The sequence below is a fragment of the Zalophus californianus genome, chromosome 5 (assembly GCF_009762305.2).
Source record: "Zalophus californianus isolate mZalCal1 chromosome 5, mZalCal1.pri.v2, whole genome shotgun sequence".
NCBI classification, from domain to species: Eukaryota; Metazoa; Chordata; class Mammalia; order Carnivora; family Otariidae; genus Zalophus; species Zalophus californianus.
In genome coordinates this window covers 115,824,791-116,113,148 of record NC_045599.1, presented here as the reverse complement: position 1 = coordinate 116,113,148, position 288,358 = coordinate 115,824,791, and the positions used below count along the sequence as shown (strand labels likewise).

The 288,358-nt window shown below is 36.9% G+C and overlaps 2 protein-coding genes and 1 pseudogene across 12 annotated transcripts; 2 read left to right on the top strand and 1 right to left on the bottom strand.

Moving 5' to 3' along the window:
• Positions 1-88,220: 88,220 nt before the first annotated feature.
• On the bottom strand, positions 88,221-89,024 carry LOC113929292 (annotated as a pseudogene).
• A 22,209-nt stretch (positions 89,025-111,233) lies between these two features.
• Positions 111,234-279,051, top strand: ITGA1 (integrin subunit alpha 1). 11 transcript variants are annotated; one of them, XM_027606609.2, is made up of 31 exons: positions 111,234-111,366; positions 115,686-116,221; positions 168,124-168,244; positions 180,656-180,768; positions 183,178-183,266; positions 183,373-183,484; positions 184,105-184,232; positions 199,499-199,647; positions 203,439-203,589; positions 216,046-216,211; positions 221,776-221,849; positions 222,522-222,666; positions 228,002-228,144; positions 231,557-231,700; positions 232,955-233,212; positions 235,418-235,548; positions 238,975-239,141; positions 240,775-240,911; positions 242,943-243,053; positions 244,846-245,055; positions 246,841-246,921; positions 252,019-252,095; positions 253,707-253,796; positions 255,164-255,266; positions 261,031-261,144; positions 263,409-263,513; positions 263,676-263,780; positions 265,094-265,186; positions 266,370-266,442; positions 267,300-267,416; positions 272,843-273,431. In XM_027606609.2, exons 2-31 carry the CDS (start codon positions 116,170-116,172, stop codon positions 272,911-272,913), a joined length of 3,630 nt encoding a protein of 1,209 aa, XP_027462410.1. In that variant the 5' UTR covers positions 111,234-111,366; positions 115,686-116,169; the 3' UTR covers positions 272,914-273,431. The 11 variants fall into 11 exon arrangements, 8 of the variants coding, with proteins under 8 accessions (XP_027462410.1, XP_027462409.1, XP_027462407.1 ...); XR_003522257.2 differs by lacking the exons at positions 111,234-111,366; positions 115,686-116,221 and adding exons at positions 136,963-137,074; positions 278,840-279,051 and having other exon boundaries at positions 272,843-274,740; XM_027606606.1 differs by lacking the exons at positions 111,234-111,366; positions 115,686-116,221 and adding exons at positions 136,963-137,074; positions 278,840-279,051 and having other exon boundaries at positions 272,843-272,938.
• Positions 122,461-124,388, top strand: PELO (pelota mRNA surveillance and ribosome rescue factor). The gene is made up of 2 exons (XM_027606615.2): positions 122,461-123,485; positions 123,775-124,388. Exons 1-2 carry the CDS (start codon positions 122,760-122,762, stop codon positions 124,204-124,206), a joined length of 1,158 nt encoding a protein of 385 aa, XP_027462416.1. The 5' UTR covers positions 122,461-122,759; the 3' UTR covers positions 124,207-124,388.
• Positions 279,052-288,358: the final 9,307 nt, after the last annotated feature.

Sequence of the window (288,358 nt, the reverse complement as noted above, 5' to 3'; positions counted from 1 at the left end):
ATAGGACCTCATGTTCTTACTAAAAAAAAGAGCAAGAATTATATTAATGTCACATACTAAGTCTTATGTGGTAAGATTTGGTTTTTAAGTTAATTTAGTGTTAAAAATTATACCTTAAATGTTTTTAATTCTAAAAAATTTTATCTAAATACAGCTTAATCTTTTTATATTAAAAACACTTTCGGGGTGGTGGGGTGGGAATAAAAAACACTTTAAACATCAGGGCAGAGTTTCTCAGCAAAATATGGTTTTGTTCTTTAAATGTAATGCAATATTATATCCCATACCAAAATAAATAATCCATCTTCATATTTTTAAAATAAGTCCAGTGTTTAAAGTGATCATTTATTCTTCCATATTTTAAATGTATAACAAAATCAATAACTATTCTGACTATATATAGGCTATATACGTGTTATATATATAGACTATAATATAGTCTTCTGTGTTACAGCCACCCAAAATTACCATTTATGACTTCTGAAACAAGTTATATCTAGAGACTAGCACTGCAAGTTGAAAGCTTGCCTTAGGAATTGTGTGTATTCTGCCACTCTTAGCCAATAAGCAGAAGATCATGTGTTCTGTATAAATTAGCTGCTCACTGGAGGGAGGAGCGTCTCAGTAACAAAGTACACTAGGTATAATAGCCTTCACAGCCTGAAGGAGCCCCTGAGGTCATATCTTCAACATCTGTATGCATGATTTAGCACTTGAGCTACTGTTAAAATTGAGATACAAGCTGGGATATGTACAATGACCAAATTAGCGCACCACTGCTTCTTGCTACTGTCAAATTCCACAAGGCTTTCTTTCTCCTGAATTATGTCATTAACTCCTTCCACTAAGAATAGCAATTGAATAAAATGGAAACATAAGCAGATGGTATCAAATCAGCAAGTACCGTCTAGATAAAGTTCTCTAAAATAATAGGATACCTATAGAATAGTTTGAAATAGTATGTGGAGAGTGGTCAAGATTAGCTTTATAGAGGATGTATCCATTAGTAAAACCTGTGGATTCTTGCTCACCCTCAGGAGAGAAAGAGAATGCCCCTTAATTCCCAATTTTTCCTACACTTTGGAAGAAGAATGAGAGGAAGAAAAGATATAATAACTCTCTTAAGGCATCCCTCAGGGACTTTCCTCTAAAGAAGAACACTGCTGTTTCCAGTTTAATATAAACTCTACACACCCAGCCCCTATAATCCTGACAGTGCTTGGTGCAGGCTGCAAGCAAAGGAGGAAGAGATATCACAGCACATGTAGGACAAGAATAGCCACGATGGAATATGTGGCTGCACATACAGTCTGATTTGCAGAACACCAGAGTGTCCTCAGAAGTATGATGCTTTCTCTTTGAAGGCACTGAATTGCCAGCATTCTAGATTCATACCTTTAATTGAAAAGCCAGTACTTCATGACTTCCAGGAGTCCTTATTAAAAGGCAAATATCCTCGTGCAGGGTAAAACCCCTCCACAGTTAACACTTAAGTAAGAATTAGTTGGCCCTTGCTGAAAAAAAGTTGAAAGAGAATATAGGTAGTTGATGGTTACCTAGCAGGAAAGAGATAGCAAATGGAGAAAGCTTGAGTTTCATAAAAACACAATTGGTCTAGAATTTAATTTTTCCTAGGGTTGATAGACACCCTGCTCTAATCCAAAATATCTGCTTTTGATGGCTTATTCGGGAGCAAATAGCTAGGATTTGTGCCTCTCAAAATAAACAGGAAGGCTGGGAAATATCTCACATCCTTCCGAATTCACAGGCACAGGATCTTTTTTGCATTTGGAAAAACCTATATTCTGATCTCTTTCACTGAGATTTCTACTAAGCTGGTTCTCAGGAATAGCACATAACACAGATGTTTTATTACAAAAGGGAAGTACATCAAAAAGCAAGGGACAAGTTACTGACAGATGTGGGTCTTTTGATTCTTACTATACAATTCTTTGCCTCCATTTTATTAAGAAATATTTCTTAAATATTTATATTTTCCTTCATTGGTAAACCTTTGTTCTCTACGATTAATATGTCACAAGACATAGTCTAGTTGTCTGCATTCTGGTCAACTTATCTGTCTTCTATAAATGTGGGAAGAGATCATTTGAAGTAATAGAAAAATACCAATCTGGTAAAATTGCACTTGAAAGAAGCTAAGACATCACTATAGATTCTCTATCTCCAAGGCTCAACTTCTAGGTTTGCCTTAGCTCCCAGTGACAACATAGTTTCACTGTCCTTAAAGTTGTACCCTCTAGGAAAAACCTGACATTCAGCCAATTTCAAGGAGATAATCTACCAGTCCTAATCAGGGCCTATAATCCTCTCTTTGAGCCTCAAAGTAAGAACAACCATTGGTGAAGTCAATACTTTTAATATGAGGAAGAAAAGTGCTTTCGTTGATTGGAGTATAAACTTCTTTAGCTATTAGCACCTTTGCTATCTTACTGTTGGAAGTCACGTTTCTCTCTTCTCATAAAACTACAAAATTGCTTTTAACATATCAACTTCCTTCATCTGATGCAAGTAAGAAATATATATATATATACTCATAAAGTATTTCTTTCTTTTCCACTTCAGATTAAAATAGTTCTACTCTGTTTTCAACAGACTGAACCAGTTTTTTACTGTCCCTTTTGGTTGCAATAAATCCTGGACTATATTCTTTAGGTTAAGAATGAAGGCCATGGATATACATAGTGCACAATAAGACCATAGATGTACATTGTATACAGTGTGTTAAATTTCTGAAACATTTTTAATAAGAGGCTGTTCAGATTACAGAAAAAATGCTATACACTTCAAAGTCCAGTGTTTTGTAGATTCTTTCTGAAAGATAAACCAGAAAATAAGAAACAGATATTGAACATTAGAGTGAATTGATAAATATTTCTTCAATTAGTATAAAAAGTATTTATCAAATTATTTTCACCCTAGCTGTGTGATGCTAAACTTGCTACATTTGAAGTTGTGAGTTCCTCCTTACAAAAGCAACCCTCCAGGCTTTGGTGCTCATTTTTGTTTACATTTGGCAAATGGTGTCTTCCTGCTTTTAGGAAAGGAAGGCTTAAGGAGGCTTATGACCACCTACACATCAAATAGTTGCTACGGACATCTTCCTTCTTAAATACAAGTTAGATATGTATGTAATAATTAGAAAGTTGAACTAGAATGGTCAGAACAAAATACAGGAGACCAGTCCAATCGACTCTTACCTATTTGAAAGCTCTCTTGAAGTGTTCATGAAATCAAAACTATGGCTGAATGACCACTTCCTTCCCAGAAAGCCATGTTGGCTATAAAAACTTGGCTTATCTCCAACAGAGGATGTTTAGTGGCCCAGTCCCAGAAAAACATAGTGAGCAAGCACTGAACTTCATTCTCAAAGATTCCTGAAAGCCAGAGAGCAATCAAATGAGACTTCTTAAAGCTTAAAATGATTTTAATGGTTAAAAATGTACATAGATTCATAATAAACATTTAAATTACAATTATATATATATAAGCATTATATGGAAGTAATTCCTTATAAAGTTTGGTAACAACTCTATGCTTAAAATATGTTAAAACATTCAATCCTTTGATCTTCTGCTCTTTAGTTCAATTCACTCTTTAAATATCTCATGGCTAATAGGTGGTATCTAAGGGAAAATCCAAGACCTAACACTTATCTACCTAGGTTTATTGGATCTCCATGGATAAGTGTCCCATAAAAAGGAAAACAAATGAAATCAGACGCTGTTGTGGACAATAAGCCATCTAGGTGTAAGGAAGAAGGCTGCCACCAGACTTTTACCTTTCTTTTAAATTATAAGATTTCAGTCATTCAAATCCTGCACCAAGATCCTTTTTAAAACTAAACCAGAAAATTATGCCTGTGAGAATTTCAGACATTTCTATCAATCCTGACAGAAAAAACAGGTCTAAGAAAATCTGAATAAATGAAAAATAAATGAAAAAAAAAACCTCAATCAAGCATGAGTCTAAGAAGCTCTGAGCATAGTGGCAGAAGAATTCCAGAAAGGTCAGTACCAACATCTAAAATCTCTATTCTCAATCAAAGAATTCATCCTGTACCAATTTAATGAATTCCAAAACCTACAGTTATTTGGATTCAGCCTTAAGATGAAAAACTATCATGCAAAAAAGAAAGGTGTTTTTCTCACTAATCTCACAGAAGAACATCAAACACAGCAATCTAAAATGGACTAATTCCAATCCATCTGGAGTGATCAGACCATGGGAAGGGTTTCAATAATACAGTGAAGACCAGAAATGAAAGCTGTATCAAAAAATGTAGTCATATCATAAGAGGGAGGAAGCCTCCTTCCTCCATACCCCTCCCTTCCACCCACTACCTTACCCCATGACCTCAAATAATCCCCAAATCTGGGACACATTAGTAGAGCTTCTCCAGCTGGCCCCCCAACCCCCCACTGTCCCCAGTAAGTAAAGATAGTGTCTGAGGTAGCAAATGTCAAGGTTTAGTGAGAAGGGTAATATTCATTTTTAATCACATAGATATTCCATATGAAATAAAGAGACCATTGATGGAGTCCTGTATAAATGTCTTAAAAGCATCAACAATATCCTGGGTGAGGAAGTGATAAATAATAAGGCATTCTGACGACACCTGCTACTCGTTAAGAGACAGGAGCCTCTTGGACACCATTAATACTTTCAGCATCTGCCAGAGGAAATAGAGGGCTTTGTAAAGGACAAGATGTTTTTTAAAGGTGGCAGTAGGACTGAGCAGATGTGTATCTAGTCACTGATTATATTACAGTGAAATTTAGTGAATAAAGGTTTAATAATTAAAACTCAGGCATAAGCAATATACATCAATCACAATTTATCTAAGAAACTGAAGAGATTCAATTCAACTCAGAGAGACTTTTTTCCAGTATCCACTCTGCAATTAACACTGTAATTAAAAGTTATTTCTTAACCATTGGGACAGCCTTCAGAGTTTCTATAAAATGAGACTTCTTATAGTTTTCAGAATTTTGATTTAAGGGGAAAAATGAACACTATAAACAGTCATTCCTTCCTTCACAAGATGGGAAGTAAGCTGCCTGAAGGATTTATAGTAGTGACATAGAATGGCCTTTGGCACTTTTGCAAGGCTCACTGTCTCAGGGGACAAGAGCAGCAGCATGGGGACAAGTCCCTGAACTTCCTCAGACCTAATAAGCTGCCCCAGGAATGGTCTCACAGTGCTTATAAATGGGGGGTAAGGGAATCAGCAAAACTGTGGACCTCTGGAAACACTAAAAATCGTATTTTTTCTATTCTTACCTCTCTCTTCCTATCAGAAATGACTGCTGGACCCCAAATAAAGCATTGCACTGGAAAACATCCACAAAACTGGGGTTCTTCCATCATCATAAGCCAGCACCTACCGAGTCCAACTCTAACCCTGGTTTGAGTATGAAAAGGAAAAGAAAATCTAATATACCTTCAGTGAATTAATTTCTTCATTAGAAAATCATTTGGTTTGAGTCCTCAGAGTCCAAGTTTCTGGGAGAAAATTAGTAGGAGCTTTAATTCTTTAGGACTACTAAGGGATAATTTAAACCATTACTGTTCAGATTCTGTCTTGCTCTGGATCCATCCCTAGTGACTTTGTAGTATGACTGACTTCTTTCCAGAATCTGGCTGGACACTGAGGGAAGGTGATTTGATAACTACTGAAATTTTTTGATTAAGATCAAGTGTTCTTTCAGGGTACTTAGCCCTCTCTCAGTGATCTAATTTTTTTTTCCTATCTCAAAAGCTAAGCTTGAAGTATAACTCTGGAATATAGCTTTGCTATTTCAATTAGCAACCACAAGATAGCAGAATAACTTAATTTGAGCTCCATCTGGTTAGGTAATAGATTCCTAACTGATTAAAGCAAATCAGGAAACATGTGAGGAAAATGATTATGATGTGGTACAGGCCAATATAAAATTAAAATAAACTTAACTGTTTTTAAAATAATTTTAAGAATTGAATGCATAAATATATTATTTCTAATAGTCAATCAAAAAGGAATATTACATAGAACTATATAAATTGCACAAAGTGAATACTTACTAATGTAATAATGGTCATTAATATTAGACCCCCACTTTCAAGTCATTAGAGATGAAAATGATACATGTATATATGTAAATCTGTGTGTTTCTAAATGATTCCCAGCCCTTATTATTTTGAATGTGTCTCTAAAATTTGTAGTTTAATTATAAAATGAACAACAACAAAAAAAGGAAGAGAATATTGTGTTAGGGTTTTTTTTATTAACTACTTCAGCAATAAAATATTTTCTAAGAATATTTAAATAGAATAAAATGTCTCATCTTAATAGTCATGGATGATTCTTCACAGAGCTGCACTATAAACATGTCTCAAGAATCCTAGCCAGTCCCTGGGGATTCACAGAGTTTCCTTCACATCTCTCCAAGAGCAGAGCCTGAGAAAACAGATGGGTCTTCCTCTATGGCCCTGAGGCCAGCAGTCCCAGCCTCTGGGAATAGTCAGGGGAAGAGTTTCAGGACCAAGGGCTGTTCTCAAAAATCTCAAAAAATCTCCTGCTGCTTCCTTTTACCCAGAATTTGAAGTGAGGCTATAATTCATGCATCATTGGATATGTTGCCTCTCAATAAATTACAAATTAAATTTAAAAGTAGTTCAGAACTGAGTTAAATTATATAAATGTTTTGATTTTTAAGTCATTGTTCTAGATATTGGGGGTTACAAATACAAATAAACAATGTTCTACACTTAGGATCTAAAGGAAGTCTCAAGATATATATGTGAATAAAAATATAGCAAGATAGGAAGCAATATTGCTGTGAGAAATCAAGGAAAGACAATATTTTTTTTTTCTGAAAACAGGATAGAAAGATTTCATGGGGAAGAGAAAATGGATGTGGGGAATTAAGAGAGTCATGAGGCCAAAATCCAGACTAAAGTTCACCAGTTTTCATTAGAATGAATCAGGATCCTCAAAGTTTTGTAAGCATGAAAATGAATGTTCAGAGCAAGGCTTCAAAATGATTAATTTGATAGCAATAAGTAGGAGAAATTGAATCAATGAAAGTTGGATACAGAGAGGCCATTTAGAGAATTACAGTCATATTCCAGACAAACTATTCTGAGGAACTTGATATTTGAATCCCAGAAATGGAGTTGCAGGTGGAAAAACAAAGAAGTGGGAATAAACTTGGGATGTTTGCAAGACAGGATCAATGGAACTTAGCAAATTATTTCATTCAGGGCCAAATAAAAGAGATACTCACCCAGGAACAATTAGAAGTTTTAAATCTGAAAAAATTGAAAGCCCAGTGGTACCATTAATAGAAACAGGGAGTACATGAAGAAGAACTTTGAAAAGGAAGATTACTTCTGTTTCTGTCACATACTTGGAGACCGTGGTACACCAAGAAGGGATGTTCAGTAGGCAACTGGAAAGCTGTTTAAAAAGTCAGAGAAAATTGTGACTGAAAGTACAATTTCTTCTTTCATCAAGGAAGATATTTAAAGACACAAGGATGAGTACTAATGTGAAGGGATAAAATGTAGGGAAAAAAAGAGGTTGAGAAAGAAAGTTGGGGACAACTTACATATAGGTAACTGGAGGAAGAAAAGAACTCAGAAGAGGAGAAAACAAAACAATCATGGCATCATGATCATTGAAATGGAGGGAAAGCAAGGTATAAATATAAAGAAGCTATTGACAAGCTCTAATGATATTGAGTTATTAAAGTTGTGCTATCCAATAAGATAGCCATTAGCTACTTATGCCTATTTACATTTAAATTAAATCAAATTTAAAATGTAGTTTTTCGGGCGCCTGGGTGGCTCAGATGGTTAAGCGTCTGCCTTCGGCTCAGGTCATGATCCCAGGGTCCTGGGATCGAGTCCCACATCGGGCTCCTTGTTAAGCAGGGAGTCTGCTTCTCCCTCTCCCTCTGCCTTTCCCCCTGCTTCTTCTCTCTCTGTCTCTCCCGCAAATGAATAAATAAAAATCTTTAAAAAAAAAATAAAAAAAATAAAAAAATAAAAAAAAAATAAAATGTAGTTTTTCGGTTGCATTAGTCACATTTCAAGTGTTTAACACCCTACCCTATGTGGCAAGGGGCTTCCATTAAAAAAAAAAATAGTGCAAATGTAGAACAAACCCATCATGGCAGAAGTTAGACAGTGTTGGTTGAAGAATATGAAGGCTGAAAGAGGGGCGCCTGGATGGCTCAGTCGGTTAAGCATCTGCCTTTGGCTCAGGTCATGATCCCAGGGTCCTGGGATGGAGTCCCACATCGGGCTCCCTGCTCAGAGACCCTGCTCCTCCCCCTGCTTGTGCTGCTCTCTCTCTCTCTCTCTCTCACTCTTGCTCTATCTCAAATAAATAAATAAAATCTTAAAAAAGAAAAAAAGACTGAAAGAAAAGTCTACACGAAAGTGGTCTTTGAAGGCATTTAAGGGCATTGGCTTTATAGTTAGATCAGGGTTAATTGCACCCTATTCCATTTACTATCTGCGTGGCCTTACATAAATCACTTAATCTCTTTATACCCAGTTCCCAGCACTTAGCCCCTAGAGTTCTTTTCTAAGGGACTACATGGTACTATACATGTATTTTACCCTAATTCCTAGACCACAGTTAGTCCTCAATAAAGGAGAAATAGCAACAGCAACAGTAGAGATCAGAAGGGACAGAAGAAGCCAGACTGCTGAGGATTACAAAAAATATAGGTGGTCTCATATATGGCTGCAGCAGGCCTAGACCAGACCTTAATAAGGCCTTTCTAGACAGAAAGGTAGGAAGGCAGATCATGCAAGTAACAGTTTGGAAGGCATTATTCAAAATAAGTGCCCGTAGAGGATGCATGAGCATAAGGGTTGACATAGAGAACACACGAAGAGGGAACAGATAGGCAGAAAGCTGGAACGTTGTGTAAGCACTGAATTATGCTTTCTAATTGCTGAAGGAGTTGTTGTATTGTCTATCAGAGATAATCTCACAAAGCAGTGTGGAGATTGACTAAAGGAACTTTTATTGGGGAAAGGCAAGAAGAAATCAAAATAGAAGCTGAAGGTGTGTCCCATCGTCCCTGTTTTGGGAGCAAGAGTTGGTTTTATTTCTAAACTCCGAGTTCATTGATGGTTGCTGCCTGAGGTCCTATTTTGAAAAGATTCTGAAGCTGTATCTGAACTCACTGGTAAAAAGTGCATGAATAAAGAGCACTTCTGCATGGACACAGAAATGTCACCTGAAAGTCAATTCTACATGTGAACCTGGTACAGTTGATTTCAGGGAACTAAATGGTCACAGCCAAGAAAAAACTGCCCTTGGCTTTTCTACCCCTGAAGGTCTCCTGCTTCTGGAACACATGAACTAGAAAGGCTTAGATTCTACCCCTGGAGAACTGTGCTCTAGTGTTCCACATCCATGTAACTGACAGGCCATGCCTTATTCCTTCCTTCACTAAATACAGGGTAAGTTCCCCAAGTGCTCATTCCCCACACTTTCAGATGAGACCTTCCCCGATGGTCTCAATGCAAAGTAATCCCCATTTGCTCTCTAAGTCCCCCTGAGGCACCTCTGGCCGCCACCCTGGTGAATGTTGACATTCTTTCCACATACCATTCACAGCCACTTGAACTCTGAAAGGCAGAGAGCAGGTACAGGCCCCATACACTATGCATTTCTGTATGAACTTTGAGTATCTACCGATCATCAGCCAATGTATTTGACATTGGTGATAAAATGATGAACAAAATGTCATTCCTAACTTTAAGGCAATTAAGGTCTTGCACATAGTAGGCACACAATGATTTCTTTAGTTTCTAAGTGAATTGAGAAAAATGAGGGTTTTGACTATATAATAGGGATGTTCATTTCATTGTCATTATGCACTCTTTTACGTATATTATACCTAAAAACTTCCTAGAACAACAGTGATTATGCTCATTATTAAATATGTCCAAATAACTTAGTTGTGAGATGTATTTTGATTGGATAAAATGTGTGAATTCTGCAGATTCCCTTAATACTTTTTTAATCGTAGTCCAGTAGCCTCCATACTTGGGAAAAAAAAAGAGAATTTTGCTCAAGCCCTACTTCTCAGTCAATTAAAATTCCGGTATAGTTGTTCATGTTCTATACCCTTCTTTCCCTCCCCAACAAAAATACTCAATTTTGGAAGAGAAGCAAATTCCTGGATTAGGTCAAGTTTTGCCAAAAATATAGTGGCCAGACGTTACCACATGTTTAGCTGTTTGGCTTTAATATTTTTCTTCCTTAAATTGAATCATTTATGACAGGTTTATGGAGAACTCAGAGAAAAATGGGAAAATCTGTTTAAATGATCCTGTTCAGTAGAAAAAAGAACTGGAATGAGACCTTTTCACCTTTTACCTGAAGTATGACTAATCCTTTAGGTTTTATTCTCCATGATCAAATGACTGAAAAATTAAAGAGTTTGGGAAGTGAAACAAGGAGTGTTTAAAACAGAGACCTCTCAGAAGTTCATTGAGCCATTCCAAAAAAATAGGGCAATGTGAAGTTGAAAGAAGCCTTGCTGTTTAAATCTCAGCGTGTACAGGAGCTGTGAGGCTATTGGAGTCCAATAGAGCCTTTCATTTCTTGCTGAAGCAAAATGTTTCTATGTAGATACAAGAGCTCTATAAATCAACCAAGCCTTCCAAATCAGTGCCTCAACCCTTTCTGTTTATATACACTAAGCATATGCTTCCTGTGACCACTTCAAAAGAAATATAACTTTCTTAAATATTATTTAAGTGCAGTTGCATGGCTGTGAAAGAGAGAACGTATAACTGACTTTGAATCTTTTACTACATGGGTGGAGAAAGAAGGAAGGAGTGATTGAAATGTTACTCTGACCGGTCAGTCTAGGAAATGGGTAATAACTTGTGATTAAATGCAGATGTTAACCTGAAAAATTCAGTCAATCACAGATATTAAAAATGCCTGGAAGCTATAAAAAAAGCCAAGAGTAAGCCAATGAATAACCTTTCATTGAAGTACTGTAGTGACACACAATTCACACTGGAAAAAAATGGTCTAAATTTAGATTACTTCAACTTTTCCATCTTGTATAAATGTTTATGTACAAATGAACAGACCATTACATGGACTAGTAACAAGGGAACACTGGCAAATTGAATAAATCAAAATCAGAATAAAAAGAGCCATGAATGACAGGTGTATAAGTAGCACTTGGAAAGGAACAAGCTGAAAAATATTCCATTTGAGTAAGCATAAACCACACTAGAAACATTATAGATAGGTTTTAAAATCCAGAATGCCTATTATATCTAAAGGCAATACAATAGTGCAGAAAGCAGATTATAATTCGCCGTAAGTGGCATTTCATAGCTAATAGTCCTCAGCCTAGCCCTGGACTTGGCACATAACTGACACTCAATAAATGTTAGTTCTGATTTATTGTTAGTAGTGTTCCTCAAAATAAAAAATCCACATGTTATAATAATAAGAGAACTTCAAATAGAATTCAAATAAGTAAGCATAATTGTAACCATTATACACACACACACACACACACACACACACACACACACATACACATATATATACATTTTACCAGCATCACAACTTTATACCATGTCCAGTACCAATCTAACATTGTTGAAAAGCACCTATATTTCAGTTGGAGCTCCAATGAGTCTCTCATTCGTCATTTTCAACTGCTGATTTATCACTTTTAGCAGCTGGTTATTCAAAGCCCAGTTGTAAATGCAGTCAGGAGTTAGGTGATAGGATAGAATAACCACAGGTTACGAAGTGGCTTTTTTTGTGGAAACACAACTAAACTATTTCCTACCATATTTGCTTTCTTTCCAAAGCAGCTTACAAGATGCACTCTAGCAAAATGTGGGAATATCCCATATCCATATGACAACACCAGAAAATGTGTCCTGCGAGTCACAATGATGATCAAATCCCATTAGGAAGATTGGGAGAGAATTGCATAGTTTTAAATAGTAAACAAGCAAAATGTTAAACCACTGAGACTGAAAACTGAATTCCTGGTGCCACTGATCCAATTGTTTATATGTTTTTGTCCACCAGATTAAAGGATTGACACAGTGTTGTTGGTCTATAGGAAGAGTCTTGTTGAAAGACACAGGAAAGTGTTAGGGTTAAGGTCAGGGTTAGAATGGAATTGGTGAAAAAACAAACAAGCAAACAACTGACTGACCATGAAATCCAATATAGAAAACAAAGAAAGTAGGCCTAGAGGAGGTTTGTAAATGGAATAAAATGGAGTGAAAGGGGTAAGAGTCTTGAGGTCCAAGAGCAGTGGCTGTGCAAGGTAGAGCATGTCAGCTCAGATTTTTTTACCATGAGCCATGTTAAGCAAGAACCACTAGTCTACAGAGTCTTTCTGTGGTAGAAAGAGAGAAAGAGAATATGAAAGTTGAGAAGTCACATCAAGTCTTATACCTATAATCCTTAATAGTAATCAAAGAGGAAAATTCCAGTGAATGAAGCACATAAAGATTCCATCAAGTGCCACTTCTTGACCATATTAGTTTCCATAAAATCCCAAATTTTGATGGGCCAATGTTTACAGGGATTGTAATGTCATCACTGTTTTTACAGATCAGTTTTCCTTATCACAGGGAAAATGCTCTACAAAACAGAGGCTGAAAAACACCTAGAAAGCAAATCCCACAGGAAATGCCCTGTGTTGAACTGGGAAAATAAGAGTACCAAAGAGCAGAGATAGCCACCATCACAACTGGAGCCATACTACAAATTTTGAAGTTTTAGTTTCTCACTCAGTGATATATATCCATAAACATGGAAATATAAGTAAATGAGTTCAATTAGAGACTATTTTCCTAATTTTCTTCCTTTTTATTTCCCCTGGAAACTTCAAAATAAAAAATAAAATTAAACCTATCTCCTATAATCCAATTTAAGTTCAAAATATGGTTGGATATATCCAGGGATGAAATAATGAGCCTATTTGAGGCTAAAAACCATCTGTAATCTCTTAAGAATTTAGTGAAATTCCATCTCTTGTCAATTGTGGTTTACCCAAGCATCTTTGCCTGAAGATCTCTATTTGATGAGGTGAGTCATTTTGTTTATCACAAACAGTCCTTTTCAAATGAAACCGTTCTTGGTTGGTTAATATTCTGTCTCCATCACAAGACAGATCTCCATGTTCCTTCAATTTCTGAAACTTTGTGGGTTTTGATGCTTATTTTTAATCTTGAGAGTTCTTTACCTGAAAAAAAAAATGATTCTGTTTGAAGGAATGCACTTGGATGCATCATAGCATAAATTAAGACAGTACCAATGAAGCAGCCTGCGAATATATACAAACTAGACTACAAACTCAACAGATCTTTGTACACCACAAATGCTTTTCATTCAGGAAAATAAACATAATTAAAGCCAGGAAAAAAAAATCATTGCTTATAATTCTAGGGTGCCTGGTTCATAAAGGTGGTCAGTAAAGATTTATTGGCCAACAGAGTGAATAGGTGCATGACTGAAAAATAACTTAGGATTTATAAGTGGATTCAGCTGAAGGATCAAAATGCATATAACATTTAATTTGCTGTACTCAAAAACAGGAGGTGGGTGCAGTGAAGGTGCTAGACGATGATTTGTAGTCTTTTCCAAGATTACTAACTCAGTAGAAGATACAAAGTAAAACTCAAAACACTCAATTATGTTTATACTTTTATGTCTTTTTGAAAACTTTTCATTTTGAAATAATTTTAGACTCACAAGCAGTTGTAAGATAATACACAGAGATTCTGTGGACCCTTTACACAGTGTCCTCCAGTGCGTACATCTTGCATAACTATAGTACAAAATTACAACCAAGAAAGTTACACTAATACAACCCATCAGCCTTAAAAATATATGCACCGACAAAACTATGCACTGATTTGTATTTGTATTTAGTTCTATGCAGTTTTATTGCATATGAAGATTTATGTGATCTGCTTAGATGTCTTTTATTATTTTTAATTCAGTTTTATTTTATTTCAAGGCAATTTCTGTCAGAGAGTAGACAAAGTGGGCCTTAAGTGTAAGGGAAATGACTGAAATCAGGGACTCTACTGCAGGATCTAGATATATGAGTAAACATAAAAGAAAAAACTAGGCTAGACTGTCTACAACAGTATAAGTTGAGGGAAATGCAAACAGGAGGAAATCTCTGTGCCTGGAATTACATACATAAATAAGAAGCTAGTAAGGGTCACATGAAGGAATCAAATAAATGGCAGAATACAAAAGAGAACACAAAAATTTAATATGAAAAAGGTGAGAGAGATAGGAATGTATCCAGATGTCAATCAAAATGGGAAGATATACAGGGAAAGATTTTAGGACAATAGAAGAAACATATACGCATTTTTATTTCTATTTTCCAATCTTCCTTATCTTCATAGTCCCTACTAATTTCACACCACATTCATTATTAAAGACCTGCTCAGCAAAACCAGTGAGCATATTAAAATAACTAAGCATAGCATTTCATAACTATGCAAGGTATGAGTTCTATCTTTTTTAAAGTTATTCTTTGCGTGTGCTAGTGCGTGTGTGCACGCACACGCACACACACACAAATTTGGAATTGACATCTGTTCTTACAGGTAGAAAAATAAACATATCATGTCAATGTCCTAAAATTATTGATGTCTTTTTTGGGGAGTTTTATCTTAATTACAGTTAGTTAACATGTTAACCAGTGTTATTAGTTTCAGGTGTATAATATAGTAATTCAACACTCCCATAGATCATTTTGTGTTCATCATGGCAAGGGCACTCCTCAGTCCCCATCACCTGTTTAACCCAACAACCAACCCCCTCCCCTCTGGTAACCCTCAGTTTGTTTTCTATAATTAAGAATCTATTTCTCTCTCTCTCATTATTTTCCCTTTGTTTTGTTTCTTAAACTCCACATATGAGTGAAATCATATGGTATTTGTCTTTCTCTGACTTACTTCACTGAGTATTATAATCTCTAGCTCCATCCATATCATGGCAAATGGCAAGATTTCATTCTTTTTTTGACTGAATAATATTCCAGTGTGTGTGTGTGTGTGTGTGTGTGTGTGTATCACATCTTCTTTATCTATTCATTAACTGGTGGGCATTTGGGCTGCTTGGCTATTGTAAATAATGCTGCTATAAACACAGGATTGCATGTATCCCTTTGAATTAGTGTTTTTATAGTTTTTGAGTAAAAACCTATAGTGCAATTGCTGGATCATACGGTAGTTCTATTTTTAACTTTTTGAGGAACGCTCACACTGTTTTCCACAGTGGCTGCACCAGTTTGCATTCCCAACAGTGCATGAATTTTCCTTTTCTCCACATTCTCACCAACCCTTGTTTCTTGTGTTGTTGATTTTAGCCATTCTGACAGATATCTTATTGTAGTTTTGATTTACTTTTCCTTGCTGATAAGTGATGATGAGCACCTTTTCCTGTGTCTGTTGGCCATCTATCGGTCTTCTTTGGAGAAATGTTTGTTCATGTCTTCTGCCCATTTTTAATTAGATTATTTGGTTTTTGGATGTTGAGTTTTATAAATTCTTTATGTATTTTGGATACTAACCCTTTATCAGATATGTTATTTGCAAATAGCTTCTCCCATTCCTTAGTTTGCCTTTTATTTTTGTTGATTGTTTCCTTTGCTCTGAAGAAGCTTTTTATTTTGATGTAGTCCCAATAGTTTATTTTTGCTTTTGTTTCCCTGGCCTCAGGAGACATATCTAGAAAGATGTTACTATGGCCAACATCAAGAAGTTACAGTCTGTGTTCTCTTCTAGGATTTTTATGGTTTCAGGTCTCACATTTAGGCCTTTAATCCATTTTGAATTTGTTTTTGTGTATGGTGTAATAAAGTGGTCCAGTTTCATTCTTCTGCATGTTGCTGTCTAGGTTTCCCAACACCATTTGCTGAAGTGACTATCCTTTTCCCAATGGATATTCTTTCCCACTTTGTCAAAGATTAATTGACCATATAATTGTGGCTTTATTTCTAGATTTTTCTATTCTGTCCCATAGATCTATGCATCCATTTTTGTGCCAGTACCATACTGTTTTGATTACTAAGTCTTTTTAATGTCTCTTTATTTTCACATGCTCCGTAACCCATAAAAAGGCTACAAGAATTGGAAAAGGGGTATGTTTACAGAAAAACTCTCCAAAATATACCTATTCCCCATACTAACATTGAATGTAAATAGTAGTGATACCTTCTAAATCTTAGCAAAAATAAACATTGGCTCATTTGTTCTATATTTTTCTTCTTTATAAAGATATAGATTTATCTCTAAAGTTTTACCTATATTTTTGGGCACTTAAAATCTTGAAGCCATGCCATTCCCTAGAGTTTTAGTAATGTTTAGATATCCTGACTTCCTCTTCAATCTTGCATAATTGTTGTATAAGAACTTTGATATCCCTTCCTGGGAAATCTATTCACTTTCTGCCCATACACCATCTTCCATGGCAACTGATATAAAGCATTTATTAACATTTTATCAAGTTCTTCATTTTTCTTTAATTTTCCTTCCTTTTTTATTTTTATTTTTTTCTTCCTTTTTTAAAATAGCTCTATAAATTCATACTTCTGATCTTCAACCATATTTATAATTAACTATTCACATTCTTGAGGGATTAGGCATACAGATTCTTTGGAAGCTAGTACATAGTGCTCTCTTTATATTCCTAATTGAGCTATGAATAAAGAATTCTTATAAAAACAAGATTTGGCCCTGAGTTTAGAAGAAACCAAGATAGACAAAATGGTATTCAAAGAGTGAGCTCACTAATTATAGTAATAATAATAATATATTGATATTCTCTTAATAATTTTGGTTCTCCCGATCCTACACACAAAGGAATTGCACCTATGTATGTACAACATTAAACTTTCAACAAAAAGGAAAAGGGGGGGAAGTTGACTCTGAAACAAGATGTCATTCAGATAATACAGGAGAAATCAAAGCAGATTTCTCATATAATCATAAAAATTGATTTAAAAGTATACTGGACTCCTAATGTAAATAAGTGCTTTTATGGTTTAAGACAGGTGAACCCAGAATAAAACAGCTTTGTAGCAGAGTTATCTCAGTACATTAAACATTAAAACACTCTGTTTAAGCATGGAAGAAGGTGAAAAGATCTTACATACTCTTTCCCAATCTTTCCTATGCAGCAAAGATTAAGAAAGGCTTTAAATGCCACTCATTAGCCTAGAAAAGTAGTCAAAATGTCTGCTGAAACCCAGAGCAGTAAAGAGGAGAAAGATTTTAATAAAAACAATATCAGAACTCCAATCTTATTTTCTACATGGATTTAAAATTTAATTCACATCAGGCAGAAATTTTACTTTACAAACTGGTCCATAATCAGAAAAACTCCTGGGGTTCTAATGTAGGTAAATTTATATCTACCTTTTAAAAATGTACAGCCCTGGGTACCAGCACTATGGAATCAGTGGAGTTAGACCTAAGCCCCACAGAGCAAAAACAGAGGTTCACCATGAATCACATTTGTTAGCATAAACTCTCTGATCAAATTGGTAGTGTGTGGCCTAACACCCCAAGCATACAAAAAAAAATGCTCTTATCAGGAAGAATAGTCCAAGGACTCAGAGCTCAACTTTCAGGAGCTGTCCAAAGGCCAATTCTGAAAACAGGACATTCTTGGAAATATGGAGGGTTTGAGCAACTCACACCTGAAGAGTTAACTCTTTCCTGCACACATTTATAAAATTTAAAAATATCAGTGAGTGAGTTGAACACAAGAACAGACACAAAGAAAATATAAATGAATACATTGAAAAACTAATTCGAGGAAATCACCTGGAATTTAGTACAAAGTGACAAAGATAAATGTAAGTACACGAAAGATAGAATGGGAAGGTCCAGTGGCCCAGTAGGAAGAGTTACAGAAGGAAGAAGTAGAATTAAAGGCTTTCGTTCAAAAACTGTGTAATCTCAGGGTGCCTGGTTGGTTCAGTCGGTAAGTGACTGCCTTCGGCTCAGGTCATCATCCTAGGGCCCTGGGATCGAGCCCCATGTCGGGCTCTCTGCTCTGCAGGTATTCTGTTTCTCCCTCTCCTTCCGCCCCTCTACCCACTTCTGCTTTCTCTCTCTCTGTCTCAAATAAATAAGTAAAAAAATCTTTAAAACAATGTAGAATCTCAAAGCAGCCCCTCAAGTCACCAGCTGGATAAGAAAATAAAATCTATACCTAGCCCCATCTAAATGTACCTGCAGACTATCAAATAAAAATCTTTAAACTTAACCAAAAAGAGAGAAAGAGAGAGATTCATTATCCAAGAGAGCAAAATAATTAGACAACATATTTTTCATCAGTGGATGTCAGCTATGGACATCCTTTTTAGAGAAGCAGTTATTTTATCTTCAAATTATATTTTCCATTGCCTCTGGCATTCACTATTGGTAGCTTTTAAGAATTTCCCAGTCTAAGAAATTTATTTATCCAATCAGTGACTCAGATTACTCATTTACAAAATGAAAGTAAAAAACAATAATGCTTACTTTATAAAATAAAATCCAGATATTTTCAAACATACATAGATAAAGAGCTTATGTTTGGTAGGCCTTTGTTAAAAGAAATACTAAAACAGGTGATTTAACAAGAAAGAAATTGAAACCAGAAGGAAAGAATGCAGGGAATTAAAACTATTTTTGTTTGTTGGTAAATATGCAAGTATTGGCTATATAATATGTTAATAATGAAATGTGAGGCAATGTTAAAACATGTTGGAATTAAAATACCAGATAACAATAATATGGGATCATTCAGAGTAAATAGTTCTGAGATCCTTGTATTTTATAGATATTATGTCAAAGGGGGAAGGGGGAAGGATTCAGTTAAATGTACAAGGTAAAATTTAAGATAAGCCATTATTTTAAAAGTTGAATGAAATTGATAGCCTATAAACCAGTAGACAACAGAGAGAATTGATAGCCTATAAACCAGTAGACAACAGAGAGAAATTCTGTCAATCAAAAAGAAAACAAAAAAAGGAGTAAACTAAGGGGAGGGGGGGAAGAGGGGAAGAAGTGTTAAAGAATTATACAATTCAATGAATTATATTGAAATATCCAAATATAAAAAAAAGTGTGGTACATATATCAATGTACTATTACTCAGCCATCAGAAAGAATGAATACCCACCATTTGCATCAACATGGATGAGACTGGAGGGGATGATGCTAAGTGAAATAAGTCAGGCAGAGAAAGACAATTATCATATGGTTTCACTCATATATGGAACATAAGGAATAGTGTGGAGGACCACAGGGGAAGGGAGGGAAAACTGAATGGGAAGAAATCAGAGAGGAAGACAAACCATGAGAGACTCTGGACTCCGGGAAATAAACCGAGGATTACAGAAGGGAGGGGGGTGGGGGGGATAGGGTAAACCGGTGATGGGTATTAGGGAGGGCACGTGCTATGATGAGCACTGGGTGTTATACGCAACTTGAACACTACATCAAAAACTAATGGTGTACTATATGCTGGCTAACTGAACAAAATTTTAAAAATTAAAAAAAAAAAACCTTCCAGATGGATTGGAAGTGGAATGTGAGAAAAAGAAAAGAAAAAGAAAAGAAAATATCCAAAGAAATATCCAAAGAAATACCCAAAAAGGCAATAATTACAGACTATGAATTAATTACGTCCACTCTAAGAATAGAATAGAATATCAAATTTGATTACATATAAAATCCAGTTATATGCTGCTAATGAGTGAGTTTACATGACCCAGTTTGCTTAGAAAAGACTAATAAGGGCGCCTGGGTGGCTCGATGGGTTAAGCGTCTGCCTTCGGCTCAGGTCATGTTCCCAGGGTCCTGGGATCGAGCCCCGCATCGGGCTCCCTGCTCAGCGGGAAGCCTGCTTCTCCTTCTCCTTCTACTGCTCCCCCTGCTTGTTCTCTCTTGCTCTCCCTGTCAAATAAGTAAATAAAATCTTTTAAAAAAAAAGACTAATAAACCACAAAAACATGTGAAAGACTAATCCAGAAATGGGACACACATCCGTATACACACACACACACACACACACACACACACACACACACACACACACACACATTCTTATGTGTGTTTGTATGGATTAAGTTTCTTTATCCTTTAAAAGGAGAAGGTTCATGGGTGCCTGGGTGGCTCAGTCGTTAAGCGTCTGCCTTTGGCTCGGGTCATGATCCCAGGGTCCTGGGATCTAGCCCCACATCGGGCTCCCTGCTCCGCAGGAAGCCTGCTTCTCCCTCTCCCACTCCCCCTGTTTGTGTTCCCTCTCTCGCTGTGTCTCTCTCTGTCAAATAAATAAAATCTTTAAAAAAATAAAATTAAAAGGAGAAGGTGCAATAAATTGTGGTATATTAATAGGATGGAATAATACCCAAAAAACTGAGTAAATGGTTTAGATCTGTAAATATCATGAGTAGATCTTCATAACCTAATGGAAAGAACAAATTGCACAATGTTATCTGTGACATGGTATTAAGTAAATATAAAAAACATAAAACTATTGTTTATCAATCCATATATATGCAATAAAAGTATAACCACATATATTGACTACACACCTCATTCATAATAATACTTTCCCTGGAGAAAGAAGGAGAGAGAAAGAAAAAAGAGATTTCAGAGTAGGAAAAAGAGAGCTTCCACTTATTTGTAGTGTTCTGTTTCTTTTGTTTTAAAAATCTTGGACAAGTAGGACAATCCTCTTCTTCTGTTGTTGTTTTCTTTTACATTATGGGTGGTAGCTCAGTTTGTAAGGTATTAAGTTTCCTGTCTAGAATTCAAATACTTCTTCATCAGCTCTTCTGGTAAGGAAATATTATCAGAAATCTGGGAACCAGATATGTTCTGAGATAATATGTTGATATTGGGTGTCTCCAATATTCCCTAAACTAACTTTGCAGGTTCTCATCAATCTCCTACAACAGTGGTTCTCATTTCTATTAGACCCAACGTTTCACCATCTTTTAAAAAAGCCATTGAGTAATAAGCTATCCTAAAATAAAATTGGTAAAAAACATAGCCTGCCTTCATGCAGTTGTTTTTAAATCAATGTAAAGCCCAAACTATAAATTGAAGAATAAAAATAATTTAAAATAAAACAATATGTATTTAAATATTGTAAATGCTCAACCACTATTATACGTGAAGAGGTAAGGAATTAGTCAGTTAATTAAACCAATTAAGCTATAAAATAGATAGATATACATGCACGCCAATATAGCTGTAGATGTTATGTAATACCATCTAATCACATACGTAGTGTGATTTTTTAAAATGATTAACATCTCTTGGTAAAGGCCTGAACAAGGTATTAGACAATCTTCTCTCAATGTATACAGCATTGACATTCTTGGGAAATTGGGTGTATACTATAAACTTTGAGTTCTCAACTTAGATCAGCGATACTCGAATGTTAATATGCAATAGAAGTCTTGATAACACAGATTTCCTTTTCCCACCCCTGAAAAGTTTTATCAGTAGTCTAGAGTGGGGCCCAAAAATACGCATTTAAAACAAGTTATCAGATGATACTGGTGCTGTTGGTCTGGAGGCCAAATTTCAAGAACCATGATTTAGAAAATTTTAAATGTGCTTTTTCACATACATGAATGCCTTATAGGACATTTGAAAGACATGTGTAACCATTTTCTGTTTGGCATAACCATGCCATTATTGCAGGAGGTCTAGCATCCCTGGCACCCATTCACTAAATGCCAGTGTAGTTAGCCTTCTCACGTGATAGCCCAGGGTTCCAAGCACAAGTGTTTAAAGAGAGAGCACATGGAAGCTATCATTCTCTTTTTGAGACTCAGTAATTCCACATTAGTGCCCTAATCAGTCTATTTCAAACTATCTCAAACCTATGTAGCCTCTCTGTGATTCTGATTCAGGAATTGAGACACAGGACAATAACCTAAAGTATGAGTATTCTGTGTCCTTTTGCGGCAAAGTTTCTTGTTTCTTTTCTTTCTTTCTTTTTTTTTTTTTTTTTACATCTAGAAGAATTCAGCTGAATCACACTTGTGGGCCACAAAAACAAACATAGGAAAAACAATTGGTGATTTTAAATCAGTTAGATGTGTAGAGAATTGTCTGTCTGTTCTTTGAACAAAGAAAAACCTTTGGTTTTCTGCTGTATACCTTCAATCATGTTCTAAGCAATCCCAAGTAGGGGTTTGTCACTCATGAACAAAAAACTATGATGGCCGATCTTAGATTTTGGAGGGTCTTGTGAACTAACCAATAGATTAATAACTGCTTGAAAAATGGAATGTTAAAACATCTCTACTTTTTTTGGTAAAACAGCAGACTAATTTTTAAGCCAAACCCAAATGAGGCATTTTCCAGAATGTCACAAACTGTAATTATAATTTTATAATGGAATTTTATCTGTGCCAATTGGAGCTTGGAAGGAAATGGTGTAGAGTTACTTGTCTCTTTGTGCAGATCATGTTACAATGCTTCTCAGAGACTAATCCAATATTCAGTATGTGTTGTACAGTAACATCTATAGTGAGAAAGGGGGAAGAAAAGCTGAGCTGGTCAAATGTAATGTCCTCTTTCATGAGGTCAGCCAATAGGAATTATAACAGTTAATATACTAGACAGTGGGAATGCAGTAAAGGGTTTTTTCTCTTCTTTCCCAGGAGAAAAAATAAATATAAAGGCAGTCGTTTTGAAATCTAGAAATGTCACAGCCAGAAACCCAAAATAAACCATCCTTAGTCCTCAGATTCTGTCAGTTGATCCATGATCTCCTTGAGACTACAGCTAAAGTAGGACATTAACTTTACAGGGAGTGGCATTCTGATTTGCACCAGGGAACCCCAATTAGAGGTAACTTGCTATTTGGATTAAGACTATTGTACACCTTTAAATTTTAGTATCACTTCTAACTATTTAATACAAATGATTCCTATCCATATACATCCTTTTTCAACAACCTGAGTTTTATCATCTTCTTTATCTTATCAAATAAATCTTTGTGAAGTATAACCTGGATTCTTTCCTGAATTATAGATTTCACTCCTTTACACACCTAGCATGTATGTGTCAGTTCACTTTTTTTCCCCTACTTAAGAGGGTTCCACTCCAACTCTCATCCTCTTGCCTGATGAAGTGGGAATGAGATGTATGTAGGCTTCTTCAAAATCATTGCACAGTCAACCAACTTGATTGATTGATTACTCTTCACAAGCTGTGTCAACTGCCCTTGTTGCCTTATTCCTGTTTGGAAGCAAAAGGACAACAAAGAAAATGAGGGACCAAAAGATGCATATGTCCAGACTTTCATATTACTACCAGCCTCATAATAACTGATTATGCAGTTTATTCATACGAATGTTGGCCATATATTGTGTCCAGTGAGGTTGGCCTCAAGTAAAATTGACAAGGTAAAGAGTAAATAGTAGAACCAAACCATCTCCACTGCCATCCCACACCTGTTCTGAGCAACATGTGAAAATCCTCTTTAGCATTGTCCTATAAATTGGACCAGTTAGATGAACATCTATTAAAAGCCTTCCTCTTCTAAAGTGTTGATAGAAGCTTACAGACAACATTATAAACTTATTTTAATAAAACATTCTTTCTATAATAGTAGTATAAAATTATTTGGTGCTTTCCATGTACCAGGCACTGTTCTAAGTATTTCACATATGCAAACTTCAATGACCCAAACCACTAAATTCAGAATCTCTCAGGTGGGATCCAGACATGAAGATTTTTGACACTCCCTAAGTGATTCCAGTGTGAAGCCAAGGTTGGGAATGCTAAGAACCAGTGCTTTAGTGTATCTCCAATGTCAAAGCCTAAATGCCCTTAGTAACAGAGTCTCTCTTGCCTTTGCATTTTCTTTTTCTTTTCCTTTCCTGAACACATAGATAATGGGCTGTAGTTCCTTCTTGTATTTTATTTAACCCATTTAGTGTGTCTTTATCTGGAGCACTTCTTTGCTTATAATTCAAAATAGGCAGCAGGGGGAGTGGTGTGGGGGTGGTCACGGCTACATGCTTTATTGTTTGAACTAGATTCAATGGGAAGCAGTGTAATATTGTGAAAATGCCTGGGCTCTAAAGAGATACATCTCGTCTTACATCTCAGTTCTTCTGCTCCATATTATGACCTTAGGGGAATCATTTAACTCTTGTAGTCTTGCTTTCCCTTTTTGTAAAATTGGGACAACGATGCCTGTTTGTGAGAGCTGAGCTGTATACTTATCTAAAATGCCTGGTGCAGAGTAGGTACTCAATGAACAGCATCTTCTACTCTACTGTAATTATCTTGCTGATTAGAATAAATTCTGACCCTTGTTGAGGCCTTCTTGGCTAGGTCTTCTTCCAATTGCCATGCTGTGTGATGAAGCCCAGGGGCCATTCTCCCTCCCCCATTCAGACAAAAATCTTTGAAGCTCTCTCTCCATTTCCTTTAGCAGCAGTTTCCCACACTGGCCCGCTGAAGTCATATCTTGGCTCCATACTAACAGTTTTCAATTCTTCAGATTCTTTTGTCTTTTTCTTTTTTTCTCATATCCTCAGACTTCCACTTTAAAAGTGGTCTTTGCTCTCAGGATCTTTCCATATACTTCCTTCCTGTTAGTTTTCTCTTCCCTGTGCTGAATCTCACTTTATCCTCTCACCATGCTTTCAAATACATGAAATGGACACTAAAACTCTCTTTATTCCAGCTTTTTACTTCAGCTTTTACTTTTAAGATTAAGGCTATAAACCCAAAGAATATTTCATGTAGAACACTTCTCATCCTTTATTTGCTGAGGTAGATGTAACAACCAGCAAAAAAGCTGTAATAAAATAAACTCAATAAAGATAACTAGACAGAACATATTAAGAGAGCCAAATTTATGACTGCTTGGTGAGTCAGAATGTTCTAGAAGATTTGCAAATTCCCTTTTTATCTCACTTTCCTTAATCTCTTTCCTCAGTGCTGGTTAGTATCATTCTTTGCACCTAACCTGTGCTGGCTTCCTTTTATAAAATAAATGAGCATTTCTTTTTTTTTTTGGCATTTTATTTTTATTTATTTATTTTTTAATGTTTTATTTATTTATTCATGAGAGTCAGAGAGAGACAGAGAGAGAGGCAGAGGGAGAAGTAGGCTCCCCGTCTAGCAGGGAGCCCAATGCAGGACTTGATCCCAGGACCCTGGGATCATGACCTGAGCTGAAGGCAGACATTTAACCATCTGAGCCACCCAGGTGCCCAAATGAGCATTTCTTATTCTCTATTCTAAAGACTTTCCTTTCACTTTTATTGATTGTAGAATAGACTGAAAGTGGTGATTCACTGTGTCCCTCTTAGAGGTTTCTAAATATCACAACCGTGGCCCCATTTTATGCACCAGATCTGCTTCTTTTCATTTCTTATTTTGCCTACCATTCTAGCCTAAGAATAGCTGGAAAATCCCTATAACACATGGCCTCCTTTCAATGCACAGACCAGAGTTCTGTTTGGCAAGTTTGACTTAATCCTGTTGCCTTCTTTTCATCAACCCCACCATTCACTAAGAAGATGCCAAGTGTGGATTTGTGAAGTGTCATGGGTGACAGATAGCAATGAGCTCGTATTCACTCTTTTGAAAAAAGCCACATCAGCCTACCTAATGCTATCTGGCTCATCCGTCTTCTCATTTCTAATTTAACCATCTTTTTCTATTTTCTCAATGTTTTAATGTAGTTTCCAACCTTTCTCTGTTTATATCTGTGCCTCTTATCTATTGATGTTTCTGCTAAATTAGCTTTTCATCATAGGCTGTGAGTTAGCATCTTGTAGATGATTATTTTTAAGGAATTTTTCTCTCTTATCCATCCTATGACTTAAAAATTCAAAAATCTTCTGAATTTCACTCCATGCTTTTTGTTCTTTTTCTCTTCCATTGGAGGACTGAAACATGTACATCTTTATCTATCTATCTATCTATCTATCATCTATCATCGATCTATCTATCTACCTATCTCCCTATAATACACAGACACAAATATATATGAGGGGGCAGGGACTGAGGGAACCTAAAAGCAGACTCTCTTCAAGATAATGCCTGTTGTCATTGGTAGCTGTGAGCCTTTCCAATAGGTAGTAGTTCTGTCAGTGTTCTTTAAACTCTTAAATGTATTTCTTCACTAATAGGCGATTTAAATTACTTAGGAGATTCGGGATAATATTGGTAAAGTAAATTTCTAAGATCCAGAGATTAAGGGCGCCTAGGTGGCTCAGTCGTTAAGCGTCTGCCTTCAGCTCAGGTCATGATCCCAGGGTCCTGGGATCAAGCCCCACATCAGGCTCCCTGCTCAGCGGGAAGCCGCTTCTCCCTCTCCCACTCCCCCTGCTTATGTTCCCTCTCTCGCTGTGTTTCTCTCTGTCAAATAAATAAATAAAATCTTAAAAAAAAAGATCCAGAGATTAATTTCCCAAGTTTACTAGTCCTCCCCAGACGTTTTATAAAAGACACTACTCCTAAGATGCAGCTATTGTTAAATATATTCCTTCTATCTATGTGGCACTGAAACTGTGGGCAATAGAGAAGAGCAATAAAACAGGAAATCCCAAGGTGTTCCAGGAAAAAATTCCAGGTAGGAAATCATAGCATTTACATAGTTGAATGTAGGCAAAATGCCATTTTTTTATTTCCCAAATACTATGTTATCTAGCACAGAGCTGGATACACAAGAGAATATGCAAAAATAAGCAATAACTTGTTAAATGTCAACAATGATATTTCAAGCAAAATGGGTATTTATGACAAGGTCGGTGTCTAATCAGTTAAGTTGTGATCTTAATATAGAATCATAGAATTACTTACAAGTTAAAAAGAAGTACATTTGAGGTCATCACTCAGTCATTGAAAACTTTAATCAACAAAACAGGAGAGCCCTTGCTTTTAAAGAAATCTTAGAAGAGAAAAACAAAGTTTCCAGGCTGAAGAATGGGTGAGAGGGTGAGAGACTCACTCTCTAAGTCACCCCATCCTACCCATCCCTGTGGAGACTTGTTTGAAAATTTCTGATCTAGTTCAGTATGTTTATTTTTAAGCAAGGACACTAAGCCTAAACAGGCTGAATATCTTACCCAAGGATGCAGAACTCACTAGTAGTACAGCATATGTAAGAACTATAGTCTCCCAACTTCTGGCCTACAGAAGTTGGGGGCTCTACAGCATGTCATGATGTCTCCTCCTTAAAAGAGGTCCATTTTAAAAGTCATACTTTGACTACAAAAGTGGCAGTAGTGGTATATCTTGAGATTCTGCTCAAAACTGTGAAGTGTACATTCCAAGAAAAGGGGACAGGGCTCATCATTGTATCTGCGTGTGTCCTGTGAGTTCTGTACTCTTGCACTTACATCTTTGTATCATTAAGAAATAGGCTGTACAGCAGCTTTTAGCTGAGGACTTTGTGGTCTCATGTATATGGAAACCTATGACTATAGGTGTGATGGCAAGGATGGGATTATATAAACACGTGTTATGTTCAGCTGTAGTAAAATTTAGGCAAGCTTCAATAAGTTTGAGTGATATTTTCAGATATATTCTATAATGACTGCTACCATATAGCTATAATTCAGCCAGTGATGGGAGTCAGCAACAAATAAACAAATTTCTATGAACTGGATCTTTCTTGGGAGTGAAATATCACAAAGCTTCAGGAATACATCAATGGGACAAAATACATTTTAAAAGGCTATGAAAACTCGTGTATCATTCATAATGATTAAAAGAGTAATCTAATTAATCTGAACCCCATTGAATTCAGAACTCATGATACTTCTAATCAATATGCATTTTCTTAGCTCAGGCTGCTAAGAAATCAATACCATTGACTGGGTGGTTTAAACAACAAAAATGTATTTTCTCACGGTTCTGGAGGCTGGAAGTCAAAGATCAGTATGCCAGCATGATAAGGCTTATTTAGGTGAAATCTCTCTTCATGGCTTTGCAGACACTGCCTCTTGTTGTATCCTCATATGGCAGAGAGAGAGAGAGAGAGAGCAAGAGAGAGAGCACTCTTTGGTGTCTCTTCTTATAGGGACAGTAATCCTATTGGATAAGGGCCCCATCTTTATAAAAGCCCTATAACCAAATATGGTCACGTTGGACATTAGGACTTCAACATAACAATTTGGGAGAAACACAATTCAGACCATAGTACGCATGATTCTCATTTAATAGAAAACTTAGAATGAATGCCATAACATGGACCTTTGATATTTATAGCATATATTATAAAATACTTTATTTGTAACATAATTATACTGACATCCATATTACATCTATATTTAAAATTGTGCAATACAGGAGGAAAGTCATTTTTCAAACATCATATGGGAATAAATTATTTAATACATATGAATTTTCCAGATCTTCCAGAGTATGTTCACAAATCTCCCTCTTATAAACAGCATATTTTTAAAATAATTCAAAAATATTTTCTTTCTAATGCAAGGACATCATTTGGAAGATCAAGTTTTATACTCTATCAGTGAAGAATATAAAGTGTGTAAAACTGTTTCCTGTACTATTAAGGGACCCCAGATTTAACAGCTTCATACTAAAAGGAAAACAAATCCAGAAAAACACAATTCCAGATATTCCAGATAACAGATCTTCTATTGTACTGCTTTACTCTGTTCTTTATTGGATAATCTAGTATACAAGATTGCAAAGTTTCTTCTTAACATTCAATTCTGAACCAGTCGAATGTGGCCTAAGCACTTGAAATTTCATCCCTGGGAAGAGTGTGAACTTTGTAACTTTTAAGTTTGTCCCTACATGTCCCTTAATCATTTATGTGTGTTTGTGTGGGCATGTGCATGTGTGTTTATCTCAAGGACCAAAGTTACTAAAAGTCCAGTGATGTGTAGATTCATTATTTTAAAGTAATAAAGATGCATTTAATTTAAATATTCTACAATTCAGGCTTTTCACCAAATGTACTGTATTTATAAGTATACATTTGGATTAACTTAGCATTAAAGAAATGAATAGAAAACATTATATGACTGTGATGATTACTATTGAAATATAATCATATAAATATTCCTCCATTCCATTGGGATTAGCCTAAGTACTATTTTTAATGTATGTACTTCCTTTTCTCATAGACTCTACATATTTAAATAATTTAAACTAAATAAAAACAAATGTTTTTTGTACAGTTACAAAAATTTGACTAAGCTTTCTCATTACAACAATGCCATTTTATACATTTTCAATCTTTATTCCATTTCTACTAAGCTGACTCGTGATTTTACTAACAATTTTTAAAGTTATTTTGATAGATTTTTATTACTATTGGTGAAACTAAGCCCTAAATTGTATTTTGCATATACAATATTTATTTCTTAAGTAACATTCAAGTATATATTAAAATATATTATGCCTATGCACCTTGGGAGTTGGAGACCATTTGTTCTTTTTCAAAATTCAATATGTACAATTCCAAGAGGACACAAATTAAAATAAAATTATTGGTCATTAATATTAATGAAAAGATTAGTTCTAGATAAGTAAGGTTTTTTTTAAAGAGATTTGGCTAATAGTCTATATTGAGATTTGACTACAACTTCAGATTTCTATTAAGAATTATACTAGTGCTTCACTAAAATGTTACTCTTGTTGAACAGACTTTGGCCTTATTTTTCACTCTGCAAACCCAAACCTGGTAGGTCAAGGCACCTACATTCCAGGAAGATGACAAAGTAAGCTGTTACATAAATTACATGATTATGTAAACCGTGATTTAATAATAAAATAGTTCTTTTAGATTCTTTCATCATCACAATCATTGACAGAAGCAATGTGGTATAGAAAGTTCTAAACTTAGAGTCAGATGTTTCATTTCAAAGAAACTTGGGAGTAAATAGTCACAATTATTGGCAGAAGCAATGTGGTATAGAAAGTTTTAAACTTAGAGTCAGATGTTTTATTTCAAAGAAATTTGGGAGTATCAAGTAACTAAACTATTCATATCCTTTGACTTCATATTTTTCTCTTAGGACCCTATTTTTAAATATTAAAATACTAAGTAATATTAAAACTAAACTCTTTGCACAAAGATAGCCATTGGTATATCATTTACATTGTAAGCATCTGCAAAAATTCAAGTGATATGGCAAAATATTATGTTGTCCTAAGATGTGATGTAAGGCCTAAAATTAAGGTCCAGTATTATGTACTCTCTTGACATTTGGTGAAACCATGAGGATCTCAAATGGCCTAACAACAAGTTCCCCTTCCCACTCTGCTCCCACCGATAAGGTGTCCTAACCAAACAAACCTCTTCATCAAGGGAACAAGGCCAGTTCCTGCTTAGCCCTGAGTAGTGGGTTTCAGTTCCCTGCCCACCCAAAGAATTATTCAAACAAGCCAGCCACATCCTTCCTTCTGCAAAAACAAGAAGGCACCTGCCCTCTTAATACTACAAAGCCTGTCTCTCATAGCTCCTGGTTGTTCATCCTGTTCTTGAGTGAAACCCTCAGATGGCCTTGTGTGATGCAGTATCCCCTTCCATCAGGCTATGAGTTTAAGTGACTAAGAAACATCATCAATCTCATCTCTCCAGTATTGAGGATCATGTGTTCAGCCATCCCTATAACCCTAGGGTGGGACTCTCTCCTTTACCAGGGATGAATAAGAGGGGATCAAAACAAAAAGATTACATACACAAAGAATTTGTAGTTACATGGGGAAAAGAACAAGTAATAATAATACATGGGAATGCAACACCAAAAATGTATACAAAATATAAACCTAACTTCACTATAAAAATTTTTTTAAAGGACCAGTAGGAAATAACTAACATATTAATAGTAGTTTCCTTTCCATAGTGAAATTCTGTATTTTTTTTCTTCTTTTCTACTAGTTTTATTTATCATTATCTCACATTTAATATATAAAACATTTTAAATTAAGAAGTCCTATTTTTCCTTAGCTATAAAAACTTGAACAAATGGTTAAACTTTCTTTATTCCCCATTTTGTCCCACAATGAGGAGTATAATAGCACCTTCTAGAGTCATTGCTAGACTCAATTCAGAATATTTTGAGACTACCTTATAAATTCTAATTTATAATAAATATAGGGGCTCAGTCGGTTGAGTGTCGGCCTGCGGTTCGGGTCGTGATCCCAGGGTCCTGGGATTAAGTCCCAAGTCAGGGTCCCTGCTAAGCAGGGAGCCTGCTTCTCCCTCTCCTTCTGCTTCTGCCACTCTGCCTGCTTGTGCTCTCTGGCTCGCTCTCTCTCTGTTAAATAAATAAATAAATAAATAAATAAATAAATAAATAAATATCTTTAAAAAATATGATCTCACTGATATGAGGAATTCTTAATCTCAGGAAACAAACTGAGGGTTGCTGGAGTGGTGGGGGGTGGGAGGGACGGGGTGGCGGGGTGATGGACCTTGGGGAGGGTATGTGCTATGGTGAGCGCTGTGAATTGTGTAAGACTGATGAATCACAGACCTGTACCCCTGAAACAAATAATAACTTTATATGTTAAAAAAAAAAAGATAGTAGGAAGGGAAAAATAAAGTGGGGGAATCGGAGGGGGAGACGAACCATGAGAGACTATGGACTCTGAGAAACAAACTGAGGGTTCTAGAGGGGAGGGGGGTGGGGGGATGGGTTAGCCCGGTGATGGGTATTAAGGAGGGCACGTACTGCATGGAGCACTGGGTGTTATACACAAACAATGAATAATGGAACATTACATCAAAAACTAATGATGTAATGTATGGTGATTAACGTAACATAATAAATTTTTTTAAAAGTATGATCCAAAAATAAATAAATAAAATTCAATGGTCATATTATTAAGTACAAAAAAATAGTAGATATAGATTTCTATCTAGATTATGTTAGATAACAGAAGGTATTTTTGTTGATAATTATCATCGTAATAAACCAAGTTCTTTCCTTTAACACAGCCAGAGTTGCTAACTACACAGAGACAATTTCCTGTCTTTAGGCTCTGCTAGCTCTACAAAAAAATCCCATAGTTAGGTAAGCTGAATTCAGCATTCCTCTCTCTCCGAAGTCTTCAGTTTTATGAGGTCCTCCAGATCTCTCTCAGACAAACCACAAAGAGCCTCCTCAATGATGTGGTTATTTTTTTCTCCCTTCCTTTTCCTATCCCTTGACACAATGTGAATTTTTTTCAAGTCTCAGTATATACTCCTTTCTGTTTTTCGGGATAACAATTGGAAAACTGTCTAAACCATCTTCATAGTGGGTTAAAATCTGTCAATAGTTTATCTGTCTCTGGCAAGGTATGTGTATTTCAACAATGCCTTCTTATAACCTTAACCCAAAGAAGAGGGTCAAATGGGAGTAATTTATTTTATTCATTTATTTGTCATTCTATATGTTCCTGATTACCTAATGTGAGGGATATATGGCGCCAAAGTGTTCAATATGGCAAATAATTAAAGGTAGCAGGAAACTCCTATCTTGTTCCTGGCCAATGTATTAACAAAGCTTCTCCAGGAGAAAATCAGGATGAAAGTCTGAAAGGGTGTGTCCAGTGTGTCAGACAAAAGTCTGACCGCTTTAGCTCCTTCACAGCCAGGCCTGTTGTGGCCTGGCTGTGTAGGAGCTAAAGCGGTCAGACTTTTGTGCAAACAATAAATCATGGAACACAACATCAAAAACTAATAATGTAATGTATGGTGATTAACATAATAAAATAAAATTTAAAAAAATAGAAATAAATAAAAATTTAATAAATAAATAAAGTGGTCAGACTTTTAAAATTGATAGGTTATGTTTGCCAAGTAAATTCAGGAAAACATACTGGGGACAAGAGTTAAAAACAAAAACAAAAACCTTCTATGTGAATTTAGTCATATACAAAAATGTACCCTTATAAATAAATGTAATTTATATTCTCATTTTCATTCTTGTTATGCCTTCATCTTGATGACTGTTTGAAAGCCACATTTTTCAGGGAAGTTGCAATTGCATCAGAACCCAAGCATACGCTGTGATTACACACTACAAGGTCGACAGCTGAAGCACTGAAAGCCCTTTCGAATGTTATCAGCAATACTATTTCTCCCTTTTGTGACCAGAATTCTGGTGCTTGTATTCTGCCATAATTATTACTTGACATTTGGAACGGGCTGGGGTTTATTTTTTTTAACTACTGATCATCAAAAGACTGCATCAATGATAATTTTGAACATCTTAGGAGGCCTGTTTCCATCTAAACTGTTTGATCTTATGTAATTATAGGTTAATACTCTATTTCGAAAGGCCTTGGCAACTATCATTCAAGGCATTCACAGATGTACGTGATGCATCATAAAGGATAGCTTAGTTCTGGAAAAGCAAGGTTAATGATAAATAGTAGACCAGAATATAGTTTGAGCGATAATAAGGTGCAGAGTGAAATTAAGTGAGTCTGGTGAAACAAACAAACAAACAACTTCTGGAAACTATTCTGAAGTAAGCTACCACTAAACTGTTTCCTTCACTTTAAAAAAAAAAAACTTAAAAAATAAAAAGACATCTCAGAACTGAGGGCCATACATGCTATCAGATATAAATTCTTTTCTGATTTTCTCTCTTGAGTGGGTGTTTGCTTTCATCCAGAGCTTAGAAATTAGCTCCTTTCTGTCATTATAGCTGTGGGCTGGGAATAGAGTCTCTCTTTGCCACATGAACACCACCTACTATCCCATACATAGGCAAAGAATCCAGTGATATTTTTAAGAATATTTTGGCTGATTTTCTTTTGTAAAATATTAGGGGAAAATATCAAAATCCACAGAAGCAATTTTGGAAGGCAGGCAAATATTTAACTCTTTGACTTAAAAACAGCTCCCAGGAATAAGGCCAACCTCAAGAGGACCTATGTAATCTGATTAATAGGGTACCAGGCAGTTCTCCTGCCTCTTCATTTTCTGGTTCAAAACACCAAACTCACCACTTTGCTCTCCACAAAAAGGCTTTCTACAGTTGTGTCCCAAATATTAGTGACATAAAGTTTTATCAACAGATGCTTTGGGCAGAATTATAAGAGGTAATGAGTTGAGTGGGACTTTCAACTTAAAACAGAAGTTTAGGAGGAAGGAGAGAGGCCGGATAAGGAAAAGAATTGGGGTCCTATGGGCGAAAGAGATTTACTTTATCATTTACTTTGCAAAAATATCGATATCTTTTGTACAAGTTGAGAAATACACGTTAAACCACACACATGCAAACACACACAAACACAGGCAAACATTTTTGACATTAATTAAAGAGATACTTCTTCACTAAGATCATCTCTCTTGAATCACATCAGCCTCTCATTATGGACTCACATTAGAATCCAGCTCTAGGCACAACACTTACTAAGGCACAAAGACCTGTTACTCTTTCTCAGTCTCAGAAACTGGGACTAATGTTAAAATTTTATCAGAGCCAGAAATCAGTCAACTTAGACTCATGCATTATACAAACCAGCCAATAAAATTAAACATTTTTCCTTTTTTTCCCCTTCATTTTCTTAGACCTGCAATGGCATTGGGATTTGTTTTTGCTTCATTAGGTGTATACAGGTGCACCTAGCTGAGTATTTCTTGAGGAAACTACGATAACATCCTTTTGCTCCAACATCACTTCTTAAGTGTTCTTATAAAAATTATCAGTAGTGCCATATATTTTTGAGGTGGACAAGCCCTAGAGAAACCTTAAATCTCTGCACACATGAACTTATTAGTTTCTATTAAATTATTTAAATTCCCATTTATTCAGATGACAGAGCAACTAACTAAATCTAGAGGAGAAGCCATCAGTGGAACCACATGTAAAATTTGAGTATTAATGGCAAAGTCCAAACTTTACACACAAATCTCAAATAATAACTCTAGCTTGTGCTCATTATGGAAATCCCACATTTTTCTCACACCTCTGCACTCTGAGTTAAGACTGAACGTAGAAGTGCTCAAATACCAAAGGCATGATGCTTTCGTGTTATTTATGACCTGACCAGGGCAGGAAGTATCAGAAACCTCATGAGGATTCCCTCTCTGGTGTTATTTTCAGCATCATCTTTCATGTTTTTAGAGGTCAACATAGTTTGGAGGTCTTTCTCAAAAGCAAATGAACCTGAATCTTTTTCAAAAGCAAGTCCTAACAGTCTCCATAGTTGTATTCTCTAAATTTTGTAAGAGCTAGAAGGAATGTATCCCAGAAAGCTATTCCCTGACCTGTAAACTAAAGTCAATAAAAAGCAAGAGGTTCCCATATATTTGAAAGGTTTAATCTAAATCTTACTCAAAATAGTCACACAATTATCGTATCTGTGAATAAGCCCAAGGATCCAAGTTGGATACAGAGCATACAATTCAGTATCCTAATCCCTATTCCTATCTGGCTAATTGCAGGTTTCTTTGATTTCATTAAAAATAGCAAATGATAAACTTTCTAGTAAACGGAGGCTATGGAATAGTACCAAGTTTTACCATCCAAAATCATAAAGGAACAACAGTAACTTAGCAAAAGGATAATAAAGTACAGTAATTCTAACCAAGACCATCTCTAGCATATGTCTCCCCCTCTGGAGAGATGTATGGATGGGATCTAATGGAAATATATAAATGTTTGGAGGGATGTAATGGAAAAGGCATCTCTACCAGGAAAGACACATTGGGAAAAGGATGCCCTGCCTATAGGAAAAGGTATTTGCATCCTAGGGCACATGATATGGTGGATGTAATACAGGCTGCAGAATTCCACCCCCACCTCCCTCTCTGACACTGCCTTCATACCCAACTGTATAACCGTAAAGCAGTCTTTGCATTTTATACACAGCCCTGACTACTGTCATGGTTCACATACCCAGAGCCTAAAACAAGTCAGCAGGAGCTGGATTTAAATATTACTGTCATTTTAAGTCTTCCATTTTATGTTTATTGGGAGGTCAGAAACTCTAAAAGTGTTTTCTACTGGTCTGAGCAGTATACTCTTATTCTTCTAAAGTAGGAAGCAATAGAAAGGAGAAAAGTAGGAAAGAAATAGAATAACTCTTGTTTATGTAGTATTAGTGGAGACTGCATGAATTTTATGTGCTGAATACACTTTTTCAGGCATATTAAATTTCATAAACTATATACAAGTCTGATAAACAAAAATAATCTCTCACAAAATGACCTGGTATTTGTCAAAACTTAGGATGTATGGCTTTCTTAAAAAGTGGAGACAAATATTTTTGCCATGTACATTATTGATAACAGAATCACACTGAATTATGTAAGAATTCCATACAGTTGTAGTCCAGCAAGAGTTACCATTCTCTTTGTTCTGTTCTCTGTTCTAACGTAGGTCATTGGCTGGTAGTTAGACAACTATTGAATGGTGAAAGGCGTGTAAGAAATCATGTCAAATCTCTCCAATAACAGGTTGACAGATGCAGTGGTTCACTAAGTTAGAGAATACATTATTTTATGACCAGAATGCACCTGGAAAAGATTTAAAGCAACTCCTAGCATACTATGCTCTTAGCTTGCCTTTGGGTTGGGCTATTGTTGTTTATGTTTAGAGGGAAAATAATGCCCAACACAACAATGCTACAGAAAAATTTGGAGACACATTTTTTCATATACTTCATCTCTAATATCAGTATACCTTAAGAGGAATAAACCTCAATTCTAGACCTAGGTTTAGCAAATGATAGCCCGCAGTCAAAATTAAGCCCATAGCCTATTTATGTTAATAAAACTTTATTAGCCACAGTCATGTACATAATCTATATGCTTGTTTTCACACTGCAACAATCAAACTGGGTTCAGAGACAATATGAGCCACAAATGCCAAAATATTTACTGGCTCTTTACCAAAAAAGGTTGGTGGATCCCTGTTTTAGGTGCAGTATGTTATTTATTATATCTGTGTGATTTTTAGCAAGCCAACTGACCTACCTAATTTCTCCAGAAAATTAAAGCTACTGACTTCATTCAGCTTTTGTGTGGGTTATATGAGACAAAGCCAATGAAGCACTTATCCCAGGACTGGATGTGTAGTGAGCTAGTATTACAAAGGTGATGAATCAATCTTGACTCTTTCAGCATGTTGTTGAATTCCATCTGAGAAGCTTTAGACATTTTGCATAGCAGCTACTGGCAATTAAGTAAGAGAGATGAAGAAGAATTTTTAAAATCTTTGATGTGTTTAGTCAGGAGGCAAAAGGCAGGAGCAAAATGGGACGTGTGGGAACAGAGGTATGTGTGGTGCTAGACTGACAATTTTTTTTTTTTTTTGTTCTTCTTGAGTCTACAGACTCATCCCTGTGACTTTTATTGTTACAAGGCATCCTGAGCAACAGAGTACCAAGAGAGTTCCCCAAACCACCCATTTAAGAGTGTTTGTGAAGCTTTATTGGTACAGATCATGTGTTCATTACTGATGCCACTATTAAGTAGGAGACAGTGGACAAATACTAGAAAGACACAGTTGTTTTATGATGGAAAGGATATATAGAGTTTTTTTTATCTTAAAACAAATACTACCACCCTAAACCAAAAACCACCTTTTGATACAAATAGGAATTGCTCAACAAACCCTCCTACACAAACAAATATCTCTCTGTGGTTCTCAGATAGATTTTTCCCCACCCCTACCCCCAGCCACCAGGGGACATTTGACAAAGTCTGGAGATAATTTTGGTTGTCACAACTGGGTGGGTGGGAGATGTTATTGGTGTCTAGTTGGTAGAAGCTAGGGATGCTGCTAAACATCCTACAACACCCCCCACCCCTCCCCCCCACACACACATACACAACAAAGAATTATCCAGTCACAAATGTCATTAGTGCCAAGGTTGAGAAAAACTACTCTAACTGAAGTCATATAAAAAATCAGAAACAGAAGCAGAAAGCTCATAGCAAAATAACCAGTCGATAACACCTGGGCAATCCTCTTAGAACGGACTCAAGGTGGTTTGATTAAATTTAAAATAACTATTCTTACTCCTGATCTTAAAGCACTGATATAAGTATGGTCAATTCACTCATTAAATCTCTCTTTAATGACTGGTTTCTATGTGTTAGGCAATGTGATAAATACCAAGGATAAAATAGACATGGTTCCTGCACTCATAGAGCCTATATTATATAGCAGGGGACATTATTTATAAACTCAGTGACTAGAGTTATAGTTACACTTCTAGTTTTCATTCTTTACTGTGTGTCTTTGTTTTGGACTCACCATATACTAGATAGTGGACTGAATGCTGCTAAGGAAAATGTAGAAGGTACATTCTCTATGGAGCTTATAAATAACTTATATGACATGATAAGTGTTACAAGATGCTTTAGTGGCACAAGAAATTAATCTTAGTCTCGGAGAATTGAGGGAGGTTTCCCAGAAGATGTGATATCTAAGTAAGAACTGAAGAATGCATACAAATTGGACAGGCAAGAAAAGTGGAGAATCAGGCAAGGTGGGAGTGTCTCAGGTAACACAGTGTGCTTGAAGCATTAAGAGGTGAGCCTGGCAGGTAAGGAGGGTCATGTCATAACAAAATTTATATCACATGTTTATATTTGAACTTTATTCCAAGGACATTTAGAGCTATTGACAGGTGTTAAAGAAAGAGAGATGATTTGGTGTGCACTCTGGCAAGGTCACTCTGAAAAAGAATAAAAGGGGAAAAAAAGAAACAATGGACACTGTAGATAAAGTGTGTAATCCTAAATACAAGCAGTTGCATTAAAGCAGTTGAACAAAGACTGTGACCTAGAGTAAGGTGATGAGAGAGGAGGGTGGAGATCACTAGATTTGGGGGGTGTTTATGTAGTAAAATGGGTAAGAATTGATGATTGCCTTAGATACAGTGAGTGAGGGCAGAATTCAAGGTAACGTCATTTTTGTGTGTGTGTAAGCAAGCGAGTAAATCATGAGTATAATATTGGGCATATCTTGAAGTCACTGTAAGACAGCTGTTTGACAGGAGGTTGATTGAATATATGTGTCCTGCCCCCCTGCTTTTCTCTCCCATCAGTTCAAGTCCAAAGCTATCCCTCTCCATTAGTATTTAACTATTTGGCATAGATGAGAAGTGGAAAAAGAGAGCAAGCTAATTTACACAACTACAAAGGCATCCTATTCAATCTTTGCCTCGTGCCTAGCCCAGAAGTAGGATCAAGCTACACAGAACCAGGAGAAATGAGAAGGAGCTATGAAACTGGCTCAAAATGAAAAACATCTGTTGTAACAGGAGCTCTTTCATTATTCAGGGAGAAAAAATTATGCAAATAGGTGTTTTATTGTTTACATTTATACATGATATTTAATTATACATAGCATGCCATATGGCATTCCAGTGGCTGGTTGCAGAATGCCATTTCAGCTCATATAATTTAGAAAGTTCCCAGGATTATGTTCCAGGCCATTTTGCCCAAGGTAGAGGTAAATTCTGAGACTTATAGTTCACTACTTCAGAACTTCCTCTAGACAGATTAATATTGATCCACTAATGACTTTTTTTTTTTTAAAAAGTAAATGGGGTGCCTGGGTGGCTCAGTCGGTTAAACATCGGACTCTTGATTTCGGCTCAGATTGTGATCTCAGGGGTCGTGAGATGGAGCCCTGTGGGCTCTGCGCTTAGCGTGGAGTCTGCTTAAGATACTCTCTCCCTCTCCCTCTGCAACGCCCCCCCACACATACACATCTGCTCTTTCTCTCGAAGGAAGGAAGGAAGGGAAGGAAAGGAAAGGAAAGAAAAAAAAGGTGACTAACCAATTACAAATTCCCTAAAAATAACAACAGCTCATAGTTAGGCACAAGGATAGCGTGACACAATCTTAATATCCTTCCTCCAAAACAAGAGGTACAGTGGCAGTGCCATCGTCTTAATATCCAGTAATAGTGCTCTATCAAATAAAGGAAGTGAGGTTTATTTAGCATGCTTTAGTTTCTGCCGGAACTATGGGCTTTATGATAATTAACATTTTGCTTTTGGAGTGTGTCCAAAGCCTTAGTTTATCGGTCTGTCTAGGATTTTGTCTTGGACTGTCTTGTTATTTTCTCACATCTAGCAAAGTGTTTTTTTCCCAGTGGCAGATTATCTGCTAGTAACTCAGCATCTCCCTTGTATATTTTCAACTTTTTTTTGAAGTTTAAATTCAATTAATTAACATATAGTGTATTATTAGTTTCAGAGGTAGAGTTTAATGATTCATCAATTGCATGTAATACCCAGTGCTCATTACGTCAAGTGCTCTCCTTAATGTCCATCACCCAATTAACCCATCCCCCACCCCCTTCTCTCCAGCAACCCTCAGTTTATTTCCTGTTTTAAGAGTCTCTTTTGGTTGGTCTCCCTCTCTGATTTTGTCTTATTTTATTTTTCCCTCCCTTCCCCTATAAGCCTTTGTTTTGTTTCTTAAATTCCACATATGAGTGAAATCATATGATAATTGTCTTTCTCTGGTTGACTTATTTTGCTTAGCATAATACCTTAATCAGAAGACCCAGAAACCTAGGAACTGTATTTCCCACAATCCCTGCCAGCAGTTTCCACCTTAGACAAGAGGCACTCATGTGGAATTTAGGAGGGAAAGAAAAAGAAGCAGAAGCCATATTTTTGGTCCTCAGGAGGCTGGAGTATAAAACCCAGGGACTTCAACAGACATGAGATTATAGCGGTCTCTACTTATTTCCCTGGAAACCACCCTTTTTGGTGCTAGAGACAGCTGTGATCATTGTCAGCAAGTGCCTGCAATTTCTTCAATTTCCTGACATCCTAAAAGCAGCAAACTTTAAGTAACTTCTCCTCCTGCCCTTATAAGCACTTGATTTCTATTTTGAATTCTTTAATGCTTGAAATTCGCAGAGTGATTTCTGTTTTCCTGACTAATAAATTTCCTATTTAAAACAATGGGAGAGACAGTATAGCATGGTGATTAACAGCCTGGGCTGGCTTGCTTTGCTTGCTTTCTCTCTCTCTCTTTCAGAGTTTTTCCATCAGAAACTTTGTTTTGTAGTGAATCAAAAGACATTTAGGACTGGTCAAGAGTAGGTGAGAGTGGCTATTTATGTAAGGGGGAAATTTGACAAACTAATTTTATTAGCAGTCATGGTGAAGATATTCAGTCTTTCACAGGCAAACAGAAACATGACATTTAAGAAAAGTCACTTTTTCTTACAACATGGACATTTTTGATGCAGATATAGGTGAATTACTGCCAGATTCTACTTAAAATGCCAAGAACACCCAGAGAATTGTTAGCTGGGTATTTCAGTGTCACTCCTATGCAAGTAACATTCTTCTCTAGAGTGTTAGACTTAAGTCTTCATTCAGTGCTTGGAAAAACAAAAATTACAGGAAGTTTCAGAGGAATCGGGACAGACAACGTGATGATTCTCTGTCATTTAATTTTACTTTCCATTCTCAAATTCCCATTCTAAAAAGCAAAACATAAGTGAGACTTTGTGTCCCCCCACCAACATTTATCATCTTTGCACATTAAGAAAAGAAAAACTGCAAAATGTGAAGGCAAATGGCCTACAAAGAGAACTGAACAAAATAACTTATTTAAAAAGACGATGGTACATTTGGTGGTTTGGGTTTGCTAGTGTTCATTTCCTCCCTAAACATCATTTTCTACTAATCTGCTTGCATATTCTGTAAAGGAATTTTTTTCAAAAAAGAAAATCAATATTAAGAATCAAAAAACCAAGAAGTAAATTTTTTAATTGAAGTGTAATTGACATACAATATCCTGTGAGTTTCAGGTGTATATCATAATGATTTGATATTTTTATACATTATAAAATAATCCCCACAATAAGTCTAGTTACCATCTGTCACCATACAAAGTTATTACAATATAATTGCCTATATTTCCTGTGCTATACAGTATATCACCATGACTTATTCTTCTTATAACTGGAAGTTTGTGCCTCAATCTCCTTTACCTCTTTCACTCACCCACCCCCCACATCCCTCTCCACTCTGGTAACAGTTTACTTCCTGTATCTATGAGCTTTTTTCTGAAGCAGCAAACTATATTTCTTGCTTTTTGGTTATTTATTTTTATTCTTCTCTCAAATTAAATGAAAGATAACCTAGCATATTAAATTTGCCTGCCTTTTTTTTTCTTTTCTTTTTTCTTTCTTTTTTTTTTTTTTTTTTAAGTAGTCTCCATGCCCAGCGTGGGGCTTGAACTCACAACCCTGAGATCAAGAGTCACACACTCTACTGGCTGAGCCAGTGCTCCCCTGCCTGATTATTTTCAAATAAAAGTTGTAGTTGTTGAATTTTATACTTGTTTGGACTAAGAAGCATGATATATTTTTTGTGTCCATTGTTTCTAAAATAGCCATGTAGAAGAATCACACTTATTTAACTTGTAACAGATATTTATTACCTACTTACAAGATTCAAGAAATGGTTATGGTTACAGCTTCTGGGTTAGATACAAATATGAATAAGCCATAATTCTAGAGCTCCAGAAGCTCAAAATTTGTCAATCTAGGCATGTCCCATGTTTCCTGTGACTTTTCTTCAGCAGTCTGGAGCAAAAGATTATACCTAAGGATGAGAAATAAATCTTCTGGCCTAAAGTTGCATATATGTAAAGAAAGAGAACAAAAAAGCATTGGACCCTTCAAAACATTAGAAGTTTCCCACAAAATTTGTTCTGTTTGACGCAGCAGCAAGAATGACTTAATAGACGTAGTTAGTGAAACACTGGACATCCCGTCAGATCTTTCTTGTTGGCAGAGTTCACTACAAACCTCACAAGAATGCATACTATTTATTCAAGAGATGTCTGGTATTTCCCTGGGAGTCACTGATTGGTCTGAAATGTTCATTTCCTCCTGCTACATGAGCCAGAAGCAGATGGCCTATTCTTCCCACATAGTTCACCTGGGAGGATGCAGCAGCCAAGGACTTTGGTCTTCAAGACTGATGAACAATTCCAGGACGAACACTGCCCTTCTCATTTTTATTTTCACGTTTTACTTAATCCATTACCTTCAGGCCCATTAAAGTATATACTATGGGTTAGTATTTAACTATGGGTTAAAATAGCAACTTGTACTGCTCTCAGGGGTTTCTCCAAGGTTCCTCAAGCATTTCCATGCTTTGCATGGAAAGCAAAAAATTCCAATTTACCTGGATCAAAGAAAGACCTGCCACCTTTCAAATATTGCCTTTCAATGGGACTTTTCCTGCATCCCAACTTAAAGCTGCTCCCCCAGCATCTCCCATCTCCCTTTTTGCTCTAGTTTATTTTCCTTTATAATATTTATTGCTTTCTAACAGGTTATATGTCCTTTTTGTTATTGACTGCTTCTCTCCACTAGAATATAAGTGGGACATGGATGTCTGTGTCTGTTTTATTTCTTGCTGTATCCTCAGCACCTAGACCAGTGCCTGCCTGTAAGAGTGCTCAATGAATATTTGTTCAAGGACTCTTATAAATGATCTTATACTGAAAACCACTGTGGATGTATAACATATGGTTCATAAACCTGAAAAAGAGTAAATAACACTGTGGACCTCTTTCAAGAACACATTTGTTGGAGGCAATGGTATGGTATAATTGTTAACCACATGGCATATGAACTCAGACTGTTGAGTTCAAGTTCCAGTTGTATGACTACTTGCTATGTTACCTTATCTAAATTTCTGTTTTCTTCCTGTGAAATGATGATGAGGATGGTATTAGGGCTTCCCCTGTTGGGTTGTTGTAAAGATTAAATGAAATACAGTTGACTCTTGAACAATATGGGTGTTCATGGTGCAAACCCCCATGCAGTCAAAAATCCACACAAAATTTTGACTCCCTCGAAATTTAATTACTAATAGTCTACTGTTGACTAGAAGCCTTATGGATAACATACACAGTCAATTAACACCTATTTTGTTTGATATATGTATTATATACTGTATTCTTACAGTAAAGGAAGTTAGAGAAAACACCACGTTATTAAGAAAATCATAAGAAAAAGAAAATACATTTACTGTACTATACTGTACTTACTGAAAAAAATCCGCTTATAGGCAGGCCATGCCTGGCCCCAGGATGGTGATGCTCTGTAGCCAGTTGGCCTTGGCTTCCCAGAGGCAGCCGCTGGGCAGGCCCACAGGTGGGAACAGTGGATTGGAGGCACAACGCAGCTGGAGGTATACCACCAAACAATGGTGATTGGCAGCTGCAGCTCCACATGAGTGCAGCCTAGGGGCCAGGGCATGGCCACAGGGAGGGGTGTGACCCAGCGTAGCCCCCAGGCCCACAGATGCCTGAGGCTGGGGCATGGTGTTGGCGTGCAGGGCCACAGAGCCCCTTGCACAGCACCATCCTTGCCCTTAGGGCACATCTTTCCACTTCAGCCCAGTCTCCTGCACACCACTCCTAGGTGCTGGACCCAAGGGCACAAGCCTAACCTGCAGCTCTGACCTATTCCAGGGCCCCCAAGGTGGACCACCCCAAGTACTCAGATGGCAGCAGCATGACCTCTGTGCCAGTCACCTTCAATTCAGTCCAGTGGAGACTGGGGTGAGCAGTTGTAAATGAATGCTTTGTGGCTTTTGCTGTCAACTCTTAAAACACACAAAAATTGTGTATAATTGGACCCACACAGTTCAAACAGATGTTGTTCAAGGGTTACGTGTACACATTGTGTGTATGACAGTATTGCTACCATTTCTGCTTATTTCTACTTAATGCAGTCTCAGTATGTGGCCAGGATGTATTTACAATAGCTTCTTTCATTCTGTAGGGCAAGTATTTTACTAGGTAATCTGCGAATCGTCACAGTGAGTGACAGCCTCCTATTCCTCATGTTTACCTCAACTGTCATACTAACCTGTACCTTCTGGGATCAATGATCAAACAGGAGGCCTCTTTCATGGTGTCCTTTATAGATTCAGAAAAGACTATACTTTCTTTCTAGTAATGACCTATCCCAAACCACCCCATCCCCCCAAAAAAAACAAAACAAAACCTAGAGTTATAGAATCTCACAGACAAAAGAAATTCCTTTTAGGAATGAAACCTTTTAGGTTTCACTGAGATCTTCTCTCTCACCAACTACTGCTCTTCCCACTCCCACCCCCAAACTAGATCCCTTCCAAAATCTCTCTGGAAAGGTGGTTATGCAACTTCTGTTTCATCTCTTGCAGCTGCCCTCCAGCTCTTTACAAAAGAGTGCATCTTATATATGCCCAGATTGTGTTGTTAGAAGGCTCTTGCTCACACTGAATTAAATCTAGCCACTGTCTTAGTTCTGACCTCCAGAATTACCCAGAGTAAGATAGCTCCACTTAACATTCATGTTCATATTTGAGGACAACCTAGATTTCTCTTCCTTGATGAAACATCCCTGGTCCTTGTGACCATTCCTCATATGGCCAAGTTTCCAGGTCCCTCTTCCTCTTGTCCACTTCCTTTAATTTTTTTCACTCCAATTATGATCCCCATGACATCCCCCCCAAACTGTAAATGTGGCATGATCTGTACTGTGCCCTGGAATTCTACCATCCAGGATATGAAAAATCAGCATCTCTAAAGGGTATATCGGCTTATACAGACAGTTTTAGAAACTACATCACACTCTTGTCTCAGAGCAAGGTTGTCATCAAGTAAAATTCCCAAGTCTGTTTTGTGTGAGCTGCTATTAAGTCAGGTTTCTGGTTCCTTTATAAACGGGTCAGTACTCTGTTTCCTTCTGGTGGTCCAGAGATGGGCTGGACTCACATTTGATTTTCTTCTGACAAACTGTGTACTAAGTTCCAACCACAAGATTGTTTATTAGAAGCCCAAGCCATAGGTTTGGTGTCAGGAAAGATAAACCTGAGATAAATCTGAAGGAACTAAAAGGAAAGGTCTAAGTTAGCACAGAGAACTTATCAAGAATTGTTCGTGATCCTACAGTAATTTTACAGATTCTTTCATTTAGAAATATAAGTTCAAAACCTGTTATGTCTGGTCGTTCTTACCCTCAGATGCATGAATGTACTTCCGGAAGCCAATGACCTTTTTCAGAGGCATACAAAATTTAGTGCAATTATATGTTATTGATGTTTTCTGGGGAGAGTATCCATAGATTTCATCACACTCATAAAAAGGGGCCCAAAACCAAAAAGAGATTAAGAACCACTATCAACCCCTTTTATTTTAGAAAGGGCATATTTGAGCCCTGGAGGTGTTGAAAAAATTGTCCAAGGTCACATTACTAATAGGTAGTAGAGTCTGAACTACAGTCAAGGTCCTTCAAATCCCTTCTCAAGCTCCTTTCATTGTCACATGCAATTGCATGAAAGCATTACTAAGTAGAAGAAAAAAATATGTTATGTGTATTTGTATATATATGTATGTATGTATGTAAATGAATATGTGTATTTAATACATAGTGTTTTACATGTCTTAAAACATACTGCTCTATTATATTACTTTATATTTATATTCAAATATCATTGAAAAGATCTTAAGCATTGCTCATTGACCACAGACAGACACAGCTAAAAACATGGCAACTGACAAAGGGTAGGAAATAATGTCTTCTCATAGATGTCATGTAATAGCCTTCTTTGTGCTTTGCAACTGATGGCTTGGACATTGCAAACTTCAAAGTAAAATCTGTACTTCAAAAGATCAAAGGAATTCATACCAAAAGAGTATAAAAATAATCAGCTCTGTTTCACTTATGTATATAGCAGACAGGGCTGGGAACTATGAAAATAGATGTCACATTGTTCTAAGTCAAGGGCGGGTGCCTTTTCTACTGGGGAGGAATGAATAACAATCCGCTTGTATTTGCAATTTGCTAATTTAACAAGTGTTATTCAACAAGAGGGTAAATTTTATATTTTTTAGTTTTATTTTCATGCTGGTTTCAGTTTTTAAATAATGTATCAAGTTCCATTGTAAACCTCATGTTTCTGTTACCCATTTTGAAAAGTGTAAGCACCAGTAATAGTCTCTCATGGTAACTTAAGACATGTTGGACTTCAAAATACTAAGTTATAATATCACCCAATTTACAAAGGTTACAATGAAAATTAATATAAACAAAAATATGGAAAACCTGATTGAAGCCCAGAAATATAATAATTCTAACAATGGTAGCCTTTGTCTTTCAGGGTATACCTGAAACAATGTATATATAGAAATAATAATATCATTGGCATTTATCTTATCTTAGTCTATTATTCTTTCAGTGAGATCAGAATTATCCAATTCCTCAAAATGGGTTTCATTTTCAAAGGGATATTTACCACAAATAGTTATTTTTTTTTTAGTCCTTTTGATGCTGACTTGCACATATGTTCTAAGTTTCTGAAATATGAATGATCTTAGATCATATGGAGAATCACAGATTATCAGCAATGGAAAGAATGTTAGAGATTGATCATCCAAACCAAGGGCTTCCATTTTTACAGATGTGGCTGTTGAAATGCCAAGCAATTGCAGTTACAGTAGAAGTGACTTAAAGTCACAATAGGAGTGCCTCTCTCACTTAACTATCACTTCCAGTAATTTGTTTGGAGAATTTGTGCTTTTTGTCCCTTTAACCTAGGCTCTATAGAAAAAGCTTCATCAAAATTTAAACTACAGCTGCCCCTGGTCACTCATACTCCGGGTTTCAGGACACAGCAGGCAAGGAAATAAGTCATCATCCTGCAGGGGTATTTTATCCTAACCAGTAAGAGCTGCTGTTACACAATGAGGGCAGGAAAGAATGGGTTCGTCACCCAGCCATCCTGGTCATCTCTTAACATTCTTTAGTGCAATTGTGATGATAAATGGACAAGTGTATCAGCAATAGCCTGCAAGAAGCATGGTAACCTGGGGTTCAGATCTTTCAGGGAGGAGAGTCTGGGTCACCCTACCAGTTAATCCACCGAAACCAGCAGGGAGGCAAGCCAAGGATAAGAGGAATCTAGAATGAATAGTAAAAAGGGAAAAGCTAGCAGTTGGATCCACTGCAATGGCAGAGACATCAATCAGAATCTCAAAGGAGGCATTCTCAAAATTCATATGAACCAGGTGTATCTGAATAGTTCAAGGGATGGACTTTGATGAAATACCTAGATCATTCTTCAGGACTGAAGCACCTGTTTCTCCAATTTCTGCCACTGCAAGCCAGGTCTTCTCCAGAGATTGCCCTTAAGGGAGGAGACCCAACTTGCTCAATGTAAGCCCTCCTTCTCAAAAGCAGCACACATTCAACAAGTGGTTTGCAGAACAGTATAAAGACCCAGTCGCCCCTTACTCAAGTCAGAGCTGCTCTGCAGAATCATCCCAGGTTACGTGCCCCAGTGGACTGGCTGAGGCCTTTGTTGAAACTTCACTGCAGTCCAATTTCTTCCTCTTCCCTGCACTACTTCATTTATTTCTGCCGATTCTGACTCCACTCCTCACTAAATCTCCTTTCTGAGGAAACTAACTTTCAAAAGTCACCAACCTGGTTAGTACTAGAAAAGCACTAAATACAGGTTTTCTGATGCCCAGGCAAGTCAATATAAAGCCCCTTTCCCTTTATAATGTCTCCAAATTGAATTTGAAATCTGGAGTTTTGTGCTCATGCATACAAAATTATACATTGTATAATTTTATCGGAAGTCTAAGTAACCTGAATATCTCAGACAGATGTATGCTTAATACACAGTTGACCACTCCTAATGGAAAAAAAAAGAGTAGAGGATCCTCTGCACTGGAGTGAGATGCTGTTGGGAGAGAAGCAGAGAGGAGTTAAGGAATCTGCATGGAGCCAAAGGACCATAACTAGAGTTAAATAATCTCCACTTGAATGATGGAAATTTGATTGAAGTTGACAAAGTAAAAGGATCTAGTTTTGAGTAAATTTATCTAAAAACTTTCAGGTAGAGTGCTTAATTTCCTAATGAATGTGTTTATGCCTATGTTCAGTTAAAATACATATATGCATGCACACACAAGCACACACTACACAGCTAAATGTCTCAAGTATTTGTTTCATTTATTCTAAACAACAAAAATGTGTCTTAATCTAGCACAGGAATCAAGGTATCTGAGATGTTAGAGGTTCATCTTTTTTAAGCATTTCCTGTCATAAAGTTCCTCTACCTAGTATTTTAAAACATTTATATTCAATACTTAGTCAAGCAGGGTTCTTCAAGAGTTTTGATAGTATGGTGACCACTTCCAATAAATGATTGATCTTGTTTATTTCTTTTAATGAGATATAAGAAAAAAGTGGGATTTTTTTTTTAATAAACAATAATAATTTCAGCCCCTCTGGTTAAAAATGTTCCACTTCTTCATCCTGTATTTTTTACACTTAATGGTAAGACCCTGGTCACACTGGACAATTAATAAGTGTTTGAGAACTTATTTAGAAATGATTGATGTTTCTTTTTTTCCCACATTTTCTCTTGCAAACAGATCCATCAAGTTTAGGCAGATGAACGGGGTGAAATTTAGAGATGAATGTAAAGAAAAATTAAGCTATTAGTTCTTTTTTAAGATGGGAAATTAAAACAGAATTTAAATATTTTATCTTTATTCACAGAACAAGTCAGGATTATGAGGGTCCCAAACACAGTAGCACACAGATGGAGACAAGATACAGAAGACTGAAAAAGCCAAACATTTTAATCCTGTACATCAGTCCGTACAGACACACGCTGCTTCTCCTGCATGGGTAAGTCTCTTGCCCCTGACCAAAATCACTATAAATTGAGGAGTTAAACTAGGAGAGAGGCTGGTAATATGCAGGAGTGAGAGGAAAAGGGATAGAATGAAGTCTGTGTTACAATATAAATATGCAGCCTGAAATACTTTTAAGTTTTAATGTAAGTCAATGGAGCTCATCATCAACTGTATAATATGAATACCTGAATAAGAATATTACAGAAAGATAAATAGAACTTTTCAACTTAGTGCTTCTTCAGGATAGAAATGTGAGCAAAGTGTCTTATATGCATGTATGTTTGGGACAGAGGGGTAGTTTATCAGCAGGAAATGGAATGGGAAGGCTGAAGAAAAAAGTACAAGTATAAACAACAAAGCCACTTAAAGAATTGACTGAGTGCAATGGTTAATTTTATTTGTCAATTTGACTGGTCCACACTGTACCAGATATTTGGTTAAACATTATTCTAGGTGTGTCTGTGAGGGTATTTACAGATGAGATTAACACTTGAATTGGTGGACTGAGTAGAACAGATTTCCCTTACCAAAGTGGGTGGGCATCATGCAATCTGTTGGGAGACCTGAATAGAACAAAAGGAGTAAGGGAGCATTTACTCTCTGTCTCACTGTTTTTGAGCTGAGAATTTGGTCTTCTGCCCTTGGACTCAGACTCAGACTAGAAATTACTCCATTGACTTTTTTGCTTCTCAGGGCTTTGAACTGAGATTGGAACTATACCCTTAGCTCTCCTGTGTCTCATCTGGACTTTTCAGCCTCTATAATTAGATGAACCACAAATTCCTTGCAATAAATCTATGTATGTCTCTATATATCCATATACACATACATAAATATGTAGAGATAGAACTGCCCATAAATGTATATATACATATCTCATTGTTATATATATGTATGTAAATTATACAGATAATTTACATATATATAAAATGTATTAAATATCTAATTATATATACCCTATTGGCTCTGTCTCTATGGAGAAACTAATACACTGAAGGAACAGGAAGGAGAAAAGAGGTGATCCAGGATAGAGGGTCTGAAATACAAGAGGTAGGGAACCTGTTAGAATAAAGGCCAAGTACCCAAGAGTCAGATCACAGGCACTTCAGCAAACTGGTGAGCAGGTGCAGCTGAGCTTATAAGAATATAACCCTACCAAAACCCAAATCCATGTGGTCCAGGCCAAGAGAGGTGTTGTCTTCAAATAAGCATGAGTGAAATGGGAGTTCCATTTACTGACATCTTTACTTGCATCTCTCAAAAGCACTTAAAGAATTCTAGAGCATTGTATACTCACAGCTGTTTCTATTAAAGTCTGGTCCTCACATTTGTTTAGTCCTCAGAAACTCTCAGCCACTTTACATTCTTCCTTCCCAGGCAAATTCTTACCAACCAATTACCAACCACTTCTGACCAGAATCTTCCTCCATAAAATATTCATCCACACCAGGAGTTATTTTTCTCGAGAGAACCTCAAATCTAGTTATGTAAGGGGGATAGAGAGTGTTGTTAATCTTCTAATCATTAGTAATGTGGTCTACTACTAGTTTATTTTTTTAATATTTTTTTTATTTATTTGAGAGAGAGAATGAGAGACAGAGAGCATGAGAGGGAGGAAGGTGAGAAGGAGAAGCAGACTCTGCTGAGCAGAGAGCCCAATGCGGGACTCGATCCCGGGACTCCAGGATCATGACCTGAGCCGAAGGCAGTCGCTTAACCAACTGAGCCACCCAGGCGCCCCTAGGTCTACTACTAGTTTTGACCAAGTTGTAGTGGGGACTCAGAAGATAAGACCTTATTCCTTTTGAGAAATCCTCATCAACCAAGGTCAATTAAGCTCTAATGGCCTAAGGCATCCATTGTACGTGATGAATTAAGTTATCTCCTATGCATCAGGAATGGTACCAACAACTTTCATCCTTGGAAGAATTACAAAAATCATCACTCAAATCATTGCCTGTACAGCTTAATTCTCTTATGGAACTGGTTGAGAAAGACTGCTTTATAGAGCAGATTAAGGTTAAAAGCAGTAAGTTCTCTATAAGATCCATATGATCAGGAGTTATGACTATCAAGTTCTCCCAATCCTGAGTACCTGACGCAGTGCACAGCATTCTGTAAAAACTTGTTGCACGGATGAATGAATGATTCAGAACTTGTGGTCCTATCCAGATACACCTAAGCCCTAAGAGTCAGGGTCTTAAAGTAAATGAAGAGCAGAGAGCACCTGACAAAAATACTTTAACCTGTGCCTAGCAATTTATTAGTGACACCTTGCTTGTATTAAACCATGACTACATTGTACTCCATTATTCCTTCTCTCTGCAGAGAGGCTTAGTTGTGTACCTGAGTAGTATGAGCTGAAAGAGGTTTGCTTTCGATATATACATGTCCTATTTTTATCCTGGAACTTATAACACTGTGGTGGAAACAAGGTCAATGCTTAGCATTGTAACATTTCTAGACCACTCACTGCTTGCTGTTTAACCCCAGCTATCAACAGCTTCCAGCAAAACTTCCTGTTGTTTAATATGTCAGATGCAGTCTGATAAGAGCAAGGTGAGGAGTCAGGGTGGGCCATGCTCTGCTTCTCATTTCTCATAAATAGGGATCCATCTGCATACACCATGCAGTGGTATATAAAACAAACCACAATGAAACTGTCAAGGAGTTGTGGCAATCTTTTAATGTTCTGTATTTTGCAAAATTCTCTCACCATATTTTGGAGTCAAGACAATATTTTCTTCTTACTCTACTCCTATGTTCCAACTAGCCTGTAGATCTTGGACCTTTAAGATAACATGGGCCTGCAAAGGTAGCATACCTGGGTTCTTGATTAGATTCAACAACATCTGTAATTGTAGAAATAGAACATTAAATAAAAGGAAGGTCATAAACAATGGGATCCTGGAAGGCAGCCAGGCCCTCAGTCTTGAAAAAAGTACTTACCACAGCATAATGCTAATAGCGGGACACAGGTGGAGGACAAAAGGCCCAAGTTACCCAGCCAACCTGAAAGTTCAAGTAGGGGGATGTATTCAGACTTTCTGGAAAGTTCTGCTTCTGTGTGGAAAAAAAAACCACTTATTTTCAAAATGCGGAATAGACTACAGCTTAACAAATGAGTTCCAGCTGTTTAAAATTAGACTACTAAAATAATTCCAGGGGCACCTGGGTGGCTCAGATGGTTAAGCATCTGCCTTCGGCTCAGATCATGATCCCAGGGCCCTGGGATCGAGCCCCACATCGGGCTCCCTGGCGGGGAGCCTGTTTCTCCCTCTCCCTCTACTGCTCCCCCTGCTTGTGCTCTCTTGCTCTCTCTGTCAAATAAATAAATAAAGTCTTTTAAAAAAATATAAATAAATAAAAAATAAAATAATTCCATATAAGCGTATTACCTAGGAATATATCATTTTCATTAAGTTGGGACCTGGATGATTCATTCATTTAAGGTACCAGTCTCCAAACTGAAGCCTAAGATAATTAATAAGTGTTAATAAGTATACTGTTTGTAACAATCCTATCTCCATTACTTAAATTGCCCCTAACACTCGAAGTTGTATATTTTTTAAAAAACAAAATGCTTAAACCACTATCCAGAAGACACTAATCACACTAAAACTCTTTAACTCATGGGAAAGCAACAGAGTATAAACTGGAAGAATTCTGCACAAAGATGCAGGAAACCTGTGTGATGATCTCTGTTTTACCACTTGTCAGTCACATGAACTTGGGCAACTCTTTACCTCAGTTGTCCAACTACGATATGAAGATGATGTGTATGATGATAAAACATCATGGTTGCTAAAAAACAAGCAAACAAAAACATCATGTTGCTTGAAGTCCATTCTAGCTAAATAATTCCATGACTTTTCTGCTATAAATTGTATTTTTAATATATGTCTAAAAATTATTTTTAATATATTCCTAAAAATCAAACATAGGCACATGTAACTTGGTCCCTTAAATTGGTGGGGGTTTTCTCCATAATGTGCCTTATACTTCTTCCTAGGCCTTCTTAATCCTGCTTAATGTGGTAAAGTAACAAGGTCTTTTCTGGTTTTTCTTTTCCCGGTCTTAGAGTCTGTTCTTATGGGGATATTGGTCCCTTTTAATTACTAAACCCACCACTCTTGTTTCTTTCTTTCACGTATCAGTTCATATTATGATAATTCATGTGAATTTAGAGGAGTATTCAAACAAAGGAATATTTTGTAAGTTCTAATTATTTGTCAGATAGTTTACAAAATGATGCAAATATTATATGTTAAATACTAGTAGTTAGACATTCATTACATAAAAACACCATAAAATATGTACAATGCACATAGCCCCTCCTGAGCAGAGTGACTAAAAGAAATTTCTTCTTTAAAAAAAATGTCATTGTCAAATAATTTAGGACCCTACAACCTAGAGACCCTAAACTCTAGAACAACTCCATAGATAGGTCCTCTGTGGTTTTTTGTTGTTGTTGTTTGTTTTTTGTTTTTTTGTCCCTGTTTATCCTAGAAAGCAAACAAACAAATAAAAAAAACCATCCACCATGTAAGACCATGCTTCTTAAATAGTAATAAACAGAAATGCACCATAGTACATGTTAAGAAATAAAGGGTGATCCAAGTCAAACAATAAGCCTGATGCATTCTCCTGGAACATCTGTTTGAAGATTGAAATAAAAGTTTGTATGATTTTCTAAAATAACAGAACACAAAATCATTCTCAAATTTCCTATATACTGCTTGAGAATATACTCCCAAATCCAGCTCCCCTACAGACTGAAGATATTCATTCTTACTCCTCTCCCATTTAGGGACACTTCAGTGGAAACATTTGAGGTGAATAGACCTAAGGAAATCTAAAAGTATCTCTTCTTTGAAAACAAAATGACCAATGTAGTAGAAAATACACATACCATTTTCTTCAGCAATATAGATAACTTGCATTCTAAGTTGGTGTCTAAGTATATATTCTGAAATCCTTGGAGGTCTTTTCACCATCAAGCATGTCACTTCCTGCAGGTAGAGATAGTTTCTAGAGGGAAGAGAATAAGAAAAATGTCACAAAGAATTTGGCCCACTTCCTCACTATCGGTCTTCTCATATAAGGACTAGCTTTCTCTAAAAAAATATTTTGTTCACAAATGCCATAGAAGGTCTGGTTTCCCTTTCACTTTTCTCTTACATATCAATAAAGCTTAGGTCACAGACTTTACATGTCCTGTTCTTTGTTTGGAAAACAACTCTGGAACACTAGGTGTAGAAAGCGAAGAGGATTCCAGAGACCAGAGCCAGGTTCACTTTGGGTCAGAGACTGAGGAAAAGACTGTGGGAAAAAGAGCTAGCCTCCAGGGCCTTCCTGATCTGACTGCTCTTCCAAGCCACTCCTTTATCCCTGCAGGAAGGAGCAGGCTGAGCCCTATTGCCAGCAAAGATCAACCACAAGCCCTTTGGGCCAGGACAGCCACATACCCTACCTCACCAAGACAAAGGATGGATTTCAAAGGGACAGATACAGCAAGTCACCAACAAATGAATCTACATGTTGTTTTTTACAGGGAAAATAGCTTAATTTTTTTAATTAAAAAACTACCACATGCTTATTATACAAAATTCAGACATCTAAAAGCAAAAAGAAGAAAGTATAAGAAAATCACGTGAAATAAGTATATAATTTTTTGAGAATCTGTGTGCCTAGCATTGTATAATATGCCGTTAGTACTATCAAAGACACATAGGTTGCTCTCAGGGAGTTTATAACCTTGTAGAAACATGGCATTTGAGGCAGTCTCAAATAGGATGGCAAAAGAGATCACTGGATGTACGTATTTTAGCACTCAGGGTGTTTGTTGGGTCCATAGAGGGTTGGCTGAATGCCAGTGAAGAGGGGGCACTCCGGGCAGTTTCTCTTATTTGTCTCCAGGAGGCCAAAGATTTGTAGAAGACCATGCTGAGAAGACAGGGCACACTAGGCCCTCCCAATCTACTTTTTTTTTTAATGACATTGAGGAAGCACTGACTCTAAATTCAAATAATAGCTCTGCCACACATAGCAATGCAACTCTAGTCAACCCTCTTAAAATGTTTTAGCTGATTTTTTTAAAACAAGCATAATAATCTCCACCTCAACATTGTGACAACACGTTAAGCCATTTAATCCTCATAACAGTTCTATGAAGTAGCTACTTGATTGACACCATTCTGTGTGGGAGGAAACTGAGGACACAGAAAATCTGTGTAATGGGCCCAAGATCACATACACAGTAAGTGGTAGAGCCAGGATTTGGACTCAGGCAGCCAAGCTCCAGAGTACATGCTCTAGTAGTTAGTCACTTTTGCATTTTTCATCTCCCCTGAGTTAAGTGAAAGCCCAATAGCTGCCATTTAAATAATAGTCTGGTGAAGAGAGAGGGAATAATTTTTTTAGAGCCTGGGGAACTGGCACCAAAGGCCACGCTTTGTAAAATCTTAAACAGAATAATAATAATAATAATAATAATAATAATAATAATAGCTGATGGGCTTATCAGCTGAAAAGCATTATAGCAAGTAATGGGAGACAGAGAGGGTATGTGTGTATAGATGATCTCACTTAATCCTCACAATAATCTATCTGTCAGTTATGACTTGTTCTCATCATTCTGCAGATGTGGCAGCTGGGGCTCTGAGGGTTGAAGCAACTTTTGAAATCACAAAGCTAATATATTGTAATGCTGAAATTAGGATTGAGATCTGTCTGACCAGACACTCAACTCTTGAAATGAATTTGTTGAATCAAAATGTTATGTAGGTACTATGAAAAAGAGAATAAATACAGAAAATAAGTGAGAAATCAAAGATCTTCTCCCCTACAGTGTGAAGTAGTGTGACTGAGTGCCACCAGGATGCCTGGGTGCTGATCCTAAGTCAGCCACTAATGCATGAACTTCATAGCATATCACTCAGTGCCTGCGCTTGGCTTCTCCCATCGATCAAATGAGTAGGGTGTAATAGGTTACTGGTTCTTAATTTCTTAATATGATCATAAACCGCTTTCATGCATTCAGTGAGCTCTCCCTCCAGAAAAAAAAAATGTATGTATGAACATAAGGCAGAAAGCTCTGCATTCATTTCAGTAGTGACATCATATTATGTTTAAGTGTCAGACTTTCCCACTGAAATGTAATATCCATGAGGGCAAGGGACTAGTCTTTTTCATGTCTATATCCCCAGTTACTATAACAGTACTTGGCACATCATAGGCTCTCCCAAACTATCAATTGAATATATAAATAGATGAGGGTTCCTGGTCTCCTTGAAGTTAACCCATATTAACCACAGACTAAGAACCTTGGATTGAATTATTTACCACACGATGAAACCCAGGCAAGTAGATAAATGTGTAGTATTTCCTGCTTCTTGTAAACTGACTGTGAATGCAAGCAGAGCCCATATCTGTTTTAGGTACAATAATTTTATTCCTTAATTTTTAGTTTCTCCTTAAATTACATTATTTGAAATTTATCAGCACTGATACAGTTCCAAATGCTTCCTTAATGAGGTAGCAACTTAAACAGGTTAAGACTGGACTTATTATAAATAAGTCAGACTTCTCAAATAATTGTTAAAACAAGAAAACAGTGTTCAACCAGAAGCAAAGCTTTTAAAAATGCTTGCCAAGCGAGCAAAATAAGTCAATCAGAGAAAGACAAGTATCATATGATCTCACTGATATGAGGAATTCTTAATCTCAGGAAACAAACTGAGGGTTGCTGGAGTGATGGGGGGTGGGAGGGATGGGGTGGCTGGGTGATAGACATTGGGGAGGGTATGTGCTATGGTGAGCGCTGTGAACTGTGTAAGACTGATGAATCACAGACCTGTACCTCTGAAACAAATAATACATTATATGTTAAAAAAAAAAAAAGAAGAAGATAGTAGGAAGGGAAAAATGAAGGGGGAGGAAATCGGAGGGGGAGACAAACCATGAGAGACTATGGACTCTGAGAAACAAACTGAGGGTTCTAGAGGGGATGGGGTGGGGGGATGGTTTAGCCTGGTGATGGGTATTAAAGAGGGCACGTTCTACATGGAGCACTGGGTGTTATACACAAACAGTGAAGCGTGGAACACTACATCAAAAACTAATGATGTAATGTATGGTGATTAACATAACATAATAAAATAAAATAAAAAATGCTTGCCAAGTAAAATCTTTGGGTTGGTTAAAGTGGAAAATAGCTATTTCATTGTGCAACTTCTGTATCTGATCATAAAACATCCCAGCTAGCATTTATTCAGCATTAACAGGTATCCTTTAACATCTAGTGTCCACTATTCAAGCATTGTGCATTATGAATTTTTAAAACCCTCTAGAAATACGCTATTGTTGAAGACTCTTAGTATTAAATTTTTTTTTTTTAAATCACTGAAACAAATAGAATACACTTTTATGAGTTAACTTGATGCAGCTTAACTACTGTGGCAATATTTCTGAAATATGCCATGTATATGTTGCTTAATTCAGTCTTAACTATTACATACAATGGCAATGGTAATTTATTTAGATTTGTGAGAAAAATGAAATGACTGTATATGGAGGTTCTGTTGTGTGCTAAGACCACTCCTTCTTCTTCTTAACCATAAAGATTTAATGAGTGATATTTCAATGAGACTTCTACCAGTCTTCAGCTAAGCTGCCTCTTTTTCTTCTCTAAAAGAATGTTTCCATTAAGATCGGTTGGGGCACCTGAGTGGCTCAATCAGTTAAGCATCTGCCTTGGGCTCAGGCCATGATCCCAGAGGATCAAGCCCTGCATTGGGCTCCCCGCTCAGCAGGGAGGCAGCTTCTCCCTCTACCCCTCACCTCACTCATGCTCTCTCTTTTTCTCTCTCTCTCTCTTTAAAAAAAAAAAAAAATGGGTTGAGGTCAGGTCAGGTAGAATTAAGATTAAAAAAATGAACAAGAAAAACTTCCTGTGGAAGGGGTGAAAACTCAGAGAAGTCCAGTACATGGCAATGTCTATCAAATACAAAGGGAACAGAAATAATGTGATATAATTATTATGACATTCAATATGTATTTCCCTAAGCCATTCCTCCTGTCAGCTGTACTTGTTAGGAAGTCCAAAGTGGGGGGAAAAAATAAGTAAAAGTTTTTTTTGTCTTACTTTACTCGTTGCATTTTTTAAATATTTGGCTTGCTCGTTGTTAGTTGGAGGTGTCCAAAAAATGATAGAACTGGATGAAAGAAATGAATATCTGAATCCTAAAGCAACTCAAATTCCTGAATGGGGTGTGTATGTGTGTGTGTGTGTGTGTGTGTGTGTGTGTGTGTGTATGGAAGAGGGGATATAAAGCAAAAGCAAAAAAGTAGGCAAAAAATTAAAATTAAATACATTGATTCCTCAATTGAACTAGTAATAATGAAATTAACACTTTAGAAAAGGTGCTTAATAAAAAGGAAAAGAACACCAAAGTGATTGACTCATCTAACCAAGAATTACCAAACTTTGCAGTCCTTTAATTCTCTAGAGATGCTCTTCTTTCATTCAGTCATGGGGAAGCAAACCTGAATCTATTTTCTAGAAAATGGATTTTGTCAACAGTCCACATAACTCTTCAAGGTAGCTCTTACTGAAAATAATATTATCACCATATAGATTCAAGCACCCATACTCAGGGAACTTTTAGAGAGAATAAGATGATCGGGGGAAAAAAAGATGAAAATCAAATCTACTTGTGAACTATACTCGTAGGAAAAACAGTAAAGAGAAACTTGAAACTATTGACTATGATAAACGTGGCAGGGATGTCCACTCTCACCAGTGCTATTCAACATAGTATTGGAAGTCCTAGCCACAGCAATCAGACAACAAAAGGAAATCAAAGGCATCCAAATTGGCAAAGAGGAAGTCAAACTCTCACTCTTTGCAGATGATATGATACTTTATGTGGAAAACCCAAAAGACTCCACCCCAAAACTGCTAGAACTCCTACAGAAATTCAGTCAAGTAGCAGGCTATAAAATCAATGCACAGAAATCAGTGGCATTCCTATACACCAACAACAAGACAGAAGAGAGACAAATCAAGGAGTCGATCTCATTCACAATTGCACCCAAAACCATAAGATACCTAGGAATAAATTTAACCAAAGAGGCAAAGGATCTGTACTCAGAAAACTATAAAATACTCAGGAAAGAAATTGAAGAAGACACAAAGAAATGGAAAAACGTTCCATGCTCATGGATTGGGAGAACCAACATTGTGAAGATGTCAATGCTACCTAGAGCAATCTACACATTCAATGCAATCCCCATCAAAATACCATCCACTTTTTTCAAAGAAATGGAACAAATAATCCTAAAATTTGTATGGAACCAGAAGAGACCCCGAATAGCCAGAGGAATATTGAAAAAGAAAAGCAAAGCTGGCGGCATCACAATTCCGGACTCCCAGCTCTATTACAAAGCTGTCATCATCAAGACAGTATGGTACTGGCACAAAAACAGACACATAGATCAATGGAACAGAATCGAGAGCCCAGAAATGGACCCTCAACTCTATGGTCAACTTATCTTTGACAAAGCGGGAAAGAATGTCCAATGGCAAAAAGACAGTCTCTTCAACAAATGGTGTTGGGAAAATTGGACAGCCACATGCAGAAGAATGAAACTGGACCATTTCCTTACACCACACACAAAAATAGACTCCAAATGGTTGAAAGACCTAAACGTGAGACAGGAGTCCATCAAAATCCTAAAGGAGAACACAGGTAGCAACCTCTTCGACCTCAGCCGCAGCAACTTCTTCCTAGAAACATCACCAAAGGCACGGGAAGCCAGAGCAAAAATGAACTATTGGGATTTCATCAAGATAAAAAGCTTTTGCACAGCAAAAGAAACAGTGCACAAAACCAAAAGACAACCGACAGAATGGGAGAAAATATTTGCAAATGACATATCAGATAAAGGGCTAGTATCCAAAATCTATAAAGAACTTATCAAACTCAACACCCAAAGAACAAATAATCCAATCAAGAAATGGGCAGAAAACATGAACAGACATTTTTCCAAAGAAGACATTCAAATGGCCAACAGGCACATGAAAAAGTGCTCAACATCGCTCGGCATCAGGGAAATCCAAATCAAAACCTCAATGAGATACCACCTCACACCCGTCAGAATGGCTAAAATTAACAAGTCAGGGAACGACAGATGTTGGCGGGGATGTGGAGAAAGGGGAACCCTCCTACACTGTTGGTGGGAATGCAAGCTGGTGCAACCCCTCTGGAAAACAGTATGGAGGTTCCTCAAACAGTGGAAAATAGAGCTACCATTCGATCCAGCAATTGCACTACTGGGTATTTACCCCAAAGATACAAATGTAGGGACCCGAAGGGGTACGTGCACCCCAATTTTCTAGCAGCAATGTCCACAATAGCCAAACTGTGGAAAGAGCCAAGATGTCCATCGACAGATGAATGGATAAAGAAGATGTGGTATATATACACAATGGAATATTATGCAGCCATCAAAAGGAATGAGATCTTGCCATTTGCAATGACGTGGATGGAACTGGAGGGTGTTATGCTTAGTGAAATAAGTCAATCAGAGAAAGACATGTATCATATGACCTCACTGATATGAGGAATTCTTAATCTCAGGAACAAACTGAGTGTTACTGGAGTGGTTGGGGGTGGGAGGGATGGAGTGGCTGGGTGATAGACATTGGGGAGGGTATGTTCTACGGTGAGCGCTGTGAATTGTGCAAGACTGTTGAATCACAGATCTGTACTTCTGAAACAAATAACGCAACATATTTTAAGAAAAAAGAAAAAGAAGAAGATAGCAGGAGAGGAAGAATGAAGGGGAGTAAGTCAGAGGGGGAGACGAACCAGGAGAGATGATGGACTCTGAAAAACAAACTGAGGGTTCTAGAGGGGAGGAGGGTAGGGGGATGGGTTAGCCTGGTGATGGGTATTAAAGAGGGCACATTCTGCATGGAGCACTGGGTGTTATGAACAAACAATGAATCATGGAACACTACACCAAAACAAATGATGTAATATATGGTGATAAACATAACAATAAAAAATTTTTAAAAATCACTCAAATAGAAAAATTTGAGAATTTTTTGTTAATTTTAATTCTATATTTATTCCCTTTTATCATTGATGAAATAGTTGTCTATATCTAGTAAAGGTAAATCCAAGTATTATGTTCAGAATTTATTGCTGTATTTCCCCAAGGAAATGTCTTTTGTAGTAAAAAGTAGGGTTCAGATTATCAAATTATTTACTTCTATGGCGTTTGTGTTACTCGGTGTTTAGAAAACAAGTGGCCCAGGATTCCTTTCTAACTTCTACTACTTCTCTCTGATCTCCTTTGGAAATTCTGAAGAATCATAACAAAATTAATTATTTTCTTTTTGAGCATAGCAACTTTGAAAAAACAAAAAAGAGAAGAAGGAAGAGAAGAGCAGGAGATAGATTTCTTTTCTCCTCTTGGAGAAAACCACAAAAACCATGGAGTTCTGCTTTTCTGAGGTTTTGTGTGAGAAGGGAAAGAATGTGCAAAAATCCAACAATTGCAGAATCAAAAGCCAGAGACAGAACCCATCTGAGTGATGTCCCTCCTCATTATCTTATCTCCAATGTGAAAGGAAGCAGAAATGAAGGCCAGAGTCCTTTCCTAATCAGTAGCCAGAAAACCAGATATAAAGGAAAAAAGACACAATTACCCTGAAGGAAGATTTTTTAAAAGATACTACATTGAGAGAAAGGTTACTGATCAGTACTCTTACTTACAGTTTACATTAAAAAAGAAAAGTAGCAAAAGTAGCAAAGAAAGCAAGAAGGAAGAGAAAGGGGTACTAAAACATAAGCAGCAACCATGTGGGCAAAATGTATTTATTCAGTTGAACTAATAAAATGTGAAATTACAAAAAGGTACTGAATAGAAGGGAAAAGAAAACACAGAAATACAAAAATAAAAACAGAAAGAACCATTAAGTCTTTGTTTCACAGTCAGATGGGGAAAAAACTATAAAAAGGAAAACTATAAAGTCTCAAAACAATGAAACAGCAACATAATCTTCAACTTGAAACTGCAAAACTCCATCAAAGAGAGCATCTCAGATCATACTAGAATGACATCTTCACTGGTTGGCTGCAGTTGTTCCAGGCTCAGCTTTCCTTAAGGACTTAGAGGAAAATTTTGCTTCTTTCCCCCAGAACCATGATAATCAAGGTAAGCAAAGTATTTGTCAAGAGTGAGCAAAAGAGCCACTAACAGAAGCTTTCCAATTTAGAGTGCATTAGAGTCACCTGGGGAGCTGGTTGGGAATTTTGATTCCCATGATCCTCCACTAGGGACACTATTTCATTATCTGAGAATGAGGCCCAGGGATCCACATTTTTAATTAGCATGCAGGGTGACTCCAAAGCACGTGGCCCTAAATCTCACCTTGAGAAGCACTGCATTAAAAATTGCTATAGAAATTCCTCTGTTCATATGCTGTCTGTGTAGGTTGTCATGGTGAATGTGAAACATCTTGGGTGCCCCTCCCCTTGAAAAAAGGGACAAGCACAGGTCTTGTTGCTTGTGCTTAGGAAAAGGATAAAATTCGAGGTGTTTTCAGCAACTGGTGCAACTACCAGCAAGCCTTCTCCTTGTTAAAGCCAGAAATTTCGCTAAATTCATCAGACTATTGCCTTCAAAGATCCAAAGAAATGCTGTACTTTGAAAACCATTTTCAGATTATTTCTTAAGATTCTAGAAAAAAGGGGCTCCTGGATGGCTCAGTGCATTAAGCAGCTGCCTTCGGCTCAGGTCGTGATCCTGGGGTCTTGGGATCGAGCCCCACACCCGGCTCCCTGCTCAGCGGAGAGCCTGCTTCTCCCTCTCCATCTGCCAGCCACTCTGCCTACTTGTGCTCTCTCTCTCTGTCAAATAAATAAATAAAATCTTAAAAAAAAAGATTCTAGAAAAAAACAATCTATGTAAGAATACATTTTTAGTAAGTACATGTTTTAGAGGGGAAATATATGCTACTTGTTCAAATTACCAGATTGGATTTTAAATACATTTATTGACTTAATTTGAATGGAAATTTTTAGAAATAGGATTTTTAAAGTTATCTTCAAATAATTAAGATCACACACACACACACACACACACACACACACACACACACACAAAAGTTGAAAATCCTATATCTCATTTCTGATAGCTCTCATCTTTCTAAATTTTCTTACTGCTCTACAACCTCAGAGTTGGCTAGTAAAACTCCCCTGAAATACAATGGGCTGCTTACATGCAGTTATATATGTGAGAATCTCAGTACATTATTGACTATAAATCAGCCCCCCCCAAGAAAACCATCTTGCTTTACTGCTTAGAATAGATTGTCCCTTTCAAAATGGGCCTCATGATTACTTTGTTCCTCCAGCAGAGTTACAATGTATTAATTTGCCTCAAACAAATCTACATTTTTAGGGATCAGAAGTGACTTTATTATAATCACTCTTCCATATATGTTTAATTGTGAATCTGTTTTTTTTTTTATTTTACTGTTGAGTACTCAGAGATAGATATTCTCTATAAAATAAAATATAAAGTATTACTAGACTGGGGCACCTGGGTGGCTCAGTCAGTTAAGAGTCTGCCTTCAGCTCAGGTCATGGTCCCAGGGTCCTGGGATCAAGTCCCACATCGGGCTCCCTGCTCAGTGGAGAATCTGCTTCTCCCCCTCCCTGTGCCCCTCCTCCCTGCTCGTGTTTTCTCTCTCTCTCAAATAAATTAAAAAAAAAATCTTAAAAAAAAAAGTATTAGTAGACTAATAAAGTCTATATTTTTATGGCCACAATGGCCTACCCAAGATTTCAGTCTTGGTATGATATAAGATTTGTTACATTTTTTCATGTTGTTGTTGGAGCCTGAATCACATTAATCACTTTTGTGGGAAACTGAAGCTTATATTTACAATTCTTTATGCTATGTAAAACCACTCTTCTCTCTCTCTCCCTCTTTTTCCAATTCAGAGTAACTATAGCAACTGTTTGGCCTGGATATTCTGAGATAGTCCTAATATTAAATATTTCTGTTGTCAGAATCTATATCATAATGCCAACCCACCAAAGACCAATTTTTCTTTGGAAAATATAATTACAAAGTCAATATGTTCTTTAAAAATGACTGATTTAATTTGAGAATCTCAAAGGGACTCTCTGCCCCACCTACCCCCTCTCCCACTCTTGGGATCTATTAGGAGAGTGACTTGTTGAGGATGGCATTGGTGTTAGCCCTCAAGGCCTTGGGATGTTCTTACTTTGTAAATTATACCATCTGTTTCCTGCTTCAGCGAGAAAAGAGGAGATTTCCTGCTGAATAGACTATCCCTTTGTTTCAAAGCTTTCTTATCTCTTGGGTATGTGTCTGCTGTCATTCTCCCGGTAATTTTTCTGTGACCTGGTGTTGACCTCTGGTTTTCACCTATTCTCTTGTTCCTCTTACTCAGCTACAATCTCCTGGTTTTGATCATCAGTTGTGTCTAACCCCATTATTCTGTCTCTGCTAATCCAAGCTTTCCGTCTTAAATACCTATAGCATCCTTACCTATAACACAGCCCCACCACCTGCTTTCAAATTCTCCTCCACCCTGACCCCCATCCAGACTTTTTCATGCCTCTCTTTTCAGCTTACAATATCCATTCCTCTCCTTATAGGTCCAACTCTAAACTTGGGTTTTTTCCTCCCCTGTCACATTCCCAATATTCCCCTAATAAATTGATCCCGTGACCATTGAAACTACTAGTAACAGAAACAGAGATCCACTAAGATATGAGTCTTCTAAGAGAAATATATGTAAGCCTGGCAGGAATGTTGACAGTGAACATTGAGAAAAATTAGAGTTTAGCTTCAAAAACCGGGGGCTACATACATGAATAAATTGAGGGTTTTTTTCTTTACATAAACCAGTTTAACTGTTTGATTTATTCTTTAGGAAAAAGAAATATCAAGTTAGTAAAAAGACAGTAAAGTTAATTATTTAATTGACTTGTGGTTTTTTTTTAATCAATTTCTTGCGGGCAATTTGATTAAAATAGTCATAAACATGGGTGGAGTTAGGAGTAAGCATTTATTAACATCCCTGTGGTGATCAGATATTTTGAAATTTTTGGACAACATAAAGAACTAGAAATAAATATTCTTGAATTTTATGGATCTTTTTATATGCTCTGCGGATACCACCTCCCAAACACACAACACTGTACAACTGTGTTCTTAGATGTACATAGATGTTTAATGGTCTTAGCCCTTAGTAAAATTATAATATGGCTAAAACATATCCCTGGCACTTTAGAAATATGGAATTGAAACTACTTGGAAGCCATTTCATCTAAAATATTAATTTTATAGATGAGGAAACTAAGTATCAACAATATGAAACAATATCTCAAATCTCACACTGACCATTCCTTCCTCAATCCCTGTGACATTTTCTTGTTGATGACAAGAAGCAGCTGTCTTTTGGGATTTTCCCCAAGGTAAAGGCTACATCTGCATGTGATTTGTATATGTTCCTCTAAGCTGAAGTGCTGGCCTCTTTTAAAGTACAGGTTTGGTTTTCAGAATGGCAAATGCCAAAGGTTTACATTTTCCTCCTGAATGTAGCAGCATTTGCCATTTATTGGCATTAAATGTACCAGGCATTGGGCTAGGTACTTGATTCATATCATCTCATTTCATCCTTACAACAATCTTGTATATTGAGTATTGTTTTACAAGAAAATGAAGCTGAGTATGCCCCTGATAATACACTGAGTAGATAATAAAATCAAGATTTAAACCCAGGCCCATGTGATTACCAAGGTTTTTCTGTGCTTCTTCCATCACTGGATTCTATTACCAGGGTACAAGAATAATAGAGAGGAAGCAGAAAGCCAAAGAAAGTCAGAGTCATTACACAGAGTGCTCAAGGAGGAAACACCATAGGAGCCAACCTGGCACTGCTGCATGGTGGGTTTTCACTGTTAGGAGAATGATAGGTAATGCTATACCAGCACTAGTAAACAAGTCCTTGATGGGAAAGAATGGAAAAACACTACAGTAAACTCTCATGATATAATCACCAGATTCAATTTTACCAGAGAAGCGTTCAGTGGCCTACTTACTTCATCAGTGTGATGGGTTGAACAGAATATCCTGCCACAAAATTCCTCTGGTGATCCTGAAAAAGAATAAATATCAATTTGGGATATTGCCTTATTGAAATTATATATCCTAATTTGGGTATTAAATCCAGCATGGATTTTTGTAACAAATTTCAAACCCCACAAGATTAGGAAATGTTATCCATAAGTTGTTGGGGACAGCTGGAAAGAAATGACATTTTGGGCTTGAGCAACTTCTTTGATATGACCTGACTGCCAGGAGTCTGGAGAAATGGATTCCACCTTAATAAATACCAGTTGTCAATTTTACACAAAATCTGGAAAGTAATTAAAAATAGCCAGGATCAGATCCAAGGAGTTATTTTAGTTTTGGTAGGAGTTATGAATTTCAGTTTGCCAATATTCAAAAATATACCTTGGAATATGACCAAGTGAAAGGAATAATATATGCCCCTCTGCCTTAACACTGAATTCAAGAATCCAAATCTCTGTGAGAACATCATGCCAGCTGACATGCTAAGTTCTGTCACTCCCTCACTTAGAACCCTTCAATAGTTGCCCATGGCATTTAGAATAAAACTCAAACTCTTAAATGCAAATTTTATGCCTCTTTCTTATTGCCTCCTCTTCTTTATTCTTAGTCACTCCCCTCATTCTACTGTCTAGTCATTGTCAATTTCTTTCCAAATTCTGGCTCTTCTCCAAGCCTTGGCTCATGCTATTCCCTCTTACTGGAACAGTCCCTGCTTCAATGTTCCCTTTCCCCCATATTCTCTCTATTACCCACACAGCCACCACTGGCTGGCTACATCCCACTTCTCAGTTCTCACTCTGACATCACTTCCTTTAGACCTCCTCACTGACTCCCCAAATCTGGTTTAAGTGCTGCCCATAAAGCCCCCATTTTCCTCTGTACTTAAAATATTTGATTATAATTTCTTGTTATATGCTTTCTTTTCCCAAATGGACTGTAAATTCTATGATGGCAAAGACACATTGCCAATTATCAGATATCTGTTGAGTGTCCATTCTATGCTAGACATTTGGGATACTGTGGCAAACTATATGTGTAAGTTTGTATGTCTGCCTTGCCCAACATTGCATGCCAATGTAAGAACATGCTTTTTCTCTCGGAAAAGATGTATTTACAACAGAAATTGCTTGTGGAAATGTCATGGATCTTTTCATTCCCCACATATATATGAGGCAGGGCAACTTCTAAATGATGAAATCTTGTTCTTTTAGAAGGTAGAGTCAGAATGGTCCAGAAGGCAACTATTAGAGACTGCCTCCTGCCTGGGCTACATCAGGCAATGCTAATCGTGGAATACTTTGGGGAATTTTTGGAATACTCTCAAACCCTGTGTTAAAAATTAGAAAGATATTGTCCTTGTCCTCCGAAAGCCAACATGTACCAAAATACTCAGAGCATGAATTCTAGTGGTCTTGATGGCATTTCTTTTTCCATGAATAATGAAATTATTAACCAATACTATTTTATCACTATATTATTTTCCTGTATGTTAGCTAATATACTTAACAGAACACTGGTATGGGATATACATGCCAAGCAATCAATTAAATTACACATGAAGCAGTCTAGGAATATCAACTACAGAAGTCTGCCATTTCTACCAATAAGTTAAAATTTTGCTGAAGATTCTCAGTTTAGGCTCTATCTAGTCTTATAGCACCTGGACTAAAGTAGGCATCTCATTTAATTATTCAAATATATTGATATGTGATCCAGGCCATTAGTGAGAATGAAGTAAGATGATAAATTAATCCCTCAACATTCTGAACTTTGAAAAGCCCTTTCTCTCCCTGGTATAATTTCTGCTGCTTTATCAATTCAGAAAATATTTCATTTGTCATAGATGTATTGAGGTGAGGAAAGTTATTACCACATAAATGATTGACTCTCTAATTTTTCATTGAAGTAAGTGCAATTCATATATGTAAGAATATTTACCCATTGAACACATTATACCATTTGACATTTTCCTCTTAATCAAAAGGCCACTGGTAAAATGGAAGAGATTAGGAGAGATGGAGAGTTACAGAGAAAGTGAAGAAAGAAAATAGTGGACTATTATATCAGATGCTTGAGATGAGAATGAATGAGCCTACCTTGGGGGTAACTTGGGGAAAGATGCCTGTTAGTCTTGAGTCCACAAGAGAGAAATATGTAATTTATTGAGAGGAATTTTGGACTTCTAAATATGCATGTTACGTTTCTTTTCTTTCCCAAGTCTTTTAAAAATTATAATGTATGGGGCGCCTGGGTGGCTCAGTCCATTAAGCATCAGATTCTTGGTTTTGGCTCAGGTCCTGATCTCCTGGGTTGTGAGATCAAGCCAGTGTGTTGGGCTCCACACTCAGCGGGGGTCCACTTGGATATCTTCTCCTGCCCCTCCCCCTACTCACTCTGTCTTTCTCTCTAAAATGAATAAATAAATCTTTAAAAAATTATAATGTAGAAGTATTGATACTACCAGGTAGATAGGTATAATCCTGGTTACTGACTGAATAAAGCAGAGGACATGACAAACTAAGTATCTGCAAGGGGGAAGGCTCAAAGAAAGTGAGTCGGGTCACTCTTCAGAATGCTTGAGCGTTCAGGGTTAGGGCCAGTGGGCATCAGGGAACGCAAGGACCTTGGAAAGACACCAGGCTGAAAACAACGGGATTATTCAAAGTCTACACACTAAACAGAGGGATCTTTCAAATAAGAAATTATTAATTATAGGAAAAGCCAAAAGTTGTCTGAGAAAGGAACTTCGAATAGCAATGGTTATTATTTACATAATTACAGCAATGTTAACATGCCTGTTTACTAAAGTGTGTGGTAAAACTATATTAGGAGGCTGAACAGGAAGTCAATAAACCATACATAAAACTGATATGTCAGTTAGATATAGAAGAAATAGCGGGGGGAAAAAGTATTCCAGAGGTAAATCTTATTCTATGAAGTACTCAGGTATCCCAGAAATGTCTCAGCACTTGATTTTCTTTAAATTTAATTAATTTGAACTTGGAATACCTACCTGTATGGGCTGATGTGAAAGTTAATATTAGTTTTTATTGGAGGTTTCTTCTCATACCATTCCCTACTGCCTTTCACAATCATATGTGAACTTAGAAATCCTATATACAATCCTATTTGTAGTTGAAAGTTGTTGCTTCTGGAGCATGGGGTAGAGTGAGTAGGGTAAGAGAAAGGATTACAGCTTTTCAACAAGAAACTTTTAACTTTATATGATTTCTTGAACTATGTGTACTTATTACTTGGAAAAAACATAAAAATTCAATTTAAAAAGAAAAGAAGTACCTTGGGTTGCCAGGATATTAGAGACATTCACCTGGAGGAAACCTTGATTCCAAATTTTTGTATACCCAGGATGTCAGGATCCCCTTGGCATGCATATAGGAGATATGTAATTATGTAATCATATCTGGGTCAGGGCATCATTAAAGTAGCCATGGTAATTTTACAGCAAAAGAAGATAGTACAAAAATTCAGGACACAAAGTATTATACTTTAATTCTTGCCAACCTCCACACAATGCCAAAGGGTTCTTTACAAGTAATGTTCCTGTCTTGTCGGCTGTTCTATATCCAGTGCCTAGTGGTGCCTGGTTAACATGGGTTCCTTAGGAGTAGTTGAAAATATACAGGAAAATGTACTGAGACTGCAGAAATGGTAGTTAATAAGCTATAGCTGAATTACTTGGAGGGAATGGGGAGGAGAAAGGAAGGAAGAGTCCAATAGCAGAAGATTCAGCTCACAAAGTCAAATATCACAAAAATCAAAGAAGAGGGCCAAAAACTGATACACAGGACAAAATTAAAAAGCTAAAGCACTGAAGATCCAGTGAGAAGAGAACAGAACGCAGCAAGATGAGCAAGCAAGTCAAAAATGCTAGGAAGAAATACTTACTGTTAGGCCATTACCTGCTGTTGTCCTTCATGCGCTGTGGCATGAGGTATGGGCAGATTACATTGATTTACAATGCTAAGACTAAGGAGCATAACAATCAAAATTTTTCTATTCAACTATGAGATTTATTCATATCAGTGTAATATTTGCAGAGTTTACTATAAAACTGTATCTGAGGTTAACTTATGCCTTGAGTGATAAAAACAAGGAAGAAAGAATCACAATTTACATGTTCTGTGTTCCAGAAAAACTTTGTATGGTTCCAGGTAGGAAGAAAGCCAGACCTAAAGGCATCATGACCCTTATTCATCAGCATCTCTCAAATTGCACCACACTCTAAACTACATGTAATCCTGTCCCCACATGAACACAGATTTATGATGCACTGATGAAAAGTTATATCCAAACGAAGGTTGTACCTCAAAGCCATCCTCTGAAGGAGCTGTTTTATTTCACAATAGTTCAGTATAGTTGAGGAGATCCTACTTTGTTAACTTATATCAAAAGTAATATTGCAGGGGTAAATCGTATTCTATGAAGTACTCAGGTATCCTAGAAATGTCTCATCACTTGATTTTCTATAAATTTAATTAATTTGAACTTGGAATACCTACCTGTATGGGCTGATGTGAAAATTAATATTACTTTTATTGAGGGTTTACTCTCATACCATTCCTACTGCCTTCCACGATCATATGTGAACTTAGAAATCCTACATGCAATCCTATTTGTAGGCTTTCTCAGGTCTTTGGGACACACTGATAACCATAATACTATCCTTGTTGAAACACTCAAGGTCTCTTAATACTCAAGTCAACCCATTGAATGGGAGAAAATAATTGTAAATCATATATATGATATGTGACTAGCATCCAAAATATATAAAGAATTCTTACAACTCAACAGTAAAAAGATAACTCAATTTTAAAGTGGGCCAAAGACTTAAATAGACATTTCTCCAAAAAAGATATAAAAAATACCAATAAGCACATGATAATGTGTTCACCATTATTAGTCATTAAGAAATCATTAATCAAAACCATAATGAGGGGCGCCTGAGTGGCTCAGTCGTTAAGCGTCTGCCTTTGGCTCAGGTCATGATCCCAGGGTCCTGGGATTGAGCCCCACATAGGCTCCCCGGTCTCCCACTCTCACTCCCCTTGCTTGTGTTCCCTCTCTCGCTGCGTCTCTCTCTGTCAAATAAATAAATAAAATCTTAAAAAAAAAAACATAATGAGATACTACTTTATGCCCAGTAGGATGGCTATAATGAAAACAGATAATAGTAAAAATTAATCTTTTGGGGAGTTTATCAAGACCTTTAGGTGTCCAGATAAAAACAGATTCAGAAGATAATAAAGAAAGAAACAAAGGATCTCTGGATCATCATTAGTCTTACAAAGAACCCTTAGGACATTCCAAGACCAGGACTTTGTAACTAGACATAAAAGTGTAAACCATACATTCTGTTAGCCTGTCTGTGGGTGCTATAGTTCCCAGCTTTGGGTTGTGCAGCCAGTGAAGCAGCTGCCTAGAAAAGCACTTGACAGATAATCACTAAAGGAAAGGATCATGAGGCAAAATCCAAAGTACAACTTCTATCTTTAACCTCATTTTAGAAAAGGAGGAGTGTGAATTTGGAATGTATGGAAATACTCTTGCTTCTGTATGGATTGCACTCAATGTACTTAATTTTAATGTAAAGAAATGAACTATTATCTATGTAAAGTCCATTCTCTGATCATTTTTATGTTATAATACTTTAAAATGTACAAGACCAGGAAATCATAGAAGACATTTAACATGGCCTTATCATTCTCTTATTTATTCCAAAATGTTTGCTATAGTTGTTTGGCTATTTTTGCTCTCCTCATTACAATATTTATTTCATCAAATAGATGTTCATCACTTTCCATTCTCTGAAAGGCACTAGTGTAGTTTGTGCTCTTATGCTCTGACCTTTGAAATAATTCATAATTGAACTAGTGAATGCTGTTCCCTCATTTTCCAACCTCAAAGCTAGCAAGTAAGTGCTAGAATAGTCCATGACCTATAAGAAAGAATGCTAAAAAGCTTATAATTATTAGAGAATGGTACTGTTTTCTGCAAAGCAACTAGACACTGAACATCTTGTTTTAGAGAAAATAAAAAATAGGAATAAAAAATGATCCTTTATAAATTTTCCTATAATCCATGACCAAAGTTACACTTTAACTCAATCAGAAAATAGTTCATCATTTTTCATATTTAATATATTCCTACTATTTGCTAGATAATCTGTGCAATACAGAAACTCAGAAATTAGTAAGCACCTCACAGCTTAGTGGTGAAAAGAGATATATAAACAAATACATTTAAATTCATTTTAATCACTGTAACAATGAAACCATGCACACATTATGGGGGGGAGTGTTTAATTCTGTAGAAAAGTCAAGGAAATCTCTACAATGTCAAATTTCTTAATCACAGGCTCACATGGTACCACAAGTCTACCTTTCATAGCCGGTATAGCACAGATGAAAATTTCCATTTATTCAGTGATCATTTGATTAATGCCTATCTCCTCCATTAATATGTAAGTTCTGTTTGGGCACAGAGCATATTCGTTCTTACCTATTATTAAATTTTCAACATCCAGGATACTAGGTACAAAAGGCTATCAATTAGTATCTCTTAAAGGTTGAGTATACACAGAAGAAGTATTCCTAAAGAATACATTAGGATACCTGACTTGGCCATCGGAAGCAGATTAGGAGTTTTACAGGAGAACTAGGCAGAAAGAAGACATTGGCGGCAAAGGTACAGCAGTAGGTGCAAAGAGAAGAAAGCATGCGTGCTTGGTGCTGAGGTGTAAAATCTGAGATGGGGTTTGGAGGGACATGTCAGAGAAGGCAAAAGAAGAAAGAGTGTACATAACAGGACAGATATCATGCTAAGCAATTGCGGCTTTTATCTCAGGGATAAGAGATAGGGAGTCTCTAAAGCATTTTAGGTAAATAAGAAACATGACTGGACTATCTTTCAAATGTTAGAAAGACCAGTTTTGTACAGTTTCATGTTCATTAGGATTTTTAGGATGCAAGGAACAGAAGTTTACTGGGGTTACATAGGAGAGTGTATTACAAGAATAAGCATGAAAGTAAAAGAACTTTCTGTCACCAATTAAACATAATATAGAGAAATACTAGATGTCTTCCATGACTTTGGTAAGAGCAGTTCCACTGATGTTGTGGAAACAGACACCTGATTATGAGTAGAGAACTTAAGTGGTGAGGAAGAAGTGGAGAAACTGAAAATAGACTACTTTTCTAAGTAGCTCGAAAAAAGGAGGCTTCCAAGCCAACATGATTCTGAGAATTTCTGCTTCAAAAAACACCTTCTTCCTAACGTGTAGCAAAGAGAGGTAAAATATTACACATACATACACACACGCACATATACTTACACATACATATATACACATACCACAACTGTACTCAAATTTGAGATAGATATTTATGTGGATGAAAAACAGAACAGAAACAAGAAATGGTGAATGGAGGCCGAGCTCACAGTTTTCTGGGTTTTATAATTGTGGCAAATAATTCAGCACTGCTGGACCAAAGGTCGTTAAAAACAGTCCTCTGATTGTAAGGGAGGACTTAAGTTTTACTTACTGCTTAGAGCCATGGATTTGGTGAGCCTCCCCAAGTGCAAAAAGGAATAGGGGTATGTAAGATCTAGTGACTTGCTGAATAGAGCTAAAGGTATATAGAAATTGTGGGTTTCAGGGGGCATGGAGAGGAGAGGAACGGTTTCATTCTCTAAAACTGAGTCAAGCTGCCTTCAGTCTAGATTCCTCCTACTCCCAACCAGTCCATAGAGGCATTAACTTTAAACTGTGATTGTAAAATGTAGCCCCAAAATGGAAATTCAGAGTGTACAAAGCTCATAGACCAAGAGAGATGAGCAATGTGTGTGTGTGCAGGTGGGAGGTGGGGGTGCATGTGTGTGTATGTGTGTGTGTATAAGACAGAGACAGAGAGAGAGAGACAGGGAGAGGGAGAGAAATCTTACTCAAAATAAACCAGCATACAAAAATTCCAAAAGATATGAAAAAAATCTAATGCCAACATGATCAACAAAATCAACAATCAGCTTAGTGGAACTTTTCTATATAATATTTATTTTGTAAAAAGTCTGACAAAAACTATTAAAAATGGTGAGATCTGAAAGAGCTAACTAAAATAATTTTCATTTAAATAGCATAGAAAAAATTTTATTGGTACAGCCCACTGTGGAATGCAGTATGGAGGTTCCTCAAAAAATTAAAAATAGAATTATCATATGATCCAATAATTCCACTACTGGGTATTTACCTAAATAAAATGAAAACACTAATTTGAAAAGATAAGTATACCCTTATGTTTATTGCAGCAGTATTTGCAATAGCCAAGATATGGAAGCAACCCAAGTGTCCATTGATAGATAAAGGATAAAGAAGTGGTATATATACACAATGGAATATTACTCAACCATAAAAAGAATGAAATCTTGCTATTCTTTTTTTTTAAAGATTTTATTTATTTGACAGAGAGAGATATAGTGAGAGAGGGAACACAAGCAGGGGGAGTGGGAGAGGGAGAAGCAGGCTTCCCGCTGAGCAGGGAACCCGATGCGGGACTCGATCCCAGGACCCTGGGATCATGACCTGAGCCAAAGGCAGATGCTTAACGACTGAGCCACCCAGGCGCCCCGAAATCTTGCTATTTGTAACAAATGGATGGACCTAGATGTTATAATGCTAAGTGAAATGAGTCAGTCAGAGAAAGATAAATACTATATGACTTCACTCATATGTGGAATTTAAGAAACAAAGCAAAGAAAAAAAAGAGAAATAAAAAAAAACAGACTCTTAAATATAAAGAACAAACAATTGCCAGAGGGAAGGTTATGGGGAGATGGGTGAGATAAAGGGATTAAGGGTCCACTTATTGTGGGGTGCCTGGTGGCTCAGTCGGTTGAGCGTCCGACTCTTGATTTCAACTCAGGTCATGATCTCAGGGTGGTGAGATCAAGCCCTGCATTGGGCTCTGTGCTGTGCGTGGAGTCTGCTTAAGATTCTCTCCTTCCCTCTTCCTCTGCCCCTCCCCCACCTCTCTTTGTCTCTCTCTCTCTCTCTCTCTTTCTCTCTCTCTCTCTCCCCTCCCTCCCTCTCTAAAAAAAAAAAAACACTAACACAACAAAATCAGAGATGATAGATAGATAGATAGATAGATAGATAGATAGATAGATAGATAGACATTCCAATTATAAATCTTGGAAATCAAAAATATAGTAATGAATTTTAAAATGCAATTATGGGATAATTTCTAGACAAAAAACCTAATAAATGAAATAAGACATAGAACTGAAGAATTCTAGCATGAAGAGACAAAGATAAGTAGGAAAATAGTTAAGAAGCCATACTGAGAGGCATTTACAAAATAAGAATTCTTGAAGAAAGAAGAGAATAGTGGAGATGCAATATTTAAAGAAATAATTATTGAGAAGTTCCAGAATTACAGAATGACTAGGTTCTCAGGTTTAAAAGACTCTAAGAAGCAAGGGGACTAAATAAAAATAAATCTATAGTTGAACACATTGTAATGAGCCAGCAAGAGTTTATCTTAATAGCTAGTAGAGTAAAAGAGTAATTACTTACAGGTAAGGAAAGTAAATCTAGCACTATTTATCATCATAAAAAAGACCAGAAGAAATTAGGTAACATTTTCAAGTAGGCAAGGGAAAATAAATTCTAATCCATAATTTTAAACCTAGCCTAAAAGTCATGCAAGACTGAGAGCAAAATAAAGATATTTTCACATACTCTACCCACATATTCACACACATACCCACTAAACTTACATAACCCAGTCACACATAGTCACACTCCTATATACCCTCACATGCACTTATAAACATACTTACTTAACCTATAGTTTTTATTCAAGATGTGTTTTAGCTGACAATGAGTGAATCTAGAAGAAAGGCAAAAAATAGGAAAAACTGATCATATATGTAAGTCAAATTAGTTAGCTATTGACTATCAAAACAATTTAAAAACTTTTTTTAAAAGCACAAAATTAAAATTCCAAATAACAATAATGAGGTGATAGCCGTGGAGGGATATTTAATGAATAATTAAGGACCCCTTATGATAGCGAGGATAGAAATATTGCAGAGTAACAAACTCTTTTAGATTGTTTTATATAAATATGCATAAATATCCTCAAATTATAAGTGTAAAGTAATTTGATATAAATTCAATCATGAGCCAGAGAGATTTGGCTGAGATGGACCATTTTCGCTGATCAAGTTTTTTCTAGGTGGTTATGAGCTTTCTCAAGGACAAAGTAGTGTTTGGAGCATCCTTAAGGAAACACTGGACTACCCCTAGAGTGACAATTGTTTTTGTCAGAAGATAACAGGCCTCAAGGGAGTGAATTTCTGTCTTCACCAGTGAATATATCCTTGGAAGTTGGCCCTTGAGTGCTGTAATTGACACTGGCTTCTTTGCAAGGACTGTCACTATAGATGCTAGTGTGGAATCTTTTATAGAGGTTTCCTCAAGAAACTGGAATTCTCCTGTAGGTCCAAAGTTCACAGCTCTTGGGTCCTCTTTCAAAGCCGCCAATCAAGGTACAGGTCAGCCCTTAGAATCCTAGGTCAGAACTGGCCTACCTGCCACTGCACTAAGTTTCCCTCCCATTATCCTGAAATTTCCTCAGTGAAGTCAGACCAAAATGGGTCTATCTACAGCTCTCTCACCCCCAGACTCTCATATCAACTGACCTAATATTTCTCTTATTGAAACCTATCTTCAGTGATGCCAGGGTGACATTCTATCCCTGCCTATGCTGTGCTACAGAGGGAAGAAAAGCACAAGCTAATCTCTATCCAAGCTCAGGGAGACCCTCCCTGATGGCACTGCTGGCCTCATCTCATCCCAGACAATGGAGGGAAACTTTGAGCATTTTGAAGAAAGCATTCTAAAGCATGGGTTCTCTGAGGCCCAGGGCTCCCTATTTCCCAAGTCTAAGGGCAGTACTCTGCAATGGAGACAGTGCTACAAGAATAATGTTTAGGAATGAATTCTATCCAAGGTCCCAATTCTGCTTGGGCTGAATGCCCCCAAGGCTCAGGTTTCAGGTTGGCAGGGACAGTTGTCAATATGTTCCTCATTGACTCCCAGTGATATGAGATGGCATACAAGGCTGAGGGTTGGTTATAAAAAGAAAAAGAAGAAACTTCTCCATCAAATTCATTGTTCCTATTTTGCGTTATCACAGGATGTTGATTATTTCAGTATTCATGTCCAAGACTCAACTGAATATAAAATAATTATTACCACATTAATAGCTACTTTTTACTTACTTTGCCATCGAAAAATTTACAGGAAGATTTAATCAAGTAAGAAGATTTGACAAGGCAATATATTCCTAAGAAGCTGTAGCATGCTACAAATGGCAACAGGAGTTCAAATGTCAATGATTTTATCCTTGAATGAACTATAATAACTTCCCTGAAATGCATTCCTTGGAACTTGCAATTGTTATGAAATGGAATTTATCATTAGAGAAAGAAACTAACACTGATTGTTGGACTAGGATAAAAATCAAAAAACTCCAACTTATTTTTTAAGTGCAAATAAATACAAAGAAGGTAATAGAAGAGAACTAACATCCTAAACTCTGTTTAGACCTTACTACAGATCAGACAGTGTTTTATACAATTTTATTTGAGCATTTAAGTTAGAACTCACAATGGTACAATGAATGATGATCATTAAACAGGTAGGAGATTTCAGTTTTAAAGGCCCAGCAGCAATATTCCCCAGTGAATGGATTTATCAAAAGGGGATGCAGAGATAAACAACAACAAATACTTTCACCGGTCCTATGGCCAGACATACTGGAGGACATATCCAAGATACTGCTGTATATCTACAACCAGGCCTTACGATGACTAAAACTCTTCCAGCTACACTATTAGCTTTTTCACGCCCACATGATGACTCAGATATACCTCGTCTCTGTTTCTCTCTCCTTTGCTATTATCCAAATAACACTTTCTATAGGTTTTAAATTCAAACTCAAAGAAAAAGGAGAGAACAGTATAATCTATTAAAAAGAGATCTGGCATTGGAGTCAGAAAATTCTGTGATCCTGCTTCCAGGCATTATTTCCAGGAAACTGAGCTTCAGTTTACTCAACTAAAAATGGGTATATTAATCTTTATCATGAAGAGTTGTTGTACACATTAGGTATAACTTTGTTAAACTTTTGCCATAGTACTTGGTGTGAGTCAAGATCACAATGTATAGTATCACTAATTTTTATTACTATTTTTTGGATCTGGTATTCTTGGCCCAGTATCATCTAGTACAAGGGGTGAGTGCTATATGCCTGGATATCTCACAGATTATTAGCCAACTTTTGGGCTGATGTAGGCCTATTAATTGTGGCCAGAGTAGTAGGGTAATGAGATGCCCTGTGCTAGCCATGACTATCTGACTGGGCTACTTAACAAAGTTCTGGAGGGTTTCAGATGTTATCCTAAAGTGGGTTGGCACTGGCTTGCGGTTCAGTACAGCATCTCCAAAAAGACAACTGGCAGCAGGTTTGCCAAGTTCACTTACTCCTTTGTAAAGGGTCTCAACAGAGTGTATGGTTTTCAGTTTGCATTATAATTCACAATTTAATGTTTTTAATGTAAATCATCCAACCCTTCCCTTTATCTTTTGAAAATAATTCATTAATAGACTAAGTCCCATGAATGCAAGAACATCTCTTGCCAAGTTTGACACCCACTCTGAATCAATAAATCTGAGCTTTGAAGGCAAACTAAAACATTTGAGATTTTGTGATCATTTACCCATGACCAAACCTAACTTCCTATTTTGGAGGGAAAAATTAATACTAATCCTCATTTGAAAATCCCCAAAGATTTTTCAGACACAAGTCCTCTCCAAACCAGAAGCTGGAAAAACAAACATAAATAAAAACATGTGGGATTCCATTTCCTTTAAAATGTACATTAACTTTTTAAGTTCAAGCAAAGGTCATTTGAAAAATTCTAAGAATTGCACCAGGCCAAAAACTTGTACTTCATGTACAAATACCTCAAAGTTTTGTGGTAAGAGGTTCTTGATTTCCAGGGTAAACATATGCATACAATATTATAACTGTACTCATTGCCTCTAAAAGATGTATCAAGGAACAAAAGTAATCTGAAAACCCTTAGACCCCTAGGGTATAGTCATTAGTGTAAACAATCCCCAAATATTTCCAAGTAGGTTAGGAAGGACAATTCATCTATGGTGTAACTCATCTGGATGGTATAGTGACGTCCTACCCACTTCCTCTCCTCTGTAATCAGTAGTAAGATAGGAAGCATTCTCTAAAACTGTACTCACCAGTAGAACTGTCTACAATAATGTAAATTTCCCCATTCTGCAGTGTCCAATACAATAGTAACTAGCCACATAAAGAGTAATTTAAATACGGCTGGGACTAAGGAACTGAATTTTTAATTTTATTTAATTTTAATTAGCTTTAATTTAAATTTACAGAGTTACATGTAAATGAACAGTGGCTACCACAATGAACAGTGCAGGTATACAGAACAGGAATATACTACTCCCTGAATAAATATCTATAATAATAATAGCAATTAGTAACAATAATAATAAATACCTAACATTGTTAAGCACATAGAGTTTTACCTGTTCATTTCTCACAGAGCCAATTCCCGCCATCACCCATGCCTTGGGTGTTGGTAGACTTGCTCTTGATAAGATGCTGTCATAATAACTAAAAACAATGACTCAGTGACAAATAGAATGACAAGCATTGGACCCAGGAGCATAAAGCATACCAGTTGGTAGAAGTACTGATGGATGAGCTCAGTGGACCAGATGGAAAATCCTATGCAAGGATAGTACAAAGCAGAGAGAATATTATGGACCAAATGAGGGTAGTGGGCTTATAATATATAGTAGCCCCCTTGCAAGACAACAGGTTATAGATGATCTTGATGTGGGTCCCAGTCCTGGCTTTAATGATCTTGTCATCCTCTGAAAGGAGGGAAGAAAATGAGCAATTGACAATAAACTTTAAGGAATGTACTGTATTTTAATCACAAGCTGTTGGGTTTTAGATAGGAATATTTGCAAGTAAGGAAGAACTTGTCTTCGATGACTTTGGAGTCATACTAGACTCCTCTCTGTCTCACAGTACACATCTGATGCTATTGGCCCTATCTTTAAAACATACCCAGAATCTCACCATCTCTCTCACCTCCATATTAGTCAGAGCCACCATCCTCTCAGCCAGATTATTGCAGTTGCCTGGTTACCACTCATTTCCGTTTCACTCTTGCCCTGTTTTACTCTTATCTCAGAAAAGCATATATTTAAAAAATAAGTCAGATGATGCCACTGTACTCAAAATCCTCCACTGGCTTTCCATCTCTGAATAAAAGCCAAATTTTCTAAATGGCCTGTAAGTCCTTACATTACTTGACCTCACCTTTTACTGCTCTCAGCCTCGGTCAGTCCACTCCAAACAGACTGGATTTCTGAACATGACAGGGATGCTCCTTGCTCAGGGCCCTTATACTCTAACTTTCTTACCATGGATTCCCGCACAGACCTTCTTCCCATCTTTGCTCAAAAGTCATCTGCACAGTGAAGCCTTTCCTGATTACCTTATCTTAAATTTGTTCCCCCCACTACAGCTCCTACTATGCACTTTTTTCTCTATTTATGCTTCCTTTTTCTCCATAAAACTTATCACTAATATACTATTTTTAGCATTTTATTTATTTCATATTTCTTTCCATCAATGTAGCTTCCTTAAGACAGGAATTTTCTTCAGTTTTGTTCATTGCTATATCCCCAGCATGTAGAAAATGTCCTAGTAGGCAGTAGCCACTGAAATAAATTAATAAAATGAATTAATGGAGCTTTCCGGATGGAGATCTGATTAAAGGCAAACTTGACAAACCCCTAAAAGTTTATTGTTGGAACAGAGTTTGCATGCGTTTAAACTATTTCACTTGTCCTCAAATATCTGTTTTCTCAGTTTCAATGAGCAGAAAGTAGCCCACAGCTATATTTCATTTTTAAATTTCTCTCCAACTAAGATCTTATTTGGCCACGTTTGAAAAACGTAGATGCATGGAATGTTACAGCTGGAAGGGGCCTTAGGGAACCTACTCTAGTGTCCTAAAGTATGTTCCCACAATGGCTAGACCAAGATTTCCCACCATAAAATTGAATAATGCAGTATTTTTTCCCAATTTGCAAAAACAGAAAGTTGATAGAGAGAATATTCTCAATTAAATTTTTTCTTATGATCTCTCTTAAAATATTGGCACCACAGTCACTTATCAACTAACAAGTACCAAGAGATGTCAAAAGTCAAGAAGCAAGAAGCAAATAGATAAAAATATAAAAACCCAGAAATCGTCATTGCAACAGCTTGATTTATCATGCCACATGCAAATGGTTGTGATTATATTTTGCTTCTATCTAACGATATTTTCCACTAGTACAATCTCTCCTAGTTTGATAAATTAAAAATCAACTGGAATTTTAATTGCAAATTCTCTAATTTCAAGCAAGTTTGAGAACTTGTGATCTAGTCTAGTACTTTAATTCCACAGATTCAGTAATTTACACACAAGAGAAATGACTTGCCCAAAGTCACATAGTTAGTGACAAAATAGATATTGGATAAATCCTTTCTGCTTATCTCTTTCTTCTTTATTCCAACTCTCAAGGATTCAAACCACTTTTTTTTAAAGTTCTCAAAATTTACTTTATTATGTGGGGAATATCTACCCAAAAGTCTGTTTGTTGAGTAGGGCAGAGGTCCCCTGGCACCCAGCTCCCTTTCTATCCCCAAACAAGCCCATTTTTCTGATCACTATTTTTTTTTAAAGAAAGAAAGTTACTAAACTACTTGAAAATAAAAAGAAAGGGAGATTTTTACCTCATCTTCTTCCAGACATGGTAATAAGCTGGAGACTGTGGATGGTTTCCAGCCCCCAAATAGGTTTTCCTTGAAGAATTTCCACTGAAGAATTAGAAGGGGGAAAGGGGGAAGCCAACATATAAAAATTAAATGATTTCTGATCTTTAAATATTCTGAATTTCTGACTTCTTTTAAAACACTGGAAGATATTGCTACACTAAGCCCATATTCTTGAATAGCAATAATGAAATCTACATAGCATGAATCCCTTTATACAAACTAGAGTTTCCTGTTCACCCCAAATCTCTCCACCCTTTGACCAACACAAGTCAACTTTCATTTATCATCTAATTCGATCTGCATTTTTATTTTATTATAGCTAAATATTTCTGTCCCCATGTCACCATCAAAAATGAGAACAATAATGAGATGTAATGAATTCAAGGGAAAAAATTAGAAGAATCACATTTATTTTGAGGAAATGAAGAATATTCCTATATGTTTTAAAAATGCACACGATGTGTATCTGTGGAAAACAACTTAAGATGGATTTCTTTCATACTCCAGTCCATGGCCTTCTTTGAGTTTGTGATTTCTGTTTTATAGTCATGATTACTAACTCACTTCATAGATAGTAACTGAAACCCACTAGTTTCCTGTTTGTTTTTTCTTCTGAAGAATATTTATTACTAAGACTGCTAACCCATAGTAGACATATGTGTCATGCCTAATGTCTCAGAAACTTCCTTGGTCACCACTAACCCACCTCATAAACACACATAAACATCCATAAGATGCATGTTCAATAAAATAGCTCTAAGCTGTCCTTTGCAGAGAAGTAGTCATTCTTGGGGACATTCCTGGGTACTTAGCCCAAGAACACTGCAATGTGGATTAGCTTCTGAGCCATGAAGTAGTCTGGCTTTTCAGTAAAACAACCAGACGTGCTCTTTTTCAGATGTTTGGTTTTTAAAAGATTTTTAATTTTATATTTGTAAAATTTCAATTTCTAAATTTTTATGAGTTGGGCCAGATAATAATGAGAATAGAAGAGACAGCCAAAGAGAAACAGAGAGTTAAGATGAGACCATGTGGGCCCTTAAGAAAAGGTATTAGTATTCCCTAAAACTGCCTCTCTGGTCAGGTGATTGTTTTCTTTCTGAGTATAAATATTAGCCCAAATTAGGTTATGTTGTTATATTCAAAAGAGCCTCATTTACTTTTTTTACATCCTGGGGAACTGTCTTATGCCAAGCAACTCCTCCTACTCAATGGCCCCTTGTTCCACACAGTTTTCTATAGCAGGTCCTATGACCAGAAATCCACAGGAGTGGGCTTCATGAGTTCTTTAATGATAACAGTGTTAAAATATAACCCCATAAATGAGCAAAACAAGCCAAAGTAACCCAGAAATGGTTTAACACATTTCTTAAATACAAAAGGTTTTTTCTTAATTGACCCACTGCTACTAACTGGTCAATTTTAACCAAGTAGTGAGAACACAGTGTTGGCATTTAACGAATGTTAAAGAACTTTTTGGGGGGGGCTCATCCCAATTCTAAATCTACGTTAACATCGTCCATGGTGATTTTCAGATGTATTTTGGTAGTTTATGCTGTGTTTGCCCACTTTGGTCACAGAGCTAAATATTTTACTAGTTTTATTTTATTTTTTTAATTTTACTAGTTTTAAGATTTATGTGTACATCTCCAGAATTCTAGGATTTGTGTGTCAACTTGTTGAGAGAAAATCACTTACAGTTTCATCAGTTACTTTGGCTATTGAGGCATGTAAGTACACCAGATTTGTTATTATCTAGAAAGACCTTGAGGTTTATCTTCCAAGGACTTCTGCCAAAACTTAAAGTGTGTTTCATATTATTGTAAATACTTAAGAACTTCCTCTGGAATTGGACCTTCATTTACACCAACATATCTGTAAATCTGGGCAATCTATGACTCTAGGAAAGTTAGGACAGATTAAAAAAAAAAGAAATTAATCTCCATTTACTCAACTCACAAGTCTGGTTTGAGGCTGAATATTTTACTTCCTTAAAGAAAGTAGATTTGTCTTTATCTTGTTTGGTGTTTCCTTATGATTAAGTTCAATTTATGTTGTTATCTTCTAATATCAGTTAAGAAACTACTGGTAATACTGTGATCCCTGAGGGGTCTGACAAGTTGGTTCTTAAAAATCTCCTTAACTCCAAAAATTCCATGATATCAATATAGTTTAAATTCTCTTCAACACATTTTCACCTCCTATCCAGCTGACTGCACAAAAAATAAGCAAGTTGTCTATATTTTGCTTGTAATTCCTGCATACACTCTAAAGGTATGGTCAGGAGTATAAAAACTATAACATTGGTTATTTCCTTTGTCATGGCCTGACATGAACCCAAGTTGGAAAACTCACAGCAATACTTGCCTGATGAATGTGGACACTAGGCCTACTAACATGCTTTTGAAACATGAATAAACCTATGAAAGCTTCTTTGGTCTCTTTCATCACATCTTTTCATCATCTCTTTTCAGCCCCATCATCTCTTTGATCAAGCCTGTCAGCTTTTTGCTGGCAAATATTTATTTCATTATCCTCTTCTTAAAATATTGCTAAAATTTTCATTCTGCACAGGGAGTCAGGTGTCCACAGTTGATCTGCCTTAGAATATTTCTTTGCAGCATCTAGCTTCTCTTATTTCCCACAAGCTTTTGTGGACCAGTTTCTTGCATCCTGCAATTCTTATTTGCCACAGTATAATGTCACTACCTAACCTCACCCAAAATAGAAGCAACAGACAAAAGTGATACCTCATATGCTGACAATTTCCTATAACCTATACAAAGCCAGTTGATAAAATCCTAAGCAACCTAAAATAAACAAATAATTAATACAACTTTGCCCACAAACCCAACTTGATTCATGACTAAAGTGACAGCAGAAACACTATTTTAAAACCAGCTCAACTTGTACATTGCTATGTGTGACCTAGGAATTCTGATTTCTCTGTATTTTCTCTGGCTCATGACATGGCCCTCTCCACAGCTGTGTAATGATGTAGAAATTTATCTTCTATGTTGGATCCTTACTTAATCTTTACTATTTTTCCTGTCTCTAGCTTAAATCATAATGTTTAGTTTTCATCTTGTGAGTTTCTTTACTATTTTATCTTTTGGTCTTTACTATTCCTTGGGTTCTCCTAACCACTGGGCCCAGCTCAAGGGGCATAGTTTATAATTCCTATAATCCACAGTCATTTCATGAGGCTCTTTGGAGAAGACTTGGGAATGGACTTTAAGATTCTAAAGAGCAAAGATGAGGTAAATGTCAATTGACTTTTCTGTTTTTAAGATACCCCAAATCTGCAGGGTTCCTGGGATGATAAAAAGTGATCTCATTTATCACCTCTAAGGCTAATTTTGTCAGCCATAGAACAGATATCTGACCAGTTTCCTGGTAGGGCTTTATAGGCATTGATTCCACAAATGTAGTATAATCCTTATTCATTAATGATGAACTTGCTATGCCTTAGTAAATGAGACTATTCTCATATATGGGACTCCAGAAAATGCAAGAAATTTGGTTGTATAATCAGTTTGTTCAGTTATATCCTAAGAAAAGGAAGACCATTTTTATTGTACCTATACAAATAACTACATTGTTATTAATATGGCTGAGAGAGAGAAGAGAAAAAGAAAGAAAAGAGTAAAATAACTTATTTCTGAATTCTGAAGGACAGGGAGAACAAGAAAGCATTTAAAGAATGTTCTACTAATTTAGTGATTAAATATTAAAAATAAAGAGAAAGCATGTTCAACCTAGGTTGTATCTTTCTTCATCACTTACAGATGATTTTTCTCAGGTCTCAGCATTTATATGTCAGCTTAGAGGTTTAAGCTTCTGAGAAGTTTTCACTGACCTTCTAGACTGGGTTGAGCCTCCATCATGTGTACTTTTATTGCACTGCTTACCCTGATTAGGTCCATTAGAACATTATTTTTAATAACAAAAATTGAAAATGACTTAAGTGACTAATGGAAGAGGAAGTGTATTTCATTTCAGGCAATAAAATGTAGTAATTTTTAAAGATTTTATTTATTTATTTTAGAGAGCAAGAGAGAGCAGGGGGAGGAGCAGAGGGAGAGGGAGAGAATCAAGCAGACTCTGCGCTGAGCGAGGAACCTGACACTGGACTCGATCTCACAACCCTGAGATCATGACCTGAGCTGAAATCAAGTCGGACACTTATCCCACTGAGCCACCCAGGTGCCCCTAAAATATAGTAATTAAAGATGATGATTTCAGTATATTCAATGGTGTGAAAATATGTTCATAAAAAATAGATTACTTAGAGAAATTACATAAGAAAAATAGATTATAAGAATATGGTATGCATAGCATGGTCACAGTTTTATAAATATTCATGTGTACACACAGGCATCAAAATCTGTTTTAAAGGCTCTAAACATTACTAACAGGTTATCACTTAATGACAAGACTATTGTTTTTATTTTTATTTACTGTGTAATTTGTATAATTTACTTGTCTAATTTTTATGAGATTTATTTATTGTCTAATTTGCATAGATTTATTTTTTCAAAAGGGGCACAATAAAGGCTATTAAAGTAAGTATTTCCTGAGAACAGATTGGTAATTTCAACAACAAAACATGATGACATTCAATAAAAACACACCAAGATGCTCTGCTACCTATCACTCTCAGTGTAGCACAGTCTTAAAATCTTGTATCACAAGATTTTTTTCCGTTCAAGATAATGCAGTCTTTCGCTTCCCCCTTTCTTCTAGGAAAGGCTAGATTAAAGGTAATCCTCATAAACAGACATTTTAAATTGAACCCACACATTCTCAAAATATTAATGAATTCCACACTCCCATTTCTAAAGACCAGACATATTTTTTTGTGTGAACACTTCACAGTAGTGTTTTGAATTCTCTCTGGTGTGATGCTGAACTCTGAGCACAACCCAACTTCACCTGGTTAATTTTTCTGCAACTTCAGTTTATGTACCACAAACAAGAAATTGGAAACAAGTTGGTTCATAGATTTTCTTAATTGAGTTTTAGGCATTCCATGTAATAATCAAATTTGTTCACACAATTTTATCTTGTCCAATTATAAAGATCCATTTAGATACAAATCTGAGATAAAAAATGCATCCTTACAAGGCTTGGGACTCCACATTTAGACTAATACAAAAGACAGAGAAGCCACAGTTTGAAAAAGAAACTGGTATTTTCATATAAGTACTAATACTCCCCCCCCAAAAAAATAATCTGTTATGAAGGGAGTCAGGATATATATAACTAGATTGTTGCTTTTCTTGTGGTTTAAAGATTAACTCTTAGCTACACATAATTAATTTGACCTTTTAAAGTTACTTTTTTTTTTCTTTCTCAAAGATTTTATTAAAGGTCTTTACAGATTAAAACCCAGTCTCCAGATCCAGCTGCCAAAGAGACCCTGTTATGGTGTGGGTACTGGCTGCGGCATAGCAGACGGCTCTGGCTTCCCACCTTTCTGTTCCGCGATGGGAGTGGTGGGCAGTATCTCATCTTTGGGTTCCACAATGCTCACATGATCCGGCAGGGGGCTTCTTAGGGCCAATCTTACCATTTGGGTCCCAGGGAGGCATGATCTTCACTTTGATGCCCAGCACACCCTGTCTGAGCAGAACATGGCGCACAGCAGTGTCAACGTAGTTAACAGGGTCCCCACTGTGAATCATCAGGCCATCCACAAACTTCATGGATTTAGCCCTCTGTCCTCGGAGTTTCCCCGATACCACGACCTCACAGCCTTTGGCCCCACTCTCCATGATGAACCGCAGTACACGATAGCAGGCCCTCCCGCACAGCAAGGCCTTCTAGGAGTTTGTAACGCAGAGATTCTGCCTGGGCAATAGCACACAGACCTCTTGCGGCCACCCTTTCGGCACAAAGCGCTACACTGCCCTCAGGGAAACGAAACCTCTTCTGAACCACAGCAGTCAATTCCCGGATCCGCCGGCCCTTCTCACCAAGACCATTCTGCGTCCTGGTGGCCAAGATAATGATTTCTGTCCTGGTTGGTGTAACTCAGACCTCAACCCCGGAGTAGCCATCTTCAGCCAGCTCCCGAGTGAACAACTATTCAGTTCAGCTTTGAAGATGCCATCAGCGACAAACTTCCTCTTCTTGGAAATTTGCACCGCCATTTTGCCGCCGCGCGCCCCGGAAAGAAAAAAAAGGCTAAAGTTACTTTTTTATAATGTAAAATGTAGTGTTAGATTCTGAATAAAGTGATGCTACTAATCATGGATGCAAATGACTTGAATCTCTTAGCAGTCCCCTCCTCTCCCTACACAGATAGCCCATGGTACTCAGGGCATCCTTTTGCTGATCCTTTATATCTCTAGGCCCAGTAGGTATAGAGATGGAAAATAAAAGGAAATTGCTGTTTAATTTTCTTGTTGTTCCCATGTTCTCCTTCTTTCTACAACCTCCATGTTTTCATGCCATGGCTCATTCTTTATATCCACCTCTGCAAATAACTCACCTTTAATGCAGCTTACTTCTGGGTGTATTTTTTCCAATATCATTTTTGTTCCGTATCTGCACACATTCACCAGAGGTGTGTATATTGACCAAAGGTGTGTATATCCATGCAGGAATGGAAAAGGAAAAATTTGTGACTCAAAAAGATTGTATCTGATTTATGTTTACTTTTGACTTTGCTTTTCATATAAAGTTAGATGATACCTATGTGAACTTCGCAAGGCTGCCTTCATTCAAAAAACACATTAAATGTCATTTTCTCAGGTCTTTTCTGACTATCCAAATGAAAAGTAGCCACTCTATTATAATTATTTGTGTAATATTTATTACTATATGACATGTTTTCTTATTTATCCATTTATTGTTTATTGTTTATCTCCTTCCAACAAATGATAAGTGTCATGGTGGCAGAGACTATATCTATCTTATTTACTACCTAAAAATGAGTTGCAATATAGTAGGTGCTCAATAAATTCTGAAGGTTAAATGAATGAATGAATGGATGGATGGATGGATGGATGTACAAACCTTCCTACCTGAGAATAGCAGTCACTTAGCCAAAAGAATAGTGTTCAATGAATATAGCACGTAAAGTTAAATTATCCTAAATCTACCCAAACCTGCCCTACAATTGTGGACTCAGTCAAAACAGGAGAATAGATATGATTAAATATTTTTGGTAACTCATGGTCCAAAAAACAAAAGTCCATCATAACACATAATACAGTAGATATATTCACCAACAGCATGTAAAATCTTGGTTCTGAATACAAAATTCTATAAAATAACAACCAAATGTGACTTGAGTAAGCTATTAGATTAAAATGTATTGTTGCACTCCCACTAAGTCATCAACAAACCTGAAGAAGGTCCACTGTTAAATGACAGCTCATAGGAGAACCTATGTTAAGAGGCAATGATTAAATAAAACAGGATCATGGATCTTAATTCTGATTCATAGAAAGTGATTAACTATGCACCTAGACTATGAATACAGAATTCTTTAAAAATAAAGCCATCCTTGACATGCATGAAATATTAGTCTCCATGCCTAAATAGTTTAATAACAAAAACTTAATTGTATTTATTATTTGATAGCAATACAGCATATCTATTAAAAGCTATTGGATTTCCTGTAAATGTAGCTCTATTGAGTGATCCAAGTAATAAGCAACACAGTCAGTAACTGCCAGTTATTTAGTGTCACACTGCATTTCAACAAAAGCCATTATATCCTGTGTGACAGGAAAATGGGTGGAGGACCTTATAAATCAAACTTCCAGAAATCCTTGTTTACAAGGCTGACTTTTTGTGTTACTGTGTGGCTGTCCAAAAGTTTTTCAGCAGGTCATGGCTTTTTTCTAGAAAATTTATCTTTATAAAACACATTGATAAGTCCTTCCATTTTTATAAACAAAACATCTAAAACACACACACACACAGCATGAGAGACTCTTATCCAATTAAATGTTCTGGAATGCAGAAAAAAAATAATATTAAGTGGCAAATATTTTATATTGGTTTATAATGATTTGCATGTAGTAGGTGCTTTGTAAGTATTTATTAAACCACTGAATCACGAAATTAAAGCACAAGCTTCTCATATACTCTCTGCTAATTTCTGAAGACTTCTTATAAGTTTCTGAATAATAAATATCTTTTTTAACAGATATGACAGGTCCTACTGATAAACAGATTATTGAGATGTATAATCAGTTTTATATTGTAGTTGCAAACTAAATTTAAATAAAGAAACTCTTCTACTACCAGCCTCTCTCTGTCACCAGATTTCTGCCCCGACCCTCTGACTGCTGTGTTCTTCTATTGGTAATTTAGCTTTTTATCAGCATCCTCAAAATAAAACAAAAGCACAGATTTTTATTCTTTGTCCACCCCCAGATTTTTCACAATTGAAACAGTAGCCCCAGATTCCTATTCCTGCATGTGAACATTTCATGACCGCGCTTGTTCAGCTGCTTAGAAAACATACTCGTTTTTTTCTACAGTATTTTGTGCTATGAGAGAGCAGGTTGTGGCGCTGTTAGGTAGCACTGATTGCTCTCACTTCCCTTGATTTGTCTGCTAACCAACCAGATCTCCCCCTAACGTGTCCCCTCCCTTACTCTCTATGTCCTCAACACTTTCCCTACTCCAGCACTTAAAAGGCCTCTCAGTTTGTGTTGAGAAATGAGCCAATAAAAATCTGAATTTAAAAACAAGAGGGTTTCAGCTGAGATTTTGTGATCCTTCCCTATGTAAATCTTGATAGACCAGATCACTTTTGAGCAGCAGAATCTCAAGGGTGGCTTATTCAATAGCAGAACAATCTAATATCTTTATTCCCTTTATTTGTAAGTTTCAAATTTTCTTTTAAAGCATTCTCTTCTTGTATTTTCCTCTTCAACTTTATCACTGTATTTTTGACATAAGGGAAAGACTACAGAAGGACATTTTTTGCAGTAATAGCAATCATAGTACTGGTCATAATTGTCTTCATATTTTGAAACTAATTCTTCTAGAGTCTCATTGGATTAATGGTGTCATTCAGTAGAATGTGTCAGTTAATTCCATGTGTTGGCCACAATTTTCTCCCTGACTTCCTGGAGAAGTGACTTTAAACAACCTTTAAAACATGGGGAAATAAGATTCATTAATAATATTTAATTATCTTCATATTAGTTCATGTTTATGTGATATCAGACAGATGCATTTTTAAGGGTGATTCCAGTGCCTTTTCGCAAGAAGTTTTCTTTCCTAAAATTAGAACCAGAGCTGCACACAAACGTAACACAGGAAAGTTTATTTCAAATATATTATTTTCACAAGATTGAGGAGTGTATATGGTCTGAACCTCCAGTGTTAAACAAGACTGAATATTGAATTTGGTTTCACAACATTTTTATTTTATAGAAACAATATTTCAGAGTTTTGGACAAGGGTCCTTCTAGTCTCTATATTTTTATCTAACTGTAATATGCCTTCTGGTGCTTTGAGCACAACCAAAGTCCCTGGGAACCTCTGAGGAACTGCTATCAGTCTCGAGGTACGGGCCAATATGATAATCAAAGTCCTAATCTACTTGAAATTATATGAGAGGGCTGTAGCCCATCAGAGAAAATCAAACTCTATATAAGAGCCCCCAGGAACTCTGCTTCAAGATTATGGTCCTGACTTTGATTCATCCTCATAAATTAACTCTGAGGCATGGAAAGCCTAAAATTAGAGGGACCTATTAGAAAATTCATTACCCAAAGCACCACCACCAATAATTTGGAGCCTAGGGCTTGAGAGCAGGGGCAAAGGGAGGCCTTACCTACTATAGTCAGGTGGCCCCACAGATAATTCATTGCACCAGCCTTTGTGGAAGAAATGCTTACTTAAGTAAGAGCACAAAGTTGTGAGAGGTCAGTTCAGCTAGCAAGTTAGGCAGTCAGACTAATAAAATGAAACACTGGAGATGGTGGTTGGTTATTCTCCATTTGCTACCCATCCCCAGATCCATTCTTTGCCCTTTTCCACTTTTCTGTGTGTCCCAGGGGAGACTGACCCCTATGGATGGCACTACCTATGTCCCCTTGCCCTCTAGAGGGTTAGGCCAGTAGGAGCCTCAGGCGGGATGTTGGAGAAAGCACAAGAAAGGAGAAGGTAAATGTCTCCTGCTGCCCTTCCTGGCTATCTCTCATCCTAGGCTCTCTCCTCACCCCCACTCCACACTACTGGCTGCCTCCTTCTACAAAGACAGCTTCTTTTGGACACCCACTCCCTTCCAAGACTCTTGAAAATGTCATCTCCTGGTAGTGCCATCTCCTTCCTTTTGTACCTGGAGGCCTAAGAGTGGGAATAGTTCATGGTTCCACATTCCTTGCTGGTTCCCCCAGCCATAACTGCATCTCTGTAAACAGACCCTCTAATGAATTGTATTTGAACTCCCAGCTGGCTCTAACTTCTATTATCTGCTGGGTCATGCTGACAGAATGGGTCATAAATACATGCATACACATACATACATACATACATACATACATATATTTATATATGTGACCAGAGAGGCCTCATTCCTAGTGAGGGATGCTTGATTTCTACAGAAAATAACCAGACTACAGAAACTTCCTTTGAAGGAGGTAAGAAATCGAAGTAAGGGAGAAGAAAGAAGAAGGAGGCAATTTCTTCTTGCCTTAGTACAATTTTTTTTTTAGTTCTTGATGTCTGATGTATGTTTAAATAATAGATTCTACTTCAAATAAGGTAAAGTTAGATACGTTTTCTCATCAAAGAATTTCTAATTCTCAAATCACTTATATTTTTAAGGTCTAAACTAAGATTTATTAATATAGCAAATTAAGAACCAAGGCAAACTATAATAAATTCTTTTCCAAATCAAAAGTTAGTAACCTGGGTGATAGACATTGGGGAAGATATGTGCTATGGTGAGCGCTGTGAATTGTGTAAGACTGTTGAATCACAGATCTGTACTTCTGAAACGAATAACGCAACATATTTTAAGAAAAAAGAAAAAGAAGAAGATAGCAGGAGAGGAAGAATGAAGGGGAGTAAGTCAGAGGGGGAGACAAACCAGGAGAGATGATGGACTCTGAAAAACAAACTGAGGTTTTTAGAGGGGAGGAGGGTAGGGGGTTGGGTTAGCCTGGTGATGGGTATTAAAGAGGGCACATTCTGCGTGGAGCACTGGGTGTTATGAACAAACAATGAATCATGGAACACTACACCAAAACAAATTATGTAATATATGGTGATTAACATAACAATAAAAAAATTTAAAAAAAAGTTACTAAAAAAAAAAAGTTAGTAACCTGCCCAAAATATGACTATTTGAAAGCTGTCTAACTATTTAGGTAAAAATATGTTCTGGTGCTTCAACCACCTGTGTTACCTTAAAGATAGAATAATATGTATTACACACAGGCATCAACTTGTGACAACATCATAGAATTAACAAAAGTATTTAAGAAATGTTAGCATGTTTAAAAATCACTGAGTTCTTTCTTGAAACTCTTCTTTATCGCTCTTGGTTTCAAGATTTATCATTTCAAGGTTTATTTTCTAACTGAATATGTTCCAAGGTTTGCTTTATTTTATAAAAACCTTTTGAGATAAATAATCAGTTCCCACATTATCAGTAAGAGCTGAAAAACATCATCACTGCTATTGTCATTTCTTGAGGTTTTTAAATGCCACTTTTCATTCCAAAAGCTTATAACATGATGTGCACAATGAACAGGAAACAGATGTGTCCCAGAGATTTATTTGAATATTTTGTGTGTATTTACTACAAACAGACAAGAATTAAAATACCAGCTTAACATAAATTCTCTAAAAATTCTTTTAAAAGTGTTCCCAGATATACAGAATTTTTAAAAAATTGTGGATATACAGAATTAAAAAAAAAAAAAAACCTCCAGGGTTAGGTATCACTTTTGGCAATTCCATTCATTGTATGGCTCTGAATTTCTGAAAAATAAAGTAAAATAGAGATACCTACCCAGCCTTCCTAATGGGGAGATTATGAAAATCAAATATAATAAATAAACGGAACAATTCTCAATAATTATTAAATGTCATATAAATGACACTTGAGATCTTTTTTTGTGAATGTTTATGACAGGTCATAACTCCTTAAATTTATTTATTTATTTTTTAAGATTTATTTATTTGAGAGACACCTGGGTGGCTCAGTTGGTTAAGCATCTGCCTTCAGCTCAGGTCATGATCCCAGGGTCCTGGGATCGAGTCCTGCATCGGGCTCCCTGCTCAGCGGAGAGCCTGCTTCTCCCTCCACCGGCTGCTCTCCCTGCTTGGGATCTCTCTCTCTTCCTCTCTCTCTGACAAATAAATAAATAAAAATCTTCAAAAAAATATTTATTTGAGAGAGAGACAGAGAGGGGAAGAGGGGCAGAGGGAGAGAGAGAGTGAGAGAGAATCTCAGGCAGACTCCCTGTTGAACATGGAGCCTGTGATCATGACCCTGTGATCATGACCTGAGACTAAAGCTTTGCAAACAATGGTGAAAGATAATATTTCTTAGATGCCTATGAATCTATAATGTAAAGTCAATAAATGGAGCAAAATGATAAAATATTACAGTCACATATAATGAAGTAGGTGAGCATTCTCAACCTTAGTGCGTGTTTCTGCATAGACCAGTATCATATTGTGAATGATTTGCTAGAATGTGTGTGTTTACATGTGTGTGCTTCCATGTACATTCATAATTATACATGTGTTTTAAACATTAGGATACAACTAGACTTGCTTCATTTACTGACTTGATTAGGTTTTGAAGGAAGAACAGTCAAGACTTCCTTTTTTTTTAACCATTGTAAGAAAATCCCTTAAAACTCTTAAAGAATAGAGTCAGTTCAAGTTTATTTCATTTTGTCAACTTTGAATTCCATTTAATGTTTTATAAATAAGAGTTGGAATAATTCTTAAAATAAGCAACAGGAGTTAATTAGAGATCACTAGAAGTTGCTTACTTGTTGGGATTTTATTGCCAGTATTTCTTCCTGTTTTCAATTTTAGAACATCTAACTTTATTAAGATAGTTAACGAGCACAGATTCAATGACAGGGCTGAGAGCAAATGGAGAGAGCATTTCTCTGTAATGCTCATCTTGCCCATGGTCTTGTGTTCATATCTAGAGATCTTTCTCACTGAATATACTCTGTTCTGTTTGTTTTCTTGTCTACTTCATACAAGTGCCTTAAAATGTTGTGATCAACAGATAATCTGGGTCAATTTTATGTTGCTTAATACATTGTTCTAATTAGCAGATATTATTGAATCAGTACCTCAACCAAATAAACCAACTACTAACATTTAAACGAACAGTGTTTATTTTAAAGAAGGCTGGTAGTTTGTTTTTTCTCTTTGTAATCGTTGTCAACATAGTAATTCATGTAGCTCTCTAGAACTTCTGTATGCAACAAGTTGAGAATTAAGAAAGAACGTATTATTTTTCATTTGTCTTGCATCTACATGCATTGCAGCCAAATTGCTGCAGAATATTTTAGACTACAGTTTACAGTCAAGATATTCTGCTCTAAAATCTCTACACATTACTGGAAAGCATAACAAGCAGTGATTGTCACTGATTATTCTTCATACTCCAATATAGATACATAGCCTAATTGGTTTTACCAAAAGTTAAAGAAGAAACTACTGTTCATTAATTCTACTACTGTGCATGTAGACTAGGCTTCTTGATCTCAACCCATCTGTTGTTTATTAGCACAGTATTATTTTTTTAATAGTACCTTTATTATGAAAACATACAATTCACCCTTTTAAAGTATACAATTCATGTGGTTTCTAATATATTCACAGTTGTGCAACCATCACCACTATCTAATTTTAGAACATTTTCATCATCCTAAAAAAAAATCCCCTTACATATTAGCAGTCATTTTTGATTCTTCTATCCCTCCAGGCCCTGGCAACTACTAATCTACTTTTCCTTTTTTATATATTTGCCTATTTTAGACATCTCAATATAAATGGAATCACACAATATGTGGCCTTTTGTGTCTAAATTCTTTCAGTTAGAGTGTTCTCAAGATTTACTCATGTTGAATCATGTGTTAGTAGTTTATTCCTTTTTATGGCTAAATAATATCCCCATATATGGATATAGCACATTTTATTTATCCATTTATCAATTGGTGGACATTTGAGTTGTTTCTATTATTTGATTATTCTGAATAGTGCTACTATGAACATTTGTGTACAAGTTTTTGTGTGGTTATATGTTTTCAGTTCTCTTGAGTACACCACACACACACACACACACACACACACACACACACACACACACACAAGAAGTGGGCATTGCTGAGTCACATGGTAACTCTATGCTTAACTTTTTTGAAGAAATACCTATTTTCTAAACTGGCTTCACCATTTTACAATCTATAAGAGTGTTAATTTTTCCATATCCTTGCTAACACCTGTGATTGTCATAATGATCCTAATGTGAAGTAGTATCTTTTTTTTTCAATTATGTAACATGTCACTTTATTGACATTGATTAATTCCAACAGATTTTATTTTATTTAAAATCAATTAGCCAAGGTGTAGTACCTCATTAGTTTTTGACATAATGTTCAGTGACTCATCAGTTCAGTATAACACCCAGTGCTCATCACATCGTATGCCTTCCTTAATGCCCGTCACCCAGTTATCCCATCCCCCCACCCGCCTCCCTTTCCACAACCCTCAGTTTGTTTCCTGGAGTCAAGAGTCTCATATGGTTTGTCTCCTTCTCTGATTTCTTCCCATTCAGTTTCCCTCCCACCCCTATTGTCCTCTGCACTATTCCTTATGTTCCACATATGAGTGAAACCATATGATAATTGTGTTTCTCTGATTGGCTTATTTCACTTAGCATAATAGCCTCCAGTTCCATCCATGGCGATGTAAATGGTAGATATTCACCCTTTCTGATGGCTGAGTAATATTCCATTGTATATATGAACCATATCTTTATCCATTCATCCCTTGAAGGACATCTCAGCTCCTTCCACAGTTTGACTATCGTGGATGTTGCTGCTATGAACATTGGGGTGCATGTGCTCCTTCTTTTCACTACATCTGTATCTTTGGGGTATATACCCAGTAGCGCAGTTGCTGAGTCATAGGGTAGTTCTATTTTAATGTCCTGAGGAAACTTCATACTGTTTTCCAGAGTGGATACACCAGCTTTCATTCCCACCAACAGTGTAAGAGGGTTCCCCTCTTTCCACATCCTTAAAATGTCCAACATTGGCAGTATATACTCTATGGTGTCCAGTTGGCATATCTAAAAGTTCTTTAGGCATCATGATAGTGGTTTCATTTTCATCTTCTTCAAATTTCAAAAGAATCACCAAAGATTATTCTTCTAGATTATTTGTACTCTTTGGTCAGAAATAAATGTCCAAACTTCCACCTTTTTTTTTGCTAGTGCATATAATTATACTTATTGATAATAAATAATAATAAATTTCCTTAAAGTAAGCACTGCATAAAAATTCAGGGAATAGAAGGTTCACATTATGCCTCATGGATTTAATATATTTCATTTCCTCTACCACAAAAATTAGAGTAAATCACACCACTTCAGGAAACATATGAGAGGAAAACACTAATACAGAGTAAAAAACATGTTTGCATATGTAACTCAGAACTATGAAAATATTCTATTCCTTTTTTAATTTTATTTTATTATGTTATGTTAATCACCATACGTTACATCATTAGTTTTTGATGTAGTGTTCCATGATTCATTGTTTGCATATAACACCCAGTGCTCCATTCAATACACGCCCTCTTTAATACCCATCACCAGGCTAACCCATCCCCTCCACCCCCTCCCCTCTAGAACCCTCAGTTTGTTTCTCAGAGTCCATGGTCTCTCATAGTTTGTCTCCCCCTCTGATTTCCACCCCTTCATTTTTCCCTTCTTACTATCTACTTTTTTTTTAAACATATAATGTATTATTTGTTTCAGAGGTGCAGGTCTGTGATTCATCAGTCTTACACAATTCACAGCGCTCACCATAGCACATACCCTCCCCAATGTCTATCACCCAGCCACCCCAACCCTCCCACCCCCCACCACTCCAGCAACCTTCAGTTTGTTTCCTGAGATTAAGAATTCCTCACATCAGTGAGATCATATGATACTTGTCTTTCTCTGATTGACTTATTTCGCTTAGCATAATACCCTCTAGTTCCAACCACATTGTTGCAAATGGCAAGATTTCGGTTTTTTTATGGCTGTGTAATATTCCACTGTATATATATACCACATCTTCTTTATCCATTCATCTGTTGATGGACATTTGTCTCTTCCCATAGTTTGGCTATTGTGCACATTGCTGCTATAAACATTGGGGTGCATGTACCCCTTTGATTCACTACATTTGTATCTTTGGGGTAAATACTCAGTAGTGCAACTGCTGGGTCGTACAGTAGCTCTATTTTCAACTTTTTGAGGAACCTTCATACTGTTTTCCAGAGTGGCTGCACCAGCTTGCATTCCCACCAACAGTGTAGGAGGGTTCTCCTTTCTCCGCATCCTCGCCAACATCTGTCGTTTCCTGACTTGTTCATTTTAGCCATTCTGACTGGTGTGAGGTGGTATCTCTTGAGGTTTTGATTTGGATTTCCCTGATGCCGAGCGATGTTGAGCACTTTTTCATGTGTCTGTTGGCCATTTGGATGTCTTCTTTGGAAAAATATCTGGTCATGTCTTCTGCCCATTTCTTGATTGGATCATTTGTTCTTTGGGTGTTGAGTTTGATAAGTTCTTTATAGATTTTGGATACTAACCCTTTATCTGATAGGTCATTTGCAAATATCTTCTCCCATTCTGTCGGTTGTCTTTTGGTTTTGTTGACTGTTTCCTTTGCTGTGCAAAAGCTTTTTATCTTGATGAGGTCCCAATAGTTCATTTTTGTCCTTGCATCCCTGGTCTTTGGGGATGTTTCTAGAAAGAAGTTGCTGTGGCTGAGGTCGAAGAAGTTGCTGCCTGTGTTCTCCTTTAGGATTTTGATGGACTCCTGTCTCGCATTGAGGTCTTTCAACCATTTTGAGTCTATTTTTGTGTGTGGTGTAAGGAAATGGTCCAGTTTCATTCTTCTACATGTGGCTGTCCAATTTTCCCAACACCATTTGTTGAAGAGACCATCTTTTTTCCATTGGACATTCTTCCCTGCTTTGTCAAAGATTAGTCGACCATAGAGTTGAGGGTCCATTTCTGGGCTCTCTATTCCATTCCATTGATCTATGTGTCTGTTTTTGTGCCAGTACCATACTGTCTTGATGGTTATGGCTTTGTAATAGAGCTTGAAGTCCGGAATTGTGATGCCACCAGTTTTGCTTTCCTTTTTTAAGATTCCTTTGGCTATTTGGAGTCTTTTCTGGTTCCATACAAATTTTAGGATTATTTGTTCCATTTCTTTGAAAAAAGTGGATGGTATTTTGATAGGGATTGCATTAAATGTGTAGATTGCTCTAGGTAGCATTGACATCTTCACAATATTTGTTCTTCCAATCCATGAGCATAGAACATTTTTCCATTTCTTTGTGTCTTCCTCAATTTCTTTCATGAGTATTTTATAATTTTCTGAGTACAGATTCTTTGCCTCTTTGGTTAGATTTATTCCTAAGTATCTTATGGTTTGGGGTGCAATTGTGAATGGGATCGACTCCTTAATTTCTCTTTCTTCTGTCTTGTTGTTGGTGTATAGAAATGCCACTAATTTCTGTGCATTGATTTTATATCCTGCCACTTTACTGAATTCCTGTATGAATTCTAGCAGTTTTGGGGTAGAGTCTTTTGGGTTTTCCACATAAAGTATCATATCATCTGCAAAGAGTGAGAGTTTGACTTCTTCTTTGCTGATTCGGATACCTTTTTTTTCTTTTTGTTGTCTGATTGCTTGGGCTAGGACTTCTAGTACTATGTTGAATAGCAGTGGTGATAGTGACATCCCTGCTGTGTTCCTGACCTTAGGGGGAAAGCTCTCAGTTTTCCCCATTGAGAATGATATTCGCTGTGGGTTTTTCATAGATGGCTTTTAAGATATTGAGGTATGTACCCTCTATCCTTATAGTCTGAAGAGTTTCGATCAAGAAAGGATGCTGTACTTTGTCAAATGCTTTTTCTGCATCTATTGAGAGGATCGTATGGTTCTTGTTATTTCTTTATTAATGTATTGTATCACATTGATTGATTTGCAGATGTTGAACCAACCGTGCAGCCCAGGAATAAACCCCACTTGGTTGTGGTGAATAATCCTTTTAATGTACTGTTGGATCCTATTGGCTAGTATTTTGGTGAGAATTTTTGCATCCATGTTCATCAGGGATATTGATCCGTAATTCTCCTTTTTGATGGGATCTTTGTCTGATTTGGGGATCAAGGTAATGCTGACCTCATAAAATGAGTTGGAAGTTTTCCTTCCATTTCTATTTTTTGGAACAGTTTCAGAAGAATAGGTAGTAATTCTTCTTTAAATGTTTGGTAGAATTCCCCTGGGAAGCCAACTGGCCCTGGGCTCTTGTTTTTTGAGATTTTTGATGACTGCTTCAATTTCCTTAGTGGTTCTGGGTCTGTTCAGGTTTTCTATTTCTTCCTGGTTCAGTTTTGGTAGTTTATACATCTCTAGGAATGCATCCATTTCTTCCAGATTATCTAATTTGCTGACATATAGTTGCTTGTAATATGTTCTTATAATTGTTTGTATTTTTCTGGTGTTGGTTGTGATCTCTCCTCTGTCATTCATGATTTTATTTATTTGGATCCTTTCTCTTTTCTTTTTGATAAGTCTGGCCAAGGGTTTATTAATAATCTTATTAATTCTTTCAAAGAACCAGCTCCTAGTTTCTTTGATCTGTTCTACTGTTCTTTTGGTTTCTATTTCATTGATTTCTGCTCTGATCTTTATTATTTCTCTTTTCCTGCTGGCTGTAGGCTTTAGTTGCTGTTCTTTCTCCAGCTCCTTTAGGTGTAGGGTTAGGTTGTGTATTTGAGACCTTTCTTGTTTCTTCAGAAAGGCTTGTATTGCTATGTACTTTCCTCTTAGGACCGCCTTTGCTGCATCCCAAAGATTTTGAACAGTTGTGTTTTCATTTTCATTCATTTCCATGAATTTTTAAAATTCTTCTTTAATTTTCTGGTTGACCCATTCATTCTTTAGTAGGATGCTCTTTAGCCTCCATGTATTTGAGTTCTTTCTGACTTTCCTCTTGTGATTGAATTCTAGTTTCAAAGAATTGTGGTCCGAAAATATGCAGGGAATGATCCCAATCTTTTGGTACCAGCTGAGACCTGATTTGTGACCTAGGATGTGATCTATTCTGGAGAATGTTCCATGGGGACTAGAGAAGAATGTGTATTCTGTGGCTTTGGGATGGAATGTTCTGAATATATCTGTGAAGTCCATTTGGTCCAGTGTGTCATTTAAAGTCTTTATTTCCTTGCTGATCTTTTGCTTAGATGATCTGTCCATTTCAGTGAGGGGGTGTTAAAGTCTCCTACTATTATTCTATTGTTGTCCATGTGTTTCTTTGAATTTGTTATTAATTGGCTTTTATAATTGGCTGCTCCCATGTTAGGGGCATAGATATTTCAAATGTTAGATCTTCTTGTTGGATAGACCCTTTAAGTATGATACAGTGTCCTTCCTCATCTCTTATTACAGTCTTTGGTTTAAAATCTAATTTGTCTGATATAAGGATTGCCACCCCAGCTTTCTCTTGATATCCATTAGCATGGTAAATGGTTTTCCACCTCCTCACTTTCAATCTGGTGGTGTCTTTGGGTCTAAAATGAGTCTCTTGCAAGCAGCATATCAATGGGTCTTGTTTTTTTTTTTTTTTATCCAATCTGATAGCCTGTGTCTTTTGATTGGGGCATTTAGTCCATTTACATTCAGGGTAACTATTGAAAGATATGAATATAGTGCCATTGTTTTGCCTGTAAGGTGACTGTTACTGTATATTGTCTCTGTTCCTTTCTGGTCTACTTTTAGGCTCTTTCTTTGCTTAGAGGACCCCTTTCAACATTTCTTGTAGGGCTGGTTTTGTGTTTGCAATTCCTTTAGTTTTGTTTGTCCTGGAAGCTTTTTATCTCTCCTTCTATTTTCAATGACAGCCTAGCTGGATATAGTATTCTTGGCTGCATATTTTTCTCATTTAATGCTCTGAATATATCATGCCAGTCCTTTCTGGCCTTCCAGGTCTCTGGTGATAGGTCTGTTGCCCATCTAATGTTTCTACTATTGTAGGTTACAGACCTCTTGTCCCCAGCTGCTTTCAGGATTTTCTCTTTGTCTCTGAGACTCGTAAGTTTTACTATTAGATGTCAGGTGTTGACCTATTTTTATTCATTTTGAGAGGGGTTCTCTGTGCCTCCTGGATTTTGATGCCTGTTTCCTTCCCCACATGAGGGAAGTTCTCTGCTATAATTTGCTCCAATATATCTTCTGCCCCTCTCTCTCTTTCTTCTTCTGGGATCCCAATTATTCTAATGTTTCGTCTTATGGTATTGCTTATCTCTCGAATTCTGCCCTCGTGATCCAGTAGTTGTTTATCTCTCTTTTTCTCAGCTTCTTTATTTTCCATCATTTCACCTTCTATATCGCTGATTCTCTCTTCTGCCTCATTTATCCTAGCAGTTAGTGCCCCCATTTTTTATTGCACCTCATTAATAGCCTTTTTGATTTCGACTTGGTTAGATTTTATTCTTTTATTTCTCCAGAAAGGGTTTCTCTAATAACTTCCATGCTTTTTTCAAGCCCAGCTAGTATCTTTAAAATCATCATTCTGAACTCTAGTTCCAACATCTTGCTAATGTCCGTATTGATTAGGTCCCTGGCAGTCGGTACTGCCTCTTGTTCTTTTTTTGAGGTGATTTTTTTCTATCTTGTCATTTTGTCCAGAGGAGAATAGATGAATGAAAGAACAAAATGCTAACAGAGTAACAATGACCCCAGAAAAATATACACTAAACAAATCAGAAGAGACCTGAAACCAGGGGAAAAGAAAGGGAAAGAAAGAAAAAAGAAAAAAAAAAGAAAAAGATTTAAAAAAAAGGAATTGATAAGAAGTTGGTTGAAAAAAGAAAGAAGAGAAATTTAAAAAAGGTGGGAGAGAATGTGATTAGGCAGGAGACTAGAACAAAGCCATACACTAGAGATTTAGGGTATATTTTGGTCTGTTAGAAGCAACTGTATCCCAAAATTTTAAAGAGAGTACAACTTATATATATATATATATATATATATATATATATATACCAAAAATAAGGTTAACTACTATGAAAGGATAGAATATGACTCTAAAAATGAAAAATAAAAAAGATTTTTAAAAAAAGGGATTGATAAGATGTTGGTTGAAAAAGGGAAAAAGAAAAATTTAAAAAAATAGAAAAAGAAGAAAAAGAAAATTACTAAAGAATCATGGGGGGGAAGCCATGAATTCTATGTGCAGTATTCCCCTAGCCCTGGAGTTCTGCCGTTCTCACTGATCGGTAAACTTGGTCTTGGCTGGCTGTTCTTGCTCATCTTCTGGGGGAGGGGCCTGTTGCCGTGATTCTCAAATGTCTCTGCAGGAGGCGTAATTGCCCCGCCCTTACCGGGTCTGGGCTAAGTAATCTACTCGGGTTTGCTCTTGGGAGCTTTCGTTTCCCGCAAGCTTTCCATACAGCTTTGGAGGACGAGAATAAAAATGGCAGCCTCCCAATCTCTGCCCTGGAGGAGCCAAGAACTCAGGGCCCTGCTCCTTAGGGCGCCCCCAGAGAAAAGCAGTCAATCACTCCTGTCTCTCCAGTCTCCAGCCGCACTCCGTACTCACCCGGCCTGTGACTGAGCATTTCTATCTCTGGCGCACAACCCTGTGTGGAGTCTCCAAACCCAGCAGATCCCTTTGGTGCGCTCCCACACCGCTCCTCCTGGGGGAGGAAGGGGAGTCTCCCCGGATCTGCCATTTATTGGGTCCCTGCTGGAGGAGCAGTGGCCCGACTGTGCCGCGGATCACGCTTTATGGCAACCCCGAGCTGAGAGCCCACTCCTCTACTCCGTCTCTGCAGCCGGCTTCCCCGCTCCGATACCTGGGAGCTCTGCCGCACTCAGGCACCCCTGGTCCTTCTGTGACCCCGAGGGTCCTGAAACCACACTGTCCCACCGAGGGTTCCACCCCTCGCTTAACCACTGGAGTGACGTCCCTCAGTGGAACCGACTTTTAAAAGTTCCAGTTTTGTGCTCCGCTGTTCTATCATTTGCGGGTAGCGGCTGACGGAGGCCCCCCCCCCCCCCCCCGCCTCTATCTTCCCGAATATCGCCTCGTATTCACTTCTCCGCATGTCCTACCTTCTAGTAAGTGGTCGTTTTTCTGTTCAGAGAGTTGCTGCTATTCTTTTCTTTGATCTCCTGTTGAGTTCACAGGTGTTCAGAATGGTTTGATACCTATCTAGCTGAATTCCTGGGACCAGACAAAATTTAGGTCCCCTACTTCTCTGCCATCTTGCTCCTCCTCCAAAAATATTACATTCTTATAAGAAGTCCAAATTCCTTGGCATCCTTTTAAGATCCTTTCAAATCTGGTCAGAAGTTCACTTGCCTTTCCTAACTTTTATTCCATTCTATTCATCCATTTCATGCTCTCTTTGCCTAGAATGCCCATTATCCTTTTCCTCCCCCTGTGAAACCGTCTCCCCATTTCCTGCAAGACCACATTTCAGTGCCATCATCTCTATGAAACCGTCTTTTTCTTCCGGTTGACTTTATGCTCTGTTCTAGGGCTCATCAGACACAATTAGGAAGATCATTCTGTGCATTTCTCTAGGTATCTTGTGAATGTTCTTGAGAATAGTGCCAAGCATTTCAACATCTCTGAATCCTGGGGGCCAGAAGACTTCCTGCAGCACAGAGGTAACACCATAAATGTTTGAATGTTTGAGTGAATGAATTACAAAGGGGCAGATGCTGCAGGCAATAAAAATGAATAATTGACTGTCTTGGTATAGATTATGGTCTAGTAGAGCAGATGAAAAATAGCCACATAATTTGTAAAACAAGCGATTTAAGCGTTATTATTTCAGAGCCAAATAATAGACTCCCTTTTTATTGATGTATTTATTTTTTATTAACTAGAAGACTATTTCCCCCACATATATAGTGACCCAGTCCTATTACAAGAAATATCAGTCTTCTTGGCTTAATTACTAACAATTTATTTGTTTCAGTCCTGAAATTTTAGAGCCCACCTACCTGCTTTAACTCTTTATAAACTGGTGAAAGGAAAATAAATTAATTAAATTAACCTGCTCAAATAGTCCCAGAATTACCTAATAGCTTAAAAAATAATTAACTCACATTGCAAATTAAGGAATCCAGCATTGCAGCAAAAATGTTACTGCTCATCAGTGATGGTTATTGTGATTCAAGTGTGCCACGACTTAAATATTCTTGCCAGGGCACCACCCTGGTACTCCCTCCCCCAGTACAGCCCTAGTGTGTCACTCATGTTGAAGTCTGCTAATAAGTTTTAGGAGTTTTTCACAGTGTTTAGAACTGTCCTTCACCAGGATTCTAAATTCAAATTTTTTCCTAAGTACCAGTTGCCCAGATGTCTTTGGACCAAGTTTCTGGCATAGACTTGTTCAGGAAATAGGGTGGGAGGAACACCTATTTTATATTTTAAGTGAAACAACATTCACACAAGAACATTATGCAATAACAAAAAAAAAAGTTTAGTTGGTGGTGAAGTTTAAGCTCTACATCATTGTGACTTTGTTTTGGTCATAGAAGAAGCAATCATGGGTTCTCAAGTTGAAGTAACAACACTAATATGGTAATTCCACTAGACTGCTTAATTTACAGGCTTAAAATGAAACATGTCAACGTTATAATTGAGAACAAAACTGCTTGTTTTCTGTCCCTAGTTCCAAGTGAAAAAAATTAATGGACAGCAGATTTTCAGTAGAAAAACAAGTGTTCTACCCATTTTTGCCTCTGCAGAACATAGCCCTGGAGTCCAGTACACAGCAGGAACTTAAAAATTATTCAAATCTGGCGTTTGGGTGGCTCAGTTGGTTAAGCCTCCGACTCTTGATTTTGGCTCAGGTCATGATCTCAGGATCATGAGTGGAGGCCCATGTCCGGCTCCATGCTCAGCAGGGAGTCTGCTTGAGGTTCTCCCTCTTCCTCTGCCCCTCCCGCCACCCACACTCTCTCACTCTCTCTCAAATCAATAAAATCTTTAAAATAAATAAATAAAAATAATAAATAAATAAATAAATAAATAAATAAATAAATAAATAAATAAAATTATTCAACTGAACTAAGTTGACCATATGAGTTAGCTCTATGAGTTAGCATCAGTGTCTTGGAGAGCAACTAACTGAATATATGCATAGTAAAATTTAAAAATCTGAATCTTTATGAGATCTTAATAGAAGCAGCTCTAGACAATACTACCTACCCATAACACCTCAGAGTTGAGGAGGGGGGAAGAAAGCACAATTTGATGCTATACTAAAATGTATTTTAAACCTTATATTTAACTTTTTTAAAACATCATTTTACATTTTTCTTATAAAAACTGTTACTTTAACATAAAAAAAATTAAAAAGTATTTATTTACTATTGAATAAAACTGATACCACCCTTCTACCCAGGTTGGAGTGCCTCATTTATCCTGTGGCTTTGAGAACCCATGATCTAACTACCAAAGAACCCTGGCCTTAACCAGTAGCAGAACTCTAGACCCTCTCCTATTCCCAACCCCTTAGTGAAATGTTCTTTTCTTGTTAAAAAAAAAAAAATCCCCTTGATATCTAGCTAATTTGACAAGTAAGTCCTTGTTAATGTCGTAATGGGTTCTGATGTCTTAATGTATACCCATTTTATTGGGATATTTTCAAGATAATTCCCTAATACAAAAAGTAAGGATTCCAGGTGAGGATTCCAGAAATAATAACAAGAGTTGATAGAGATGATTTTGGCCAAACACTAACATTCTCTTTTGATGCCCATCAAATGGCATCACTTCCTATGGCCCACCACACACAGACCCTGCCCTATATTCTCACTGTCTAATTCTAATTCTCCTACAACTGGGAAGAAGAATAAATCACTTCTGTTTACTTTAATCCAGGCATTTTGCTAAATGCTTCATTGGTTTGTCTCATTTAATCCTCACAATAATCTTCAGAGAGAGGCAGTATTTTTATCCCCATTTTACGTTTGAGAAAACTGAGACTCACAGAAGCTATATAACTTTTCCTAGATCACACAGCTACCGCATGGTGGTTCCGGGGCATGAATCCAAGAAATTTAACTCAAGAACCTACTTACTCCAGTAATTATACTCACAATATATTAGATTACCTCTATGGAGAATACTTGAGTATGAAATGTATGTTTTTATTTTTGAGATATTAACCAGTAATCCCAAATACTTTTGCCTCATTTTATAGACTCCATATTCTAAATTCTTAATCAGTTCAGTCTCTAACCTCTCAAGGTACTTCTGATTTTCACCCATATTTCTAAACTGTCAGAGAGGTCTGATCAGATTAGATCTCATTTAAAATAGAAGAGTACATCATACAAAGTCTAGAGCTTAACATTTGCTGTCAAGTGACCCCATGTAATTAATGACTAGTTTGTGACCCTAGTTTTTACCTTTCTAAGCCTCAATTTACTCAATAACATATCTTCCTGTCAGAATAAAATTGGTTAAGAGAATATCTTGGCTGACATTGGTTTATGTTTAGATTTATTGAAGTTCAGAAAATGAGCACTGATTCTAAATTTAATTCTCCAGCAATAGCTATTTTCTCAGTCTCTATATTTGCATTGAAGTAAAATGAGGAAGATTAATAAATATTGCCATAATATTCATAACACATATAGAAGTTAACTTTAACCACAGTACTGGTAGTGCTGGTTATCACCATTAGTTTGCAAGTCCTAGAGAAGATTTTCAAAACTTTAAATTCAAAGTATTTATTAACCCCCAAAAGGAAAGCTAAAGTTCCCAATAATTATAACCTTAGTCATATAATAAGTATGTTTTAACCATACTTTATTTCAATAAGATATAATTTTATAATTTCTCTTTTCATTTCTTTCTAATTCAATAATACTGTAATTTTCTAGAACCCCATATATGCATATGTATATATGTATGTACACATATATATACACATAGGTTTACATATATACACACACTATTATATGTTTATGAAAACAGTGAGCAATTTGAAGAGATATTTTGAAGAAGGTATTTATCATGATTTTTAAATGTCTAAGCATTAATCAGTTTATCAGTATTTGATTATTGTTCAAAGCCCCATGGGCCATACTGAGAGATATAAGACATAACTGAGACTATAAACAGGGAGATGAAATGTACAGATATACTTATCAAGGCTTTCCCAGGAAAGGAACAGCAGGAGGCAGGGTGATAATGCAGGTTAATTAAGATGGGTTGGAAAGCAAAACTGGGATATGAGACCACTGAATGCAGGCATAGGAGCATAAGTAATGTCTGATGGGTTTGAACTGTGATCCAACATGATATTTTTCTAGAAATTTATTTGTGCAATTTTGAAAATAAGACTAAGAAATGAAAATATGAAAGCTGGAAACAGGGGAAAAAGTGTTTTAAATATATTTATTAGGTAGTTAATCATTTCATACATAAATTTGAAGAGGAATTCCTTAGCTCTGTTGGGTCATGTTACTGAGATTTGATGGCCTTGGACCTCTCAGGGCTGCCCACCCTATTTTTGATCTTCATTACATTTCTTTACCTTTTATCTTTTCAAACTTTAGTTCCTGCAATCTTCTATTTGGTGGCAGTCTATTCAATCATCCCTGTGGGCTTCTCCCTTCCCTTCTCTTGGGTTACCTATACTATGTCACCTGTATTGTGTTCTAGGCAGAGTCCTCCTTTGGGTGGCAGTCTTGTCCTGCCTAGCCCTAGTCCTGCTAGATAGAGGTAATTAGTTGTTGCTTTTGAATTGAACTGAATTGAATAGATTTGATTTCCTCCACCACCTGTAAACACAAATCCACTCATCCACTCCTCTTTCTTTGAAGTTCTCAAAACCATTAAGACACAGCTGCTTTAAACAAAAAACAGCACGTGAAGCTAACATGTCAATGTGGCTCTTGACTCAGGGATGTTGTACAACTCATTCAACAAGGAAGGGAAGCACTGCAAATTCTTAAGCGCCTTTTCTGGCCTGGGTCTCCCCGGGTGGGGTAACAGTCTCCAACATTGTGACCTATCAACTTAACTTCCCAATCTTCAGTTCCCTAGAGAGTGGGAGTGGGAGAGGAAGGAGTAACATGAACATCATTTAATGCACTCTTACTTATAAAAGTTTATAACAAGAAGAAATAAAACAGTGCCCTGAGTTCTTTATTAGATTCAATTCCCAGTGTACAAACATCTTAATTCAACTTAAACAAAATAGTCCCCACACATAATCATTTCTAAGGAGACTGTTTTCCTCCCTTCATTAACCTCCCTCTTCCCTCTTGCATTTATCATTCTTCCTTTCTTCTTTTTCTTTTCTCCCCCTCTTGTTTTTCTTCTTTTCTCCCACTTACAGTCTCCCCAAAGAAAACTTCAGGGGCAACCACCGTTCAACCACAAGTCACTATAAATGAAGTAAACTCTTCATAAGCGAAAGCAAAACCCTCTGTGGGGGCGTGTCTGAGTGGACGCCCCCTCTTCTCTCTCTCTCTCAGTGCCAGACTGCAGCACAGCGAAGTTCAAGTGTCCGCAGGAGAGGGAGGTGGTGCTCACTTTCAGAGACAGTCTAATTCCTTCTGCGCAATTTGACCCCAGGAAAGCAGCCTCCCCTTAAGGGCCAAGGAGCCCCGGCACTTTGAAAGTGCCCTCCCTGCCCCGACCCAGGGAGAGGTAAGGGGTGTGAAGGCGGGGCCACTGGGCTGGCGACACCCTCCCGAAGGTCCAGCCCTCGCCCGCCTTCCTACCACCTTAGGGAGCTGGCACGAAGAGCGGGATCACCCTCTCAATGAAAGGCAGATGTCCCTTTAAGGTTTGCTTTGCAGCCCGTGGACTTTAGCCTAAACACGAACCCGCGAAGCTGGCTTTATTTGTCCATGTCTCGGACAGAGCCTGGGAGGCTGCCAGTGGGATTTCAGAGACCGAGCGCGCGAAGGGGCGGGCGATGGGGCAGTAAGTCTGGGATATGAAAAGCGTGGAGAGGACCTAGAGGCATTCGTCAAAAACACAGGAAATTCACTCTTCGGCTTCTCGGCGCCGCGACTGACCGGGGCCGGAGACTGAGACCTGCGTCGGCAGAGTGGCCCAGAGCGCGCGGCTCCCGTGCCCAGTCCTGCTGCGTCTTGCCCGCCCATCCAGCGCGTCCCCCGGGCTCTGCGGGCTCCCCGGCCATGGCCCCCCGACGCCAGGCCAGCCCAGGGGTCGCTGTCGCCTGCTGCTGGCTCCTCACCGGTGAGCGACCTTGTTTTTTCCTGAGCATCTGCGTGCGGGGCTCCGGGCTACTTGTGGGTAGGGAGATACAGAGAGCTCTGGCCCAGAGAGGTGGAGGGAGAGCTGGTTCACTTTGGGACGCTCCAGGTAGTCTGGGCAGGTCCGAGTATAGAAAGGAGTGTCTGCGTTGTGTTTTTGATACTAGTTTTGATGTGTTTCAAAACCTTCCCCCGCAATGGTAGGAGGGAGACAGTGCTGAAAACTTTACAAGGTAGAAATGACTTTACAATTAAAGTTGTTTTGACAGTTTACATTGTATTTTAGGACTTTGCTGAATGTCATTCCCCCGCCTTTATTTATTTATTTCTGTTATTTTTTTATTTTTTTTATTTTTTTGGAGGAAGGAAACTAGAGGGCACCAGATTTATATGCAAAGTTCCTACCTTCCGGTTACTCAAGAGTGGGCATCATTGCATTTTCTTGCTGTCAAGTATTCAAGATCTTTTCTACTACAGAAGGAGGAAAGAAAGGAAAGCGAGGCAAAATTGTTTCTTGTCCTGAAATGATGTTTCTGTATAAGGAGGAGGAACACTTTGAAATTGAGAAAGGGATAGTCTCAGAGCAGACTATTTTTTTAAATGCAAAATATAGTATCGTTACTTGTGTATAAAAGGTATTTTTAAGGAGGGACTTAAAAAAAAAACACTGGAAATGCAAAGTTATATCCAATTTAGAAAAAGGTTGAATCATAGCATTTTCTAAGATTTTCCAAATGACTAACCCATGGTCAGATTTTACCATATACTGAGGGGGTATAGTTGTAATGGTGAAAGAAAAAGGCAGATTGGTGAAGCTTTGTGTGAAAGAAAGTTACCTGATTAATGGTTAGGTTAATGGTTGGGTTTAGCATATCATCAGTATTCAATGTTCAGTGTCTTTACTGCTGGCATGCTTATTGGTATTAGTTAATTTAACATTTTTCCATTAAAAACAGGGGTGATCAGGCCCATTTACTCTGATTTAGATGCCCAAGCATTAAGTCTTAATGAAGATCACTGAGAAATGGATTATTCACAAGCAAAACATTTTTCCATGGTGAAGGTGGTATTAAGAGAGTTAATTATGAGCTATTGACTTTTCATCCAGATATTTTCCACTACTCAGGAAGTGTCCAGTAATCCAAACAGTAGTAACTTCTGAACAGCTTTACAGCCCGTGAATGGTTTAACTTACTAGCTACTGTCACTGCCCTTTGCACTTATTTGACCTATGATGCCTCTTCAGCTCAAACTTTTTGGAGGTCGTTTGCATTTTGTTGTCATTGTACAAAATCTGAAGTTTTCTAACTACTCAAGTTGTACCTTTTTCATTTTACCAAATAAGCATCACTAGTGCAGAAACGATCAAATGTAGTTTGCACATCCTCTAAAAAGACAAGAATGAAACTTAAAAAAATAGAGGTCAACAAGTTACAATTTCACATATGTATATATGAAATATATGTATATATATAATTATATATATATATAATTGAAGATTTTTTAGGTTTAACTATTTACTCATGCCTAAAACAGTCACAGTTGCATACTGTGGGTTTTTTGCCAATTGTTGGGATAATATGCCTTGCTAAATGCAGAAAGGGACTTAAAGAATAATGCATAGATATTTCTAAATTATAATATTTAATTTCCTTTTGTGTGTGTATGTGTGTGTATTACTCAATCATACTAAAATTTAAAATTTATTACATCAGAATCAATATGTTCTTCATTTATGCTATATTTATGCCCATTTCACAACACAAGGATCTGAAATTTGACTTCTTCCTCTCCTTTGCTGCTTTTCTAGTCATCATACTGTCAGCTTTCCTGGAAACTTCTCAATTCATAGAATCCACACCCAACCTGTGGTCTCATCATCACACCTGCCCATGCACACTACTGTAGAGAACTCTTTTTGTTGCAAATCTGTACCCAACCTCTAATCTATCTTCTTAATAAGTAATTTTCATTATATCTTAGTCTTTTTAGTAAAACAAACAAAAACACTTTCGTGGTTCTTTATTGTCTTCAGATGAAATCCAGAATTCTCTACTGACCACGCGGGGTTTGCCCTAATCCAGCACCCTCTCTCTCCTACTATACGTATCAGTTTCCTATTTCTGTTGTATCAAACTACTATAGATTTATTGGCTTAAAAGAAGACAAGTATGTTACAGTTCTGTGAGTTAGAAGTATCACTGGCTAAAATCAAGGTGTGGGCAGAGTTGTGTGTCTTCTGAAGGCTGTATCAGGGAGAATCCAGTTCCTTGCCTTTTCCAGCTTCTAGAGGCCACCTGCATTCCTTAGCTTGTGGCTCCACCCTCCATCTTCAAAGCCAGCAGAATAGCATTTTCACATCTTTCCTCTGACTCTCCTTCATTGTCCATTTCCTTCTCTGACTCTGACCCTATTGCCTCTTTTTAATAAGGATCCTTCTAATTACAATGGACCCACTTGGATAATCCAGGATAATCTCCTCATCTTGAGATCCTTAATTTAATCACATGTACTGAGTCCCTTTTGCCATATAAGGTAACATTCACAGGTTCTAGGGATTAGGACATGAAGGTCTTTGGGACACCATTATCCTGCCTACCAAAACCCTGAAATGTAAACTTCCCATGAAAGCCAGTCACATTTCCTTACTTTCTACATAATCCTCATGCTCATTTTGCTACTGTGGCTATGATCTTGTTGTTTTATATATCTAGAAAAGAACTCCACCCTTCCTTCCCACCTCCCCCTGCCATCTAAACAAACTCTCTCCAGCCTTCAAAGCTGCCATCTAAAGGAACCCTCTCTAGCCTTCAAAGCTGGGTTTATATCATGACAACAAACCACCATCCCAATAAACTTCCCATTGGATTAAGAATTGTCTTGTATTAGCTTTTAACAGTATTTTAAAATGACTTGTCAACAAAGATTATTATTTTATGTAAGTCAAAGTCCCAGCAAAAAACTAGTGACATATATAAAACATTTAACTAAAGAAAGTTTAATAAAGGACTGTTTACAGAGGCATTTAAAGAACTGACTAAAGATGGCACAGCACCTAAGGACAAACAATAGTGAGAAGAAAGCATCTGAAGCAGCCGTGGGAAGAGAAGCCATTACCACTCTTAGGCCTGAGGAGGTAGCAGTGTCAGGTTGACTGTGAACTCTAGCTATGGGAGAAGGGCTGTTGGACAGGAGCCGGGGCATAGGAAGAGGAATGCAGCTAGAGCCACAGCTGAAGCCCAGCCAGGAGGGAGCAGGAGAAATAAATAACCCCTTCTTTTCCTCCCACTCTCTAATGTCTTGCCCAACCCTCTCATTGGCCAAATCCAAATGGCAGAATTAAACCTCCTGGGGAATAGGGTCAGGACATACAATAACAGAGAAAAACTAACACAATGCTGAAAGGCACATATTTATTGGGAACATATATGTGAGGCCTTGTGCCAAAAACTTTACGTGTATTATTTCACTTTAATCTCAAAAAAAGGAAAATTTTAGAATATTATCCATATATTAGAGATGAAGAAACCAAAATGCTAAGAGATTAATTTGTCCAAAGTCCCATGACTAGTAAATGGCAAAGCCTGTGCTCAGCTTTCTCTCTGATCTCAAATCTCATGCTGTGAAATAATATGCCATATAGACTATCAAAATGCAATCCATTTCCTTCTTGCTCAACCCTCTGAATGTTAAAGCCAAGCATAACTGTCTAAAAGACTTTGAAAAGGACCGAATCAATGATGTGTATCTGATATTTTCATGACTTTTAGGTATATCATGAAATTAGATGATGTCCCACCCTGTATTAACTATAACTCAAATAAGACTATCCCTGGATATTAAGAATATAGAAAATGACCCCTATTTGAGTTATATGTCTCTCCTCACTAGAAACATTTTAGTTAGCCTAAGAGCAAGGAGTCTTCCTTTGTGACTTTTTTCAGTTAAGATTTTCTATTCAAAATGAAGTCCGGTGAGGTGATGGCTGAATATGGAAATCAGATACTTACCCATAACAGAGAAATGACCTCCAGTGGCACACAATGGACTGTCGGGAATTATTGAAGATGGTGAAACTCTTTAGTCATTATGATGTCTGTAAAGGTAGCAATAAATTCATAGGATGTTTATTTAATAAATAGGCATTGAGAGTAGCGATGTTTAACTAGTTATGTTAACTAGTTAAACATCGCTGATATATGTTTAACTAGTTTGCCTATTTTTCGTCCCTGCTGTTGTGATGCTGTTTTGATGCATAAACTCTTGGGCCACAGCTTATAACTGTTGATTTTACTTCCTTAGATGGATGCTCCTCTGCCTATGTTCTTCCACCTCCAACCCAAGAAACTTCCCATTAGGTTTAGAACTTGCTGGATTTTCATATGCCCCTTAAAATATTTTGTAAAGTAGCTAGCTCATGTTTAAAACATATTCAGAAAATTAGGGATCAAAGTGCTATTCTTTACCTACACAATCCTTCTGTTGTATGAAACACAAACTAATGTATTTGAATTCATGTTAAAAATTGAGATGAAAGATATTTGGAATTGTTGCCACAATGCTAAAATCAAAATACATTGCCTATCCAGAGTGGTCTGTGACTGGAGAATTGTATTCACTCTCAAAGCAAGTACAGAAGAGTATCAAGAGATGTAAATGAGCTGAATATATTCCTGTCAAGATTACTGAGTTTCTGTTAGCTCTTCTGTTGTGCCAGCTCCTCTGAGGTCTCCAGGCCTTTGCATAAGCAGTTGCTCGCACTGCTTGCTTACCCTCAAGTCCCCACATGAACAACGTCATTTCCAAGAAACCCATTGGTCCTCCTTCCCCAGAAACATGTAAGCCTCTAGCATCTTTGCTTCTATACTATACCACATGATATGGTTAATTAAATATCTGTCTTTCTTCCCAGCTTGCTATATGCTCTGTGAGGGTAGAGTTTATTATCCTTGGCATCTAAGAATAATAGGCACTTGAAAATTTGTTATTGAATGAATCTCAAAAGATAGACAAAAGACAAACTCATAAATACTTAAGAGATCAGATTGTCTCTTCTAACTGTATCCTCACCTGGAATATATATATATATGTATATGCACATATATATATACACACCCCCATATTTATATCTGATTGAATGAAAGATACCATCAATTGAATAATGCATCATTATTTTATTCACTACAAAGAAAAAAAGTGCTGCCAATCCAATTATAATTATTAGACTGTTAGAGATGTTGAAAGGTGGGAAAATGTGCATCTGAAAATTACAAACATACAGTAAATCTACAGTAATTTTCTATCACATTTCTTTGTATTTTTAAAAACTGCATCATAAAATTTCAAACATACTCCTGGATATAAATGGCATTCTTTATGGATACAACGATATGAACCTTGTCCCTCTCCTTAGTTTTTTTCTATATGATGCAGGGGATAATTGCTCCTCTGTCATCAGCAGCCTCACCAAATCCCAAGAATGAGCTTCGTCTGAATATTCTGCCTCAGGAGAAATGTGACAGTAAAGTAATCAAAAATGTTCTAGTTGCACAGGATCAATGACTAGTTTTGGCAAACCCTAAATTTCTGTCATAAATGGTGACTAGTGCTAGGGCTATACACATATGAAGGGACCTAATTTTTATCTAAAGTCTTCAAGGAAAATTAAAAAGTCAACTAAGTCTTAAAAGGAGATTAAAATATATGCACTGGTTGGTATTAAGAATTCACTTTATGTGCAAAAACATTAATATTGTTTTATCCAAACAGTAGATCTCTGTAAAAAAAAACAAAAACTTTTCCTTTTCTCCTTTTGCCTGAATTAGCTGAATACTTCTCCCAGCTGTCCACTTAGCTTTGCTTGTGGAGGGCACATGGGCATCTTTGAACAACCTGAGGTTAGCACATTCTCTTCACATAACTGATTGCATTTATTATTAGATATTCATAATCAGAGCTCTGGCTTATTCTGCAAAGAGCATTTTCTAAACAGGCATAATAAAATTGTCATTATACATTATTTGCAACATTTTAAGATCTTTTCCTCAGTAAGATGTGTTTAAAATAATCATTTTCTTATCTAAGCACGGATATCTGAAAAATTGAAATAGGTTTTTAGAAACTTACCTTAAGAGTAATCTTCTCTTTAAAATTTTAGTAACATTATAAAACAGAATGTTTTCCTAATTTTAAGATGCCAGTGATAGACAAGTTAAAAATTCTGCATTAAAGAGAACTAACAATTATGCATCCTTTCATATAATGACTAGGTTTATATGACAATTGCTGTGCTGGGTTTCATGAACACAGACAAATAAAAGGTAGGCTCACAGTCTGAAAAAGGCACTAGACAAGCAAAGAAGCAATGATGGGAGGAGCCTCTAAGGTGCTCTAAGCAAAGGAAGGAAAAGATAACTATGTGTTGCAGGAAAGTTAAGTCTTGCAAAAAAAAAAAAAAATACTAGAAACAAGAACATCTATACAGCCTTACCATGCTAAGCCCAGGGTATTCAAACAAGATTTCCATTCTTCAGGAGCTCAGAATCCCTGATGCTGTCATACAAACCATTTCTAACATACCATTATAATAGGAAGAAGAATTGTAATCCAATTCACCAATGAGGTACATGAACTCATGCACTAGGGCTGACCTAAGGTTTCCCTGGAGAAGAGATACTAATATAAATTAATGGTACCCAACAGATTATCCATCAGTCAACTTTACTGAACAAGTTATTTTTCTAAGGCTGAATAATTATGATCTTGTTTAAGTGAGCCCTTGCCCCTTGCTTTGTCTGATCCAGATTTCTAGCTTCAGGTCAGGCATTCTTAGAGATATACCACATTATCTCACGTGTTTGTAGAACTCTACAGTTTACAAAGTATCATAATCTCAATAGAACCTTATAAGCGTTATCAAATGAGAGAGGCAGGACAAGTAATCCGATTTACAATTTAGAATGAAAAGTTCAGGTTTGTAGATGTTAGGGGACTTATCTAAAGTTGCTATAATCTAGCTAGAAAGATCATGACTCATGTCTGCTGACTCTTGCTATGCAAGTATTAAACTTGGTATTGATCTTTTACCACTGCAATGGACTTTAGGAAGAATAAAATTCAAAAGGTACTATGCAAAATTGAAAATAAATATGATAGGGTGAGATTATGAGTAGTGTTTTTCTTTTTTTAAAGATTTTTGCAGCATAATCTTTATAATTAAGACAATTTTAATTATTGAGTTCAATGCCCTCAATTCTTAAGTAAAAGAAATGGAGTTTCTAAGAGACTAAGGGCTGCCAACAGTTAGAGTAAAAACAATTGACAGGGTAAAAATTACAATCCAAGACATTTGACTTCTAGCCCAGTTCTCTTTTTTGAGACTGGAATTATATCAAAAACAACAAATTGAAAACTTTTAATTCTAGAGAGATTAATATAAATAAAATAGAAAAAATAGATATAAAGTTACTGATATAAAGGTTTCTATTTTGAAAAAGCCAGTAAGTAAATATAAAATTATAATTTAAAGTAACAAAGCTAAATCATGTTTTTTCTCATGATTTTGTGTATTTTGGTAAAGAATGAAAATGTCATATACTGCTATCTATTACATAACTGCTGTAACTACAGCAGTTTTACAATAAGAGGAACCATTACTAAGTGAACTCTAACTGGTAACGATATCATGCCTTAAGATAGCTGCCACACTTTACATCTGATCCACTCAGCTTATCGTCAATATATAAGTGCCTACTATGTGCAAGGGACTTTTCAAGGGTCAGTGGGGAAATAAAAGGATGAATCCACTCAGAGTTCAATAAGAAAGAAAAGACAAGTATTCCAATTAATATAATGAATGGTTTCAAATGTGAAATAACATTTAAGCAGGTGCTTAAAAAGAAGTAGGATTTATGGAGACAGGAGTGAGAGACAGTGACATTTTAAAGAAAGAGAATGGCATGAGTTAAGGGCAGCAAGTAGACAGTTCCCAGGATGTATGGGGATCAAAGATTATTCCTGTAGAATATAGGGTGCTGGAGGGTGGCAAGTGGAAAATAAAGCTGTAAGGCCAAATCATGAAGGCCTTGAGTGCTAGGGAATTGGATTTTAATTAGTAGGGAATGAGAACTCTAAATAACTCAAAATAGAAATGCAGTTAGTCTGGAAATATTAAGTTATCACACAAAATCTGGGAGAAACATCAGATCATTTAACAGTAAGCTCCAGTTTCTAAAAAATAGTTCCATTTCAGATCAAATAGTAATTCTATGAAAAATTTTGTAGTATGTTCAATCACCGAAGCACATCTATGTTTAAAAAGACAGCCAATGGGGGGCCTGGGTGGCTCAGTTGGTTAAGCATCTGCCTTCAGCTCAGGTCATGATCCCAGGGTCCTGGGATCTAGCCCCACATGGGGCTCTCTGCTCAGCAGAGTTTGTTTTTCTCTCTCCCTCTGCCTCCCTCTGCTCCCTCTGCCTCCCCCTGCCTGCCACTCTGCCTGCTTGTACTCTCTCTCTCTCTCTCTGTCAGATAAATAACATCTTAAACAATAAAATAAAATAAAATAAAATAAAATACAAAATAAAAACACAGCCCAAAGTAGTTAGGCCCATAATTTAAATAAACTTTTTAAAAGAACCACAGAATTAAGAGTCAGTGTGGATTTCCCACAGGTTTTAAATGTAGAAATATATGCATATTTTTCTAAAGTATAATATTAGATTTTTCTCAAGGACTATAATGGTATGACCTAGGCTGGGCAGAAGGAAAACTATGTTGAATGGATGAATATAAAGATTTTTAAAAGTAATAAAAGCAAGGAAGGGACTGGTGCTGGTGCCTTTCAGATGCTCTCACTTGGTTCCTAAGCTCTGGGTCTTGAATTCGTAAACGTGACAATTAAGGGGAAGTGGCAGTGGATGACAGCACATAATTTGTGGTTGCAGAGATTATTTCGAGCATCTATAATATAGCCTGCAGCACTGAACAGAGGAGAGGGTGCCAAGTTAAGCAGGTCTGAATTTATTTTTTTTATTTTTTATTTTATTTTTTTAAGATTTTATTTATTTATTTGAGAGAGAGAATGAGATAGAGAGCACGAGAGGGAAGAGGGTCAGAGGGAGAAGCAGACTCCCTGCTGAGCAGGGAGCCCGATGCGGGACTCAATCCTAGGACTCCAGGATCATGACCTGAGCCAAAGGCAGTCACTTAACCAACTGAGCCACCCAGGCGCCCTTAGCAGGTCTGAATTTAAAAGCTGGTTTTGTGATCTTGAATACATTTATTTTTCTGTAATTCATTTTCTTAATCTACAAAATGAGAATAACAAATATTTACAGAAGAGGATTAGAAGAGTATAGGAAAGTACCTGATGAACATTCAATAAATGATAGCTCTTAAAGAAAAATTTAACACTTACTAAGATCCTATTGTATGCCTGCCACTGTGATTCTGTGGATTTTAATCTTTGTCAGACTTTGAAGAGAAGTAAATTCTACTTAGAAAGGTGATCAAGGAGCAACTCAAAGTATTTCTCTCTCCTAGTTAGGAAATGTCCTTTGGAGAGGCAAGCCATCTTCACACTTCAATGCAATCAGTTCCTTACTCAAAGTTGCTGGGTTTTCTTGGAAGTGGAAGAAGGCAGTCTGAGTTAGAAACTTTATGAGGAAGGTGTGGAAGGAAGAGGAAAAGGAGGGCGAGAAACCACAAAACAATGCCTCTAATTTGTACTAGAGCTTTGGAAGGGATTTTTGTGTCCCCTGAGAATCTCTGAGGAAGATAATTGAGGCATCAGTATCAAGACTTGTGCCACAATCAGATTCCTGCCTTTCATCCTGGTCTCACCAGTTCCGGGTGGTAAGATTCCCTTTCAGTGCCATATACAAGATAAGAAAGAGAATGAGACGATATGTGGGTAGGACTACTCTGTTCACCTCCTCTGTTCTTTTTTTTTTTTAAGATTTTATTTGAGAGAGCAAGAGATCGAGCTCATGAGCATGAGCGGAGGGGGAGGGGAAAAGGGAGCGGTAGACGCAGAGCGTGGAGCCTGTTGGAGCTCAATCCCAGGACGCTAGAGATTATGACCCGAGTTGAAGTCAGATGCTTAACCCACTGAGCCACCCAGGCACCCCTCTCCATCTCATCTTAACTCTCAGGGAAACTCTGGTGAGCTTTTTATATTCACTAATCGTAAGAGGCAATCCTCACTCTCAACCCCCGACCACCATAAAAATGCTAAGTGACTTAAGGATTTTCTTTAAAATCAATTTTGTAGCCATCCAGTCGGGTTGGTCCTAGTAAATCAGATTTTCTCCACTTCCAATATCCTCAGCTCAATTTAGGCAGTGAGGATCCCGCTCTAAATTTTTGCGACCCAACCCCCAACCTTAACATTTCACAGGCTACAGAGCTGCGTAAAGCGGAGGCTGCCAATTTCGGATTCTGGGATTTCCAGGACATCAGGGCAAACAACTGAGAGGTCCACCCAGGGGTGAATTCCACAGATAGTTTCTTCTCTCTCTGGGGTCAGTGCTTTAACATCTGGGTAGTCAGATCGTGCAGACACGGTAACTAAGCGCAGAAAACAGCTGGGCACGTTGCTCTGAGCCCAGACCGACCGTGACCAGTAGTTCTTTGAAACCGTTTCTGGAAGTACCAAACTCCAACAGGCGTGCAGTGTTTGAGTGCTGAATAAAGCAAGCTGAATTTAGAACTTTGGGGCCAAGTCTGCACTTTTGAGAATTCCTTTTACTTTTGGTTAAGTTTTTTAAAATTGGTTTTACCCGGGGTAGAGGTGTACAGTGGCAACGTCACGCAGTTGGAAAAATAATTGCACTCACATATACTCCCCAGATTCTGCACAAACAGGTTTGGAAGAGAAAACTTAGGAAGTCCAAGTTCAGCATTAAAATAAATGACTCGCCACCAAAGATTACCAGCCCTTCCCTCTCGGTTTACTCTTCGGACACATCTCGCGCTTAGCGCGCCTGCGCCCGCGCAAACTACAACCCCGCCTCCTCCTTGGGGACGTAAAACGTGCGCCGAGAGGCGGGACGCGGGCTGCGCATGCGCCCTCATTCCATCAGCCGCTGGGTTTGTGCTGGCGGCTGGTACGTCGGAGAAGATTGTGTTTGCTGCAGTGTCCCTCCCAGGGGTCTGGCGTGGTGTGCCGGGAGACTAAGAAAAGAAGGGTTAGAGTAAGTGTTCCCCTTGGCTGCTTGAGTCGGAGCTAGAGTATTTCCTTCCTGCCAGGCAAGTGCCCATAGGAACCGGACCCCGCCCCCTTCCCGGCCTAGACTCCCTTTCCCCTCCCTGTCCCTTTCCCACTGGGGATCTTTTCGTTTCCTCTTGTTCTCCCTGCGAACCCCCGCCGAGGTCATGAAGCTCGTGAGAAAGGACATTGAGAAAGACAATGCGGGCCAGGTGACTCTAGTCCCCGAAGAACCTGAGGATATGTGGCACACCTACAATCTAGTGCAGGTGGGCGACAGCTTGCGTGCCTCCACCATCCGCAAGGTACAGACCGAGTCCTCCACGGGCAGCGTAGGAAGCAACCGGGTCCGCACTACTCTCACGCTCTGCGTGGAGGCCATCGATTTTGACTCTCAAGCCTGCCAGCTGCGGGTTAAGGGGACCAACATCCAAGAGAATGAGTATGTCAAGATGGGGGCTTACCACACCATTGAGCTGGAGCCCAATCGCCAGTTCACTTTGGCCAAGAAACAGTGGGACAGTGTGGTTCTGGAGCGCATCGAGCAGGCCTGTGACCCAGCCTGGAGTGCAGATGTGGCGGCTGTCGTGATGCAGGAAGGCCTCGCCCATATCTGCTTAGTCACTCCCAGCATGACCCTCACTCGGGCCAAGGTGGAGGTGAACATCCCTAGAAAACGGAAAGGCAACTGTTCTCAACATGACCGGGCTTTGGAGCGGTTCTATGAACAGGTGGTCCAGGCTATCCAGCGCCACATAAACTTTGATGTTGTGAAGTGCATCCTGGTGGCCAGCCCAGGATTTGTGAGGGAGCAGTTCTGCGACTACATGTTTCAGCAAGCAGTGAAGACCGACAACAAAGTGCTCCTGGAAAACCGGTCCAAGTTTCTTCAGGTAAAAGTCTTCTCCAAGGATAATTAAGATTGGGCAGAGGGATTTATATAAACTACTCTTAAATTTTAGAACCGGGAAAAGTACAAGAGGAGAAAGTATTCACTGGACTGTGATTGTGAGATAATGAAATAAAAAGAGAGTTGTTAAATAGCCTGTTTACATAGTAAACTTTGCTTAAGTCCTCAAACATACAAAGCCTTATTTGTGCTTTTGGCTTTAGGTCACTGCAGGCTGATTAATGGGTACTCTAAGAGATTCTTTTGTCTAACTTTCATAATTATGATTCTAGGTACATGCCTCCTCTGGACACAAGTACTCCCTGAAAGAGGCCCTTTGTGACCCTTCTGTAGCTAGCCGCCTTTCAGACACTAAAGCTGCTGGGGAAGTAAAAGCCTTGGATGACTTCTATAAAATGTTACAACATGAACCTGACCGAGCGTTTTATGGACTCAAGCAGGTGGAGAAGGCCAATGAAGCTATGGCAATTGACACATTGCTTATCAGCGATGAGCTTTTCAGGCACCAGGATGTCGCTACGCGAAGCCGGTATGTGAAGCTGGTGGACAGTGTGAAAGAGAACGCAGGCACGGTTAGGATATTCTCTAGTCTTCATGTATCAGGGGAACAGCTCAGTCAGTTGACTGGAGTAGCTGCCATTCTCCGCTTCCCTGTCCCTGAACTCTCTGACCAAGAGGATGATTCCAGTTCTGAAGAAGATTAATGATTGGACCTTATAACTGATAAAAGCTGTGTCTCCGTTGTTACATTTTCTTAGCATCCTGACAGAAACCTGCAAGGCACCTTGTGATTCTTACAGGGATATCTCATGTATTTGGCCACACTAGGTATTTTGTGATTGGCAGGACATGTGTTCAAACTAAATAAATTAAAAGGAAATAATCACCATGTGCTACCATTTTTATTAATTAGAATAATTTATGTAGAAATTATGAGTTATTTGCAGTACTTAAAAACATTTTGTGTATATAAGAATGCTTATATATTTTTCGGGATAGATCATAAAATCCCAGTGTCATACTTTGAAATAAGTTTTCCTTAGGAAAAGCTGTTTAATATTTTATTATCCTCAGTTTACATTGTTTATTTTAATTCTGCATAGTGTTCTTGTACGGTATTTAATGATCCCTTTCCTACATTTCCTCTACACTTTTTTTTTTAATTTGCTATTTTAAGTGATGGCCAAATAATTTGTAGACTTTTCTAGAAGACAAATTTAAAATGGTATTTTTCTTAAGAGACTTGTTAAATCAGTCATGTTACAAGTAAACTCTTGGTGGGTTTTTGTTTGTTTCGCCTTGTTTTACAGTTAATCATACTTGCTTTGGAGGACCGCTTCATCAGTGATTTTTAGATCATAGAGTTTTGATCTGCTAGGGATTCTCAAGATAAGTTATTTGAGTTATCTTTATTTTTTAAAAATGCAATTAAGGTATGTGATTTGCTTGTTATGTGGCTAATTAGTGCTAAAGCTGAAAAGTAGTCCCTGCTCTGGGCTCCATTTCTTTGCACTGCCACACTATGTATTTATTTGGCTTATCCTAGATATATGTAGTGCTATCTTATATTTCTATGTGGCATTAGTCTGTGCTTGTACATTCTTATTGGACTCTCTCTCAACATACTATTTTAGGGAGTGAGAAGGCCTGTTCAGAAAGTTTGATTAAGTCACATCATTAGTAGTATGTGGTAGTTGACTTGTACTCCAGTACTCTACTGTAATGAGGGAGTTTATGCTAATACCTGAGAGTTTAAAATATTTTCATTAAGTATTTTGGATGTGCATTTTAAGAGTTGGGGATGGATCCTTGAAATGAATTGCATCCTGACCTTTTACAAACCTCAATTTAGCAAAATAATTAGGAAAGGCATTATGAAGAAAGAGTGGTAATTAAGTTTGTAACACATTGGTACCTACTTCAAATACAGATACTAAGTAAACTTGTGCTGTCCTTTCTGTGTCTGGGCTTTTCTCCTGGGACAAGTGCCAGGTCTGGGGATTATTTTTTTATAAACTTCTAACTAATCTGAGTTTATTTTAATCTGTAATTAGGAATAGATACTTCCTGGGCGCCTGGGTGGCTCAGTTGTTAAGCATCTGCCTTCGGCTTGAGTCATGATCCCAGGGTTCTGGGATCGAGCCCCGCATCGGGCTCCCTGCTTGGTGGGAAGCCTGCTTCTCCCTCTCCCGCTCCCCCTGCTTGTGTTCCCTCTCTTGCTGTGTCTTTCTCTGTCAAATAAATAAATAAAATCTTAAAAAAAAAAGGAATAAACACTTCCATATACTTTAAAATCACATTTCTACATATCTATCTCCTAATCTAAAAATAATTTAGATTGTCATTTTATTATAAATCCATGGATATTTAAAATACTATGAAAAGCATGTTATTAAATCATTTGGTAGAAGGATAGAAATGAAACTGCTAAGATTCTTAACATTAGAACCTGATTGATAATGACTCATATTGTCAGTAAGAATTTGGAGACTTGGGGCATATATTACTCTCAATCTATACAGTACCGGTTAATCCTAGCTCTGCTACCTACTGTATTAGAAACAAGGAGAAATGAAACCTACCCATAAATCTGACCAATACATTTTAGGTCATAGGTTCTCAAATTTAGCTGCTTGTTAGCCTGAACTTGGGAGCTTTTAAACTCGTTACCAAGACTGGATCCCAGATTCAATAACCTTTTACCCCTAGAAATGACTTTTTATAGCTCTCCAGGTGATTCCATTAGGTATCAAGACTTAGAACCACTGATTCAGGCCTTGCTATTCGGAAGTGTGGTCCATGGATAACCAGCAGACTATGGACCAAGACCCTGAGAGCTTGTTAGAAACTAGAATCGTGGACCTTCTGAGTTTCAGTCTGTGTTTTAACAACATCTCCAGTTGATTACTATGCATAATAAAATCTGATAAACATAGGCAATAGTTTATTCTCCCTGTACCAGTAAAAATTTCTGGCTGGGGTTGCCAGCCATAGAGAAGAACATTTGAGTCTCAAGGTTGATTTCAAGAGCATTAATTGGCCAGTATTCAGCTTAACTATCTATAAAACTTCTCGAAATAAAAGCGTATTTTTTTTTTTTGTCTATAAAGTACTTAAAATATCTTCAAGAATTCCTATTTTTAAAAAGTTATATTCTGGGGTTCCCGGGTGGCTCAGCTCAGGTTGTGAGATGGAGCCCTGCACTGGGCATGGAGCCTGCTTAAGATTTTCTCTGTCCCTCTCTCTTCATCCGCCTCTAAAAAAAAAAAGTTACATTCTGTACCATTGTCAAGAGTATAAATCTTCATATATTTATAGGGTGAAATATCAAAATAGTGATACCATATAAAATTTAAAAATTAATTTTTTTTACTATTCTCTAAAAAGCAAAATGAACCATAAGTCTTTGGAAATCATATTCAGTAGTCTAATTCATTAATATGAATGTCTAATTCAACTTCTATTAACTAATAAGGAACAGTTTGGTTACAAATGGAAACACCTCTCAAGGCAATGTTGTAAAATGTCCATTTACCATGAGGTACTTGTAAACAAAGATTTGCTACCCTCCCCCGCCCCTGCAGTATAATAAATGAGAAGCTGACAGATTATTTCATTTTACTCTAGGTATGAAATATATCGTTTATTTTGCTAATAGTTCCCCCGTTTATATGTTAAGTATTTTGCTAGCTTTATGTCTGGATTGTTGATTCTGGATTTCATTTTCATTTCCCTCTTCTATACAAGTTGGATCTTTTCCCACCCAGGTACCACTACAGTAGCTTTGTAAAACTAATTTTCCTTTATCTCTACCTATTTTCTGTCATTAACTTTATTTTCCTTTTTTAATCCCTGTGACCAGTTCTCTTAACCTCAAAATAGATTTAACAGAAGTGATTCATATTTTCTGCAATTCATGTATTCTGGAACTGAAATTTCCTTCATTGCTAAAAATAGAAGTACACAGATGAATGGTGTATATGTGAGTTCCCCAAAGTAAAAGCTGTTACTGGGGAAAGGAGTATTGTGCTTTTAAATCAGATAGTTTTCCAAGCAAATAAGATTGGATATTTGTGTTCAGTATCAGAATATGTTGAGTTGCATGTTGAATAGGTGTTTTTAAGGTGATTCTGAGTGTTTGAGGAGAAAGAAACCTTTTGCCTGTGTCCAGATCCTAGAAATGGGGCATCTATATTTATATTATACCCATTATTAGGGGTGATACATTTAATTTTATCCATTTGGTTTTTAGTGCCTACTTTGATTCAAGCACTGAGCTGGGTTTAGGAAAGACAAACATGTAAACAAATCACCGTTACAAAAGCAACTTGTAGAAAGTGTAAGAGAGCACAGTGTTGGAAGGGGTCACTTTTAGGAGGAACTTGATAGAGCTGGAGCCAGTAAACTTACCTAAAATGGTGAGAAGAACCCCAGAGAGATTATTGGGAAAAGGAGAGGGGCAGGGTAAGTATGCTAATCACATTAGACCCCCCATGCCACAATTAAGAGTGGTTTGACAATAATGAGAAACTACTGAAAAGTTTAAGCAGGAGAATGGCATGTTTGCATTTCACAAATATAACTGTGCAGCAATATCAAGGATGAATTGGAGGAGGCAAGAAGACTGGTTAAGAGAATACGTATTAGAAAAACCCTGGGGAAAAGCAATGTTGGCTTGAACAAGGGCAATAACAATAATCCTTGCAACAGGAATGAAAAGGAATAGGCAATATGAAGAGAGGATCAAAAGGACATAGGCTGCAGATTGTTGTTCAGAGTTAAAGAGTAGACCATAGGGGTAAGTCTCAGACTTTTTTTTTTTTAATGTGGGAGAGATGATAGCACAATTCAAAGAGCAAAACAAAATAAAACCAGGAAATACAGGAAGAGAAGCTGGCTTGCAAGGAAAAACAGTTAAGTTCAGTTTTGAATCTCTAGGGGCATCTGGGTGGCTCAGTTGCTTAAGCATCCGACTCTTGATTTTGGCTCAGTCGTGATCTCAGGTTGTGAGACTGAACTCCAAATCCAGCTCCATACTGGGCATGGAGCCTGCTTAAGGTTCTTTCTCTCCCTCTGCTCTTCCCTGCCCCCCACCCAACACTCTCTCTCAAAAAAACTGAGGATGCCTGTAGGACATCTGAAATGCTCTTCCACCAGATTTCTATATGCTCACTTACTCTCTTGAGGTTTTTGCTAAAAGTTCACCTCAGTGACTTCTAAGCCAGTCTTAAAAAAGATAACTTCTCCAAGATTTCTTTCCAAGCCCTTCTTTGTCTTAGTTTTCTCTATAATGCTTATTTCATTTAGTTGTTTTGCTTGTCATCTGTCTAGAATGTAAACTCCATGAGGGCAGACTATTGTATGTTAGGTTCATTGCTATATCCTTAATGCTAAGAACACTGGCACACAGTAGATGCTCAAAATATTGGGGGGGGTGGTAAATGAATGAATGAATTCATTCATTCAGTCAGTCCCTTATTTAAGAAGGTCCCTTAGTTAATTGAGCACACAGGCCTGAAGTTCAAGAAAAAGCAGTTGGCTGAGGTTAATTATACGGGAGTTGTCAGCATATAAGTAAACCTGAAATCAGAGAGAGAAAGGAAAAAAAAAATGGCCTAGCAAGAATTAGTAAAGCTAGGAAAAAAGGCCAGGCACAGAAGCATAGGGAAACAGATAATCTCTTTAAATGTTCCTTGACTCCATTGCCAAAGTCCTTTAAAGTAGAGATATTTCTATATTTCAATAATTAATATGGTCAGATAATTATTTTTCCCCTACAGAGCTCTTTAATGTTCTAGAGATATACAAGTATAAGAGCCAAAGTGCCAAAGTGTTGATTACATAGAAGTTGAGTTTTAAAAGTTCCTAAGATAAAAAAATTTCTAAATTTGAGGGCAAAAGCCCAATTACTTTTGTATATGGGTTTTAAGTGAGTCAATATGCATATATATTTACAAATTTAGTATATGAACGTTCCAATTAAAAGGATATAGTAGGGTGTGATAATTGAACTTACTAAGAGACTTTTTCAGGATTTCCATAGGACAGGAATTATTAGCAAGTTCTGTCTCATTCAGGCCAGGTTTATAGCAGTATTACTGCAATTGGACCCTTAACTCTTGGGCTCCCTGTCCGTGGCATCTTTGATTTCCCTGAGCACACTTCCACTCCCTGCAGAACTTTAAGTGTCACAATTGTGGCATGGATTTTGCAATGTTTTATTTATATTTATTTTAAAAATTGATTTTGGTCAGCCCATAATTTTGTTTATACACATTTTTCAGTAAATGAGTTTCCAAGTAGCAATTTTAGGACTTAAAAAGAATCACAACTTCAGATAAAGTTTTCAAAGCCTCTAAATGGTTGTCTTCATACTGATGTGTCAGCATCTTTAAGGTTTATGCCGAGGTTCAGTTTATGTATTCTAGATGTAGTATTTTAGACAAAGTGCTAGTCAAGATTTTCTTAATACATTATGTGAACTGCTGATCAACTGGCAGTTTAGTGAAGTTTAGCGCAGAAATGTTACTGAAAAGTCCTAGTGATTTCTTTTTGTTTTTTTTTTTTTGAAAAGTCCTAGTGATTTCTAAGGGAGGGAATATAATACTTGTGTGTACTAATGATGCCTTATTTAGAAAAGATTCGAAAGTCAACGATGCAGTTGGTTAAGATGTTGGGCAGTAAGATCCATAATAATGATCTTGGAATTTAGCAAGAACAATCAGAGTAGTTACTTATTGTAGTCATCAAGTAACAGGTAAATTTCACTAAAAATGAAAAATAAATTGACCAAATTCAATAAGGAGCTAGTTAGATTAGGAAAACTATAAAAAGCATTGACAAAAGATACTTGTTAAGCTGGAGTAGAGATGATAAAATCTCATTTGTGGTTTTTCTTTATATAGCAAGAATTCTTCCTTTCTAGGGAGTGTTTGATTTAGTATCACCATCTGTATTCTCATCCATATTTTAGAGTATTCTTTATAGATTTCTGAGTGTAATAATTTGTAAGATAACCCATTTATATTGCAGTATTTAATTTTTATATTAAGAAACATGTCAGTATATTCTGTTGTGATAACTCTGGGAAAGAAACGGATATTGTGAATTTGTTCATTTAAATTGAGGTGAAACTAATGCATTTACTCAAGGAAAATCCACTCTTGTGTGCAATACTTTAGTTGCAAACAAAATTGAGGCTATCATTTTTGCTCTTGACAGTGAATATTTTAATTCTGTAATAAGCAGCATCAATATGGGAAAGGTCTTAATTTCCAGGTGCCAGTCACTAAAGTTTGTGACATTTATGATAAATTGTGGGGACTTGGAGTACTGCCTTCTTTTAAGTTCCTTTCTTCAGCCCTTAACATTCCCCACCTTAAAATCCCATCATTTAGAATACTAGTATAATGGAAATGTGCCTGTTTTCCATATTGAAAGGGAGTTAGAGGACTTAGAGCTTATTTCAGTGTAGGGTGCCACATTTGGTTCAGAACACCCAAGACTGAGGCAGAGCACGATCCGGCAAGCTGTAAGCACAAGAGAAAAATGTCTTTGCAGACAACAGTTCCTGGCCATGCACAGGGTTGGCTCCACTGTCCCAAATCCGGGAATGGACAACATATCACAGTATAAGTAACTACATACTTATTGAGGGCCAGATCTATGGTAAAGTACTTTAGAATGAATTATTTAATTCTTTGAAGAGTCCTGCGAGAAAGATTTTGTCATTACTCTCTTCAGATATGAAAACAAATTAGAAGAGTTTAAATCATTTGCCACAAATCACATAGCTAGTGGGTGTGATGATGTGCCTACTCAAGCTATAATCTAAAAAATGTAGGAATGCCAGTTCATTCCTTAGTTTTCTGTTTGGAGTGGATCACATGTGCCTAGAAATAGAAGAATTATTCAATAACACTGAATTTTATATAATCAGCCAAATTTTAAGCAATCATTTTATAAGTTATTTACCTACCACTATTATTTTTCATCTCTATATAAGTCTCAGGAGCTCAAACCTATGGGATTCTATCTAGAATATGAGAATTAGAAAGCGGATGGAAACTGTTGCAAGACTATGTATTAAACCAATCCCCTCAAGCCTTTAGTTAGCCTTTATTATTATTTCACACCCAGTTTTAGCAAGCTTCTTTAAAAAAAAAAAAACCTATGCTAATTCATGCATTATTTCACCAAACACATATTTACCAAAGTGTTGTAAGTAGCAGGAACTATGCTACTCTTGGGTATGCAAAAATGAATTAAGAATTTTTTCCCTGCCTTTCATCAGCAAATTAAATATCAAGAGAGATGATCACAAGTGGCCAAGCTGACAGAGGTTCAAAAGAAGAAAGTCTAGGGCTGAGACTATTTCACTGGGGTCTGAGGACATTACTGTATTATAGTAACTGATGTTCATATTGAGGAAAAGATTGAATTACATTCAGTGTATTCTGTTAAAAAATCAAGGAAATATGTCTTTCAAAAGTATTTTCTTCCAAAATTATTAAAAGATAGATATTAAAAAATCTTTAGCTATCTGTCATACCTAGAATGACAGTTCCAGATAGCCAGAGTTTTACTAAACCATAAGATCTCAATAATAAAACAGAAGTAATTGTTGAAAGATAAATTCTCATTAAGGAAAAAACTCTGATAGATTTTAGTTGTAAATTTATCAGACAGAGATGGGAGGTCCTGTGAGTTCAAGTCTATGTTCCAGAAGTTTTATGTCTGGAATTTTTCTTCAAGTCCTAGTGTAAACATTGACACGAACTTTTTGTTTGACACTGTTATGAAAAATTGCTCTGTGAATATAAAACATATTTTAATCTTTTATTTCACCTCATTGATCCTGGGACCATAATTTATAGTTTTTTCTTCCTCTGCAAGTGTACTGTTGACAATGGTAGGAGTCACTTTTTTCTAGGGGGAGGGGTTTGAGGTGTAGGAGAGGGAGATTGAAAATATATTGCCATACATGCCTGTGAATCATTTAGAATCATGAAAGGTTAGTGATGTAAGGAACCTTATATGTCATCTGGCCTACTCATTTCATGATATAGATGTAAACTTGAGGCCCAGAGAGGGTTGATAACTTGTTCAAAGTCACATGAATAGGAATTTTTCATAGGGTCCACATTCCTGTTTGATCCATCCTGTTCGAATTTCTTACCCATTTTCTTGTCACCCATGCATATTGGGAGATGGTTAGGTTTGAGAAACAAGGAACAAATTAGGATCTTAGAATGCTTTAAACCCTCCTTTACCAAATAATTTATCTTGTGGCAAAGCAGTTTCTCTTTCAGCAGCATCACTGAGACCCAAACTTAGCTTTGAATTTCAGTTGTTCATTCCTTGGAGGAGTATTTATCTTCTCCTAGAAAAAGATCCTTCCTCCTACCTTTCTTCTTCTGAGAAGCATTTCATTCTTCTGACAACCATTTACTAAGTACCTACTATGTGCCAGGCACTTTGCCAGCCCCCAGCAATATAAGGTGAGTAGAAAAGATTGCAGTCCCTTTCTTACAGAGAAAGCCAGTCTAGGATGGGGAACAGACAGTAAACAAGCTATCATAGCACGGCAATTTGTGCAGGAATAAGAAATGTGGTAGAATACACATCACCAAAGGCAAGGGAAGCAAGGGCAAAAATGAATTATTAGGACTTCACCAAGATAAAAACTTTTGCACAGCAAAGGAAACAGTCAACAAAACCAAAAGACAACCAACAGAATGGGAGAAGATATTTGCAAATGACATATCAGATAAAGGACTAGTATCTAAAATCTATAAAGGACTTAACAAATTCAACACCCAAGGAACAAATAATCCAGTTAAGAAATGGGCAGAAGACATGAACAGACATTTCTGCAAAGAAGACATCAAAATGGCCAACCGACACTTGAAAAAGTGCTCCACATCACTTGGCATCAGGGAAATCCAAATCAAAACCACAATGAGGTACCACCTCACACTAGTCAGAATGGCTAAAATTAAGCAAATCAGGAAACGACAGATGTTGGTGAGGATGCGGAGAAAGGGGAACCCTCCTACACTGTTGGTGGGAATGCAAGCTGGTGCAGCCACTCCAGAAAACAGTATGGAGGTTCCTCAAAAAGTTGAAAATAGAGCTACCATATGACCCAGCAATTGCACTACTGGGTATTTACCCCAAAGATACAAATGTAGTAATCTTAAGGGACACCTGCAACCCAGTGTTTATAGCAGCAATGTCCACAATAGCCAAACTATAGAAAGAGCCAAGATGTCCATCAACAGATGAATGGATAAAGAAGATGTGGTGTGTACACACACACACACACACACACACACGAATATTATGCAGCCATCAAAAAATGAAATCTTACCATTTGCAACGACATGGATGGAACTAGACGGTATTATGCTCAGTGAAATAAGTCAATCAGAGAAAGACAATTATCGTATGATCTCACTGATATGTGGAATTTGAGAAACAAGGCAGAGGATTATAGGGGAAGAGAGGAAAAAATGAAACAAGAAGAAACCAGGGAGAGAGACAAACCATAAGAGACTCTAAATCTCAGGAAACAAACTGAGGGTTGCTGGAGTGGAGGGGGTTGGGAGAGATGGGGTAACTGTGTGATGGACATTGGGGAAAGTATGTGTTTTGGTGAGCACTGTGTATTGTGTAAGACTAATGAATCACAGACCTGTACCCCTGAAACAAATAAAACATTGTATGTTAATAAAATAATAATTAAAGAAAAGAAATGTAATAGAATGTAGGAGCTCAGATGGTGCTCTTAATTCAGACTGGCTTCACTGAGGAGGTGCTATCAGAGCTAAACTGGTCAATTCCAGAAACCCACATTGATCTTCCATTGTTTTCCAGAGAGGTAAGGCAAAGAGAACTGAGGACATTTACCTTTTGAAGGCCCTCAAGTTTATTTGATACCTTTTTCTTCTATGTAGTGGTCACTGTAATCCCTAAGCTCTCTAGATGTTTAAATATTTACAGTAAAGAGTCAACAAACCTAGGAAAAAACATCATGGAGAAAGGAGATTACATCACCTCCTACCCTCAAAACTGAGTGGAAAAGGCACAAGTGGAATGAGAGGTACGGATCAGGGACCATGACTGAAATGACTTTGAGATTCTGGAACCTTTATATTTTCCACGTTTTTGTTTTCTCCTGTTCCTCTGTCATGACTAACAGCAAAACAGTTAATCCAGAAAGGACAGCAAAGGAGATGGTGAGAGGGAGAGCATGGGACATTATGTCCTACTCCATAGCCATTCTTGGAAGAGAGGAAGTCCAAAAGAGAGGGGATGACGGCAGCTACCTCAGAGCAAGGAAAGCAGACTGCTGGCCAGCTGTCAAGAAAGAAGTGACAGGGTACTTGCTTGGGTCTGGGGAGGGGGGCACGGGGGGAAGGCCCAGAGACTGGACAGTAGGAAGACCTGCTAGAGTCTTTCCTCTTTCTTTTTTCAGCCTTTTATCCTCAGTGTAAAATTCAGGGAAACACCCTTAGTAAAAAGGAACAACTTCTCTCTTAAGTAGTATGTTTCACTAACTGACCAACACGGATGGAGTATGGTGGAAGGAAAGGAAATTTTCTGCAGAAGAGAGAAAAGAACAATATAAAAGGAGGAATGACTCTGGGAATAGTTCTCTGACCCTTTGTGTCTCTTGGTATTCTTAACTGAGTGAAAGGAAATGGAATACATGTGGAATGGTGGGGAAGTGGGAAGAGCTGAGGTAAAATTATCTGCCTCATTAAATGTAGTCATATATTTTTTTAAAAAATTAATCTGTTACCACTGAAACTCAGATACTAAATTTCTCACTCTGGGCCTAACTCCTTGCCTAGAACTTAAGAGAGCTTAATAAGTGTTAGAATTTTTCTTGTCTTTCTGGAAATCATCTTCACATTTATCTGACTCCTCTACTTGCCCTAAGTCACAGTAAAATATAGTGGGAAATGGGGTGAGTAGACAGGAAATACAGAGAAAGACAAGACCTTTTGATAATGGTTAGTTATGGATTTATTCTTAGATTTGCATTTGATGCATGTGTTCACATATATTCTTCTGGATAAATTAGAAATTCTAATTGTCAGAATCAAGAGTGTAGTCCTTGACACTGTGGAAAGGATGTTACATACCAAAAATTACAACGTAATTTGAATGCTATTTGCCACAGTTACCAAAGATCATATATAAGCATTTGCAAAAACATTGCATTTGTGAACAACCAAAATGAATCACAGCAGAAGAAATCATTTGGCCATTTTCAGAGGACTCTGTGGCTGTGGCAGGGCAAACATGAAAACTGGCCTGTGAGTCAGGAGATCAGGATGTACCCAGGCCCTACCATTAGGTTGTGTGACTTGAGGAAATCACTTCATTCTTTTGAGCCTCTGTTTTTTCATCAATAGAATGAGGAAAAGATGAGTGGCCCTTGATTTCATAGTTGCTCTTGCAAATCTCTGATTCTACTTGGTACAGTAGCAATAACTGCTTGTTATTTTTAAAAGTTGTATCTTTCCAGCAAAATAAATCTTCAGTGATTCTCAGGTTTAAAAAGAATCTATTTTTCACCATATTCCAAAAGCTGCCAAATTTTGGGTTTGGCTGACTGCTAAAGAGAGCAGCCTGCTAGGAGCAAATTCCAGAGCTGAGGGTCATTTATTTGGAATGCTTTGCCAAATACTCCCATATTTTCAAAGTTGTTGGGGCCTTTAAACTTGAACATTAGGGGAGAAACAGTTGTTTAAGACACTTTTTCAATAGGTGCACAAAAATTTTGAAGTTTACAGATATTTTTTAATCATTTGCGACATCCCAATGGCATGCATAGTCCTGACACTTTCCTCCTTGTTATTTTCCTTCCCTATCAACTGCTTGCTGTCCCAAAGAACTGGATATGAGAAAAACACGGGTCTTCATTCTGGAATGTTCTTTCAGTTTGCCCAGTGGTTCTCAAACCAGGCTGCACATTAAAATCAACGAGGGAGTTTTAATATCACACTGCTGACTGGGTTCCACCCCAAGACAATTAAGTCAGAATACTTGGGAGAAAAGCCCAGGCATGTGTACATTTAAAAAGTTCCCCAGGTGTTTCTTATCTGCAGCCAGGTTAAACCATGGCAGGTCATCACTAAGTAAGCCGGTTGGTTTTAATATGTTCTGTGGCCACAATACCAGTCAGCTGCCTAGCTAAGAAAAAGATGGAGCATAGAAAAAAATGTGGAATTGTAGATTAATTATCCCCACTACTGAAAAGGCAACTTCAAAAATTGTTGAGGAGAATTTATTTCTTTAGCTTTAGTGCCTCAGTATGGGATTTGTCTGTATCTTTATGTATTGACTTGCTATAATAAATCCACAATTAGGACAAATGTTAACCAATTTCTGAATATGTATTGATGCTTTTTACATGTGCATATGTTACTAGGTACAATGGGGAAGGATACAAAAAAGTAGAGAAACTGATTCCCACTTCTTGAAGGATGGAGCATATAAATCTTGGGCTGCAAGAATTATGTAAGACAGAACCAAGACAGCAAGATCATATATTGTACAGTGAGTAAAAGCTAAAATTGTTGATAAGAGGATGATATCACAATTGGCTAGACTCTCTTGGGTAGATGGTATTTAAGTATGAGCTACCTTTTTTTTTAATTTTAAGATTATTGATTTGAGAGACAGAGAGAGAGTGAGCAGTGGGAGGCATAGGGGGATGGGGAGACAAGCAGAGTCCCCGCTGAGTGGGGAGCCCAACACAGATCTCGATCCTAGGACCCTGAGATCATGACCTGAGATGAAATCAAATCAGTTGTTTAACTGAGCCAAAGTATAGGCCACCTTCTGAATGTCTTCTTTCACTCGGATGGCAGGCAGCAGTGGTAAAAACATTGACCCTGAACTAGAAAATCTTAACTCTACCAGAGATGAGCTCCATGACTGTGGGTAAGTCATGTTATCTTTATGATCCTCAAATTTAGATTTATGAGCTTCAACCTGCAAAATGGGAAAAATAATTAAACTTGCCTTATAGAGTTGCAAGGCATAAATGATATGATTTAAGCAAAATACCTGAAAATTATTAAGAGCTGTATTTAACTTAGTTTAATTACTCCTTCTTTTTGTATCTTTTTTTACCATATTTACCACCTGGGCACCAGATCAACTGTGGAGGTATGATGCAAAAGAAATACTTCATGTCCTTTCCTATCATAAATTCCTACCATCTGCCAAAGAGGTGTTAAAACCAGAAAAAGTGGACCCACTCCCTCCAGAGTTACCTTCAGCGAGAGATGGGTTAGCCAGACCATGCTTGGCATTTATAACATTTTCATTTCTTCATATTCAGATACATATTCATGTCCTACCTCATTGCATAAATAATGGAGGTGAAAAACTCACTCTTATAACTGTTATAAGCCAATAAAGAAGAGGAAAACAGAAGAGCACATTACACTTTTGAAGTTCATGCCCGGAATAGTAACTCCTCAAGGTGACCACTATGCACACACAGAGAACACTAACCACCCAACTAGGTAGTCCTGGCTCAATCTGCAGGAAACCCAGAAACTCACACAGCCCCATGATGCTAAGGCTGGTTCTATATCAGGCATGGCCCATCATTAAACTCCCAATCAAGTTAAATTTATGTTAATTCTTAGGTTAAACAATGTGTTGTCTTTTCCTCCTTAATTTTCACCTTAATTCCTATGGTACCTATTAATTATTTGAATATCATTCCTCAACTGCTCAGCTTTCTTTATCTGGGGATTCCAGCCATGCATAAGTTATAAACAAACCACAGTTCTCTTACTATTTCTAAGTCAGTTGCAAACAACAGAAAGTAGCTTTGATAATGTAAGTAATAATGGAATATTTTGGATGATGAGGAGGCTCAGGGAGAGAGGAAGCCACTGTCAAACCTGTGCTACAGAAATTATCTGTGTATGACAATGCAGCTGATTAAATTGCCATCCCAGACAGCCCCTGGACTTAAAACTCAACCAGAGCTTCTGAGAACAATCTCTAGGGGACAGGAATAACAGATGGGTTGTCCAGAGGTCCCATGTCCACAATCTGATAATGTGAGGTTCTCCTACAAAATAAAATTACTAATTACAAATGGGCTTAAACTCTTGACAAATTAAGGAGGTTTAGCTTAAAATTTATCACTAAACAGATACTAACTCACAAAAACTTTGTAAAAACGGGAACAAATTATGTATACATATAGGGAGACAGTATTAGGCAGTGGTTAAGGATAAAAGCTCCAAAGTTTAATATCTCTAATACTGACTACTTCAGTGACTGACTTCAGTTTCCTCACCTGCAAACTAAGTGCCAACCTATTAGGGTTTTTTGAAAATTAAGTGAGATTATTGACACTTTTTATAATGCTTGGTCCAGAGCAAATGTTTAAGACATTTTACCTGTTTTATATGGTATATCTAAAATTTATCTCCCTGGGATTCAATAAATATCTGTGAACACTGAGCACAATTTCAGTTCCAAAAAGAAATCAATCTGCCAGGCAAAATTAATGACGTCTTACAGACAGTTAAATATATCAGCCACTCTTAGGTGGGAGCTTAAACCATGAAGTTAGTGTTTATTCTATTAATATAAAAGAATTTTTCTTGAACCATGGCATAAAATTTTCATGTTGCCTCCCACCCCACATAAACAGACTAGAAACGTCATTCAGGGGTGCCTGGGTGGCTCAGTCATTAAGCATCTGCCTTCAGCTCAGGTCATGATCCCAGGGTCCTGGGATCGAGCCCCACATCAGGCTCCCTGCTCGTCAGGAAGCCTGCTTCTCCCTCTACTGGTCCCTCTGCTTGTGTTCCCTCTCTCGCTATGTCTCTCTCTGTCAAATAAATAAATAAATGAAATCTTAAAAAAAAAAAAAGAAACTGTCATTCATAGGGAGGGGTAGAGAATGGGGGCAGGAGAGGGGGAGCTATTGAATGAACTGTTCCATGAATTAGGTAAGCAATTAAGAGCTGAAAAGAGTTCATCATCATCAGCCACCCTGCCATTCTTCTCTTAGGGACCAAGGTCCTTGTTATGGAGCAAGAAAGGACCATGTGGCCATGCTCAGAGTGGAGGAGCAGGTCTCAGAACCTATTACCTTGTATATATATCACCAACTAGAGTCTTAAAGGTGTAACACTCCTGGAGAGATAGCAAAGCTCTTTTGTAATACTCCATATTTCTGAAAAATATTTACTTGCTCACAGGTCTTCTCACATTTATTCTGAATCACAGGAAAAAATAATAGTAGTAAATATCTGTATTATCACTGGCTACAGCAGATGGGGGTTTTCTTCAATGTAATGTTTTCTTTTTTTTTTTAATTTTATTCTATTATGTTATGTTAATCACCATACATTACATCATTAGTTTTTGATGTAGTGTTCCATGATTTCATGCTTTTGCACAGCAAAGTAATGTTTTCAAGTAATGTCACCTAGCAGCTAGATTCCTTTCCCTGGATGGAATTGGCACCCTAAAAGCAAAAAGAAGAAGTACTTGAGGTGAGGGGCACCTGGGTGGCTCGGTGGGTTAAATGTCCAACTCTTGATTTGGCTCAGGTCGTGATCTCAGGGTCATGCCCCTGCGTGGGGCTCCGTGCTCAATGTAGTGTCTGCTTGAGATTCTCTTTCTCCCTCTCCCTCTGCCCCTACACCCAGCTCATGAGCTCTTTCTCTCTCTAAATAAATAAATAAATAAAATCTTTAAAAAAAAATAAGTGCTTGGGTGATAAACTTGTGTCAGTTTGGGATCAGTTTAGAACAGTTTATAATCTCTCTCAAAGCTAACACATTCTAAAGTTTTAAATACTACCCACTAACAGATCATGTTGGAATTTTTTCCATTAAACATGTAGTCTGATTCAAACCTAGTAAGATACTAATCTTTGCAAAACTTGTTTTCCCTTATTTGGCTTTCTTACTTTTTGTAAAAGTCAATCAGAGTTTAATACACCAGAATTGCTGAATGGGGAGTAGGGAGTGGGAGGTTAAAATTGCAGTGGGCTTGGTTTTCGGAGAACTAGGTCCAAACCTGGATTCCGCAACTAAGTGATTTTGTGATCTTGGGCATCACTAAGCTATTGTGAGCCTCACCTATAAAGTGAAGATAATACCACCTGGAAATGTGGGGACAATTAAATTATGGAAACTTTATGTAAGCACTCAACTCACACAGGAGGTGTTCGATAAATGTTAAATCTGTGGCCTATTATAAGGGGATTGAGTTACAAGCTTTGTTAGAGCTTCTTCTTTAATTAAATACAAAATGAGTATTAAAGTTTTTATGTCCTGACCAAATAGAGATAATCTTCCTCTCAAAGAAACTAAAATTTTCTTAAGTTTCTGGGTTGAGAAAGCAGATATCTTTCTGTAATAGAAATCTGCAGAAATATGCAGTTGTGCTTTAATGCACCAAAGATTAAAAGTAATGCAAAGACAGAAAAACATTTATTTCATCGGCCAGAATTTTATCCTGTTTCTTGCCTTTGATTTGTTTAACTATAGGAGATTAAACTGGTACAAACATGAATATCTAAAATATTTGTAAATATGTATTTTGCATATGCAAATTATAATATACGTATTATAAAATGTTGTTTCAGCCTTATTTGTAGCAGAGGTCAGCAGCCTTTTTTTCTGTAAAGGGTCAAGATAGTAAATTTTTTCAGCTTTGCAGGAAACACAGTCTCTTTAGTGATTACCTAATTCGGCCATTGTAGTGCAAAAGCAGCTGTAAAGAATAGTAAACTAAAGGTCATGGCTGTATTCCAATAAAACTTTATTTACAAATATGACGTGTGGCATTTGGCTCATAGGACAGTTTGCTGACCCCTAGCCTAGAGCATGATATAGAGTATATTTTCTAATTAGGCATAATTAAGATAACTTGATGGGAAAAACTTATGAATATATATCCATAAGTTATTAATCAGCAATTGTATAAAAATAACCTTAGTATATGCACTTATTCCTTTAGCATCATAACTTGCTAAGTTTAAAAAAAATAGTGTGGTTTTCCAAGTATATTCAGTTGAGATGCTAGTAGAAAATCACATTGTAATCATCGTGCATTTCACTAGTACTTTCTGAAGTTCTAACCTGGAGCCATGTGTATATGCATAATAGGCTTTATTGTTTTTCTTTGTTAGGCAAGTTTCAATATTGAACTCAAATCCATTATTACGTGAATGTCCAGGACAGGATTTCCTTCTGCTGCACAGAATATTTTGTGAATCTCCTGGGACGTGTATTCAAGGGTGGCTTACCTGACTGCATCTGAGCCATTGTGTTCTAAGGAATTTCCTGCAGGGATTAAACCTGTTTGGTTTAGACCTTGGTGTTTTATAACTATTTCCCACAATCACCTTAAACAATGTCTTTTAAGAATGTTTTTGTGTGATTCCTTCTTCCAGGAAGAAATTGAAAGTAATGAAATGCCTAGAGCATTAGAGAATTTTGAGAATTAGAGAAGGCCACTGCATCTCTTTCTGCCATAATAATATAAGAACCCAACTCAATCCTCAGTGCCTTAACAAAGCATCCAGCATTTACATGTACATTAGAAGGGCATCTAATCTCTCACCATTTAGAGATTCTAATTTTATAAATTCTAATTCTGTTGTATTTTGAGAATATCTAGAAATCAGAAGCTTCATGCAAGAGTAATAACAGGGTAAACACAATTAACTGTCAAAAGGCCCCAAATATCGTTGGCTTACCACTGACTTTATTTCTTCCATAAATCTCAGTCCAGTGTGGGTTGGATGGTCCTACTCCATCTTGTACTCTGCCATCAGGAACACATACCTCTAAGATCACAGCAGAAGGGAAGAGAGAGGTGTAGGTAGGAAACAGCGCTGCCTTGGCTGGAGGGGACACATTATCACTTCTGCTCCGCATTCGTTGACCAGAAATGGCCCACATGGCTCCCACCTAAGTGCAAGGAAGGCTGGCAAATATGGAGGAGTACATGGATATCTGGTGATAATCGGTGAGCCCTGCCAGAGAAAAACATTCAGAGCATTGGGTTTTAAGCTGAGTCCAAAAATCAATCAGACAAGAACTAATAAGAAACTTAGAGTATTATCTCAGTTTTCATTCGCTTGGTTGTGACAAGAACATATGTTGATAGAATATTTGCTACATTCTTCTTGTTTCCCTTGTTTAAGGTAGCTGTGTTTAAAATTCTCTGTCCTTTAACTTAATGGACAGATGAAACTCTTCTAACTATATAATCCTTAATATCTATATCATGAAATACACCCTTTGTATTGATAGCCTACTTAATAAGTGTGTGTGTCTTGTTTCTCCAATTACAGGTACTACAGGAAAATAATTATATCTCAAGGTGTACTGAATAAGTATTGGATGATAAATAAACTCTATATACACTGGTATACACTAGTGAATGTGAAGACTTGTGTTCAGTAAACTTTGGTAGCATTCAGTAGCATGAAGACTACAAGTGACTACCTTTACTTTGCATTTCTAGACTGCTTAGGGATTTTAGTTTGGATCAGTGTTCTTCAAAGTATGTCCAATGGACTAAATTGGAAAGTCTGTTGTGGGGTCCAGGAGCCTACATTCAAAAACCTGTGTGTTTAGGTTGCTCTTCCCCTACTCTCGTTCTGAGTGAAAATGGCCTTATTGAAACTCTTAAAAGAAGAATAAAGTTATTCTGTTCAGGTATGTACGTGTTGCTATAATCAAATTAGCTCATACATAGTTGGCAAATAGGGCAATGGTGTCACTATAACACATGTCACTATAATGCAGTTTCCCCACCAAGTACCTGCACCTGAATGTTTTTTTTTATTATTATGTTATGTTAGTCATCATACGTTACATCATTAGTTTTTGATGTAGTGTTCCATGATTCATTGTTTGCGTATAACACTCAGTGCTCCATTCAATACATGTCCTCCTTATACCCATCACCAGGCTAACCCATCCCTCCACCCCCTTCCCTTGTAAAACCCTCAAGTTGTTTCTCAGAGTCCATAGTCTCTCATGGTTCGTCTCCCCCTCCGATTTCACCCCCTTCATTTTTCCCTTCCTACTATCTTCTTTTTTTTTTTTTTTAACATATAATGTATTATTTGTTTCAGGGGTACAGATCTGTGATCCATCAGTCTTACACAATTCACAGTGCTCACCAGAGCATATACCCTCCCGAATGCCCATCACCCAGCCACCCCATCCCTCCCACCCCCCACCACTCCAGCAATCCGCAGCTTGTTTCCTGAGATTAAGAATTCCTCATATCAGTGAGATCATATGATACATGTCTTTCTCTGATTGACTTATTTCACTTAGCATAATACCCTCTAGTTCCATTCACGTCGTTGCAAATGGCAAGATTTCGGGGTTTTTGATGGCTGCATAATATTCCATTGTATGTATATACCACATCTTCTTTATCCATTCATCTGTTGATGGACACCTAGGCTCTTTCCATAGTTTGGCTATTGTGGACATTGCACCAGCACCTGAATGTTAATGCCACCAAGTACCAGCACCTGAATGCTAAGTACACTAAGAGTTGGACACAGCAAGTATGGACTAATACAGTCTGTGTACAATGTCCATTCTCCTCCATTCTTCTTCTTGGCTTACTTTTGCCATATGTGTGATTTCTTGGAAGGGCTTATTAATGGTCGACCCCACACTCAGTTCATTTTCCCCTTGTCCCCATAACTCTACAACCTCAACATTTTCTTACTCCCCTTGTATTTAGCATAGCATTTATTTGTGAGGAATTTAACATGCCTTTAAAATCATGCTAGTATTTTTATTTTGGTTGTTAATGGTTTTGTTTGTATTTTGGCTAAAAAGTTGTGTAGGTTTTGAGTAGGCTGCTCCAAATCTATTTTTACCACAATCTGCATTATTTTGACATGAGACTGTAGAAAACATGAGGTTGCTTTTAGGAATGGTTATATCACATTGTAATAGACATGCCTGTATTGCAAACTTCGATTGCATACGTTTTGTGGAATACAAGAATGTCAATAACAAAATTTGCTTGGGTCTGTTTGAGAAGTTTCCATATGGAGGCAGTTTCCCGGTTTTTTATCCCTTATATTTCAAAGTGCTTTAGAGTTCCCAAATGGTGTTCACATACAGAATCTTATTTCAATCCCAGAACAATACCACAAGGATCATTTTTGGTATTTCTACTTGACAGACTTGGAAATTGAGGCTCAGAGAAAGAAAAATGTTTTGCCTAAGGTAGACTGGTCACAAAATTCTGGCTCTAATTAGTTATTCTATTCAAATAAACATATTTTGAGCACCTATTTTATGCAAGGCACTAGAGATACAGAGATAAATAAGATGAAATCTAACCCTCCTCCGGCCGCTTTCTCCCCTCGTCCTCCCATTGATATAGGGACTCTTTTCAGCTTGGGCTGGGTGGGACCAGGTAATTTACTCATCCCAGAAAGGCAACAGCCTTGCTAGTTTCCTAGAATAACTGCTACTCAGGACCCTGGCTGCTCTAGACAGGCTGAGGGATACTCAAGACAGGCTCCTGACCAACGGGCCTCAGCCTGTCGCTGACGGGAAGTCTGTCGCTTGGTTGTGCTCCCTCTCCAGTCCTTCCCCTATTCTAGCCTCTAACCACGACATTGTTTTACCCAGTGGGAACACAGCTGCAGACTGAAGAAGACCTGTTTCCTCTAATCTTTCTGCCTTGTGTGAGCTATAATTATATCCCAGGGATGCATAGCGAAGATGGCTTATCATCGCTTCATGTGCTCCATAGTGTGGGATATAGAGCTGGGAATTCAATGAAGAGCAAGAAATTGTCATCTCTGGGTTCCCTCAGTAAACCAGCCATGGTGTCTTAGGCAAGATATTTCAACTGCTTGGGCCTCAGTGTCCCCTCATCATTTAAGGACACTGGCTAATTAGGGATCTAAATAAGGCTTTTTTTCTAGCTGTGGCCTTCTGAGATTCCTCAAGGGCATACTTGGGTTTATGCAATGTGTGCTCAAAGGAGGGCCCCAAGGAGCCAGGTCCAAAGAGCTTTATTACGGTAAGGGAGGTCTTTCAATGGTGCTTTCCTGAGATCCTTCCGCATCTTAGATACACCTTAAAGCTAAATACAGACCGAATGATCAAAATGAAAGCACCTGATTTGCATGGAGTGTTTAAGCATTTTATTATATTATTTTTTTTTATTAAGGTATAATTGGCATACAACGTTATATTAGTTTCAGATGTACAACATAATATTTTGATATTTTTAAGCATTTTAAATAATCACAAATTTTAAAAAACATTAAAAAAAACTATTGTAGGAAGTACAGAGTTGTTTAAAATACACAGACATTGGGCCCCTGGGTGGCTCAGTCAGTTAAGCATCTGCTTTGAGCTCAGATCATGATTCCAGGGTCCTGGGATCAACCCAGGTTGGGATCCCTGCTCAGCAGGAAGTCTGCTTCTTCCTCTCCATCTGCCTCTCCCCCTGGCTTCTGCTCTCTCCTTCACTCTCTCTCTCAAATAAATAAATAAAATCTTAAAAAAAAGAAGGCAGTACCTTTAAAAAATAGAAAAATAAAATATAGAGATATTAATAAAGAAGATAAATATTTTTGAGAGCAGTTCAAATTATTTTTGATCAATAAAATATTAGAGAAGACAATCATTTTCAAAATTAATGAAAGGCCTATATGTAATATTCAAAATACTATCAATTTCATTACTGGATTAAAAATATCTAATCACAAACTTTTAAATGTATGCCTTAATAGTGAATGACACTGAAAGCTATTTTATTCTCTCTGACACCCCAGTTTTTTCCTGCTGTAGGAAAACAGAGCTCACGTATCTCTAGAGATCTCTTCTACTTGTAGTTTTGATCCCATGATCCTGTTTAGGCAGAACCCACAACCGGTTAAATGTTTATTTATTTGGTCAATGTTTAGCCTGTGGTTGGGCATTTATTTCCCAATGGGGACTGAGAAAGCAATACAGAGTAGTGAAATAGGGCAAAGGAAGAAAAATAATTGGAAACCAGGAGAAAACATGGGAAAAGGAAGGGGAAAGGATGAATAGTGCTTTTACGATTTCTTTTTCATTTCTCTTGAATGCTTAGAAAATAGAATACATTTTCATATGCCTGTAGTAGCTTTACAAAAAAATTAAATGTATCAGCACTTACCAATTTATTTCACAAGTATACAAAACATCATTAACATATTCTATACTTCCCAGATAGATGGTATGTCAGATGTTTGCAGAGTTATAGCTTGAAGAAAATGTACCCGACCTTAAGTGCTGTATTTGTTTTATATTTTCATACTCAGTGGTCTGTGACCTAATTTCTTTCAGCCCTGACCATGCCTTGTTCTATGGGTTAAAAAAATACATGCACACACAACTATAAATCACATATCAAAATACATTTGAATATGTACCTGAAGCATCAAAATTTTAATATCTATCCTAATTTGTGTTTCCTTTTGTCTCCCATTAAAGATAAAATAGCTGGGAAGGTTGTTCTCTCTTAATGGGCTGATTAGTAACCAAGTAAAACACACTGTACTTTTACCTAATGCAATGGCAGGAAGCCCAATTTGCAGAATGTCCAATTACATAATCCTGTATTAGCCACCAAAGAAAGGTATTTATATTTTATTGCTTTAAATAGGAAAAATAAGGATGGAAGATTCTTTAAAAAGCAAACTGAGTAAAAGGTACACAGGAACTCTACATATTGTTACAATGGCATGTGAATCTACAAGTACTTCAAAATAAAAAGTCTAATTTAAAAAGCATATTGTTTCATTCTTATGTATATAGCTGTGCAGTTTTCCCAGCACCATTTATTGAAGAGACTGTCTTTTTTCCATCGCATATTTTTTCCTGCTTTGTCGAAGATTATTTGACCATAGAGTTAAGGGTCCATATCTGGGCTCTCTATTCTGTTCAATTGGTCTATATGTCTGTTTTTGTGCCAATACCATGCTGTCTTGGTAATCACTGCTTTGTAATATAGCTTGAAATCGGGCAACGTGATGCCCCCAGCTTTGTTTTTCTTTTTAAACATTTCCTTGGTGATTCGGGGTCTTTTCTGATTCCATGCAAATTTTAGGATTGTTTGTTCCAGCACTTTGAAAAATGTCATTGGAATTTTGATCAGGATAGCATAGAAGGTGTAGATTGCTCTGGGCAGCATAGACATTTAAACAATGTTTTTTCTTCCGATCCATGTGCATGTGCATGAAATGTTTTTCCATCTTTTTGTGTCTTCTTCAATTTCTTTCATGAGTGTTCTGTAGTTCCTACAGTATAGATCCTTTACCTCTTTGGTTAGGTTTATTCCAAGGTATCTTATGGTTTTTGGTGCTATTGTAAATGGAATCGTTTCCCTAATTTCTCTTTCAGAATTTCTACAGTTGCATTGTTATAAGAAAGCAACTGATTTCTGTGCATTGATTTTGTATCCTGCCACGTTACTGAATTGCTGTATGAGTTCTAGTAATTTGGGAGTGGAGTCTTTTGGATTTTCCACTTAAAGTATCACGTCATCTGCGAAGAGAGAGAGTTTGACTTCTTCTTTGCCAATCTGAATACTTTTATTTCTTTTTGTTGTCTGTTTGCTGTTGCTAGGACTTCTAGTACTATGTGGAACAATAGTGGTGACAGTGGGCATCCCTGATGTGTTCCTGATCTTAAGGGAAAGGCTCTCAGCTTTTCCCCATTGAGGATGATATTCACTGTGGGTTTTTCATAGATGGATTTTATGAACTTGAGGAATGTCCCTCTATCCACATGCTCTCAAGATTTTTAATCAGGAAAGGATGCTGTATATATTTTGTCAAATGCTTTTTCTGCATCAATTGAGATGACCATATGGTTCTTCTCTCTCCTCTTATTAATGTGTTCTATCACATTGATTGATTTGCGAATGTTGAACCACCCTTGCATCCCGGGGATAAATCCCACTTGGTCATGGTGGATGATCCTTTTAATATATTGTTGGATCCTATTAGCTAGGATGTGGTGAGGATTTTGGAATCCATATTCATCAGGCATATCGGTCTGAAATTCTCCTTTTTGATGGGGTCTTTGCCATTCTCTAACACCATACACAAAGATAAACTCAAAAGGGATGAAAGATCTCAATGTGAAACAGGAATCCATCAAAATCCTAGAGGAGATCACAGGCAGTAACCTCTTTGACATCGGCCACAGCAACATCTTTCAAGATTCATCTCCAAAGGCTAGTGAAACAAGAGCAAAAATGAACTTTTAGGACTTCATCAAGATAAAAAACTTCTGCACAGCAAAGGAAACAGTCAACAAAACAAAGAGGCAACCCACAGAATGGGAGAAGATATTTGCAAATGACACTACAGATAACGGGCTGGTATCTAAGACCTATAAAGAACTTCTCAAACTCAACACCCAAAAGACAAATAGTCAGGTCAAAAAATGGGCAGAATACATGAACAGACACTTCTCCAAAGAAGACATACAAATGGCTAATAGACACATGAAAAAATGTTCATCATCATTAAGCCATCAGGGGAATTCAACTCAAAACCACACTGAGATACCACCTTACATCAGTTAGAATGGCAAAAATTGACAAGGCAAGAAACAACAAATGCTGGAGAGGTTGTGGAGAAAAGGGAACCCTCTCACACTGTTGGTGGGAGTGCAAGTTGGTACAGCCACTTTGGAAAACAGTGTGGAGTTTCCTCAAAAAATTAAAAATGGAGCTACCCTATGACCCAGAAATTGCACTCCTGGGTATTTACCCCAAAGACACAGATGTAGTGAAAAGAAGAGCCATATGCACCCCAATGTTCATAGCAGCAATGTCCGCAATAGCCAAACTGTGGAAGAGCAGAGATGCCCTTCAACAGATGAATGGATAAAGAAGATGTGGTCCATATATACAATGGAATATTACTCAGCCATCAGAAAGGATGAATACCCAACTTTTACATCAACATGGATGGGACTGGAGGAGATTATGCTAAGTGAAATAAGTCAAGCAGAGAAAGTCAATTATCATCTGGTTTCACTTATTTGTGGAACATGAGGAATAGCATAGAGGACATTAGGAGAAGGAAGGGAAAAATGAAGGGGAGGAGATCGGAGGGGGAGACGAACCATGAGAGACTATGGACTCCGAGAAACAAACTGAGGGTTTTAGAGGGGAGGGGGGTGGGGGGATGGGTTAGCCCGGTGATGGGTATTAAAGAGGGCACATATTGCATGGAGCACTGGGTGTTATACGAAAACAATGAATCGTGGATCACTACATCAAAAACTAATGATGTATTGTATGGTGACTAACATAATGTAATAAAATAAAATAAAATAAATAAAAATTTAAAAAAACCATATTGTATGTTTAGGGTGAGTAATTGAGATGCTTTGTATTTTGTTTCTTGTGGTAAAGTATATATAAAATAAAATTTATCACTTAACCATTTTTTTTTTTAAGAATTTATTTGAGAGACAACACGAGCAGGGGTAGAGGGACAAAGAGAGAGGGAGAGCCGACTCTCCCTTGAGTGCAGAGCCCGATGCAGGCTCCATCCCAGGACCCTGAGATAATGACCTGAGCCAAAGTTAGATGCTTAACTGACTGAGCCACCAAGGTGTCCCTGCTATTTAAGCATTTTAAAGTTATAATTCAGTGGCATTAAGTGCATTTGCAATGTTGTCCAACTGTTACCACTATCTATCCAGTTCCAGAGCTTTCTCACCACTCCAAATAGAAACCCCATATCCATGAAGCAATCACTCCCATTTCTCCCTCCTCTGAGGCCCTGAAAACCACAAATCTGGTTGATTCATGTTGTAGTGTGTATCAGTACTTCATTCTTTTTTATAGCTGAATAATATTCTATTAGATGGATATATCACATTTTGCTTATCCATTCATCAGTTGATAGACATTTGGGTTGTTTCCACTTTTTGGCTATATGAATACTACTACTATGAACAATCGTGTACAAGTTTTTATGTGAACCTATCTTTGGTGTATTAAACTTGGAGGTGGAATTGTTGGGTCACATGGTAACTCAATGTTTAATTTTTCAAGGAATCACCAAACTATCTTCGAGAGGAGCTACATGATGTTCTATTTCCATCAGCAATATATGAGGGTTCTAATTACTACAAATAATTACCACTAATTACTTTTGCCCATTTTTTAATTGGGTTGTTTGCCTTTTTGTTGTTGAGTTGCTTCGTAGTTTTAAAGGAAATGGACCCCAAAAGGGCTTCAGTTGTGCCGAAAATGTTCCTTTTCCAGATTTGGGGGGCAGTTACATGAGTGTGTTACTTCGTGCCCTTATGTACATTTGTAAAAAATGAGGATATGTGCCCTTTTCTGAAGGTATTTGTTTCCTAGGGCTGCTGTAACAAATTACCACAAGCACAGTGGCTTAAAGAAACAAAAATTTGGGCTAGCATCAAAAAGACAAGAGATAATAAATGCTGGTGAGAGGTGGAGAAAAGGGAACCCTTGTGCACTATTGGTGGGAATGTAAGTTGGTATCATCAGTATGGAAAACAGTATGGAGGTTCCTTAAGAAATTAAAAACAGAACTACCATATGATCCAGTAATTCTACATCTGGAACAATAGCCTGAGAAAATGAAAACACTATGTCAGAGATATCTGCGCCTCCATGCTCATAGCATTATCTGTAATAGCCAAGACATGGAAACAACTTAAGTGTCTGTTGACAGAGGAATGGATAAAGATGTCACACACACACACACACACACACACACACACACACACACACACACACACACACACAGGAATATTTTTTAGCTATAAAAAAAGAAGAAAATTCTGCCATTTGTGACAACATGTATGAACCCTGAAGGCATTACGCTAAGTGAAATAAGTCAGACTGAGGAAGACAAATGCTGTAGGCTCTCACATGTGGAGTATTAAAAAAAAAACTAAACGAAAACTAACTTATAGAAAAAGAGATCAGATTTGTGGTTACTAGAGGTACGGAGTAGGGAGAGAGAGGATTGGATGAATATGGTCAAAAAGTACAAACTTCCACTTATAAGATGAATAAGTGCTGGGGATGTCATGTACAACATGATGTCTACAGCTAACATTTCTGTATGGTATATATGAAAGTTGTTAAGAGAGTAAATCAAAAACTAATGATGTATTTTATGGTGACTAACATAACATAATAAAATTAAATTTAAAAAAAGAGAGTAAATCAAATCCTATGAGTTCTCATCACAACAAAAACATTTTTGTCTCTTTCTCTGTGTGTGTATATATACATGTTATATATAATGAATGTTAACTAAACTTGTACTCATTTCATGAGTACATTTTTGGTTCTAGGTATCCCAAATCTCCCTCTCCCTTTTTATGAGGATAGCAATCAGTGAATTTTAGGCCCACTCTAAATGCATGATGATCTCATCTCAAGGCCCTTAATTACATCTGCAAAGATCCTCCTTCCAAATAAGGTCACATTCACAGACACCAGAGGTTGGGACTTTGGACATATTTTTGAGGGGACACAATTTATCCCCCTATACTAAATATATGTTATACTTTAATAATTTTTTTAAAAAGTCTTTAAGAAAAGAAATGGTAAATTTTTTTTTTTAAATGTGGTAATCAGAGTTTTTGTGACAAAAGATCTATAGGTTAGGGAGAGAAAGAAAATTGTACAAACTTGCCACCCTATAAAGGAGAAATTCTTAATCAGTATTTGAAAAATGTCTTCAATAATTATGATTGTGAAAAGAACTTTTCAAATAAGGATTTCAGAGGACATTTATGTGGGTTTTTTTTTTCTTTTTTTGAGAGGAAACTAATGAGAACAGTACCATATTCACATACAGAGAAAATACCTTTTAAGGTACTAAAGGATTTGGGGGGGTTTTGGTATTGCCAAAAGTAGGACTCCATTAAAATGTCCAGAAACCATATTTGAGTGTGTGTGTTCACACTGTTACACATGATACAGTCTTGTTTTTTGTTGTTGTTGTTTTGGTTTGTTTTTGTTTTTGTCAATTATGAATAATTAAATCATTGTTATTGTTAAGACTTGGGCCTTTGACCACTGTGATCCTCAACTTTGGTATGGTTTGCAATTGGCTGAGGATTCAGGTCATAAAGTCATACTATCCTAACACTTAAGCCACAGAACCTTTGTATTTCAGTGTGACATGTAGCTTATGACCAACTTCGTTGGGGTCTCATTTCATGCATCAGTTAAATAAATATGTAAATGAAGTAATCCTTTCTTCTTAAGAATGACATTTGACCCAATATATTAAAAGTTATTTGAGTTCCCAAATATAAAAAAAGCTAATAAGTGTTAGTAGTTCTGTGAAACATTGTTTTAGTATGAGAACATACAAATTTAAGAATTTGGACAATAGCCTTATTCGGAAAACTAAAAGCTTCTTAGAAGCCAATTTTCTGGACCCTAATGCTATTCTGAAATCTTTCTTTTTTTTTTCCTCAGTGCAGTCTGTTAAGAAATAGATGACAAAGCTTTGATTCATCACCTTCTCAAATTGTCCCCATTATTTGTCTTCAAAGATAAATTTTGGAAGCTCTTATGTGCCCAGTTGTTTTGAGTAAGTCCTAAGTATTCACCAGGGAGTATATCTTTAAAAAAAACAAAAACAAATTTTTTTCTGTGCTTTCTTTGACAGGCATTTAAAAAAAATAATAGTCATTCTTAAGTTGATTGGAGTTCATCCAGAAAATCATTACTTGCTGGTAGGAAATCCAATTTTTGAAATTTTTCAAAAAGTTCTTTTTATACTTTTAAAGTAATAGAAGGCCAAGTATTTTATAAAGTGTCCACACAAATTATATTACTGATCTTTCATCATAGTACGGAATAGTAGTTGCACTCAAGACATGAAGGAAAAATATGCTTCAGGGTTTGGCTGGGAAATAACAGACATACAACAGAATCACTCACCCTCGTTTTTCACTGTAGTTTTTCGCTGTAGGCGCCAGGCAGGGTGTCAGTCTGTGGAGGGGCAAGCTGGTGCCTCATTCAGCTCTGCCCTCCTAATAAGATCAGCCTGCCACAAAGCAGCAATTATTCTGTAGTGACATCACCACCATCCTGCCCTTTTGCCTGTATTTAAATGAATTATTCTTATGTTGCATAATGGAAGATTTCAACTTTAAATCTGACCGGGCAATGAAAGTCAGTGTGAGTTCTGTGTCATGTTTTCATCTGGCTTTATTTTTAACTCATGGTGATGTCTCGAGTACAGACCTAAAGTACTGAAAGCATTTTCTAATGTGAAATGTAGAGTCTTCCCAGGGAAATTTTGCATATTTAATCACCTGCCCCTAGTCAACTAAAAAGGTGTCACACTTTTTCATAGTACATAAAGGACTACCCAATTTAAGTCCCAAGATATCTATTTCCTATTCTCTTTTAGATAGCACAGACCTGGGGTGCCTGGGTGGCTCAGTCAGTTAAGCGTCTGACTCTTGATTTTGGTTCGGGTCATGAGATCGAGCCCTGCATCGGGCTCTGCATTCAGCACAGAGTCTGCTTGTCCCTCTCCCTCTGCTCCTCCATCTGCCACCTCAAATAAATAAATAAATAAAATCTTAGATAGCACAGACCTTTTCAATGACTAAATAGGAAAGAAAGAAAAAACAAAACTGGGATTAAGATTTATAAAATTGGCATCCAAATTACAGGAGTCACATTACAGCAATCACTATGGCCCCTGGGATTTTTTTTTTTCTTTTTTAACCTCAAATGGTTAATTATTTGATTATGCCTTATGTCTCACAAATAACTAAAGCTCTTTGAGGGCATGGCTAATGTTTATTTTGCCTTTTAATCACTCATAGCTCTTCCACACTACCTTGCACATGATAGGTGTTTATTAGTGTGTGCTGAATGAATGTAACACATGCAGAATGTTGTTACATATAGACAGTTATTTACATACTTGTAATCTGTATACAGAGCAGGCCAGTCACTTTTTCTCCCTTACTTTGTCTTTTTAAAGTTTTTAATGGCCTTTGGGGGGAAGTAAGAAGGAAGCATTGAGTCAGGTCATGGTAGCCATCTGTTTTTCTTGGCTACCCTGCCTCGTTCTTCTTTCCCATCTTTCCCCCAGCCACGGTGGAGCAATGAAACTGAAGGGGGGCCACTAACTGGACTAGACAATATCTCACTTCCCTTCTATATCTTAGAATTCTCTCTTTCCCTCATCTGGCTTTCACTCTTACACCATTAAATACCTTCTTGGCAAGAGTGAAGGCTGTGTCTCTTCCTGAGTGTCCTGTTCCATGATCTTCACCACCAGGACAAGAGTCTACAAAAGGTGCCAACCTGATATCAGAGAGTTGAGTACTTGGATTGGCTGCCTTAGAGTTAATCAACTGTGGCCAGGAGGGTAAGATACCAGATGGTTCATTTTAAATCTGATGCTCGTTCTTGGGCCAGTCAGCTGTAGTCTGGATGTCAGTGTCACTTAAAAACTTGGCAGCACCCTCTGAAACCCTTGGTTGGAATTGGGTGGTTGCCATAAGACAGTAGTTGCTGGCTTCTGGTGAAATGGAATGGCCAGCTTAAATAATAGGTAAGGTGTCTCATATCTACCAACTGTAATATTTTATGATTTGTCACTATAGAAGTCATATATTAGGAAGTCATAATTAATTCTTTGCAGTTTCCCCTAAACTCAACAGTTTGATCAAGGATCAAACAGATTTTTCTTGCAGGATATACAACATATAACCACTTACTACTTATACCATGTTAGAATAGAGAATGAACACTATCACTAGAAACCTGAAAACATATTTAAATACTGACAAGAAATATTCTAGGTATTGAGAAGACCCTTTTTATTCTAACAGAAATATCTAAATCCATACATATTTTTTCATCCCCGATTCCCCCTGATCCCATTGCTCAAAGAGTTTAATTTTGTTTGGTTGTTTTTAGTTGTTTTTCTCAAACTTTTTGTTTTGGTAAGCCATCAAAAACTTTAAAATTAGAGTGTTAACCTTTGTGTAGTATCACTAGATGGAAAAGATATCCTTTCAAAATCTTTGAAAAGACAGTAAAACGCCTTTCATGAGGTTAAGCTACTATACAGAACCCTCAGGATCCTGACTACTCCCTCATAAAAAAAAGCATATCCAGTCTAATGCCACTTAATCATCTTTACATTTTTATAAGATACAAATTTTCTTTAACTCTAAGGTCTTAAAAATTCTCATGTAACATTCTGTGATATATCATGGGCTCCCTTCTGAGGAAATGTGGTACTAGATTCCATTGATGTCAATGGGATGTAGTCTTTGTGGTTGCTATTGATTTGGTTGTGCTAATCTCTGCCCCTTTAAAGATCCAAATAATAATTTAAGATTAGCGAGTTGCAAGAATACATGGAATGATTAGAAACAATGAAGTCAGCAAGCTTTCTAAAGTTGCAATACTTAAGGAAAATTGTCAAATACGCATGCTCATTCATCTGCCATAATCCTGCTCTATCCTGTTTAACCTTACTGGTAAGTGTACAACTCCTTGGCATTTTTCCTTCCATCTTTATATGTTTATATCCTCAGAAGTAATGTTCAGTACACCTCTGGCATGCTGGACAGCTCTAAATTGAGTGATGACCTATTTCTTTTACATCTTCCCTGAGTGCCGAGTGTTTGTGAAATAACGATGGCCAGTGGAAGATCAGTAAGTGTTACTTGCCTTACTTCCATATTTTTTAAACTTCTCCCATAGTAAGGAATTATGAGTTCCTGGAGCATCACATTTGTCTCTTTCTTGATATAACTCTCAGTTCCATGATTTGGATGGTCTTCAGTTCTCTGAAGAGGCAGACACACCCATATAAATAACACAGTCCAAGAAACTAGACTGTGGACAAGTACTGGAAAAGAAATAGTGAAAATTCTAGCAGTCAATTCCTTTTCAGACCAGTGTATTTGTTAAGCAAATTGGAAACTTTGGCTAATCATAGTATTAATCTCATTCCTAAAATCTTGATTTTTTTGGCCCCCAGCAATAACCACCAGAGTGTGAGTGTAAGATGTAGCTGCCATAGCAAACCATCCTTGGTCAGATCTCCACATGCCCTTGTTCACCTTGCCTGCCTCTGAAATATCATATCTCCCCCTTATCCTAATCATGCCTCCTTATATCTTCTTCTACGGACCCCCCACCCCTTACTCTCAATGTCATTGATAGTGAAGGGATTGTAGAAAATGAGAAATGGGTAAAGATAATTAAGATGATACATTCAAATTATTTTATTTTGTGTCTCCTTGCAGCTCCTAGAAACAAAAATAGCATTGTGTTTGTTCTAATTCTGTGTTAAGAGATATGAAATTTTAAAAATTAATAAAATTTAAAAGAATTAGAAAAGATATATCATGTCAACACATCTTTAAACATAATAATAATTATACAAAAAATATTTAGAAGTTCTTTTTTCTCATGAAATTCTTTAGACTAATAAGAAAAATAAAGGCTTAGAGGGGAGGGGGAGGGGAGGAGGGCGGGGGGAGGGGTTAGCCCAAAAAAAACCCAAAAAGTCATTGTAATTATAAAGCAGGCTTCATTTCAAATTCCAGTAAATAGAGAAAACAATAACCTCTTTTAAATATATGAAAGAAAGATTTCTGAAAATAACACAAAGTATTATTTTTTCAGAGGAGAATCTTATATGGTTGACTTGGTATAATGGCATTAAAGTTTTCTCGAAATGAAAAAAAAAGAAAGAAAATTAAAGGAATAACAATAAACGTTAAGTGTGCCCAGTACCCAGATTTGCAAAATCTAAACATTGTCCCATAATTGTTTCTTTTTCATGAGAAATAAAACACTATTAGGATTTTTTAGAAAGCCCAATAATGAGCAAATCTCTTCGACATTGAAGCGAAAACTGATTGGGAAATGACCAAGAATCAGAATGGAGCATGGCTGATGAATGAAATTTCCACTATTAACCATTAGACAAAGCTGACTTACCCTCCACCCCCAACTCAGAGTCTGATATAGGGGAAATAGAACAAAGCATTATTTTGTTTTTGTTTTTGTTTTTTTCTGTAGGCAGGCTCACTTCTAAGAGAAAACAAGTAAGAAAAGACTGAGCTACCCATACAGCTTCTCTTTCCAAACTCACCAGTTATTTAAGTGTGAAAGGAGACAAGCATAGATACAGATAAGGAGGGTTACAGCTCACAGAGCACACTTCCATAAAGAAAGGGAAGTAAGCACTTTCCTCTAAAAACATATAAAGTTAAAACCACATTTATATTTCTTTTTGGATCCTATTCTCTTCCTTCTCTTGCCCCCAGTCCACAGATAACCTCTACTCGAATTTCAAGATCCTTGTATATAACAAGTACTTGGTCACCAGGATTGTGATTCTAAGTACCAGTATGCTTCCATTTAAGGAAAATATTGGCTGCCAGTTCTTGGGGATTTTGATTATAACATCTTATTTACTTCAATTACCAGATACTCTACAGGACGAATGGAAAGAATGTAAAAGATGATGCTGCTAGATAGGAATAGAGTTTGGATACAAGGATATTACTGCTCAACTAATGTTCCAAGTGCTGAAAGATCATCATAGTCTTAGCAACAACAATTATAGCTAAGAAAACAAAATTGGAGCTATCTCAAAACAGAAAAGAAAGCATCATTAAGTTATCTATTTCCTCTGAAAAGAAAACAAGCATTCTACTGACCCTTGCCTTCTGAAATATTTGAACATTCCAGGCTACTGAGATTTTTCTTCATCTTTTATAAACAAACCCATGTCCTTTAAAATACTTTCTGATTTATTTCCTTTTTTTTTCAGACAAACCACAAGTTATATGCATTTGACTTCCATTATTTTCTCTTGATAAACTGAACAAGTTTTAAATTGAACAGAGGTACCAAAAGACTATTGAATGAAGAGAAGGTTTGATAGTGAATGATAAAATGAAAACTAGCTATAATAATTAGCTAGGAAGGGAGGGAAATATTATAATCATTTTAGTCTAAGTACCAGTATATTATTAGGGACATCTAGAAAAATTAGCCCATTACATGGTATATGAGAATCAATAAGGCATCTCTTAATCTATGCAATTTGAAATTGCCAATTAAAACTACTGGGTAACTCTAGGATGAGCAATTGTTTTCTTATAGACTTTGTTTTTGATTTGGGATATACTGGGGATTGCACAGTATTTTATTTTGTTACTTCGCTTCATGAGGCCCTTAATTTATTAATGTTAATGATTGACCACTTGTGCGTTAAACCAGAAAGTATTTAGATAATCTTATTCCATCAAAAGAGGAATGTTATAAATCTGTATACTTTGCCTCCTGGCTTCTGAGCATTATGGAAAATAAAAAAATATGAAAGGTTAAGGCAAGTTAAAGCTAATACCCCTGTGTGGTCCATGGCAAAAGAAAATATAGGTAGATCATTTTATATGTTGATTGTGTTCCTAAAACCTTGCATAAAAATCAAGACATTTTAAAAAGTTCAGGCATACTCAATCCTTGAAAAAATATTATAGTTGATTCAAAATACCAGTAATTACTTTCCAGTCTAAATAATCACAACTTAACTGAATTTTTCACATGTTGGAATTTTTCCATTCATTTCTATTTTGTGTTACACATAAGTATGTTCTCACTTAAACAATTTTAGTTCCTAACTACAAATTGTACAATTAAGAGAGAATGGCTTTTGGCTCTTTTTTTTTTAAGATTTATTTATTTATTTTAGGTGGGGTAGGAGCAGAGAGAGAGGGAGAAAAAGTTTTAAGCAGACTCCACACGAAGCCCCATGCGGGGCTCCATCTCAAGACCCTGAGATCATGATCTGAGCCAAAACCAAGAGTCAGATGCTTAATTGACTGCACCACCCAGGTGCCCCACTTCTGGCTCGTTTTATACCATTTGTACATTAGGTAACTGGATAATCTTTTGCATGTTTTTGAGATGCTTTTGTTTCAATCTCAGAATCACATCTTACCAAGGTACCATATGCATTGTATCCATAAATGCCTGAGAAGAAAAACCTGAATAAAAAATTCTACCTTTATTTACAGATTTTTTCAATGAATTATGTTACTTTACATATAATTTCTTCTCCATGATATATATGAGCCAGTAACACATTGCCAATCCTGTTATTTTTGCTAATGTGCACAAGAGGTGGTTTCATGGATCAGGAAAGCAAAGAGGGAGTATACACAGTGATATGAATTATTTTAAATTTCCTGATTTCTATTGGAGTTATTAAACACACAAACAAAAAAGAATTCACTCTCCCCAGTGAAGCAATAGAAGTATCTGAAGTAGTAAACATGTCTCACACACTCCAACATGTGTATGGACTTCAAAAGCCAGTACCCAAGCCGTCCAGAAAAATTGTCCTATTGAATCTGTAGGAGAATCAATAAAACAACCTGTTAGTGCCTGGAACCATTTATTTTACAGTGCATACTACCTCTTTGCTTTCCTGGGCCTCAAAAGTACCTGTTCTGCATGCTAAGAAAAATAACCTTACTGACAATGTCTTACTGTCTCACTGAGAAGGTATTATATGTAAATTAATAAAATCTACTGAAAAGTTTTCATTAACAAAAGTACAAATTTCATTCATACTTTTACACATCCAAAGACTTTGTATCTCACATTTCAGTGTAAATTCTTGAATAGGATGCAACCCTGCTCTGTTCTAAAGTGTAATATGCCTTTCCCCATGCAGCGCTCCATGCTGTGTAGTCACAGAAATTAATGAGTTCAGCTCCCAGGATGCCAGGGCAGCTGGAGAACAGAGTTCTGTGCTCACATTGCTTGCACAAACACGCAAGTCATGTTTCCCACAATGGGGTCCAGGGACTCCTGAGGTTCTGCAGCTTTTTTATCCTGTAAAACACAGAGCCAGAAGATGATGGTGATAGGGTGGAGACGTTGGGAAACTGAGACTGTTTAAGAATTTCAAGAGAAGGGACAGTCTGAGAAGAGCTGGCAGAGTAGGCAATTATTTGTGGTGGGAGGATATGGGAAAAGAGCAGATGCCTGTAGATACTACAAAGGAAAATAAACACTGTGGAAGAACAAACTTATGTAGAAAAATTTAAAAGGGGGATTTTTAACAAAGGATGTTTGGGAAACACTCCATTGGAGTTTAATATTCTGGGCAGCATTTACAAAAGGGTACAAGTTCTTACAGCCAGAATGACCTTTATATGAGAAATCTTCATTTCTCTGTTTATTCCATCCTGTTTCATTTAACAAACTTGTATTAAACACCTACTATGTGCCAAGAATTAGGCCTCCTTGCCTCCTTCCCACCAGCCATATACAGATACACACATAAACACACACTCACTTTGAAGTTCAAATACCATATGTACTAACTGGAGGCCCACAGGACGTCAGCACTAAAGTCAAAACAATTCACTCACTGTAGCAAGCTGAAGTTAAAAAGCAACCTCCCAGGATGAAACTTGGAAAATGCTTGAACATTGAGGTGTTTATTTGGATTGGCTTTTCTGGACTTGCTGATAGAGGTAGATATCATGCTGACATATTGCATCATTTCTGATGAAAGAACTCTGAATGGTGGGATTGACTGAGCCAGACTTTCCTCTTACATAATTGTATAGGGAAGTTTCAATTGCTTGGAGACAGTGAGTTGGGTATGGTATTTTTTCCAGAAAATATGTATTCCTGTATTTGAGACTATGATACCGTTTCTAAACACTTGTGTTGATTCTACATCAAGGCTCAAGGCTCTAATGTTGTTTTTTTATTCTATTTTTATTTTCTGTTGTCTTCACCACTGGATTTCTTTGTCTCATCCTTCTCAAGATTGCAATGCTGTAAAAATAATCACTTCAGATATCAGATCAACTAGAATTATGTAGTACTATATTTTTTGGATAGATCCAGTTACACTATCAAACTTTGTCTTGCTTAAAAAGATTTTTCTTTATTTATTTTAGAGCGAGAGAAAGAACACACACAAGCGGGGGGGGGGGCAGAGGGAGAGGAAGAGGGAGAGGGAGAGAAGCAGGCTCCCCGCTGAGCACAGAGCCTGATGTGGGGTTCAGTCCCACGATCCTGAGATCATGACCTGAGCCGAAACCAAGAGTTGGACACTCAACCAAGCCCCCCAGGTACCTCTCAAATTTTCTCTCTTAAGGTAATCATGTACACCAAAATTGAGATCCAACTCACTTAGCCACCAAGAGTAATTGAACTAATTAAAATTTCAGACTTATAGCACTGATATTATAAAGATGTTTCATTATACATTGCAAGTGAGGAAAAGGGCTTTCAGTTTCCATCAACTTTTATCATTAAAATTTTTCTTCCAACCCCCTGAACTGTCTCCAAGTTGAATATATTTTATTTGAATTTAAGGAGAAGGAAAAGTAAATTTGAAGTGATATAAAATACCTAATGTGTCACAGTTATAGTGAGCATATATAACTTGAGGAGTTTCTATCCATTTGAGCAGGGGAAGATGAACTCTTTCCACCAAGAGGCTTTGGCACAGCAAGAGACATAAGAGGCACCCGGGATGTACCAGCATTCAGGTTGGGGGGCTATGGGAACTCTGCAGCTCTGCATTACAGAGTGGCACCGCCTAGGTATTTTCTCTGATTCTCAGGCGGCTCAAGATTGTCACTCAGTAAGTATGGCCTGATTATAGGAGAAGAATCACTTCAGGCTTATCCTGTCCTTGGAATAGACTTGTAATCTTTGTAGTAGGTTAGAGAAGAGCAGATTGTCATTTAAGTAAGAGAAGCCTTAACTTGCTATTGGATGAGAACCTGGGTGGTGTCATAAATACTCACCACATCTTGAGGAACTGAGATGAGAACCCAAGAGATCTAACTGGGAGGACAGGATTCACCTGCATTCCTCTTCCTTGGCCGGTTCTTTCACCTGGAAAGTCTGATTCCCTCATCGTGGACTTTCTTTACACATGTCACTGCAACCAGGTTTAGAAACAGGAAATTTTGTATGGAAATGAGTCAATGAACTCACTGTCCTGCCCCACTGATATAACACATCTGTATTGTTTTTCAAAATGCAAATGGTCGTCAGGATGGGAGTAGGGGATCCTCTTCCAAAAGAAAATTCAACTGCCAGATGGTAAACTGATTCTTTGGATTTTACTTATGAACACAGTTAACTCATTTATTGAGTATTGTTTATTGCTACATGCATAAGTTGTATTTGTCACAGCAACCAATACGTATAAAGCATTTGTTAAGCTCATTTTAAATCTGATAAGCTGAGGCTCCTGGAAGTTAAATCACTTACTATATTTTTCCCAGCTAGGCTATAAGATCTTGAAAGTAGAAGCACCATCTTTTTATGATTATATCTCCAGGACCTAACATCTATTCAACCCAAAGTAAAGTCTTGATGAATATTTGTGGAGTAGTTGAATAAATGTGAATAATTACATAAATAATATAAGTGAAAGGGCTCTTCTTTAAGCCTAGGTTTATATATCTCTAAAGATTACCATCTTTCTATACAGTCAAGGAATTTTCTCTAAAAACCATTAACTATAGTGGTGCCTGGGTGGCCCAGTCAGTTGGGCATCTGACTCTTGGTTTTGGCTCAGGTCATGATCTCAGGGTGGTGGGATTGAGCCTCCCGTTGAGCCCTGCATCAGGTTCCTCATTAAAGTCTGCTTCAGATTCTTTCTCCCTCCCCCTCTGACCCTCCCTGCTCACACACACTCTCTCTCTCACTCTCTCTCAAATAAATAAATAAAATCTTTAAAAATAAGTAAATAAAAACCATTAAACCAATAAAAAATAAAAACCATTAACTATAATAAAAGTTATTATTTCCTATCTTACTATTGTGCCATTTCACTCTTTAAAAATAATAAATATAATATTAATTCCATGATTTCTCCTATGTCCAGATTGGATAAATGTGTAGGAAGTTGTTGAAAGAAAGCAATAGCATTTTAATATCCACCATTTATTTGATACCCTTTTTACTTGGGCTTAGAATTTTAAATATTCAAAATTCCATTGGCTATTAAATGCTTCAATCTGGATATTATTAGATCAGAATTTCTGGACCACCCTGTGAAAGACAGACTTTCTTCATTAAAAAGCAAAAAATCAAACAGGCTGCAGTGACTTTTCTTGGAACTCAGAGGATGTGTGGAGGAGGAAGGTCTTCTTTGACCAGAAGGTCGGTGCCCTCGGGAGATGCCCTGACTTTGCTCCCTTCATTCAACTTTTCCTGCCAGTCCTACCCTCAACTACTCCAAAGCTACAAGATGATTAAGAGCTCTCATGGGCTATTTGAGCGTTCTATTGACCTGGGTTATGATTTTTATTTTTATTAATCTGATCACTTCAATGGCACTGTTGACACAGAAAGTCTATGATTTGACCTCAGAAGCCCAATGTTAAGTCCTTCTCTGCCACTAACACAGCCTAACATTAGGCCAATCACTTAACCCTTCTAAGGTCCAGTTTCCTAACATACAAGAAGAGAATAGTGGCTACTGTTCTGCCCAACCGCTACAGTTTGTTGTCTAGTTCAATACCCTTTTTATATGAAAATGTTTGTAAGTAGCAACACGGTTTTTTATGACTTATTTGCTTATTTGAGAGAGAGCAAAAGAGAGCAGGGGGAGGGACAGAGGGAGAGAGAGAGAGAGAAAATCTGGAAGCAGACTTCCAGCTGAGTGCAGAGCCCACCAGCCTCAGTGGGCCTCAATCCCAGGACCCTGAGATCATGACCTGAGGCAAAATCAAGAGTTGGCTGCTTAACCGACTAAGCCACCCAGGTGGCCCCGTGGCAAAATATTTATATGCAGAAAATACCATACAATTGTAGGTTACTTCTCCCTCTCTTCCTCTCTTTTTCTCTTTCTCTCATTTAGTTGTCTTACACATCAAATTCCATACTGGGGCAAAGAAATTGTGCAAAATGATCTCTTTTCACAAGATATACCCTTCAATACCAACAATTTCATCTTCCTCCTCAGTTTTTAGCCCTTAAATATATAACACATATAATCATATTTGAAAGAGAGCAAGCCTATCCATTTCTTTTCTACCTGAACATGAATGTTTTGGCTGAAATATCTCATGATGCTTTATCTAGAGCTCTGCAGGCATGACTTCTCTCCTTACTCCAGTCAGCCCCCTCATCCCCATTTTCTTAGCCATGGCCACTGTAGAAGGCCTCTTCCCTAATTTTGCTTTTCAGAAGATGTGATTACATGGACTAATAGTAACGTTGCCTTCTACTAGCCCATTTCAGTTTTAGCGATAAAATGTAGAAATCAAATTAATGTGAATTTTAGGAATCCTGGGGAAATGTGGGCAAATTTCTCTGCTATCCTGAGCCTCCTTCTCTTCATTTGCATAGCGGTGATAATAACACTAACTGTAAGGTTGTGGGAAAATTATATGAGAAGGAGCATGTGAAGAGTAACACATAGTAATTATGTTATTATTATAAAGGGAAAAAATTCCTCTTTTGCTGGTACATGTGAAATCAGAACTTAATTTTGACATCTGACTATTGTCTATGTCTTATTTCCCATCATTTTCACCCTATATGGCCCCTTAAGCCACCTCAACTTTGTTTTTGTTTTTTGACTTTGACGAAGAATAAGTATGATTTTTACTTTACCTCTGGTACATAAAGTTCCAAGACAACTTAGTATAACAAAATGAGCACCAAACTCAAAAATACAAGAAGCTGCTTTCACTGTTTGTGCACTTCTTTAAATCAAAAGAACAAGATGTAAACTATTTTTTTATGTCATCTCCTGTGCTTCAGTCTCCTTGGTGCCTTAGCAAACATGAAAGAGACTGATTTACAATCACTTTGGGCAAATTGCCTGTAGAATTCTGAAGACAGGAAATGAAAAAAAAAAAGTGCAGCACACCCCCCCCACCCCGGACATTCCACACAACATGTGGAATAAACAGGCCTAAAAAGGAAACCAAAAGCTCTTGGTCTTATATTGAGGAGTATCATGAATGGCCTTTGGGAGAACATATATTAAAGACAATAAAGTGCTGGAAAAATATTTCAAGAGCAGGTGAACTTGAATCTGACTAATGATAATCCCTTCCCCGTTTGGTCTAAAAGATGGTGAGTACTTTTAATTTAGGTAAATTATGTTACCCACATCAACATTATGAAAGAGGGTTACCATATTACAGGCTTACACCTCTCAAACCTTAACAGGAATTGAACCCCCTGGAGATCTTGTTGGGATGGAGATACTGGTTCAGGAAATCCGAGTGGAACCTGAGATTTTGGATCCTTCACAAGCTCCAGGTGATGCAGATGCTGCTGGTCTGCAAGCCAGTTGTTTTTCCATCATCTTCTTCAACAAAATCATTGGTGGTGGTGTTCTGGTCCTTACCTATAGAATGGTCATTTTCAACTTGGGCAATTTTGGTCCCAGGGGAATTTGTCAGTGTCTGGAGACATTTTTGATCTCCATAACTCAGGGAGTACTACTGGCATCATGTGGACAGGGACCACAGATGCTGCTACAACATACAGTATAGACTTTCATAACAAGTAATTTTCTGACTCAAAATGTCAATAACAACAAAGTTGAGAAATCCTGTTGTAGACGTACTACTTTGTGTCTCCCTCATATCAAAAATAATCTGTTGCAAGTTTTCAAAATAATAAACCTGTAAGAGAAGGGTAGGAACATGTACTATTTAGTTTGGAGTAGAGCGAACCATGTTTAAAACTGTCTTCAAATATGTGAAAGACAATTATACAGAAGATGGTAGCCAGCTGTCTCCATCACACTTGAAGTAGGAGCAGGAAATATACATAAATGGACCAATGCTAGCCTTCCATTCCTTTTCTGCATCTTCCACGCGAGCCAAGCAAATCTCTCTATGATTTTGCAACCATATTTGTCCCTTTCTATGTCTTCTTACTTGTAGAGACCCTCCCAAATCCTTGGGACATATTTTCTTCTCACTGCCAATTTGAATCTCTCCCTCCCTTTAAAAATCTAACTTGAAAATTTCCATCTCCGTTAAGTCTTTCTTAGCTAAAATGAAATAGTTGTCAGTTCACCTCTAACTTCAAATGGTACACTTTCTCCTTCAATGTGTTTACTCTACAAATATGTTATTGCCCATCTGTGTACAAGGAGTTAGGCTAGATTTTGAGAAGGGATAAGAAAGATAAGGAAGAAAGTCCCTGCTTTTAAGAATTTTCCAAACTAGGGGGGGAAAATCACACAGAGATAATTACAATGTAAATAAAATAGTATTTAATAATTATTTCTATGAGAGATATTCAGAAAATGAAAGAGGAGGATTTAGTAATTAAAAAGATTATTTCCAGTAGGAAAGATCAAGGAAGACTTTATAAATAGGTATACATAAATATCTTTTTTTAATGGCCTTTGGGAGAACATATATTAAGAACAAAATTTTCTCTAAATTAGGTACAATCCTGTGCAACAAAGAAACAATAATGTTAAAATTGAAGATTATGAATTAGAGCATAGAATGAATTCGAGTTTGGATTTAGGGTTTATAATGAATAAGGAAAGAGAATTTTTCAAGATGTGTGTAGCTGTATCATGGTTTTAATAAAGAACAGTGAATTTAATTACCTCTGAATGTGCCTTATGATGCTTGTGATTTTATAAGGGAGTGCTCTTTGGGAAGAATTCTCAGTTGCATCTAGGAGAGGAATGTTTTGTAACTTCACAAGTATACTTTAAAAAGTAGTACCAAACATGGAATTTGGCACCATCCATTTGACAGAATTTGGCACCATCCAGAACCCTTTTAGGAGAGAGTCTCACTTGTAAAGGGTTTTCATTACATGAACTTTAAGGAAATTGAAGAGAATTAACCCTCACTGACTATCTAGTGTGTGTCAAGCACTGAGTAAGCTCTTTAGATATGTCATGTGATTTAGATATATCATGGACAGCAACCTGTGAGGTTATCACCACCAACACTATACAGAGGTTCTAGTGTATTAGGATAAGCTTTCTGTCCACCACTTGATTGAGAGGGAAGCAGAGCAAACCTCAGGCCTGCTTAGGAAGCCATTTCTGGGTGGAGGCAATCAGCTTGCATTGCCTTTGGAAGCAGCAAGGAGAAAGCTTCCTCTCCTGAGGGTTTAAAGGGTGATTCTTTCATCCTTCATAGTGAAAACAGGAAAAAGAAGGTGTTTACATTTCATTGGTGACCGTGATTCACTGTAGGGCTCACTACTGGAAAGATATCTGAAACCACATTAGGCATATACAAGCATGAATTTTTGCCAGCTCTCTCATATTCTGAAGTCATTAGCTCTGGGAATGGTACAGCTACTAAATTTCTATAGGATTTTGTTTGAATATTAGTACTTGTATTCTTTAGTTGTTATTTTCAGTCAGTAATACAATTAATATTGTAGACCTTTCTTGCAGTTCTCATTTTTTGAACATCATTGCTCTTTTTAACATGCCTTCCATAATTCAGAACATTATGGAATCTTAGTTAACTCTGTGTAACTGGACTCTGTTTTCTCTCTTAAAGTTGTTCTAGGCTTCTGCGTATCATTCAACGTTGATGTGAAAAATTCAATGACTTTCAGTGGCCCCGTGGAGGACATGTTTGGATATACTGTTCAACAATATGAAAATGAAGAAGGAAAATGGTAAGCCGGTCAATTTTGTTGTGTTGTTGTCTAGTTTTTTTTACAAAGTAATGGAAAATATTGTTTGGTTACTGTTTGTTTTATGAATGAGACTTCAACAGAATGAATCATGCATGATAGAAATTGCAGTCTAATCATTTGGTAATGGAAACTGACACAGTAAAAAAAAAAAAGGAAAATTCCTTGGCAGTACTAAAGGAAGTGGTTAGTGATTTCTGTTGAAACCCGTGTTGACCTCAAGGAAGGTCCTTGTGCAAAATAGTCATTGTTCTGTAATTGTTATTCTGGCAAGAGTTCTTTAATTGTTCTCATTCTAGAGAACAATTCAGCTGGAAGGATTGAGAGGCAGATGAGAAGCTATATTGAAAGGGTTAATATCACTTCCATAAGATATTATTGAGCTTCTATTTTTGGTAATGTACTAACCTACTGAGTTTGGTTTACTGTTTACAATGAACCTTACTGAATTTCTTTTATACACTTTTAAGCCCGTTAGTAATGATTCAGTTCACTTCAGGTATGATTTTTAAAGCATATTTAACCTGTTGAAAATTACACAAAATTAATATTAAAGCTCTTTTACTTTATATTTAACATAATTTTTAATGCCTCTTGTTTTTTGGGAAAAAAAGAACAAGAAGTTGTTAAACTTTGCTTCAGTTTAATAAGTTAAACTATTCTAGTAACAAAAAGAATAATCAAAAAGAGATCTATACTTCTTAGGAAACAGTAATCTATCACTCTACTATATTTCACAAATAAAAAAATATGGATTTTTTGACATTTCACTTTATCTTTTAGACTTCATTTGATCATAAGCCCCCCAAAATGATCAATAGTAAGAATTTGAGTTCTCACATTTTCTGCATACAAATATTATATCCTAGGTACAAACTAGAATTTGTGGAGGTGTTTCACTCTCTACTCTCCTTACAAATATCTTAGATGAGACATCTAATAATAGAGTATGAGTTTTGTATTCTTTGTCCTTCCAACCTATACTCTCACTTGCCACCCCACCCCCACCCCATTTAAGGTTAGATAGGTAAAATCATCTCTCTAGACACCAGTTCTATTCCTTTAGGCATTATGCCTGCAATTCAGGGAGCTCTGCCTCTCAGAGAATAATGTGAGTGGGCCAAGTATAAGCTACAATAAACTGAAACTCAGTTGGGCAGTAGCTCAGTCAGTTAAGCATCCAACTATTGATTTCATCTCAGGTCATGATCTCAGGGTTGTGGGATCAAGCCCTGCATGGAGCCCTGAATCGGGCTCCTCAGTGGGCCTGGAGCCTGCTAGGGATTCTCTCTCCCTCTGCTTCTCCCCACCTATCTCCCTATGTTCCTCCCCATATGTCCAGCGACTGATGAATGGAAAAAGAAGATGTCGGGGTGTGTATATGTACACACACACATAATCGAATATCACTCAGCCATCAAAAGAATGAAAAAGAATGAAATCTTGCCATTTGCAACAACGTGAATAGAGCTAGAGTATATTATGCTAAGCGAAATAAGTCAGAGAAAGGCACATACCATAAGATTTCACTTATATGTGGAATTTAAGAAACAAAACAGATGAACATAAGTGAAATAAAAAAAAGAGAGAGATAGAGAGGGGCAAACCATAAGAGCCTCTTAACTATAGCAAACAAACTGAGAGTTGCTGGAAGGGAAGTGGGCAGGGAATGGGCTATATGAGTGATGGGCATTAAGGAGAGCACTTGTGATAAGCCCTAGTTGTCATATGTAAGTGATGAATCACTAAATTCTACTCCTGAAACTAATGTTATGCTATATGTTAACTAACTAAAATTTAAATGAAAACTTGAAATATTAAAAAAAAACAGTTGTGCTAATCAGTATAATATACACTATAAATTCAATAGGATTTAAGAGAAGGAGGAATTGATTCTTGACTCTTGAGCTGAGTCTTGAAAGATGATTTAATTTTTAATAAAAAAAGAAGCAATGCCCCTCCAATCTGGGAAGCGCCATAAGCAAGGGCATAGATTTGAGAAATGGGTGTGTTTGTAAGCAAACAGGACTGACACAGGGATGATAGAGGAGAAATGGTAGTGGCAGACCTTAGAAACCAGACGAAGAAACTTGGACCTAAGTAAAGGGCACTGAGAACCATTGTAGGTGGTTTTTATGAACCTTAGTTTAGGAAATTACGTAAAGATTGGATTGGAGAAAAAAGTACCTGAAAGCTGGGGAATCTATAGGTAAGCAAAAATAGCAATCTGGTGCTTAAGAGATGAGGTCCCAGGCTAGATTAGGGAGAACTGGAATGAAAGAAAAGTGTATCCAAGATAAATTTAGATGAATCATTGGTGGAAGTTTGGAAATGTCAAATGGAGATGTAGGAGGAGTCAAACATATTCCAGAATTTCTACACTGGATCATTGGAAATAGGGTAGCCATTTAGAGGAAAATATACAGGAAAGAAAAATAAGTTTTATCAGGAAGTTGGTAAGTATGGTTTTAAACAGCTTGAGTATGTCTGGATAGTTGGAAACCTGAAATGGAATACAGATAAGAGGGAGAAGTTAATATATTAGAGGAAATATTTAGAGAACAAAGACTGGTTTTGGTTCCCACTTGCAATTTAGCACCGGGCCTTAAACATAATATACATTCAATGATTATTTGTTGGCTGAAAAAAATGAATCTAGTTTAACTCCCTGTTATCATTAATGAAAAAACAAGCACACACACACAAGTAATGTTAAAAATGGCTCTTCTATGACTATTATCAAAAACACAAAAGAGAAGTGTTGGCAAGGATGTGGAAAAAAGGAAACATTTGTGCACTGTTGGTGGGAATGAAAATTGATGCAATCACTATGGAAAATAGTATAGAGGTTCCACAGAAAATTAAAAATAGAACCACCATATGATCTAGCATCCCACATCTGGGTAAATATTCAAAATAATTGGAATCAGGATCTTGAAGAGGTATCTGCATTCCCATGTTCATTGCAACATTATTCGCAACAACCAAGATTTGAAAGCAATCTAATGTCCATTGATGGATGAATAGATTTTAAAAATTGTGTCATATACATAACATTGAATATTATTCAGCCTGAAAAAAGGAAGGAAATCTTGCCTTTTGAGACATGGAGGAAACTGGAGTACATTTTGCTCAGTGAGATAAGCCAGACACAGGACGAATACTACATGATCTCACTTATATAAGGAGTCTAAAATAGTCCAAGTCATAGAAGTAGCATGTGGAATCATGGCTACCAGGAGCTGGGAGGAGGGAAAACAAGGAAGTATTACTCAGAGGGCACAAAGTTTTAGTTATGCAAGATGAATGAGTACTACAGATTCACTGTACAGCATAGTGCCTATAGTTAACAATACTGTACTGTATACTTAAAAATGTATTAAGAAGGTAGATCTTTTTCAAGTAATTATGCCTATATAATAAGGCCCTAATAAAAACTCAGGACACTGAGGCTTGAGTGAGCTTCCTGCTCACTGATGGGCTGCAAGTGTTGTGTCCTGAGGACACAGAAACTTCACATTTGGGACCCTCCCAGACCTTGTACTGTGGTCTCTTTTGGAGGACTCATCTTAATTTGTATCCTATTATAATAAACTATAATCAGCAGTATTAAAAAAAAGAAGGTAGATCTTACGTTAAGTGTTCTTATCATGAAATAATAATAATAGTAACTAAAGAGTATTGGAGGAAAAAAAAAGAGTATTGGAGGAAACTTGTAGAAGCGATAGATACGTTTATGGCATATAGACTGGGGTGATGGTTTAACAGGTGTATACTTGTCTCTAAACTCATCAAGTTGTATACATTAAGTATGTACAACTTTTAATATGTCAATCATATTTCAATAAAGTATTTGTTTTTTTGTTTTTTTGTAAGTGACTTCTGTCACTACTTAGCGCCAGAGCTGAAAATAGAACTCACATCTCTCCACTCCCAGTCTGGTGCTTTTTTCTTTATTAGAACTATATTAAGAAGTAAATGCTGATAATAACTATCTTCACAGTTTCAGACTTTACATGTTAACATACATGTGAGAATTTGTGAGCATTTGAATGTATAAGGATGTCAGATAATTTAATTCCATTTTGTCATTCCATATTCACAATGGTTTTATATAAGAGGTGTGAAAAATCAGAATAACAAAAGCAATGTGGCCAACTGAATTTAAAAGTAAGCAAACTACAAAAATCTAAATGTCTAAACCTTTAAGGATGGCATAGTAGCAGCATATTGTTCTAAAGAGATCCAGGCACTGGTACTGTAAAATAAATTTTAGAAACATGTTTGGATATTCTGTGTTTATAAAAGCTGATAGGATGCAGACTTACTTTAAGAAATTGCCTATGGAATAACTGACGTATTTGGAGGACGTGGATTTTGTTACTCAGGTTTTCTCCAGAGGTGGGTACCTTTATAAATCATATTTACTACTCAGGTTTTGGAAGCTCATCAACCTCAGATTTTTAAAAATCACCCTGACCCATATTGCATCTTGGCTGAAGTTTGCCTAAAGAAGTGGGGGTGGGAGGGTTGGGGTGGCTGGGTGATAGACATCGGGGAGGGTATGTGCTATGGTGAGCACTGTGAATTGTGTAAGACTGATGAATCACAGACCTGTACCTCTGAAACAGATAATACATTGTATGTTAAAAAAAAAAAAAGAAGATAGCAGGAAGGGATAAATGAAGGGGGGGAATCAGAAGGGGAGACAAACGATGAGAGACTATGGACTCTGAGAAACAAACTGAGGGTTCTAGAGGGGAGGGGTGGGGGGATGGGTTAACCTGGTGATGGTTATTAAAGAGGGCACGTATTGAATGGAGCACTGGGTGTTATACGCAAACAATGAATCATGGAACACTACATCAAAAACTAATGATGTAATGTATGGTGATTAAGATAACATAATAAAATTAAAAAAAAAGAAGTAGTACTTGTTGGTCCATTACAAGTGCAGTCTGTGCATTTGAAAAGCATTACTTTAGGGCACCTGGGTGGCTCAGTTGGTTAAGCGACTGCCTTCGGCTCAGGTCATGATCCTGGAGTCGCGGGATCGAGTCCCACATCGGACTCCCTGCTCAGCAGGGAGTCTGCTTCTCCCTCTGACCCTCTTCCCTCTCGTGCTCTCTATCTCTCATTCTCTCTCTCTCAAATAAATAAATAAAATCTTTAAAAAAAAAAGAAAAGCATTACTTTAATTCTTTAGAAAGAATTAAAAGTTAACAAAAAAGGGCAGCCTTATGCCCCCTTTACCTTTCAAAAGTTTACTGTGAAGTGTAATTTACTTTATATATTTGGCTCAGAAACCACATGTTTTCTCAGTAGCAGAACACATTATACCTCTGATTAAGATCAGCCGTTGTTCATTATGGCTAGCATGAGTTGAAACATCCAAATAATTGCAATGTGGTTCAGAAAAATTCACAGAGAACACAATTAGTTTAATACTTTTGCTTTGAAGAAAAGAAACTTAAATGTGCTCAGCATTGCACAAACTTTCCAGATTTAGTGGTAATCACCAGTATGGCAAAGTTTCCACCAAATGGGAAAATGTGAGATATTGTCTCAGGGCTTTCCACTCTGTGGCTCCTTTGCTTCATTCCTTTTAATATGTGCATCAACCCTTTTAACTGCTGTTCAAGCAACCATTCTTGGGGTTCAGTGACTTCAGTGAGCCTGCCTCTCAAAGTAGGTTTCATGATGCAGATACCTCCCTAGTCAATCCTCCACCCAATATATATCAAAATATGTTGGCTTCCTGCCTTTTCCCTAGAGGACCCTGCTTTATGCCAAGTAAGGTTTACCAGTGAATTCATGTGATTGCTGCTCTATTTCCAATGTATGTATGTTTTAAGTAAGACCTATTCAAGCTTGGGGTAAGAAGATTTTTCAAAGGTTCTAGCACATTTTCTCTTACAATTATAATATAATATTTATTTTCCATTGTTTATAATATCTTTTGAAGTTGAAATTTCCTCCTTGCTAAACTTGTCATTTCTTTGGCTCACCTCATTTCCACCCCTATACCTTTCATTACTGAAAGTACTGCAGCTAATGGGACTACTATGTAACTTCATTTTCCAAGATGACCAAACACTCAATTCATTTAAAAAAAGGGGGGTACTGGCTGGCGGGGGTACTTGGTACTCTGATAGTGACTTTGGCTTGGACATCAAAAAAGAGGTGAAAAGAGTGTTCATGAGATAATGTAAATATGAGACAAAAATCTCTAGAAAACTATCTTTTACAGAGGAAAAAACATAAATATGAAGTAGAGGAGTCACAGAACAGCTACTCTTCAAATAAGTAAACTAATGGTCACAATGACAAGAATGACTATTATGAATAGCAAATATTTCTCAGGTTACTAAATTTTGTTATGACTGGAGCTTTTTCATAGAGGAGAGCAGATTATAAGATGAACTTTTAGAATGAGTGAATGAGAATCAGAATTAGTCATTTTAGAATGAGTATAGAAAGAGTTAGAATTAGTCATAGAATGGGTATAGAAAAAATTGTTTCTCTCACTTTGATGATCTTTGAGTTCATCAGGTGTTTCTCTAGAGATCAATAATGAGATCCAGAACATTCTTTAATCCTCTTAATCTGCACACACATCATTGCAATAGTGCCATAGAAAAAGCAAAAATCTAATAGAAATAAAATGTAATGAGTTAAAGCAAACTTGCATTAAAATTTGAAATAACAATATCATCATTCATGACACAATGTATCTTGGGTCTTCACACAGTGACCCTATGGGTTTGAGCAGATACCATTGTTACCATCCTCATTTTCTAGACAGGAAACTGAGACTCAGAGAATGAACTGCCAAGGGTTTAATATAGTAAGTATGTATCAGGGCCAGGACATGGAACACCAGCCTTCTGACTTTCAGCCAATTCTGTCCTGTAACCACAAGGATTCTCTGGAAACTTGACCTGTGGAAATGCCTCCTGTGCCATGCCAAAGTCATATATGGCATTCTGCTTAAGCAAAAGATTCAGCCTCTAAAATGGAAAAGAAGACTTCACAATTAGGACCTCTTAGCTGGTCACATGAGTCATAAATTCCCAGGTCTGTCTTATTCAGATTCTTAGCGCATTTGATACAATCATTAATTCATTCACTTAGTAAATACTGAATGCCTATTTTGTTTCTGGCACTCTTATAAGCCTTAAGGGTATATGAGTGAACAAAATAGATGAAAATTCCTGCTATTGTGAAGGTTGTATTCTACTGGGGAAGGAGGGAACAAAAAATAAATAATAAATGTAATAAACAGGTAGGTTATATCATGTCAGAATGTAGTAAGTATTTGAGAAAAAAGAGCAAGATAATGGGGATTGAGAATACTGGAGATTCCTGAAATTCCATAAAGACTATGCTGATACTTTTCTAGGATCTTGTTATTTTTATACAGCTTGGGAAAAGTGAGACTTACTTCAGATTAGGTAGTCCTGGTCTACTACACTACTGCTTTCTGAGCTCTCACACCTCAGGGCTTACTTCTCCAGAATCCAGAATCGGCCATGGCTCCAGTTGCTATTTCGGGTCATTTCCAGTGATCCCCATACTGTAGGGGCTTTCTATTGCCCTAGAAATCAAATATAAACTACAGAGCCTCTCCTTTAAAGTCAGAGGCATGCCACTCTCAACCTCCCTGCTCCAGTGTATACAGAGGCTCTCCACTGTGTTCCCACCACCTGGACCTCCTCATCACCCTCATTTTCAGCCCTCACTCTCCTGTTTTCAACTTTTGCTTGGGCTGCAAATCTCTCTTCTCTCCTGTTTTAAAATTCACAATAACTTTACTATTAACATGCCATTCAGCACTCACTTTTCATCAATTATCCTAGATTTTCCCCAGCTAATGGTACATGTTTCCTAAACTAATCAGTACTCTTCTACACACATAATTTGTCTATTTGGATCATGAAATCTTCGCATTGGAAGGGGTTTGGAGGCCTATCTTACATCTACAGTAGAAACAACTTCCAAAACATCCCTGACTTCATTTTGGCCTGAGGGTTCCCTAACTGGTCTACATAGGCCCTGTCAGTTTAAATCTAAATTAAATCTCTGCAAGCCCCCCACCCAATTACCTCTGTCCCTAAATCTCATGAAATGGCAATTGCTACTGTTTTCAAAGAAAGAAGGAAGGAAGTTAAGGAAAGAAAGAAGGAAAGAAAGGAGGGAGGGGCTCTAGATTAAAACTTTATCCTCCCTTCCTGTTTCAGTTATCTCTTGGTATATAACAAATCATCTCAAAACTTTGTGAGCTCAAACAATATTTTTTATTATTTCTCAAGATTTTGAGGATTGCATAGGTGTTCCCCTGCTACCTGGGAACTGCATGAATGCTCATCTGGTACCTCACTTGGGACTGGAGGGTCTAAGATGATTTAACTCACATGCCTGGCAGTTCATGCTGTTGGCTCAAGCACTACTTCTCCCCCATGTGACCTCTCATCCTCCATTAGGCTAGACTGGGCTTCTTCACAGCATGTGATCTCAGATTTCCAAAAGAGTGAAGTAGAATCTGTAATGCATTTTTTTTTAATTATTGAAATATAGTTGACATACAATGTTACATTAGCTTCAGGTGTACAACGTATTGATTTGACAATTCTATACACTACTCAAGCCTCAGGAGTCACAGTGCTGTTTCTGCTGCCTTCTGTTTATCAAGTAAGTCCCAGTTTGACAGGAGGAAAAAACAGATTCTGCCTTAGTGAAGGACAGTGAAGGACAATGTCACATTACAAAGAATGCAAAAAATTTCCAAGCCATCTACTACAGTTTCAAACCTCTGGATACTGGGGCACCCAGATCCCTGCCTAGGTAATCAGTGGCCCTTCCTCATGTCTAAGACAAATTTGTCCTTCTGGATCCATCCCTTCCACCAGCTCAGGGGCTCTCTCTTCTGTAATATTAGCCTTTCTCTTGTTACTAGCTCTCTCTCAACATCATTTATCAATATATGGATGCCTTCCATAATAAAATTAAGCTCACCTCAAACCCTTGATGGTTTGCATGGGGGAAAAAAGCCCACACATATTGACATGGCCCATCTCCTTCATTTTTAGCCAAATGTCTTGAAACGACGTCTGCTCTTTACTCATGGCTCCCATTTTTTATATTCTTTCCTCGTTGTCTTTTGTGATACCACTGTTTCCTAATTCTCTCTCTCCTTCTCTGGACACTCCTACCAGTTTTCTTCCTTTGCTCATTAAAATCTTAGGTGTTATTTTTTCCTTCAGCTCTCTTCTTACTTTGTACTCTCATAAGGCAGTAGTATTTATTCTTAGGGCCTCAACCATGCTCAGAGCATGCTCATATATGTTCCATGTGGTTTCTGAGATGCTCACCAGCAAGACTGAGCCCAGAGCCCTGCAGAAGTAAACCATTATCAATGCACTCTATCGGCCTTTCTTCCCTCTATCATTTTCCCACCTCCACATTTGTGTGTGCTTGGAATTGCCTCCCCAAAATCTACCGGCACCAAAGTCCTTGTCTAGGGTCTGCTTTTGGGGAAACCTAGAGTAAGATAACTTATATTCTATTTGTAGAAATTGTTCTCCCTTCCTCTCCACTTCCTAAATTCAGATCCTTCTTTCTTGTCTGGGTCTAGAAACTCTTACCTTCACTCTCTGAGTCTAATTTTCCCCTTTCCCAATTTATTCATGACACTGCAAGCAAATAAGCTCTGTAAAGCATTTGATCATGTCACATCCCTCCTTAAAAGCATCGGTGGTTCCCAACTCTCCCCTCCATATAATAAATCCAAATTCCTTAAACTGGACTATAGGGATGGTCGTGATCTGGACACTGTTTAGCTTGCCAGGCTCAACTTCTACTCCAGCTACGATGAGCTACTTGGACCTACCAAAGAGCTATTTCTTCTTGCTTCTAAGACCTTGCTGAAGTTGCACCAAGTTCTGACCTATTCAGTATTATAATAGTCCATTTATAGTTCTGCTTTCCCCCTAAGTTTTAAGCAACCTAAAAAAACGTGTTTTATTAATTTCATATCCCCAGGGCCTAGTGTACATGCTGGGCTTATAGACTGTTCTTAATAAACATTATTCAATCTATCTAGCCTCAACTTAAATATTTAAATAGGCTCACTACTTTCCTCTAAACTGTCTTAACTATAAAACTAATCAATCACATTAAAAAAAGCTTTGAAAATATTGGGGAAAGAACACTAACCATAACTTCCTTAATATAATTTGTTTTTTGATGAACTCCCTTTTAATCTATGTTTTACATAGATGTAGTAGTTCCATTTTTACAGATGAAGAAACTAAGGCACAGAGCCTAAGTGACTTGTCCTAAATCATGCAACTAAGTGACAAAGCTATGATTTGAATGCATGAAGTCTGGCACCAAAGTTCATGCTGTATTTAATGGAGAGGATTAAATTACTTAGTTTATGGAAAGCACTTAGAACAGTATATGGCACAAGGTATAGATTTAGTAAGTGCCAGCTATTATTGTCATTGCTATTATGATGAATACATTTAATATAATTTGTCATCCACTTTGAATTGTCATAGATTTTCACTAAATGAGGTAGATTTTTACTTTGAATTAGATCATAAATGATTTTAATACCACCATACAATCTCATTAACTATTATTTTTTATGACTGCAATATTCTATAGAATGACCCTGCAATAATTAGTTTTTGCTATTGACTATATTTTTTTCATCTTTTATATTGTATATAACACTATGAGCATTATTTTTTATGCATTAAGCTTTTTCCCTTAATTTAAGCCATTTTTTTAGGATAGATTGCCAGAAGTAAGAATTATGCATTAAAAGGTTTAAACATTTTTATGGTTATTTATGCATATAAAAAATGGCTTTACAAAGGCATTAAAGCATAGCTATGTTTTAGGGAGTCTGTTCAACAATTCAATATTTGCATGTTATAAAACATTTTCATTAATACTAGCTTTATCCAAAGAATTTACACAAAATAAATCCCATTTCTTTTCAATATGAGAGACTTTCAAATATTTAGATTTTTTTTTTTAAATATATGCCTTCAGCACCTACACTCCAATGGAACCTCTCAACTCTCCTTCAGATTTTTTTTTTTATGCTAAACATCCCCAACTTTCCCTCAAGCACCTCTGGTCTGACAAAATTACCAGGTGCTTAACCATCTGAGTCATAACTCCCAAATACATCCCATTGTGCCTATGTCCCTTTTAATTTGGAGATTACAGACATGGTCTGACAGTGCAGAGCACAGAGGGGTGATCACTTTCCTTGACCAGGGCATCTATTTCCAGCAATGCAGCCTACGGTCACTTTAGCATTTTTGATACTAAAATACACTGTTGGCTCATGTTTACTTGCTATCAACAAACCCCCCTGTCATTTTTACATGAACTCCTATTGAGTCAGGTTGCCCACATTCTGTATTGATGTAGATAATAGTATGCAGCTAAGTGAAGTTATTTACATAGGTTCATATTAAATTTTAACTAGTTTATTAAGTTTCTAGTTCCAGAATTTTGAGACACTTCTGATTGCCCAAATAGATATACTGATTTACTTGATGCATAACTTTATGCTTTCTGTATCTTCTCAAAAGTCATAAACAAAGATACAGGCTAAGACAACCCAAGTACATTCTTATGGCACATAATTAAAGTCCTTTGGTTGATAGTAATCAGCATCTTTGTATATAGCTTTTCACCCAGCAATGAATCAGCAGCTGTGAATCCACCCAAGTGCCTTAACACTCAACCACATTCATCCACACTATTCCCAAAGATATCACAGGAAAACTTGTTAAATGGCTTCCTAGGACTAAAATAAATCATGATTATATTTTTTCATTAATTATTATTAAAGCAATTCTATAATTCTGTCTAAAAAGACAGTAAGTGATTTTAACCTGTGTCTCACAACTATCCTTATTTTCTAAATGCTTACAAACTAGTATATACTAATACTAATTCTTATGATAATCAAATGTTTATATTTGCTAACTTCTCTATGAAATTATCAACTCCTCATAGGAAAAAGTCATTTATACTTCCATGTATGCTTTGTGAACTAACACAGCAGCAGGCTTAACCACTATTTATTATTTCAGCCCCCAAATAAAATATATAATAAAGTAATATATAATACAATAAATAAAATATACTGAAATCTCTCCTCTATATATTTTATAGTTTTTTAATACAAATCAACCTGCAATTTGAAGACACTCAGCTTATTTTGAATAACATTACATTATTAACAGAGGGTAACTATCTGATTATGTCTATGAAACTGTCATTGTCTTGGAACTAGTCATGAAATAACTAAAATAAAATGTTTCCTTTTATTCAAAAATGTTAATTGAGTTATGTAACTTCCAGGGTGCTTGTTGGTTCTCCTCTAGTTGGTCAACCCAAGAACAGAACTGGAGATGTCTATAAGTGTCCAGTTGGGAGAGGCAAACCATTACCTTGCATAAAGTTGGATCTACCAGGTACGTAAAGTCAAAACGTTAAAGCCTGATCCTAAATTATACCCAGTATTCTCATTAAAAATAAATTTTAACTCAAGAAAAGATTACAAGAATCTATAAATATTCTTCAGTTCTTATCACTCAGATTCACATAAAATGACATTTTGATTGTCTGCCCTTCATTTGCTTTAGAATTCATTATAGAATACCCATAGATTTAGAAATAAAAGACCTTTCCAAATAACCCCACCCATTACATTGCCTCCACAAAATTTAACTGTTTCTTTTTAAAAAGAAAATAGCACAAGACTTGTAATACATAAATTCTTTTAAAGAGAATAGTACAAGGTAAATTTATATAGAAATGGGTAAGTTTGATAGAAATATCATTGTAATTAGAACATGACTAGAAACTTCCTATTAGAACTATCCAAGAATTAGAATCCTATCAGTGTTCTATACAGTATTAAATACCATCAAATTAGTATATATTTTGTAGGTTTAACTTCAAATATTTTATTTTTGAGTTCTCTTTCTTTCAATTTTGTTTATTATGAACATTTTTCCTGTACATTTATGAGCATAGTTATAATAGCTGCTTTAATATCCTTGTCTGATAATTAGAACATCTGGAATATCTCAACATCACTTTCTATTTATTACCTTTCTCTTGAGCTTGAGTCACATTTTCCTGTTTTATCTTGTGTTTAGTAATTTTGGATTATATCCTGGATTATACTTTTGAGTTATAAGTGTGGAGATTCTAGATCATTTATGTGTCTTTGAATAGTCTTAACTTTTTGTTTTAGCAGACAGTTTCCTTGGCTGAACTCAATTTCCAAACTGCAGTGGGAAGCAGTTAAAAACTCTATTCAGTTCTTCTAATTGTAGCTGAGCTGTTTGAAATTTACCCTGCACATATACAGTTCAAGTCCTTCAGATATTTGGACAGAATATACACGTATATGTTGGAACTCTCTTTTTGTGGTTCTGCTTTCCAAGATATACCCCCTCACTTTGCAGTTGCTGTCATTACCCCAATTTCTGTCCTCTGTTTCTTCAAAACAGTAAGACTTTGAGCTTTATTTGAGGTTTAGCCACTGACAAGAGCCTTCCCTTGGGGGAAAACAAACACATAAACAGGAAACTCACCCAGTGCTTATCTTTTCTTACAAGTACATACTTGCCTCCAGTTTCTGTCTGCTTTTGGTTGCTTTCCAGTGCCTTCAGATGTTTTTTTTTTTTTTTTTTTCTCTCCTTTTCCTAGAGTTATAGTTGTTATTTGCAAAGGACTTGTTCTGATAGGAGCTATTCTTTCATTACTGGGAACTGTAATAGAGTTTTAACATTAGCTTGGAGATTTTAACTACATCAACAACGGTGGAGAAGTTCCTGCTATAGTCCGTAATGTCCCAAGAATGTTCATCCAGGGTCAACCCTAGAATAAAAAACTCTAATCCAGATTATTCAAGACCTGTGTAAATAATAGCCCAGTTCCAAGTACTTTCAAGGCAAACCAGACTAAACTCTGGGACAAGGACCACGGTCAGATTAGGAAGACAGAGTGACCATTCAGGAATCTCGGCTTCCATTCCCTCACTTTAAGCTGTATATGGTTTTAAGGTAGGAAAAACTTCTGGGCCTTAACAGTGAGAGAAATCTTTCTTGAACCTGAGTTTTGCCACTTTCAAATATTTCAGCACTCTGCTAAGCAGGGTTTAGAAGATTTTTATTTCCCTGTCCAATCTTTTTTTTTTTCTTCAGTATGAATAACTGGAACTTCTTGCCAATTTTGCTAGGTTGGCATGCTTCAAGACCCAACGTTCCTATCTCGAATGTCAAATGGTATCCTTTCATTGTTTCTTTTCTCCAAACGTCCTGACCAATGCTCAGTCTTGCTCCAGTTTTGTTTGTTACCTTCATGATGTCCCCATGATGGTGAAATTAATGATCATAAACTTACATTTGGTATTTGAGGGGTTTTTTATCTGCTCTACTACTCATTTTCCCTCTTGTCAGAAATCATGTTTTATCATTGGTTATTTATAACATATAGATATAACATGCAAGGTAGGTGTGTAAGTTTACATTATGTCTATAATATTATGAGGTTAAATATTTTATTTGTTTTAATTAGCAAAAATGTGTGAAAGGCTATCCCACATTCTCTCATTGCCCCAATAGTTCTGCATTCTTTTACAGTTCAGCAAAACTATTTGAGACAGCTATCCAGACAAAGTTTCTGGGACATAAGCCAGGTTTTTAGCCTTAGCTTGTTCATTATATTCCTTAATAATACTTTGAAGACTATTTAGTTGAATCAGACGAAGAAAGTGCTATGATATGAGCAAAGCAAATAGAATGTCTTAATGAGAAGACACTTAATTATACTTTGTTTTCTACCCTCATAAAATTTTGTTCTATTTTTAGTTAATACATCAATTCCCAATGTCACAGAAGTAAAGGAGAACATGACTTTTGGATCAACTTTAGTCACCAACCCAAACGGAGGGTTTCTGGTAAGATAGCAAAGAGTTGGTTAATGAACCAGGAATGCTGTTATTCTAAGACTTTATAAAATCTGTTATATAATTTTTAATCTTATGGTTTTTAATTTTTTAAAAGGCATGTGGCCCCTTATATGCCTATAGATGTGGACATTTGCATTACACAACTGGAATCTGTTCTGATGTCAGCCCCACATTTCAAGTCGTGAACTCCATTGCTCCTGTACGAGGTACACATTTTATGCAATGTTCTTACATGTTTGAAAAGTGTAAGCAATGAATGAGACATATGTATACACAGGAGCATACCAAAGAGCTTGAAGTATTTTCCCAGCTACCAGCATTACCAATTTAGGTAAATGTTTGCTTTGCCAATTTATAACCAAACCTCACTTCTATTTTTGGAGCTGATTATTAGTGTAAATAACCTTTAACAGAATCTTGTTTAAACATCATAGCTAAAGCTGTCACACTGTTTTTATTTAAAGAGTGAGTCTCTTTGAAGAAAGTAATCTCATTTGAAATACACACAGAATGAGAACTGTTATATAAAAAATTCATATTGAGAAAATTTCCAAAGATAACTCATACAATGTTGATTAAAATTAAGTAGAGATGAGTTTTACTTGATAAGAATCCTAAACCAATTGCTATTGAATGCAGTAGTATTTATCACCTTTACTTTTCCTAAAACTATTTTTTCTGATTATAAACCCAATGTATACACTATGTAAACTCTCAGCTTATCTTTTAAAATGAGCTTATTTCAGCTATGAAAACACTCCATACACCTTCATACTATCTAAAAAGACAAACTCCAAATTTGCACAGTTGACTCTTTTTATTACAGAATGCAGCACCCAACTGGACATAGTCATAGTGCTGGATGGCTCCAATAGTATTTACCCCTGGGAGAGTGTTACAGCTTTTTTAAATGACCTTCTTGAAAGAATGGATATTGGTCCTAAACAGACACAGGTATGTGACTATGCATTTTGACTTCTGTTGTCCTAAAGATAAAAATGTATAGATTTTTAATAATACAAAATACTCCGAAAATAAATTAATCAATAAAGCTAATATTTGGGATGAATTTTATATTCCATATGTCTGACCCTGTTATTTTCTAAACAGAAAATATTATGAAAACTGCCATTTCTAATGCTCTTAGAAAGTATCCCCTATAAACCTCTGTAAAATCATGATAGTATTCTTACTTATAAGGCAAGTGTAGCCACCTTTGGTAATGTCAAAGCAGGGTTTCAGAATTTGTGGAAACTAATCTAACATCCCAAAGAACACATCACATTACAATCTCCTTTCTCATATTATGAGAGATATTTCTCACAAGTAAATTCGTAAGTGACCACAGGATATCGCTTAAGGTCCATTTTTTCTCATATTTAATAATTTATTTTCTTAAGCGAAAAGCACATGCTCCATGTTTTAGCTACAGTTAAGTTTGATAGTTTTTTTTAATTTCTCCCCATGAGTATCTGTTTCTAAACACATCCCCTTTATTGTCATTAAATGAAGTGAAACTTATCATGTGGCTCTCCCACTTCAGACACTGAGTTTGGGTTTAACTAATCTAATGTTTATTAAACTGAGGGTTCTTGAGGGGAGGGGGTGGGGGGGATGGGTTAGCCTGGTGATGGGTATTAAAGAGGGCACATATTGAATGGAGCCCTGGGTGTTATACGCAAACAATGAATCATGGAACACTACATCAAAAACTAATGATGTGATGTATGGTGATTAAAATAACATAATAAAACTTAAAAAAAAATCTTATATGGCTGTATGGCTTAAAATATGGAGATGCCAGTGAATAAAAGGCAAATTAAATGTCAGAGTGAAGTCAGTGCCTTGAGAGCAGAAATTAGTACGGGAGTCAGAGTCAAAATGGTTGTTGCATGGTTTGGGGACTGCAGGAGAGCACAGGACATTTTAGGACTGTACAAGCAGACCAATGTCTTTCCTTTTCTTTCTGAGAGCTCGACTTTTGGAGAAATTTCTGAGGCACTGAAAAAGTGGTATGACTGCATTAATGTTTGGCACACCCACACATAGTGTGGGACATAAATACACACAGATGTGTGTATGTGTATGATATGCTTGTATATATTTATGTATATGTATACCTATAAATATAAATTTATATACACATATATATAAAATGAATTTTCCCAAAAGGATAGTAGTTGAAGATTGCAAAGTAGATGGAAAACCTCAAATTGAAATGTCATATGGCTGTGTTCCAAGGCTGAATAGGTGAGAGCTAGGTAAGGGGCAAGGCTGTGTATATCCTACTGTACCATAAAGAAATCTTGAAATCAGTGTAAAATTATTTAAAGAAAATGAACTTTTATGCATCACAAAATGTAAATTTTCCTGGATACAAGTTTCTCATTTGCAGTTAATCTTCCCAAGTGAATTACCAGAGGTTTTGAGGGGATATTATATCTCTTCTTGCTACAGGCCATAAGGCAGCCTGCATCCTTTAAAAGACCACTCCAGAATGTGACTTCCTCCTCCATCTTTTTCTCCTTCTGAGGACCTCTCTCTTCCTTCTTTCCTCTCTTCTCCATCCTTTCTCTCTTTGGTCAATACATTTTCATAGCGCTATAAAATTAAAGCTGGGCAGAATTGTGGAGGTCATTTAGCCCCAAAATCTCAATCTATGGAGGGGATGGAAGAGTCTAAGTAACTTGTTCAAGGTCACTTGCTTACTGATGACAGATCAGAAACCATGGCTTTTCCAACTGCAGTCGGGCTCTCTGTCCTTGCGGAGACCTCTACTTCTGGAGAAGTTTCAGACCTGGTCCTAAATGTCAGGTCTCTAGTCCTTTTCGTTTCATCATGACTGCCCCTGTCCTTCTGCGGCCAGCCCTGTGGCACTCTCTTCCCTGACCCCTGACACACCTGCCATGAAGTGGCTAGACCGCAGCTCTGTCCTCTCTCACTGCCTCCCCCAGGATGTGCTTTCTTCACTTCCACCTGTTTTGCCCACCCCATTTGCTTCCTTAGCCAGTCCTTTCTTTCCAAATTCAAGAATAGTCTTGGAATATTTTTTTTAATTTCAAGTATTTTTTATTCATCTGGAAATTTTATTTTATTTTTAAATTCATTTATCTGTTTCACTGTAAAAAAATGTATCTGTAGCTATTTGTGGACAATAATGCAGCAGTGACATGTTTGAAATTGCTCCACAACCTCAAGAAGGAAATCTACAAGGCTCTCTTAGAAAAATAATCACCGCCTCAGTGGAGATCTGTGCCAGTGATGACTCTGTTTTGTAAAGAAATAGATAACAATCAGTTGCTTATATACTCAACCCATCCTGCTGCAATTTTAATGTTTCTATCCACTAGAACCGTAATTAATTTTATATTTCTATAGTGAAAGTCCTAATAAAGGAGCTATTCTGCCAGCCACCAGTGGAATTCTAGCCAGCCAGTGAGGGCTGTATGGAATCCTATGTCTTTCCTTGGGGGGAACAATCACTCTATTCAGAGGAATAGGGGTCAGGCCTTAAGGGTTCAGATGCTACCAGTGAATGGGAGGGAAATGAACATACTCTGAGGCAGAAGAGTCAGGTCACATTTACTCAGTTCTAAGACACCATTCCACAGAGGGGAAAATTTCAGAATGCAACCCTGTGCACCGAGTCAGTTGTGATATCTGCTGACTTCACCCAAGGAAACCTTCTTCCTAAGGAGAGAGGAGCTTCTTAAATGGCTAAATTTTTATGTTGCATCTCGCTTGTATAATTCATTGTGGAGTTTATCCATACTCCTTCATTCATTTACTCAAATGTTTTTCCTGAGGGTTTACAGTGCACTGGGCTCTGGGCTAGGGTTTGGATAATAGTGGAGAATAAGACAGACACAGCCAGTGCCCTCATAGGGTTTCTGTATAATGCAGTGTTTCTCCAAAAGTGGCTCATAGAATTTCTTTTTCCAAATCCCTGAGGTCCTTGGGCTGTACCCCAGATTTTCAGAATCAGAGTCTCTCAGGGTGGGGTTCTAGAGCCTGCATTTTAAGTAAGCAAGCTACATGATCCTTAAACACGGTAAAGTTTGAGAAACACAGGACTAATGCATTATTCTATATAGTGTACGTGTGTCTGCTGCATCTCTAGATACAGACTTTATATCACCTTTTAATCTTTTTCAGTGGCAGCCAGTGCTTTGCTGTGATATAGTGGGCCCTTAATGAGACTCTGTTGAATAAATGTGTGTATCATAATTAATGCTTTTAAAATTTTTTCTCTGATAGGTGGACATTTAATGAGACACTTTTTCTATAACTGGCATTTTAATATTCTTTTAAGTATATTATTTTATACTTTGGGCTTTAGTGTTTGTACTTTAGTATTTTCTAATCTTTTTCTATTTTGGCTTAAGTTGTATTGATGACTAGTTTCATAAGTAATTCTCTAAATGAGATGGATTGAAAAGGACATATTTACTAAGCCATCAATTTTGCTAAATTGTATTTAATAAGGTTTTAAGTGTAACGCATTTAAACTCCCTTTAAAGTTTGACCTTCCTTCAGTGGATTCAGAAAAGAAATTTGTTCATAGAAATTTTGGAAAAATACTTCCTCTTCAAAGAAATGTGTACTGAAAAGTATGGTTATCTTTCATGTGGTCTTATAGTAATTCTCTCTAAAAACATAAATAATTTATTTTAACAACCATTTTTTTCCCTGACTGGTGGTAACATAATTTAAATAAGTTTGGATTGTTTTGTCTTTTGTTTTTGTTTTTGTTTGTTTTCAATTAAAGCACCCAATTCTGCCCGAAGATTGACAGAATTTGCTTCTGGAATTTTTCCTCCCAAGTACTTATCCTCTGCCGGACGCGGTGGCACGTGCCTGTAGTCCCAGCTCCTTCGGAGGCTGAGGCAGGAGGATCCACTTGAGCCCAGGAGTTCTGGGCTGTAGTGCGCTATGCTGATGGGGTGTGCGCGCCAAGTTCGGCATCAATATGGCTACCTCCTCCCGGGAGCCGGGGACCACCAGGTTGCCTAAGGAGGGGTGAACCAGCCCAGGTCAGAAACGGAGCAGGTCAATTACTTATCCTCCCCACCTTCATTCCTGAAAAGGGAAGATATAAAAATAAATTGTGAGAGAGCCTACAGATAGAAAGCTAAAAGCTGGATGATGAATTCTTAGACTCCTCACCCACCTCAAAGGTATAAAGGAATTAAGAATGGAGTTGAGGGGATTTATGAAGAGTCTAGTGAGAAAGGCTTCAGTGGGATCATACAGTGAGCTTGGTGTGTCCACTAAAGTTGGGACACACCTTGACTAGTGCCTGACCTTTGCCTGAAATACCTAACGGGGGAGATAGCAGCCGACCAGCTCCTGACCGGCAATCAGATGAGAGGTAGCCACAGTGGAATTGGCCTGCAGGCCCAGCGTCTGTCAGTACAAAGAATGTGTGTGTTTATGAATCATCGTGGAATCGTGCTAGGTCCTATCCATAGACTCCTGGAGGTGAGCAGAGGCTTCTTCTGCACAGAAAAGCAGAAGACATCCCTGATGTCTAGGACTGCAGTAGGGAAATATATTCACTCAGACAAGGACGTAAGTAAAGGGAAATCTGCAGAGAACCCACCAGAAGGCTGTTATCACCTGGTAGCACCTGATCTACCTCAGGATAGCACCAGTCAAGTAAGAATTCCTGTATCCTTTATACATCTCTCCTACCCCTGTCCCTGGAGAGGTCAGAAACTATAGTTAATGATCTAAGGGAAGATGAGTAAAGAAACAAAGAAACAGCTGGTTGTGCCCCTTTCTCAACTACATGCTTCTCACCCCCTGTAAGCCTTAGTAAGGGGAGGAGAGAAAATTTAACTATAAATCAACTTTGATATTTTGTCTTCTTGAGTTTGTTTTAATTTAGGTTGAACTATATGAAATTGTTGCTATTTGATCATTTTTTACCTACAAATACAGCAATTTCATGTGGTACAACTAAATTAAAATACAGTTGACCCTAGAACAATGTGAAGGTTAAGGGCACTGACTCCCTGCATAGTTAAAAGTCTGCATGTAACTTTTGACTCCCTGAGAACTTAACTGCTAATAGCCCACTGTTGACTGGGAGCCCTACCAATAACACAAGGAATGGATGAAGACATATTGTATATGTTATATATATTCTATACCGTATTCTTACAATAAAATAAGCTAGAGAAAAGAAAATGTGATTAAGAAAATCATAAGGCAGAGAAAACACATTTACAGTACTACACTGTATTTACCAAAAAAAAAAAGTCATGTATCAGTGGACCCACACAGTTCAAACCTGTATTGCTTACGGGTCAAATTGTATAGGTCTCTTTTTTTTTTTAATAGATATTTTAAAACAAAGAATAAGACATTTATCTTTCTATCTAGGGGTAATGGAAGAACTTCACCCTAGATAAATTTTAAAGGGATCATGAGCCAAAAAAATTTACATTCTGACTCTACCTCATGAGTTCTTGTTTATTATATTGGTTACAGTCATACACTTAGTACAACAGGTAAAGATGAAATATGATAGCCTATTCTCTACAGTCATAGATTTGTCATGTAGTAATAGCATGTATTGAAAGGTAGTAGCAAAGATGTGCAAGTAATTATCAACACAACAAAGAAAAAAATGAAGGAAGGAAGGAAAACAAATAAAAAAGCTTGCATTAAGGAGTGCACTTGTGACGAGCACAGAATGTTGTATGGAAATGTTGAATCACACCATATTGTACACCTGAAACTAATATAACATGACTTGTATGTTAACTAAGTAGAATTAAAATAAAAAACTTAAAAAAATAAAGTTTCCATATGACAATTAGTGTATATTAGTAGAATGCAGCATAATGACAAAAAGATCAACTCCAAATAGTTACTCAAAATTTCTTCCATGTTTCTGTGTGGACCCATTTTTTGCAAACACAGTGAAGGAAATTTTGTAAGCCAATTTTTTATCCAAGACAGAGTAAAGGCTATAAAGTTGCCTTTTAAAAAACCACCTATAAAAACAAACCTGAAACACTCTGAGCTTGCTATAAAAGATATGATGGTATAAACATTACGGAGGTCTTATTGATCCTCAATACCTAAACATAACATTGCTTTTAATAATAAATGAGAATGATATAAATATGCCAAATACGAGTGCATTACCCTAAATAAAACCAGTAAATTGTGAGGCTTGATATAAAAGTGAAATATACTAATGGAACAATGTCTAGATTGTTGCTATCAAGAGTATAGCATAACATTAAACCAGGCAAAATGAAAGAGAGAAATTAATTAAATTTTAGGAATATTATTTATCTTTCTTTTTACTGCGCATTTCATGGCCATTTCCCTAGAAGCCTTAAATATGAGGCCTGATTCATCATTTTGAAGTCTGAAAAGAAGCCTGACTGCACCTTGCAGCCATATCCTTGTCAATCAGGATATACTTTCCGACAGTGGTGCTGTGAATGAGGTGAATCTTCTCTATCACTAACCACCCAGTCTCCATTTTCTCCTACCTCTATCCATAACTCACCTGAGTTATCTTTCCAGATCTTTTCAGATTATAGCATTTCCCTGGATAAAAAATTACCTATCTTCACCTGCTGAATAATATCCAAGCTCTCCAGTGGATTATATGGCATCTGTCACCTGGCACCAGTCGTTCCCGCTGCCCTCTGCCTCACTGGTGTCTTTTTGCCTCCCTTCTTGCTCTGCTGCCACTCCCACCCCCAGGCCCTGGGTGCTAGGTAAACTTCATAGACTCAGTTCCAATGTCACTTGCTCTGTCACTTTCCCTGATCTTTCCACCCCTGCTTCCCATGAACAATTCTTTCTCCTCCCGTGTTCCCGTACCTTGTGCTCACCCTTCACTTATTGCTCTCATCAATTGGTAGCACTACTTTTTGCTTCATGTGTCTGTCTCTCCTGGCAGACTGTGAATTCCACTTTGACAGCATCGTGCCTTAAACCTTTTATTTATGGACTACAATTTGGAGTTTTATGTGTTGCCAAGCACATAGGAGATAAATCATTTGGGTTGGAAAAATGTCATTGCTGGAATTTTTCTCCTTGTGTTAAAAACCATTGCTGTAATGACCTCCTTCTCTCACTTCACATCATGAAGTCATTGAGCTAGAAGTACTTGTTTGTGGGGACTCCCCCCAGACATCCCTTTACATTAGATTTCAGGCTTTTCTTTGCAGGTGTTCCCTCCCCAGCCCCATTCACCTCTCATCCTGATTTCAGCCACAGTCTTCTCTCTCCTTGGAACTTTACTTTTACTCTCCTATCCTTGCATTTTTGAACTTGGATGAGTTTCATTGCAGCAGCATTCAAGAGGGCAGCTAAAGACACCCTTTTCCTAGAACTTATATCTATCATCTATCAATTTTATGTTTCTGAGAACTCATTTCATGTCCTTGGGAACCAGTCTCATTTATGTCCCTCTCCATAGTGACAAGAGGTTAAGCCTAGTTTCAGCTAAAATAGCCTCGGAATGGTCCATGATGATGGTTCACTCGGACTACAATCTGTATTATTACCACATCATACTCTGACTTGATTACATTAGAAGCATATTATAGGGCAGGGCTTCTGTACCATAGTTTGGTAAAAGGAAATATAAAATTGGCCAGACACAAAGCCTGAGGTCTTTTCATGTTAAGCAATTGTGCATCTTACACTGAAAACTCAATTGTTTTACCCTATCATTATTCTCCTAAAGAAGCCATTGAGTTGATAATGTTAATTGTTGAATGAAAGCCCAGAAACTTAGTTTGTGCTAGAAATTAAAATTTAGGTACTGCTGATATAACATTGACTTAACAATACAAAGTAATAATACAACTCTAAATGAGAAAATAATCCCATTCCTTCATAGCTCTCTGACTTAATACACTTAATAGCTATTTTACACACTTCTCTTTCTTATACTTCTTTGTCATTCTGTTTTGACTTGAAGTTTCATGAAAGAAAAATCAGAAGGTCCTCCTTACAATGATTTCTTTTATATTTCTCATATTCATTTTCCTCCTCTTTCTTCTCTAACCCCCAAAAGAAATGAAGCCACTTAGATAATTAATTCATTGTAATTTGGCAGATATATATGAAGTATCTTATTGATCAAATATTATGCTAGGTGTCATGGGCAGTTTAAAAAATTTAAAAAAAAAACTAACTAAAACTTTGTCCCTGAACCCAAAAGACTTCCAACTCAGAAATGAGATAAAATCTTATATTTGTGTAACTGCAGTACATGATATTGTATCATGAATATAACAAAGGTCAACGAGGCAGAACAATTAATTGATCTTTACAAGTAGGTAACTCAGTATGTAAAGAAATGTTTCCAAACTATGTTGCTTGAGGTGTTGAATATGTTTCTCCCAAAAATATTCCCTTAAATAAGAATAAAATATACCTGGTCTTCCAATTCATGATTCACAATTCATGTTTTCATATTAGAGATTCTGAGAGCACTTTCATTTTTTTTAAAGATTTATTTATTTATTATTTTAGAGAGGAGGGCAGGGGCGGAGGGAGAGAGAGAATTTCAAGCAGACTCCCAGCTAAGCATGGAGCCCAATGCGGGGCTCAGTCTCACAACCGTGAGATCAGGACCCCAACTGAAACCAAGAGTTGGTCACCTAACTGACTGAGCCACCCAGGCCCCTCTCTGAGAGCACTTTCAGAAGAATTTGCTTATGAGTCAGAGTAGAGCAACTGGAGACAGGAGTAAGAGAAAGCCTTGGTCTTTTTCATTCAAAATTTGTGGTGTTTTGTTGTTGTTGTTGTTGTTAATATAAATAGCAAAGGGAGAAAGAGAGACAGACAAAAGAGATAAAGACAGAGAGACAGAGAGGATGTCGAAGGGGGTCCTGCTGTAAAGATACATGTTAACTTTGTGTTACCCATTGTTTTCCAAGTTTACTTGACCATGGAATTCTTTAAATATCATACCTAGGAACATACAAAAAGATGCTAGTACTCCCTAGGAAAGGGGTAAGGGAATATTAGTTCATGGCTTAGCTGAAGAAGGATTATAAATCTCATGTTAAATGGAGGGTTTGAATCAGTGTTACAAACCTCTGGTTTATGTAACAGAATCCTCAGCCATTGTGTGCCTGATTTATGCTCTAGCCTGAAGCTTAGTTCTCTTTGGCCTTAGATTACAATTACATACCTATATCTTTTGTTCTACTTAATCAGGAAGGTCAAACTGTATCTCCCTAGGAAGTAAAGGCTTCCTTTCCAGGTGTCTCCAAAAGCAACCATTCTACCTGGGATTCATCCACTCCTTAGGAGTGTTGTTACTACCTTCCTGTACTCTTGCTGAGGTCATAAGCTACTTTTTTTCCATTTTCTCTTAAAGTTCACATCGAACCTATTGCTTCTTTTAGCTGCCATCCCTGCTTACTTATTTCCATTTAGCAAACATGCCTAGAATATTCATCATCCCCATTACTCTCCAACAGTGTTCTACTTAACTTCTACCCTCTGGTTCTTGTATCATTCCAACAACTGAAGCAACTGACTGCTTCAAGTCAAATATGATGATTATTGGCAGGTTTTATTTTTCTCAATTTCTAGAATGGTTTCAGTTCCTCATCATTTTTAACATATTTTCCAAGCTCCAGACAGCTTTGCTTTCTCCCATTCTACATTCATAACCCACTGTCTGTTCTTTACCTGGGGTTCTTGCTTAGGAGGCTACATTTTCTTCCCTCCATGAGGCCTTTCAATGCAAGAGAGTAAATGTGCTTGTGCTTCTCTCCTCCAGCCTCCTTCAGTGTGTGTTCATCACTTGGCTCACTTTTTATGTTGCTATTTAATCATGACCTTTATTTGATTCTGTTGCATATGCATATATACACAGTGTGCTAGTATGAACCTGTTTTACCTGCCTTAAATTATATGCTAAGCTGGGACTGAAACTGTTTTTATTCACTGAGTCTCATCAATACTCAGCAAAGTATTAGTTATGTTTGTTTTGTGATTTGACCATTTTCCTGTGATCAAAATCAATAAATGGAACTCTTTTTATAGGGAAAGCACAGCAGGTCTTATTCTGCCTGGTTCCTAAGGAAATATGCAGCCCAGTATCAGCCAGGGACCTACATTGTGTCATTTCCCTGAGATTTGAGTTTCTACTGCCCAGTCTTCTCATTTCCCACACTTCTTTTTGTCTCTCTTTTTCTTATTTCCCTGCTATCTCAATTTTCTACTTGCTCATGTGAAATGTTACAGTCATCTAGTAAGAATGTATGCGGGTCAACTGTAAGCAAAGCAAAGCAGTGGCATGGGATAAGAGAATACCAAAAGCTGTGACATAGTCCACGCTCTTTACCCCTCCTTGCCCCTCTGGAACATATAATGTAGTTGGGAAGATAAAGCACACATACAAAGCAGTTGAGAAGAATGCTGTACTCACAGGAGCAAAACAGACAAGTTTGCCTCAGGGCTCAGAGAAGAGGAAGATCAGTATTATCTAGATTGGTGATTAGGTAGGGAAAGTTTTGCAGAAAAAGTGAAACTTGAATTGAATCTTCCAGAATGGGTAATAAAAATTTAGTTTTATTGGGGGGGATGAGAAAGAGTAGGGACAGCACTCGGACTGGGGAATCCTAGAGTTGAGGGGGAACAAAGAAAGTGCAGTCAGGCTGTTGAGTGACTGCAGGTCAGGGAAAGAAAACTGAGTTTTACTCTACAGGTCTAGTATTTCAAGGAGCACCTTGAAGTTTTATCTGTTTCCATTTTAAGTAGAATAAAAATTCTCTTTTAAAGTATATTTCAAAGTCATTGATGTAGTAGGCAATGGAGAGTTATTAGAGATTTTTGAAGAAGGAAGTTATGTGATAAAAGCAGAATTTCAAGACAGTTAATCTTCCATGAATATGTAGATGGAGCTGAGGAGAATGGAAATCTGAGGGAGAGCAAGGGCAGAGAGACCAACGATTACCACAGTCCAGGTTCAAGGCAGTGAGGTCTAGCCTAGGCCAATGAAGAAATTCAGAAACAGGGATAATAGCTCACAGGAAAAGAGGTAGAATTTATGCCAATTAAACAAGGCTGCTTTGTGCCATAATATTTGACATTTGCAACATACTTTACATATCTTATAAAACCTTCTGTGAACTATTGGATTATTTGGACATCAGGAATAGCAGAAAAATTTTAGCCCCTTGGTAAGGCAGAAATCAGTGCTTTATATCCTCTCTCCCTCCCTTAGGTCTGGTTTCCCAGACACAAACCCTGAGAAAATGAGCCAAGTGACAGTGATTTACTAAGGGAGTGGCTTTTAACAGAAAATAGTAAGAGATTTGGGAGAGTGCAACAGTATCAACTGAGGACAACCAAGGGTGTGATTTCAGGTGAAATCAGGACCTCAGGCTGATCTGGAAGGGGAACTCCAAGTTGAGTCAAGGGACTGATCTTTCCCTGCCTGGACTCAGACATCATCTATGGAGCAGGGCAAGGGGTGAGGAGGGAGAATATTTCCAGGTATTTCTGGCTCTTTGAGCCTCTGGGGCAAAGCAGCTCTAGCAGTCGAAGGGTAGTCAGCCATTTGAAGAGGCTCTCCCATGGAGTTGTTAGAAGCAAAGTATAAAGAAAGCGTGAGGCAACTGGCAGTTATAAGTTATCTAAAGAATAAACTTATGGAATTGAGATATATGTTAAGTCAGTAGAGAAAGAGAGAGAGGAAAAAGATATAAAGCACTGATTTCTGACTTACCAAGGGGCTAAAATTTTTCTGCTATTCCTGGTGTCCAGATAATCCAATAGTTCATAGAAGGTTTTATAAGATATGTAAAGTATGTTGCAAATGTCAAATATTATGGCACAAAACAGCCTTGTTTAATCGGCATAAATTCTACCTCTTTTCATGTGACCTCCTCCCCATGTATCAGTGTGATACTCTCTTTTTCCCGAGCAGTTAATAGTTTATGACTAGAATTCGATTGAACTCAATAAATGGGAGCAAAGTGCACTCATTAGTACAAAACAGTAGGACTGCTGGGCAGTGTTATGTGCAACCACATTAGAGATTCATGGCCATAACTTTAAAGTGAGACTAGTCTATAAGTTGTGTGATTTCTGTCTAGAAACATTTAGTGTCACAGAAGCTCGCAAAGAAAAGAAGATACTTGGACTTAACCAGAGTTGGAAGTTAGCCAAGTGAGTTAATGGAGGGGAAAAAAGGTTAAAGGAGTTAAAGTTTGCAAGTAAATGATTGTGGTGATGGACCATGAAATCTATGCTAAGTTAAAAAAAAAATACGATCTCTGAATAATTGGAAGTCTTGATGTGGTGAAGGAATTGATGAATTAGATATACTAGGTAAATGAGCTGAAGTTAATGGTCAGACAGACGAACACTTGAAATTGAGATGGAGGTACTGCTGTTCTTCCTGTTGAGGTCAAGGATAAGACCTTGAGACTGGACAATATAGGTGACCTAGAGGAAAAAATTACTGAAGATGAGGAAGTCAAAGAAATAAGAGACTAGGCTATTCAATAGATTATCCAAACGAGAGATTAGGGTGTTCACTAGATGCACCCAAGTAGTAAAATATCCAAGAATAATGACAGGAATGACAGTTTTCAGAGTTCTTTGGTCTCCTGCTTAATCAAATAAAAACAAAGGGAAAGAAAAACAAAGCAACTCTGTAAGATGTCCTGAATGGGTGAGCAATTAACTTCCACAGTAGCATTTATTCATTTTGATACCCAAAAACAGGCATAATGATTATCTAAGTAGCAAAATCATTTTACCTTTATTTACATTGAATATTTATATATGCAAAGACAATGTCAAACCTTCATGGTTTCCCTTAATAATTATTCAGTTTCTCCCTGAATTATTAATTAAAAGCTATAAAGGTCATTGGGATAATATTTTTAAATCTTTGTGGAGAGTAATAGAGAACTATCCATAACATTTAATTCAAAGAAATAACCTGAATTGGGAGTTATGGGTGTGTCCTCATTCATTTTATTATTTTTTGCATTATTAGTTGGTTGTAGCCTACTTTATTTCCAAAGGGACTTCTCGTCATCTTTATTCCAATTATAATGGCACATAATCTTGGACTAGATAGTGAAAGATATGTTCATAGAAGATCAGGGTTATCCTGGACATGAACTGAGCAGATTGCATGTTCACTCAGCCTATTATGCACCTTATCTTACACTTGAATATGCTCTCCGGTTATTTCTTATTTATCCTATACCCAACTAAGCAACTCTAAGGAAGGATTAATATGTTCCATTTTTAAAATATGATCTGTTTGTTTGTTTGCTTTGCTTTATTATATTCTCCAGTGCATCTCAATTAGGTAGCTAGCTCATTAAATTCATCAAGTAGCAATGATATGATAGCAGCATTTAGTAGAAACTGTCAGAATGAGGTGAAAGAGAATGCAGGGACTTTAGAGAGGTGTGTTTTTGTAGAGAGGAAGTAGAGTGATGGAAAAAGCCCTGAGATAAAGGACTCACATCTTAGACTAGACCCTTTTCTGCCCCTTCACCATGAGGAGTATTTTAAACTTAAATTCCTCATTTATAAAATGTGGTACTAATTTCTGTTACTATAATCTGAATAAATTGGGAAAAAAATTTTTGAAAAGCATTAAAAATATACGATACTACTCTTATTTAAGTATAGTGGCCTTAATTGGTCCACGATTTCTAAAGCACTCTAGAAGGTAGCTCAAAGATGATAAAGATTATTTTAAATTGGAAGGTTCTCCTATTGGTTTCTGAAAATGCCAGAGTATACTTCTGGTTTCCAAGAAGAAAGACACAACTGTGGAAATGTATCATTAAATCAGACACGTAATTAAGCCTAAAGATTTCTGAAAACAGTGACATCTGCAAGGGAAGCTGGAAGGTAGATGCCAGTCCCCTCTGCCATTTGGAAATAGGATCAGACTTGGAAATAGGATGGGTCTGAAGCAAGCATGAAGCAACTTTATCAATGGACAAACGACACAATTGCCTGGGAAAGAAGGCAGCCTTGTCTCAAATCGCTTCCCCAACCCAAGAAATGTAGTGCCCAGATTTCTACATTAAAAAGACATTCCTTTGGGTATAGAATTCTCTGAATCTCAAATTTTGAGTAGAGAAAATTAAACAAAAAGTTATCTCCAGTCACAGTTCTTGATATAGATTAGTCTATTGGTTCACATAAACATTTAAGGAAAGGTATAGAAAAAGGATAAGAAAAATGGGTGTCTCTAGGGGAGGGGGAGGTATAGGAATCAAAGGAAATCAAATCTGGGGACACTTTACCCTCTGTATCATTTTACTCTATGGTGACTTTGCAGTTAGCTGCCCAAATTATCCAGTCTGTGCAAAGGACAGAGTGAAAGGAGGAAGGCAGAAAGGGAAGACAGATAACATGAAAAGGGATGGTGGGGAGAAGGGCTGGCGTGAGAGAAATGAAGCTACGCCTGAACTAGATAAAGCCTGAAGCACATATGTGCCCTCCCCAGATACATGCCCCGCTTATTACTCATCCAGCCTCATCTTGTTTCACTTCCCCTCACAGCCTGGTCCAGGCTCACTGACTTCCTTTCGGTTCTCAGGACGTCCCTTGCTTTTTGCTCATCTCATCTTCTTTACATACAGATTCTCCTCATGTGGACCCCATCCTCCCACTCAGCCTCCATTCAGGACAGGTCTCCACACTCCTTGCATCTTTCAGTCTTAACTTGATTATCACTTCTAAAAGGCTTTCCCTGAGCCTCTTCTGAAGTAGGGCCTTACGTCCTACTTGCTAAACAGCATGATAGCCCTCTCCACAGTTGAACATGCATTGGAATGATCATGTGTTGAATCTCCCTCTCTCTCTCTCTCTCTCTCTCTCTCTCTCTCTCTCTCTCTCTCTCTCTAGTTTAGAAACAAAGTGAAGGCAGAGAGCCTGTCAGTGTGTAGCACCTTCTACCCACCAAAGCCTGCCAGAGTCATCCAGTAGAAACTATTGAAGATATAAACCAATTGTTTGGGAAGTTTAATAATAGTACTATCATTCTTGTTCTTTGGGCTGTGAATATCCACAAGTGCCAATGGTTATTGCTGTCAAAACAGAAGGATTTGTGTACTGATGAATTTTTAAACTCATCTGAAAGACAAAAAAGTATATCTGATCTACATGTTTAAACTAAAGAAAATTGAAAACGGAGCATTGCTAAATGGATAACTCAGAGTGGCTTGGTATTTCAGGTTGGAATTGTACAGTATGGAGAAAATGTAACCCATGAGTTCAACCTCAATAAGTATTCATCAACAGAAGAGGTACTTGTTGCAGCAAATAAAATAATCCAGAGAGGTGGCCGCCAGACTATGACAGCCCTTGGAATAGACACAGCCAGGTATGTGGATTAAAAAATAAACCAAAGTAAAAGACTATGCAAAAATAACTGCTCACAATCAAACCCTTTAGAGTGTCGAATGAACATTTACCTTGGCAATATTTAAAGCCATCTTTTTTTAAAACTAGATCCCACTGATTAATAGTTATTGGATCAAGTTTTTCTACAATATAGTCTCCCCACCCTTCATATCTTTCCTCTTATTCCAAAGGTTGAAATGATGGAAAAATCAGAAAATTACTGTAGTCTGCTGCATCACGTTCTTGGGTACTAAGACATAATATTAGTGAATATCTTTTCCCTTTGTTCTTTGTCTCCAGGAATCTCATTTTAAAAAAAGGATTAATATTCATCCACTTCTACTCAATATATATTTATATCCTAGTATGTCCATAATTTTACAGTACCTGATTTAGAGTTATTGAAGCTCTCAAGTAAGAGTTTTTAAAAGGTCAAATTCAATATTGCTATATTTGAAATCATTTTCAGTGAAAAGATTAAAAGAAGTTGCAAGAACTTCATCATTTGTGCACTCTTTCTTTCTTCCTTTCTCCAAATTCCCTCTAATTTACATCCCTTCCTTTCTCCTATACCTCCCCACTCTGTCTGAACTTCATTCTATGAGAAGCTACAGAACTTCCTTTGATTACACTGTGAAACAGTTTTTCTATATTTTTCCAAACTGCGTTCAACTCTTATCTCTTGCTATTTTCTTCCTAAGTTGCCTTTAAAGCTAGTAAGTTTCTGAACAAAAACTAAACAATACCAATATCACAGGAAATCTAATAAATAGTTTGACTAATATTAAGGATTCTTCTGTTAAGTGTCTTCAACTTCTGGACTCTCATCTGATTTTAAAGAACTAATTAGCCATGCTCTCATTTCACCTGCCTGCTAAGATCAGTATTTTAAGGGGGTTAAAATAGTTAACGTGGATATTCCAAAGAATGGGTTGGATATTCAAAAATTTAAAATTTCATGTGCAGCCTTAGACTCGTAAGTGTTAGAGAAGCATGTGGCTCTAGTTATATGGGGCTCAAGAGAAAATAACCACAAACAGATGGGGTAATTTTACATTTACCTGCTTATGGGATCACCAATTTGCATGCACAAAGAGTGCACATGTTGAGATGTACTGAATGTACCCTCTTAAATAATTGACTAAATGTGACTGCACATTCAAAGTAAATCAAAATGTTCTTTGAAAGCTCTGAGCCTGTAGGGAGCTGTGTTTTTCCAAAGGCAACCACTTAAGAATGAATATTCATCTTTGAAAACTAACTGAAGAAATATTCTGGCTGCTTTGCTCCTGCATAAATACACTCTAAATTCCATGACCCTATATGGTTTTTGCCTACATGTTTCACAAAGGGTCTAGCTGTCAGACACATAATTTATTGAGTTTTGTATATAAATAAAACTCAATAATGGTATTACTAAGTATCCTTCTTATACATTAGTTTTTCACACTGAAGCATATTTTTAATTGTTCTTTATTCCTTTTAGGCAGGGCCAGTTGCAAACAATATTTTTCATTTGTTAGAATCCTTTGCTTCTATTTTCATTGGATGGTAGTATTTGGGGGTAAAGGGCAATTTGCTGAAGATATTTGAAACAGAAAGAGTGTACTCAGGAGTTCTGCCAGTGGCTACTCTTATATTATATAAAACCAACCCCTGTTTAGATTTGCCAGATTTTCTTTAAGAAATGTCTTTTAATCATCTCCATTGGTTGAGGTTCATTCAATAATGGCCTGAATCTTCAAGAGAACTGGGAAGTTTTGGTGATCCTCTAAGGAGTTAGGACTGCAAAAAGGATAGAATCTTATATGATATCCATGTCTGAACTTCATTTAAAGACAAGCCTTTGGGGCACCTCGGTGGCTCAGTTGGTTGGGTGTCTGCCTTTGGCTCAGGTCATGATCCCAGGGTCCTGGGATCGAGTCCCACATTGGACTCCCTGCTCGAACAGGGAGCATGCTTCTCCCTCTCCCTCTGTTGCTCCTCCTGCTTGTTCTCTCTCCCTGTCTCAAATAAATAAATAAAATCTTTAAAATATATATATAATAAAAAAAATAAAGACTAGCCTCTAACATCTGTTTTCACTTTTGTGCATATAAAGAAGTCAGAAAATCTATCTGTGTAGTGTAGAGGGCAGAGATACACAGTTCCCTAGTGGCTAACTTTTTTAAATAGTTTCTTTATTTTGAAAATTATAGGGGCGCCTGGGTGGCTCAGTCGTTAAGCGTCTGCCTTCGGCTCAGGTCATGATCCCGGGGTCCTCGGATCGAGCCCCACATTGGGCTCCTTGCTCAGCGGGGAGCCTGCTTCTCCCTCTCTCACTCCCCCTGCTGGTATTCCCTCTCTCGCTGTGTCTCTGTCAAATAAATAAAATCTTTAAAAAAAAAAAAAGAAAATTATAAGAAAAATTAAAAATGTAAAAAATAGTACAACAAAATGCTGTGTACTCACCAAACAAATCAACAATTGTTAACATCTTGTCATATTGACATTTAGCCCTTTTAAAGGAAAATAAACAGAGATAAAATCCCTTTGCCCACATCACCAGGATCTTTTAGCCGGCTCACAAGATACCCACCACTGTGTATATTTACTGTGTATCTGAAGTAAAACTAATGTGTATTGTGCAAACCCTTTGGAAGTTTAGTTAAGAGAAATGTTTTTTTGGCATATCCCAAACTGCAGCTGTTTGTCCTCATGACCAAAGAAAAATATTGAAATAGACCATTCAGTATAATGATTGCTGCATTTTATACCAAGATCTAAAAAATATTATATGAAATCCTTTCACGGTTTCATTCCTAAGTAAAATGCACTTGACCCCAGAAAGGAAAGTGAGCGAGTGAAAGAAAATAATAGAGGGAAAATATGCCCCTGTGTGTGTGTGTGTGTGTGTGTGTGTGTGTGTGTGTGTAAGCACAAAACAACAAAAATTATGCTTCCATAAATGCTTTTTGGAATAAAAAATAGGAATAAAACAAAATAAATAAATAAATAAATAAAAATAAAAATAAAATTAAAAAAAGGAATAAAAAATTCCTTTCTTTGCAGTTAGGTTATAGCATTTTCCCTTTCTCTCTGTGCTGCTTTCTTCCACCCTACCCCCAGCAGCCTGTGTCCTAAAACCTAGTTCAGACCAAATCTTTCATAGCTACTCCATCCACTCTTGCCCCCCATAGCCCTGCTCTATCACTGACTCAGACCACAGCCATCTGCAGTCCTTTATTACTATGTCCATTTTTTCCCCATATCCAAGAGCACTCTCAAGCATTCCAGTTGTACAAAAGTCTGTTTTCTCCCAGCACCCCTCTTCAGCTCAGAGGATTTCCATACTGTTCTATAAATGTCAGAATGGATGTGGTAGAAGTGAGGACAAGCAAAAGCTTCTGCCTAAAGCAGAAGAAAAGAGGAGTGTTTATAGAGAAAGGAGTGGTTGAGCAAGTATTTAAGATCTGACCTTCTCCAGATCTGATGTGTGCTCCAGTCACACCTTCCCTGAGAAGTTTCCAAAGAATGAAATAGTGCTGCCCTTTGTATATGGGATATGTGATGATTAGTAAAATGGTGACCTCTTCATCATCTGGGAGAAATCTAAGACTATTACAAATAATGATCTTCATGCCTCCCAGCCTGAACAGTGGTTGTGAGTGTTGATCGTGGAGGGACAGCACTGTTCTAACTAGAGTTGTCAGTGTTTTTCTTTTGTTTATCACTTTGCCTAACCTTCGGGTGGTATTTTATTTGCTTCTCTTTCCTCTGTGATCACTTCAGGAAGGAGGCTTTCACTGAAGCCCGAGGTGCCCGAAGGGGAGTTAAAAAAGTCATGGTAATTGTGACTGATGGGGAATCCCATGACAATCATCGACTGAATAAGGTCATCCAAGACTGTGAGGATGAAAACATTCAGCGGTTTTCCATAGCTGTAAGTACATGGCTAGAGATAGCTTTCAAAATCTGGTGTGAAGACAAGAGGTGTGTACATATGATTATTTTATGCAAGTTACACAAACAAGGTTGTAAAGGAGAAACGTCTCCATTTGAAGGTAAACTCTGTGAGGGCAGGATTGGATCTTGCTCCCTTTGTGTCCTAGGGAAGGAAGGACAAGAGAAAGAAAGAGACAGAAATAAGAAAGAAAAAAGAAGAGCAGAAAAGGAGGAGAAGAGGACCCCCCAGCAGGGGGAAGAATGCTGGAAGGATGGAGGGAAGAATAGAGGAAGGGCAGAAAAGAGGGAGGGAAGGAAGGAGAAAGGAGAAGGTAAGAAGAAAAAAGGAAGGGAGGAAAGAAAGGAGGAAATTGAGGATGTGCTAGTAATAAATACATTGCCTGGAGAATAGTCCAAGATGGTGGAAGAGTAGGAGAGCTTAGTTTCATCTGGTCCCAAGAATTCAACTAGATAGCTATCAAATCATTCTGAACACTGACAAACTCAACCAGATATCTAAGAAAAGAATAGCTGCAACTCTACAAATAGAAAAGTAACCACTTTCTGCAAGAATGACAAGATAGAAAAACTCACCTCAAAAAAGAGAACAAGAGGCAGTACTGACTGTCAGGGACCTAATCAGTATGGATATAAGTAAGATGTCAGAACTAGAGTTCAGAATAATGATTATAAAGATATCAGATATTAGCTGGGCTTGAAAAAAGTATAGAAGACACTAGAGAATCCCTTTCTGGAGAAATAAAAGAACTAAAATTTAACCAAGTCAAAATCAAAAAGGCTATAATGAGATGCAATAAAAAATGGAGGCTCTAATTGCTAGGATAAATGAGCAAAAGAGAGAATTAGTGATATAGGAGACAAAGTGATGGAGAATAAAGAAGCTGAGAAAAAGAAACAACTACTGGATCACAAGGGGAGAATCTGAGAGATAAGTGATACCATAAAATGAAACAATATTAGAATAATTGGGATCCCAGAAGAAGAGGAAAGAGAGTTGGAGGTTGGGGGGCAGAAGGTATATTGAAGCAAATTATAGCAGAGACCTTCCCTAATCTGGGGAAGGAAACAGGCATTCAAGTCCAGGAGGTACAGAGAACCCCCCTCAAAATGAATAAAAATAGGCCAACACCTCAACATATAATAGTGAAACTTGCAAATCTCAGAGACAAGCAGCTCAGGGACAAGAGGTCCATAATCTACAAGGGTAGAAACATCAGACTGGTAGCAGACCTATCCACAAAGGCCTGGGAGGCTAGAAAGGACTGGCATGATATATTCAGGTTGCTAAATGAGAAAAACATGCAGCCAAGAATACTGTATCCAGCTAAGCTGTCATTCAAAATAGGAGAGATAAAAAGCTTCCAGGAGAAACAGAAGCTAAAAGGATTTGTGATCACTAAACCAGCCCTGCAGGAAATATTAAAGGGGATCCTTTAAGCAAAGAGAGTAACATAGACCAGAAAGGAACAGAGACAATCTACAGAAACAGGGACTTTACAGGTAATACAATGGCACTAAATTCATATCTTTCAATAGTTACTCTGAATGTAAATGAGCTAAATGCCCCAATCAAAAGACACAGGGTATCAGATTGGATAAAAAAAATAAGACCCATCAATATGCTGTCTGCAAGAGACTCATTTTATTTTTTATTTTTTTAAAGATTTTATTTATTTATTTGACAAAGAGAGATAGCGAAAGCAGGAACACAACCAGGGGGAGTGGGAGGGGGAGAAGCAGGCCTCCCGCCGAGCCTGATGTGGGGCTCGATCCCAGGACCCTGGGATCATGACCGGAGCTGAAGGCATACGCTTAACGACTGAGCCACCCAGGCGCCCCTGCAAGAGACTCATTTTAGACCCAAAGATACCTCCAGACCGAAAGTGAAGGAATGGAAAACCGTTTATCATGCTAATGGACATCAAAAGAAAGCTGGGGTGGCAATCCTTATAGCAGACAAATTAGATTTTAAACTAAAGAAAGACTATAATAAAAGTTGAGGAAGGACACTATATCATAATTAAAGCATCTATCCAACAAGATCTAACAATTGTAAATATTTATGTGAGCAGCCAATTATATAAACCAATTAATAACAAAATTAAAGAAACACATTGATAATAATACAATAATAGTAGGAGACTTTAACACCCCACTCACTGCAATGGACAGATCATCTAAGCAGATCAACAAGGAAACAAGGGCTTTGAATGACCCACTGGACCAGATGGACTTCACAGATATATTCACAGCATTCCATCCTAAAGCAACAGAATAGACATTCTTTTTGAGTGCACATAGAACATTCTCCAGAATAGATCACATACGGGGTCACAAATCAGTTCTCAACCAGTACCAAAAGATTGGGATCATTTCCTGCATACTCTCAGACCACAATGCTTTGAAACTGGAACTCATTCACAAGAGGAAAGAACTCAAATACAAGGAGGCTAAGGAGCATCCTACTAAAGAATGAATGGGTCAACAAGGAAATTAAAGAAGAATTTTAAAAAATCATGGAAACAAATGAAAATGAAAACACAAGTGTTCAAAACTTTTGGGATGCAGCAAAGACAGCCCTAAGAGAGAAATATATAGCAATACAGCCTTTCTCTAGAAACAAGAAAGGTCTCGAATATACAACCTAGCCTTACACCTAAAGGAGCTAGAGAAAGAAGAGCAAATAAAGCTTAAATCCAGCAGGAGAAGAGATTTAATAAAGATTAGACCAGAAATCAATGAAATAGTAACCAAAGGAACAGTAGAACAGATCAGATGAACAAAACTAGGAGTTGGTTCTTTGAAAGAATTAGTAAGATTGATAAACCCCTGGCCAGACTTATCAAAAAGAAAAGAGAAAGGACCCAAATAAATAAAATCATGAATGAAAGAGAAGATATCACAATGAACACTTAAGAAATACGAACAATTATAAGAACATATTATGAGCAACTATATGCCAACAAATTAGGCAATCTGGAAGAAATAGATGCATTCCTAGAGACATATAAACTGAAACAGGAAAAAGAGAAAACCTGAACAGACCCATAACCAGCAAGGAAATTGAAGTAGTAATCAAAAATCTCCCAACAAACAAGAGCCCAGGACCAGATGGTTTCCCAAGGGAATTCTACCAAACATTTAAAGAATTAATAACAATTCTTCTGAAGCAGTTCCAAAAAATAGAAATGGAAGGAAAACTTCCAAACTCTTTCAATGAGGCTAGCATTACTTTTATTCCAAAACCAGACAAAGACCCCACCAAAAAGGAGAATTACAGACCGATATCCCTGATGGACATTGATGCCAAAATCCTCAGCAAGATACTAGCCAATAGGATCCAACAGTACATTAAAATGATTATTCACCATGACCAAGTGGGATTTATTCCTCGGCTGCAAGGTTGGTTCAACATCTGCAAATCAATCAACATGATACACTACATGAATAAAAGAAAGGACAAGAACCATATGATCTTCTCAATAGACACAGAAAGAGCATTTGACAAAGTACAGTATCCTTTCTTGATTAAAACTCTTCACAGTGTAGGGATAGAGGGAACATGCCTCAATATCATAAAAGCTGTATACAAAAAACCCACAGCAAATATCATTCTCAATGGGGAAAAACTGAGAGCTTTTCCCCTAAGGTCAGGAACATGGCAGGGATGTCCACTCTCCAACATAGTACTAAAAGTCCTAGCCCAAGAAATCAGACAACAAAAAGAAATAAAAGGCATCTAAATCGGCAAAGAAGAAGTCAAACTCTCTTCACAGATGACATGATATTCTATGTGGAAAACCCAAAAGATTCCACCCCAAAATTGCTAGAACTCATGCAGGAATTCAGCAAAGTGGCAGGATATAAAATCAATGCACAGTAATCAGTTGCATTTCTATACACCAACAATGAGATAGAAGAAAGAGAAATTAAGGAGTCGATCCCATTTACAATTGCACCAAAAACCATAAGATACCTAGAAATAAACCTAACCAAAGAGGCAAAGGATCTGTACTCAGAAAAATACTCATGAAAGAAGTTGAAGAAGACACAAAGAAATGGAAAAACATTCCATGCTCATGGGCTGGAACAATAAATATTGTTAAAACATCTATGCTACGTAGAGCAATCTACACATTCAATGCAATCCCTATCAAAATGCCATCAACTTTTTTCACAGAGCTGGAACAAATAATCCTAAAACTTGTATGGAACCAGAAAAGACTCGAATAGCCAGAGGAATGTAGAAAAAGAAAACCAAAGCTGGTGGCATCACAAAGCCGGACTTTCCATTTCCTCCCTACTTCATAGCCCCTAACTGTGCAGCCAGCAGCTCTAAAATGTTTCCTGTAATTGTATTTAAACTGGACAAGAAGGGAAAAAGGATCAGAGAAGAAATTTCATTTAGTTCCAAGGAAAAGCCTAGCCTGCTATTGATGATATAGAAGATATTACATACTTTGTATGTATGTATAAAGTACAAAGTACTTTAGCTCTTTGTGAGCAAATCTGTATCAATATAAAAGCAATCCATTATTAATAACATTTGTCTCTCAAAATGCAAAAAAAGAAAAATAGAGACAGAGTGCTTTTTACCTCTTAATAGTAATTTATCTTTTCTAAATCAACTTCTAATAGTTCCATGAACTGAGGTGACTCAATTTCATGGTGCCACCCCATGGAGAGGGACATTTAGAAAAGGAGAAGTAAAAATTCCACCTTTCAAATGGAAATATGGAAAATAATTTTATATAGAACTCTGTGTATATATATATAATTTTATATAGAACTCTGTAACCTACCATAGTCTTTTTTTTTTCTGTGTCCTAGATACCTTTCTTTGTCCTTCATGGCACCCCAAAGAGAGCAGGGCCACTTTCCTTTTCCCATTTTATGAATGAGGAAGCCAAGGGACATCAGGTTTCATGACTGTAGGCCACATGACCAAGTCTCCAGATACCCCTTGACTGACCATCTGTACCACTGCCCTGGGCTGTTCTTCCCCAGTTCCCAGTCTCTCTTGCTGCAGCAGATCTCTGGAAGGTGCTGCAGGACTGTCCTAACCTGTTTTCACTCACTTCCCCAGACTTCCAAAGAGCACCACAGTCCTCTCCAGCCCTTGTACCAGAGCAAAAAGACCCAGCACAGAGACACTAAGCATTCCCATGATGTCATAACCTTAAACAACAACAAACCCATGGATATTTTCCAAAAGTGAGAAGAAGTGGGAGAGGGTAGAGAAGAGTATATTTTGGAGCTAGAAAGACCTTTGTTCGATTTCTGCCTTTGTGACAGTGGATAAGTCACTTAGTACTCCAAGCTTCAGCTTCTTTATCTGTAAAGATAAAGGGTAAATACTGTTTCTTTCTCTTTTTCTCAGAAAAAGAATCGGTGAGATAATGACTGAAAACATCTAGCACCTATTTATTGGTAGGCGAGGCAACCAATAAATACTATTTTTCTTAAGGATATTTAACTAGAGGAGTTTACAACCATGAAATAATAAAATCATGGTGCTTTAGAGCTAGAAGGAATCTTAGAGATAAACTGTGTTGTCCCCTTGCCCAGAAACCTTCAGAGATTCCCCCATGGACTATCAAACCTTATCTCAGCCTCACTAACAACTGTGTACAGCCTTCCTTTCACTCTCAATTCCATAGCATGTGCCCTCTGCCTAGGAGGAGAGAGTCTTCTTAATATAAATTGATTTTTTAAACAAGTCAGGAAGCAAAACTTTCAGAACTGTAAGAGTTTAGCCTAAATTGTTTTTTGACAAAATCTCTTTTATTTACTGTAAGTAAGAATCAGATATTACACATAAGGGTTTTTCAGCATTTCATCAGTGAGATTTCCTCCTTTCCTTTCAAAAGTATGATCAGTGAAAGACATCCCACCCCGTTGTAGGAAGGGAAGAAGAGTGATTCATCCCTGATAAACTCCCAGAACACAAAATCGATTCACTGCCTCCCAGGGGCAAGGTGACTGTACTTATTTTATAACCAAGATGACTTGCTTATCAACAAGTCAACTTCTGACTGCAACAATATCCTTTTTTTTCCTTTTCAAATTTTTATTTAAATTCTAGTTAGTTAACATACAGTGCAATGTTGGTTTTAGGAGTAGAATTCAGTGATTCATCACTTACATATAACACCCAGTGCTCATCACAAAGTGCCCTCCTTAATCCCCATCACCCATCTAGCCCATCCCCCACCTCCCTCCCTCCATCACCCCTCAATTTGTTCTCGATCTTTAAAAGTCCCTTATGGTTTGTTTCCCTCTCTCTTCCCCCCCATATGTTCATCTGTTTTGTTTCTTAAATTTCACATATGAGTGAAATCATGTAGTATTTGTCTTTCTCGACCTGACCTATTTCACTTAGCATAATACACTCTAGCTCCATCCACATTGTTGTAAATGGCAAGATTTCATTCTTTTTGATGGCTAAGTAATATTCCTCTGTGTGTGTGTGTGTGTGTGTGTGTGTGTGTGTGTGTGTGTGCGCGCGCGCGTGCCTCATCTTCTTTATCCATTCTGATAAAGGCTTATATCCAAAATGTATAAAGAACTTATCAAACTCAGCACCCAAAACACAAATAATCCAGTTAAGAAATGGGCAGAAGACATGAATAGACACTTTTCCAAAGAAGACACCCAGATGGCTAATAGAAACATGAAAAGATGCTCAATATCGCTCATCATCAGGGAAATACAAATCAAAACCATGATGAGATACCACCTCACACCTGTCAGAATGGCTAAAATTAACAACACAAGAAACAACAGCTGTTGGTGAGGATGCAGAGAAAGGGGAACCCCCTTGCACTGTTGGTGGGAATGCAAACTGGTACAGCCGCTCTGGAGAACAGTATGGAGGTTCCTCAAAAAGTTAAAAATAGAACTACCCTATAATCCCACAATGGCACTGCTAGGTATTTACCCAAAGGATACAAAAATATAGGTTCAAAGTGGTACATGCACCCTAATGTTTATAGCAGCATTATCAACAATAGCCAAACTATGGAGAGAGCCCAATGTCCAATAATGTTCTTTTTTATTTGGGATACAGATGTGAAAAATTAAAACAGCTCATTATTTCTCTTTTCCCTTGTTGTTACTTCTATAAATTACCTTTTGCCAATTACTATCAATCCATTATTACCTCCCCTTATTATAGTAGTTGCTATAACTATTTTGATCTCTTCTGTGGTTGAGAATAATTCCATAGATCCAGCCTTCCTTCACTCAGTGATACTGGCCACAGTTAGAGTCTATGGCTGGTCTTTTCAGCATGCAAAGCCAATGTATGCCCAGTTTGTCCCAGACAACTGGATATCAGAAGTGCTATCATTTATTCAGCTTTCCAGGTACCACTGTAGCAGGCAATGATCTGAGTAAATCATCAGCAGCATTAACAACATTAAAAAAACTTCACTGGAAAGCAGATACTGTACCTATCAATGAATGACTTCTTAATTTTAAGTGAAGCTTACATCACTTTTACAGGGTATCTGGCTACATATACGGTATTTCTTGTCCTTAAGTCACTATGTTTCCCATGGTTGGATCCCTAGTTGGTAATTCATACTTTGCCTCCCAGCTGGTCAAAAAGGGTTCTCATAATTCCATTAATTTTCCTAGAGAATCATAAAATCATGAGTTCCTTTCCTGTTTTAATCAATGAGTTATTGTCAAATTGCTCTTCAAATTTTTATAAATAATATATAGGAAAATTTCACTTCAGCAAGAATTGTTATTTTCCCAATTCATATTTCTTTTCCCCAGTGAAACTTGTATTTTTTAGTTTGCGCCAAACTAGGAAATAAGACAGTTATTTTATTTCCTCTCCTTGTGCATTCACACAGAAAGGTTTTAGGCATTCCTGAAGCTCCATTCATGCTTCACATGGATCAACTATACCTGGGGGTCTGCCCCTATTGCCACCTGGGCTGTTCCTCCTACTTAAATTTTTTTTTTTTTTTTTTACTCACCATTTGATCCTGAACACCACAAAGATGTGTTTTGGGGGGGACAATACCCCAAACTAACTGACTATTGAAAATTTAAGCACTCTATGATAAAACTGCAAACATGACCCATTAAACTCTCAGACTTGGTGAGGGTCCCAAACTGGTATGTATTCTGCATGGTCTGTATTCTGTCACTTGAGGATACTAGACATTGCCAGCAGGAGCCTGTTTTACCTTCATATTCTAATCTTAGATGATAATGGCTGGGATTATAATGACTGTGAAATGTGTATCATTTACAGCATTCAAATGAAAATAAGAGAAGTTAGAAAGTATCTTAGCATTTCATTCATTTGCACACAAAAGGCACTATATATAGTACATGTAAATGAATTGTACACTTTACATTTGACACATCTGCCTCAAGGGAACTTCAATTCTGAATGTCTACTTGAGGTAAATATTAACAGAATACCAAATGCCTGGGCTTGACATATTTGTATAAAGTGAAACAGAAGTAATTTATAAATGTTATTTTGTATTTCTTCTCACTCATAGAAAATAATGTTTCTGCAAGCGCGAGATCCTTGGGTGAAGGATCAAAATACATTTCTGTTTTCATTTTTTATTCTTTAATACAGAATAGTTCAAACTGGATACAAGTCACAGTACTTCCTGGGAATTTTTTCTTTCTTATATTTTCTTCTAAATATATACTCTCATGTTCCATTTATGTTTTATTTTTATTATTTATGTATGTCACTTGGACATTTTCCCCATTGAACTTTATCCAGTTGTCTCTGTCTGTCACATAGAGCACTAAATACCTGATAACATTTACATCACAACTAAGAACCTCAACCGTGCATGGTCCAAACATCTTTACAATTTTTATGTGTATTTTCAAATTCATTACTTTATAAGTGAAATGGAACTTAACATGTCAATGCGATAGTGAATCTAGAATATGTTCAGTAGGGACTAAGGGCGAAAGATGGTGACTTTCCAGCCAAAGATGTCATATAACTTATAGGATAAATTAGGTAAAATAGTGGGGACCCAGAGGGCTTCACATGATGTAGAATTTGTATGAATCTAAAGGAAAACCATACGTAGCAAAACTACTGACCAAAGAGGAACCTAACAGTGTGTGAGAAGAATACCAGGTATAGAGTGAGGTGTGGAGCAAGACCCCAGTGATCCTGAAACAGACACACAGGTGTGAGAGGCTCTGGAGGCTGGAGACTCTCTCCCACCTTTTCCATGCTTTCTTTGGGGCATGTCCATCTAGATGTGGGGAAATACTCAACTATAAGAAGATCATCTTAATTGTTTTTAAGTATTAGAGAGAATTTGTTCAAGGTAATAAAAGCAAGCGGCCCTTGGATTTTCCCTCCCTTAACTGGACAATTCTCTACATTCATTTCCATTAATTCTCTTCCACCATCAAGTAGCTAAAGTGGGAAAAGCACCAGTGGTCTCTGTTCAAATATAAACCATCTCTGATGGTTGGCATTTGCTTTTCAGCCAAGTAGACAGCATCTGAGTTTTTTGTTCTCGTGCAATTCTGCAAATTCCTGGTATTCACCTTCTTACCAGTATCTGGACAAGTAGTAGAGAGTTAGCTTCAAAAATCAAAAAGCTACCCAAATAGTGTAGTGATTTCCTAAATTGCTCACTTTTTCAATGTAGCACAAAGTTCTTCACAAACTTTAGGGCATGTGCCTCATGAACACATTTTATAGGTAGACACAGAGCTAAACGAGAGACAAGGGCCTCGATGAAGACCTGTGTGTGCAGATAGGTGGCATCGCTCGGGACTCCTCCCAGGTATTCTGTGGGAATGGGGTGGGTGTGAGTCAAGCAAGGGGAAGGACCCAGGAATCAATCCCTCAGCACCTTCTCACTAGGAAGGAAAACTCCAAAGCTGCTATCTGTACTGCCTTCCTGGCTAGCTGGTACACAACTCGTATGCTCACATTAACATTTAGTGTACATTTTAATGATTCAGTTACTAATCTAAACCCCCATACATTTTATAATGCAAATGAACAAGTATGTGGTAGATCATAAATAGCTACACCTAAAACAGTAATTTCAGCTTTTTTCTAACTATAAGTAAAAACTGTACCCTTCTTAATAAAAATATCAGTTTTAAAATCTACCATTTTGAATCTGACATTTAAAAAATGCATGCAGAGGCCTAGAACAGGAAGCCGAAGGAGAGTGGGCGCGAGATGGGTGCTCAGAGAAGGAGAGGCAGAGGTCTGTGGCGAGAAGACCCAGTGAGGATGAGGACCAGGACTGCCTGGCACCTCCACCAGTGCCAGCCCACCCATGTGCCCAGGACCCACCCGGTCCACAGTGCTGAACTGCATTTGGGGAGTATCGCAGGTCTGTGTTGCAGTGGGACTCTGAAGACAGCCTCGAGTCTCAGTTTAATGATGCTAGACAAATCTATGTCTATGATTTAGAAATGGAAAGTGAAGCGAGAAATTTCTGGTGTCTTCATGGTCCCTGGAGGTCATGATTTTTCTTGTCCTCAAGGAGTAGGATATTCTAAAAATCAAGCAATAGCACAGAGCTCAAAATCTTACCTTTGTTTTTTGGATACCAGGAGCACAGAATTGAATTAATCATGATCCTTGGTTTAGGAGACCTCATCATTTGTGAAAGCATGGCCCACTTCATAGATTTCTACATTTATTATTGTACCTGTATACATATTTTAAGTATCCACTATAAGCATCTATGGGCCTGACCACATTCACCACCTGGCGTCCTCTACCTGATAACCATCGGCCCAAATCCTATACTCATCTCTTGCTCTCCTTTTCTAATCTCTTGGTATCTATATGTATCTTAAAAAAATTCTAAAAGTCTTCCTTTTATTTAACTTTATAAAAGGGTATCATGCTGTATATAGTATTTTGAAACTTTTAAAATTTAATATTGCTAAGATTCATCCATATTATTACAAGCCATCATAGTTCATTTTTTTAATTAAATAACACATACAGTGAAATGCAAAATTTCAGTGTGAAAATTATGTACAAAGTGAACAAATTGATGAGTTTAGATAATTGCATACACCCATGTAACTGATACGTCAATCGAGATATAGAACATTTCCATCACCCCCAGAAAGTTCCCTATACTTTCATTTTTTTCATACTCACTTCTGTAGTAACCGCTGGTATGACTTACACCACCACAGCTTAAGTTGCCTATTCTATTTTATGTAAATGAAATCATATAGTACGTATTCTTTTCTGTTTAACTTTTCACGCAACATAATGATCGCCCATGATATATTGTGCATCAGTCATTCATTTTTTTTATTATACATTGTATGCATCTACCAAAATTTGTTCCATACTTTACATGGACATTTGGATTGTTTCCAGTTAGGGTGCATCTATCCAATGGAATCCTACTAGCAATAAAAAAAAAAAAAAACTGAACTTCTGATACATGGGGCAACATGAATGACTCTCAGAAGCATTACGCAAATGAAAGGAGTCAGACACAAAAGGCTACATGCTATATGAATTCGTAAATATAACATTCTGGAAAAAGCAAAGCCTTAAGGACAGAAAATACATCAGTGGTTTTAAGGGTTAGGGGGAGGAAGGGATTGGTTACAAACGGGCAAGAGGGAACACTGATAGAAATGTTCTACATCTTGAAGTGGTAGTAACACAACTGTGTGGGTTGTCAAAACTTACAATTGTATACCTAGAAAGGGTGAGTTTTACTGTATATAAATTATATCTCAATAAATGTTACCTTAAAATATAAAATAGATGTTTGAGAAAACCTGCTAATACATCTAAATAATTACGGTGAACTATAACAGATAATTCCTGCCTCTCTCTCTACTCTATAAAAAAGGGTGGGTGGGGGGTGTCCCTGTCCTGAGCATTTGGTTTCAAACAGGAATGTCCCGATTGTTTATTTTCTAGATTGCCAAGTTAGATTACTATCTAGTTTAATATCTGTTTAAAAATATATATATGTGGGACTGGCTCTTGGTAAGATTATCAGGAAGAACTGCCTATTCAAGATCAAGTAACTCACTTGCTAATTGTTTTTGCCAGCAAATAGTGGTGGCATGGGCTGGAATAATAGCAGAGACATTCAGAAACTATAACTTACTTTTGAACTGTCAGACTTTAAAGATAGAGCTGTTCATAAACAGGGACACAGGAATGCAAGAGAAGAAACTTTCACAAACATACAAGATTGCCCTTTATATTTTCCTACACCAATTACAGTATATAACAGTTAATATTAGGGAATCTACATATACTGAAGATTGTTCTTCCAAGAATGTGGAAATACATAAAAATTGCATTGAATTAATATACTATACACCTCTCTTGTTTATTGACAAAATGCTTGGGATCCTTATTTAACACATAGAATTTAAAATATATTCTTGCCATTTTGTCGTGTCTTAGATTCTTGGGAGCTATAACAGAGGAAATTTAAGCACTGAAAAATTTGTGGAAGAAATAAAATCAATTGCAAGTGAACCCACTGAAAAGCATTTCTTCAACGTCTCTGATGAATTGGCTCTAGTCACTATTGTTGAAGCTCTGGGAGAAAGAATATTTGCCTTGGAAGGTATGACTAGTTCTTGTAATCCTGTATGTTCTGTCTACAATGCAAAGTCAATGTAATGGGTTTTTGGTATTTATTCCTACTACTACATGGGTCGTGCACTTTTACTGTGTACAATAGCCAGCATGGAACGGTGCCCTTTTATGTAAATCTTTCCCTGAGATGGCTATCTCACATTAGCACCGTGTCTGTCGGCAGCTCTCTTTGTAAGGATGTGGGGGTTGAAGGAAGGCAATGGTCAGTGTAGACTCACCAGAACAAAAACGTGCCCGCGTGTTGTTAGTCCTTTTCTGTGACACGGCTTTAGAAAATGGAGACACTAACTCAACTTTTCCTTTTTAATTTGTTTATGTTATTTTGGGCTTCTATGGAAATGTTCTTGTTTGCAGTAACTTCGTTGTTCATTTATTTTCTCCTGTTTTGCTTCTTGCCCACTTTAAAGGTCTTTTACGGAACTCTGTCTCAACTCCCATGACAGTAAAACATTGGTTCACTATATTTGTCTAAGTCATAATTCTTTTTTGTAGAATTTTTTTGATTTTGCAATGACGATTGGCTACTGAAGATAATGAGTCATGGCATTCCTTCCTCTGCCTTTGGTAGATGTCAAGTAACAAATTACTTTGAAACTAGCCTTTGCCTGACAAAAAAAAAAAATAAGTCTTTGGAATTGTTATGCCAGGAAAACTTTAAAAAAAAGCCTCTTTGTTCATGTTCTCTGATAACTGGAGCCTAAGAGAACATGCCTCTTTCCCTTTTTCCAGAGAGTTCTACTCTTATGCCTCATCCGAATCCAACGGACCCTGTCCTTGTGAGGACACACGGAAGGACTGTTGTTTTGCATCTTAAGCACAGAAATTTAAAAGCACATTCTCAGTCACCCTGATACGACCTGATAATGGGAAACAGAAAGATAAAATGAGAAAGAGACATAAGTAAAGCAAAGTAGACCACTTTGAGCATCAAATGACCAGGAAAATGCAAAAAGTGACTAACAACAGAATATTAAAATGTATAGAAAGGAAAGAGTCACGAGGCATAGCATATTTATTATCATGGGTCACTAAAGGGGAGTAAAATAGGCCACCCCAAAATATGTCACTTTGGCATGTAGATTATTTTGAGCTGAAGGCAATCAAGACCCAGCAGACTCAGGAAAAACTTTAACCTCTTCCTTAACTACCTAAAAGAATTTATACAGGGGGGCTGATCAAGAAAAAGAGCTATAGCCAAGGATAACTTTTTAATCTGAAAAATCTATCTGCATGGCAGGGCAAACTTCTAATTATGAAACATCTGTTCCTCTTATGTCCATTGAACTGCCCTCCTCCCTTTGCAGCCCCTGGCTCCTCTCCCAATCCTTAGGTCAGGATGGCATATAAGCTTCAATTGCCCCCACTTGACCTTCAGTCTCATATTTTGGGGGTGGGGGGTCCCATATGAAATTAAATTTGTTTTTCTCCTGATAATCTGTTTTAGGTCAAGTTAATTATTAAACCAGCCAAGGAACCTGGAAGGGAGGAAGGGAAAATTTTTCCACTCCTGCATGACCCAGTGCACATACGTATATGTAGAAAAATCAAACAGAATTTCACAAAATTACTCTTATTATGTACAAAGCACTCTGATAGTTTCTCATTTTCGTTCTCTCTTCTCTTTCAATTAAAAAAAATGCTGGTGGTGACTCACCCTGATGATTTCATGACCCATAAGTGACAGATTTGGTTTAGATTTGATGAGCAGCTACAGCCCATGCAGACTTCATTTCTCTGCTTCCCTTTTGCCCCAGCTGCCCTGTGCCTTTAGAAACAGAACACTTGAATTACTTATCCATCTGAAGTCGCAGCTGCGTCTAGAGAACTTGGCCTTCCTGCATTCTGTACGCAAGTCACTTTTAAGTGGCTTTGGTCTCACAGTAGCTATCCCAGTGTCATTTACTAATAGGCCAGACCATAAGCTTCACTGGCCCCAAGGAAATAGACAAAGTTTTCCAAGTCATTGTGTACTTTTAATTTTTAATAATGTGATAAGTCAATAATGTGATCTGTGATATGATAGAAACAATCTGTAAAGACCATTTAAATGAAAATTACTTAATTACATTAGATAAGCACAATACAGTTTCAATTTTAAACCTCATCTTAAGTAAGCAAATAAATATAACCTTACAGAACTTGTAGAAATGAAGCCTGTATCAGTGGTTGTGGGAAGAGGAGCCCCGTTTGCCTTAAATGACATTTTTGTGTTGCTTCTAAATTATCTACACCATTAGTTAAAGATTACACGTTGGAATGCCCCGAAACTATAAGAAGTCTGTATATTTAAAAGCAAAATTATTTTTTTAAATGTCCACAGATTAAAATGTCTCCCGCATCTTTATTGCTACACTTTGTGGCCTAACCAAATGCAGTGTTTTGACTAGCCTATTTAGGATTTTCTTCATAATGACAGCAGAAAGGGCTTCATTTCCTTGTTACTTGAGAAGTGTCCACTTCCTATCAACATTTATCTTTAGACGGTAAATAGCAGCGATTATGAAATTCCTGTTTGCCACAGACAGCACCACCTAGTGATGAGAACACGCCACCAACTTGCCCAATCAAAGATCAGAAAATGGTCTGTCTCCCTTTCCCAGCAAATGTTGGGGAAAATGCTGAAATTCCCAACCAGACGCCAAGCAGTGGGGAGAGTGGTTATCCCAGTACTCATGAAGAGTCCTGGGAGGAGTTGACAGCAAGAAGTTCAGAGATGTGCAAGGGGCTATCACCATGAGGAGAGTTCAGCAGGCGGAATGTCACATAACTCCCTTCCCTCTGTTCTCCGCTGTAAGCAGAACAGCAGGAAGAGAAAGTACTGGATATATGCAGGGTTTTGCTACTGCGCTCTTAAGTTGGCCTTGCAAAGATAAATAAAAAGGCACCATAAAGCATTGTGGACTTAAAAACTTAAGTGTACTTCAGTCATTTAAAATTAGAGGATAATTCATATGTGAAATTAAAATGATACATTTGGATTCTTGATTGATATCCCTATTTAACCTAGTCCTAAAAAAAGGCAATCACTGATGTATTTGTTAACAAATTTATGACAGCAAATAGCTAGTAAATAAGTGTGATTTCACAAGTTTAATTATTCTTATGCCTCAATGAGAGGGCAGACTGACTCTTACAATTATGCACTATTTTTAACTTATTTGCAAAGCCAAATAAATCAGTAACTCCCTACTTAAAGTAAATGAATCAACATTCCCGCAATCCCCTTAGGAGGTTGTGGCTTTGGGTTGGTGAATATTTTGAGAGTAGCACATTTTCCATGGAATGCTCTGGATTATCTCTGTATTTCAGTAAAGAGCCTAAAAATGGGTATAGAATCTTGCCCACAGAAATCCTCGTTAAAAAATTTTCAGATTCACGGAGCTCTTAGAAAGATAAAAAGACCTAATGCTTGCTACTGAACCTCATTACAGACCATTGACTTAAAAAAAATGGGTACAGATTCTTTTTTTTATTTTATTATGTTATGTTAATCACCATACATTACATCATTAGTTTTTGATGTAGTGTCCCATGATTCATTGTTTGTGTATAACACCCAGTGCTCCATGCAGTTTGTGCCCTCTTTAATACCCATCACCAGGATAACCCATCCCCCCACCCCCGTCCCCTCTAGAACCCTCAGTTTGTTTCTCAGAGTCCATGGTCTCTCATGGTTTGTCTCCCCCTCCGATTCCCCCCCTTCATTTTTCCCTTCCTACTACCTTCTTTTTTTTTTAAACATATAATGTATTATTTGTTTCAGAGGTGCAGGTCTGTGATTCATCAGTCTTACACAATTCACAGCGCTTACCATAGCACATACCCTCCCCGATGTCTATCACCCAGCCACCCCAACCCTCCCACCCCCACCACTCCAGCAACCCTCAGTTTGTTTCCTGAGATTAAGAATTCCTCATATCAGTGAGATCATATGATACTTGTCTTTCTCTGATTGACTTATTTCGCTTAGCATAATACCCTCTAGTTCCAACCACATTGTTGCAAATGGCAAGATTTTGGTTTTTTGATGGCTGCATAATATTCCATTGTGTGTGTGTGTGTGTGTGTGTGTGTGTGTGTGTGTGTGTGTGTATACACAAACCACATCTTCTTTATCCATTCATCTGTTGATGGACATCTTGACTCTTTCCATAGTTTGGCTATTGTGAACATTGCTGCTGTAAACATTGGGGTGCACGTACCCCTTCGGATCCCTACATTTGTATCTTTGGGGTAAATACCCAGTAGGGCAATTGCTGGGTCGTACGGTAGCTCCATTTTTAACTTTTTGAGGAACCTCCATACTGTTTTCCAGAGTGGCTGCACCAGTTTGCATTCCCACCAACAGTGTAGGAGGGTTCCCTTTTCTCCGCATCCTCGCCAACATCTGTCGTTTCCTGACTTGTTAATTTTAGCCATTCTGACTGGTGTGAGGTGGTAACTCATTGAGGTTTTGATTTGGATTTCCCTGATGCCGAGCGATGTTGAGCACTTTTTCATGTGTCTATTGGCCATTTGGATGTCTTCTTTGGAAAAATGTCTGTTCTTGTCTTCTGCCCATTTCTTGATTGGATTATTTGTTCTTTGGGTGTTGAGTTTGGTAAGTCCTTTATAGATTTTGGATACTAGCCCCTTATCCGATATGTCATTTGCAAATATCCTCTCCCATTCTGTCGGTTGTCTTTTGGTTTTGTTGACTGTTTCCTTTGCTGTGCAAAAGCTTTTATCTTGATGAAGTCCCAATAGTTCATTTTTGCCCTTGCTTCCCTTGTCTTTGGGGATGTTTCTAGGAAGAAGTTGCTGTGGCTGAGGTGGAAGAGCTTGCTGCCTGTGTTCTCCTCTAGGATTTTGATGGACTCCTGTCTCACATTTAGGTCTTTCAAAAAATGGGTACAGATTCTTAAAAAAATATGTGATTGTATGGCATGTGACCTAGAGACCATCAAAAAGTTCCTTCCAATTTGTGAGTGATACCTACCACCAGATATTAGAGCAAATACAAACCCAGAACCCCTCACCCTTTATCAAATAATGGCATTCTGAGAGGATCTGTAGCTGGAAATACAGGTGGGGCTGGTAGAGTCAAGAGACCTCTTTAGATATGTGAATAAAATTATTTCAGCCCTGAAACATAGCAGGCAAGTTTAGCCTAATGTGTGAGCAGGATTCCGATGGTGTGAGGGGAAGACAGAGATTTTCAATCTCAGTACTTTCAACTTTAACCCCCTGGATCCAAAGTGCCATTATCATCCACAGGCATCCACAGTGTAAGAACAGAAGCATGAATGGAAATTTCTCAACTTCTCCAGCAAGGGTGGGGAAGCCATCAGTCAAGAATTTAGACATGGCCCTTCTGCTAACCTTCTCTGTCCTCCACCCAGCCCTACCTAGGAATTTTGGGTTGAGAAATGTGTGGCTGAACATACCCAAAAGATGTTGGAAATTCTGGTTTGTAAAGAGCCCAGACTGTAATTGGCCTCTGTCTTCTCCAAATCAACAGTGTGCTAACAGGCATTTATGTTTCTGTTATAGCTACAGCTGACCAGTCAGCAGCTTCATTTGAAATGGAAATGTCTCAGACTGGCTTCAGTGCTCATTATTCACAGGTACATTGACCACTTGGTAGAAAATGAAGTATCTTTTTTTTTTTAAGGTTTCCACTCCCAAAAGCAATGCCCAGGCATCAGCATTATAAGTGCAACTAGCAGTTCATGGCTTGAGCGGTTATTCCAACTGTGATGATGTTCCTAATCCAAATAGGAAAATGACATTTCACAAACTTACTAGGAAAATGAGTTCTTCCACACAGTTCACTACACTGTACTAATAATTGTGAATCAAACATTTTGAGGTCTGCCTTATGTAATTATACATCTGGCTAAATGAAATACTTAACTTAAAATGGTTTCTAATGATATGGAATGTATCTTTTTCTCAGTTTCAGTGTATTCAAAGATCTTACTAGAATTCCATGTTCAAGACCTAGGATTCTTGAATTAACAGAATTAAACAGAAAGGCAAGATTAGGAAATGTATCATTTGTAGTTGAGGAAAGAAAATGCATCAGAGTCCATGCAAAGGAATATTAACATTGCAATGGGCAATTGTACTATACAACTTAGGGCAAGTTACTTACTCTGCCAAGTTACTATCATGTTATTGTGAAAATTAAATGAGTTAATATATGTAAAGCACTTTGACTAGAACCTATCACATTGTTAATGCTGTGTTCTTACTATTTTGTTAAATATCATTTGTTTTCTCTCTTTGGATATAAGGACTGGGTCATGCTTGGAGCAGTAGGAGCCTATGATTGGAATGGAACAGTCGTCATGCAGAAGGCTAATCAAATCATAATCCCCCAAAACACAACCTTTAACGTTGAGTCTACCAAAAAGAATGAACCTCTTGCTTCTTACTTAGGTAAAGTTTGGATGTAATTGATAGAAAATTATTATGTTTTATTTTTGGTTTTGTTTTTATTTTTAGCATTCTTTGCTTATATTTATATAGGCTTACTTATAACCATGTAAGACAAATCACTTCCAAGAGTTAGACATTTTATAGGACCCATGAAAATTCCAAAACAGCCTTAGTTTCTGAGCAGTAGTCAGAATAATAGAACATGGAGGTCACGCTCTCTCAGAAGTGCAGGAATGGTTTAGGCTGATATGTGCACTTTTTGAGGTCTTCCTGTTTGGTATTCTCATTAACTTCAAGAAGAGCTTTGCACCTGGTGGACAGGAAATTACGATAAAAAAGAGAAACCTTGATTCAGCTAATATCCTGAAGGTCAGACTCCCATTTTCTCTTAAATATCCTATATCATTGGTTTCTTTCTATGGGTCCTAATTTTGGAAAAGAAAATGTTAATTTGTCTTGATATATAGCTTCTTCTTTAATAACTCTATTAAATAAGACAAATATTAAGATGTAATATCATCTTATTTTTCAAAGACTTTTCTGGAATGAGGAGTTATATGTCAGGAATCACCTTATTCTAGATCTGTACCAAGCTGCCTAGAAGATACCAGGGATCTATTCTAGCACTAAATGATCTCAGTAAACAATTAGGAGGGCCTAGGATGAAAAAAAAATGCTCAGGGTATGGTTTCCCAACTGTTCACTCACTCAACAAATATTTGACCGGTACCTATTTTGCCCCAGGCGTTGTTCTTGGTGCTGGGGTGTAGTGGTAAAGAAAACAAATACCTTTCACTGTTCAATTTTAGTATGTTAGCATTCCTCTCTGGGATCTTTCTGTCCTGGAGGCAAGTCTTTTTCTCTCTCTATTCCAGTTTATTTCTATTTTACAAGGAAGATAGGAGGTCTTTACTAGTAGATCCATACATCTCCTTATTCAAGGACACATCTTAAAACTGTAGAGGCAACAAGACTTAAGAAAAATGAAAGGCCTGAGGATTTAAGATAATTAAAAATATGGCAGTGAGCAGCAAATATAACGTGAGTCCTCAAACCCCTTAACACATGTTGAACTGCATTCATGAAAGTCTAGTTTATTTCTCATAAAAGTCCTATTACATTCTGCCCTGGTCAGACATTACACATAACAAAAGAAAATGCCAGACTAGGTTGTGCTGATTAAAAGATTATCTAAAGGATACTGATCTGGAAACAATTCCTTTCTCTCCTTCCCCACCCCCGACAAAATTTGAAGAAATTAATGGTTAGGAAACAAAATGTATACTGCATATCTTTTAAGTATTTGGAGGATTGTACTCTAACATAAAGAGGTTGGGCTCAAAATTCATATACATTAAAAGAGATCTTAGCATATGGTAAACATCCAACTTTCCAAATTAGGATATTAAGGAATAGAAAAATGATGTCACAGCTACCTATGACAGATCTGAACTAGAATCTAGGTCTCTTGATTCTGTTCCAGTGTTCCTTTCAAAATTAAAGACATTTACAAAATTAAAGATATGGCATGAAATCCACAAAGATGTGTGTGACATCTTAAGAAGTTCACACATTTTGGGGCACCTGGGTGGCTCAGTTGTTTAAGCATCTGACTCTTGGTTTTAGCTCAGGTCATGATCTCACGTTCCTGGGATTAAGCCCTGAGTTGGGTTCCATGCTCAGTGCAGAGTCTGCTTCAGATTCTCTCTCTCCCTCCCTTTCTCTCCCTCCCCCCACCCTTGCATGCATATGTGCACTCTCTCTCTAAAATAAATAAATAAAATCTTTTTAAAAAAAAAAAGCTCACACATTTTAATAACACTAGGTTTTTTTTATATTCTGAGTTATTATTTATATGATAAAATTCCTTAAAACCAAACAGTCTTAAGAATCCTAAATCTATTTTTCCCGGAAAGCTTAGATTCAAGGTTGCTTAAAGCAGGCTTAGAGAATTTAAGACTTAAGGATATCACTGTGAGCGAGAAAAAAAACTAAGAGAACCTTTATTCGTAACCACAGTATTTATAACATATGATTTCTTTCTGCCCAGAAAAGGAAATTTGGGGGTATGTTGTCCACAATGTGCTTAGATGATTTTATATTTTAGAAATCATTTCATTAGTTTAATCACAAGTTAGCACATAAGATATTTTGCCAACATAAAGTTTAAAAGCACCTAGAAAGGGGACAGGGAAGAAAAATACCTTTGTACCCACAAACATTATTCTAAATCTAAAATGGAACTTTCAAAATGTCTGCTTGTATGGGTTACACATTAAGAAGAGTTTGAATGTGTTAGTCTGAAATCTGTGTGGATTGCAAGTTGTTAGGCTGTGGAAAATCTCATGGAGGAAACAAAGTGAGAGGTAGATGCTCTATAGAAAAAAAAATCTCATAGTAATCAATAATAACCAGAAAAAAGTAGGAACAGAAACTGTTGAACCTCTCTCAGGGTATAGTCATTCACTCATCTTTCCACAACCCAGGAATTGCCTTAGGACACTATGCACTTAGCAAGTGGTTTTGATGGTGAGAGTACAGTGGAAATCTCATTCCCTGCCTCCACTACCCACGGTCTGCCTCTTTCTAATCATGCCAGACAAATTCAAGAGAAAAAGTAAAGATGTGAGGCAAATGCATGAAACCAAAGCAGAACAGACCTGTTTCCCATTATCTCACCAGATTCGAGCACTTTTCCCAAGGAGTGAATTATGAGAGCTGACAGGATCTATTTCTTGTAAATCCATGCAGAAGGCTATGCGGTGAATTTTCCTTTTTCTTCAATTTTGTGCTTTCTCTTCAGAAAGCAACATTAAGCTTAGATGTTTATAATTATTTTCCTTTCAAGAAAATTAGACTTTACATGGCTTTCTTTCTCTCTCCCTCCTTATTGTCTTTAAACACTTGAGCTTCAACCAGTAAGGACCTAACCAGTAGACTACTGTCTTTGTGAAGACTTCAGTTAATAGATGTAGCTATCAAGAGCAAATTATCAGAATTAATTAACCAAATAATCACACAACTCCAAGCCTCAAACATAATTTTTTAACTTTTTTTAAAGGTTCCTTTATCAGTTGGCCTTCATAGCTCTGTAACTTAAAAAAAAATCAAAGTGTACTAACACTCTTGGGCCAATCCCTTCTTAATATTTCTTAGTAGAGTGATATGAAATAAGACAGCCTTTGTTTTGCACATTCTTCTTTTTTATTTTATTTGTGTATAAACATGACCTTAAAGTTTTTATTTTTTAAGCAATATTGTGGTTAGTAACATAAGTACTTGTTTAGTAACATTACTTGTTTGAAAAAGAATAGTTTACAATTTATTATGCATGGTTTTTTTTAGAAGCTCAAAGAAAGATGAAGAAATGAGAATGTGAGAAAAATATTCATGAAGGAAAAATGCCTGAGGAATTGTGTTCCTTTAGCACTTGTGAGATTAAACATGTTTTAGTACAAAAAAACCTCTGTTCCTTTACAGAAATGTTGTAAGAAAGTGAAACTATTACCTTATAGTAAAACACGTGAAAAATAAATTTTCCATATAATCTTTCTCTTAGTAAGAAATACTATTCTGTGACATTTGGAAAAATAATCTGCCCTCTTCTCCTCTACTGATGGGCAGATCTGGTTATTAGAACATTTCTTCTTTCTGTAGAGTTGAAATGTGCAATTTTTTATTCATTGATTTAGCTCTGTTCTCTATTGACAAAAAGAATAAATTTAATTCTTCACTCAAAAATTGAATTGTCTGCCTCAAAGATACACAAAAACTGAAAGCCCAATTAAAAAGAGGAATGTCAAAGCTCACTTTATAAATTTAAATTCCAGTTAGTTAACACAGTGTAATGTTAGTTTCAGGTGTACAATAGTGTGATTCAGCACTTCCATGCAACACCCGGTGCTCATCGCAACAATTGCGCTCCTTCATCCCCATCACCTCTTTCACCCATCCCCCCACCCACCTCCTTTTAATCAAACAAATGCAAATTAAAATCACAGCAAAGTATTATTGTTAGATTATGTTTAACATCTATTAGAACATTAACAAATTTAAATAACAGTAATGATACCCAAAGTTTGTGAGAGTTTGATAAATCTAGTTTGTGCTTTGGCCGTTCATGGAATAAATTAGTAAAAATGTTCTGGAACCAATTTGCCAGACACTGAAAGAATTGAAAAAATATGATCCAGTAATCTATTCCTTGAAATTTGTCACCAAAAACCCAAAAGAAGAAAAAAATTTAAATGTTCAAGGATGTCTTTGCAGCCTTAAGTATAATATCAAAAAATTAAAAATTGCCAGGGACGCCTGGGTGGTTCAGTGGATTAAGCGTCTGCCTTTGGCTCAGGTCATGATCCCAGGGTCCTGGGCTGGAGTCCCACATCAGGCTTCCAGCTCAGCAGGAAGCCTGTTTCTCCCTCTCCCACGCCCCCTGGTTGTGTTCCCTCTCTCACTGTCTCTCTCTCTCTCTCTGGCAAATTAAATAAATAAATAAATAAATAATCTAAAAAAAAAATTAAAAACCACCTAAAAATTCTACCATTCTAGTGGGAATGATCCTGTGGTAGAAACGTAATCCCTTTATGCCTTCATTCAGAGAAATAAACATCAACTACTTAAAATTACTACTGAAAAATCTACAGCAGCGAGGGTACCTGGGTGGCTCAGTCAGTTAAGCATCTGACTCTTGATTTCGGCTCAGATCATGACCTCAGGGTCCTGAGATTGAGCCCTGCGTGGGGCTCCGTGATGGCCATGGAGCCTGCTTAAGATTCTCTCCCTCTACCTCTGCTCCTCCCCCGACTTCCCGTGCACACACGCACCCTCTCTCTCTAAAAAACAAATAAATAAACATAAATAAAAATCTACAGCAGCGACACCGAAAAGGCTTACATTTACTATGATTCCAACTGTATAAAATTATTAATTTTATAAAATAAAAGATAATAAAATAATAAAATAAAAGTAATAATTATTAAAATTATTAGGTTCTATAAAATATGTCCAGATGAAGTACAACTGATTTATTACAAAGTCGTGAATTGGGATTATGAGGGATTTTTTGTGGGTTTTTTTTTTCTTCTTCTGTCATCATTGTCATATCATTTGTGCCTTTAAACAATGAAAAACCGAGGTGGGAGTGGACAAAGCAGTCGCAGTAATCAGAGAGCATGCTAAAAGTTTCTACAGAGACAAACTTCCCTGCATTAAAAAATATTTTCAACATATAAAAATGATTCTCCCAACCATTTAAAATGGATCTTAATTTATTCTGTGCAGGCTTTAAGGGGTCAGATAGTATAGTTGACACCTGGCGTCGCTCTTTTGTTAGGTTACACAGTGAATTCCGCCACTGTTTCTGGAGATGTGCTGTACATTGCTGGACAGCCACGGTACAATCATACGGGCCAAGTTGTCATCTACAGGATGGAAGATGGAGACATCAAGATTCTCCAGACACTCAGTGGAGAACAGGTAAGCTTAAAAATTATTGTTTTAATTTAATCCATGTATACTCTATGTAAATTTAAATTAACCATCAACTGTCCTAAACTCTAAAAAGAAAAAGTACTGGGGCGCCTGGGTGGCTCAGTCAGTTGAGTGTCTGCCTTCGGCTCAGGTCATGATCCCAGGGTCCTGGGATCAAGCCCCGCATCGGGCTCCCTGCTCAGCAGAGAACCTGCTTCTCCCTCTCCCTCTGCCCTCCCCTACTTGTGCTCTCTCTCTGTCAAACGAATAAATAAAATCTTTAAAAAATAATAATAATAAAAAAAAAGAAAAAGTACTGTCCTAGTCAACATCAACCCTAAACAGGGCTCCATGTTAGCTTCCTTGCAGAGATGTAAAATGCCTGCGTCTTTGGCCTCAGGAATATTTCAGTTGCATGGAAATGGAGATAAGATGGATAGATGATGTAGACACACATGTACAAATATATACATATAAGAAAAACATTCTAAAACATTAAGCCTGAAAATGCCAATGGCACAGACAGTAAATGCAGAAGATGGAAAGATTGTTTTAAGCTAGGATTGGTGCCAAAAGTCTTACCACGAGATCAGATTTGTGCTAGTTTAGAAGGAAAGACAGACCATAGATAAGTAGAAAGAGCAGAAGAGCCAGTTAAAAAGATAACACGGACCCCAACTGTGTGAGGTTTTTGAATGGCAAACTAAAGAATTTGGATTTTCTCCTGGAAGTATTGGGAAGTTATGTAAAATCAAAAAATTCTCATTAGATGATATTGAATATTAAAAGTAGTTTAAGAAATCATACATGCAATATGCAAACATAAATATATGTAAATATTTTTTAACCGAAACATCTATGTGATTGGTTAGTATTGCATTGCAATCATTTGGGCTTCACTAAATATCCCCAGCTCACCACACTGCCCCTCCACCCTCCTCCCATCACCAACTACTCCACAAGGCTGGGCAGCAGCAGCCTTCCTCCCCTGCAGGTGTACTCACAGCTGCCCAGTGCAGCAGAACAGCTTAGGTCAGAGGAGACAGACACATCCTTGCCTGATGTTAAAGAGAGCTGCCCTCTCTTTAACGCCCCACAGGAGCCCATATCTTTTAGAATGACACCATAAACATAGCTTTCAGGGCTCTAGCTAAGGGCGTGCAGTTGTCAGAGTCATCTTGGGAAGCCCAAACTGTGTTAGCTCCATCAGGTATTTACAGATCCCCACAGCCTAAATGCAATGTCCCAACTAGAGATTATTTTGACCAATCTCAATATTGCTTAGTAGTATAACTGAAATCCTTTCCCCCACAGATGTCCAGGGGAACAGAGTTAGAGTGAACCAAAAGTAAGAGTCTCATGTATAAAGATTCTCATATATATAAAATAATAATACCTGGTGAAAGGGTTTTATTAGCCTTTTGCCCACATTTGTAATCAGAAAATGCTTCAACAATCTAAAAACAGGCTAAGGTGAAGAGAGCCTAAAATGATGTATCACCAATAAAAATGGAAAAGGAAGGAATGCAGTAGACATAAATAAGGAGGAACTGACAGGATTGTAAAATGAAGTATTTTCTATGACATCTTAGGTCTGATATCACTCTACTAATTGTCTACAAGACAGGAAGTGAGAATTTTGTGAAAAATTACTCATGAAAGTTACAAATGATTTAAATTACAAATGATTTAAGTTTCGAGCCTGGGAATCTGAGAGAAAGGTGGCACCATTATTAGAATGTCAGCAACTCAAGCAGTGTAGATTTTTTTTTTATGGTATTTGGTTTTACATATTTCCTGTAACAGTGAGCACAAATTCAAATGGTTGTGGGTGTCAGGAAGATAAAGTAAATAAATAAAGCTACTACACAGAAGACAGCAGGAAATGGTGGGAACCATGGGCTGGGCAGCTCATGAGCCTTCTAAACATTAAGCTCCCACTCAGCTCCAGATGGCTATTGTCATGGGGGAATGAAGACCCAAGGTTGCTAGATCTTACAGCATTTTATTTATGTTTGTAATTAATTCAACTTAAAAAAAAAAAACCTTTTCAACCCTTCATAACCTATGAGGAAAGGACATTTGAAAGCCAATGTCTAGCAGCTGTCTGAGTGTCTAACAATGTCTAGGAATGCAGAACTAGAGCCTTGAGCGGAAGATGGAATGAAATTTGCCATTTTCAGTAATAGAAATGTTTGGAAGGATTGGCCATCTAGAAGAGAATGGTGGAAAAGTGCAGATCTTAGCTTAGGGGAGGCCAAAATCTAGGGCATGGGAGGAGGAAAAGGAACCAGCAAAGATGAAAACAAAAGGTGGCCTCTGATATCGTGGCAGAATCAAGAGAGCAAAATTAAAATCATGGAAGCCAAGACAGGAAGTTTCAATAAGACAGCTATCAAGAGCATCAAATATTAAACACAGGTCAATATTTGGGAAGGTTATTGCATTTAGGTAATGAAGTTCAAGTCTCCTGCATTTCCCTAAAATATATCCATATCTTTAAAAGAAAAAACATTGCTGCAAAGGGATGGTCCCCCTGCAATCTTTTTGTATTTTTCTATCTTCTGCAAGTGCTAGGACAAGACTTAGCCATTTTGTTGAGTAAACAATCTTCTTTTTTTTTAAAGATTTTATTTATTTATTTATTTATTTATTTATTTATTTATTTGAGAGAAAGAGCATGAGTGGGGAAGGGGAGAGGGAGAGAGAGAAGCAGGCTCCCCACTGTGCAGAGCGCCCAACGCAGGGCTCCATCCCAGGACCCTGAGATCATGACCTGAGCTGAAGGCAGACACTTAACCAACCGAGCCACCCAGGCACCCCAATCTTCTTTTTTTTTAATTTAAATTCAATTAGCCAACTTATAGTACATCATTAGTTTCAGACGCAGTGTTCAATAATTTATCAGGTGCGTGAGCGAACAATCTTCTAAGTCTACAAGATGAAATTCCCTGCACTGGTATCCCAAGACATTCACTTCTTCCTATTGTATTTTATTTCTTATTTTTATATTACTGTGTATAAGCATATATTGAAGCCATCCCAGAATGCCTTTTATTGTTTAATCTCATTTTATGTCCTTAAAAAAAATCATGGTGACATTACTTAACATTTTCTGCTTTTTGGAGAAGAGACATTAGGATGAAATCTAAAGGAAGCCGTTTCTCTTACTCTCAGGCCGCAAAATCTATGACAGGGGCTCATCCTCAAGGGTGGGTCTGCCTATTTTTTAGCCCCCGACAAGAGCCAATAAAGAGCTCTCAGGTAGAATCCATTTCTATACTTTATTTCCATTCCCGTATCTATCTGAATCTCAAATACTCTTCTAGATGAGAATAAGTAAAAGAAATGCAGGCTTTTAGCTATCTTGAGAATTTCTGATGTTCATCAGACTATTTTGTTTTGTTTTGTACCCTAGATTGGTTCCTACTTTGGCAGTGTTTTAACAACAATTGACATTGATAAAGATTCTAATACCGACATTCTTCTGGTTGGGGCTCCCATGTACATGGGAACAGAGAAAGAGGAACAAGGGAAAGTATATGTGTATGCTCTTAATCAGGTAATGCTACCTCTGAGTTTGGCAGAATTTCAGGAATATCTCTTCCTTTCTTTCAATCTCAAATAAGTAATGCAGTTCCAATTTTGTACTCACTTTAGAAAAAGGAGCGAAGAATCTTTCAGGGCCTCTTTACCCCCACCAACTCCTCAGTTGCTAAATGAACATTTTAGAATTCTAATAAGGTAGTTCAAACCATTAGATGTTTTCCGCTTGGAAATGTGAACTATTCTTTTTTAGCAGAAAATATAGAATAAAGATAAATATAAATCTCATTAAACTGCTAAATAAACTCACAGGGCAGCCATTCATGGCTCTGGCCTGGAGGTGTTGGAAACATTAGCAGTTAAAACTGCATTCACTGTCAAAACAGTTAAAGCTAGGGAAGCAGAGAGACTGTGGAGTAGTGAATTTTAAGGCAGTGACACCAGTTTCAGCAAACTACTATGGTCTTTGGAATACCTCACTGGGCTGGAGTGAGATTTTGTTTGCCACTCCTGACTTTAGACATCATTTGTTAGGTGAAATAATTCTCGATTTCTTCATTAGAAGAGTTTTTTTGTTTTGTTTTGTTTTGCTGTTTATGGAAAAGTCCAGTATTCATCTATTTAGCTTTTTAAATTCTTAGTCTCTTCAATTAATTTTTTAATTCATAAATTGTATATCTTTCTTCCTATCATTTTGTTTGCTTCCTCCATCAAATTTTTTTTTTTTGGTCCTGTGCTTTTTTTTTCCCTTTTTTCCTAGAACGTGTGTTCCTGTCCATCATTACTAGTACTTTCTTTACTGAGTTTTTCAGGGTTTTTGTTTTTGTTTTTGTTTTTTTTGCTTTAGATAGCTTTGGGAAAAGTTTGCTTTTTGAACAGTGTAATTTTCTCCTTGCCCTATAGAGGAGACTCTACAGAGACTTTTCAAAGAAGCAAATTTGGATGAAGGAAGGATAAAGGCCTGAATTGAGGATTTAAAAATTCAGTTCTTTGGCTTTAAAAACATTCTGTGAGTTATATACTCACTAGGTTGCATTAAAAAGAGAATCCATTAAAATCCTCAATATGCCTTCTTCCCTACACTTCTACAATCTGTTCTTTAAAATCTTTACGTGGTTCTCAGATAAGCACCCTTTTTAAGAAATTTTATAAACTTTACCGTTGATGTACAAATGGTTTTTAACAGCGCTGATTTAGCATGTACTTAAAAATTTCACTATGCTGTAGTAATGATAGAAATCCGTAACTATCCTGTTTATCATTCTTCCAGACAAGGTTTGAATATCAAATGAGCCTGGAGCCCATTAAGCAGACTTGCTGCTCATCTCTGAAGCACAACTCATGCACAAAGGAAAACAAAAATGAGCCATGCGGGGCTCGTTTCGGAACAGCTATCGCTGCTGTGAGAGACCTCAATCTTGATGGATTTGATGACATCGTAATAGGAGCTCCCCTGGAAGATGATCATGGGGGAGCCGTGTATATTTATCATGGGAGTGGCAAGACTATAAGGAAAGAGTACGCACAAGTAAGAAGTTAAACCTACACATTCCCACCCTTAAACGATAAGTGGGTTCAATGCTAGGCTTGCTTCTTGTCTTGCTTCATGAGTTACTTGATTTTTTTTTTCTTCTTCTGACTCTATTGGGAAACTAGATTTACTTCTCTTTTCTTTACAGAAGCATCATTTTGTATTTTATCCGTTTATCTAGGTTTTTTTTTTTCCTGTTGTTATTTGCCATGTCTCCGTGATCTGAGCTCTTGGAATAGTAAAACACAAACCAAAAAAAAAAAAAAAAAGAACACTTTTTAACGATGTGATTTAACAGTTGCAGTGTGCCTGATCCTAAACAGAGGATACCACTTTCTGAATAAGAGAACAATAATGATATAATTTAGCCAATAAAGATGAGATTATTGTTTTTATATTCAATATCCGTGTTGTTTTAATGAAATTGCATTACATTTATATTTATAACTTAAACTGGTATTTTTTTGTCAAATGAATTTGGGTTCCTGAAGGTTTACAATTTCCTCACAAGTAATCCCTCTTGGAAAAAAATCTAAATAATTAAGCTTAACCTGCAGGGATTTCTGTTGTTCTTGTTTTAAATTTATTGTCAGTTAATGGTTCTAATCCATAAATGTAATTTTTTCTACATAAGAAAAATATCAATTTGCAGAAGTATTTAATGCACTATAAAAGTAGGGGAGTCTAAAGGGATTCTTCTAATGTAATTGTCTGTTTTAAATAACCATAAGTAGTTAGGCATTGAACTACTTATATAACATGAAAAGAAAATCAGAACATCAATTATTTCTTTTTATAGTTGTTCTTTTTGTACTATAGTCAACAAAATTCTCAAAATCCATTCATCCATTAAGTTGTGCTTAATTTTTTGTAAAGTGATAATGACATTAGTGAAACAATAAAGTAAAGGGTATATTTCAGTAACAACACTACCATCCACTTAGTAAATTATTTGTTTTCAAATAATTCAAAAGTCTTCATGGTATTACTTAACTGAAAACAGGCAGTATTAACCATGGGGGCATGATGGAATGAGGAGCTGCAGGAAGGCATTTCTTTCTTGTGTTCTACCACTTTATTCCTTCACTCTTAATCCTGAAAACTTAGTGAAATGACATTTGCAGTAGAAAAAAAAGAGGATATTTAAATCATTAATAATAGGATAGATTGTCATAAGAAATTTATTTTGTAAAATGGTGGTAACTCAAGATGCAGCTTTAAATAACAAGAAAAAAGAACAGTAGAGTTGAGTTTGCTTAATTATTGGCAAAATGCTTTCCCAGGGTTAGGTGAGGATGTGCTCACTTGTTTCCATGGTAACCAGAGGTGTATGTGTTTGTGTATGTGATAATCCAGAATCAAACTGAGTGAACTCCTCCAGAACCAATGAGGCAGATGTCTCGGGTTTGTTTCCTGAAAAAATAAGGAAATACTTCCCAATGAGCCACAAACATTTCAGCATGCAAAATGTTTCCATTTGGTTTGCCTTTTTTGGCTTCTTAATTTATGGTTTTTAAGAAGACCTCAAGCTTAGGGAGGGTCTGTCCGTCCTGTCTCCTTGCCACCAGGTTCTATTAAAATGTTATCAGCTTGAACCAAAGCTAAATCAGGAAGTATGAATCGTAAACACATTATGAGTGGGTATGTGCACAAATCAGCCTTGAGAACTCCACATTCATTTGTACCTATTGAGTTTATAGTGCCCTTGACTTTTAGCAAAGAAGATCATACACTGGAAAATGTATCTGATGGAATGTGCTATTTATATCCATCCCCCAAATTTCGTGAACCCCAAACTGACCCCTAGGACAAACTTCTACTTCCTCTCTTGCTTGTATGATGTGTTTTCAAGGTTCCAGTATCTTTAAATATCTCTGTGTTATGGGATTGAGTGGGAACTAGAAAGGAGAGCCAATTACTCACAATGTTTTCCTTGAGCATTAGACAAAATGACGTTATAAAATTTTTTTCCCTCTCTCTGGTGTCAGCAACCCTGGATTATTTTGTCTGTACTATAAAAAGAATAACCTTTGGTAACATCTGAGTAATTCAACTTGTCTCCACATGAGGGGCTTCTTAGGCAGGTTTCCAAAAGATCTGCAATTTTTATTTTTTGTTAACCAATCCAAGTTCTCAGATTTATTTAAAACTGTTTTTGAAGAGACACTCTGGCATAAAAACTCTCTGTTGGGACTTTTACAGCGTATTCCATCAGGTGGAGATGGGAAGACACTAAAATTTTTTGGCCAGTCTATCCATGGAGAAATGGATTTAAATGGTGACGGTCTGACTGATGTGACTATTGGGGGCCTTGGTGGTGCTGCCCTCTTCTGGTATGTATTTTAATAACATCCAATTCATCCGATGATACTGCACAAATAGTTCCAGAGCTCAGAGTATGATTGGAGCTCGTGTCATACCAAATATCTGTTTTCTTTTGTACCCCATTATTTAGATAAAAGCTATTTAGTAAAAGAATCTGGGGGAGTCAATAAATCTTAAAAATAGAGAAACCATATTAAAGGAACAAGTAAAACCAACTCTTAATTTGGGGTACTTATTATGTGCTTGCCACTAAGGTAGGTATTCTGTTTTAGGGGGCAGCATAGGAAAGAAGAGGGCCTCATAGAGAATTATATAAACAAGAAAATATGCTTAACTTTGAGTTGTTCACAAACTTTTCGGGGTAATTGACTCTTCATTCATTTACCTAATATGTATAATTAGACAATTGTGCATCATTGTTTATATTATATTTCTATTATATATATTATATATATATTATATTTATACCATACCATACATAGATGGTAACTGCACATATTGTGGTGAGCATAGCATAATGAATACAATTATTGAATCACTATGTTACGCACCTGAAACTAATATAATATTGTATGTCAACTATACTTCAACTTAAAAATTTGAAGAAAAAATTTAAAAATTAAAAACAGAGATAATGTCTAAGAACTTATGGCCAAATAAAAATTGTACACTAAACTGTACACAGATAATAACCATTATGTTAAAAAATGGTTTAACTGTACAGTAGGCGGAAAAGAAATTGCAAGGTGGTGCCTAGGAAAGGAGAATGCTGGGTAACAAGTAGCTGTGACTTGGGGAAGGGTTCACCCAGAAGCAGGACTCCAACCCAGAAGTCGCCAGTATCAGCAACAAAGGGTACAGTTAGTCTCTGTTTAAACAGTTAATCCTGGATCAATTTATTTTGATAACCTTAACTCAAAAAGTATTTAGGGTGTATTCACTCTCATATTAAAAGTACATACATTATAAGGGCAATTTTTACTCTCCAGTTTTCTTTCAAAGGTTTCTTACAAAGCTCTGAAGACTTATTTTTATGGCCTCTTTTACTCCCAGTCAGTGCTTTATCGTTGATGGGCCAAAATGACAGAGTTGGACCCCTATCATTGCCCAGCAGAATGGACCAGACCAACAGACTGGGACACGAGGACCAAGATTTACAATGCTGAAGGAGGGATTTAGAGTGGATATAGGTGGCAGGCAATAAACAGAAGTCCGTCCCAATCAGGGACTTCCAGGAGCAAATATTGAACGCCCCATCATGTGGAATAAATTGTGCTATAACCCCTTTAAAGACCTTGTTGGGGCAGATGGGTGTGCGGTGGGAAGTGGTCAAGGCAGCCTCATTCCTGAAGGATCCAAACTACTAAGCAGGGAACTAGACATACTCGTTCATTGCTGGTGAGAGAGTAAACTGGTTAAAACACATTAGAAGGTATTTGCATACAGTATTTTAACAATAACTGTTAAAAAGCCTCAAAAATATTCATACTTTTTAACAAGGAATTTGCTTCCTAAAAATTTTTAAAGATTTAATCTACACCTAAGATATATAATCTTTAGAGTGATCACAGCACTGGGCTAGTAACTATTTAAAAAAAAAAACAAATTAAGACAAATGTCCAATAAGAAAGGACTGAGTAAATGGATTACAATAGATGCATATGTTGGAATAGTATATTGTCATTAAAAATAATGTTTCCAGAAAAATACAAATATTGGAAATCTGTTCATTATATTATGTTTTAAAAGTATGTATGGATGTATAGGCATGTGTGTGTATGTCTCCCTGTATATATATATATATATATATATATATATATATATATATATACACAGACACATCTATATGCATAGATATATATTCTTCAAAGAAAAAAAAGCATATCCAATATTAATGGTGATTATTGCTGAGTGGTAGAATTACAAGTGATTTCTGTTTTCTTTGTTTCCTTTTTTATGTTTTCATGTTTTCTAGGGGTAAGATGTTTCAAAAGAAAAATATAGTTTTTTAATGCAAAAGCAAATCAAAGACCTATGTATTCACAAGATAACTAGCTATAGAACTTGTACTTGTCTGTACAAGTATTATAGTGCACACAAGTTGTCCATGGGCCTTTGGACTCTTTCCAGATTGAGAACAAATTCAAAGATTCCCAAAATATGGTTTTGGTTCTGAGGTTGCACCTGAGCACTTGATTCCATCTTCCTTCCTTCACAAGCAAACAGATTTTTGTCTTGTGAACTGTAAGGAATGAAAAATAATCTTCCTTCTAGCCTTCTGAGTTCTTGGCTGATACCCTTGTAATAAAAGATTAACAAGAGAAAAACAAATAGAAGTTTATTAACATGTATGCCCCATGTATACGTGGGAGATACCCAGAGAAAAATGAGTAATTCTTTGAGGTGGCTTAGAATTTAGACTTAAATACCATCTTAATAGAGAAAAGGAAGAAGGTATGTAGGCCTCTATAAGGAGAGCAAATACTTTTTAAGGAAGTTAAATGGACCTAGGAAAGACCAGATGGGTGATATGATAGTTTGTGACAAAGCTCATCTCCTCTGGTGTCTCCTGTCCTGTGATAGGAGTCAATCCTTCCTGGTCGATGAACTCCAGTGAAGTTCCTTTTGGAGTGTCTGTCTTTGGGTACAAGGAGAGTTTGCAGAAGCCTCTTCCTGCATTTGCTGTTTGTCAAGTGCCTACAGCTCAAAATAATCCATATACCAAAGTGATATGTTTTGGAGTGACATGGCCTGAGCTCCTGTAGTCATATTTTGAGGTAGTATATTCTGCTACCACTCAGAACCACAGCCTAAGATAGTCCCAAAACAACCTGGGTGTCCTCAGAACATCAGATACCATCACTTCTGTGAATCAAAACTTCACCAAAGAGGGACGCCTGGGTGGCTCAGTAGGTTAAGCACCCGACTTTTGGTTTCGGCTCAGGTCACAGCCTCAGGACCCTAGGATCAAGCTCAGCGCAGAGTAAGCTTGAGGTTCTCCCTCTCTCCCTATCCCCTGCTCACACATGCTCTCTCTCTCTCCCTCAAGTAAATAAATAGGGGCGCCTGGGTGGCTCAGTAGGTTAAGCATCTGCCTTTGGCTCAGGTCATGATCTCAGAGTCCTGGGATCAAGCCCCGAGGCAGGCTCCCTGCTCAGTAGGGAATCTGCTTTTCCCTCTCCCTCTGCCTGTCTCCTCTGCTCATGTACAAGCTCTCTTGCTCTCGCTCTCTCTCTCAGATAAATAAAATCCTTAAAAATAATAAAAAATAAAATTAAATAAGCATTTTTTAAATCACCAAAGAAATGGAATCCTGAGAGCCCAACTATACACAAAGAAGTATCCCCATCAGTGCATTCACATTGCACTCCCATAATGATGGCATTCATTAAATGTGAAAATGTGTGAATAATCATCATTATTTATGTTTGTAGGTCCCGAGATGTGGCTGTCGTTAAAGTGACCATGAATTTTGACCCCAATAAAGTGAATATCCAAAAGAAAAACTGCCATGTGGAAGGAAAGGAAACAGTATGCATAAATGCTACAGTGTGTTTTGATGTGAAATTAAAGTCCAAAGAAGACACAATTTTTGTAGCTGGTAAGTGTCATACGTATACCAAGTACTTTAGGGCAGCAGGACAATACATTTGGTCCCGCATGATGAAATCCAGTAAGATATTGTATTTTACCCCATGATAGGGATCTGCTTATCACATTTGCCCCTGTGAACATGTTGAACCTTGAAAAAAAAATCTACTGAAGAAAGACTATGTTATGGAACCCAATAAAATCTGGAGCAGAAACTATATGCTTATATGCAATGGTCTCCACAGTCCATAGTTCCCCTCTGGCTCTCGCATTTACCACAAACAACCAGGTGCTAAAAACAATAATAATAATACCATTTCAGAAGTAGAGTTTGGAGATTGGACCAGGAGCCCAGTTTTCCTTCTTGTGGGTTTTCACAACCCCTCTGTTCCTTCTCCTGCTCTCTCTTTGGTAAGACTGGTATTACAAAGTGCTTGAATGCTTTGCCACCCCCACTTCCTGAGATCTCTTTGCTCCGCTTAGAAGGTGACATGGTTTTTGAGAATCAGACATGTTCCATGTGTGTGTTCTCGGGCACAGTCTAGGTATGTCTTCCTCTCTACACATACACTTCCTAAGGTGGCTTTTTAATGATATTGAAATATGTTGGAGTCAAAACTGTGGAGGCCATAGGCTGCAAAAGAGTAGTTTACTCTATAAACCAAATGTAAGTAGAATATGAAAAATCATTAATCCTTAAAAGCTATTTTTCATAATTATGCTCTGCAGTAGCCCTCTGACTAGAAGATAAATGAGGTAAAAATGTAAAATATGATTTACATTTTCATATACAACATTGTTTCAGTCTCATTTAATTTTTATAGAGTAACTAAGCAATCAAATAAGTAGGATTGTTGCCTTTTTAGAAAGTATAAGTTTAACTTGTTTTTTATTTTGGTACGACTATTTTATTAAATTTACTTATTAAGCTTCTTTCATTATGTGCTTTGAACCGTCTGAAGTGACTTTTTCATAAAATAGATAAGAATTCATGAGTGTATATTTTTTTTATCTATTGAAATAAAATCAGGGGCACCTGGGTGGCTCAGTTGTTAAGCATCTGCCTTCGGCTCAGGTCATGATCCCAGGATGGGGATCATGACCTGAGGTCCTGGGATTGAGCCCCTCATCGGGCTCCCTGCTTGGCGGGAAGCCTTCTTCTCCCTCTCCCACTCCCCCTGCTTGTGTTCCCTCTCTCGCTGTGTCTCTCTCTGTCAAATAGATGGATAAAATCTTTAAAAAATAATAATAATAAAATCAATATTCTAAACAGGGCTTCAACATTGCTAAACTAAAAAAAATAATTTAAGTGAAAACCCAATAAACACATGCATGGTCAGAAAATTAGTTTATGTTGGTGTACATGTGTATGAGTGTGTGGGTGTGCATATGTACATATACATTATAAAATAAGTGTGATTAAACATCAAAGGCATAGTGAACTCAGAGAGTGGTTCTGTAGAGTTCTTGAAGGTTATCTTCATGACTAAGACTACCATTGTACTACAGTAGTGTGGATAAGCTGAGGTAATAGAAATTTTTTGTTGACTGATTGCTCAAGGGATTTTTCTATAATGTTAATTTAATGAACTAGACCATATAAAAATTACCTCAAGTAAATATTTTTGTCATTTTGTTTCCAGATATGCAGTACCGTGTCACACTAGATTCACTAAGACAGATATCGCGAAGTTTTTTCTCTGGAACTCAAGAAAGAAAGATTCAAAGAAACATCACAGTTGAAGAATCAGAATGCACTAAGCTCTCCTTCTACATGTTGGCAAGTAAATCATATGTTATAGCTGCTTTATTCCAAATCAAGAATAAAGCATAGATGTCTTATTTCAAGTCAATCTTATGGATTTCATTTCAAAGTGCACATGATGAAGTAAACTTCATTTTATTTGGTCACTTTTATCAGAAAATCACAGGTCTGATTTTCAGATTTCCAAGTGCATTTCATAAAACTATCTTTCCTCTTTCCTGTGTGTGTTATCAGTCATCCTTATATTATGGAATTGTAGAAGGCACAGTGCACTAGTTGATAAGAAACCTTCTGCCTTCATTCATTCATTCATTCATTCATTCATTCATTCATTTTTTATATTCATTCATTTATTCTTTCAAACTGAAAGCATCATTTAACTTTTGTGGGCCTCATCTGTCACATGTGGATAAGTGATTACATGCCCTGAGGAGAAATGTTGGGCCATAGGCTTTCTGGGGTCCCTTCTTGTCCACAGAACTATGTATTTCACTTTTTGACTTTAAATTAAAGGGAAAAAAATCTGGCATTTTCTGTTATCCATAGCCTTTGTGCTACCTAAGTTTCTTTCTGTTACAGTAATAAGGGAGCCTTGGAAACAAATTATTAATCTCCGTAGATGGCTAGGAAGCCAGTTTGAACCATTTAAAATGCATTTTATTTAGTCACTATGTAAATGTGAAATGTTCCTAATAAGGGCAGGAGTTTCTTAACATTTTCTTATAAGGTACATGATACTTAAGGAAAAAAAAAGAGGGAAGAATGGATGTAATGAGAAAACACAGATTTTAGTGACTGAGACAGACTTGGGACTTATACATGATCCTGGAATTTTAAAGGAAAACAGGCCGATTTCCCCCCACCTCTGATTTATTTCTGTATTCTTGATGTATTCATACTCTATATTTTTAAAATATTATAGTCAGGGTAGGGAAGTGACAGAAAACATGCCTGTTGATGTACTGTAATTTTCTTCAGTGATTTTCAAGTCAATATTCCCCACAGAATATATATCAAAATTAACTTATCTGTCAACACTAAGATCAATCTATAATCAGACAAAAAAAAAACCGGAGTTATCCCCCTATTTACTTCATCAGAACTGAACATTTAGGAGTTAGAACTTGTATAAAATTTGAAAGGGTGTGAAACTAGATGTGCCCCTGCCTTCAACCTGCCAGAAATCACTGTAGTGTATATTTGTCCAAAATGTAGAATCTACCTATGTGTAGGCACTTGGTATTAAAAGGAATGAACTAGTTTCAAAATTTCTAAAATTCTTTAAGTTTTAATAGATACATTAACATTTGTTCTGGAGTCAGCCACGGTGGAATTTGTCTCAAAGGCTTCTCTACATTACAAATGATTTTGACCAAGTTGTTTAGTCTCTTAGAGGCCCAGTTTTTCATTTGTAAAATAATGACTATAATAGTTATTCATTTTGGAGGACTGTTGAAATACTTCTCAATAATGTGTGTAAAGTTCATAATTCCGGACATGCCATAAATGATGGCTGTTACTCATGATAGTATAAAACGATATTGGTTGCATTCCTATTACTTACATATCATTTTACATTATAAAATTCTTGCAACTTGAGGCATATATTATACTAACGAAATTCAATTCAATTTAAAGAAAGTTTGCTCATTTGAACTTGGGAGACTTTCCTAGAAGTATTACATGGCAGTTTTTAGCTCAAGATCTCAAGAGAAAAGATATTCTTCTACAAGCAGCCCAGAGTAGTATATCTTGACATGGCAAAGTATGGCACATCCTATTACTCCAGCAGGGCCCCCGAGAAGCTGGCGGTGGATCAACTGGTCATATTCTGAAGACTCTGCATTCAGCAGTGTCCCTTATCAAGGCAGAAGGCAGTCTCTCTCCAATGAAGCAAAAGCCTGATGAGATCATATGTCAGATCAGGTGCACAAGAATGTTCCATCAAGCATAACCCACAGGGGCAGAAGAAGGAAGCCATAAGAAGGCCAGAACATTCAGCAAATATGATACCAATGATAAAATATGTTATGCTTCAACCTGTAGGACAAGCATGACTTTCGGGACTCTGTAAGGATAACTTTGGATTTTAATCTTACCGATCCAGAAAATGGGCCTGTTCTTGATGATTCCCTACCAAATTCAGTACATGAATATGTAAGTCATATTTTTTTAAAATTCAGAATGCCTATATGTGAACATATTGGGAGGAAAAAACCTGAAACATATAAACACACATACACAAACCTACATCAATTTTTTAAAAAAAGAATGAGACTCTTCTAGACTTTTCTCAACTCTTCTATTTCCTATTGTTGGAGGGAACTTACAAATAGTATCTCTTTTAATCTCTGCTAAATTTAGGACGAGTTGAAAGAACGACATGGTTTAGCTTCCTGGAACTCACTTTATTACTAATGAGCACTGGGTTGCATACATGGCTTGGGCATATTGGGTGTCCTCCTACTGAACAAGGTTTAGACCACAAATAACCAAGTGCGTCATCAGAGTGCTCATTAATCTCAGGCCTCATTCAAGGGGGCCCACCTCATAAAACTTGCAAAATGGAAATATAGAGCAAGAATGTATGCTTCCCATGGGCACACCACTGCCCCAAGAGCAGAAGAGGTGGGAAGGGACTGAGCTGTGTTCACCCTGCTCCTGCTTCCAAATTCACAAAGTCCAATGTCTCACCCCTGAGAAAGAGTGAGTGAGCAAGTAGAAAGATGGGGTGGCACCAATGGAGGAAGCATTAGGGATAGGGAATTAGTTTTCCCCATACCCATATCTTTCACTTTCACTTTCTTCCTTTCAAGTATATTTATTGGGTATCTTATCCATACCAGGCTTCAGAGTTTAGTCTAACCTAAGAAACAGGTATTAGGTAGGAATTAAAGCATGTGCTCTGGAGAACTTAATTGTTTTATGGGAACTTCTGCCTACATAGAAAGTCAGGGCGCACACCCCTGAAGTTGTGACATTTAAATTGAGACCTGAAGCAAAAAAGATTTTCCATCCCATTCACAGGAGTGGAGGGAGCTGTGTTTCGTGCACAGAGATATGTGTAAAAGTTCTGAGGCATAAAGGAACTACACTAAACTCTCTAATGTGGCTGAAGCTGAAGAGCAAGGGGGGAAGGTGATAGGGATGAGGAGGGGGGCATAGGCAGGAACCAGATCATTCTGGACTTGGTGCTACTGCACAGATATCTTGAAGAGCAAAGGGAATGCTATTGATGGTTTCAGTTGGTTCAGTGATAGTACTGGATTTATATATTTTTAAGGATTACTCCAGCTGCAATGTAGAGAATGATTAGGGGAACAGTGATTGGAACAAGAATGGGTGCAGGAGAACACTTAGGAAGCTGTTGCATTAGTTCAGGGAGGAAATAAGGATGGCTAGACTAGAGGTAAAGGTGGAAATGGAGAGTTTGGAGATACTTAGAAGGGAGGTAGAACTTAGCGAAGGTTTAGATAAAAGGGTGGGGCTCAATGGGAAGACCAGTCAAGGAAAGCTCCTAGTTATGTGGCTTGACCATTTTCTACCTCTGAGCTCTATTACATTCCTAAGTATTTGATTCTTTTCAATAGAAAATCTCATAATTGGGGTTGAGTGTTAAAGTGTTCTCTCATAGATTTAGATCTTAGAGTACTTGACTTGATTTTTCTGAAACGCTCCTACTTTGGCAGACTAAAAGTGAAAAACATCTGTGAAAAATTGTGCATTCTTTAAAGGACTGGAAGAATTTATATTCAGGGAGTTTATTATTTTTCCCTATAAATTGTAGGAATAAATCTAAAATTCCTTATGATTTCTGCAGTGGAATCTGTTCTTTTTATGAGTTGCTTAACTTAGTTTGGCAATATATCATTTCACTAAGCAGGTTAATAAGTAATTTTCAGTCATGCTTAACTAAATGTTGAAAAACACTTTCCTGTGACCATTTCAGATTCCCTTCGCCAAAGATTGTGGAAACAAGGAAAAATGTATCTCGGACCTCGCCCTGAAAGTATCCACCACAGAAAAGGGCCTGCTTATTGTCAGGTCCCACAACGATAAGTTCAATGTTAGTCTCACAGTCAAAAATAAGAAGGACAGTGCCTATAACACCAGAACCATAGTGCACTATTCTCCAAATCTAATTTTTTCAGGAATTGAGGTAAACTTTTAGTTTTATATTTGTTTATTCTTGTAATAATCATTTATTGAGCCTACTTTTTCTGCTACTGAACTAATTGTTTTTATTGGGTTTAGAAGAATAGAGAGCATTTTGTACAAATTATTAGTACTCACTCATGGTGAAAGTACCAAACTTTTTTTAAAAGTTTTGTTTTGATGAATGTCTTTAGAGATCTATGACTTTTCTTAGATTCGGTATGAGGAAAGTATCACTGATGTGTCAAAATCATACCTTTCATAGAGGCATTACATAGCTGAAATTGAGACAAAGTCAAAGAAAAGTATAAACATAACAAAGTCAAGAAAGTTAAACAGAGGTGCAGTAATGCATGTATGGAGCAAAAAAATGCTTACATAAAGAAAAATTAAGATACTGTTTCTCATGTTCTATGTAAAATCCTTACACTGGCAAGAGAGGTGTTAAATTACAATGTCTTAGTGTCGTTACAGAATTTTTTTTTTATCTTGGCAATAACATAGCTGCATAAGATGCTATGTCAGGAATAATTTGTACTTCCACATTTGAACTTTGCTTTTAATTCTGATCTCAGAATGAATCCCCCTTATTTACAATTCTATCTATATAGATATGAATTAGCAATATGTATGATTCATATTAAAAGCAATACCCTTTTTAATTATAATATTAAAGCTCTATTGTCTAGTTTCTGTAAATTCAGACTTTCATTGATATTTCTCTCTATTTATTAGGATATCACTTAAAAACATGATGACTAACAGAGGCTTAAAAAAGTCCTCCATTACTACCACATATTTTAGATTCAGTAAAGAATGTTAATTATAAATCCAAATGTGCAGAGTGATGTTGGAAAAATATTACCACTGAATTTTTCTCTGGAAAGGGGACTATATTAAAAATCATTGCCAGTATCCTCAACTAACTTCATGGCCTTGGTAGAGAGGGAGAACTATAAAAATCAATAATGCATCTCCTCTACTTCTATTAATGATAAAAACAGTAATAATAATGACAGTCTTTTCCTGAGTCACATTATGTTCCAGGCACTGTTCTAAGCATTCCACTCATTCAATTGTCATTAAGTAAATAGGTATTATTGTACTACAGAGATTCTAAGATAAACCCTTTCTGTCACATTTTAACTTTGCTGTAACTGCATTTTACAGTTGATGTGTTTACTTAACTGGCAGCATTTTCCCCCTCTTATTGGTATGCAAAATAATGGTGAGTGGCATTATTATTATTATCTCCTATTCAGTGGCATTTTCAATTTGATGAAATAGAGTATGACTAACCTCACTTGAAAGAAAATCAGGCTCAGAGAAGTGAGGAGTCTTGACAAGGAGAAAGCTAAGAGTGATGGAGTCAGAATTTAACTCCTGGTGGTCTCAGGTCAGAACCCATGCTCTTACCACTGAGTGAGACTCTTCTCATGACAACCACTCACTGTGGGCTTCCATAGGGCAGTCTAGGACGTGTGGATTATTTCGTCCAGCCACCTAATCACCCTGTGCGGCACATGCTGTTAGTATGTCCATTGTGCTGTGGGACACCTAGACAAGATATGCGATGTGCTTTGTCCTTCAGTCTCCCGTAAATAATGTTTTCAGATTTTCCATGGTTGGTGAGACAGGTGATCTCAGAATGCTGTGACTATCCCAACTAAATTGAGAGACAAATCTTAACAAGGCAGAGTCCAAGGCACAACTGGGAAAATTCTGGAAAACCAAGCTCAAGTATTTCACCTGTGTGTCTGCTCTAATTCTGTTTACTTTTTCTTCCAAGGCTATCCAAAAAGACAGTTGTGAATCCAATCATAATCTCACATGTAAAGTTGGATATCCTTTCCTGAGAAGAGGAGAAGAGGTAAGCAGATTCTAAAACATACATGTGGCAATTGGATATGAAAAATATTATGCTCAAAGTTAAATATATAAGTCCCTCTAGTGGTATTTTAGGGTGATGTAGATGAAGAAGATTGAGTTCAAAATTTTGAGATATTGGAATCAAAAGCCAATTATTGCATGAGTCAAACTCAAACGTTAAGACAAAATTAAAAATTTACACTTGATAATTTATCTTATAGTAGTAGGATTTTCTGGCCTGTACACCACAACAGATCTTTCATGCAGATTCGTTTAGAACTTTGTATAGAAACTCTTTTTTCATTTCTCTGTCTCTTTTTAATAATATCCTCATTGAGATATAATCTACATACCATAAAATTCACTTATTTAAACTGTACAATTCAATGGGTTTTTGTTTATTCACCAAATAGTGAATTGTGCAGCCATCACCTCAATCAGTTTTAGATCATTTTCACATCCCCAAAAGAAAGTCTGTACACATTACCAGTTACTTCTCTTTTTTCTCCTCCAGTCCCTCCCCCAACCTCAGGCAATCTACTTTCTTTCTTTACGGATCTATTCTGGGCATTTCATATAAATGAAATCATACAGTCTGTGGGCTTTTACAACTGATTTTTTTCACTTAGCATAATGTTTTCAAGGTTCATCCATGTATCAGTAGTTCCTTTTTATTTCCAAATAAATTCCATTTTGTGGATGTATCATATTTTATTTATTCATCTATCAGGTGATGGGCATTTGTGTTGTTTTTCCACTTTTTGGTTACTCTGAATATCTGTGTGCAGGTTTTGGTGTGGGCATGTTTTCCATTCTCTTAGGGTGGAATTCCTGGGTTATATGATAACTATGTGTAACATGTTGGGAAACTGAGAAACTGTTTTCCAAAGTGACTGCACCATTTTTCATTCCTACCATAAGCAATGTATATCTTTCTTCACATTGTTACTGCCTTTTTTTTTTTATTATAACCATCCCAGTGGGTATGAAATAGTATCTCATTGTGACTTTGATTTGCATTTCCTTAATGGCTAATGATGTTGAGCATCTTTTCATGTGCTTACTGACCATGTGTATATCTTCTTTGGAGAAATGTCTATTCAGATCCTTTACCTATTTTTTAATTGGGATGTCTTTTTTTATTATTGAGTTGTGAGAGCTCTTCATATATTTTGCTTTCAAGTCACTTATCAGATATATGATTTGCAAATATTTTCTCCCATTCTGTCTTTTCACTTTCTTGATGGTGTCCTTTGAAACATGAAAGTGTTTACTTTGATGAAGTCTAATTAATCTATTTATTCTTTTGTCACTCATGCTTTGCTAACCCAAGATCACAAAGATTCACTCCTATGTTTTCTTCCCAGAGCTGTATAATTTTAGCTGTTACCTTTAGGTCTGTGATCCAGTTTGATGAACTTTTGTGTATTGTGTAAGAAGGAGAAGGTCCAATTCTTTGTCCATGGATATCCACTTGCCCCACATCACCTGTTGAAAAGGTTATTCATTCCCCCATTGAATTGTCTTGGCATTTTATTGAAAGTCAGTTGACCATAAACATATGGGTTTATTTCTTGATTCTTAATTGTATTCCATTGATCTATATGTCTGTCTTTATGTTGGTACACTGTTTTGATTACTGAACTTTTCTGTAAGTTTTGCAATCTGAAAATGTAAGTCTTTCAGCTATGTTTTCTTTTTCAAAATTGTTTAGCTCTTCCAGGTCCCCTGTATTTTCACTTGTACCTTGGGATCAGCTTGTCATTTTCTACTAAAAAAGCCAGCTGGGAGTTTGATAGGGATTATATTGAATCTGCAGATCAATTTGGGGAGTATTACCATCTTAAAGATATTAAGTCTTTGATCTGTGACCATGGGATGTCTTTCTGTTTATTTAGATCTTCTTTAATTATTTTCAAAAATGTTTTGTATTCTACAGAATACAAGTTTTACACTTCCTTTGTTAAATGTATTCCTAAGCATTTATTCTTTTTTAATGCTATTTTTTTTTTAAAGTGAGAGAGAGAGTGGGGGGCAGATGGAGAAGGAGAGAAAGAATCTTAGGCAGGCTCCACACTCAGATGTGGGGCTCAATCTCTGGCACGAGATCATGACCTGAACTGAAATCATGAGTCAGATGCTTAACCAACTGAGCCACCCAGGTGCCCCTTTTAATGCTAATTTAAATGAAATTCTTTTCTTAAATTTATCTTCAGATTGTTTATTGCTAAAAATTAGAAATACAAATGATTTTTGAATATTGATCTTTTATCCTGAAACCTTGCTGAAATTATTTATTAGTTCTAATAGTTCCTTAGAGGATTCCTTAGGATAGTCTATATACAAGATCATGTCATCTGCAAGTAGAGGCATCCTTCCCAAGCCAATGCCTTTTATTTCTTTTTCTTGCCTAAATGCCCTAGCTGAAACCTACAGTAGTACTTGAACAGAAGTGAGGAGAGTGCTTTCATGTCTTTTTAAAAACAATATTTGTTTCCATGAAAAACAGAGAATAGTTATCTCACTTAATGATAAACAACACATTAGGGGCGCCTGGGTGGCTCAGTCGGTTAAGCGTCTGCCTTCGGCTCGGGTCATGATCCCAGGGTCCTGGGATCGAGCCCCACATTGGGCTCCCTGCTCAGCGGGGAGCCTGCTTCTCCCTCTGCCTCTGCCTGCCTGCCTGCCTACTTATGCTCTCTCTCTCTCTGTCAAATAAATAAAATCTTAAAAAAAATGATAACACATTTGCATATATTTTCACTGAAGGTTGCTTTTCAGTATGAATATTTGTTCCTCTATTCATATTGAGTTAATGAGGGAAATACTTAATCAAAGTGATGAGATAAGAAGATACTTTACTTACTTGACTTAGTCTTTTAAAAAAAGATAGAAATACTATCCCAAATATTTATTTCAATTTCTTCACATATAATATTTTGTAATATAAGACTTCAAAATAGATCTTCATCATCTTTATTACATATCCTAAAAAGTTGACAAACACTGAGTTGGACATCTGGAAATGTCAGAGTCACATACCTATATTGAAGTCTTTAGCTTCTCTTTTTGCAAATGAGTATTCAGAAAAGCCTTTTCCCTTAACATATATGGCATGGCTACTAGTGATTGAAGAAACTACAAATGATAGTAATTATCATTGAATTCAATAAACCATTTTATCTATGAAACTAACTGGATATACCAATTTACTTTTGGAACCTCATTATCAAGCCCATTTCTTGACTATCTCAAATGAAATTTATTGTGAAATTGCATTTCTTCCCTAAAAATCTATAAAACATATATCATATTTGAAAAATACACCCATAATTCCTCTATTTTGATATGGAAATAGTGAATTTCAACTCATGTCTATACCTTCCTCTGAACACTTTAATTAACCATGGAATTATCTCCATTTCTTAAAGAATAATGATATAGTCTGTGTTACATTTCAGCCATTTAAAGATATTAATTGCAATCTTAGTTATTTTTCAACCACTTTTTTCTTTCTTTAGCATTTCCTTGCTACTTAAGGTAAAAGCTTAAATCAAAGCATCTCATGCCATCAATGGAGAGATGGGAAGTTAATTTGCAAGGGATTTTTGCATGGGCTCTACACTTAAAATATACTCTGACTTCAAGATCTAGATTTATAGTTTAAGAATTTCAGGATCAGGTCAATATGGAATAAGCACCGTCTTCAACCCCAGTTCTCTGCTAGTATCTTCCCGAGGTCCGAATGCCAAGACTTATATGTCCAGGCCAGTCAGGGGATTAAGGAAAGGCAGGAGAAAAATGAGCACACTGAGAGACTGGCAATTTGACCTTCTATAAAGTATTGTAGCTCAAACCCACCCAGTAAATCTATTAGAATTATGATTACTATTTCAAAGCAAGAAGCACACTGCAGACCTGCAGATTCTTAAGAAAAAAAAAAAATTTTAATGTAACTCAAAATATATGTGGGAAAAGAAAATACAAAAGAAAACTTCACACATAATATGGTTCAACCATGCAAATCTCATGACACCTGAATTTTAATCATCCCTTCTGTGAATGGTCCTAAACTGATTAAAAGAGCTTTAAATATCAAACTCTGTCCTGTCTGGCACTTAATCACAAAGGTAAAATTTTAGGTAGTTTCTATCAATTGTGCATTTTGAGCCATCTATTTAGCTGGCCAAATTCCAAAACACCCTAGTTAGCACAAACCAAGATTAGTTTTCAGGATAGGAAATACAGCTTTATAAAGATTATCATGAGGAGTCTTGGACTAGAACTTTGCTGAGGACCTATTTCTTCAAATAAGTAATCCAGTTTCTGGCCTACCTGTCAGTGTTTATGAAGAGTCCTGAATTATATAGTTTATATGTTTTTCTTAGGTATTATTTTAACCATACAATTTGTAAATAAAACTTACTGCATTATTATTATTATCATAGTTTATTATAAATAAGCCTTTTATTTTTTCATCTTGTTTTTATTCCTTAAAAGCCCAAAACTTTTTTATACTATCAAATTAATGGAACCAAGTAGGTTTTCCCCTATTTTATAATGAACATGTGTAGATGGTTACTGCTACTTGAAATTGTTACATATTAAGGAGGCTTTTATTATGACCATTTTATAATTACATTTTTATGATTGTGATCTGGTAGACTATGGTAATATAATACATAGAATGTACCTTCATGGTAATATCTGATGTAGTATAAATTATTTTTATTAATATAATTTGAATAAAATATTTAAATTCAATATTAATATACAAAGCATATTACATATTTACATTTATTTTTGAAAGATTTATATTTTTCTGAAAAGTTAAAAACATATTTAATTTTTTTTAGTTTTTGATGCAGTGTTCTATGATTCATTGTTTGTATAATGTATTTACATTTAAAAGTACATGTATGTTATATCTTGTTATATTTTTGAGATGTGATTAGGTTTTATTTTCTAAGGTCATACTTCTTAAATAACTTTGCAATTTCAGTATAGGTAATATCATTAATGTAATTAAACATTTTGATCAAAGTAAACATTTTACTTCTTTATCTGTTACTAAACTAAAAATATTTTTATTTCATAGGTTACTTTCAAAATATTATTTCAGTTTAACACATCTTATCTCATGGAAAATGTGATCATTCATTTAAGTGCAACAAGGTTGGTTGATATGTATGCATAAGCATATGTGATATAAGTGTGTAAGTATATAATTTCAGGTATTTAGAATATTTTGCTCTATAGACTCACTGGAACTTCTTACAGCTTTTATGAGATCAGTAAAAGCAGAAGGCAGTGAACGTCTTTACTTCACAAAAACGTCCTTATGATTAACTAAAAATAAAGAAATTTTTATTTAATAGAATTAATGCACCTACCAAGATTAAACCTTTGGTTCTATGAGCTGTAAAACATGTTGTAATCACACATCACTTATACCTGCCAAACTGCATTTAAATTTTTTAAAATTTTACAGGATTGCTAATTTAACTTTTACTGCCATCACGGTCAACTGAATCATTAGATGGACTTAAAGTTTTATGATGCCCTTTTGTAGTTTAATACATTTCATCCAAATCATAGATATCATAGAATACCCAGACTAAAAATAACAAAGGGCTAATAAGGAAATTGAAATAGTGTCTTAACTTTCTTCTAAGTGTAATCATCCACTGGACCATAAACTCCTTGAGATAAAGTTCTATCTCTGGTTGCTTTATTCCCTAGTAGCTAGCATGGTGCCTCACATCTAATAATCACTGAATAAATGTAGAATGAATGAATAAATGAGAAAATAAATTAATGGGTAAATGAATTCTGTGTGCTCAATTTAATCAAGCTCAACAAATATTTATTTGATATCTACTACAGACAAGATATTGAATTAGTCACTATAGGGAATACAAAAATTAATAAGGACATGAACTTAATGGAGTAAACATTATAGTAGGGAGCTAAGAAGACTAATATATAAATTATTATAAATATATATATATAAATTATTATAATATAGGATACAACAAGGAAAATTCATTAAAGAAATATAAGCTGTGTATCAGAGACTTAATAGAGGTTGAAATTAAATCTACTTGGCAATGAGACCCCAAGAAAACTTGATCAAGGAGATTACAATTGAGAAGGACCTTAAAGGGTGAGTAGCAATTCATAGAAAGGTTGGTAAATAGAATTAGGTGGAGCATTTTAGGAAAAATATACAGCTTGAGCAAAAACTCAATGGTGGACCACTAGGTCTACTGAGGGAATATCAGGTAATCCATTTTAGCTCAAATATAGAGAATACATAAAGGAGTAATGAAGATAAACAGGGGGTGTGCATCCTACCATGTTATGGTGAGTATTGAATGTCAGAATGAGACATGTTTTCTTAACTGAGCAAACCATAAGGAGCCAGAAAAGTTTTTGAGGGGTGAAGTGTATATACAGAGCTAGCTGTTTCTTAGGAAGACGCAAGGTTACTTTATCCATAATCCTCATAGAAGTTTGAGAAAACTTGGACTATATCAGTGTGGTTTTCACCCTAGCTACAATTCAGAATCAACTTGGGAGATTTAATAATACGCATTTCTGACCTCCCTCCCCACCCTGATTGAAAAACAACCACAACAACAAAACAAACAAAAAACACAAAAACAAAAATTCTACTCTTCTATGCTTTTATTTAGTTGCCAAGATAAGGTTCCCTTTCAAATGCTCAGAAATGTCTCTAGTCAATAGTTTCAGATTTGTCTGAACATGCTATGTATTTTCTAGTGACAGTGAAGAACCTCCTGAAGCCCTTTCTGATAATGAAGTAAACATTTCTATCCCAGTAAAATATGAAGTTGGACTTCAGTTTTACAGGTAGGAGGAAACTGCATTTTTATGTTGATGCCTTTCTACAAACCCAGTGGTTCTCAAAGTGTGGTCCCTGGCCATGGTCATCAGAAGCACCTGGGAACTTAGGCAAATTCTTGGCCCCACCCCAATATACTGAATCAGAAACTCTGGGGCCCAGATATCGGTGTTAAACAGGCCCTCCGGGTAATTTTCATGCACTCTAAAGTCTGAGACCCAGCATGCTAAATAATCTTAGATGTGAGGTGCTAATGATGCTGGATTGCATTAGCAGTCCAGTCTAAACTCATTAGCAATCCACTCTAAACTCTGAAGACCTAGAAGAAGTACTTTACAAATGGCAGTGTTCTTAGAGGTCACCAGCATATTTCTTAGCTATCATTTCTCATTGTGAGGGATCTGATCAGCCTGCCCATTCTGGACACACAAGATTAAATCATTTCTTATTAATGAAGCTGTTTATTTCTTGCATTATTCATAAATTCTCCTTTCCCCTAAGAACTTTCAATCTATCCAAACACAAATCATATTGGCAACGTTTCCCACTATAAATCCCCTTGCTTAAGCAAGACTCCAAGCTTTTGCTAAAAAAAATGTGCAATGTATATAAAAAGTACAAGAATCAGAGACAAGCTTAGTCTAAAAGTCTTATCATTTTATTAATTTATTTTCTATGGAACTTTGTCTTTTCTGATAACAAACAACAAAAATGAGAGGATAATAGGATATACACATAGATTTTATATATATTACTTAGCCTCCAAATTCTATTTGCTGTTTTCTGTCTCGCTGTTATCCACTTCTCTTGGTACAATGACTTTTTTCCAAGAATTTTTCATTTTATTAAAATCAAATTTTGGCAAACACCTATATATTTTTATTATACTTCATTCCACCAAGTTCATCCAAAGAACATGGAGAAGTTGTACAGGAAAGATTGAATTTTTAAGTTTAGCAGTAAATATAGGCCTTTAATGTGAAAAGGTTAACAATTTTTTTAAATCTATTTAAAATTCAGCACTACTAAAAATACTAAATTTTAGCCTCATTATTTACAAAATGTAAATGATATTAGTGAATTAATGGAAACTTTTCACTTGGTAACAATGAAACTTTTATTTTAAAAATTGTACATATTTTGGCATTTTAAGGCCAAATAAGCATCAGTGACTTATTGAGCTGAATTATATCATCTTTCTCACCCTCCTCAAAGATTTAATTGTAGGTTTCAGGGTAAAAGAATTTGCCTCTGATTTGAAATTTCTACAAGTACTTTTTGTGGGATTACCTGGTATAAAGAAAGAAAAAGAGTGAGGTCAAATAAAAGTTAAACTTTGTTGTGTTTTGTTTTTCTTCTTCCAATTAATTCTAAGCTCTGCAAGCGAATACCATATTTCAATTGCAGCCAATGAGACTGTCCCTGAAGTTATTAATTCTACTGAGGACATTGGAGATGAAATTAATATCTTCTATTTGGTAAGAAACTACCTCTAAATTATTATTGTCAAGGAGTAATTTATAAGTTTATAAATAAATGAAAGTATTAACAGACACATAGAAACATGTTGATTCAACAGTTAATCTCTATATTCCAGAATATTTTTTTATAATTTCACTATTTTGAAGCAATTTTATTTAAAGAATTATTGATAATTATACTTTGAAGCAATTTTAAAGTCTCTAATTTCCTCCTAACACATTCTTAGAATGACTTCCTAGAAAAAACAAACTTATAAAACCAAAAAGACACTACCTATAAGCCTATAGACTTTGTTTACATTATGTTTTCAGTATGAGTGAGCAAAGCACTTTTAAAAAAATAAATATGACTATTTCAGAAATTGATTACTTCAGATGTCTTGGTAATATTTTACTTTACTCAACAAATAAATATGTATCTCATTCTGCTCATTGCAACCTTCCATAGGTATCATGCTATAACTTATGTTCCTCCTACCACATCCTTAAGTGATGTTTTCTACTATAAATTTATTTTTCTCTTTGAATTCCTCATAATGAACTTTTCCTAACCATTGTAGCAAAGAATTATGAAGTTAAACCAGACTTTCATTTTAGGTAATGCCTACTTACAGACACAGACTCAAGTTAATATTACTCAAGTAAAAGAGGGTCCAATTCAAATGACGGGTTTAAGTATATATTCAGAAGCATGAAATAATGCAACAGTATTATAAGTGAAAATGGTCTCAATCTCTTTGGGAATTGCCAATAGTGGAAAGGGAAGTTCTCTTACAAAGTGAAATAAATGTATGCTCTCAAGATTCATTCCATTATTTTCTTTTCGTGCTCTTTGCTAAAATTTCTATGACAAGCTATACCCTGGAAATTAGCATGAATGCAGATCACCTTATTATCGAGATTAACTTTTGAAATTTTGGCTGCCAAGCTCTTCTAGCCCCATTTGCTTTTCCCAGATTAAAGAATTCAACAAAAGGAAGGAAGGAAGGAAGGAAGGAAAGAAGGAAGGAAGGAAGGAAAGAATTTTGAATATTATACCTATTAATATGTTGTTACTAGGGTCCAAACTTGAAATAGGTACTCTCAAACTATTATAAATAATGTTGATATAAATAACATTGTTAAGAATATCCCTGACCGGGGCTCCTGGGTGGCTCAGTCATTAAGCATCTGCCTTCGGCTCAGGTCATGATCCCAGGGTCCTGGGATTGAGCCCCGCATCGGGTTCCCTGCTTGGTGGGAAGCCTGCTTCTCTCTCTCCTGCTCCCCCTGCTTGTGTTCCCTCTCTCACTGTGTCTCTCTCTGTCAAATAAATAAATAAAATCTTAAAAATATATATATATCCCTGACCGATATCCACTATCACCACTGCTATTCAGTATTGTACTAGAAGTCCTAGCCACAACAATCAGACAACAAAAAGAAATAAAAGACATCCGAATCGGCAAAGAAGATGTCAAACTCTCACTCTTTGCAGATGATATGATACTTTATGTGGGAAGCCCAAAAGACTCTACCCCAAAACTGCTAGAACTCATACAGGAATTCAGTAAAGTGACAGGATATAAAATCAATGCACAGAATTCAGTGGCATTTCTATACACCAACAACAAGACAGAAGAAAGAGAAATTAAGGAGTCTATTTCATTTACAATTGCACCCAAAACCATAAGATACCTAGAAATAAATCTAACCAAAGAGGCAAAGAATCTGTACTCAGAAAACTATAAAATACTCATGAAAGAAATTGAGGAAGACACAAAGAAATGGAAAAATGTTCCATGCTCATGGATTGGAAATATTGTGAAGATGTCAATGCTACCTAGAGCAATCTACACATTTAATGCAATCCCTATCAAAATACCATCTACTTTTTTCAAAGAAATGGAACAAATAATCCTAAAATTTTTATGGAACCAGAAAAGACCCCGAATAGCCAGAGGAATGTTGAAAAAGCAAAGCAAAGCTGGTGGCATCACAATTCTGGACTTCCAGCTCTATTACAAAGCTGTCATCATCAAGACAGTAAGGTACTGGCACAAAAACAGACACATAGATCAATGGAACAGAATAGAGAGCCCAGAAATGGACCCTCAACTCTATGGTCAACTAATCTTCGACAAAACAAGAAAGAATGTCCAATGGAAAAAAGACAGTCTCTTCAAAATATGGTGCTGAGACAATTGGACAGCCACATGCAGAAGAATGAAACTGGACCATTTCCTTGCACCACACACAAAAATAGACTCAAGATGGGTGAAAGACCTAAACGTGAGACAGGAGTCCATCAAAATCCTACAGGAGAACACAAGCAGCAACCTCTTCGACTTCAGCTGCAGCAACTTCTTCCTAGAAACCTCACCAAAGACAAGGGAAGCAAGGGCAAAAATGAACTATTGGGACTTCATCAAGATAAAGAGTTTTTCACAGCAAAGGAAACAGTCAACAAAACCAAAAGATAACCGACAGAATGGGAGAAGATATTTGCAAATGACATATCAGATAAAGGGCTAGTATCCAAAATCTATAAAGAACTTACCAAGCTCAATACCCAAAGAACAACTAATCCAATCAAGAAATGGACAGAAAACATGAACAGACATTTCTGCAAAGACATCCAAGTGGCCAACAGACACATGAAAAAGTGCTCAACATCGCTCGGCATCAGGGAAATCCAAATCAAAACCTCAATGAGATACCAACTCACACCAGTCAGAATGGCTAAAATTAACAAGTTAGGAAATAATAGATGTTGGCAAGGAAGCAGAGAAAGGGGAACCCTCCTACACTGCTGGTGGGAATGCAAGCTGGTGCAGCCACTCTGGAAAACAGTATGGAGGTTCCTCAAAAAGTTGAAAATAGAGCTACCGTACTACCCAGCAATTGTACTACTGGGTATTTACCCCAAAGATACAAATGTAATGATCAGAACGGGTACGTGCACCCCAATGTTTATAGCAGCTATGTCCACAATAGCCAAACTATGGAAAGAGCCAAGATGTCCTTCAACAGATGAACGGATAAAGAAGATGTGGTGTATATATATACAATGGAATATTATGCAGCCATCAAAAAAAAAACGAAATCTTGCCATTTGCAACGACATGGATGGAACCAGAGGGTATTAGGCGAAGAGAAATAAGTCAATCAGAGAAAGACAAGTATCATATGATCTCACTGACATGAGGAATTCTTAATTTCAGGAATCAAACTGAGGGTTGCTAGAGTGGTGGGGGGTGGGAGGGATGGGGTGGCTGGGTGATGGACATTGGGGAGGGTATGTGCTATGGTGAGCGCTGTGAATTGTGTAAGACTGATGAATCATAGACCTGTACCTCTGAAACAAATAATACGTTATATGTTAAAAAAAAAAAAGAAGAAGAAGAAGAAAGAAGATAGTAGGAAGAGAAAAACAAAGGGGGGAAATCGGAAGGGGAGATGAACCATGAGAGACTATGGACTCTGAGAAACAAACTGAGGGTTCTAGAGGGGAGGGGGTGGGAGGATGGGTTAGCCTGGTGATGGGTATTAAAGAGGGCACATATTGAATGGAGCACTGGGCGTTATACGCAAATAATGAATCATGGAACACTACATCAAAAGCTAGTAATGCATGGTGATTAACATAACATAATAAAATTAAATTAAAAAAGAAAAAGAATACCCCTGACCATAATCTTTTGTACCTCATTATTTTGCTAAGATAAAATAAAAAATTGGAGTAATGGAATTGAAAAATATATGAACATTTTCTTAGGTGAGACCCAGTGAATGAATTTATTGCTTAAAATGTACCATAGAAAATTATTGGTGATACAAAGATTTATTCTCAGAGATACTCTTTTATTTATTTATTTACTTACTTACTTACTTACTTATTTTTAAGTAATCTCTACACCCAGCATGGGGCTCAAAATCACAACCCCAAGATCAAAAGTCACATGCTCTTCTGACTGAGCCAGCCAGACACCCCTGGGAGATACTGTTATCAGTGTCATTTGTAGTTTAAAAATTGAAACCTGGACACAATCTAAAAGTTTAACCACATATAATTGCTTAAATAAATTATCAGATAGTTACTCAATGGAAAGACAGCTAAAGAGGGCACATTTTAGATTTAAAAAAAAAAACTTAATTCTGCTATTTACTAGCTCTGTGATTTTGGAAGTTCTTCATTCTCATTCTAACCTTGTTTCCTTATAGGTAAAATAGGGATATTAAGAGAATCTACCTCATAAGGCTGTTAACAGGGTTAAAAGCAATAATGCAAGTAAGAAAATTAGCACAGTGTCTAGAATATAAATAAATGTTGAACATAAATAAATATTGATATTGTGGTTATTATTAAGCAGCCAATGAAACTCATATTCTCAAAGAATCTCTAAGTTTATGGGAAAACACCATGACAATACATTTTATAAGTGGGGTGCCAAATCTTGTATTTTATATTTACAAATTTTATAATATACATGTATATAATATATACATATATGATAGGTAAGTTGTACACTAAAGTGTTACCAATGTAGTAGAATTGTAGAAAACTTACTTCCTGTTTATTTTCAATATTTTCCAATGTTTCTGTAAATAACATTGTTTTTAATCAAAAAAATGTTAATTACAGATTATATGATTTTTTATTCTTTAGCAGAAAACAGATGGAATTAGAGTGGGAGGCCATGACAGGCAATTTTAAGGCATATTACAATAAGAAGGGGCAAGAGTCAAGGAGCATGATTAAGAGGCCAGGCACAGCTGTTCAGAAATTCCTAGAATTCCAAGATTAAGGGATGCATTTAGTTTTAGGCAAACACAGGGAATTGCTTACTGTGTAACTCCCAGTCCAGAAGGCTCAATTAGATAGATCAGTTGGATTTTCTGGCATCTGTCAATTAAGGAGCTCCCTACTCACCTAAGAATTCATCCTAGGGAGGGTGTGAAGAAGGTGTAGGTCCTGGAAATTATGCTTGAGTGGGAAGAAGGGAGGGCCATAGCACTTGGTTGCTCCAATTCCATTGCACCTCTTCCACTTGTGAGGACTTTTGAATAGCAAATTCAGCTCTCTGCTGAATTTCATCCTGCCTGGCTTTCCTTCCCTATGAGCTACACTCACCATTGGTGGCATGATGTGATATTAAGTGGGAATTGTAGTTTAGTGGATAAAAACAGATGGGCATTGAAAGGAGAATCAATGTGACTCTCATCCAAGTGGATTAACAATCATTATTGACACAGTAGCCTTAGTTGGAGATAAAATGGTGAAGGGAAGCATATTGGTATCTGGTTTTCCTGTGCAGTGGTGGCAGATCCCATGTGGCTGTGCTGAGAAATGATTTGTGGGTTTAAGGAGTTATGGCAAGCTTGTTGAGGCAAACAAAATATGCTCACCTGTTCTGAGTGGATCAAGTAAATGTTCTCCCTCCTTCCCACCTCCAAAAAGACCAGTATGTCCAAAAAGATGATGAGCATAAAGAAATTTAATTCTGATTTTCCTTAATCCCAGTCCTATTTTGGGAGTGGGAGGATGAAGGAACAATATATGTTATAGGTGATGCATACGACCACTATTAAACATCCCTATTTTTTGCTCGTTTAATTATGCCAGTTCTCTATCCAGTGCCGTAAACTGCCTGCATTCACTTTCAGATTCAAAATATTACACAACTTAATTCCTCAATTAAGAACAGATGTCCTACCTAATACAGAAAGGATGCTGTTGGAAGAGGAAGAGAGGTTACATTTTTATTTTTCTTTCCTGTAGATTAGAAAGAGTGGACATTTTCCAATGCCAGAACTTAAACTGTCAATTTCGTTTCCCAACTTGACATCAGATGGTTATCCTGTGCTATACCCAAGTGGATGGTCGTCTTCTAATGTAAGTAATGTGTGCCTTCGAATTACATCATAATTATTATCTTTTTCAATTTGTATTTAAAACCTTTTGTTTTGCATGCCAGTTGTGATAAAGAGCTTTACCAAAGTGATCTGGAGAAGCATTTAGAAAATTTTAAATAATAATAATAATTTCCACTGGCTCCTTAGTAGATGTATTAGTTTCCTACAACTGCTGTGGTAATAAATTACCCCAACTGGGTGGCTAGAAACAACAGAAATGTATTCTTTCACAGTCCTGGAGGCCAGAGTCTACAATCAAGGTGTCAACAATGTTCGTTCCCTATGGAGGCTCACAGGGAGAATCTGTTCCATGCCTCTCTCTTAGCTTCTGGAGGCTGCTGTCAAACCCTTGGCATGCCTTAGCTTATGGCAGCATACCTGCAGTCTCTGCCTCGGTCTTCGCGCGTCTGTCTTCCTTGAGTTTCTGGGTCTTTGCCTCTTCTGTCTCTTATAGCACACTCATCAGTGAATTTAGAGCCCATCCTAAACAGAAGGACCTCATCTGGAGATCCTTAATTACATCTGCAATGACACTGTTTCCTTTTTCCTTTTTTTTTTTTTTTAAGATTTTATTTATTTCTCTGAGAGGGAGGGAGAGAGAGAGAGAGAGAGAGAGAGAGAGCACTAGCAGGGGGAGCGGCGGAGGGAGGAGCAGACTCCCCACTGAACAGGGAGCCCCACACTGGGCTGGATCCCAGGACCTGGTGATCATGACCTGAGCTGAAGGTAGATGCTTAGCCAACTGAGCCACCCAGGCGCCCCAAAGTCACCCTTTTTCCACATAAGGTCACATTCACAGGTTCCAGGTGCTAGGACTTGGGCATGTCTTTTTGGAATACTATTCAATCCACTGGAGTAGATTTTAGATAACTACTTGTTGACTTGTGCCTTAAAATGTTTGTTACAGCTTTAATTTGTTTAAGATGATCAAACAGCTCTATAAAGAGACTTTTTAATTGCTCCTAAGCACACACACAGCTGCACATAAAACAGTACGGTACTCTTTACTCACTTATCCCAAACAATAGCAGCATCACTTTGTACCTATAGCTTTGAATGAGTCAATGTGGTAAATTGTTATGGTTCAGTCTCTAAAACACAGAAAATCACAATAAATGTTGAAGTAATGCATGCATATTATCAGCATTTGACAATCTGTCTTCAGAGATTTTTTTTAAGTTAAAATACTCTCAAAAATCAAGAAGTAGAAACCGAGATAGTTGGATTATAATCTTTAAATGTTTCCCTAAAGGCAAGGAAAAATTAAACCTCTACCATTTCTCTCTAATCCAAAAAAGCAGGTTTGTGAAGATGTAGGAAGACTAAAATTGTGCTTTTCCTATTACTTATGAACTTTATCCTTATTACCTTTTATCAAGGATGTAGAGAGTCTTGATGAACGAAAGGCTTATTAGAGTAAGTCTAGTAAAACAATCCAAGAACAAGCTGTCTTACAAACATGACATCTTAACATTTATAGGGCTGCTTACTTACATCTTCTTTCCACATAGACCAAATATCTTACCCTTGGTGTTTAGAGACTCCTAAAATATTATTGGGTGAATACACAAATACAGATGAAAGCCCCTCTCTTTTTTTTTGTTTGTTTCACAAACCATCGTATGAGCCAACATAATGAATAACAAATGCTAACCTTTTTTTTCAGTATAGTTTTAATTTCTTTTCTCTCCCTGTATTATGGGAATTTACAACTAATGTTTGATGAAAACAATAAATTAATGAGTTATGTTACGCAATAGTAAGTTCCACTAGCATCCTTCCTTTTTGTTTTGTTTTCTTTAAAGATTTTATTTATTTATTTGACAGAGAGAGACACAGCGAGAGAAGGAACACAAGCAGGGGGAGTGGGAGAGGGAGAAGCAGGCTTCCTGCGGAGCACAGAGCCAGATGCAGGGCTTGATCCCAGGACCCTGGGATCATGACCTGAGCCGAAGGCAGACGCTCAATGCCTGAGCCACCCAGGCGCCCCACATCCTTCCTTTTTGATAACAACCTCCCTGATCTCTATTACAATTCAAAAGTAGCATTCTAACAGTAATTTTTATCTGGGAGTGGGGGTATATGGATGCTACAGAACAGCTCCTTCCATGTTGCACACTCCTGAAGATGGATCTTTCATCTGTGACAATGGCTGTCACTCAGATTCTTCACCTTATTGTACCAAGTCATTTTTCCTTCTGACACCTGGCATTGTCTGATAAAAGAAATATTTTCACTTCTTAGAATGCAAACTGCAGACCCAGTAGCCTTCAGGACCCTCTTGGTGTCAACTCTGGGAAGAAAACGATTATATCCAAACCTGAAGATCTCAAACGAGGCACAATTCCGGTAAATTCAGATAACCAAGACAAGTGCTAGTTTTATCTCATGCTTTTTAAGTGAATAAATTCAATATCAACCTAAAAATAGCTATCTTATAGAATACTTTAATATGGTATCTTTTTGTCAAATGGCAAAGATACTAATATATACCTCTGAACATTTAAACAGGACTGCAGTACGTGTAAATTTGCTACTATTACGTGTACTTTGATTCCTTCTGACATAAGCCAAGTGAATGTTTCACTTATCTTATGGAAACCAACTTTTATAAAAGTAAGTGATTGCATTGTTCTCTGTAATTATTGAATTATGTTAACAAATATTTGCTCATTACTTAGTATATGCAAAGCAGAGTGCTTCTGTAGAAAGAACTGGAAGTGTAAAAAAATGTGGTCCAAGCCCCAGCTCTACTTAACCAACTATTTGGGTCTCATTTTCCTTGTTTATTAGTAATGAAGTTATCTCCAAGGTCTCCTTCCAGATGTATACTTTTTTTTCAGTCTCTCTTATTCTTTTTTTTTTTTTTGTACCGCTGGAAATAAAGACCTATACAGTATCAAAGTTTGCATTTATCTTAACGCTGTAGAACTCAGTTAAGGGACAAAGAATTATAGAGAGACAGTGCTTGACTCCTTGATACCATTAACAATAGAGCTAACATGTATTATGGACTCACTGTATTAGATTAGATTTCACATATATATGTATATATATGACACACATTTATATATACTACATATATACACACATTTATATATACTATATATATATGCACACATATGTATGTATATATATAAAATAGGAGGACATTTTTTAACTACTAAGAGTCAAATCTGTCTGACAACAAGCTACTTTAAAACTTAATCCATTGTATTTTGTATGGTTTCTTTCTCTCTTAGAAGTGTTTAGTTAATTATATGAAATTTCCAATTTTTAGGTTCGATCATATTAAGTTACAATTTGTATAAATCACAAACTGATGGATATTGGCAATTTCATGTTTAATCCTGCACAAACTCCTACATAAACTTCATTACCAGAGTGTAGCTATTTCATACCTAGCTATATGAAAGGGGGGCAGGGTTTGAGATTTGTTTTTGCTAAGGATAAATCTGTAGAAAATGATATAGAATTGTTTCATTCTATAACAAGGACCTAAGTGAAAATTTGAGTGGAGAGAAGAGGGATGGGTCATCATTTGAAACCACCAGTTCCATTTGCATGTTAACAAAACCAGTGTTTTTAAATCTCTCAGGGGGAGACGAACCATGAGAGATGATGGACTCTGAAAAACAAACTGAGGGTTCTAGAGGGGAGGGGGGTTGGGGGATGGGTTAGCCTGGTGATGGGTATTGAGGAGGGCACGTTCTGCATGGAGCACTGGGTGTTATGAACAAACAATGAATCATGGAACACTGCACCAAAAACTAATGATGTAATATATGGTGATTAACATAACAATAAAAAAAACAATAAAAAAAATATCTCAGGAGAATCCATATTTTAAAAATTGCACTACTCAAACATGACTAGCTCTCACTGTGATTAGCATAATATTTTGAAAATAAATCCTGTTTGCTTTTCAGGCACATTTTTCCAGCTTAAATCTTACTGTAAGGGCAGACCTTCAGAGTGAAAATACATCACTGATTTTAAGTACTGGCAATCAAAAAAGAGAGGTAAGAGCAACTCTAAGTTTTGAAAACATTTTACATTTCACTCTGAATTCTATGACATAATGTTTTATAATTGCTTATAGAACCTAAAGCAGCGACTAGCTAGTCACTAAGTAACAGATACTTTTTGCTTCAAATTATACTTAATTAGCTTCAAGTGTGATTTCAGTCTTCTTTGTAAGAAACTGGGAAAAACCATGATATTTACAATTAACATGCCATGTTTGACTTTACCGCTTGTAACTATCACAATAAATTGTTTTTACTTTCACCTTGATAACAAATGATGCATTTGTGATTTTCCTCCTTAAAAACTTACATTGTAAAATGCAGTTGACATCTGAAGAGCAGACTTGAAAAACACTTTAAAGAAAGTGTACACTGTACAGAAATAAATGTAAATTTTGAAAGGTTTTCTTCATTTAGTCATTGGGAGATCTGAAGCAAAAATGAAATATTCCCTCATACAAATTCACACTTCAGTCCTTGGTAAAAATAAAATGGTTTGATGTTTTTCCTCCTGTTTTATTATAAAATAAGGCCAGAATACTTGTTACTGATGTGGCTATGTAAGCATTTCTCCTCTTATCATGGGAGAGTTTAAATGTCCCATGTGGATAGTATGAGTCATATAATTTTATTTGGAAGCTACATAACATTCAGATGTTGTTTAAAAATTTCTTATTTCAAATTAATACTTATCTCAAATAATTCCAGTGTCAATGACCCCTGGTAAGTATTCACCTTTAAAGAACATATGCATATAACGTTTATTTACATTATAAAGAACACTGATAAATGCAAAGTTGTTCCACATGCAGAGAAGCCAAAATTTTACCAGTAAGCACCGCCCCCCCCCCAAAACTGAGTGTAAATTATATTGGAAAAGAGTACTTTTGATTCCTGGATGTGTTTTGTTGAAATTTTATAATTAGCTTTATTTCCCCTAAATGTTAGCTTAAAATTCCCCATGGAACTATTATTCAACATCTTAGCCTAAAAGAAAATTATACGCCCATCGTTAAAATTACTAGAAGTGATCATTTTGTAATTGTGTGATCTTAGAGAAGTCATTGATCCCATCCAGAGTTCAGCTTCTGTATCTATCAGTTCAGGGAATTGTTTTAGATGCATTTGAAATCTGTCTTCTAAGATCTTATTCTGTACATATGTACATTCATGCCAGCTCTGTGTCCCCAAAGCATCAGCAGTGACCCACCCGTCGCCATCTGAGGAGTTTGTACCAGCAGCCAATATATGTAAATATCTCCCCTGTTCTCTTTTTTACCTCCAGTCTTCCCTCTAGCTTTAGGAATTGAGATGTTCCCTGTGACAAGCAAACACAGAAACTTGAGCTGTCATTCATTGTTGAGATCTACACTGAATTAGTTTTTTCTCAGAAACCTTGGGATGAGACCCAGGGTAGACAAGTCTCGCTGCAGTTTGGGTGCCGCATTGAGTGGCTGCGACACTAACAGCTGTTTACCTCCAAGTTTTCCTTCAGTTAAGACCTAATATACAGACTGAAGAGAAGTCAACTGGCAGGGACAGTGCAGTCTGATAAAAATACATAGGGGTGAATATATGTGCAAAAATTCATGTTATCTGTCCACTTGAGATTTGTGCATTTTACCATATGAAAATTATATGTAAATTTGTAGACAAAAAATAAAACACATGAAAATTAGAATTAGAAGACCACCTACTCAGGTTGATGATGTCAACAACCTGTGGTAACGCTCCAGCCTAAACTTTTACCATCATGATAATGCACTAAAGTCAATCAATAAATCCTTAAAATATGTAATACTTTTGGTTCTCACTGAGTTAAATTCACCTCTGCTCCCTAGCATTCTGATTGATGGACAGTTTACTCTTTACGTGTACATTTCTAAAGCATAAGATTATAAATATTTTGGGTAATAATAAATTTGACATGCTTAGAGATTTTTAATAGATGAGGGACATTTTTAAATGTAAACTCAAGGTTTTCTTTGTATGTAGTAATCAGATTAAGTACATTGTTTGGTAGAAAATTATAGCCTGCAAGAACTCAATGTACCAAGAGTATAACAGGTGTTTATCAATGTTAACAGTCTTGTTTAATAAATTTCAGTTTGCTATTCAAATATCCAAAGATGGACTGCCGGGCAGAGTGCCATTATGGGTCATCCTATTGAGTGCTTTTGCTGGATTATTGCTATTAATGCTGCTCATATTAGCACTGTGGAAGGTAAGCACCAAAGTTCCTTTGACTTTCTATTTCAACTATCAACAGCAAATTGGTGAAATAAATTATTATTTATCCATGCTGTGTAATATGTTATTATACAACCATTAAAAATATTGAGATGATGACCAAGACAAAAGAAAAAAATGTATTTCCCAAACGCTGTGTACAACTTGATCCCAGTTTTGTAAAAAAAAAAAAGTAAATAAACAAATCCAAAAATCATGATGGATCTCTCTGGAGATTGGGATTGTAAAAGACCTTTATATGTCTATAACATTGAGAATTGTAAATGAAGTATGCATTACTTTCATAAATAAAGAAGAATGAAAACTCTCTTTTATAAAAAAAGAACAAAATGAGTTCTTATATCAGTTTAAGAATATATAAACAATAGAATGGTTAAGATGAGCCTTGTCCAAATACATATCTCTATGTATCTTAAAAACTAAGATTTCTTTAATATATGAAGAAATATGCCACATTTTATGCAATACTTGTGTGCCTGAGTGAGAGAGGATAAATTTATTACTTAGTTGATGAAAGAGAAATCTTACTGTTTTACTGACTCCTATTTCAAATCCTCTTGTAAAACTATTTCTATTGGATAAATCCATATATTTACATAGATATTTTGCTTATACTGAGGTGTGTGAGATTTTTCAAATTCTTAGCTGTATCACTTTCAAATTAAGCAGAACTGAGATGACAGAATTTACACTAAATTTAATAGAGAACAAAATCCTATCGAAAAGTTGAATTTAATGTTTTTTTCCAATGAAACATCAAGTTGGTATTCATTCTAACATTATACCACCCTATATTTTACCAAATTGCTTTATTAAATAGCTAAACTCTGTTAAAAAATACAGGTTGTGGTTACATATTCATTTTTTTTCTAATACCTGAGCAGCAGAATTCTCTTTAATCAAATAGTTTAAATAATAAATTTCTGTCCCACCAAATTGCCAATCTACCCTTTTGACTCGCTTACAATGCCTAACTTCCTCTTTTGGGGGGATTGCACTCACAGAGGATGATAAACAAAGCCATGTTAAAGGTGTAGGTCAGTAACATTTAGTTCAGTAAATAGAAACCATAGCTTTTCTCTCGCAAAGTCTCTAAGAATTCCTGGCTTTCTCAAACCTGCAGCTCCTTCTACACTGCAGGGTTATCAGTGCTTTGTCTGTAATACCTGGCTTTGCCACACCGTGGTCCCCAAGACCTGTCTTAGAGGTTGTGCTTGAAACAGATTGTGGTTTCTTCACTTCTATGCACCTCTATTCCAGAGAGCATTTTACGGATTTCTTTAAGTGTGCTTTTCTATTCTGAGCACTGCACTTGCCCATGTAGTTTTAGGAGACAGCTGACAAGAGAAAAGGAAAGCCAGAGCTGATATTTGGATAGATTTTCTCTGGTGGCATATCTCTGCTTAAAACAATTAAGTTTTATTCACCTAGTTTTTTTGGCCACCGGTCTGAAGACGAATAAAGGTAAAAATAAACACATTATTCCATCCAGTAAATGTTTTGTTGATATGTTCTGCTGGCTTCTTGGATCGCTTTAGGCCCAGGAAGGAAGGTCATTTAGCAACCTTTGGACTGTTCTGACCAGTAGGTGCAGTTAGTTCAACCAGTTCAGTGGGAGATCCAGTGATCAGATCCGCGACTCCACAGGGAGGGGGAAGAGAAGAGAATTAGGGAGGGAAGAGAATTAGGACTTACTGAATGCTTTCAACATGCAACTGTTTTAAACTTTTCCACTTTAATGTTAGCATCAGCCCTCTGAGAAAGACACGACTATGAACGTCATTTTATTAATGAGATGCTGGGACATACAAGAGTTAAATATGTTCCCCAAGGCCACATGGTTTATCAGATTCAGAGTAAGGACCTAAATCCAGACCATTTTACTTCCTTGCCAACACTGTTAACCCCTTGCTTTGTGTTCCCACTTGCTTTTATTCACTCTGTTGTGTTTACAACCTTTTCAACAAAGTATATTAACTACATGTTATATTTGAGGACATTAAAGCAAAGAGAAGTTAAGTAACTCTCCCAAGATTACCAGCTAGTAAAGGACTGGATGCAAGCAAAGCTCTATCAGCAAAGCCCATCCTTTTCCAGTATCTCTCACTGCTAGAAGCCTCTAGGCAGGGCTCTTTATTCTGGAGCTCCAGGAATTGGATTTTGTTCAAGAGGGTCATGAACTCTCTGAAATGTATAAAAATATTTTGTTTTGGAATGAGAGTCCCTGGTTGGATTCGGACTTTCGGCAGCTCCATTATACTACAAAGATTAATTGCCCCTCCTCCTGCTTAAAGCCATGTGGAACTTCCCTGAAGCATGTATTTGGTCTGCAGAAGAGTCAGAAGAGCTACCCAGGGACTTTTTTTTACACTTACTAGACCTGGAGCAGAAATTTCAGGACTATCCCTTCTTCCTACTTCTTCCAAATCTGACCACTCTGGGGCGCCTGGGTGGCTCAGTCAGTTAAGCGTCTGCTTTCGGCTCAGGTCATGATCCCAGAGTCCTGGGATCAAGCCCCGCATCGGGGATCAAGCCCCGCATCGGGGATCAAGCCCCGCATCAGGCTCTCTGATGGATGGGGAGCCTGCTTCTCCCTCTTCCCCTGCTCGTGCTCTCTCTCTCTCTCTCTCTCTTACTATCTCTCTCTCAAATAAATAAATAAAACTTAAAAATTAAAAAAAAAAAACAACAACAACAAATCTGACCACTCTGGAAATTCATTGGAACTCCCAGGGTCCATACAGGGAACAGGCCAAAGATTCTTCCTGGAGCTGTGACTCTATTTCAAAAAGCGCTGTCTTTATATAATTTATCCTTGCAGTACACGTGGTAGAAATTAAAGTTTTTCAAAATCTTAGTAGTAGCTTGTTATACTTAATATTTTTTTATTTTTTAAATATTTTATTTATTTATTTGACAGAGAGAGAGATAGCAAGAGCAGGAACACAAGCAGGGGCAGTGGGAAAGGGAGACGCAGGCTTCCCGCCAAGCAGGGAGCCCGATGCAGGACTCGATCCCACGACCCTGGGATCATGACCTGAGCCGAAGGCAGACGCTTAATGACTGAGCCACCCAGGCGCCCCTTGTCATACTTAATATTGAAGAGAGAAGGCTTTTAGGGGGCACAGTTTTAAATAGATTGAGAAACACGTTCTGGAATATAGTACCACATATTGAGGGAGAAGCCCAGTCAGGCCAATATAATTGAATAGATTGAAGTGAGACTCAGCCCACAGAGAAGCCCTAAGAAAGCAGAACGTTTTTCTCTCTTAACTTGATTTCATACTGATGGCTGAAGTTCCATCACTGATGATTTATTTACTAATCCGAAAGCTTTAGTCCTCATCCAATACGCATATCCTTGGTGGATGTGGACAGGGAATAGGGCCACCATTTTTTAGTCTTTTATACATTAGTTAAATTTATTCATTCAACATTTATTCCATATTATAGTCAGTAAGCCCGTAATTTCTACCAGGTACTGTTGAATCTGACCCTTTGCCATAGGGTTTTGAACTAAGGATAAGCATAAATGAGACCTAGAACTTACTGATAAGTAAATATGGAAAGGCAAAGAAGGAAAGTGAAAGTTGTTAGTCTGGGCACTGAAAACAAACTTAACTGGTTTTTAATTTTAGCTAGTATTGGCCCCAGCCAGTTTGAAGCTATGTACTGCATTCACCTAGTCTGCATTCTTATGACCCAACTTCCACTAACAAACCATGTTAATAGAATTAGTTGAGTGGAAAAGTTCAGATAACACAATTTAGTTTTAAAATAGAGCCCTTAGTGGCTCAGTTGGTTGAGCATCCAACTCTTGATTTCAGCTTAGGTCATGATCTCAGGGTTGTGAGATGGAGCCATGCATGGGACTCCGTGCTCAGCGGGGAATCTGCTTGGGATTCTCTCTCTCCCCCTCCCCCTGCCCCTCTCCCCCACCCCTACTACTTGCTCGCTCTTGCTCTCTCTCTCAAATAAATAAATCTTAAAAATAAAAAATAAAATAAAATAGAACATTTAGTATGTGAAAGCAAAGGAAGGTTGAAAAGATGCAGAAAGACTTGAGAGGGAAAGGACAAGAGAGCGAGAGCAGGGCAGGACAGGAGAGAGAAAAGTCTTACATTCACCACCTGCTCCTGTGAAAGCCTTGTTGGATTTATTTTCAACTCAGGACCTGCAGGCACAAGGTAAGGAGACTTGATAGTTTGTGAATCCAGAACTTTTATTGTTGGCCCAAAGAAAAAACCCTGAGACACAGAACTGCCCCTTGAAGCAGGACAAATTTATTGTTTTTTCACGTTTATTTCTCTGTTGTCACCTTTTCCTCATCTACCACCAACTAGATTCTGACATAATGGAAGACATAAAGCCCTGTCATGGTGAAAGACATAAAGAAGTTACCTGCTCTAACTTAAAACTGCATTTTGACCATTTATCCCATCTAAGCTCTCAATTATTCAATAATGATTTCTTGAAAATATACCATTCTCTTGCATAATTCACCATAACTTCATTATTAAAATGATATGGAGGTACTATACTTTCGAAGAATTAACTCATTGTCTGCTTGAACTATTATAATCCACTCTCAAATAAAAAAAAAATACGAACTTAAAAAAAACACTTCTCTAGGATGCTTAATTTCCTTTTATTTAAAATACCCACATTTTAGATAAGATTATTACAAAGGTCCCTTCCAGCCCCTATACTTATTTTTATTATAATGTACAGCAGGAAATAAATAAAGCACTTATAATTTTTATGATGACCCAAATTACAAAGTATAATGAAAAGTAACCCACATTCACCCCTTTGTGAAATTTCTTTTATGTTCAGTGAGTTCCTTTTCATATCCAAATGATACAGCATGTTTTCAAGAGGCACTTCCTGTCAAGCCTATAAAGGCAGATGTTCTAACACATTTAAAGTTAATCCAGACAACTCAAATCTCCCCCACCCTCAGCCATGGTGCATGTGCCAGATTCCCTCCCCCAGCTCTAATGACCTCACTTTGTGACCATCAGTTATTTGATGGAATTTCTCTGCCACATCCCTGAGAAAAAAGATGATGGCAAAGTGCCATTTAATGCCAGCTAACTGTAGTTTATATGTCTTTCCAAATATTTTCCCTAGTACTAGTAAAAACCGCATGTACTAGTTTTTACTAGGAGACATGATATATTTAACCAACAAAAAAGTTTAAAATGAAATAGCAATTTGATAAATGTCATTTCTTGACAGTCAATATTACTTAATAGGTCAATGAAAAAAATCTCAATTATATTAATTATTTGAATGCCCAGAATCACTAACGTAGTATTAAATTTTATCCAAGGAAATTAGTATTTATTATCTAAATTCAAATAATTAATTGTGTTATGTTTGGTATTTTCTCAACAGATTGGATTCTTCAAAAGACCACTAAAGAAGAAAATGGAGAAATGACATATTTTACAGGAGGAAAAAAATAACAGTTATTCGATGATCTATCCTCAGGTTTGCCTCAAATATGTGACAAGAAATTTATTATTACAGTTAAAGACATAGTCACATAACTTTATGTAATCCATCAGGGATTAATCATTTGGAAAATGACAGATCAAGGAAGATCCAAAAACAATACCATAAAGATATATTTTGTAAAATGATGAAAAATATTTTTAAATAATTACTCATTTGTGTTAAGTAGAATTACAAAGTGTTTTGAAGATGAAGAATAACTTGTACAAATATGTTTATATATTAAATCAGCATCCAGAGTATTTAAGGAATGCATAAAAAGATTTTTATGATCATCGATAAATTAAACTTTTTCCATTGATTCCTGATGGATATCTACATTCAGCATGATAGTCAACATTTGTAAATGACAAGAAAGAAATTAACTGAAAAAGATCACTTCTCCCTATTTAAATGAGAAAATTTTCCTGGGTAGAGTATATATAAAACATGGAATGAAAATAGAATTAAGTCACAGAGAATGCATTCAGCATCTTTGTCTTCGGTTCTGTACTTGGAAAGTTTTTTGTTTTTTGTTTTTTGTTTTTTGTTTTCAAAGTGTTTAGAAAAATTGAGCTGATGGAAAACGAAGATAGACTTGTTTAAAGGCAACTCACTGAAAGGATTAATTTAAGCTTTCACAGAACATGCTTAATTTTGACATGAGCCCTAAAACTCAAAACTTTTATGCTGAAAACAACACTTCACAGCAGTTTTGTGGGGCATACCAGTGATTTGTCAGGAAAAGCCATGTTGTGTGTGGGATATGCTAAGATGGCTTCTGAATGGAACATGCAGATGCCACGGAAATGCCCAGCTGGGCGGCTTTTGAACGCTAGGAGTCCCAGGATGTAACCCAAAGTAGGAGCTTTCTCAACTCCTTGGCACATGGTTCATTTAAACCCTCAAGCTGTGAGAGTACGTTTGTTTTTAATTTTTTAAAAGGTATTTAAATTTCCAAACACATTTCTTATTTTTATGAAAGTCAGTATTCCATTTCGGTATTGTATTTTACCAAGAAGCCACTGCTTTTTTAGTGTGGCATATCCATATTTAAATAGAACTCTGGAAATGTATTTTAAAGAATCTTAGGTTGGAACTTGCACCAAAAGAAAGATATCACACCTCTGTATGAGCTTCTTTGCTCCTGAAGTGATCATTATGGTGCATTGGACTCTACTGCAGCATAAGCTCGTAGGTCGCTCCGTTTCTTAGGAAAGTAACAGTGGATGAATGTATTATAGCCGCATGTGTGAACTACTGCTGTAAAATTTGCTGATACTTCTGTAACAACTCCATCTCTCCACCGGGCTGACCATCACAAGACCAGCACCTACCTGTCCAGCAACTTATCCCGAAAGTCCTGGACTCTCCTATTCTCAAAAAGCATCAAATCAAGGGAGAACTTAAATGACATAGGTTTAATTTTTAAAACTAATTTCCAAGGAATTTCCAAGGCCGACTCAGAGTCGGCCTCCCTTGTGGCTCTCCACATCTATGTCTACGATCTGACGATCAAAGTCATGCACCTGGGAAGTGCCGAGGTCATCAATACTAGAAAAAAAGCTCAAACTTTCCAGAGATTTGATATCCTCCTGCTGGTCATTGTTCAGAAATATCCACTTCGGGAGTTTCCTTCATTCCCACTACCTATCTCCAGGTTCAGAAATCATTCTCCCCACCTGTTCTTTCTTTGCCCAACAGAACTCAGGTCTCTCTTATTCGGAGTCACTGCATTGCACAGCCTGCTGGGCAACTCAGCTCCAATCTCAGCACATTCTTAGAAGTAAATCGAACAGGTAAACTTAAATTCACACTTGGTCTCTATGACTGCTAGGCAAAGCATTCGCTGAAGCAGGAATGTGCACATTTCAACCAAATACGATATTAACCCAGAGGGGAAAGATGGAAACAATGGCATTTTGAACTTGTTAGAAAAGACAGGAAGAACCATTCGGACAGATCAAATAGCTACTTATAAGCCTGGCACAGTTTTTAACATAAGTTGTTCCCAGTTTTCAAATAGAATGTTTAATGAACCAGATATCCCTTTTCCCTAATACTATTATTTGTTGAGCTTTATGTGTGAGCATCTGTATGTGTGTGTAAACACACATGTACACACACATGAATGGACAAACACAAATCAAATACGAAATACCTCAATAATACCAAATAACAGGGTTTGACAAAAATGACAAAAAAATAAACACAAAAGCTACACCAACAAGAAAAGTTTGATTCATCCGTTTTCATTAATTCATTCATTCATTTTCATTAATATTTAACTTTAGTGCACAGTTCTGCAACTATCTAAAAGATAAATGTGGAAGGTTTGATTAAAATAATAAGTCAACAGTACAAATGTTCTAAAACATAATCAATGATTAAGAAATATACTAAACTATCATTTTATTCTAAAGCACTTAATAAGAAAAGTGAGTGCTATTTAAGAATATGAGTTTATGCCAAAAACTTTTTTTTAACTTTGGTATTTTACAAAGTTGATTATTTCTTCCATTGTGAACTAAAATATGTATGAAGTCCCTTTCCAGACCAAACTTAGAATGGTATATTGGTAAATTATTCAACAACTGGCTCTTCAGGAGGAAAAAAAATCCCTGATTTGTATAATTTGCCTATTTCCATGATTTAAATAGGCTTGCCATGGCCATTTTCAAGCTACCAATATAACCCTAACCAGCTTGCAAAACTCCTGAAAATTGATCTGTCAACTCTCATGAACCAGTGTAAGCTGGCTTCAGCACACCATTGAAATAGATTAGATGAGGGGCGCCTGGGTGGCTCAGATGGTTAGGCGTCTGCCTTCGGCTCAGGTCGTGATCCCAGGGTCCTGGGATCGAGTCCCGCGTCGGGCTTCCTGCTCCTTGGGAGCCTGCTTCTCCTTCTGCTTCTTTCTCTCTCTGTCTCCGTCTCTCATGAATAAATAAATAAAATCTTGAAAAAAAGAAATAGATTAGATGATAATAATAGACAATAGATAGATGATAGATAGATAATAGATACAGAGATGTAACATGTTAGATATATATACATACATAAATACACACAATATAATTGTATTTCAAATTAATGCTTTAAATGCTCATCTCAAGCCCAGCAGACATAATGCTATCCCTCATTCTTCAATTTCAATTTCTAGAATTATAGCTTTCCTTTAATATTAATAAAATCATATAAATTTTCAGGCAAAGCAAGGAGTTGAAAGCAAGAAAATACAAAGGGTGACACAATGAAAATCAGACCTTCACAGCCACAAAGAAGCTGTCTTACTTTCTCGAGGAATCCAGAACCCTGAAACGATACTGTGAAAGTTCATCCTTTGCAAATATTTGTAATTTCTATGATCCAATTTGAAATTCAGTTGTCCAATTTATTCAGTTATTTTCTTTGAGCCTTAAAGTCACGGGCAATTTAATCTCTGAATATTTCCATGTCATCAGTATGCTTAAAATGAGGCTTATAGAGGGAGATATTTTTGTAAAATTTGATGCTTACTCAACCATGATAAATGTACCTACACATGCAAATACCTATTAATACCTATAAATATATATATTCTCTTTTCCTTTTACAAAACCAATATCTAGACTCAATTGGAAAACAAATTTCTGTACCAAAAGCAAAAGGTGGTTGCACAGTGTTTGACTCAAGCTGGATTGTAGCAGCTGTGAAAAGCTGTGCCCACATTCTCCCCAGGCATCCCCTGCAAGGGCCACAGCTTGTAGGGTGAATGGCCACCCCTCCAGCTCCAGGCAGTGTCTTTCATAGAGGATAATGCCTTTGTCAAACGTGGTAATATGCTCTGTGTGAATTAACTGTCTTGCTTGGCACAACACTGAGAAAACTAGGGAAGACCCAGATTTAAAGCACGATTCATGTGCTTGGTGCAGTCATGTTATTGTTCAAATAAGGAGGCTTCTGGCAAATCCTTTTTTAGAAAATAATATCCTCTGCATCCTTCATTTATTTTCAACACCTCTCAAGTCCTCTGCATTAGTGATCGCCCCTAACCCCCAACACCAAGGGAGAGTTTCAAGAAGACTATTGGAGGAAAATCTGTTTATATGTGCTCTCTGTTTGCTGTGAATACCAGCTTCAGTGAACTGATCATTTATACAGGATTTCAGGCCTCAGTTCTTCTGTGACAGTCTAAAGGCATAACATGATATAGGCATAATGTAATGGGACAAAATGCCCTGTACCTCAGAGGAGTAATATCTTTAACAGATTTGCCAGCCTTTGTGGGACGCTGTCAGCAACTATGCCAGGGGTAGGATATAGCCACCATCACCCTACAATCTCCATCCTCACCCATGGCCATAATAATCCAAAAAATTAAAAGAGGGCTCTAAAATCTTCAGACTGATACTATTTTTTAATGTAGTTTAATTGTAAACAGCAGAAATTTTTTAATGCAAACAGAGCTTCAAGATGAGTCCACTCAGCAACCCCTTCATATCAAACTGCTGCCCCTAAACCTCCCCTACACAGAACTTCTGAAATCACCCCTAGATGTTAACTCTGCAGTACATTACAAAAGGCTCAGGTCTGCTGTTACCCAAATGGAAGCACTATTGTGCAACATCTTATCTAAAACAAAAATAGAGCTAACATCTAACATTGTCATCTGGTGAAGAAGTCAGTATCTTTGATCCTCATATTAAAATTTAACCTTGAATTTAAAAATTCCAAGTAACAGCCTTTAACCATCTACCTTGAGGAAACCTGAAGGAGCTCCTAAGCCCCATCGTTCCCTGCGACATCTGGCACCAGGAGGTCCAGGTCTTAAGTGATGGGGATGGATACTTCTGCCTCTGAGCTTAACTCCTGAATTCACTGCACCCCAGATCAGCCTGGCCCCACTCCATATCAGATATACACATAAGCACTTCTTGCTGAAAATTTACCATACTGAAAAATATGCAAGGGTGAGTTATCACTTCAAATGTACTCTGCTTTGAGGTCAGCTTTTTTTTTTTTTTTTTTTTTTTTTGCCTTTTTAAATATATCAAAACCTTTCCCCCATAACTAATGAGTGCTGAACTTTACCTAAGACTTCCTTGCATTTGCCTCCTGCCACGGGCTGGAGAATTTCCGTGCCATGAGGACCAGACAGCAGGAGCTAGAGTCCATCTGCAGGCTCTTTCTGCCTCCTGCCTTCTGCCTTCCAGTTGGTCTCTTCTCTTCTCAAGTGCACAATGGGGATGGTTTGTTTTGATTTGGAATTTCCTTGGCAAGGCCATTATAAACCTCGTGCCCCTTGCAGGACTTTGCATGGTTGCATGTTTTTTCTGGTGAGTTGAGACTTGGAAATCCTTTAATTATCTGACACACCACAGAAACCCTGGCTATAAACTAGGGACCAGTGACACTCCCAACTATGATGATATTTGATTTTACCATATTTCAAGTCACATCGTTAGGGGGGAAAAAAAAGACTAAGTGGAATTTTAGAAACTCTTCTGCAAAAGAATGAGACTGGCAGTCTTCCTATCATGCCCCCAAGGCTTCTTGCATCTTGAGAGACAGAAAAAAAATGGGGGGGGATGGGGGTGGGGAGAGGAAATAAAGCTATTTATCTTTTATATATACACCCTTCTTCCTCAAAATACCGCAAGCTTCCTTAGACCACATCGTACACCCATGCAATACTAACACATGTACTTTGCACAAGTAAATTGTTGATCAAATAAAAATATATTCTTCCTTGCTTATTAGCCGGGGCTAATTTCCTGGAGTTTAGTACACTTTGTCTCAAATAAAAACAATCATGTGAAGCAGCAACACATCAGATCTTCTTCATACTGGAATCATTTCATACAGGACATCCTAATACTTCGCATTTAATTCTGACATCTCTTGGCCTTATTGCAGGATGCAACAGCTGTCTTCATTAGGAAACATTGGCCTGTGAAGAGAATGGTGTACTATGTATTACTACTGTGAGGATGTAAAATTGTTAACAGACAGTGTGAAGAATTGTATCCATTTGATTAAGAAGAAAAATATTGTATATAATAACTACTGCCCTGAAACGTGTATCATATCACTCCAATAAAGTTTTCAGCATGGTCTGACATCAGGTATATTGTATTGTGTATTTTTTTTATTTACCTCAGAATAAACTCATTAAAATGAATAAGTTAAGGGTATGTGCATTTCTGTAAGACTTTTATTGGACAAACTCATTAGAAGAAATTGTTTTCATCTCCTCAAGAACAAAGAAGCACAACCTTTGTTGACTCTAGTAATTTATTAGATGCCTAACTTAAACCCATTTTTAAAAATCAGTTATCAGGTAACAGTCATTAAAGTGACAGAATTAGAAATAGCTGAGAGAGTAAAAGAGTATTTTGAATATCCAATATATGGTACATCCCGTACAGTGATTTGAGGTCAGAGGTTTGGTATTTTTAGTATAATTCTTTCTTATCTTGTGCATCAGCTGTGCATCTTACGTCAAGGTAAAGGAGCATCCTGTCTTATCTATGAATTTTTTTAAATGATTCAAAGAAGAATGTGATTGTTGTGATTTTAAGTACATAAATTTTATCCAAGATTAGTATTTCTTCCAAAACTCCAGCTTTTTTTTTTTAGCTCCTTTGTAGGTTTTCACTTTGATGGTCTAAAAGGAAAAAACAAAAGCAAATTAAGTGTGTCTGTGGTGTTTCCTGTACACAATATAGCAATGTGATTAGTCTTTTGCAAACTTGACACAAAAGCCACAGAATCCGTATTACTACATACCTTCTTCTAATGGGATGTTTTAATAATAAATTACCTGTTGTATAACAATAGATTGGACCACATGGTGAGAAACAAAAAAATACTAAGAAATGAAAAAAAAGAGTTATTTTCTTTATTTAATCTATAATTCAAAGAAATATAGTTATTTAATATATAAGGACTGGAAGAAAATACAGGAAGGAGTTTTAGTAGTAATTACACATGTTCCTCTTGTCACTGTTTTCATCCTCAACCCAGGCTGTAGGATGACTGAGGTACTTTCACAGAAGAAATGGGCTGACTTATAAAGAGGTTATTTACAAGGTCTTGTACTAATTTGTGTCAGCACATGTCTCCAATGCCCTGTCTTTTCTCTCACTGTGAGATAAGTAGTTTTTCTGCCACCTCACTCTTCGCCCAGGATGAGAATACACAGTGGAGGTACTAGGAAAAAATCTGGATATATTCGCTATAAAATAAATGGCATACATCAGAACTTATTATTTGTAAGGCCTAGGGCATAGGCATAACGTTCGCTTTCCTGTCCTTTGTGGTGTCTTTTTTCATTTTTATACAATTAATGTAATAATCCACAGGCTGATGTCAGGAAGAATGTTCACCAAAGAGAAGTGATCAATGAGGACTAGGGGTGACTTGTATTTTCTTCTTTAGAATAGTTATATTATTTGACTTGTTTTTAAATAAATGAGTATCCATTTTTAAATCAGGAAAGAATTAGGGTAAAAGGGAATATATACATATTGTAGGAAATCTGATAAACAGAAAAATAATTTAAAAAGAGTCATAACACCAGAAATTCCTAACATCCTATTGTCCTTATTCTGGGCATCCATGCTTATTTTTTACATATTTCTACTTTGATATGCTTGATATCACAGAGAACATGTTACCCTGTACCTTCTAAAAATCTTACATTCTCTTTTTAATTTTTTGTTCATATTAAAATGGTGATAGCCATCAATTCTTTCCCTCACTCTGGAGCTGACAACAAGAAGAAAATTATCCCTCTCACATTCTCTCTAAGTTAATAATTATTATACAAACATATATATGCCATACTAGAATTCTCCATAGTCCAGATGTCAAATAACTACTTTTACCTACTTCTTCAAACAGGGGTGAGATGGGCCAGACACCAAGGAGTGGATACAGAAAGATGGGAAAGGTAGTCTCACTAAGTATAATAGCTAGTGTGGCCCCACTGATTATGCAAAATCAACTGGGTTATTTTATTAACAATCCTTGAAAAAGAATTTTTGCCAGAAACAAGAGCTGTCACCATTACCTTACAAGAATTACAAACAAATGAAGACAGTGAAGGGGAAACAGAGGAACAAACAAAACACAAGGCATATAGAAAACACATAGCAACATAGCTAATGTTACTCCAACCATATCAATAATTATGTTAAAGGTAAGTGGTCTAAACACTCAAATCAAAAAGCAGAGATTGTCAGTCTGATAAAAGAATAAGGTCCATTTATATACCCTCTAGAAGAGACAGACTTTAGATTCAAAGGCACAAATCAGTTGAAAGGAAAATGATGGGGGAAAAAATATGCCATGCCAAGAGGTACCATAAGAAAGCTGGAGGGAGCTGTATGAATATCAGACAAAATGAACTTTAAGATGTGTACAATTCCAGACTTGGGAAGAGTCTAATTTTGTGAGAAAGAAGGAGATCCCTGGAATTCTGCAGTACACAGAAATCCAGGTTTATACTTGAGTTGAATTTGATGTCTTGCAGATTTTTAAGGACTCGGTGGTGGCTGAAATGAAACTTTCTGTGTGGATTAGAGCAGAATCATGGAGTCATTCCACTCTGAGAGTTGAGTCTTAAATTAGTGTGTAACGTCCCTGACCTGCACAAATTCTAGTTACAATGGTCCAATTCCTCCCTTATGGCAGGAATAATAGAACAAGCACCATTGTCTGTAGGCACCCAGGCTGCCAGCCACTTCACAGATGAATGCAGTTTGGTCATGTGCCGGTGCCCCAGTTAGTACTTGACTGGCAAGAACGGCTTGAATTAATAAAAGCAGCATTGAAACATCTGCAGGTTTGGTCTTTAGCTTCCACTTTGCTCAGCTATTTTTTTTTTTTATTTTTGTAGTATCTTTCAACCGAGCATGTGTGGCAGGAATTCATTTAGATACCACAATCCCAAATGGCATTCCAAAAGCAAGAGTGGAAATGCCTCAACCTGGTAAATAAAGGATAGTATCCAGAATTGGTCATCAGACTATAATTAGTGGAGCTGGAAATTAGCCATGCTGGAGACTCTAACCGTCCTCGATGAAATGCCCAGGGCTCTTTAGTTTCACATGCTGAGTCTCTCATTTTCTATTTTCTTCCTTCCTTTACTCTCAGACTTTTATATTCTATTAGCACCCAAGTACCATCTGCTATCCTTTTCATTCACTTTTCAAACCCTTCTTTCATTCCTACCCATTCTGCATACCTCATCATTATAAGGTGGGTAATTCGGCAAAGATTCCAATTAGTGTATTATTTGACAGCACAGCAGTTTTTCACCTTTTAAGATGGACCATATCTTCATGAATGAAGATTGTATGTTTAAATGAAGAGTCATTTGTATTCTGTAAGAGCTATAAGAATTGGCACATGTGAAGCAGGTAGTTTTGAATGGAACTGATGGGGCTGGGTGAAGTCTCCCATTTTTCTACAAGCAGAGGAAAAAAGGGAAGAAAATCAACATTTATTGCCTACATCTCACATGCCAGGCAATTTTCTAACATCTTATTTCATCTTATCACTAACACTGTGGTGATACTATTATTTATTTTTGTTTTACAGGTGATGTAACTGAGACTCACAGGAGTTAAGGGGCTATTTCAAGGTTATAAAGCTAGTAAGTGGTAATGTTGAAATAAAAACCAATTTCTATCTGGTTCCAAAATCATTTCCCCCAACAGCAAGAATTTCAGAAGTCATGGGAAGAGAAATGAAAACACAGAGATGCAAAAGAACACACATCTATCTTTGTAATAACTGATGCATAGTAGGTACTCAGAAAATATTTGTTTATTATTGAATGAATGCAAGAATTGATAATCTGAGTAAAGTTTTATTTATCTGTATCGCTTTGGGAGGAAAACTATGAACATATAATATGGTCATTAGTCATAAACTCATAGATTTGAAGGCAATTTAAAAGTCATCCAGTACTGGAAATTTCTCTACAACATCCCTGATAGTCTGACCCAGCCTATTTCAGACTCTTCCAAGAGTGAGGTTTTCACTACTCCAGCTGGAAATTCTGCTCTGCTCTTGAGAAGCACTAATTGTTTGAAAGCATGCCCTTGTATCTCAAATTCTAATATTAACTCTGTATTAACCAAAGTGTTAGTCCATTTATCTAAATCTTCTTTAACCTATTAATTTTATCTTAGAGTATTACATCCCATAAACTTACTACTTCTTGTGCAAAGTAACACTTAGTTTAGTTTTTCTGTCTCCATATTATTTTAATATCCAAAATTGCCTCTCAAGTTAATGTCTGTCAACTTATTTTCCTTCTACCAACTGTCAAGACTCTCAGACAAGTGTTTTAACTTATCCAAAAAAAATCAACAAAATTGGAGATTAAGATATTAAGATCATTACTATATGATAAACTATTTTAAAAATCAAGACAACATAATGACAGTGCAAACATAAAATACAACACAGCTATGATGCATTTTGCATCTAACAATCTTTTTTCATAGTGACAAGTGAGTTCTTGATAGAATTATGAGAGTTTATAAAATGAAAGAATGTGTTTTACAAAGACTATATTAGCTCATGTATGGCACTGCCATAGGTCAAGAAATTAGTACCACTTATTTAAGATCTTAGATATAATGGTCAGTTCTTAGAAATCCTGATTCTCTTGGCCTTTTTGCTGGCCTTTGTCACAAGCCAGTTTATTACCTCTTCCAGAATGAGATCTGTGTCCCAAGCTTGAAGAAGTTAGGTAGAAAGCCAATCCTTCTTTTTAAAAAAATCAGAATTGTAAAACATTTCCGAGAATTCCTTCCTCCCAGCAGACTTCCACTTATACCTTGCATAATGGTGTTACATGACCATTCCACATTGCAAGGGAAATAGAATATTTAACTTCCAGCGTCTATAACAGAAGGAAGAGATGAGTTGGGTGAGTGCTCGCTTCGGCAGCACATGTACTAGAGATGAGTTGGGTGGGATTTGGTAGTAAGTGATTAAACTCATAAAGTCCACCGAAATGGTATTTCAGATATAATCAACATGATTACTATCAAGTTTATTCTTATATGAAGGGAACTTCAGACTAAGAAGGATCTCTGAAAGCCTTTTCAACTCCAAAACTCTATGGAAGTACAAAGGAAAAATTAAAAATATTTTTCAGAATGATTTAACACATGTTCCTCATGTCATGAATCTCTATAGCATCTTTATAAGGCTCATCTAACATTTAAAATTCTAAAACCATAATATTATTTTAAAATATTTAAGACTTTATTCATTTATAAAAATATTCATTTAACAGACATTTATTAAGTATCTACTGTATGCAAGTAATTTTATACCTGAAAACTGAGGAGCAGTCACCATTCCCCTAAAGAGATATCAAAAGATGGTTTTTATCTGAGGGTAATTTTTTCTGACAATTCTTTGGAAAATGCTTTTGGCAGAGTTTTGAGTTAAATGCGTTGACTCTCAAGCTCCAGTCTCTCTTTCTTAAGGAAGTCCTACTGAATGGCACACTATGATTTCTCTCTTCTCTAAATTCCTACAGTCTGTCCCAGTCCATATGGCACTAAATGACATTTTAGTTTTATACATACACATTTACCCATCTATGCCTATTCCAGGCCCTTCTGAAGATAAAACTGGGCTCACATTAATGGTTACAAATATCCTTGGATGTATCCAACCCTTTTTTCTTTGACCTGCAGTCTACCTATTCTCGGCCCTTAAAAATATACCCCCTCCAATTCTTTCTGGAATTCCCAGAGGGCTCTCTTATGTTCATGAGCACAGCTTCTTGGTTATCAAGTGGTGTCTGCCATTTTCTTTTTCTAGTTCTTGCCAGTGGCATCTTTTGCTGATGGCATCCTCAATACAAAGGTACTGTGCTGTCTTCTCTTCTAAAATGGGGATAAGAATACCTTCCTTCTACCTATATTTCTCTCTGATACCCTTGTGGTCCCAATCCTTAAAAAAAAAAAAAAAGACACGCTTTCTATCTTAACCCACCAACAAAAGCCAGGACAGACACTTTTCTGTAATCAAAGTTGTCCTCTTTTCAGATGCCAGACCTTGTTTTATCCAGCTCCTCCATTAGGGTAACTCCAATTATAAAGCTCCTCAAACTGAATGCGGACTGACTCCCAGTGAATTCTCGCTTCGGTCCTCCAGGCCTGCACAGGCAAAGTCCAAGCAGGGGCCCTTGTTGCCTGAGTACGCCTTACCCTACAAGCCTCCTGTCAGCTTCCTGAGGGCAGGATGCTTTGTACTTCCATTTTGCTCTGCGTCTGCTTTCTGTGCAGTACTTAGCCACAAGAGGTACTCTGTAAACACGTGCTGGATTGAATGTGACCAGACTTACTTAGCATGAAGAGAATAACTTTTCTTGCTGCACAGAATTCAGAAGTTAGCTGAGGCAAAAATGAAAATGAACACAAGATTTTCCCAGAAATGTTGATGGAATTGTATATGATGGCATTGTCAGGAAGGCATCCTGAACTGATAGAAATAAGAAAGGAAGAGACTGCTCAGACATCCTAGGGCTACCCACTTCTCCAATGAGGCATTTGCATTATGTTTAAGTGTTACTCCCACTGACTATAAAAGGAAACAACCAGTCTTTTTAATCAATTTTTAAGGTCAAGTCAGGCAAATGTGCTTACACTGAAAGTGCCTTTTAAAGATCTAATTAAATATGAAGAATTAGTCTCTCTTCTTTCCTTTCCTAGACATTGTGGCATAGACATTGGCATTTTGTTTCCTTCCTAAGTTTGCTTCCCCCAAAGCTCTTTCCCCAGACGGCGTTTCTGTAGCCCAGACTTTACCCCACCTATCTCTCTTTCTATAAACATATTCTCTTTTTACTTTGGATTTTAAAAGTTTTTAAATCATGATGATTCAGATATTTACATACAGTAGTTTATCCCTTTCAAATCAGCAGTTCTACAGGTTGTGAAAAATGCACAAAAGCATGTAACCACCACCACAATCAGGATATAAAATGTTTCTATTGCCCTAAAAGTTTCCACATGCTCATTTTAGTCACTTTTCTCTCCTCCTCCCAGCCTTCTCAATGGATCTGATTCCTGTCCATTTAGTTTTGCTTTTTGCAGAAGGTCATATCAGAGGATTCATAAAGAACCTACCTTTTGTATCTGCCTTTTCTCATTCAACATAACGTGTTTGTGATTTATCCATGTTGCTTATATATCAGTGTTTTCCCTTTTTACTGCTGAGAAGTATTCCATTGTATGGATGTATTTTGTGATTATGATATATTTATTAGTTAGTTTTTCTTGTCTTTGAAACTTACAGGGTGATGGCAGGAAGGGATTGTGATTATATTATAATTGGTTATTTTTGTTTTGTATTTCTTATGAGACAATATGGCCTTGAAAGACCCTCATGCCTAGTACTCAACATAGTTATATGCCTTGTATTGCCTGAGTTGAAATGTACTCAGATTTTATAAGCTGCATGAACAACCTGGTAAATGTATTTGATGCTTTCCTTATAAGGCAGTTTTGAAATATTATATCTCAAAGTATAATTTGGCCACCTAATAAAGAGAATGCACTTTGGAATCAGGGAGACTTGGGTCCACATGCCCACTCTGGCCCTGCTTGCTGCACTTGTTTGGACAAGTGTCCTGACCTTGGCCTTCTAAGAATGAGCTTCACTCACACAGTAGAGAACATAATACGAGCCCATAAAGTTGTGATGAAAAGCTAAAATAAAATAAATTTGGAATAATAATACATGAGGCATTCTTAGCACTCAGTATACAGTAAATAGTTATCTTACTCCCCTCTTCTCAGCTCCCTATCCTGAGTAGTCTCTTTGGTATATATGGATTTTTAATTTCTGTAATAATTTAGGGCAACAATTTAGGGCTTTTCCTTTAAATTCCAAACAACTTATTTAAACTATTTTAAATGGCTTGTTGTAATTCTCACTGTGGATGGCAATAACAAATGATTATTTTTTAGTCAAAAATATGCACATTTTCTTTTTGCCCCAGTTTATAGAACATACATTTATATTCTAACCATGTAAAATAGCAACAGCTGGTGTTTGTTTTGGTTCAAATTAAGTTATATATTAATGTACAGAAACTGACTCCGGAACTGGTTGATCTAATCTTTTCTGATCACCCTTGATGTTTGTCACTTATCTTCTTCATCCACATATTCACTCTGCAACCTACAACCCAAAGATGACAAATACAGGAAGTTCTGCTGCTTTGCTGCAAATATGGAGACCCAGTAAGAGGAGCATATAAAGTAACCCTAATTTGGGAGGTGGGATGGAAACAGACTATAATAAAAAATGAAAGGCAACTTATACACAGTAATGTACAATGTACCAAGCAGATGTGTCTGTATCTTAGATTCTCAGCCTGAGGCATTCAGTAGTTAGCTTATAGCATTACAATAATATTTCTTTGACTCAAGTCCTAATTAGAGATGTGTAGGAACCTCAGGCCTAAATCTTTCCTTCCGATCTTCTGTGGGCTACTGGAATGTATATCTCGCACAGACCAATTAGCAGCAAAAGTGCCCTCTTGTCATCCTTTTCCTCGGCTCCACTAACTACCATGATGGTCCCAACTTTCAACCTGGACTGCATGGCATGGTGCCCTGGTCATTGTGGTCTTCTCCTGCTCTTAGTGTTGATCACTTGTTCATGCTTAGTGGTTTGAGGAAGGAAAAAACTTTTCCCTCTACTCTCCTAGATGTTATGGCTAGGGCCCTATGAATTATATGGACAAAGAACAGATTAACAAGAAAAACAAAACAAGTTTATTAACATGTCCATCAAGCACACATATGGGAAAATCAGTGATGGTAACTCAAAGGGGTGGTTAGAATGTGGGGATTATATAGCATCTTAACAAAGAACAACAATTTTGTAGACAGATTACAAGACAAAGGAAAAGTGGTTTAGGCTTTTGGGGCAGCAAATAATGGAAAGATAAATATATGGGGAAACTCATGAAAGTTAAGAGTTAGTGGATAAGGTTTGTTATGCGGATTTCTCTGGTGCCCTCTCCAGGCTGGTAAGAGTCTAGAGTTGTCCCTGGTGATGAAGAATTGTCCTGACCTTCCTGGTAGAAAGGAAAAGGCAGAGAGATTTTCTTGTGTCTGTTTATTCTCTATTGCCTTCACTCAAAATAGTCCTTACGTCAAAGTGGCATATTTTGGGGGGTGTACTCTGAACCCTTTCAGTGGCTTCTAACGTATAGTCATTTCCTCCTCTGGTTCATGGTCCAGTAATATTTCTATTGAAATGAGAATATTTACCACTCCATTCATGTTATAACTTAGCCAAAAATGTCTCACTATCTTTTAGTCTATCACTGGAATGTTAGTACCATTTTTACCATTTTGCTTTGTAATCCTTTTAATATCTACC

What these genes read in the sequence shown, in the direction of transcription:
- PELO (XM_027606615.2), top strand. Translation starts at nt 122,760, where the DNA reads ATGAAGCTCGTGAGAAAGGACATTGAGAAAGACAATGCGGGCCAGGTG. An exon ending in ACCGGTCCAAGTTTCTTCAG is followed by an intron (nt 123,486 to 123,774) that starts GTAAAAGTCTTC and finishes TTATGATTCTAG; the next exon opens with GTACATGCCTCCTCTGGACA.
- ITGA1 (XM_027606606.1), top strand. Translation starts at nt 137,002, where the DNA reads ATGGAGCATATAAATCTTGGGCTGCAAGAATTATGTAAGACAGAACCA. An exon ending in CTTGGAATAGACACAGCCAG is followed by an intron (nt 199,648 to 203,438) that starts GTATGTGGATTA and finishes TGATCACTTCAG; the next exon opens with GAAGGAGGCTTTCACTGAAG. An exon ending in ATGTGTATGCTCTTAATCAG is followed by an intron (nt 231,701 to 232,954) that starts GTAATGCTACCT and finishes TCATTCTTCCAG; the next exon opens with ACAAGGTTTGAATATCAAAT.